Source organism: Suricata suricatta, chromosome 11 (genome assembly GCF_006229205.1).
Source record: "Suricata suricatta isolate VVHF042 chromosome 11, meerkat_22Aug2017_6uvM2_HiC, whole genome shotgun sequence".
In the NCBI taxonomy this organism is placed as follows: domain Eukaryota; kingdom Metazoa; phylum Chordata; class Mammalia; order Carnivora; family Herpestidae; genus Suricata; species Suricata suricatta.
The window spans coordinates 88,083,340-88,369,183 of NC_043710.1; the positions used below are offsets into that span (position 1 = coordinate 88,083,340).

A 285,844-nucleotide genomic window follows, 5' to 3' on the forward strand; every position below is an offset into this window, starting at 1 on the left:
TCTCCTCTCCCATCTCGGGCTTCCCTGGGGAAGACGCCAGCTTGTCTTGTCACTCCTTTCATCTCTCCCTTGTCTGGGGCCAGGCCTCTGCCTGAGCCTCTGGGCTGCTCCAGGCTCCTTGTCCCAAACCCGTGTTCCAAATGTGGCCCCTTGGCCTCCCTTTCATGGTGTCCTGGGCCTGCTCACATGCCTGCTCTGAGGGGGTTAGGGGGAGGCTGGACGTGGGGTGCCTAGGATGGGGGCTAAACCCACGTACTTGGATTGTAGTTGATTCAGGGAGCCTGTGGTAATCACCTCAGGCAGGAAAGTCAGGGAAGAGCATTGTCCTTGAGTGCCAGGAGTCCAGTCCTGGGAGCGGCCTCAGAGGTCACTGGCCCTACCGTAACTCTATTCCTAACAGGTCCTGCCCAGCCTGTCGTGTGCGCCGCACGGCTGGGAGCTCGCCAGCTCCCGAGGGTTCTGCCTCCCTGGTGAGGGAGAGCGAGGTCAGGAACAGGAGGGAGGGACGAGAGGAAGACAGAGGTTGGACAGGGAGGAGAGGCCCACTGCGCCCCTGAGCTCCCCAAAGTTCTCCTAGTCTCACACACACACACACACACACACACACACACACACACACACACACACCAGGGCCTCCTCCAGGCAGGCCTGAAAAGCTGCCAGCTCATCCTGGCTTAGCTCTGGAGTCTGGCCTTTTTCCTATCTAAAGTTACAGAATTTTCCAGAAGTTTCCCTGTGTTGTTGTTGTTGTTATTTTCTGGAGTTATAAACCAGATTTCCCCTACCCCCCAACTTCTCTGGCCTAGGGAAGAAAAGCCAAAGAGGGAAAGAAAGCAAGACAGAGGGCACTCGATCAAACTCAAGGCTTATCCTTCTTTTTCTCCTACAGGGAGTTCCAGAAGCCTAACTGTAACAGTAACTGCAATATTCAATGTTTGTTGCCCACCCAGAACCTCTTGCATTTAAAAAAAAAATTTTTATGTTTATTTATTATTGAGACAGAGAGAAACAGAGCATGAGTGGGGGAGGGGCAGAGAGAGAGGGGACACAGAATCCGAAGCAGGCTCCAGGCTCTGAGCTGTCAGCCCAGAGCCCGACACAGGGCTTGAACCCATGAGCTGTGAGATCATGACCTGAGCTGAAGTCGGACCAACTGAGCCACCCAGGTACCCCCAGAACCTCTTACTTACATGAGGTTATCTAATGTCCCCAATAATAGCCTTGTGAAGAATATCCTGTTCTCCCTAATTTTCATTTGTCTTTTACAGATGAGAACCATGAAGCCCAGAGCAGTCAATGGACTCCCCGAGGTCACCTCTGCTTACAAAGCTGATCTGGGCTTGGGGTCACGTCTAACTTTGGAGCCCTTGCATTCAGTCTGCACCTCCCCCATGATCAGGTGTCCTAGACGCCACCAGAGCAGTCCCTTCCCAGGTCGCCGACGGGATGGACACAGCCCTGAGAAGAGAGCAAGGCGTGTGCTTCCAACCTGAGCTGGCTGTGTCACATCTTCTCTGGGCCTCAGTGTCCTCACCTGTAAAATGGGCAGGATGAGACACAGCCTACAATCTTAGTCTCTAAGACAATCTCTGATGCCCCTTCTGGTCGCAGGACCCTGCATCTGATTATGCCGAGATTATGGGCTTGGGAGAAGCAGTAACGCCCTTGTCCCCTGCCCCACACAGTTCCTGCCTGAGAACCTTCCATGTCTCAGAGGGGGCAAAGTAGTAACTCAATATTTGGACCCAATTTAGGACTCTTGCCCATGTCCAGGAAGAGCCTCCCGGAGCACCGGCGGCCTGTGCCACCATCCCAGCTAGATTACACCAGCCATTCCGGTTAGAGCCACAGCTGCTCCCTTACACTGAGCTCTGACAGTGCGCCGGCCGCCCTGCTGTGTGTTTTACCTGTGTGACCTTAGTAAATCCCAGACCGGTTCCCCAAAGTGGGTGCTTTAGAGACCAGGAAATCAAGTGAAGCAGCTGCCCGAGGCCCAGAGTCAAGGGGCTGGGATTTGAAGCCACCTTCTTACCCATCATTGCTGCCCGACTTCAGATGCAGCCTTACATCTTCAACAATGTTTCTACAAAGGAGGCAGGTCTCACGTTAGACTCTTGGGACCACTAGTATGTTTTCCTAGAGTTCCCCCAGGAGGTGAAAACAGCCCCAACTCTGCTATTCTTACTACATTTTGGGGAGAAGTGGGAAGGGAAAGGGGAGGCGTGTCCTCCCCACCGGGGACAGAGATTGGAGGTCCACGCTGGATGTGTGGCGGCCTTGATTAGGAAGCGAGCTGTCAGAACCACAGGGACCAATGTGAGGAGCGTTTACAACAGCTCAGGAGATCACCCTGAGAACAGGGCAGAGCGCAGGGGGTCCCCGGATGGGGCTGCCCAGCCAGAGGGGTTGGAGCTGGAGACCAGAGCCAGGGGGGAAGAATGCGGCAGTTTCCCTGGGCCAGAAGCGTGCAGGTGCGTGGACCTCTGAGCGCTTTGGGCTCCTGAGAAGTGTAGTGTGGTTGACGTGTTCACGTGAAGCCAGGGCTCTTTGGTTCTGACTCGACGGACAGAAGCCCCACACGCTGGGACTAAGGGAACCCCCACATCCTTTCCCCGTCCCAAAATCAGGGTGAGGGGAGGCTTGAGGTTGCTATGTCTGAGCTTTCTTTCCTCCCCGCTCCTGAGCCCAGCGCTCAGCATCACTCACCCCTGGGCCATTTCGCTGACACTAGTTCCTATTTGGTGCAGGGGAAGGATAAGGGGAGGCAGAGAAGGAGGGAGAGCAGAGGGGCAAGCCCTGGGGCATGAGGGACACCAGAGGCATTGTCCCTGTGCCCACCTTTCAGGGAGGGAGGAGGGTCAGCAGTGGCCCCACACTTACCGGCAAGCGGGCCTGTGTCTGGGTCAGGGAGTTAAGCTGTCCTCGCCCTCTGCAGCATGAATAGGACCTGGGGGTGGGGGCGGGAGCACGGGGGAGCTGTGACAAGAGCTGTCAGTGCTGGTATCCTGTCCCAGCAATTGTTGACAAGGCCAGGCAGCTCAGGACACCTGGGAATGACAGGCTTGGAAGAGCAGGGGCCAGGCCTGCCAGGGGGAGGCGAGCAGGTGGGGACACAGCAGGCTTTGTATGCACCTGACCAGCGCTGGTCACAGGCTGCTTCCTGTCAGGGGGCCCCCGTCCCTGTCCTGTTTCCCCGCACCTGGGCTCAGCGCACTGTGTCCCTCCCCCAGCCCTGCCTGGCGCCTGCTCAGTGCCATTACTGAGCTTCACCAAGGAGCTCGTTCTGCTGGGGATGAGGACGGGACGAACATCAAGGTGAAGCTGCTGACGGCGACCTCCTTGCCGTCCCAGTGCCTCTGCGGCACAGATGGCAACCAGCCTGCCGAGTGCTGGAGGCCGGTGGGGAAGTGTGGGAGCTGATGGGCAGTGTCCTGAGGACGGGCACCTGGGGGACCCGCAAGGCCCCACACAGGCCTGTCCTCGGAGGAGTCCGAGCCTCTGCAGGAGCTGAGCCTGGGCAGAGCCTCGCCGGTCCCCAAGTCCCCCTGGACCCTATGGCCTGACACCCTAAGCAAGCAGAGCCCCTCATGGGCTTGGGTTTCTGTGAGGGACGTTTTGGGGACTAAGGTTCTAGGCCTTGAGCCTCAGCCCAGTTCCTTCCAAAGGCATCAGGCCAAGTGACTATGCCCAAAGGCAGGGCAAGGCAGGCCACCTCCCTGGGCAGCAGCCGCAGATGGTCTATCTCCCGATGTGCTAGCATATTGGGGGAATGTTGGGACGGTCTCAGCGGGAAATGTGCATCTGAATGGCTCTCTGCCTCCTCTAACTGCCTCGGTATTTTCCATGGACGAGTGCCCTCATCACCTGCCTCCAACTCCATGCTCTCCCCTGGCCTGTCCCCAGGTCAACCTGGAGGAGCTCCAGCCAGGGTTCAGAGTACTGGAAAGGGGAGGGAGCATCTTTGACCTTGCCGTTCCTGGAAAGGGGTGAAGCCCCAGGTGAACTTGGAACATCCCTGGTGCCTGTGAGCTCTGAGTGACGCCCTGAATTCAGCCTGGCCCCGGGGCCACAGCAAGCCTTCCACCTTTTTCCGGTCCATGAGTGTCTGAAGCCAGACAGGGCTGTAAGCAGAGTGAGATGCACCCCCCACACCCAAGGGCCTCGCAGTCTAGCTGGAAAGCCAAACGTGAAGTGGGAACCAATCCCGGGGTACTGGGGAGCTGGGACTTATCATCATTCCCCCACATCCATCCGCCTGGCACCTACAGGGCCTGGGCTCTGCTGAGCAGGGGAGGATGCATGCATGGTGCTCAGCCCTGTCCTGAGTCTACATTTCAGACATTGTGGGCGATGCTTATGGGGTGTTAAGAGACCACCAGCAAATGCAGGTGCGGCCTGGCAGCAGGGTCGCCCAATGGAGAGCAGGGAAGGGCATCCGGAGGAAAAAGGGCAGATTTACAACTAGGTCTGCAGGTGGAGAGCAGGGCCCAGGACAGGAAGGGGCAGGGCTGAGGAGAAAGCTCAGGCTTGGTAAGCTGGGTCCAGGAGTTTGGACTCTAATCTGTAGATGGGGGGTGGGGGGCAAGAAGTCAGGGGCCAGGGAAGCCCAGTGCGGTGGGCCAGTGCTGTGGGGGACCGGGGGGCTGAGGCCCTTTGCCACTCTCAGTTGGTGACTGAAGGACATTGCTCCTCTTGGATCCAAGGTCTCCATCTGGCCCCACTGTGTCCCAGGTGGGTGTAGAAGGAGCCTCGAAGAGTCTGTTTGATTGGCCGCAATTAGGATCCTTCTTGGGGCTCTTGAGGTTGGCTGGCTTCCAGCGGACTGCTCCCAGACCCTGTGTCGCAGCTGGCCTGCCCTGGGAGTCTTCTCTCTAGGTGGAATCTCACAGAGACGGCGGCGGGGAGGCTTGAAGCTGCCCCTAGGCCTCCAGGGGGAGAAACGGGAGAGGAAGGCGTCTGTTGGAGGGCACTCTGTCCTGACCCCCAGGACCCCGGTCAAGAACTCTCCGGATAGAGTCAGGCTCTGAGGTACCCCTGGCTGCCCATCACCTGTCTCTCCTCTGTTGTGCCTTCTGCCAGGGTCTCTCTTTATCCCCCTCTCTTCCTCTCTCGTTCTCTCTCTCTCTTTCAACCTCTGTATGTGCTCATTCTCTGCTGTTTCCTCTATTTAGTACCTTCTTCTTTCTTTAGACCTTGTCTTTCCCCCTCAGTTGTGTGCTCTCCACCTCTTCCTGGTCCTCCCTCTCTCTCTCTCTCTCTCTCTCTCTCTCTCTCTCTCGGGTCTGTCTTTCCTTGTGTGAATGCCCTTCCGTCCTCTGGGTGGCAGCTGCTTACTCTGTCCCACCTCCCTTTCCCTGGGAGCCTCACCCCGTCAATCCTAGCCCTGGGACACCCTTCACAGAGACCACAGCATGCATGGCGCTCTTCTCCCTGGCCCCCTCAAAGCTGGGGAGCTGGGGGGGGGGTTAGCCCCTGATAGTCCCCACCCCCGCTCCACCCAAATAAACACCCTAAGGACAAATGGTGCTGCTCCGCAAATGGTTCCAGAGCAGCCCCTACCCTCCCTTCCAGGAGGGCTGCCTCCCCTGAGCCCCTCCTGCACAGGATGGACTGACGCCTCCATCACCCAAAGGCTGTCCTCCTCCCGAGGCCCAATGCCCCAGAGTTTCCTGCGGCAGTGGGGAGACAGCCCCCCTCTGTGGAGGAGTGGGGGAGGGACAGGCAGCAGGGGGCTCTGTCCCCTGGTATCTTGAGGACGATCCTGGGGTCTGACTTCCAAGCTGGGCTCCCTCCATGGCTCACTGACTAGCTTGAAGACAGGAAAGAAGGATGGGGCACCCCTAGCCACGTCATCACCCACTTCCTCAAGAAGCTTCCTCTCTGCCTCAGATAGTCCAGAATTTTCCCTGTGTCCTGAAGGAGACCTACCTGCATCCTGCCCGCCTCTCTGGGCCCTCACTTTGTTTCTTTTCACTCACGGGCACCTCACTCTCTTTCTGCCTGGTCCTCAGATGGGCCAGGCTCCTCCCTGACTCAGATCTGGCCTCCCACCCGCCCACCTCCCCTCAGTTTGGCTCCTCTGTGCCCCCAAGGCCTCTTGGCCTGGCTGAGGTCCCGCCTTCAGACCCTGGCTTGACCATGCCTGTCTCCAGGAACACCGGCCAACCCTATACACGACTGCCAGTCCTTCTCCGTGGTCTGGCCGCCCGTGCCACAGCGTCACGTGGTTGGCATGACTCCAGCTAATTCCGTGGCCACCATGGGTTCAGGGAGGCACTGCTAACTGGAAATCTACGGCATGCCAGGTGCTAAGCTGGGACCTTTCTTATGGTCTGCCTCACTGAATCATCTCAGGAACCCTGCCTGTACAGAGGAAGGAGCTGAGGATCAGAGAGGTGGAAGGTCAGCCCAGGACACGCAGCAGCAAAGCGCTGCCGTTGCCGGGACGTGTGACCCTCTTTTCCTCCACACCCAGCTCCTCCTTGGGGCTCCACCTGAGGCGTCGGCACTGACTGCCAAGTGCAGGTTGAGCCACGGCTGCTAAGATGCAGCCATTTGTAAATTCTCGAGCTTCACAAACTCCTGTCAAAGACCTTGTCTATACCAGGCACGGGCTAGTGTGGGGCTCTGGACCTGCCCAAATGGGTGGGAGTGAGCATCTCCAGGAAGTCACCTGTCTGCTTCTGTCCACTCGTTCTCCAGCCAAGGTCTGTGTTGACACCAGGGCAGGGCTGAATGGAGGAGGAGCAGACGTGGGCATGTGGTGGGGGGCGGTGGGGGGGGGCGGATGGGGGTGGAAGGGGACTGGGTTTAATGAGGTGACCGCCACTTGTAAATGAAACAGAAGGCGGAGCAGCTTGTGTGAACTTTGACCTCTCCTGTCTGTCGTGCCTTTCAACGGGAGCTTTACAGAGCAGTGGCCTCTCTCAGAAGGGACCCACCACATGCAGCCTGGGGAAGGTGGGACTGGGGACGCTCAGCCCCAGGGTGGGGGGAAGGAGGGCTGGAGTCTGGGGTGAAGCCTGGGTACTTCACGCTCCCGAACAGGAGCTTCGGAAAACAGAAGCAGGAGGCTAGATCTGAGGGGCGTCCATTGCAAACCCAGAAACTTCTAAAACTGCAGATTCCCAGTCCCCCGCCCCCAAGGTTCTGGATCAATCAGTTTGGGTTGGGGCTTGGAAACCTGCATTAAAAAAAAAAAAAAACCTCCCTAGATTCTTTTACTCAGTCAAGTTTACCGAACACTGTTTGGGAGCACATGGGAATGTCACTGGGCTGCAGAATCTTCCGCTCACCGGTGCTGGGAAACTCCGGTTCTCAGGGATAATTGTGGGCTGCATTTACTGAGTGTTCCCACCACGTGCCAGACAGTGTGCTAAGTGTTTTACAGCCCTCGGCCAGTGAGCCCCCTCATGGTCCCAGGGGGCTAGATGGCGTTACCTCCATTTCACAGGACAAAGTGTGAAAAACGGGTAGAGGATAAAAGAGCTTACCCAAGGGGAACACAGACCTGACATTTAAAAATGGTTCCGGCTTGAAAAGTTCTGTTTTTAAGCACATGCCACCCCATTGCCTTTATGGACTGGACCTGTGTAAAGGTCGCCATTGACAATGAGGGGTCCAGTATCCAGGAACCCAGAAATCGTTGTCCCATTGCTTTCTAAACATAGTCCTGGGGCCAGCTCTGGGCAGAGACACCTGTCTGTCTGTCTTACTCATGACCGCCTCCTCCGGGCTTAGGTCTGGCTTGTAGAAAATGCTTAATAAATCCTTACCCAATGCTTAATAAATGCTATTTAAAAAAAGAAAAGGATTCTCAATACCAAGTACAAAGCATCCCCTTCTTCACTGGGTGCCTGTTCAGATAACAAAAAAGTTTCTTCCTTTCTCTGTGGAGCAGGGAAGTGGGAGTAGCTAGAAAGGATGAGGACGTAGGGCAGGGTCCTGGGCGTGCAGTTCCAGAGAGGGACAGCTATGAGAGAGCAGTGCCCCCTTCCTTCTGCCCAGCCAACCTCCTGCCTGTATCCCGGGGGGTTAAGTGGGATCTGCCCCTCACCCCCACCCCCGCGCTCTTCTGGAAAGGGTGTTACCAAAGAGCTGCTGGCTCCCAGGTCCGGGCCTGTGTGTTTGCCAGTATTTCATTCTCTTGAAAATGACTTACTGATGGGGCGTCTGGTGGCTCAGTCGGTTAAGCATCTGTCTTCAGCTCAGGTCATGATCTCATGGTTTGTGGGTTCAAGCCCCGTGTCAGGCTCTGTGCTGACAGCTAGCTCAGAGCTAGAGCTTGTCTTCTGATTCTGTGTGTCTCTCTCTCTCTCTGACCCTCCCTTGCTCACACTGTGTCTCTATCTCTCTCTCTCTCTCAAAAAAAAATAAAACACTAAAAAAAAGAAAATGACTTACTTAAAACAACCATTTATGGAGCATCTACCTTAGCCAGGCACTAGCGATATAAAGTGGAAAGGACACGGTTTGGGATCTTAAGGGACAGAGAAGACTGGGCGCTGATGACAGGTAGGAGAATTAGGACGTCCTGGAGTTGGGGGTTTTCGTTCTGGGCCGAGCGGGAAGGTTTGCACCACGGGCGACAGAGGAAGGCGCCTCTGCCCCTGAAGAGATTTGTGTGGAGATGCCCCCTCCCTCCTCTGAGGACAGCTGACATGGGAGTGAGGCCCTGACCTGTCGTCTGCTGCTGAGGTCCTTGGGGAACTCTGCAGGCAGGGGATGGCCTGGGGGCCCCGGAAGTGCCCCTCATTCTGGGGGAAGCCAAGGCCAATCCTCCTTCAGGTAGAGGGACAAGTAATGTCTCTTACAAACCAGGATACTGTTGAGAGTGCAAGGTGGCGCTCAATAATTGCACCATGACAACAGGCTTAAGCCAGGACTGTTGTAGGCAACCGGGACTACAGTCACCTTAGTTTTGGGTCACTCCGCCTTCAGAGTCGGGGGCACTGGGAGCCGGGAGTTCCCACTCCCAGTTGATGGCTGGAGCAAGTGGCCACGGCAGGATGCGGAGCATTGGCCCTGGCAGGAAGGGCGATAGGGTCGGGGGTGGGGGGACAGGGGTCCTAGAGGTGACAGGGCTGGAAGGGCTCAAAGCTGGGCTCCAGGCTGTGGCCATATGGTGGCTCTGGGGAGCTGCAGCTAACCCGACTCTACCCCACCGAGTGGGGCTTAAGTAGTAGACTGAACAAAACAAATGGGCCCCAGAGGGGAGGTGTGGGGCAGCCGGGGAGATGCTTTCCCGCCCTGTGAGTCCCTGCTCCGGGTCAGCCTGAGAACAGGCCTGCCTTTGGGCACTTGAACCCTTTGCGTGTAAGCCAGAGACATTCTTAGAAAATGCACAAATGCTCTCCCACATAATGTTTTGTAAGTCCAGGGGATTCGTGGATTCCACATTATCTTAGGAAATGAGGTTCTCCCTTTCTCTCTCTCTCCCTCCCTCCCCTTCCATTTCCCTCTCCCCATCGTATACACACACTCACAGAACTGTATTGAGAATTCACAATACCATAAAATTCACCTAATTAAAGTGTGCAATTCAATGGGGTATCTTTTGCATATTCCCAGAATTGGACAACCATAACAGTGAGTTCTAGAACATTTTCAACACTCCAAAAAGAACACCCTCAACCCTAAGTCACCACCCCCAAAACCTCCTTTCTACCCAGCCCAACCGCTAATCTAATCTATGTTCTGTCTCTAAAGATTGGTAAATGGAATTATATCCTGTCCTTTTTAACTTGTTTCTTTCACTTAATGTAATTTTTAATTTCTTTTTGAAAGAGAGAAAGACAGAGAGACAGAGAGACGGGGGGGAGGGGGAAACACAATTGCAAGCAGGCTCTGTGCCATCAGCGCAGAGCCCTATGTGGGGCTTGATCCTACAACCTCAAGATCACAACTTGAGCTGAGATCAAGAGTCCAATGCTCAACAGACCCAGGCGCCCCTCAAGGTAACGTTTTCAAGGCTCAACCTGCTGTAGCATGTTAAAAGTACTCGATTTCCTTTTCTTGCTGAATATTCCCTTATAAGCATAGACCAAATTTTGTTTATTCATTCATCAGTTGATGGACACTTGGGTTATTTTCACTTTTTGACTTTTATGCATAATGCTTCTTTGAATATCTGTGTGTAAGTTTTTGTATGGACATTATGCCTTCATTTCTCTCAGGTGTATATCTAGGAGTGCAATTGCTGGTCAAATGGTAACACTATATATTGCCTTTGGGAAACTGCCAGACTATTTCCCAAAGAGGTTGCACCATTTTATAATACTGTCAGAAGTGTTGGGGGGGGGGGTTAGTTTTTCCATGTCTTTGGCAACACTTATAATTTTTGGTCGCTTTTAATTCAAGATAGCCTAGTGGACATCTCTTTGTGGTTTTGATGTGAATTTTTATGATTGCTGATCATGCTGAGAATCTTATTATGTTCTTATTAACCTTTGTATATCTCCTTTGGAAAAATGTCTATTCAAATTGCTTGCTCATTTTTATTTTTATTTATTTTTTATTTTTTTAATATATATATATATACATATATATATATATCTTTTTTTTTTGAGAGAGAGAGAAAGACAGACAGACAGCATGAGCAGTTGAGGGTCAGAGAGAGAGGGAGACACAGAATCTGAAGACAGGCTCCAGGCTCTGAGCTAGCTGTCAGTACAGAGCCTGATGCGGAGCTCGAACCTGAGAATGGTGAGATCATGACCTGAACTGAAGTTGGATGCTTAGCCAACTGAGCCACCCAGGCACCCCTGCTTGCTCATTTTTAAAGTGGAAGTTTATTTTTTTTAATCAGATAAATGATTTGCAAAACTTTTACCTCCTTCTGTGGGTTGTCTTTTCCCTTTCTTGATAGCATCCCTTGAGGTGCAAAAGTTTTTGATTTTGATGACATCCAATTTATCTATTTTCCTTTTTTGTTACTTGTACTTTTGGTGTCATACCTAAGAAACCATTGTCTAACCCGAGATCACAAAGATTTATGCCCATGTTTTCTTCTAAGCGCTTTCCAATTTTAAGGCTTATATTTAGGTCTTTGATCCATTTTGAGTTAATTTTTGTATATGGTGTGAGGTAGAGATCCAACTTCATTCTTCTGCATGCAGACATCCAGCTGTCCAGCACTGTTTTTTGAAAAGCTCCCTTCCTCACTCTGTCTTCCTTTGCCTCTCCTTCTGCCCACATCCCCACTCTTGAGCAAGGAATGTGTGGTCATTGACCCTGGCCAGGTCCCTTATGTCTTAAAATCTTAGTTTTCTCCCTTCTAAAAATGTGTAAGATGGGTGTCTCTGCAACTACTGTGTCAAAGAACATGGTGTGAGGAGTAAACAAGAGGATGGAGGAGGCTGTGGAACAAATTTCATGAGCACCTATTATCAGGTGCCGAACACTGTGTTTGATGAAACAGAAAGAGCTCTGCTTTCTCTGTCACATCTGCTCCTTAGGATTTTATATTATGCACACCCCTGACAACTTGGCCCCTTACATTTTTAACTATTTTGTACCCTCCCTCAGCAATAGGACATCCTTTTATGCTCCGTCTTGAGACAGTCAAGCATGAGGTCAAGGTTAAGCAGTCTTTTGCTTTTTTGTTGAGATTGTTCTAGGCTCAGGGGGACTTCGGTGGGCTGAAACATCTCTTTTATAAATAAGAGGGTTACACTTTATTCAGAGAGGCATGGAGAAGTAAACAGTTCAGGCAGAGGCACCTTCTTTTATGAAGTCTGGGGATTCCTGGGGCTAAGATTCCTCTATTTACCTTTTCTCACTCTTCTTTCCCTTCACCACTCCATCATTCAATTAATTAGTCAGGCCATTTCCATCACTTGCTATGAATTATTCAAATACAGCTTATGGTCTAGTGGGGGATCTGAAATTCTCTGGACCTCTGGACTTGTGGTGGATTGGGAAGGAGAGATACAAGGGTGCGCCTCCCATGTTCCTTGTTTGTTTCTAAGAAGGTGATCTGGAACTTCCCTGTTTCTGACTGAGGAGGTCTGTACAAAGACGCAAGGTTGAAAATGGGCATTGGGTCAAGCACTGGCCTCACCACTTTCTATTAGCCATGGGCTTTGGCCAAACCACTTCATCTCCTCGAGTCTCAGTTTCCTGATCTGTAAAATGAGGATAATGTGATTAATTTCCTCCCAAGTAGTTGTGAGGATTGACAAAACATTGTCTATAAAACACTTGGATCATAATTTGAATAGAGTAAATGTTTCAGTTAATGGTGGGTAATATTATTTTCTGGTTTTCTGTTCTTTATCTGTCTGGATTTCTTGTGACCTTCCATCTATCTCTGATACAATATTACTTCTCTGGAAGATCTGATAGGAGGCTCCACACTGAAGCTAGGATTACAGAGGATAGGGTGGGGGCTGGAATGAGAACTTGGAGGAAGTGAGGAAGGAAGGGAAGAACTCACCTTTGGGAAAGGATCTTCTTTCAAAGTAAAAAGCTGACTGATATCTCCTAACTGGCATTGTCTCTTAGCAGTCCTTCAAAAGCAGGTATGATATCACTTCTAGACCCTTCCAATGATGAAGGGCAAGTGATTGGTTGTAGTCTTAGCTGAACTTGGCCTCTATGTTGGCCTCTAGGTCTTGATGAGACTTGGGGGCAGGGCTGCAAGTAGCCCATATGGTGTCTCCCTGTGAATTTCAAGAGGGTGAATTTCAACCCTCTTCTAGTCCAGTGCAACCTAAGCCACATTCAGCCCTTAATTGGCGCCCTTTTGCAGTGCACACGCTGCACATTAGTAGTTGCCCTACTCAGAGGATAGAGGGAAGCCAGCTTTAACACTTCCAACGGTATTTGTGAGCTCCCAAATCTGCGAGTTTCAACCACAGCATCGTGCTGTAGGAGTCACTTATGAGAGGGGAGAAAGAACATGACAGCTACGTAATCATTGAAGCTGCTTGAAGAGAGTTACTCAAGGGCAAGGAATGAGGGTGTTTCTGACACACTGAATTCTAGGGAAAAAGCCAGTTATGCCTAGAGCCCCCAACCTGTACCCCACAGGATAGTTTCTGATCTCAACACTCTAGTAGCTGTAAGTGGGGCTGATTTCTGGTTGGGGGATGATGGGGGTGGGTTCTTGCCTCAAAAAGTCAATGAATAACCTGGCGGTTACAACTTGATGCAGTTTTGTGAGAAATGTTGAACAAGTGGACCCAACTAAGCTGTGTCTAAATTTCTGACCCACAGAAACCATGATATAATAAACGTCTGTTGCCTTTAGCCACTGCAGTTGTACTACATTATTCCTTCCTCAGTTAAAAAAAATTTTTTACATGTTTATTTTTCAGAGACAGAGAGACAGAGTGTGATCAGAAGAAGGACATAGAGAGAAGTAGACACAAAATCTGAAGCAGGCTCCAGGCTCTGAGCTAGCAGCACAGAGCCTAATGTGGGGCTCAAACCCACGATCCACAAGATCATGATCTGAGCTGAAGTTGGACATTCAACCGACTAAGCCACCCAGGCAACCCCTTCCTCAGTTTTTTATATGGTAGCTTTCTCTATTTTCTTGAAATGGTGACTAAAGCCTGCCCTTTCAGGAAAGAAAGGAAACACACTATTACCCACTGCACACCTCCTTCTCATCATGCCTCTTCTGATACTAGCTCTGTCCACCATCAGTGTGTGCAGTATAATGCCACTTCATCCTGAGATGCCACCACTCTAGCCCTCCCCTCTGGCATATGCACCTTTTGGAGTAAGCTGGTCCCTCTCTGATGCTTGTTCTCACATTGTTTGCCAGGGATGATTCTGCAGAAGGCTCAGTGCATGGTGGTCTCTTTCTGCCTCTTCTCTTGTGATGGGCAGACATGAAGACGACTAACAAAGATCTCTATCTTTTGGTATCCACATTCCTGTATAGTTCCCTCCTCCTGAGTGTGAGCAGAAACTGTGACCTAACCTCTAACAAAAAGAACGCAGTAAAGGTGATGTCACTCCCCTGTTTACATTGCATAAGATGATAACTTTCCTCTTGCTTGCTCCCTCTACTGACTTCTTGGCTTGCATGGATGCAACAGGCCATGGTAAGGAGACTCACTTGACAAGGAACTGTGGGCTGCCTCAGACCAACATCCTGCAGTGAGGAATTGAACCCTTCCAACAATCATTTTTGGAAGTGAATCCTTCCCCACTTGAGCTTCAGATGAGACCCTAATCCAGACCAACAACTTGATGCAGTTTTGTGAGAAATGTTGAACAAGTGGACCCAACTAAGCTGTGTCTAAATTTCTGACCCACAGAAACCATGATATAATAAACGTCTGTTGCCTTTAGCCACTGCAGTTGTACTCATTGGTTATGCAGCAGTAGATAATTAATACATCTCTCAATGTAGTCTTTTCTGATGCTATGTCATTCTGTCGAAAAGGATCTTCTCATATAATGGAGTATATTCTCAGATTCTTTTTTTTTATGTTTTTTTTAAGAGGGGGAGAGAGGGAGAAAGGGTGAGTGAGGGAGTTACAGAGAGAAGGAGAGAGAGAATCCTAAGCAAGGGCTTGATCTCACAACCATGAAATCATGACCTAGGCCAAAATCAAGAGTTGGACACTCAACTCACTGAGTTACCCAGGCACCCTGAGTATATTCTCAGATTCTAATGGCTATAATCACTATCTGTTACAAGCTGCAGAAATCTACATCTTAGCCTAAGAGCACCTGTCTGAGCGAGCTTGTCCTAGCTGAGCTTCTCACCTATCCCAGAAAATGTGGCCATCTGGACACCCCTAACATAAGAGATGACAGGAAGTGACACCTGGCAGTGGGGAGACAGTAAAGGACAAGAGAACACACATCTCCCAATTGTTGATGCCCCTACTCACAGTAGGAACTATTCTTTACTAGCCCCATAGTCTCTAGCCTGTAGATTTACAGTTAGTAGTTACTCAGTAAGTGTTTGCCAATTTGTTTGATCCAATTCCTGATGAAGAAGTGCCAGGCCCCATCAAGGACACTGATTACCCAAATCTTAGGATGGTTCCTCCGGCACATAGGGCAGGGGCAATGTGGGACTTTGAAGAGGATTCATGGTACTGCAGATGTAGACAGAGGAGTCTGGGCAAGAGAATCCAGCGAGAAACTACCCAAGTAAGCATCCAAACCTATGAGGAAAAATCTTTCTTGTCTGTCTAAAGCTTTCATGAATCTTCACCTTGACCCAAAGGCTAGAGGTAAACACCAGAGTGGTTTTGAAGACACATTTCACTGATTTCCTTGGGGTCCTCCCCTCTCCTTGGAAGAAGATAAGTAGAAATTGGACTTGGGGGATTGGAAATCTCAGCGGGTGGGCTGTGAGATTCCGGTCATATTGGTAAACATTTCCAATTCCTTCCTCAAAAATTAGAATTGGATGGAAGAAATCTTAGAAATCCAGGAGTCCAACAATCTTATTACATCCTGAAGGGGTGAACGGACTCACCCAAGGTCATATAGCTTGTTGGCTGGAAGCCTGGTCTAGAACCTGGTGCCCTCTTCATATCACTCCTGTGTTGCTCTGCCTCTTGAATGGGGCAATTTAGAACCCTGGGAGCCAGGACATTATAGCAACCACAGCCAGGGACTTCCCACAGTCGGGTGAAGCCCAGCTGAGAACAAATATGGGAGTGCCTGGGACAGTGGCCCATCTTCCTGCCTTCCCTGGAGCTGCAGGAGTTGGGAGTTCATCAAGCGGCATGAAGCATCTTGTTCATATTTTCTCAGTTGGGCGGTCCTGGCAACAGCTCTTCATTTCCTGCAAGGGAATGAGTTTTTAATCTCTGAGCTCAGCCTCACTTAGGGGTGGATGGGTTGGGGGTTGGGGACAGGAAAACTGAATCCTCAAAAAGTAAGCCCTCTCCCTGTCCTGGGGCACTCGGATGAGCTGGTGGTGCTGGCAGTTGCAAACAAGGGGCCTGGGCTCTGGGCAGAAACCCTGGAGGAGCACAGGCAGTGCAGGGTCAGTCCCCTGAGACCTTCTTCCCAGCCATGGGCTCACAATAAAGAGCCTAGGTCTTTCCTCTTCCATTGAGACTAGCTGGAGGTTCAAAGTCATTTTCTCCACCCTGGGCATGCTCCATGTTGGATCTCATTTCACAGAGTATCCCTTCTGGCAAGCCTCCTTGACCCTCCCCAGTCTGGATTAGGTGCACCTCCTAAATACTTCCATAGCACCCCATGCCGCACCCTATTCCTACCTCTGTCTCTATTACCAAGGCCTGCTCGCTTGTCTGCATTCACCCACTGGCCAGATCCTAATGGCGAGACACCCCTGTAAGACAATAAGAACAATGGGATTGAGCAGGGAGAAGCTGATCCCATTACCACAGGGCCCTTCTTTCCCCACATTTGGCCAGCCCCTGGGAGGAAGCATGACCTTGATTGGGGCGTTTCCTGGAGAGGCCACCAGTGCCCCCCATTCCCAGCAGCTGGGGGTTGTGGGTCTGTCAGCTTTGAACAGAGGACGTGGGCTGAGCGCCAGAGTGTTACCTTGAAGACAGAAACTTTTTCATTGCCATCTATGTTGCCACAGATGTTACCTGACACTTAAGGGCCATTCCACACATACTTGAATATGTAAGTGAAAGATAGCATTTTGACCTTTTCTTCTCTGGGCTACAAATGCCAGAGCCTTCAAACATTCTTCCTGAAACATGATTTCCATTGCTTGCACCATCCTGGTGTCTACTTGGAGTAGATCTCTTAGTGTGACCCCCAGAGCTTACAGCAAGACTCCTGGGTGGCCTGACCCACGGAGTAGAGCTGCATTAGCACTCTCTGTAGGCTAGATGCTGCTCTTCTCTCTGGAACACAACCTGAGATTTTTAGAAGGAGCCTCCTGTGGTTCCCACAACCTACTAAAACCCAGAAGTTCTTCTTCCCAAACATGTTCTGCTGGCTTCCCTCTCTCCTCTTATAAAGTTCTGTGATGTGTGTGTGTGTGTGTGTGTGTGTGTGTGTGTGTGTTATGTATATGTGTGGTGTGTGTATATGTGATGTGTGTGTGTGTGTGTGTGGTATGTGTAAGTGGTGTGTACGTGTGGTATGTGTCTGTGGCATGTGTGTGGTGTATGTGTGGTGTGTGGGGAGGGGTAGTGTGTATGTGGTAGTGGTATGTATGGGGGTGGGGTGTGTGTGTGTGTGTGTGTGTGTGTGTGTGTGTGTGTGTGGTATAGTGGGGGGGATGTATGTGTATGTGTGTAAGAGTAAGAGAGAGATCCGAGTGCATTTATTCTTATTAAATTTTATCTTGCCTTATTTGCCCTCTAGGTCCAACCTACTGAAATCTGGATTTTCTTTCTTTTTCTTATTATAATTTTTTAAAATTTATTTTTGACAGAGAGGGAGAGACAGTGTATGAGCAGAGGAAGGGCAGAGAGAAAGGGAGACACAGAATCTGATGCAGGCTCCAGGCTCTGAGCTGTCAGCACTGAGCCTGATGCAGGGTTTGAACTCGTGAACACTGAGATCATGACCTAACCTGAAGTCGGACACTCAACTGACCGAGTCATGCAGGTGCCCCTGGATTTTCTTGACCAAGGACTTTTCGGTTGTTCTCAGCCTCATCTAAGAATCTCTGACTCTCTCCAAAATAGCCAACATATACTGTGTATTCAGCATGTGCTAGCATAAATCTAATCACTTGATATGGAAATTTCTCTCTTTAGTCCTCACAACAACCTAGGAGGTAGGCGCTCTTATTAATCCCATTTTACAGATAGAGCAACTGAGAATTAAAGAGACTAATTCCTTTTCCCAAGGTTACAAGAGTTAATACATTGTGCAAAAGGATTTAAACTCATCTATCTGATTCCAGCACATGCTTTTAATTACTACAGTAGATACTCCCTATGTCTTCATCCAAATCAATCATTAAAATTGTGGAAGGAAAGACACGGGGATAATACTATTGAAGTAATCAACATGAAGAAGCATATGTAAGTAGGTATCTCCCTGTGTCAGAGTGAAAATTCTATTATGTGAAGTGTGGTGACCTCGTCTGGCCCAGCTGTATCTTGCTACATATACCAGTTTGCACGGTACCCAGGAACCCCATGGAGAATAACTCAGACATTTACACATATGTCTGCATCCATCTGCAAACCTGAAAATGCAGGGAGGGAAAAGGGAGGCAAAGAAGGAAATGTCTCAAAGTCCATGCGTTGCCTGGGGCCTTTGGACGTGTGGTTCCCTTGATCTGGACAGCTCTTAACATTCCCAGCCTCCTCCTCTCAGCCTCATTCTCCCATAGCCCTTTGTCTAGCAGATCCTATTGTTCCTTCAGTCTCAGCTTCACTCTCACCGCCTCTAGAAAGCCTCCCCTGATTACCGAGATATGTTAGGCCCAGTAGGCGTGTGTTCCTGAAGTACCCTGCCCATCTCCTTCATCCTAGTACCCCTTGAAGTGACTCATATTTTTTCCTTTTGTTTAAAGTTCATTTATTTTGAGAGAGACAGAGAGAGAAGACATGTGCACAAGTGGAGGAGAGGCAGAGAGAGAGAGAGAGAGAGAGAATCCCAAGCAGGAGCCCAATGCAGGGCTGGATCTCATGAATTTTTAGGTCATGACCTGAACCAAAATCAAGAGTTGGACACTTAACTGACTGAGCCATCCAAGTGCCCCCAGTAACCCATTTTCTTGTCAGACCTCTGCTAGACTAAACGTTCCAGGAAGACAGGAGCCTCACCTGTTGTGTTCTCTACTCTGACCCTGCTCCTAGCCTTCAGGCTCCTAGCCTGACCCAGAGCAGGTGGTTAGAAAATCCAATGTGAAACAGATTTTGAAAACAGTAGGCGGAGGCAGAAGGAAGGAGGCGGCTTCCAAGTCTTTCTTAAGCCACCTTGCCTGCGGCGACTCATCATTTATGCCATCTCTCTCCAGCCTTCACCCTTATGCCCTTGCTTGGCTTTGCTTGACGTTCATTTGAATTGGTTTTCACCACCGACAGATGTTAATGGGAAGGGGGAACCTGCAGAGCTCAGGCCAGCACCCACCTGGGCATGGTCCTGCTTGTGGAAATGCAGCCGGAACTCTCTTCTGCTGTGGGATGTCTGGAGCTTTGTGCCTGCTGCTCTGCCAGCTCTGTCCAGCTGTGACTCTGAGATATGTTTTTATCTTCCAGAGTCAGTCAGCGTTGGAAGGGTATTAAAGATGACAGGCAGGTCACAGCCATGCACTGATGACTCTGAAAGTGAGCTTGGACCTTGGGAAGGAAGGATGTCACTGCTCTGAGGATAAAAGGGCACTTACCACTGCAACTCTACGTCTCCATGATGGGTCTTCTGTGATCACAGCGTCACAATGAGAGCCAAGCTCTCCCGCCGTCCTCGGGACCTGTCTCAATCCCCCCACTGGTAGGAACAGAAGAAGCCAGCTACTGATGTACATACCCATCAAAGGTCAAGACTTCTGGTGCCCTTACTGCTTTCAGAGTCCATTAGTGTTGACTATTTGCTGGGTGACATTGTGTGTTATATTATTTATCCTTACCTTATCATAGAGCAGGATCATTATCTCCACCTGCCAGTGACAAAACAAAAGCTCAAGGAGGCAATATGACCTTGCCAGTGGCAAATCCAGCCCAGCATCTGGGCCTCTAGATCTTTCTGAGGTCCTGTGCTCTTTCTGCTATGGCAGCTGCCAGCTTCAGGAAGGCATCCTTCACTACCCCAGGCCTTGGGGCCACTGGGCGTGGAATTTCTTTCCGACGGGGACGAAGTGGAGAAGCAAGGGCACTCTAAAGTGCATAACTGATCGGCGGGGGGAGGGGGGGCTGGCAGCTTCCTTCTTTGGCCACGTGAAAATTTTCCAAATATGGGGAGACATCTGTTGATGATGTGGGGATTGGGCCACTTCCACTCTGATCATTAGCTTGGCAGCGATGGAAAGTGAGTCCAGAAAGAGCCCTTGTGTATCATAAAGGAAATTTAAGCCGTATGGTTCTCATTCATTTACTCTTAAGTCATCAAAATGTTGGTTTTAAAGAGGCTTTTGATGTCCAACTTGCTTTCTGCTGGGTTTTTTTTTTTTATGGGGGAGATGTTGCAGAAAGAGAGGAAGTCACGATTCTCTAGCTGTAAATCGCTCAGTTTGGGGAAGGCTGGAGGTGAGCTGGTGCTCCGAATACTGGAAGAGTGGAGGAAGCTCCAGGCAGGAGTCTGCTTAGAAACCCAGACAGAGACATTTGTATTCATCTGAAACAAACCAAAAAAGTGTGCGTTGAACATGGTGATGAAGAAACCATGGTTTTGACACCATGTGACATGCTTGAAGCCACGTATGCCATGGGTACAGTCCCGGGACCAGGATTTGAATCTAGACCTCGTAACCTCTACTGTCTCTTGGAAAAGAAGGGAAGGCGTTCCTCAGGCAGGGAGAAAGGGAAAGAATTCTCCAGGTGGGAGATACAACCTCTAAGAAGACCCCAAAGAGAAAAGGGCATGGCCCATGTAAGAAACAGAAAAGGGCAACATGGTGAGTGTAGGGGCGGGGCTGGAAGGGCTGGTGAGGATGTTGGTGTCAAAGAAAGGGCGTGGTCTCTAAGCCAATGTCGGAAGGTAGTAAAAGCTCTCTAGGTGATCTTCTCATGCATTCAGGGCTCGAACCACTGGGACTAAGGCTGTGGCAGCTGAGGCAAGGAAAAGTGGACAGAGTTGACAACTACCTTGGGCTTCAATTTATAGGACTTGGAGTATTGCATAGCAGGGAGGGAAAGGGGAGATATTCTTGAGAATGAAGAAGCAACAGCAAGTGATGCTGTTGGGGAATTCCCAGGGGAGGGTCCAGGGACTTGGATTTTTAGGCAATAACTCAGTGCTGACACTTTCATTAACACCAGAGCTCCTTTCTGAGTATGTGAGTTCCCTGAGGATGTGCAGGCTTTGAAGCCAAGATCACTCTTGTCCTTGTAATCCAGTCTAAGTAATATACTCCCAGTATGACATAGTAAGTGTCACAACAGAGACATAAGTAAAATGCTGGAGGAGCCAAGAGAGTCGACTTGCTGGCTGTGTGGGGGCAAGTCAGGGAACTCTTCCCTCAGGAGGTGATGTGAGAGTTGTTCTTAAAGTATCAGTAAGTGGTTATCAGGTGAAGAAGAAAGAGGATGTCCCAGGCATGTAAGAGGGTACAGGATGGTGAAGGACCCGTTATGTCTGGAAAACAGCAGGCAGTTCAGAGTGACAGCAACATGGGCATATCTGAGAAAATAATCAGGAACAGACTAGAGGGATGGGTTGGGACGGGCTGAGAAGAGCTATGGAAGCAAAGGACTTGGACTGTATTCCCCTAACATGTAAATTCTTCTCCTCATAGGACTTGTCTCTTGCCTTTTGCTGGGGGCCTCTGAACATAGGAGAATCCTTGGGGCCAATAAGCCCTTAGAAGTTCACCTAAGCTCCTATAGCCTCACTGGGTCATCCATTGGTTGGTCCAGGAGCCTTAATTCTTTTTCCCTGCAGTTTCAACTTATTTTTCTAGATTCTCAAAGGAATGGAAACAGTCACCATTTGCTATAATGCAACTTGCCCACATTCTTAGGCAATCGCCAACAAAAAACATTTATTGGACACTCACTATGTGAAAGGTTCCGTGAAGATGGGAAGATTCTAATTCCCATCTTCTAATTCTTCTAATGTCTTCTAATTCTTGAACTAGAAGACATTCTTTGGCTCCAAGTTGCTCATATCTGGGGAGTAAGGAAAGAAAAAAGGAAACTAGAAACACAAGGCAATGTGTGCTAAGTGCCAAACAAAATTTTCCTCCAACTCCGCCTTAGGCAGACCTGAATTGTTCTCGGCCTGTGCTCCCATTATTCCCAGTCTGGACATGACTTCCATGTAGCGATTATCCCGTGATGGTGATGTTGTTTGTTTCCATTTTGTCTCCTCAGAAGACTGAGCTTAAGGCGGAACTGTGTGTCGTTCCTCTTTGTGTGAAGCCCTTGTCCCTACCTCAGTATCTAGCTTAAAACATGTGCTCAACAAATGCTTGATGGATTAGTAAATAAATGGTAGGCAGTGAGTTTCTTGTAGGGATTCAGAGGATATTAAAAAAAAAGTTTGACAAAGGCAGCAAAGCACCTACCATGTGCCTAACTTTCAGTGGTGACAAATGAGAACCAGAACGATGCAGTAGAAAGTGATAAGTCAGATTGAAGGAAGGTCTCCCATAACCAAACTCCAACTAATTTTTTCCAGGTTGCAACCATGGCCCCTAATGTGGGATGCAATGGATTCTGGGAAAATTGATGAGTGAATTGTTCTAATCTGTGGGTAAGTGCTGAGTCATGGAGATCCCAAATCCATCCGGGCACTCTCTTGGGTGCAGAAGCACCAGATGTTGCTCTGGTTTCTTTGGAGTTTCTTGGGATCCCACTCTCTCCATTAGAGACTATGCCCCCTTCTGTGTTGTCCCTTTCCCTCTTGCTCAAATTAAAACAGCTAATATTAGATGTTCCCTGATTACTCCTAGCTGGGTCTCATTAGCAGAATTAAAACAGTTGGAACCTCAGCTGGAGTAGGAGCAGCTTTCATTGGTCCTGGTCTGTTTTTCATCTCCACATTGTTGTTGATGTTGGCTGCCTCTTAAGAGCGTGGACCACAGGCTGTTGGCAGAGAGCCTGAACCAGTGGGTGAGGGGTGAAGGAACACATGTCCAAGGGAATGTGACCACCTTTGGTAGCAGGCACATGTCTTGCTCATAACACACCTCAATAGTACATAGGTATTCATTTTTTCATTTATATATTCATTCAACATCTATTGATTACTTACCATATACCAGGCTCTAAACTGTCCCCTATCCCAGGTTCTTAGGATATGAGGACATTTGATGAATGGTTCCTGCTGGCCAAGAACTGTCAAGTGGGCACAATAGGCAAGCATATGGCTACCAACCCACCAATCCATGTAGAGGTAGGTGCAAGGCACTGTGGCCGAATAACAACAGTAGAAACGATAATCTTTGAGTGTTGGGTTTCAGGTTCTGTCCAAGGATTTTACATAAGTCAATTCACTTAATTCTCACAATAACCCTGTGAGCAGAGAGAAGGACCAGATGACTTAGTGGAGGAAGGGAAGCAAAAGAAAGGCACATAAAAAGAGGGAGGGCTTTGAAGGTGAGTGGAATGGCATGTGCACAAATGGAGTCTGGAGATCTCTATACTTCCTCCTGCGATTCTTTTTCTCTGTCACAGAGAAGATGATTCCTACAAACATCTTACCGTCGGTCATACCTGTCGATCACGGGCTGGATTTCAAACATCTCCAGGGTGTTTTGATTTTACTGAACACAATCTTGAGCAGTAGCTGTGGTCTCCTGCTGGATTTGCACCTTATCTAATAGGACCATGGCTGGGAGCCTCTTAATCTACGTGCACCACTGTCCTCACTTGCTTCTTTCTGGCTCCTCTCCCTGCTCCCATAAGATCCCAGAAGTGTTCTCACTTTACGTCTAGAGCCTCTTAGGAGGGTTCTTTTCCTCCCACTAACATTTTAGTTAACTTCCTGATGTAACTGGTCACTGGGGCCTCTCTCATCTCCTTTTTTAGAGTCCCAGTTGTTCTGGGACTGTCCCTGAGCAGAATCAAGAACAAAAAGACTTCAACAAATATAAGATACATCCACAGGAGCAGCCATAGTCAGGGTCACCTGCACATGGCTCATGCTGGCCACCGCAGGGCTCAGCGTCTTCCTGCTATCGATCCGATGCCCAAATGGGATTTATGTGGAATCTGAACCAAAGGACTGATGTGAGACCCAAATCCTAGCAATGGAAAGTGAAAAAAGACATCATAGAGAGAGGGGAAATGACAGCACAATTTGGGTCACAGAGGAGAAACTTCTGGAACAACTGAGAAAAGTGATCCTGGAGAGACATCAAGGTTACAAATAGTGGCTTTTCCCATCTCGAGTCAAATGGCCTGAGGATCTCAGCACATCAGACCCTCACTGACACTTTTTAAGAAAAGTCTGCATGTCCTTTGTTCCAAGTCATCGAGAAATTCAAGCCTCAGCCTGGGACAGAGGATCAGGGATCTGAGGCCTGAATCTGGCAGAGAAAGGACAGGACAGTGCCTCTCAAGAACGCCAGCTTTCTTCTCGCCTTGTGTCTTGGCTCTGGATCATGATCCTCTCCAGCATACTTGAGGCCTACCGTCTTTTTTAATGGAAACAAGAGACTTGTAAATCCCCAAGCCAGACTCCCTTGGAAGCTCCTGGCTCAGCCCTGGCCTCCCGGGCTGCCTGCCATGGGGAGCGTCTCCCAGTCCGCTCTCCATCTCCCCCATCAGACTTCACACATTGACTTCTGATTCTGGTGAGGCAGCTTCTACCCATGTGGCTGGAGGCCTTGGGCCTGCTCTGGTCATGATAGTCGAGTGTCTTTGGAATGAGCTGTAGCTCTCAAATCCTTCCGAAGTTTCGGGTTGCTGGATCCAGAGATGCTGACCCAGCATCTTATAGCTTAGGCTTTGGAGAAGTCCCAGACAGCCATCAAACCAAGAAGAGTTCAGGTGAAATCCACCCACAGTTAGCTTACATGGAGGGCCCAGCACCCAGGGCCCTCCATTCCTCCTGTGGTGCCATCCCGCTGATCCCGCACCAGCTCCAGCCAACTGTCCGGGAGTCTGTCTCTCCTCCACTCTGAAGAGGGGGCTCCTGGCCCCTCCCCTCCCCTCTTCCTTTTCCAGTCAACCTTGTCCTTCGTCTAGAGGTCATGAGCAGAGACCTCCAGGTGCAGCAGTGCTGGGATAAGAGAAGTCAATCCCACACTGTCAGGCAGATCTGTCAAGAGGGCTTTAAGGCTTGTAATTAGGAGGGCCAGCTGGGCTCCTTCTTTAGTATCCCCGCTCCCCCCACCCCCAACCTAGCTGGTAACTTGACTTCTTAAGATGGAACCAAAAAGAAAAAAGGAAAAAAATAAAGAAAAATGACTAACCCTCTCCTCTTCCCTGTGTTCTAAAAATCGCCTTGTGCTAGGTCGGGGTCTGTGTTCTTGAATCCTAAGGTCTTGGGTCTTTCAGTGTCCTCAGGACTTGCAGGGAAAGTTTCTGCTGGAGGAAACGGATTCCTGGAAGCTGTCAGAGGAGGGACGTGTGTGTTATAGCAGGTCAGTTGTGGGGCTGGGGCTGGAGCCCAGACATCCATGCTGCAGCCTTTATTGGAGCCAACGGGTGTAAATATCCTGGGGGGCCAGCGAAGCCCTGGGGACTGGTCAGGCTCAGGCCCTAGCTTTCAGGGTGACCTTGGGCCCTCTTTTGGGTCTCAGTTTTGTCACAGGCATAGGAAAGTTACCTCTGCTTTGGAAGGTAGTCCCGAAAAGCAACTGCAAGAAAAGACGAGATTATTACTAGCAGCAATTTGTGTCAGAGGCAGAGAAGCCTTACAAGGATTTGGAGGAGGAGCCGCCTGAGCTGTTGTGATTTTAATAAGGAGAGGATGTTGGCCCTGGGGGACAAGCATGGCTGACAGAATGTTACTATGACACGGACGTGCAGAAAGTCATGGTGTCTGCCGCAGGTCCAGGCAGGTTCGTCCCAGCTCTGTTCCTTCCCAAAGATTCATTTCCTTTCTCAGGCCAGTTCAAAGGAAACTAGAATTTGTGGGCACAGAGTTCTAGAAAAGTGTTTCTTGACCGTTAGGGCAAATTTGAACCCCCTCTGGGAGGGGCGGATAGTCGGGAGCTTTCTCCACCCGCTTTTTCCTCTGCTGTGGCTCTCTGTCTGTACCTCCTGGGCCTTACTGTCTCCAGGTCTCACTCTGTGAGAACCTCCCCCCTTTAGGACCCAATTACTGGAACCTCCAGGGAAATTTAATTGAATATTTGTATTGACAACAGGAGCCAGGGTCCATGGCCCAGATTAGAGGAAGGTGGAGACAAGAGGAGAGCCTCATTGGCCTTTCATTCCGGATTAGAGACCTGTAATTGTTCTGAGAGCAGAGAGTGGAGCGGGGTTAATGGGTCTGAAGTTTGTTTTCTCCCTGAGCTGCCCCTCCCTCTTCCACTCTCCCTACCCAGCACGGCTTAGGGCCATCCACGGGGCATTCCAGGCCCTGGGGCCCCACAGGGTCTTGGGAGCTGGGGATGACCCGAACTCTGCCTAGCAGGTTCGCATGCGTGTGCAGGTCGCGTCGGGCAAGGCATGATGGAAGGCCCTTGGCCAGGTGTGTGTACCTCACACGTGAGAGAGGTGTCTCATCAGTGACTGCACCTGCCAGGCGGCTAAACTGGCCATGTGACTGTGTGATTTTACTGAGGCCTGAGAAATGCCATCTCTCTCTCCCCGGAAGATGAAAGATGCCATTCTGGTGAGCCATTCCTCATCTCCATCGTCCTCACAGCTGGACCTGCCGTGTCCTGATCCAGCTCACCCTTGGAGGAGTTGGAGCAGGGACCTAACGGGGCTCCAACTTTCTTTCAGAGCAAGATCTACGATAAATCCAAATTCTGGCATCCTCTGGTCCCGCCCTTCACCCTGAGGCCTTCATGAACATTACTGCTGGTTATCTGAGCATATCTGAGAGAGGCTGGGCAACTTGCCTCTGGGTCCCAGAGAGCAGCGTGCAGGGTCTTGGCAGGTGAGACAGACACTACCAGCCATGATTTGATAGCCGAGGACACTTAGGTCATATAAGTCACTGTCTTAAGGCCACACAGCACAAGGCAGAACTGGGATTTCAACCCATGTTCCAAAGTTCACGTTCCCCTTATGCCATATCAAGAAGCAGAATCAAGGGGTGACGGGGGGAAGCTTTGGGGCTAGGCCAGAGACCAGAAAATTTGGTCATTCTACTTCCTTTTCTGAAGAAAGATTGTGAAGGGAGGTGTGGAGTTCCTAGAGGTGACTCTCAATCACCAGCAGGGCCAAGATGGACACACCAATGTCCATTTTGAACCTCCCACCCCACTCCTCCATGTCTCACTCTGAGGTCTGGCCTGCACTGAGATATCTACAGCCATCATCACTGAGCACCTACTGTGTGCAGGCCCATGGTCCATACTTTATGTGGGTAACGTGTTTAGTCCTGTCACAGCCATGGGAAGGGGGCTCTTCACCTGATTCTAAGAGGGAAGCAGAAACATGACAATGTCCAGCTCCATTGCTACCTCACTGCCTCTCCAAGGGGGCCTATGCTATGGTCAGAGGGAGCGAGAAGGGTAGGGTCACCATTCTCTGGTCCCCAAGGGGTAGTATCACTCCCTTTAGCTCCTGGCAGCCCGGAGATCAGAAGAGACAAGGTTAGACCTGCTTTGGAGAGAGAGCAGCACCTCCGTCCTCAGGTGGCCCTCTGGGGCTGCCAAGAGCAGGGTTGACTGGCTGGCCAGGATCCTGGGCTGTGAGCTTCCTGGACAGACCCTAATAGGGGCTGAGTCTGTAGCATCTTGTAGCAGTCCCCAGGCATAGGGCTCTGGCAGTGGCCTTGGGGGTGGGGCACTTGGAGGGTGCAGGACGTGTGCAGCTCTTGTGTGTTACCAGACCTAGAATGGAGGTGACAATACACGGAGCCCCCAGTACATCATCTGAGGTTCCTTCACCTGACAGATGGTCGACCTGAATGTGAAATGACTGGTCTCCATTCTTTACCTCGCCCTGTGTGTTTCTGAGTGGGGTGAGGGTGGTTGGAGAAGATTGGAAAACGAGGAGACTGAGTAATGGACCCACACATGGGCCATGCAGCAGAGAGAGCTTAAACCCACTTGTGAGGCCAAGCGAGCGGGGGCGGGGTGGGGGGGGGCGGGGTACAGGGGCTGGCTCCCCTTGCAGGCAACAGTAGTGGGAAAATGCAGCTGTTTGTGTATAAACTAAAGCTTCTGAGGGTCCTGGAAACTTCCGATTCAGGGCCCACAGGCTTGGAGCAGACACCACTGTGGGGAGAAAAACCATGTGTGAGTGGTGACTGTGGGTCCCAACCGTTCTGCTTGCTGCCCCTTGCCCTCCTCCACCCTGCCGACCTGCCCTCCCCTCACCCCTGTCAGAGCCCAAACACAGCCCACCTGTCCTGGTGTCCCCAGTTCCTTCGCAAACACAGCCGGTCTGTAAGGGCCGAGGGGCGAGGCGCCCTGGAGCTGGGATTTGACTGTTCTCACGGTGCTGGGAAACCCTGCCTGAGGAGAGACACCTTCCAGAGCCCGGCCATCCACAGGGATACTCGGAGCAGACCCCTACCCTGAGGGCGGGGTGGGGCAGGAGTAAATGGGAAGTGAATTTAGATACAGGGCCAAGCCCACTGTTCAGAGTAGTTGGAAAACGGGAGCCAAGGGTAGAGGAGTCTGCGGAAGGCTGCAGTGGGGATGGGGGCCTTCAGGCCATTTGGGCAAGAACTGGTTATGTAAATAACATGCAAATTGGCCCCTTATTGTGTTTTAGTCAATAGCCAGGCATTTTTTATCTTTGACTGGAAGCTTTGGTCTCCGTAGGTCCCAGCAGGTCCCCAGGTGGGAGGGGGTTGTGAGCCTCAGTAAGAGAAGGATGGGAGGGGAGGAATCATCCCTTTCGTCTGCCCAGGAGCTGTCACACCGAAGGGGCTGCCAGGGGGGACTGGCGGCAGATAGACCCTGGGAGTCCCCCCTGGTGGGCCCTCTGACGGCAGGGTTGACATTTACAGGCTGGGTGTGTTGGGGGCTGGCGGGGAGGACGGGTCGTGCAAGCCTGATGAATGGGCCCTGGCAGGAGATCCTGCCACCCTGCGGTGGGTCGGGGGCCCAGGCTCTGCACTGCAAGGTCAGGCTGAGGGCGGAGGGAGCGCCTGGTAGCCCAAATGTCCACGGTGGGGGTGGCTAGGAAGGACTGGTGGTGTGATGTGAGTGTCAGGATGTTTCCCAGCTGAGAAAGGGGGAGGCAGGATGGGCAGGGAAGAACAGGTCCCTTGAGGGGAGGTGATTAAGCTACACTTTGGGGGTGGGAGGGACTTGGTCTGAGAAGACCATGTTAAGTTGTGTTTTCAGTCTTCCTAAAGGACCAATGTGCATGTATTTTGTGTAGATATCAGGGTGTCTGCTGGAGAGAGATGGGGTCTAAATGTAGTTTGTAGACAAAGCAGATATTGCTTTTCTTGTCAGGATCTTCTGTTCTACCTGAAACACAAACACACACACATGCTTGCTCACACTCACACACATAGACACACACACACACCTTCCTTTCATTAGAAAAGGAATCTGGTTTCCATGGAAACCTGGCCACATAACTGAAGTGTCTGAATTTTCATTCTTGAATGTCAAATAATGCCTCTCCTCCCACCTGTATTTCCAGTGTTCCAGAATGCAGTGCTTGAATTCTCTCCTGCTTGGTCCCAGAAAGTCCACACTTTCCTTTTAAGCAAGCTCACCTCCCCTTCTTTATGTCTGAGCATTGTGGGGTGGGAATGGGAGGGGCAGTTTGCCCATTCCTGCCTCGTGGTCACAAACCCAGGACCCAGTTGCCTGTCCTCAGGAGTAAGAGACTGCCACCAGTCCTACCAATGGCAATCCCATATCCCAGGGCATCCAGTGCTGGGGCCATCTGCGAGTCTGAGCTGGAAGGAGTTAGGAAGTGTGTGAAAGTTCTGGACGTTTGGGGGAACACAAAAGGGAGTAGTGGTCACTGTCTTCTCCCTTTCCAGTCCATTCCACAACCGGTGTCGTGTGAGCACCATCTCCCAGAAGTCCCTCGGGTGGATCTGCCCCGCTCTCTGGTGAGAACCTTGCTTCGTCAAGGTGAAGGCTCTCTGGGACAGTTCCGGGGTTGAGGCAACAATGTTGGGGCAGCGGCCTGCAGACAGCGGTCAAACCGGCCGCCTCCTCACGTCATAAAACCCCTTGCCACTTCCCCCAGGATACCTTGAGTTTGACCTCCGTGTGAGGAGCAAAGGCCTCTCTTTGTCCCCTAATAAACAGCCTCAGCCACTGCTGGCCCCCAGCTGTTCTGCAGCCCTTTGGGCCCCACCCCCACTCACCCTTGAGGCTCCTTCCCCCTGTGCAGTCTCATTAACTGGAGGCTTGGGGCCAAGGCAGGGTTCTTGCAGACCACCTTCCTCCTTATTAGCGCAATCATTTCTGTCTGGCGTGATGGCCTGAGCTTCTCCTGGAGGCCTGCCTGCATAGAGGCCCCTGTGAGGCCACTGGAAAGCACTGCCTTGTGTCCTCACAGTGACCAGGGCATTTCTCCCTTGCAGGGGCTGGGGAGGATTAGCTAGGTCTTCTCAGGGCCCATGGATGCAGCTACTGTTGGATCAGATCTAAAGTTGGTGGGTTTTTCAATACCTTCTCCCAAAAAGCTGGCACTGGCCTTTGTAAAGGGATTCCTTCCCTCATGGCATTTGCCCATGAGAGACCTGTAAACTCGGTTTGCCCAGGAGGTCTATTTCTCTGTGCGCACGGGTTCTGTTCCTTGCCACAGCTCTTTCCCTCCCTAAAATTCAGTGTAAAACCTGAGATGGGCGAGAAAATCTCACGAAGAGACTTGGAATGTTCTGTGCAGGTGGTGTTAAAAAGGTAACTGCAGGCCCAAAATGGCGTCACTTAGGCCAAGTCATCAAATTGGGGCTTAATACCCAAACTAATTGCAATTTCAATGTTCCCTAGCAGCGTACATCTTAACTGGTCAGTTAGGAATTTTCTGATCTGCACCAATGAAGTGCTGGTCTCACAGGGGCCTCTCCATCCCTCAAAGGAAGATGGGGTAATTTACCTACTAAGACTTTCCTGCCCTTCCCCCTAAGGAAGGGGAGACCCTTGCCTGGAACAATCCTTACTTTTCTCTTGCTGATAACTTTCTTGCCCCAGCCTCCTTTCTGTAAAAGCCTTCTGTTGTGTTTTTTGATTTTTGTTTTTAATTTTTAAAAAATGTTTTATTTATTTTATGAGAGAAAGAGTACAAGCCGGGGAGGGACAGAGAGAGGAGGAGAGAGAAAATCCCAAGCAGGCTCCCTACCCAGTGCAGAGCCCAATGTGGAGCTCGATCTCAAGACTGTGAGATCAGGACCTGATCTGAAATCAGGAGTAGGAGACTTAACCCACTGAGCCATCCAGGCACTCCTCCCAAGCCTTCCTAAATTCCCAGAACTCGAGGTGCTTGGTTAAGTTAGGCAAAGGCCTAATCATGAAGGGTTCTTACTGAAGAGGGAAGTTGTGGGGACCTGGGATACAGAGTCAGGGCCATGGGGAGGTCCTGTGGCCCTGTGTGGAGTAACTTCCTCAGAGAGTTAGTTTTTGCCTAAGTGCCTTGTCCCAGGGGCTCTTTCGGGAGCCAGACACTGGCCCTCAGTTTTGGGGGCTGTTAGTGCTGTGCTGGGCCAGGGCACATGGGAAGATGCAGCCAGTGGCTCTGAAGGCTGCCTCAGTGTGAGCCTCCCTGCTGTCTGTTCCTATTTGCTAACAGTCTGTGTTTTCTCCAGGCTTAGCCAAGATCCCGCCTCCGAGAAGCCCATCTTGTTCCTACCAAGACAGAATCCATGCCACCTCCTCACACATGGTTTTCACTGGCTCCTCTTTCCTAATTCTTCCCCCCCCCTCCTGTTTTATGTTATCCTTAGTCATTGGGCTGCCAGTTTTTGCTGTTATCTTTGAAGCCACTTGAGGGCAGAGAGCAAGGCTCACACGAGTTCTAGATTTCCTAGTCCAGGGCCCAGAACATGAGAAACTTGTAAAGATATGAGGGAGGGAGGGAGGTGGGGAGTAGCTTTTAGGCCTCAGGACCTCCCAGACAGGCCCTGGTATGTCTTGGTTCTTTGAGGCTCAGTTTTCCATCTGTAAAATGGGGATTATAATAATGGAACCCACCTGTGACAGATCAGCTAGGTTGTACTAGGAGTTCTCAGGGGCCCCCCTGGCCTTGATGGATGCCCAATAAATTTGGGCAGTGCGACCCCTCATTTTGACACCACAGGGGTTCTTGGATTTCCTGTCAGCTCACTGCATACAGATTTTGCCTTTCTACCATTTGCCATGTGGCTTCTTGATGCCATTGGTCATAAATGTAGCCAGCAATAGTTTGGGCCTAATTTTAGTCCCATTACCCCAGACAAGAGAAGTTACTCCAAGAAATTAGTCCTTGGTCCCTCTCTCCCACCACTCTCCAGCAGGGCCTAGAGGCAAAGCTGATTCTGTCCTGCCTGCTGAGGGGCGTCAGGGCAAAGTGAACAGGGTAAGGCTAATCTGGAAGGCTGGCCTCATGCCTCCCTTCCAACCTGCCTTTCACTGCCCACTGGACACTCTTCCTCCTTTCTTCTTCTCTCTTGCTTTCCTCTACTCTACTCCAAATCATCCACAGGCTTTGAATCTGTTGATGGACAAGGGACAGGCAGCAGGCGTGTGTTCATGACGGGAGGTGGGTGGGCCCAGAAGGAACATCCATTTCTCTCACTGACCACCCATCTCTGACCTGACTTCTGGTCTTGCTCCGAGTATGAGCTCAGGGGTTGTGCTGAGTGAAGAGAGGCTCCTTTGGACCCTATCGGTCATTCTGCCCTGGTCCTCCTAGCTCCGTCTCTAAGAGGCCCCCTGGAGTAAGGGTCTGGCTGAGATTCTTCTGTGAGTAGACCATTTCTGGGTCATGGCTAAATGTTATGTCTGCAGAACCCATTAATCCTCTGTGAGGGGACATCCTCAGTCCTTTGCTCAGAAAGAGGGCATTTTCTTAGTCCAGTGTCTTGGGTTTGTGGGCGTGCAGTACTGTGTCACCAAAGGTGGGACTAGATACATCATAGGGCTTTTTCTTTCCTTTCCTTAATCTCTGGACAAGCCCTGCAATCTCCCCAGGGTGGTGGAGATTCAGAGTAGCAGCAGCAGCACCTGGCACCCACCACCTGCCTGAGAGGTCCCCTTCTTTCCCTGGCCTCTTCTGTATCTGGTCTGCAACCTTCAACTGTAGTGGAAATGCCTTCAGATTTATATGGTGCTATTTACTGGCCCTCTGCCAATTAGTGACACTTTGAAATTCCCTTATATGATGCACTGCTGCTCTGACAATAAACAAGTCATTAGCTGGGTCGGAGGGCAGCCTCCAGCTGGATTTGATTCATTGTTTCTGAACCAACTCAAGAGGCTCATTAAGATGCAGGGTCCCCAGTCCAAGGCCCAGAAAACCCCAAAACCAGGGAGCAGATGGGGCTTCTGTGCACCTAGGCACTAGATCACTACGTCTTCTGTTTTCCCCTCGGATCCTCCCAGGGCTCATCACCCCACCACTGGGGTGGGACAATCCTCATCATCACTACAGCCTCTACCCTACCTTCCTAAGACACGCTCTGCAGGGAGTACCTGGAGGAGCAGGAGGGGGATGGGTGACAGAGCCTGGGTAGAAAGGAATAAGGGTCCTTTGGGGGTAATTTGGGATGAGGAAAATCTGGCAGACCCCTGAGTGAGAACCTGACCATTTCATCCAGTGTGTGTTCTTACCTTGCAACTACATGGGCTGTTGGACCTGGAGGGGGTCTTGGAGATCACCCAGGCTACCCTCTGCCTCCAGTTTACAGGTGCAGAATCTGATGCTCCAGAAAGCTGAAGTGACCTTCCCAAGCTCACCTGGCTCATGAGTGCCTGAGATCAGAGTCGAACCAGGTTAACTCTTGGTTGAAATCTCTACTTATGACCTACACTACCCCTTAGGAAAGGAATGGTAATTTGGACGAGAGCAGAGAAGTGTCCTATTCCATGGCCAGCACTCACTTCTGCCTTTCTCCTCCTCCAATCTCTCACCCCATCCTGGCTCATGGGATTCTGCATAGAGGAAAGGGTCATGTGAGGGGTGTCCACGGCTTTTGTATGTTTGAGTGGAAAAGCCAGCAACCTTTGGCAGAGCATTGTGCTAAGTGCTACAGGAGAAACAAAGATGAATTAGACAGTCTCGATCTGTTTGCAAAAGCTCATGAACTAGAATGCAGAACACAATGAAAACGTTGACAGTAGGGAAACACAAAGCTTAAAGCCTGAGTGGTAAGTTCCACAAGCTAAAGCCATGATGATGGTGCATGGAGGGTATCAGGTGGGATACAGGTGGGTGCTAGGAACTAAGGTTCTGATGCTGAAATGGGGGCAGGTGACATGATCTCTAGCTCATGATCTTCTAGTTCATTTTAGCAGGCAGCTAAAATGAAGACCTCCGCCAGAGCTGGGACCCTGGAAGAGATACATCTTCAGAGAAATCAGGATTAGAAAAATATCACTCATAAGTTTAAGGTAGGACAATGAAGGATTAGAAAAACATCTTCAGTGAGAAATAGAGGCTCCAGGCCCAAAGCATATGTAACTGGAGTGTCCTAATTTTCACTATTGGAATTCCCAAGCTGAGAAATTAAAATAAAAAAGAGTTCCAGACCAGTAAAACTCACGGGGTATCAACAGAAGAAAGTACAAGACTATTCCGGAAGAACGTGTTCCAGAGCAACAGCGTTCTCACAGCAACATATAGTCACCTTTGAAGTTGTACTAACAGTAAAACAAATTGCAAAAGACCTGAGGAAATGATATGTCACTAGGGAAAGTCAGAAACCATATCAAAATTGTTTAGCATTCTCATAACATAAAATAATATAGCAATCTGGAAGAAACTTTGAAACGTCTATGTTTAAGATAATTAAAAAGATGAGAAAGAAATATAAACCATGCAGGATAGGATATTTTGAAAGAGAACAGGGAAATTTGTAAAACAAGCAAACAAATAAATAATACTTTCTAGAAATGAAAAAGATAGTCATTGAAACAAAAGCTCGTGGGATGTGTCAAATAGCAGATTAGACAAAGCCAGACAGAGAATCAGTGAACTGAAAGATAGATCAGAGAAAATTATCCTAAATGCTGCACATAAAGATAGAAAATATTAAGGAAGCTAAAAAGAAGCTAATAAGCTCCAAACAACCCCTGCAAAGGGTTACAGAAGGAGAATTGAGAGGATGAGGGAATGGCAATATTCAATTTTCCAGAATTGATGGAAGACATTCACCCCTTAGATTTTAGAAATTTTAGGAGTTCTGGGGAAGACATATAAGAATAAATTCACACTCAGCTATGTGCCAGCTCAGTGACACTGGACTCAAAGAAGCACAAGCATTGCATTGAGGGATTAAGAGAAAGGAGGGCTTAATTTTGTGGAGGAATATCAAGGAAAGTTTATGGGTCACTGAGGATCCATGGCTGAGGAAGAGGCAGAGAATATGGTGAGGCTGACAAGGAGAGCTGGAAAACAGTAAAAAAAAAAAAATATGGGGTTCCAGCCTGTCTGACTAGTTTCTGAGCAGGTTTTAACCCATTTTGTTTTGAATAAAATTATCTAGATGCTGGATACCTGTTAACAAAAGGTTGTGGGGGTCCCTCCCTGCTCTGTGCCCTCATTCAAACCTAGTCTTTGTTCATCCTGTCTGGGTCCCCTGCTCTGTCTCTGAAGTCACCATGACTCCACGTGGTGCCACCCCCTCTCATCTTCCAGAGGCCACTCATAACCATAATGCCCTCTGAGACCTCTCCCTCCTTTTGGGACTGAACTGAAATTGGACTCTGAAACCTTCCTTCTGTCTACTTGGGGTCCTTGGGGCAAAAAAAGCCCCTGCTCTGAAGTGGACAGCAGGGGCTCGCCCCTGCATCTGTGACTTGTTAGCAGGGCCAGTGGCTTCAGAGGAACAACAGAAAAACCTGGCCATGGTAATTGGCTCATGAAAGCTGTGCGTTGCTGGAGGGGCAGGGAGGGTCTGTAGAGGAAGGGGAGAGGGCTTAATGGGAAGCAAATGCTGCAGAGGAGCCTGGTGCAGACCCTCCCCCAATTCATGGCCATTAGCATTCCTCCGACACCTGCAGGCACTTGGCCCTGGCTGGGGATGGGATGTGCTGACTCCTCCCTGCCAGAGCACGGAACAGAAAGATGAAATTTGGTTCCAATTAAGGGGCCAGTGAGCAGGGTGGATAGAGGCAGGAGACCCCTTTCTTGTATCTTTTAAGAGCATGCGGTTTTATTTGGTGGTTGTCAAATTCTGCTCCTCCGATGGTTGTTTATGGTGTTGGCGAAGGAGCAGTGGGCTCTGGGACCCCATGAACCTGGCTCTGAATGCCCAGTGATCCCTTTCTGGGCTTCATGACCATCAAAAAAGCACCAAATCACTGTGGTCCTTGCCTCCTGCTCTGTAATAATGAGGGAATAATATCTACCAAATAGGGTTACTGTGAAGAATGCATAACACCATGTGAAGACACCTAGCAGAGTGCTTATTACAGAATGGACACTCAAAAAATATTCATTCCTTTATCTTTGGCCTGTAAATACCTTTAGGGGAAGAATGGGGTCCTATTCATCTTAGTAATCCCTGAGGTGCCTAATGCAGTGTCACGCACACAAAATAGACTATTGAGTAAACGAGGGAGTGAATACCCTACCTACAGAACTCTCCCCTGACCCCACACACTAGTACAGGTCAGCTCAGACACTGGCGATGCCAGGAAGGAAAAGTCTGAGTCCCTGAAGAGTCATTAACACGAACATGGCAGCAAGCTGTTGACCAACCAGTAAAAACCTTGAGGTCACTTGAAGATCTTACTCCAACTAAAAACTGGGCAACTCCAGATGCCTCTCACAGGAAGTGTGTGGGGGGGTGTCTGTGGTTGGGAAGAAGGAGGCCACCCTGGCAGAGACACCCAGCCTGGCCCTGGGGAGGGCACCATCTTTCCTCTACATCTGGCACTCTGCGCATCTGGGTGCTGTGCCGGGACAGGCGAGGGGCAGGCTTGCCTGAGGCGGGGGGAGGGTGAAATGGTCTCTGGGGTTGGCTCCCCTCCAGCCGTGAAGGCCCCTCTGGCTGGGGCTCCTGTCCACCTGCTCTCCAGCTGCTGGTGGAGCTCTGTCTACTGCTGTGTCTTCCATGCATCTTGAATCTGTCGCCCTTCAGTGCCAAACATCTGCAGAGTGGATCTACTGGCCGTTTATTTTCTGTTTGTCTTGGGTGTGACACAATCTCCATTCTTTAATGACTCCTTTCTTTATTATTATTGTCTCAACCACTCTGTTTATTTGCTTTCCCCGGGCCCCAACCACTTTCCCTTCTTTCTCCCAGATTGGCTGGGGCCCATGCCAGCCCTCCCTGACTCCCTTCCTCCCCAGCTCCAGCCGGCCATCTCCTCTGGCATCCCAGGGCCCTGCTCTCCCTGCTGGAAACCTCACTCAAACCAGATGTGGTTTCCTCCTCCTCTTCCTCCTCCTTCCCCTGATTTTTCAAGGTCTGCAGGGGGCAGCAGGGAGGGGGGTGAGGAGGCTCTCCACCCATATCCTGCTCTCCCCCCCACCTCCCTGCCCAGCTCTTTGGCCCATGCCAAGGAAGGGCGGGAGAGCAGTGCATGACAGGACATCTGTTCAGTGCCAACAGTCAGGGGTGGTGGGCGAGGCTGGGCAGGAATCTTACCCCTGGGAGCTTAGCCAATAGGGGGTCTTGGTCTCCTCTGCAATATGGCCACACTGGAGGGTTTGGGGCACAATCCATGATATTAATGTCTCAAACTCTTTGATCGTGGGTTGTATCAAGTCCCTTCTGATTAGCAATATCTTACAACCGGTCAGTACTTCCGGGCTATGAAAGGCCTTTATATTCACTCTCAGCCACCTTCTCCACAGCTGTGGGACAGAGGGGTCTCTAGCCTCAATTAGCTGATAAAGGTCAAATAAAGATTTGAACCCAAGTCTGGTCTGATGTGAAGAGGAGCTGATTAGCCTAAAAACTGGGCCTTCCTTCTCCACCTGCCTCCCTCTGACCCCGTTCCAACACCTGAGCATGAAACTCATTTGAGATTGGAGGCATCGGTCAGCCTGGGACACACCTCTCTGTCTCTGGAGTCCCTTCTACCTCTGGCCACGAAGTGTCGTTGGAATTTGGCCTTTGGGTTAACTGTACTGATTGACAGAGGTGCAATTCTAGCTCTCACTGTGCTGAGCATATTGGGGAAGGCAAGAGAAGCTGGGGATGGGCCTATCATTAGGGGGAAAAGGGTGATCAAGACTTCACCCTATAAAAAGTCACCCATCAACTAGCACAACCAGAGGCCAGGCCACATTTTGGGGGGGTCCGATATTTTATTATGTGGTAGTGGCAGGGTTCTTTTTAAGTGAAAGAATTCACAAGTATGATCACAAAGTTACTAGGCCTCCTCCCAAGGCCTTACAAGGAGCCTGTGTAAAGATCTCTCACTTCCTGGGAAATCCACCCCCAAACAGAGCCTGAGCAAGTTCACACGGAGTGCAGAGGTAGAATCTCCGTGAAAGTTATGGTGTGGAATAGATCAGGAGAGGGTTCTCAACCTTGAGTGGGCCTAAGGCACACCTGGGGCATGGGTTAGACTATAGGCTGTGCCTAGGACCCAGAAATTCTGCGGGAGACCTTGGGCCTGCATTTTAGCAAATCCTTCATAGATTTTGATCATGAGTATCTGGGGATTACATCGTAAGAAACACTGGTCCACTCCAATACTGTCAAGAGATAGTGACGGTGGAGAATGGGGATCCTTGCCACAGCCATACAGCAAATCAGAGGCTGAGGCCGAGCTGGAATCCAAGTCCTGGGTTGCCAGTTTACTGTTCTTTCAGCTTGCCATGCGATTTCTGGGCAGACTCACTTCCTGAAGAGGGTGGGTTATTAACATGGGAGCTGGGGTGTCGCTGGTGTGAGAGGCAAGGAAGGTAAGGGAGGTAGCTTTGTGAGGGACCCTGTACAGTCAGGCTGCTTGAGACTCTTGAAAGGTGAAAGACCCTGAGTCCAAAGGCAGTGCCCAGGTCAGTGGGGAGGGGCCCTTTAATTGCTGGCAGGTGCGTTAGGAGTTGGGCAGAGCCTCTCCCAGAATGGAATGTCAGTGGAATGGTGGCTCAAAGCCTTCCGGAGCTCCCCAGGTCAAAGGTTACCATCAAAAGATTCAAATGTCAACCATGAGTCAACTCAACCTCTCTCATTAAGCCAAAATACTGACTTGTCTTGATAGGAACTTTGTTTGCTGATTTGTTCTGGCCGGAGATTTGGTCTAAATATGTAAATGGCTCTCATCTGCCAATGATTAATGAATCAGGAGTCTCTTCATGGGGACATGTCACTCTAGGGAGGAGACCAAAGGTAGGGGTGGGCAAGAAGTGGGCTCCTCATGGCCCTGAATGACAGAGGGGACAACAGGAATGGGGACAACAGGGAGTGCCCTTGACTCATGGGAAACATGCTCCCCCCCCCCCCCCCCCCCCCCCCCCCGCCCCAGTGTCTGGGCAGGAGCCACCCCAGCAGAAGACCTTGCTCCTTATTTGTCCCCCTCTCTGGCTTGTCTGTGAGGAGCACCTCACATGGTGTCTTACTTGAGATTCTCCATCCACCCCGCCAGGCCTGGGCCTGTGTGGCAGGCTGGCAGTGCCTGAATGTGGAGGAAGCCAGCACTCTCCTCGGGTTCAAGGGAGGAGACATTGCTCAAAGTTTCAAGGGGAGCCTAATAGGCCTAAGAGAGCCAGGACAAGGTGCTCTTGATCAGGTCCTTTTCACTGCACAACTCTGGGAGGTGCCAGTGGCGCCCTGCTCTTGAGGGCATGGCTCCTTGCTCTGCCTGCTCACGGGGAGAAATGGCAAGGAGGGTGAAGAAGGAAGGAAGGAAGGAAGGAAGGAAGGAAGGAAGGAAGGAAGGAAGGAAGGGAGGGAGGGAGGGGCAAATTTTCCCTGAACACCAGCTTCTGCATCAGGCTCTGGGCTGGGACGTTCAGGTGGGCAGGCAGAGGGAGGCCAGAGAGAAGGACCCAGAACAGGGCTGGGGGCGGGACAGGGAAGCCGCCAGAGGAGGGCCAAGCCCCTTGAAAGCTGCTATTGTTTGAGGTCTCTGCTCAGAGAAGCCCCGAGTAAAAAGAGCTTGTTAGAGAGGGCCAGGCTGGAGACAAGCCACTCTCAGAGAGCCAGTGAACCGTGCGAAATGACTTAAACTAACATCCCTGACGGCACTGGGCTGGGACCCAGGAGTCAGTGCCGTGTGCTCATCAGAAATTCATAGAAGGTGCCCCGCGGCTCGGCTTTCTCTGGCTGCCTTGTTCATTGAGCGTTTTTTTCTTTCCAGTCCCGCGGCTCTGAAAGGGAGACAGGGGCTGCCTGATGGGGAAGATCAAGTGGCCTTTGAAAACCTCTCTCGGAGTTTATTAAACCCTGGGGCCAGGGCAAGGCGACCTGGAGGCCCAGCCAGGCCCGGCTCCGCCCCCTGGGCTCCCCACAGGGGAACCTGGCCGTTCTCATGTCCCAAACTTGGCAGGCCTATGGGGGGGACATGGGGACAGGAGGTGGGGTGCGAGAGGGGGGGTCCTGGAGGAATTGCAGTGAATGCATTCCTCTCTTCCCAAAAAACGTGGGAGAATGTGGGGGTGGGGGGACTGGAGGCCCTTCACCCCCACAAATGACACAGGCCTTCTCCCTGAGCCCTCCCAGGACACCCTCTGCCTCCTGCTGGGCCTCTTCTCTCCCGGATCTCTTCAGTATTTGTACTGAAGGTCCACACAGAGGAAAGCGGGAGGAGGCAAGGAACTGGAGGGTCTCTAGGCTGGATCTCGGCTCAGTGACCAAGTAAGGGCAGGAATGAGGCTTTTCAGAGACAGGCTCACGTTTCCGGGATCTGGAGCCCCTCAGCCACGGGGAGCTAAGAGATCACACCTGCTGAGACTCAGTTTGTTCCCCAGCACCCCACCTCCACAAGGACCGGTCTGGGCTGACACAGCTCACAAAAGCCACCTGCTAAAGGTAGACATCCAGCACCAACCTCCCTCCCCCTCCATGAAAGTGCTTTGTAAACTGTGCAGCTCTGAGTCAGTGTAAAGAATAGTTATGGTAGATTCACTCACTCCACAAATACTTACCGAGGGTCTTGCACATGCCGGACGCTATTCTAGACGCTGGACCTAAGTGGGGAGCAAAGCAGTGGTCTGCCTTGTTGGTTACAGGGCAGGGGACTGTAGGAGCATCAGGTCTGCAACCAACACCTGTGATTTCTAAACCTGGCAGAGCCATAACCAGCCTGCTGACCCCAGGCAATAATGGCACTCCTCTCAGTCTAGGGAGGGAAGGAGAGAGCCATGAGGGGGTGGGGGGAGAGTCTGTTCTCCACATTCAAGCAGAGCAGCTCCCTTTACTGGTTTCTATCCTGGGGAATCTGAGTTCAATTTCTTTTGAAAAGAGTTCTGCTTATTTAAAAAGGTGAAAACCATTAAGCGAAACCCCGTTCCCCCATTTTCATCTTTTTTGTCTTGTTGCATCTACTGTGTCCCTTTGCCAGGTCATTCCGAGGCTACTTGCTTCCTACCCTCTTGCTGGATGCCTCCCACAGAAGGATACTGTTCCCAAGCCAGCCTTGGATTTGGACTCTGGTTCTGTCTCTGCCCCCTTTTATACTTTCTCTTAAATTTTTTAAAAATGTTTTTATTTACTTTTGAGAGACATCAAGCAGAGGAGGGGCAGAGAGAGAGGGACAGAGGATTCGAAACCGGTTCTGCACTGACTGACAGCAGAGAACCCGAGGCAGGGCTCGAACCCACAAACTGTGAGATCATGGCCTGAGCTGAAGTTGGACACTCAATGGACTGAGCCATCCAGCGCCCCTATATTTTCTCTTAAAACAAGGTTCAAATTTCTTTAAATTTTTTCCCTCAGACTCTTTTCTCCAGTAACGGGAGGGGCCATATTCCCCACATTTGCGGGCCTCCCTCTCCAAGGCCCAGGCACCTAACAGTTGTGTTTAAAGGACTTTCTTCAAAAGTCAAGGCTGGCCCCAGTCTCCTGTTGGAATGGGCCAGCACCTTGAGCTCCAAATCCGGGAAGCCAGCAAGGAGGTTGAGGTGGGTTGTAATGCTGGTGGTCTTTTCAGCTTTGTGTTTTTGGAGTCAGACAGCCAAGCAAACCAGGACCAGCACCGAGGTTCAGCTCTTATAGCCCCTCATCCCAGTGAGGGGGTAGCTTCCTGGAGCACTCTGTTTAGACAGATCCCGACACTATGTTCTTGTATTATTATTATAAATTATCATCCCAAGGGTGTTGTTATTGACTTGTGATACCGGCCCCAGGCACAGCCAGAGAAACAGTGGAGTCTGTGCTATTTCTTTCTGAAGCAAATGAAAAGAGCCAAGAGTTGCAAATGTTCCTGCTGATCATATATTTTTCCGAACCAAAAAATGGGAACAAATGATCTGACAAGAGGCCAAAATACTCAAATTTGGGATCTGTGCCCAGATGTTGGTCCATGCGTTCACTGCATGTCCCTGTAGAATCATAGTTCTTAGAGCTGGTGGAGGGCTTTACTATGCCTTTGTGGCCTCCAAACTCCTCTTTTGCAGGTTTGTCACAGTAAGTCTTGCCTTCAAGAAGCTCTTACACAGAAGTGAAAACAAATACAGCAGATGACACTGAGTTGCTCTGGTTGAGACGGGGAGTGGGCTAAAAGCCCTGCCCGCTGGGAGCTTCCTTCCACCCGCCTGCCAACCCGGTCCTCCCCCTGCCTTGTACTGGCTTCCCAGGAAAGACTTACGGTCCTTGGAGACCATGTGAAGCTACTATTCTATTCCTCTCTGCCTTTTTTTTAAATGTTTATTTATTTATTAGAGAGATACAGTGCATGAGCAGGGGAGGGACACCGGGGGCTGGGGAGAGAGAGAGAGAGAGAGAGAGAGAGAGAGAGAGAGAGAGAGAGAATCCCAAGCAGGTTCTTTGCTGTCTGCTGAGCCTGACTCAGGGCTCGAACCCATGAACCACTGTGAGATCATGACCTGAGCCAAAAGCACGAGTAGGGAGCTCAACTGACAGCCACCGAGGCACCCCATACTCTTCCTATCTGCGCTTAGAAGGATATTTTAAAATAATTCTGGAGAGGAAAAGGAATCGAGACCCAGGAGTCTGAGTTAATTGCTCGATGACACGTTTACACACCTGCATAGCAACCATGACTCTGCCCTGCATCCTGAGACTCTCCAGTCCCCTGGCCCCCAAGCAGTGAAGGTCCTTCTTTTTCTTCTTTTCCACCTCTCTCCCCCTGGCTGTTCCGGCACCCTGCTCTGCACGCCCTGATAACATGTCCACACTCCCCTTCTTCTCCGTAGGCACGGCTCACTGGGGATCCCAAGTCTTGTTGCTCAGCCTGGACTGCTGCTTGGTATCCTTGGCCCCTCCCTCTTTTCTACCACATGTCCAGCTCCCCTCGCTCTGTAGGTTCAGAGTTACTTCTAATTCTCTGCAAGGGGGCAATAGCAGCCCGAGACATGAGCCCCTCTGCTCTTTTTCTGGGACAAGCTCTGTGACCGAAGTCCACTCTGTCCTTCCTCACCTCCCCCATCTCTGAAGCTGACCCCTGCCTGGATGCTTTCTCATGGTCAGGACTCACCCCGTCTGGTTCTCCTACCCACAACTCTGTACTTCTGTGCTCCCCAAAGTGCTCTTCTTTCCAAACTTTTCTCATCCATTTCATTTTAAGAGCTTTTCAGAAGCCATTCTCTTCCCAGGAGCCTCCCTGGATTGAAGGGAAGTAGAGCTATTTTCCCCTGATATTTCAACTCATTCATCCTTACTGAGCCCAAAGCCCACCGGCACTCTGTGCTGGGCATCATGCCAGGGTTAGTTTATTTTGTTCTTGGGTGCTGAGCTCCGGTATCTTCCTGATTTATTTTGTGGCCTGTGTGTCCTCTGCACCTGTCCACATAGGCAGGGCTGCTGAAGAGGGTGGCCCTGGAGTCGGGCGCTTAATAGACTACAATGAGAAAAGTAAACAGGAGGGCTGCAAGCGCCTGGGCCAGGCTGGGACCCACATGGGAGGAGGTGGGATAGAGAGGGGTTGCTGGGAGTTCCTCTTGATGGGGAACTTCGGGCCTATGGCAGCGGCACTTGCCAGTCCCCATCTGAGTCTCCATGGCCCCGGTCGGGGACCAGGCTGTGCTGACAGCCCTCTCCGCACCTCCCCATCCCTCATCTCCCTGAAGACCAAAGACCTCAGGGGCTGGCTGAGGTTCTGTGCCAGGCAAACATTAAACACTGCAAAGAGTGCTTACTGGAGCCGGGTAAACTCAGCACCCCACAGTTTACTTTGCTGTCAGAAATCCCTTAGCTTACCACAGAGTAGAGCCCCCAGAGGGCCAGGACCCCCACCATCTCCCTCCTCATTCCCCGCCCATCAGAGGAAACCTGCTTCCCTCCCATTCCAGCTCTAGACCCTCCTGCAGCCCCCACCCTAACCTCTATCTCTCCTCTGCTTCCTTCTTATTGTCCTCCCCCCTCTCTTCTTCCTGACACTTTCTATCCAACTCTGGTCCTTCCTGAATCCTCCTCTGAACTTGGTGTCTTCCAGCGGCCCAAGGCCAGAGGAGCTCCCCTCACAGTGCAGAAACGGGAACAAGGGGAGATGAGGTCCGGGCACCTTTGAAGGGGCAGAGAAAGATCAAGAGTCACCCTCTTTTCTTCCCCTCCCACTGTGGATCATGGACTACAGATTCAGCAGAGGTGGTGGATCAGGCAAAGGTGAGGAGCTGGCATCAGGGGGCTGGCAGGCGGCGGCAAAGGCTTGCTGATGAGAGCTACAGGCAGCACCCCAGGCCCCCTTTCTCAGGGAGGTGCCCTGAGGTGTTCTGAGTTAGTAGCGAGGGTCTCACAGATTCAGGACCCAGCTTTGCATTAACTCAAAAGTTCCTCAACAGGACAGCCCCAAGCTCCCTGCCGGCCTCACCCTGCCCCCACCTCTCCTAAGAAATGCACAGCCTGAGCCAAGGTTTTCTCTTTGGCTCTACTTGGAAGCGCAAACCTTCTGGGCTTGAGATGAAACATATGCTGCTCTGGAATGTGGCTATTCGCCAGGGGAATGCGTGGAGGCCCCCACAGAATTTGCAGCCATCTGCCTGGGGCCGGGCTGGGGCTGCGTAACAGATCATTTGGGGCCAGGAAGGAGCAATGGAGGCTGAGGGCACCTTCTTTCTCCCTATCCCACTTAGAACCAGTGCCTCTTTCAACACTCGAGTGGATCCCAATGTACTGTATTTCCTCCCCTGGGGGAGACCCAAAGCCAGGCTTAATCTCGGATGCCCTGGGCCCAAGCCATCAGCTCCAAAGTGAACAGGTGCTGATTAGTGAGGCATTTTGCATATTCTCTGAATGTTATTCATTTCCTGCCAAGAGACACAAACGTTTTCCCCTGCCATCTTCCCTGTGGAACCCACATTTTCTGTTCTTCCTGTCCAACAACACGTGACTTATCGTCCTTGCCCTTCCTGGGGCTGTCGCTGACCCCACTCCTATAGCTTCCCCGGTCCTCAGGGACCCTGATGGAACAGCTGGAAACCCTTGGCTGGACAAGTCCTCAATGCCCAGCCCGCCCTCTCTGGTGTAGCCAGAGAATGAGTGCTCAGGCCCTGTCCTCAGCCTCTAGGAAGCTCAGAAATAAATATGCCCCTTGAGATCAGGATTCCTGACTCCTATGCCCTAGGGAGTCCCAGTCTTGACTTTCTTGGGTGGCTGGAAGGCCAGGGTGGAAGGCCTCTGGCAGGAACTAATCACTAGGGATGGCTGGCTTGTCATGGGAGAGAGGCAGCTGGTGGAGACTCCACCAAAGTCATGGGTCAAAGAATTCCATTCTATGTATTTCTGGAAACCTCGGGGCAAGGGGTAAGGAGATAGGCTTAGGGAATTCTTAGGGGTTGGAAAGGATCTTTAGATTATTTAGTTCAACACCATTTATTTATTTGTTTATTTATTTATAAGCTTATAGGAGAATCTAGGACCGGAGGGTGAAAGGGATTTTCCTAGGCCATTCTGTGGGTTAGTGGCAGAGGCAGGACTCCTGACTCCCAGTCTGGTGCTATTTTCACAGGATGTTATTGCTTTAGGCACTCTTTTGAGACATTTCCCTATGTCCCCAGAATGCCACGAAGGCGGCAGTTGCTTCAGTGGAGCTCCTGCCTCCCCAGCTTTGAACGCCACCTGCAGCCTGTGCTGAGATGGATGGATTCACCAAGGAAGCCTGTTACCTGCCTCTCGGTGGCACCCCAGAACCAGGGGAGGATTAGATATCGCCTGGAAGGGACATGTGTGCTGGTCCGCGAATTGTTCGCCTTCTTTCAGCCTCTGCTACCTTACACACCTCTTGTGCCTCATGTCCCACTGCTCAGCCACAGTTAATTCAACCAAGAAGAGATGCCCAAGGCCAGCCGATGTATTGGCTGGGACAGAGCCATTGGGTTTTACTCTCTTAAGAGTTTGAAATGAGAAAGCATAGACTCTGTAGCCATGTAGTCACAGGGAGCTAAACTGAACCTTCATGTGTGATGAGGACTTGGGATAGGGCCATAAAATAAAACTATAGGCAAACCAGAATTATGCACAGAGAAAAGTTGAGACAGTGGCCCAAGAAGAGAGAGAACTATGGGGTCTGCTCCTTGATTTATCTCTTTGTCCCTAAATAATTGTCTCTCTATATATTATTTTTTCTGTATGAATACGTGTCTGCCCCTTGTGAGCAAAAGTGCTTTGGCCAGAGGAGCATTTTAGCATAAAAGTCCCCAAACAAGCCCAGCTTGAATGAGGGCAGAAAACAGTTGCTAATGGGCAAGGTGCATTCCCCCTCTGTCAAGGCAGAGAGATGGGACTTCCAGGGGTGGTGAATTAGGGGCTGCTTCTACTCAAGGTGATATTATGAGGGAAGGAGCATCCAGTCACCATCCCCCCTTCCCTCCATCTTCCTTTAGGGAAAATGCTCATATGCCGTGGGGTGCCTTAGCTCAGCAATCCTTCTATCTCCTGTTTCACCTTCTTTTTTTTTAATTTTTTTAATGTTTTTATTTATTTTTGAGAGACAGAGACAGCACGAGCAGGGATGGGTCAGAGAGAGAGGGGGACACAGAATCAGAAGCAGGCTCCAGGATCTGAGCTAGCTGTCAGCACAGAACCCGACGTGGGGCTCGAACCCACAAACAGTGAGATCATGACCTGAGCCAAAGCCAAAAGCTGGATGCTTAACCAGCTGAGCCACCCAGGCGCCCCTCCTGTTTCACCTTCTTGAGAGTGTTGTAACTTGTACCTGGCAGAGAAACATGCAGTGTATCCACATCTAGCAGCCAGTGTTTTCCTCTTCTCCTCTAGAAACACCAGCGTGTGTGTGTGTGTGTGTGTGTGTGTGTGTGTGTGTGTGTGTGTTAGAGGAGGCTGGGGGTGATGAAGACAATGGAAAGATGGCCAACCAATTGCCAGAATGTGGGTTTGAGAGGACCAAGGCACAGTCAGCTCCACGGGAGTTGGCTCAAGGACTCCAGGGTTTGGGAAGGAGGTGACAAACCCAAGAGTGTGTCTCATACTGGCTCCAAGCAAAGAGAAACCAGTCCCACTTCAGGATTCCCAAACACTCTCCCATCTGGAAGACAGAGCTATGTCCTGCTGCAAAGCTACATCTGTCAGCCAGATGAGTGGTACCTGTAAAAACTTCCCACATCAAGCCTTGTGGGGTTAATGCCTCTTCCAGAACCTGCTGACAACAGGAAAGTGACCCCAGAGCTACATCTCCCAAGAGACTCGGGGGAAATTCTTGCCCTTGAGAACAGAGCAGGGAGTTTGATGTAGTCCACAGACCTCACTGCAGTGGGAGAGGGCCAGGACCATTAGGATGAGGAAACAAGCAGATTCCCAAAAAAGAGGTCCTTACCTCTTTTAGAACATCAGTCCCTACCATTTACAGAGTGGCTGCAGTGTGCCGGGCCTCTTAAGGACCTCACGCCACTGAATTCTCAAACTCTGGGGAACACATCTTACTCGCTTCATTTTATAGAGGAAGAAACTCCTGCTCTGAGGGTGAGTGGGTTTTCAAAGATCACAGGATGGCCACCATGCCTGATGCTTCACGTCTAAGTGAAACAGAGCCATCTTTCGGATACCGGGAAACCAATGGGGGAAACACTGATCAAACTTGAGCACGAGGGAAAGTCAACTCCAAGCCTTGGTCTTAGTCTTGGAACTGATAGTCTAAAGAGATAAGAAAGGCTAAGAGCACAGTTCCTGAAAGTAACATGAGTTTTTTTGTTTTTTTTAAATAAACACGCTAAAGCTTGATTCTCCAAACACGTGTGCCAGGCCTTTGCCAACAGGCCTCTTGGAAAGCTGTGTTCTAGCAGAGTTGCTGTTGCTCAAAACAGTTTTCCAGTGCCTCTTTAGCAATGGCCTTCAGGGCTTGAAGCACATTCCTTTGAAAATCCCCAGTTGTGGGAAATCTTTCTTTCATCTTCTGGGGCAGGTTTGGTTTTGGGGCAAGAGCCAGAAGTCAGACATTTCAGATTTGGGGAAAAGTAATCAAACTGGGCTGTATTATTATGTGTATTATTTGGGGTCCAAATGAGCTGTGACTCCAATGTAGAAAAGTACTGAAAACAGTGGAGCCTTTGGGGTTCTGTTGAGAGATGAGCCCAGGAGTCCCACAGAGACTGAAATGCCAGTGTCCTTGCAGGGGGTCGGGGGTAAGGGGAGAGGCTTGTACAAGATCTGAAGGTTCTTCATAGGGAGACGCACGATCAAACTCAATCAGGGCATAAGTAAAAACACACACGGTTCCATAAAGTGGCCTGGGAAAGATGCCACGTTAATAAAAAAGAAAAATGCAGAGGAATGTGTGAGGAGGGAGCCGTTAAGAAAATGCAAGGGCCTATAAACTCTGCTTGCAAATGCCCCCCAACCCCCACCCATCATAGATCCAACTTGTTTCTCATCAGAACTCAAGAAAAGCCTTAAAGAAACCAATCTCTTTGTGGAGCGGCGGAGGGTGGAGCTGGACACCTGGCTCCCGTCTCGTCTTTGCTGATCTCCGGTGTGTCTCCTGCACAACCACTTCCCTCTTCTACCTGTCTGACTGCTCTCAAGTACTAAGATTCCTCCTGGGGATGTCTTATTAGTACCACAGCCTTGGCAGACAGGGATGCTTGGTGTACAGAAGAGGGTTAGATGAGTGAATCGGGTGCATTCTGAAGCACTGTTGTTTCCACTTGGGTGCATTCTGAAACACTATTTATGTAATAGGAGTCACTTTCCCCTTCATCTCCCCAAATTGGCCTTGGGGACCAGCCAGTCGGTTGGCAGCTAGCCAAAGCCTTATCACATTTCCATGCCCCAAGCAAACAGGAAATGGGCTCCAACTGTAGTCAGAGGGTTAGCTCTCAGGTAGAACTTCCTGACAGCAATCAGCAATATTCACTAGTTCAGAAGAGACCTGGGCTAAATACTGGAGGAGCCCCTAGTTTATGGAGCAGGTGAGAGAGAGATTGCACGATCATGAAAACAAAACTGAGAGAAAATTCCTGCACAGGTAAGTGTGTGGGCAGAAATGATTGAGTTGGCACTCAGTATTTAGGAAGTCGGAAGGAAAGAAATGGGAATGAATAAACTACCTAATGGGATCACTCACAGCAGTTTTGGGGAGATGATAAATCTTACAGCAGAGATCTAAAGCCAAGAGAAGGCTTAGGGTTGCTGTGGAAAAGGGGGAGGGGGATGGCATTTGAGCTTGGGTGACAAGGTGATAGCAAGATAATAGAGGGGGACAGCTAAGCTTGGGAGACAGACAGCAAGAAGTGTCTTCCTGGGGAGTTCAATCTAGTGCACGTAGTACAAGTAGTTTGTGCAAATGGCTTGGCTGCAGGAAGGACGGTCGTTAGATCTCCGTTGGAGTGGTTGGCACTGAAAGAGGCAACTGAGGAGGCCGTCACATCGCCCACAGTTTTCTGAAAACTGGGTGTGCTCCCACCTCGGTGCCTGAAGCAAAGACCCGGGTGCCCTTGGTCCACAGGGTTCCTTCCAACCTGGGAAGCTTGACTACTTGTTCTGAGATGTACAGATCAAACTCCTCATGCCCTACCCCCAACTGCTGGGGGTTGCGGTCAGATGCAGAGTTGGACTGATTGTCTTTGCTAAGGAATCCCTGCTGGGAGCCAAGAAGCAGGAAGCAGCTGAGATGCCTCCAATTAATACTGCAACTTGAACCCCCCCTTTAAGAAAGCTCAGCCCGGAGACCTGACAGAATCCTGCATTGTTCAGCCGGACAGCCGGCAGCAGCTGCAGGGCCCCGGGGTCTCCCTGAGCACGGGGATTGTGAGTAACCCTCAGCCCAGGCTTGCAGACATCCTGTGGGATCAATGCAGTGCCAGTCTGTCTGGGATGGTTCCTGGGATTGGACAGTAATCAGTGATCAATGAGAGTTAAGGACAGAGGCCTTCAGCAGTTCATAGCCTCACCTAAAAGAGTTGCAGTGACGTTTTGTAGAAGACTGGGAAAAGGAGCCAGGAATGAAGGGGCCTGTTGAGTGGAGTTGGGGGACAGGGTCCCCTTATCATCTTTGCAGCAGCCAACTAGCTAAGTGCTCCCCACTCCCAGCCCAAGCTCCAGGTGGCATTAACAGTGCGACTGGCCAATTTTCAAAATCACTTGGGAAATAGTCCCTCTCCAAGAGGGAGCCCAAGCAGGAACTGAATCCAAGAACCACGTAGTTTTGAGCTAGAAGGGGTCTCCAAGATCATGTAGTGTTTCTGTTTCACATTACAGTGCCTAGAAAAGTGAGGGAACCCACTCAAAGTAACACCCTTATTAGTGTCAGAGCCAGAACTTAAAACTTGGGTCTCTTGACTTGAAGGCCAACAGTCAGCCCATCACTAATCTGTACAGACCTTGGTTTAGATCCTTACTCAACCATTTATTCACCGTTGTAACTGGGGAAACATGACTTCATCTCTCTCAGCCACAGTTTATTCATTCGTTAAGTGGGGGCTAAAAATACTGTGGGATTCTTGGGAAAAATAGCATGTGTAAAAGTACTTTGCTTACAGGAATGGCCAGGCAAAGATTCGCTGTTATTCTGATGGTTGGGATTATCAGGGGCTTAGCTGTTGAGTTTGGAGGCTGAAAGTTAGAGTTGGGATTCTCCTAGTTCTCTGAGCTGCTCAGTAGAAGAAGGAAATCCAATAACTGACAGGAGTTTCTACTTCCTCTTAGACATGTTCAGGTCCAGCAATAGGAGGTGAATTAGGTAGGGCAAAATCCAAGGCCTGGGCAGATGTTCTGCCACACAGTGAAGAACCTTCCAGATGATGGTGGCAGCTCTGGTTTCTGCCCCAAGTGCCCAAGCCTTCCCGGAGATGAGTGTTTTGCAGAAGGAAGGAAAACTGAGGCCTCTCAACCTGAATGGGATGCCTCTCAGCTGTCTGGGGGGAGGGGTGAAGCTGGAAGGAGAGGAGTGGAGAAGGGGGCTGCCAGCCACGAGGCGCACATGCCTCAGCCAAAGTCACTTGGAATCACTTGGACAAAGGTACCCGCAGCATCCCCATAGCAGGCCTGAAGGCATTGCCCTCATGACGTTTGGTGCCAGCCTCGGGTGGCAAGTTATGGCTCAGGCATTAAACTAGGGGTGCAGCATGGGGTCCTACAATGGGAAGGGTTTGGAGAAGGGAGGGTCCTGTTGTGATCCAGCCCAGAGCAGCAGCTTTTCATAGGTAAAAGCCCTGCTGTGAAGGCTGAGGTCATTCCTGGCACCAGCTCCCCACTCACTGCAGACGCCTGCAGGTCTGTTTTACTATCTGAGGCAACCACATTCCTAAGCAGGGTGGGTAACACGCTTTCTGGACAAGACTGCTTTCCATCAAAAATTATTCCAATTCACCAGGGTCAGATATTTCAGAGAGAGCTGAGTTGTTTTATTTTATTTTTTTTTCTTAAGGAAGAAAATAAAAATTTGGAGAAAATGACTAAAGGCAGGAACCAGAGTAGAGCAAGGTGCTGAGGGCCAGAGAAGGGAGGAGGACCCTGGGGTCTTCAGTGAGGGAGAGAAAGAGACAAAAGGTCGAAGCAGCGGGGGCTGGGGGAGAGCCCTGGTTTGGGTCCAGCCCAACCAGGTCTCGTCCTGATGAGTTTACCTGTTACCATCCATCATTCATCCATCCACTCAACCCACACTTGACTTCTGCTCTATGCCAAGTGCTGTGCTAGGAATGCAAAGAAGTTGTATCAGTTATCTGTTTCTGTGTAACAAATTCCCATAAAATTAGTGGTTTAAAACAACACATGTTTATTATCTCACAGTGTTCGTGGGCCAGGAGTCTGGGCACAGCCCAGCTGAGCGCTCTGCTTTGTGGTGTCTCACAAAGCTGTCATCAAGGTTTTGACCAAGGCTGGGGGCTTGTCTGAAGTTTTACTTGGGGAAGGATCACACGGTAGTTGGCCAAATTCAGTCCCTTGAAGGTTGTCATGCTGAGGGCCTTGGCCCCTCTCTTGCCATTAGCCAGAGACCACTTTCCATGCCTGGCCTGGGCCTCTCCTACACGGCAGCCTGCTTCGTCAAAGTGGGCAGGGTAGGAGGCAAAAGAGCCTGTCAGCAGGTCGAAGTCATGATTTTATGTAACCTCATAAGTAACGAACGTGATATCTTATCATCTTGGCCAAATTCTATTTATTAGAAGCAAGTCACAGGTCCCACTCATGCTTAGGGGGAGGGGACATCACAAGGTTATGAACATCAGGACACCGCCTAAGAGTCTGCCTAATGCAAAAGTCAGATTGTTTCCTGTGTGCAGGTAATTCAGAGTAAACAATAACAGTAGTTCTAATAATGGCAAAGGCAATGTACAGAGGGGCTAACCCTGTGTTTGGAACTGTGCCGGCTCCTTTTATATGCACTTGCTTAATCTCCATTAAGTAGACACAATGATTATCTTCTTTTGAGGTAAGAGAAGGGAGTCTCCTGGTAGCAAGAGACAGAGATGGGTTTTGGAACTCAAATTTTTGTCAGACTCCAAAGGCTCTGTTCTTACCCCCTTCATTATAGACTTCTCAGGGGAGTGGCAATATAACACGGAAACTGTTTTAACAGGCCCCGTTCGGAGGCACGGGGCAGGCTTTCAGAGGTGATGACGTAGAAGGAGCAGTGGACATAACAGCACCTGGACCCCTAGGGAAGGGAATCTGCAAATGAGAAATGTCCTTAGACCTCCTCCCAACCTTATCTCCATCTTTCCCTCTTTCATCGGCAATCAGGGCATAAATATTTACTTTGTACCCAGGTTCAGAGAATGGGGGGAGAAATTCCTATCTTGGTTCCTGATTTAAAGGTGCCTACAATGTAATTCAGGGAGTCAGGGAACCTGACCTCACTACTGCAGAAGCCCATAATAGAATTGACCTGGGTTCATGCTCCTCAGGAGGTGTTGAGGCTCAAGTGGGGAACCAGACCCAAGGAGAAGTCTCCAGGCACTTGCTAGGAACGGCAGCAAGTGCAAACTGAACAGCTGTTTGAAAGAGCTCTGAAGAGATATGGAAGCCCATGGCTGTTTAGATTAGTTTTCTAATTGGCTGAGTGTTAGCAAAGCCTCTTGTGTATACAATGGGAATAGTTAATCTTGTCTATTTGTATATCCACTCATGTTCTGTCACTCCCCAATCTTAGTGGTCTGCCTCTTACTGTCGGTTTTAGGCCAAGAGAGGGTTTACATGTAAGGGACTCTTTCTATGCGCCAGTGGGCAGCAGGAGGAAAGCAAAAAAGAGGAAGATGACTCCAACAAGGGTCCCCAATCTCCCTCCTCATCACAGCTGGCCTGCCATGCTCTAAGAGCCACAGGCATCCCAGGCCAACCCCCCTTCCAGCAGTGCCCACCTCCCCCTACCCCTTCCAGCCATCCAACCCAAGAGTGTGCATGAAGTGGCCTCACATATGTCTCCTCATGCTTCATGACAAACCTGGAAGCTAGGCTTTAATCATACCAAATGAGAAACCCAAGAGAGAGGTTAGGTGACTCAACCAGCATCACCCACACAGCTAGCAAGTGGCAGAGCCAAGACTGAAGGCTCGGTGTAGTGGCCCTGTCCGTCTGCCCCACCCCCACACTGTTTGTCACATCACATCCTTGCTCAGGAAGCCACAGAGGCTCCTTTTCGCCCAGTGTGTCAATTGTCCACATGCCTTTACCTACTCCCCTTCAGTACCTGCTCTTCTTCCCCCCAGGAACCCATGGCAACTCTGCCATGCGCTCCCTCAGCAGTAAGGCAGGTTCCCTAACACCCCCACCCCCACCTCCAGTCAGATCATAGGCACTCTGAGATCCGAGACCCAGATACGAACTTCTCCCTCCAAACCCCACACCTGGACCTAGGTACAGGGTAAACATTTATGCTCTGACTAATAATGAAAGAGTGGACGATGGAGATGAGGCTGGGAGGAGGTCTACGGGCATGAAGATCCTCTTTCAGATGCAGAAATGATCCCTGGGCTGAGGGACCTCCTGCCTCTGTCATTATTCACTCAGCTCCCTGCGTATCTCCGTATCTCCGGGCCACTTTCTTCCTTATCTTTAGCTTCAAGTTGTCTGTCAATGATTTCTTCCTTTTCTTCCAGCCCCAAGCATGGTCAGAATTCCTCCGCTAGCCGTGCATGCTTAAACACATGCACTTGGGAGAATGAGGAAGATTGCTTTACATGTGGCGATACTCAAGTCAAAGACCTTGCAAGGTGGGGTGAGGACAAGGTCCAGTTTTCAACGATGCTCAGTAAATGGGACTGACGCATTGCATTCTATTTTAGGGCCACCATTCAGAGAATTCTAAGGCGATGACCATGCCAATGAGAAAACAGGAAGCTCATGAGGGCTTGATTTCCTCTAATCTCTACCAATTTCATAGGTAACTATAACTATTAAGCATTTCCTATGTGCCAGGCACTTTACTAAACATTCTGTGAAAATGATCCTATTTAGTCTTTGAAACGGTTCTATACATTCAGATTTTCCCTGGCTGGAAATGAAGCTCACAAAGATTAAGTTGCTTGTTCAAGATTACACAGAAGGTATAAGAGTCAGGATTTGAATCCGGGCTGCATGACTCAGAACCTTGGCTTTTAATCTCTGATGCCTGGTTGATCTCTGGTTGATCTCACAGGTTTTTTGTTTGTTTTTTGTTGTTTGGTTTTGTTTTGATTTTGGTGGAGAGGGACTCAAGAAAAACTCCCATTCCTCCTCTCAGGCTGGGACTTGCGGTAAGAGACAGACAGAAGCTCGAGATTGAGGTTCTTCCTACTTTTATAGGAAGAAGCTTGGGGTCTGGGCTCCTTCCCCACCCAGCACATCCCTTGGCTTTGGAACTTTGCAGAAGTGGGCAGCTGGCAGGAGAGTTGCAATTTTTTTTTTGTTTTGTTTTTTGTTTTTTGTTTCAAACCCTTGTGTCGAGGGCTGACTTTCAATAGATTGCAGCGAGGGAGCTGCTCTGCTACTTACGAAACCCCAGGAGAGTTGCATTTTTTAGGCCCCAGGCTGCCTTCTTATCTCAGGGAGCCTTGATTTATGGTTCTCTACCTTATCTTAGCACTGGGCCCTGGTGATGAAATTCACCTGCGGCACTTGGAGCGCCTACTCCTTGCCAAGAGCATTGCGCCCACCCCACTCCCCTCCTCCCCACCAAAGAGGATTGACGAGATGGCTCTGGGCTCACTCTTAGATCCACTCTTCACCTCCAGCCTCCCCCAGCTCCAGTGGAGAGAGGAGGACACTTCCAGGGGGGACTCTGCAGCTGAATAAGGGTAAAACTGCCACTCCTCAGATTTGGCCCAGGCCTGTCCTTACTTGAGAGGTATTAGGTTAGAGGGAGGAGGATAAATAGTGGTACATGTAGTACTTTCTTCTTTGTGATGGTCAGTCGTTCCCAGAGCTTTCCAAGTTTAATCTTCGCAACGACTAAATGAAACAGCTTTTGTATTCTCTTTTTACAGGTAAGGAAACCGAGGCTCAGCAAGGCTGAGGTCACACTGACCTTCATTTTTTCTTCTGCAAAGTAGAGTTATAGGTTTAGATCAGGGCAGCCCATACTTTGGATCAGACTCCAAGGGAGGGCGCATGGCCAGCAGGAAGGGGAGCAGGAAGGGGTGTGGTGTTGAGTCAAGGGCCTGAGTTAGGTCCATTTGAGGTGAGAAGCTACCTCTAGAAGGAGAAGGTGGGAATTCAGCCCCTTCTCGTGTCTGGAAGGGAATCAATGGTGAAGCAGGTTCTCAACAACCAAACATTGGGACCCTTCAGTTGGCATCAGTAGGGTGACACACAGTCCTATAAGGCCAAGACTCAAGAGAAAGGAAGGCCAGGGAGACCTGGGTGACTCAGTCAGTTAAGTGTCCCGCTTTGGCTCAGGTCATGATCTTGCAGTTTGCAGGTGTGAGCCCAGCTTTGGGCTCTGTGCTGACAGCTGGGAGCCTGGAGCCTGCTTCGGATTCTGTGTCTCTCACTCTCTCTGCCCCTCCCCTGCTCCGCTCTGTCTGTCTCTCTCTAAAATTAATAAACATTTAAAAAAATGTTTTAAAAAACCAGAAAGAAAGGTCAGTAGCATTTATTGAGGCCTGTGTGCCGGGCATAGAGCTAAGGCATTTACTTATTTGATTAGATCTGCGTAACAGTCTTATGAAATGCGTTCCACAGGCTCAGAAAGAGGAGATAATTTGGTTATGGTCTTATAGCTGAGAAGTGGTAGAACTATGATTCAAATCCAGGATATCTGACCCTCCATCTGTCAGTAAACTAGAAACCTTCTCTTTTACCTGTATCCTAGGAGGCCTTTCCTGCAGACCCAGAGCTGCACCTTACACATGGCAGCCTAATTCAGTGACCTCTACTTCCTAGTCCACTCTGCATACATCCTGAAGATTTCAGGGGGAAGATAGAGGTGGTTAGCAGGACGCATTTCAGGTTATTTGCAGAAAGGACTCCCGGTGCTTCTGAGGACTGTGTGCAGATCTTTAAGGGCCTGGACTGGGCCTTCTTCATCTTTGTGCTGCTGGAGCTGAACACCATACCTGACAAGTAGTAGGAACTCAACAAGCATGGGCTACCGACTTGAACTGAGGAAACTTAAAGTTTTGGGTTTCAAAACCATAGAAGCTATATTTGCAGACTGGCTAAAAGTATACAAACTCATGAAGTAGAACTCAGGGAAAACTAATGAAAGGACAGGCACTTTGAGGAAGGAGGAAATGGGCAGTCAGGTGGGGGGACTTGGAGATGCTGTTATAGAAAGTGAATCTTTGCTGGGATCAAGGAGACCTGGTTTCTAGTCTCAGCTGTCACTTACCAAGGTGAGGGACCTTTGGGTAGGTTGCTTCCTGTCCATGAGGCTCACTGTATTCATTTGTAAAGTGAAGGATTGGATGAGTATTCTAATATCTCTTTAAACCCCTAACATACTCTGAATGTTGAATCATTAGCAGTAGAGCTTTGCCTCCAGCCAGGATGAGCAAGGGGCTGTCCTACCCGAAGGCAAGAATGGACTAGATGGCCATTGACAAGGGCTTTTCAAGCCTGGGGCTGGCTGGCTTCAAAATGGATACAGCCTCCCATTTCTAAACCTCCTCTCAATAGACAATTTGACTCAAGCTTCAGAGTCACTGAGAAGCTACAGTTTGCAAAGTGGCTCTTCCCAGGGGGCTGGGGTGGGGGTGGGGGGCAGATGAAGAGCCGGGAAAACCACCACTTTTGCGGGTAATTCTCAGTTCCCCGGTGTGCTGGCCATCTCCTACCCAGGATTAATTTGCACCGCTAATCTGTTATGTCTTTCTTGGTAATTTAGCACTTTCAGACAGTTATGGTTAGATTCTGTTTATTTTTCTAAACCTCACAAAAGCCCCATAATACAGCAAGGGAGTTGAGTGGAGAAAAAGAGGGGGAGGGGGAAGTTTTTCTAGAAATATAAACTCAAGGTTCAAACGCTCTTCCCCATCTGCAAGACAGCTGTTGTGGCACCCCGTTCATCCCGAAAGCTCCAGCATTCCATTTCAAGGCTCTCTTGCTGGCTTCCCTCCCACCATCATTCCTTTGAGAGAATGTGGTCTCGAGATCAAGGAATGGAGAGCTGCCAGCTACAGCCACCTGACACAAAGCCTCATCACTCTTGCCTATCTCTTTCCTCTCTCCATCTTCACTGTGGGGTCAAGAAGTGGGTCACTCCTTCCTTTTATCTAAGCTGAAAGCAGAGAAATGAGGGCTGGAAAAAGAGACTTCTCTCTTACATGGTGGAGTAGGAGGAAGTTTGGGGTCCAAGTGGGCCAGCCCCTAACCTAACCTAACCTAACCTAACCTAACCCTAACCCTAACCGTAGGCTCCCATGGGACTTCCTGTTCTCTTCCCCAGAAGGTGGTCATGTGTCTAATTGCCCAGCTCTAGCTGGAATGGTGGGGAAAAATTGATGAGAATGCATTTTTGCTAAATGGATGGATGGATGGATGACAGAGGACTGACTAAAGCTGGATCAAGAAATAGGAAGACAAAGGCCAAGATTGTTTAGTTCACCAGACACCCTGATGTCCCTTGGGAAGAAGAAAGGTGAAGATGGAAGAAGCAGACAAGAATGAGTTTGAACTGAGGCTTGGAGATACAGAACTAGATACAGAACTAGATAAGTAAGATCCAAAAGGCCCTAGTCATCATCTAATCCAAAGCTTTGTTCTTTCAGAGGATACCAAAACCCCCAGAGGATAGTGACTTTAGTGACCTCTACAAGATCAACAGAATGAGAGTGAGGACTTGGGTCTCTTGACAATTTTATCCTTGACAAAATGTTAGTCTTCTCTCCCCCATGTCACCTCCTACCCATTTATTCCAGAAAAAATGCCCTTACTTAACCTTAGGACCCTCTTTTTTGGGCTTCTTAACACTAATGTGATCTGAACTTATTTTGAGTTCAAGATCCTTGAGGCATGTTGGTATTTGCCTTAAGGTCTCAAGGCTGCCCCCACTTAAACAGAAAGGAGGTGGGGGTGAAGGTAAGAGAAGCCAGCCATACAAGGCCAGTTTTACTCCAGGTTGGCCCCATTAAGTTTGGATTGGACTGTTCCAAGGTGCCAAGTTTTGCCTCCTAGAAGTTCGTTCCAATGTCTGTGGTCATGGGAATTTATGCCACCTTGAGCAGAGGTGTTCAGACCATGTCTGATGATCAGGAACTTGGGTAGGAACACACATCTCCCCCTTGATGATGACTTGGATGTCCCAAACAGGACCCATCCCTCCCAAACCCCAGCCTAGGATTTCCTAACCAAGTATGTAGTTAGAGGAAAATGTAATCCACATGTATCTGACTCATTGGTCATTGAATTATCCTAGAGTTTGATTCTGGGAATGGTTTGATTTGTACTCTGCTTTTTCTCAACTTTTGGATTGGCAAGTTGGCCTAGACAAAGTAAACAGCTACCCCAGGAGAAGGAAGGAAGCTTCAAACAGAGGCCAAGACCTGTAGACTCCTCTCCTAGGTCCACCTTGGGAAAAGGGGACATGGCAGGGCAGGCAGCATACCAAAAATCCAGAAATATGCTTTAACTCATCTAACCCCCAGTTCCCCTTCTGCTTATACTTCTGATATGCTGGGCCCTACTAAGGACAGTCACCTGGCCTGAAAGATGGTGTCACCGGAGATTTATGGCATCTGATATCTGTTGCACCCCCAAGAATACACTGAGGTCCCAGCAGGTGAGTCCCCAAGGCCATTCCAGACCTTCACTACTCTTCTTGAGGCTCCAGACCCTCTTTCTCAATGATTTTGTTTTCTAGAGAAAAGGGAGTCCATCAAGAAGGAATTTCCTCCCTTGTCTGTCACTCTTGACAAGCCTATGTGCCTCAGCAGTGCTCTCACTCAATGAGGGCCACTTCTGAAGGGCCACCCAGCTTCAGGGCTCTCTGCTATTCCAGCTGCATCTCCATCAACTTTTCTTTCTACCAGTTCTGCCTCCCATGCACCCTCACTCACCAGGTGGTGTTCCCCAGTAATTCTGCTACAGGAAAATCTCAGTCTGTTTCCTGGAGAACCTGACCTGAGACAAGAGTGTTTCAGGTAGAGGGACCTTGTGCTCTGGGATATTGTTCCTTTATCCTCTTCTTTTTCCTGAATCTTCAAACTCCATTTTTTCTTAGCATAGGTACTTATTTAAGTCTTTCCTATAGTAAAAAAACAAAACAAAACCAAAAAAACCCACACCAAAATTAAACCTTCCTTCCACCTGAAGTCTATGTCTAGCTACCACCCCTTTTGGTCAAGTGTCTCAAAAGAGTCTCCATAATGACTCCCTCCATCTTAAATTCACTCCTCAACCCACTGCGGCCGGACATCCAGTCTACACTGGAAGGCCATTCTTCCAAATCACCACCATAGGCACTCTTCAGGCTTTTCCTGACTTCAGTGGCATTTGACACCATTGACCTTTCTCTCAATCTTGTTATGCTTTGCTCCTCTGGTTTGTGTGGTATTGCTCTTTTCTGAATCTCTTTCTGCTACTTTGGAGGATTCTGTTTGATCTGTTTTGTGACCTGCGCCCCCACCGGATCCATGAATGTTGGTTGGGATTGCCCATGGCTCCATGGCTCTCTGTGCCTTCTCCCTCTTCCGGCTAAGCTGCACCCTCATGCTCGTGACCCCACATCTGCACTGCTGGCCAGAGTCTCTCTTCTGAACTCCCCCTTAAATTCTCAGGGATAAAGCAGGACTCATGAGCAGGACTCTCTCTATCCTTGAATCTGGTCACCTTTCTGAGGGCCCCCATCTAGGAGATGGGTGTCAACATTTCCCCAGGGGCTCTGCCTTATTCCTAACATTCACTCAGTCACCAAGTCCTGCCAGTTTAACCCCTGAAGTACCCATGGCCTCTGCTCTAGCCCCATTTCTACTGCCTCACTTCTTGATGTCTGTGATGATGGTCTCCTGATGATTTCCCTTAAGTCACTCACTTTTATTTATTTTTGAGAGAAAGAGCACAAACAGGGGAGGGACAGAGAGAGACACACAGAATCTGAAGCAGGCTCCAGGCTCCAACCTGTCAGCGCAGGCCTGACTCAGGGCTCAAACCCCCGAACTGCAAGATCATGACCTGAGTTGAAGTCCGACGCCCAAGCAACTGAGCCCCCCAGGCGCCCCTTCAGCCACCCTTCACTGTGCTCAGTCATACCACACATAGCAGCGAGAGCAATATTTTTGTGAAACAAATATTATCCATCAGTCCTTTACTTAAAATTCTTCGGTGGCTTCTCATCACCCCCAGGATAAAATCTGAGTTCTAAAGCATGCTGTAAAAGAGCCTGTATGATCTGGTTTGTGTCTGCCGGTCCAGCCAGAACTCATTGCTCCTTCCCACTCCTCTTCATGCTACAACACTGAAATCCATTGTTCTCTCCCAGAGCACAGCAGGCTTTCTCACGGCTCTGCCTCTTTGCACTGGCTCCCTCCTCTGTCCCCATTCCCATCTCTTGTCTTGTGTGCCAGGAAAACGCTTGTTCATCCTTCCAGGTGCAGCTCACGCCCTTCTCCTCCTGGGAGCTCTCCTGGATTTCTCAAGGCGAACTTGAAGCCCTTTCCCTCTCTTCCCTCTATTGTACTTGGCACCTACCCCCAGTGGGATAGCCATCTTACTATACTACAGTTGCTAATTGGAAGTAGGAGCCTCTGCTCTCTTTATGTCAACATTTCTTGAGAGCAGCGTCCATATCTTTCCGTCTTTGTGCCTCAAGTAAAAAGTACAGGGCTTGCCGTGTAATGGGAGCTTGATAAATGTTTAATGAGCAATAATGCCTGGCTTTTAAAATTTTTTTTGAAGTTCAGTTTTTGAGAGAGACAGAGTAGAAGCAAGAGAGGGGGAGAGAGAGAGAGAGAGAGAGAGAGATAGACAGACAGACAGACAGACAGAGAGGGAGACACAGAATCCAAAGCAGAATCCTGTGGGCTTGGACTCATGAGTCATGAAATCACTACCTGAGCTGAAGTTGGATGCTTATTCACCTGAGCCACTGTGGCACCTCAGTAATGCCTATCTTTTTTTTTTTTTAATATTTATTTATTTTGAGAGAGCGCATGTGAGCAGAAGAGGGACAGCGAGAGGAGGGGGAGGGAGAATACCAAGCAGGCTCCACGCTCAGCGAAGAGACTGATGTGGGGCTCCATCTCACAAACTGTGAGATCATGAGCTGAGCTGAAATCAAGAGTCAGACGCTTGACACACTGAGCCACCCAGACATCTCAGTAATGCCTAGCTTTTATTGAGCATTTTCCATAAAGCCGGGCAAAGTGCTCCGCCATTCAACATCCATTATGCCGTTTAGTTCACATGATTACAATCACCTTACAAGGTAGGAGTCGTTATCCCTATTTTAAGGAGGCTCATACTGAGACTTGCAGGGTTAGGTAGCTGTCTCGAGCTAGGAAGTGGTGCAGAACAGTGGCAAGCAATGCCCTTGATGCTTGCTGCTGTTTGCAGTCATTGGCACGGCAAACATTCGGTGGAGGGACTCTGCCCCACACAGCGTCCACTGGTGCTCACAGGGGCCTCTGCCTATTAACTTGGGCTCTGAGGCCTGCCCTTGGCCAATAAGGTTCTGGCATTCCTGAGTCAGTAGTCTCTTCTATGTCAAAATCCTCTCTTACTACTAAGAGTCCCGCAGCCTTGCCCAGACTCTTCCAGATCTGATGCCTGGTCTTTTGGTCTCCTGGCTAAGACTTCTGCTTCCTGACCACTGCAGACTTTGAGGCAGCAATGCTTCAACAATGCTCGGTTTCTCAGACTTGGCTGGTTGGCTAGGCCTGTCTTGGGCAGCCCTGGCATACACCCCTGTCTATACCCCTGTCTCTGATCTGAACGCTTCCCATATACACCCAGCCCTCTGGCATGCCAAGCCCTAACTGGGCACCTTCCTTGCCTTGCACTGAGTCTCCTTGTCTTGAGTTGAGACCTTGTTATCTGCTCACAATAATAGCAGCTCAGGAACCAGAGAATTAGAGGAGGCTTGGAAGTGAGGGAATGCTTGGAAAGGCCCAGGAGTGGGGCACCTGGGTGGCTTAGTTGGTTGAGCATCTGACTCTTGATTTCAGGATCTTGGGATCCAGCCCCAAGTTGGGCTCTGCACTAAGCATGGAGCCTGCTTGGAATTCTCTCTCTGTCTCTGGCTCTCCTTCTGCCCCTCTCCCTTGCTCATGCTTGCTTTCTCTCTCTCTAAAATAAAAAAATAAGGACGGAAGGAAGGACGGAAGGCACTGAGGCCGACAAACAGGTACAGCTACCCTGGGGGTCACATCCAGGCTTGGAGAGCTCACACTTGAGCTCTGGAGCCTTAGGCCCACTTCCGAGCCTTGTTCTCAATCCTGATTTGTTTCTTATTATGGTGAAGCTGCAATGAATGTACAAGTCACATGCCCCTGACTAACAGGATGAATATTTTGAACTCAGTTTTTATTGCTGTATTAATGACCATTTGTACCTGAATTTTTATAATTAAGAGTAGGCAGCCATTGAGGAATAAGACTTGGACTTTAGAAATATACTGAGGCCAGATTGAGCTGAAATGATTTTAAATAATAATTCCTCAATTTTGTATGTCATTTTTAATACAATGCACTTTCACACATAGTATCTTGTTTCCAACTTGGTTAATATATATTTTTTCATACAATGAAGAGAGCAGAGCTGGGATTTAAAATTGTGCACAGGGGGCGCCTTAGTGGCTCAGTCAGTTAAGTGTCCAACTCTTGGTTTCTGCTCAGGTTGTTATCTCATGGTTCGTGGGATCGAGCCCCATGTTGGGCTCTGCACTGACCGTGCAGACCTTGTTTGGGATTTTCTCTCTCCCTCTCTCTCTCTGCCCTTCTCCCGCGAGCACTGTCTCTCTCTCTCAGAATAAATAAACTTTAAAAATTTTATTTAAAATAAAATAGGATAATATAAATAAAATCATGTCCCATTCATCCGCCACTGTTGCAGGCAGCAGCACCAGGCTGGAGACATCATACGCAGCATCTGACCAGTCTTTACGGCAACCACAAAAGACAGGAATTGTAGGGACAGAAGCAGTTAGGTAGACTGCCTACGGTCCCATGGTTAATAGTGAAGAAGCCGGGACCTGAAACAAGATATGTCTGATGCTAACACTTACATGCTTCTGCTGGGCTACGCTACCCAGCGCGAGGCCTGGTGTCTGTCTGTGGCTGTCACCACTCGTCTCCCACTGGGATCTGGGCTTCAGTGCAGCGTTAAACACCACCACCTCCTCACTCCTCGGTGTCCTGGTTTTCTTACATATCAAACACAACTTCCTGCTGTCAGCCTCCAGCCCCCTTGGCCTAAGATGATTTCGCCTTTGTTGTTCCCCTAGTTGGGACACAGACCCTGAGATCCCATCTGACTTAGCAATGAAGAGGTACCTGGGACTTAGTTGTGAGCTGGATGCCAGAGGAAGTCACTCTTCCCAAGGAGAGGACAGGCAGCTCCAAGGTCAGGGCAAAGGCCGTGGTGACAACATGGTGAGAGGGCTCCTCCTCCAGGTTGCCCAGGCCTTGTTGAGAACGTCATTCCAGAACTAGGCAGGGACTTGACTCTCTAAGTGTCATCTTTTCGTCCTGCCATCTGGGTGGTGCTTGCCCCCTTTAAACTGACCACAGAGGATTGGCAGGGGAAGGGGCATTTGGGGGGGAACTGGAATGGGTCCTGGTCAAGAGTTGGTCTGACCCTGCCTCTGCAAGGCCCATTGCTAAGACGTAGGACAAGACTCCTTCCCTCCCAGGGCTTCCTTTTGTCGAACTAGTTACTGAATCATCCCAAAGGTCTTCTTATTTCCCTAACGTCCTAGGGTCCCCCAGGGCCACCCTTGACAGTTTCTAGCCCGGACTCACCCTCCCGCACAGGCTCGTGGACTGTCAGAGCAAGCCTCGAGCCTGGAGCCAGGGTCTCCTCGTAGCTGAGGTCCCAGCTTGTCCCCGGCACCCAGGCGGCAGGTGGCAGTCTGAGTCACACGCCTGTGTGTGTGAGGCTGGAGCCTGCTGGGGGCTCCGTGGCCGGCGGGGAGCACGAGCAAGCGTCTGTGAATGAGTGTGTGTAAGCGGGCAGTGCGGGAGTGTTTATTTATTCTAGGGGCGGTTGCTAAGTCGGGGTGTTTGCCAGCAGAGAGCTGCCTGAGAGCTGTGTTTGTTTACTTAGCAGAGTGCAGGGAAGGACAAGGGCAGAGACAAGTGCAGGCTCTGGAGAACTAGAGCTGGTCTGGGGGCCACTTTGAATGGTCCCAGTCTATGCGCACGGCAGGTTCTAGAACCAGAGCTGCCCGGCCCAGGGACATAGGCTCTGGCTTGCTTTTCTCAGCAGCTGTTCTGCTCCTGACCCTGCTCCCACACAGGGTAGAACTACTTTTTCCCCACCAGAGCAGCTGGCTCGTCTTCCCTCCAGGCCGGGGTCGATGTGTGTGTAGGGGGAGGGTCTCCTGGTTGCAGGCCCCGAGAGAAGGTGGAGGACAAAAGGGAGGGGTGCGACGTAATGAGAGAATAACCGGATTTAAAAAATTTTTTTAATGTTTTATTTATTTTTGAGACAGAGAGAGACAGAGCATGAGCGGGGGAGGGGCAGAGAGAGAGAGGGAGACACAGAATCTGAAGCAGGCTCCAGGCTCCGAGCTGTCAGCACAGAGCCCGATGCGGGGCTCGAACCCACGAACATGAGATCATGACCTGAGCCGAAGTCGGAGGCTTAGCCGACTGAGCCACCCAGGCGCCCCGAGAATAACTGGATTTTAACGTGGGGTCCCCTGACCAATCACTGATGGCTTTTGGCAGGTCACTTAACCTCCCTCACATTCGTCATCTAGAGTGACTTCAGAGTCCCCTTGCAGCTACACAATGGTTTCTTTCGAGAAGGCTTGCAGACACAGACTGGTTTTTTGTCATCCCACTGGACCCAGAGGCCCATGTTCTGCCCCCTCATGTCAGCCTACCCTCATCCCTGCCACAAAGCATCGCCACCCCTTAGCCTATACCTCATTTTCCAACGGGCAATACGTCTGTGCAAGAAAGCAACCCACAGTCTTCTAGACCCTTGCTCTTGCTCTTCCAGGTTAGGTTCTGGTTCCATGTTCCCTGTCTTCAGGAGAGAGCGCAGGAGAGACCAACAAGAGACTCTCCTGACTCCCGGCCCACCCCTCAGTCATGGGCCAGGAAGGCATATTTCCCCAGAAGCTGGAGCCTCCTGCACCTCAGGGTCAGCACTTTCCAGCTGGGTGGCCCTAGGGACTCACTAGGAGCCTCAGCCTCCCTCCTCCTGCCCTTGGGCCCCAGCAGTGGGTCTGCAAGTCTCTGAGAGAGCACTGGCTCCCCAGACGCAGGCTGGCTGGCGGCCAGGTGTGCCCCTCTGGCTCGTGCACCAGCCAGAAAAGGAGGCAGGAAGGCCTTGTTAATCCCCTGGAGAAGGCAGTTCTCTCACAGAGAGGAGGGGCTGCCTGCACTCTGCCCCCGCCCCCGGGCCATGGAGCACCATACCCCAAAGTCTTCGGGGTGGGCGTGTGCCTCGGTGTTCTGTCCACACCCCCAGCGTGCTCGGGCTGGGATCCCAGCTGGGTCTGTGAGGGAGGAAAGGAAGGCTGGGTTCCTCCTTACCAGGGTAAGGCTCTTTTGTAATCTATAGCTTAGCCCTGTTCCTCTTGAAAACCCTGAGGAATTATGAAGAAAGAGGGTAAGTGGGCACTTTGATCCACTCTGGCTCCCGTTAGGCCTAGGACTTGCCCAACAACGTTTGGCGCAGCAACCAGAATTGCCAGGCTCAGGGCCACCAGTGTCTTATGCCGTTGCTCCACCACCCACCTCTGCACAGACACACACACACACACACACACAGAATCAGCCTTCTGTCCCTGAGGCTGCCTGTTTCACTGGAGCCACATAGAAACAGATGAAGAGCTGGAAAAACTGCCCCAGGGCCAAAGAGAATCAATATGGAAAAAGCTGCGAGAGAGTGAAACCAGATACAGAAAAGGCAGCCAGCTGTGGAGGTGGTATTTTGCCCGGCAGACCTCCTCCTGTCCTCCTGGGGGAGCAGGGGCTGGGTGGGGGGCCCACACCAAGGCCCGGCCTCGTCTGTTTCTCTCTCTGCTCCCTCAGCTGGCATGTCACCTGTGAGGAGCCTTCAGTAGTCCCACCCTAGTCCTGGGTCCAGGATATAGGATTCCTGCTCCGTAAGCCAATCCCTCCCTACTTGGCTGTTACTGGGTGATCCAGGCACCCAGGGCCTGGCTAGTCCAGCTTTCCCCTGCCTGTCTCTCCATCCCCATCCCTCACAGCACAGTACCAAAGCAAGGCGTTGAATTTGAGGTGTGAGTCGGTAGATTTCACTCTTCCCAGCAGCAAAGAGGCAGCAATTCTAGTCTCAGTTTGAGAGAGCTCTACGTGCTGAAGGGAGCTGGTAATCGTCCACCTCATTTGACCCTAGGGGGTCATTTAAGGGCTGCTTCCAGGCCTGGCTCCGTGCTGCCAGTGCAGGAAGGGCCGGTGCTATGGTCACTGAAGAGGGTCAGGAGCAAGGGTCGGCAGATAGAATAGCCCCCTGGGTCACAGTGTGGTGCTGTCATTCCCAAAGGGGGGTGCTCCAAACCACGCGAGGCCCACTGTGTCCAGGTGGACTCTTCCCAAACCATTTCTAGCACAGATCATTTCCCAGAAAGTTTCCAAGATGGGAAATCACAACTGAAGTGGGTTGTTTAGATCGGAAAGTCTGGGGGTCATGTCATTGGAGAAACCAGAAGGTCTCCTCGCATGAACCTCACCGCAACCTGTCCCTGCTCCCTTGGCCTTTCCACTCCCCTCTGCCTGAGTCACGGCAGCCACCAGCCACTTGAGCACAGAGCTTTACGAGGTGCCAAGTGCCCCCATGTGCACGGAGACATTTGTTCCTCCTAAGGCTCTCTGAGATAAGATCCTGTCAGCTCCACCCAGCAGAAGCGAGGACTCAGGCGCGGGGAAGTGGCGCAGGCAGCCTGAGATTGTGCAAGCAGTGGGCGGCAGGACCTGCCTGGAAATCATGGGTTCTTACCACGGGGAGCTGCTGGCGGCAGGGGATCTCCGTGGTTGGCTTCCAGCTGGGACTGTCATGGTGGCCTCAGGAGCAGAGGGAGCCGGTGGGGGGCTTTCAAGAGGCACTTCTCTCTTCTGAGACTCTTGGCCTTCTGTGTGTCAGCCAAGCCAAAGCGGATCCCTTTCTTCTTTCCCAGAATTCCCTGCTCTCAAGAGCCCCTGTTCCTCCCCTGCTTCTCTGCTTCTTCCCCCAGATACCCATGCCCTTGCTTTGGAAGTGAGAGAAGGTGCCAGCATGCTCAGGGCCCTTGGCTCCTATGCGGCCTCACATGCCCTCCCTTTAGCCTTGAGCTCCCTGCACAGCCTGAACTCTGCTGGGATGCTTTTCTGGGCTTGCAAAGAAGGTCCCCTCCCCTCCCCCACTCCTCAGCCCTCAGGTTTACTATGTGACCTCAAGCAGAAACTCAGACTCTTCTGGGCCTTTGCGTTCTGGAGTATAAGGCTATGGGAATCCAAATCTGGACTCAGGGAGATGAAAGTGAGGTGAAAGGCATGAAACGTACCCTACTCTCCTGAGCAGAAACCTCCCCCAGCCCCATCCGTCCCCTTGGGCAGTTGCTGCCCTCACCCAATGACCTCAGAACCCCCTACGCCAGGCCTTTCAGAGAAGGTGATTGTGCAAAAGCCAAGTTTATCCCAAGTAATGCAACAAATACATTGGGGGCCAGGGAGAGAGGGAGGAGGTTTTATACAAAACACATGTTATTGTCACTATTCGAGTTATCTTGGATATTTCCTGCATGTTTGTCACCATGGTAACTGACTCAGCACGAAACCTTGTTTGCTGAGCCCTGGGGTCCAGCATAACGGCCATGTGGTGTCAATTTGGACCTCTTGGTGCGTTTCTGTCTCTCTGTCTGTCTCCCCCAGCTCCTGTCTGTCTTTTCATCTTCATCGTTGTCTGTCCTCAGCCTGTCTCTGGGCCTCTCTGTTTTCTCCTTCCCGGAAATAGCTGCTCCTGCATCCTTGCTATGCCCTCCCTAGGCCCTGCCTCAGCCCTTCCCGGCAGTCCTTGGTGCTCCAGAATGGATGGGAAGCCGCATCACACGGGGACAGCAGGAGGTCGGCCTTGGGTGGGAAAAGGACTCTGCCAGCTTGGGCTATTCAGCTATCTGCTGAAGAGCCTGCAGGAAGGGAGGGCTTCAGTCTAGAAACCTTTGTTACTAGGAAGCGGAGCGGGGTGGGGGTGGGGGGGGCTTCTGATCTGACTTTCTCTGTGTGGGGGCCTGTGATGTCCTCACCTTTCAGAGCCTTCGTTCCCTAGACTTTTGGGGAAGAGATAGGTATAGAATGGCAGGAGAGGGGAAAGGGAGCTAAAAGTCACCTAAGAGAAATATGAAAAAGGTGAGGGGCCCTCAAGAAGGGAGAGGCTTAGCAGCTAAAGGGCTGGGAAGTCTCCAGGCATTCTGGTCCCCCCAGGGCCCTCGTCATTCCTGGTCATTTCTCCCAGGGTTGCAGGGTGTGGCAGAGCTGTGGTAGACAGCCACGTCCCTCTGTGGGGGCGTCAGGCAACGGGGAGCGTGTTGACAACAGTGTGTGAGGTGGCTGGGCCAGCAGTCTGGAAAAGGCGTGAGCGGACAGAATGTACACAGGGAGCTCCACGGGAGGTGAAGGCACCTCCTGACCCCCTCTCCACCCCAGGTCCCATTCCCTTCATGCCCAGGAAGCCAGGCCTGGACACCTCTTGCCAGGCCTCTCTCTACCAAGCTTCTGGCATCCACACCCTTTTGGAACAACTTTTCTGGACCACCTTCCCAACCCTCACATTGGTCCTTGGCTGTTTCTTATCATGTCAGATCCCTGCTCGCTGAGCAAGATGGGCCCAGAGGTTGTAATGGAGCCAGATCTGTGGGCAGAGCTGGCACCACCACGGGACTGCTTGGGGTTGGGGTGGGGGGAGGAGAGGGAAAGAGTAGAGTAGGGAGAGGCTGGGCTAGGCAGTGTGGGGCCTGAGAGCACTACCCTATTACCCCAAGGCTGTATCCACAAGGGTGCAGCAAGTCAACTTCTTTGGGGCCAGTGTCATTACAAAGAGGTTCGATCCTATGCATAGGTCAGAGCAGCAGGAAAACAGTCCGAAAAGACGGCAGTAGCATGGCTTGAGAGGTCAGCCAAATGGGTGCAGGGGCCCTGTGAGCTTTGGGGCCCCAAAGAAGTCACAGGAGAAGGAGCTGCCAAGAATTAGGTGGTGTGTTGGGGCTCCAGTCATATGTGAAGGGATTCAGAATAACCTCCAGTCCCAATGGGGAAGGAAAGCCAAATGGGAAACTGAGGCAGGACCAAGTGGACAGAGACTCAGGGGCGACAGTGGGTTGGCAGACGTAAGAACGGCTAGTGTTGGGGAAGAGCATGAGTTATAGAACATGGCTTAATGTCCAGTTCCACTCCTCAGCCTTGGGCATATTAGAGAACAGAGAACTCTCTGAACCTCAGTGTTCTGACCTATAAATGTGGAGAAAATGTTGATTTTGCAGGTTCTTGTAAAGAGTAACTAAGATGTTCTCTGGAAAGTTCCCTGACCAGTGCTTAAGATCTCATGGAAGGTATTTGATAACGTTCTTTTTCCCCTGGAAAGAGAGGATAATTCCATACCCTCCTCCTAAGACTAATAGGCTTCTTGTTTTTGTCGGGACTGGCCCTACCCTGACGGGCTCTACAGTGGAAAAGGCTAGTGCGATTGGCTAAGAGAAGACATCAGGATTGTGAGTTGAGAGCAAGCGTGAGAGGTGGGATGGCCGGTCCCTCCTGGGAGCACAAGATGGCGGCTGTGAGAGCAGTTCAGTGGGGTCCCAGCCGGTGTGCTGGAAATCAAGTCATAAGGTCCAAAGCCCCCCCTTCCCTATGGAGCGTGTGTAAGTCGGCCTGAGGGGGGCTCTGTGGATGACATGAGAAGGGGAGTTCTCAAAGATGTAGAAGATACTAAAACCTCACTAACAGACAACTTGGGGCCCCTGAGTTAGAGAGTCCCAAAGAATCAGGGGACCCAGCTCTGCCTGAAACCCAAAGCAATAAACTTGACTCCTCACGCTGCCCTGCTACCTGGAGTCAGCAGCCCTCGCTGGCCTGTTTTCCCGTTGAACCAATGATTCCGGGTAAGAGAGAAGTGAGATGTGAAGAAGGGTGTTCTGGTGCTTCCAGAGAAGGCGGTGGGCCTGGGAGGCAGAGCACAGCAGACAGAAGAAGGGCAATGAGGGCTGAGGCCCAGCAGGGCTCCAGCTCACCCCACGGAGCTGCTGGAAGGGATGCAGGCCTGAGGGAGGGGCTTTCCACCACTCTCTGTCCTCAGTCCTCCCCACGGAGACCACATCTCAAGGCTCAACTGTCCCCTCCCAGTGACTCAGGCTTTGGCTGCCCTCCTGTCCACACCCAAGCCTGGGTCCAGTGCCCCATAACAGGAAGGGCTGTGGCAAGGGTGCCAGGGTGGGGGGCTGCTCCAGCATGCCCTCGGGCAAGGACCTTGGTGTGCAGAAAAAGGTCTAAGCAGAGAGTACCTTTGCACCTTTCCAGCCGTGTCACCCTGGGCCACCTCAGGAATGTGAGTTCGGGCTGTGGTGGGGATCTGTCCTCCTGGCTCTGCACTGAGCACAGCAGGCCACTTGCTTCTCATTAGCAACGTGCAGGATGTCACCACCACCACCACCAAGGGGATGTGCATTTTTGTCCTATTTGCTAGAGCAATGGGTGGACGGGCTGAGCCAGGCACAGGGTCTGTGGGACCCAGGGCGGGGGCTGAGGCTACAAGAGGCAAAGCTATTTGGAGGTCACAGGAAACCACTGTCCCTGCAGGAGTCCAAGAACAACTAAGCAAAGATACGGGTGGGAGGGGGTGTCAGGGGAAGGGAGGAACCAATGATTGTAGTCATTGTAGCATACTATGTTATATTCTAATCACAGATGTGATTACAGTTATTGGTCACAATCATCATTAATAACAGCAACGAGCATTCGTTTACTGAGGACCAGCTTGTGCTAGGTGGTTCACGTCTATTCTTTCATTTTCTCAGATCCTCTGTTCTAAAGAGGAGGATATGGAAGCTCAGAAAGGTTAAGTAATCATCTCGTTTTCACAGCAATGATGCATGAAAGCTGGCGTTTGAAGCCAGGTTAACTGATATCCTGATACCGTGTCCTTTGTGCCCCATTGCTTCTAGCAGGCTCTAGACTTTTCTTTCATCCAAGGACGCAGTATGAGGACCCTCTCAGAATTATGTTTTTCTTTAAAAACTACATTAGATTTACAAAGGCAACAATATATATCAAAACATAGATGTCAAAACATTAAAAATGTGTGACATGGGGCACCTGGGTGGCTCAGTTGGTAAAGCAACCTACTTTAGCTCAGGTCATGATCTTGCGGTTCGCGGGTTCGAGTCCCACGTCAGGCTCTGTGCTGTCAGTTCAGAGACTTGAGCCTGTTTCAGATTCTGTGTCTCCCTCTCTCTCTGCCTCTCCTCAACTCATGCTCTGTCGCTCAAAAAAGAATAAACATTAAAAAAAGTTTTTAATGTGTGATATGGCAATATATGTACTTCTGTATTAACCCATTAAATACCAATATTGAATAACTATTATCATTTCAAAATAGTGATGAATTCAAATGATATTTTGTGATATTACCAAAAACTGCAATGTGATTTCTATTGGTAACAAAATCAGAATACTCTCAAATACCTATATTCTTAATTGAAGGAAATATTAAGTATGAGAGGGCAGTGAAAATAAAAGTGTGATTTTTCCCCCCATCATTGTTCCCAGACTCTTAGAATTCTATCTGTGGATGCCCCAGGGGTCTAGACTCCAGATTAAGAACCTTTCTTTTAGGGCTGCCTAGGTGATTCAGTCAAGTGTGTGACTCTTGCTTTCAGCTCAGGTCATGATCTCAGGTTCGCAGAATCGAGCCCTGCATTGGGCTCTGGGATTCTCTCTCTCCCCCTCGCTCTGCCCCTCCCCTGCTTGCACTCACATACTCTCACGCTCTCTCTCAAATAAATAAACATTAAAAAAAAAAAAAGAACCTTTGCTTTAGAGGCAAGTTGTTACCCTGTGTGCAGGGTGTTGAGCAGGCCCCCTGCAAACCTTCTCTTTTTGTTTTGGTGGTAGAGAGCGTGCAGACCATTTCCAGTTTGTGGAATTGTGCTCCTGCTGGGGAAGTCTCTCCTGTCTCCAAAGCCCAGCTCTAAACTGGGTCTGTCCTGTGACCTACTGGGATTTAGGGTTGTTGGATTTTGCAAATAAAAATACTAAAGAGCCACTTAAATTTGATTTACAGAAAAATAATGAAGTTTTTTTTTTTTTTTTAGTATAAGTATGTCCCATGCAATATTTGGGACATGCTTATACTATTTTTCTACTGTTATGTAACAAATTACCACAAAGGTAGCAATTGGACACAAACCCATTAGCTCACAGTTCTGTGAGTCAGAAGCTGACACACAGCGTGGCTTATCCGGGTCCTCTGCCCAGAGTCTCCCAGGCCGAAATCAAGGTGCTCTCGAAGGCTGTAGGATGAATCTGCCTCCCAGCTCAGTTGAGTTGTTGCCTGAATTCAGTTCCTTGTGACTATAAGACTGACGTCCCTATGGCCTTGATGCCTGCCAGCCAGAGGGTGCCCTCAGCTCCTAGAGAAACCTCCATGCCTTGTCATGTGTCCACTGCCATTTTCAAGCCAACACACGATTATGAAATCCTACCCCTGCTTCAAATCTCTGACTTCCCTTCTGCCACCACTTGGAGAAAACACTTCACTTTTGAGGGGCTCATTGTGATTAGATTACACTCATCGTGACAGTAGCTCATGTGCCACATGACATCACATAGTCCAGGGAGTGACACTGGGAGACGAGAGTCGTGGAGGCATCTTAAATTCTGCCTACCACACTTACACTAAGAATGTATTTGTTGTCTCTCCGAGATTTACAACTGCGCAGGGGTCCTCTGTGCAGCCTAGTGAGGTTACACCTGCTGTGGACTTGGCCTCAAGACCAGGGCCAGCTCGTCTCTCTTCTCAACCTGTTTCCTCTCCGAGAACGTAATTCTTTCAAATCCACTTGTATGGGTTGGTTGGGCGCCGGCCCCCATGTGGCACGCGTGTACCAGGGCCTCCCTCTGCCCGGCCAGGTCTCCAGTGTGAAGGTGGAGACGGACATCCACGTGAGTCGTGGCTGGTAAGGAAAAGTCTGGCTGAGAAAAGTGCCACGTGGTGTTGGTGGGGGAGACAGGTAACTGGCATGTCTTGGCAAACAGCAGAGGGAGAAGGAATTTGCTCTTAGAATAAAGAGAGATGGGGGAGATTGGCGAAGCTCCAAATGAGGTGCGATTTCGAGAAGACTTTGTGACATGGATAGGCAAAAACAGGGAGGGCCTTTTGGGCCGAGGGGACAGCACAGGCAAAGCCAGGTGAGGAGGATCCTGGTGCACAGTGAGGTGGACGCGCAGCTGGAGGACAGGGCCCTCCGGGGTTGGGGGACCAGTGGGGAGGAACACAGTATAAGAGGAGGGAGGAATCAGACTGCAAGCTCTGAAAGCTCCATTAGCAGGTGTGGGCAAGGGTGTTCAAGCCCTGGAGTGTGCAGCTGGGACCAGAGCCGCAATGGAAAGGATGTTGCTGCCTTGTCTCTGGCAGGGCTGGGACAGAGCCGTTGGGAGGTGGCCTCATACGGTGGACAGAATGCTGACCTGTGAGCATGGCGTCCTGGGGGCTGGCTTTGCCTGTTACTCATGCAGGGACTCTGGGCCACATTTGGAACATTGAGGAGTCAGTGTGATTTGAGCAGAGTAGGTAATTGGTGGAGAGTGTGTGTGTGTGTGTGTGTGTGTGTGTGTGTGTGTGTGTGAGATCACATAGGCCCTGTAGGCTATCAGAGGTGCTGGCTTGTATCCTGAGTGAGAAGGGAAGACAATTGGAGGTTCTGAGCAGAGCACCGGCATGATCTGGCTGAACTTTCAATGACAACCACAGCTGCTCTGAGGGGGGACACTTTGTGCTGCCCCACAGTGTGTGGAATACAGGAATGCTGCGTTATAAGGTCTCTACCCACAAAGAACGTACACTCTTCTGGGGAGACGTAACAGGAAGCAGCAGTAGGAACCAGGGCTTTATGATGGAAGAACCTGGGTTTGAGTCTGCTCACTACCACTTGCCAGCCTAGAAAGTTCCTGAGGTCTCAGTTACCTCAACAGTAACATGATAATGATCAGACCAGCCTGATGGGGTTATTGTGAAGACTGGCTCACCACTAAGTGCCTGACACAGAAAAAGATAGTAGCTGATGTGATTATCCAATGAGTGGTACATGGTAGCATTCGCTGCTCATCTAGGGGTGGAATAATGGCGGCCGATGGTGTTGGAGGCCATGACCTCCACGAGGCAGGGGACACAGGCTAGCCTCCAAGGGTGGCAGGAATCAGAAAGAGGAAGGGGGATGGGACCCAGCAAAGCCCATAGGCACGACCAAGCACAGGGTGGTCTCCACCGAGGCATACTGAGTGAAGCCCAGAGCGGCTAAGGAGAGGGAGGGAATGGACAGGTGCTGGAGCAGGCCAGTGGGAAGACCGGATTCAGAAAAGCCTGAATGTGGATTATCTAATTGGAGGTAACTGGGAGTGGGAGAGAAATGAGCCTCAGGCGGGTGGGAGGGAAGAGCTGGACAGACACACAACCTGGCTCAGCTCTTCCCCATTACAGAGGGGGATGGGGGTGGGTCCTTGGTAGGCGTCCCAATGCCCAGGATTGCCATGTAGGAGGAACTGGGCCAGTTTTTCCTGAAACCTGATCCTTCAGACAGCTGTCCCCTCAGCCTGACAGACAATGGGAGGGGACAGGGGACGGATGGGCTGTTTCTTCCCAAGGTATCATTTCCACCAGCCTCCCACCAGGGCCAACTCTCTGAGAGGATGGGAGCTGAATTAGGGACGGGGGTGGGGGTGGTAGAGGCCCCACTCATATCCCAGAGGAGCCTTCAGGAAAAGTGAGAGTCCACCTATGGTGGGTACGGCCCCCAATTTTCTCTCTTCCAGCCTTAAGGTGTGGCTGAGAGGAGAATGCCTAGATCCTGAATTTGGATCTGTGAGCCTTTAAAAATTTCTTTTTAAGTTTATTTATTTTTGAGAAAGAGACAGAGAGAGTGAGTGGGGGAGGGGCAGAGAGAGAGGGAGAGAGAAAATCCCAAGCAGGGCCTGCACGGTCAGCATGAAGCCCAATGTGAGGCTTGAACTCACAAACCATGAGATCATGCTAACTGACTGAGCCATCCAGGAGCCCCTGGATCTGTGAGTCTTTAAAGAGCTTGGGGCTTGAGTCCCAACCTGGACACACTAAGTACCCAAGTGTCCCTGGAATTAGTAACAGAGGTTGGGAGCTATTCTAGTGTTTATTAAAAACCTCATAGAAATCATGTATTTTCTGCAAGAAGGCTAACTCCTACGCATCCTTCAGATGTCAACCTAGATCTCCCCCCTTAGGAAGCTTTCCTTGACTTTTTGTATGAGTCAGGCACTGGGTGGGAAAAATGGCTCATTCAAACCCAGAAGTGGAGGAGAATTAAGAAGGATATTCAACAAGGCCATTGGTGGGATTAGGGGACATTAACTAGAGGTGGTGAGAGAGCTAGCAATGGCATCCCAAGGGTCATTCTCCCTGGGCAGTTACTGGAGCCCTGTAAGCCATAAGGAAGGGCTACCTGGCGGGCACTGGGGCCTTCAGGAGAGGATGGCAGCCTCAGCCCATCCATGGAGGCCGATCTAGGAGGGAGCTGACCTCACCTTCCTAGGGCCAGGGCCTCCCTTTGGTGAAACCCAGCTGGAAGTTCAAGGGCAGGGCAACCCCACTGATCTAGTCCTCTGAGTTAGGCCTTGGGGACAGAGCAAGGTGATACAGGTAGAGTAGACCTGGCAGGACAGAAGGAGAACATCTACCACATCTCCTGCATTAGTCTGTTCTGGCTTCTGTAATAAAATACCATAGACTGGGTGGCTCAGTCAATAGAAATTTATTTCTCATAGAGGCTGGAAGTTCAAAATCAAGGTACCAGCCAATGCATTTCCTGGTGAGGACTTTCCTCCTGGCTTGTGGACTGCCACCTTTCCACTATGTCCTCTCATGGACTTTCCTCAGTGCATGTGCATGGAGAGAGGGCCAGAGGGTCTAGTGTCTCTTCCTCTAAGGGCACTAATCCAGTGGCACCTGGGAGGCTCAGTCAGTTAAGCATCCGACTTCATCTCAGGTTATGATCTCACGGTCCATGGGTTTAAGCCTGCGTCAGGCTCTGTGCTGACAGCTCAGACCCTAGAGCCTGCTTTAGATTCTGTGTCCTCTCTCTCTGTCCCTCCCCTGCTCACATTCTGCCTCTCTCTCTCTCAAAAATAAATAAGCATTAAAAAAAAAATTGAAGGGCACCAATCCCACCATGACGGGTCCACCCTCATGACGTCATCTAACCGCATTACCTCCCAAAGGCCCACTTCCAATGCCATCACACTGGGGATTAGGGCTTCAGCATACACACCTGGGGAGCACAGACATTTGGCCCATAATCCCTCCAAAGGCTGTATTCCGTGTCTCCTGGACGTCCCATCCCACCTTGGCCTTACCCACAACATGATGTTATCACAGCCTATTGTACTTACGGACTGCTTCCTTGTCTGCATCTGCTACAAGACTTAAATCTTCTCCAGGACAGTGGCTGTAGTTTCTTTGTATGTGTTCAGTGAAGTTCATTGAGAAGACAAATTAAAAAAGGTGGCTCAGACTGATGAAAACATCACATTTCCTCATTTTGGCTGGAATGAAATCATCTCATTGTGACAAAAGCCACTATCTCCTGTGATCAGAAGCTTGGATTCCCAGTTAGGCCTTGATTAGTAAAACACAAGGCAACATGTTAATTAGTAATTTAATGAATTCGATTTCTTTCGTAAACAAAAATCCTTAAAAGCAATTGATGGGCTGAGAGTGAGCATAAAAGGAGTCTTGGTGCTGAAACGCTCTGAAAATGCCCCATTGGTAGTGATGCGTGGGCTGCTCTAAGAGTCTTCGTGTGTGTAGGATAACTCAGGCCAGGCCAACGTGTGGTCCTCCCTGCCAGCCAGACCCCAATGACACATGGCATTTGTGGAGCACTCCCTATGGGCCTGCCTTCCTCTCTCTGTCTCTGCTGCCCCTATGATGCCCAACCTACTAATCTATACCTCTTAAACCACTGCCCACTAAGAGTTGGAGTGATGTCTTACCCACCCCTTTCCTGTCCCTGGCTTCCTTACAGGAGCACAGGCTTGGATATTTCACCTGCCTGCTTTGAACCCTGGCTCTGCTGCTTACCCGCTGGGTGACTTTGGAAGACTTACTTAACTTCTCTGGGCCTCAATTTCCCCATTTGTAAAACTAAGATAACCATGAAGATGAAAATAAATAAATTAATTAAAAAAGGTATTGTACCTCCTCCAGGCTGGACTGCTGTTCCAACAGCCTGGCAGACCCTACAACCGCCATTCCTGGCCACCCCTCTTCCTTCTTTCTTTTCTCCGCCCATTCACACTAGGGTTCACTGCCCTCTGCTCTCAGCCTCACACTGTCTCCTTATTTCACTCGGAAGACGATCGAGGGCCTTATGCCCATCCCTCTTGCAGCTGCACTTCTGCTCTGGGCCCCAACTATTTTCTTCCTCCCGTTTGTTCCCTGTCGTATTTCAGATCTCAGCTTAAAGCTCATTTACTCAGAGGAGCCCTCTCAGGGCCCCACCTCCACCCCCACCCATCACAGTTTCCTGCTGGCCTAGACTTTTTCATCACAATGGCCATTGCGAGTGGAGTAGTCACTGGAACTCCATGCAGGATGGATTAGGGCCTGTCTGTCTGTCCCATGGGGGGCTTCAGGACAGTGGGAACCTTGACTGCTTTCTCCACTGCTAGCTCCCCAGTGGCCTGGGCAGCCCTCCTCAATACACCTTTGTTGAACGAATAACCAAAGTGAAAGGCTTTCGTGGCACTCCAACAACCTCTTTGGCTAGACAAAGACTGACATATAAAACTATCCACAGCAACACAAGTAATTTATATATATCTGTCTCCGGAGAGCTCAGTCCTCACTCTTGGGACTTCAAGAACTTCGAGTAAGGAGGAAAGGGTGTTCACTATCTCATGAAGACTGCACTTAAGGCCATTCATTCCAGGGGGAAGAAAATAGAGCAGGAAAAGCAACATTTGGCAGTATCTCCAACATGCCAGAAACGTGACCCTATCTTTTGAAATCTGCAAACTTACCCTCATGTTACAAATGAGGAAACTGAGGCCCAGAGACGTTAAGTGGACACACAACAAATAAGTGGCACAATCAGGATGCAAGCCAGGAGAGGTCAAAGCTTGTGTTCTTGTAGACGAGGCGTAGGAAAGGAGCAGGGTGGCAAGATGTCACTGCCAGGTGAAGTGGACAGTGGTTGACGGGGCTTATGACACAAAAGCATCTTACCTATGAAAACTGGGCTTGCTCGACTACTGAACCCAGTCTCAAATGCCACCTGGTTTCATGTCGTGTGGGTTCTGAGGGACGCAACCACAAACAGGGCAGTTGGGCCCACCTCAGAGCAGCTGCAAGCCCTTGGAGATGGCCCAAAATCAGACAGGCCCTGGAATGAGAGTCTGAGCACTACTTCACACATCTGGCCTTAGAAGGAGCAACAGAGCTGTGGTTTGGGAATTTTTCCTTCCTCAACTAAGACCCGCTGCAGCAGGTTCCAAAGGTACAGGTAAGGAGCTATGGGAGGCAGGGGCGGTCCGGGCGGGGGTCATGCCTGCCGGGCTGACCTCCACTGGGTAATGTGATCAGCCTGTCATGGTTCTGAGCTCTGATTTGGGAAGAACAAAGGGGCCAGGCCCCTCTGCCTCCTCCAGCCCAGGAATGCAGCTGGGACCAGGCCGTGACCAATCGGGAATGCAGGTTGGGAGCGCAGCAAATGCAGTTTGTACAGCGAGGCTTTCATGCCTTGATGGGAGCCGGACTCACAAAGCCGGGCTGACATGCCCCTGCGTTTCCAGCTTTGATATCCCGGCCCCGCCTCGGGGGAGCCTCGAATCCTCCAGGCTCCCTGGCCCTGACTGACCAGCTGTGGCCCTTGAGGAGCTGGTGGGGTGGGGAGTGGAGGGTCTAAATCCACCCCCCCGCCAACCCCAGCAGGGTCCCCAGGTACCAGTTTCTCCTTGGCCATCTCTGTCCATCTCGGAAGTCTGAGAGATAGGCAGGGGAGAGAAGGCAGCTCCTGCCAAGGCTCCTGCCTGTTCCTTAGGGCTGGGAGATGTGAATGCATAGACAGACAGATGCCCCACGGGAGAGACTGCCAGGCCTCCGGCAGACACCACTCGGAACAGGTCACCCCCTCCAGGGAGATGAATAATGTTGGGGTTGGGGGGTCTGAGTCCTGGGTTGAGGGTTGGATACCTTGTGCATTCCAAAGTTCTCCTCCTCCCCTCCCCAGCCCTTCATCTGTTCCCGCTGGCCAGTTCTGTCAGTGTGGGGTCCTCCGGGCCTGCCCTTCTCTGCGTCCCAATTATCCACAGTGCCCTCCCCTCCTGCCTCCTCTACGCTTCCTGCACTTTCTCTTGTCCTGCGTGTTATGAGCAGCAGTGCTTTAGTGTTTATGAAGCACATTACACTCGATAAATCATTGGATCCTTAGAAGAATCCTGTGAAGTAGGCGCTCTTATCCCAATTTTACACAGAAACAAAAGGAAGGAAGGGAGGAGGTGGAGGCATTTGGAGGCAAGAAGTTTAGGGATGCTGGATGGACCGCTCACGTGCCATTTTACAGTCGCCGTGGACAGTGGCAGGGGTAGAGGTGAAGAGGACGGCAGGGAGCCAGGTCCTCATGATGTGGGGACCAGGGACGCGGGAACTTGCTATCCCTATGTCTGGAGCATGGTAGGTGTTCAATAAATGTTTGTTAACAACTTGACTAGGTCCAGTGCTCTCCTGCTTTATCTCCCCTGCCTCATGGAAAGACCTAGAAAGCCACATGGAGATATAAATCACTGATAACAGCTTACAAATGGTGCTTCTCAGAGAAGGTAGATGCTCTCAGTGAGGAGATACTAGAAAATCTCTATGTGAGAAAAGCCACTAAAAGGACAGAGGAGAGGACTTTCCCAGTGAGATCTCTCCTCTTCTGAGGGTTCAGAAGCCCCCAGTGAGGCTTCACAGGAAAAAGATTTTGATGAAGCAGAAATCAAGCTTGAGGGAGACTTGGCGTCCCCTCCGTAATCACTCTCCCGGAGTCATAGAGTGGTAGGAACTCGAGGACCTTAGAAATGATGTGGATATTTGGTCAGAAAGAAAGAAAGTCTCTCTTACCACTGCTGTTCTGTGGGTGACACAGGCTCTCTGGCAACTTGGTTTCTGCCAGCCCAGTTTCCTAAGCAGTAACAAAATAGGAGGGATTCTGGGAAAGGATTCTGCCTCGGTCCAGCTCGAGGGGAGCTCACCTCCCTAGGACTGATCAGGGTGGCCCTGGAAACAGGATGACCCAGCACATATTCTGACTACCGGTAAAAGGGGACAGAAGGAGGGAACAGTTCCCCAGACAAAGGAACATCACAGACATTGTCACTGTGTGGCAGTCGTCCAAGCTGAGTCTACTGCAAAGCAAGTTCATTAGAGCATTGCTCATAGTAATGAAAGTTCAGAAACAAGCTGTGCATTTATTAATAGGGAAACAGGTGAATAAATTACAGTGCCGCTTATGAAATCCTATGTAGCTGTTAAAAGATTGAAGTAGGGGCACTTGGGTGGCTCAGTCAGTTAAGCGTCCGACTTCAGCTCTGGTCACGATCTCACAGTTCATGAGTTCGAGCCCCACATCAAGCTCTGTGCTGACAGCTCAGAGCCTGGAGCCTGCTTTAGATTCTGTGCCTCCCTCTGTCTCTGCCCCTCCTCCCGCTCGTGCTTTGTGTGTCTCAAAAATAAATAAACATTAAAAAAAATTTTTTTAATTGAAGTAGAACGATAAATAGTTCTCTAAAAGATATCTCTAGATGGAAAATATTCATACTATATTAAGTAAAAAAAAAAGCATGTTTCAGAACAGTCTGTAAAGTAGTATCTCATTTATGTAAAACAAACCAAAACAATATCTTTTGTATTATATATTTAAAATTCACTTCTAGAGGCACCTGGGTGGCTCAGTTGGTTAAGCGTCCAGCTTCGGCTCAGGTCATGATCTCACAGTTCGTGGGTTCGAGCCCTATGTTGGGCTCTGTGCTGACAGCTAGCTCAGAGCCTGGAGACTGCTTCAGACTGTGTATCTCCCTCTTTCTATGACCCTCCCTTGCTTGCGCTCTCTCTGTCTCTCAAAAAATAAATAAATAAATAAATAAATAAATAAATAAATAAAATTCACTTTTAAAAAGTTGCAAAGACTATACACCATATTGTATTAACAATTTGACAGGTTGACCTCTCTATATAGACATATTAAAAAACATTTTTACCAAAGGCATATACTGCTTTTGTGCTAAAAAAAAAATGAATATAGGGTGCCTGGGTGGCTCAGTTGGTTAGGCGTCCAACTTGATCTTGTGGTCTGAGTTCAGCTTCCGTGCTGTGCTGACAGCTCAGAGCCTGGAGCCTGCTTCTGATTCTGTGTCTCCCTCTCTCTCTCTGCCCCTACCTTGCTCACACTGTGTCTCTCTCTCTCTTTCAAAGGTAAATAAACATTTAAAAAAATAAACATTATATAATGAATATAAATGGAAAGGAAGGGGCCCAGGAATACATCATACAAAGAAACTTCATGACTGGTACAAGGTCACATGCAGGAAAGTAAGTGGTATTTAGAATCCTGATCATCAACTTGCCCGGTAGATGGACTTTAAGTATCTGTGAACCTAGCTGCAGGGACAGGAAAGTGGTGGGGATACAAGGGACATCCAGGCCAGATGATGTCCAAGAGGAAGAAGTACAAGCCCGAAGCAGAGGAATGGAGTGGTGGCCACTCTTTCTGCATCTGGTTGACGCTGAGAACTGCTTCCTCCCACCTCCTAGCCCACAAGCATGCAACAGGCATGAGACACATACATGTGAGGGCCAGGAATGGGTTAACGGGAGCCTTGCTGGAGAGAAAGCTCTGGCTCTCCGGGAACATTAAAGGCATTCAGTGGCTCCGGGTGGTAATGAGAAATGAAGAGGCCCAGGTCCAACTCAATTAGAGTCTCCATCTGAAATATAAACCAGGTTCCTGACTGAATGCCCCCTTTCCCTTGTCCTGGTCCTGGAGTCCCAGAGGATAGGAAAGAGAACAACTCAGCCTTTGGAACAACTGCCTTGTGGAACCAAAGCTGTTTGCTCCAGGAGGACCCTGCCCCGTGTGGGGAGCACTGGTAGTCCAACACGTTCCCTTCCTAGCTCCTGGTTCCGCTGACGCGAAACCCTCAGAGCCAGAGCATGCCTGTGCTGACTCCTGATAGCCCCAGAGCCTCTGCCCAGCATCTTGGGGTTGGCCAGAAATTTGGGGGCTCTGATGGGCATCAGATGCTTGGGTAATTGCGGGAGTAGAAACTCCTGGCACTAATCCCAAATGCCTGAGATTCCCGATTTCCCCTCCTCCTCCCCCACTGCCATGTTTTTACAATTCAAGGTGCTCAGATTACGACATCCAGCCAGCCAGCCTTATGTGGTTGTGTTCCCACTACCTCTCCACTATTTCACTTTTTCTAGGTTCTTCTGAGTCGCCTCATCATAAGCTTCCCTCCGAATCACTGCCAAAATGCTATCTCTTTATCCAGTCTCCCTTGCTCTGAAATCAGACGTGAGGGTAATTCTGGTTCCAGCATTTTCATGCTGGGTGACCTTACAGCATTATGGCAAGTTTCTTAGTAAACCTTTGAGGGCTTTGGTTTCCCACAATGTAAAATGGAGGTTGGAGCGAGGAAGAAATGAGGTAATATATGCAAAGTTCAGTGTGTAGTGCAGATGAACATCGTACCCCTACCTGGGTCTCTGCACATCATTCCTACAGTCAACAAAGAGGAATCATGGAATCTGCTAAGGGACAAGGAAGCAGCTGGGGAGGAAAGACCACCAGCAAATTTAAATGAGGAGAAGGCATGTAATGATAGATAAAGCAGGAATCCTGGTTTACCACGATCCTGTAGACCAGTTATTCCAAGAGAGGAGGGGAGTAAACAGCACAAGAGCTCTCCCCATAGAAGTGATCAGTTTCCTTCGTTGCCAGGCAGTGGGATACAAGATCATAAGAACATGCATTGGTTTTTTTTTTTTTTTTAGTTTTTAATTATTTATTTTTGAAAGCGCTCATGAGTGGGGGAGAGGCAGAGAGTGAGGGAGAAAGAGAGAGATTTTCCTAAGCAGGCTTCACACTCAGTGCAGACCCCCATGTGGGGCTTGATTTTGCAAACCATGAGATCACGCACGTCCTGAGGCAAAATCAAGGATTGGACGCTTAACTGACTGAGCCACCCAGGTGCCCCAAGATAAGAGGAGGACAAGCAGACCCTGAACCTGATTATGGCTGACATGGCCAAGTCATCAGCTCTGCAGTTAGTCCACCTTAGGATAAATGGGAGGATTTTGAGATCCCGGGTCATGGTCATGGTGGAAGCAGGATGGGGAAACAGTAGGAGAGCGGGGCTCTGCCATGTACCCACATGGGACCTGGGACAAGTCTTCCTGATTGTCCCCTCTGTGTGACAGCAGTCACCAAACTGTCCCCTGAGGAAGACTTCCTCCAGCCCTGTCAGGCTCCAAATCCACACATTAGTCTTCTCTGAGCCCAACTTGTTTGAAAACGCCATTGGGAGCAAGAAAAATGGCAGAGTGATGAGCCAGGAGGTTTGTGCATGAGAAGGGCTCATGGAGGAGAAAAAATCTAATGTGAATGAAAAAAAAACAGTAGGTTTATTGGTGGAGGAGAGAATGATCCAAAAAACAGACAAGTGAGACACTGGAGGACGAGGCCAAGTGGGTGAAGAGCAGGGACCCTGGGTCAGGTCCACTGCTCTGAGTCCTGGTTGCAGCCCTGTGATTTGGGGCATGGCGCCTCTTTGTGCCTCAGTTTCCTAGTTTGCAAAGGAAACTCGCTTTTTTAAAAAAGTTTATATTTATTTATTTTGAGAGAGATAGAGAGTGTGAGTGGGGAAGGGCAGAGAGAGAGAGGAAGAGAGTGAATTCTGAGTAGGCTCCACTCCATCAGTGAAGAGCCTTATGTGGAGCTCAAACTCACAAATCATGAGATCATGACCTGAGCCAAAACCAAGAATCGGACACTTAACCCACTGAGCCACCCAGGTGCCCCTGAGCTAGGTTTCTTTAGAAGACATCCATGCTAGTTTAATTAGCAAGTACATCTAGAGACAGAAAGATATTAGCACAGGGATCGAAACACAGGAAAGTATAATTAAGAAGAAAGGAAGACAGAGAGACACACAGAGGAATGTCAGAACACAGGGACAGGGGACACATGCACAGACTTGGGCATCTCAGGGTAGTTCCTGGGGTCTCAGAATATCAGCTTCCTCTCCCACCCCAGGTCTGTCTCCAGAGAGGGTTGCCAGTCACACCTCTGACACACTTTCTCATACACGCATATGCACACGTGATTTCTTGTGGGGAGGATTCTTCTGTTCTCACCATCCTAGTGTGTTTTCGTGTTTCTGAACGTTTGCTATTTGCTGGACACTATACTGGGAGCTGTGCATGTATTGTATAATCCGTACAATAACCCTGAAGGGCAGATAAGGACTATTTAGCTGCTACATTTTACAGATGTGGGCACTGAGGCAGAGTTATACAGCTACTGGAGACGAAGCCAGAATTAGAGGGCCACCATGCTTTCATAGTGACCCCAACTAGTGCATGGTTAATGTCCACAGGCTTAAACTGGTATCTGACACATCATAAAAGCTTAACAATTGTTATAATTAATTGATTCGGGGGGGGGGTGTTTCTTCGCAGGTGAACAGTGGAGTTTATATTCAAGCACTGGCTTGAACTTGCAGTTAGAAATAATAGATTCAGCGCACTCTTGAACATCACTCCTCCTGGAGTTCCATTAAAATGAAAACTAAAGGGAAACTAAAAAAGGAAAAAAGCATAAACTCACAAAAACATGGAAAAGGAGACAACACCAACACAGTTCTGGAGGCGAGAAAGCAAGTTTCATACACATGATACCAGCAAGTAGAAACAGTCTAAGCAGGTCTGGGAAAGTTAAATCCCAACTCAAACACAGACACCCCACGTTATGTATCTGAACCCCCAGGAACTCAGGAATTAGCGATCTAACATACTTCTGGAAGGGGAAGGACAAAGCAAGAAGTGACAAGAAAATTGGTTGAGGGGTGCCTGGCTGGCTCGGTCTGTAGAACATATGACTCTTGATCTCAGAGTTATAAGTTCGAGATGCACGCTGGCTGTAGAGATTACTTAAAAAAATTAAAAAAAAAGAAGGCTGGATGAAAGTTTGCTTGAAAGCAGGTAAGCCCCAGACCCTTCCCCCTATTTCTTGCTCCCATCTCTAGCAAAAACCAGACCTCTCTTCGGGAAAGATCTCCTTCTCTAGGGGAGATAAAACATATTGCTTCTAGGCTGGGAGGGGGGTGGGAATCATGCACAGAGGCACATGAAAACAGGGGAATTAAGTGCAAGCTGACACACTGAACGTTGAGACCACCGCCCTCCTTCCCCTGAATGGTGAAAGCCAGGCTTCTACTCTCCATGTGGGCGACCAGATAAAGTTTCTCTGGGAAACTTTATCAAATGACATCAAGAGTTTCCCAAGGGAATGGCCAGCCAGCTTCTGGAACTCCATTAAAATGAAAACTGAAAGAAACTGAAAAAGAAAAAAGCATACAGTGAAATCTGCAGTGATGAGCCATGTCCACACATGGAGAAGCACCATTCTACACCTGTTTGGCACTCTGTCATAAGCAGCAAGCCACGAAGCACTAGATATTTGAAGAAAGCTTCTAACATGAAAAGCAAAAGCCCAAACAAACAAATAAAAGACAAAAAACATCTCAGAGAAAATAGAGAATATGCAGGGGAAAGGGGATTCATATATTTAGGAAAGAGGTGATATTGAATCTAAAGGATAAGAATGGGATATTGTAGGGGCCCCTGGGTGGCTCAGTAGGTTAAGCAATTTCAGCTCAGGTCATGATCTCACGGTTCGTGGTTCGAGCCCTGCCTCAGGCTCTGTGCTGACAGCCAGCTCAGAGCCTGGAGCCTGTCTTCGGATTCTGTGTCTCCCTCTCTCTCTGTCCTTCCCCTGCTTGTGCTCTCTCTCTTTCAAAAATAAATAAACATTAAGAAAGGAATACTATATTTAAAAAAAAAAGAAATTCTCAGGGAACAAAAAAGTGCCCTTAGAAATTAAAGATGAGAGGAAAAAAATTTTTAAATCAATAGATGATTGAAAAATTAGTAGAGGGAAAAGTTAGGAGAGAGGAAAGAAAGAAAATTGGAAGATGCTTTCAAGATAACTAACATCTGAACTATAGGAATTCCAAAAACAAAGAGTACAGAAGATGGAGGCTAAAAATAATCAAAAGTAGAATTCATAAAAATGTCCCTGGTCCTTAAGATATGAGTTTCCAGGATGAAAGAAGAGCCCAGTGAATATCCAGAACGAACAATGAAGAAAACAAACATGCAAAACATAGAGAGGTACACCTTTCAGCTTAGTAGGGACAAAGAGAGCATCTTCCATGAGCCAGAGAGAATAAGGAAGTTTGATGTGAAGGAATCAGGAGGGCAGTAGGCTTGCTGACAGTAACACTGGAAGCTGGAGGACAATGGAGAAGTCAACTACTTACAGCCTAGAATGTTCTTCTGTTCACCTAAACTCTCAATCCTGTGAGCATAGAATGATGACATTGTCAGATAAGTCTCCAAACTTTGCCATGCACTCCGTCTCAGGATGCTACTGTGAAGTATATGATCCACCGAAAACTGAGGAGTTAAACCAAGAAAGAAGACTCAGCACCCAGGAAGAGGAGGACCCTCTACAAGAGGGAAGGCAAGCCCCCAGTTAGCTAGTGAAGGGAGGTCCCAAAGCAACAGCTTCACAATCAGGTCTGGGGAGCACCCAGTCCAGCCTGGCCCAGCCAAGAGCTCCAGGAACAGTCTCTCCAAGAAAATGAGATAGAAAAAATACCTGAAGAGTTTCAGCATTTGAGATGATTGAGAGGTGATGGCTTAGTCTGGGGAGAGTTTGGGACTTGGTGACATACACATAGAAAATGGAACAAATGGACAAAAGAAAATCAAAATGATTTTTAACACCAGGAGGAAAATTCTGCAGGAACAAGGAAATAATCATCACATGCCTAAGACTTGCCTGTGAATAGTACTTATATATTCATGATAAGATAAATATTGAATGCAGATCTAACCGAAATTATGATCTGATTACATCAGGGAAATGACAGGCTGAGTGGGGCAGGAACCATGTGTGTGCGGTGGGTGTGTGGGTGGGAGCATTGAGACTGGGAAAAGAGAGAGAAATCCTTCTCTTCTATAATGGAGACTCAAACTGTTTAAATTAAGGAAATTTAAGAAACACCCAACCTTGAAAAATGTAGGAGTACTAGATGCATGCTATTTAGCATTCTGAAGGTAAAGAGTCAGTCTTTTTTTTTTAAGCTTTTTTAATGTTTATTATTTTTAAGAGAGAGAGAGCACAAGCAGGGGAGAAGCAGAGAGGAGTGAGGGGAGATGCAAAATCCGAAGCATGCTCCAGGCTGTCAACATAGAGCCTGATGTGGGGCTAGAACTCACGGTCTGTGAGATAATGACCTGAGCCAAAGTCAGATGCTTAACTCACTAAGCCACCCAGACACCCCAAGATCCAGTATTTCATAGCTAAAGAGGTTCTTAGTGGGAGTTGGCAGCAGCAGGGTCGTATTTCTTACCAAGCCTTACCAAGCCTTACTCTCGGTATCTTTAAAATAAAAATTTTGATCAGACAAAAGACATGATAAAAGAAGGAGAAGCAGGAGGTGGAGGAAAAGAATAGAGACCTCAGAAGAGTCTGGTAAAGACTAAGCTCTGCAGTGTGTTGGGCAAATTATTTCCATTGTTTTATTTCTCTAATTTCCTCCTCAAAAAATGAGGATAATAGTACTTAACTCACAATGTTCTTTTTGTCTTCGATATCTAGTAACTATCATTATTGGAATGACCAAAGGATTAACCCTAATTTTCTCATCTGGATAATGAAGATCATTACCCACCTTATTAAATGGTTGAGCGATTAAATGAAGTAACAAAGTTCAACCCAAATTCATTTGGAACCAGGCAAAATATGACTTCGGAAACACATCCGACAGTGTCCAGTGGCGTGTATAGGTTCCTGGATGCAGTTCTCTGTGCAGAATGTTTCATGTGAGAATGCCTCTCATCTTAATAGGCAGAATGTTCTTAACGACCAAACAGCCATGTGGAGAAACATACAGGGACCATCATAATGCAAGTGAGTAATCACATCTAGTCAATGTAAAAGACCAGAAAGCCCAGAGGAAAATTCTCCATGCTTCTGTGCAGGGCATTTATTCATACCGGGTCCACTTCCAAAAAGATTAGTGAATCAGTAGCAAGAGTAACCCTGCACTCAAGGACAAAGTCTGGTTTCGGATCCTCACTTCACTTATCAACGAGTCATTTCTTGAGATTCTGTTTCCTCACTAGCAAATTGAAGCTGATAATAAAAGAGTATTGTCCTTGGGGCACCTGAGTGGCTCAGTCAGTTAAGCATTTGACTTTGGTTCTTGTAGTGATCTCACTGCGGTTAGGGTCCGACTTTGGCTCAGAGCATGATCTCACTGTTCGTGGGTTCGAGCCCCACATCGGGCTCTCCGCTGTGAGTACAGAGCCTGCTTAAGATCCTCTGTCCCCCCTCTCTCTCTCTGCCCCTCCACTGCTCGTGCTCTCCCTCTCTAAAAAATAAATAAACATTTAAAGAAATTTAAAAAATAAAAAAAAAAGAGTATTGCTCTTATGTGGTTATCATGAAACTTATGGGAGTATACATATGTGTATATATATAATGTACAATGTATGTATTACAAAGTGTGTGTACTCTACATGGCAAATTACTGTTTTTGTTTTAATTTTTTAAATATTTTTATTTTTGAGAGAGAGAGGGAGAGAGAGCGCAAGCTAGGGAGGGCCAGAGACAGAGGGAGACAGAATCTAAAGCAGGTTCCAGGCTCCAAGCTGTCAACACAGAGCTGGATGTGAGGCTCAAACACGTGAACTGTGAGTCATGACCTGAGCCAAAGTCGGATGCTCAATGGACTGAGCCACCCAGGCACCCCTCAAATTACTATTTTCAACAAAACTCAAAAAAAAATCCAGACTTAGTAAAGAAGGACTCTTACTCAGAAATGACTATTGCAAAGTTGGGGGAGGGAAAGAACTCTTGGAATAGGGAGACACTATAGATCTGGAAGCATCTCAAGAGTTCATCAAAAAAGGGATTTTCTTTTCTAGAGAGGAGTAAACAAGGCCAGAAAGAGTGAGGTGCAGGAGACCAGGATGGGTGACGGATGGCGTAAGGAGCAGTAGATCCGAGAATGCTTTCCCCCCGCTGAAGCCAGCCTATTCTCAGGACAGTTGTAGGCTGCTGGAGGGTGGCCAGCGTTCAGGGGCCTGGAGCAAGGGCAGAAAGGTAGCCAGAGTTTGATTAACAAGCATTTTGTTCTGATTGATTAGCGGGGATAAGCATTTCACATAATTATTTATAAGGCAAAGAAAGAGAATTTTGAGGATCTTTGTCTGCCCTTTGCTGAGTGTACAGGGCAGGGTGGTTTTTTGCAGTAAACTATTTTCTGAAAGATGAAAGTTGGGGAAGATTTCTCAACCTTCGCTCTTTTCCAGGATCACAGGGCTCAGGTTGAATTTGACATTATCACTATTCAAATGCTATGTACTACTACTCCTCCTACTACTAGTACGTTAGAAAAAGTTCCTCCTTCAGAAAGGATGGGGAGTCCTCTAAACGGAGTAGGGATAGTAGTACTAGTAATAAAAGTATGAGTTGTATGAAATAAAGCTTAAAATCAAAGCAAAAAACAAAAAGCCATATAGCGAGGAAGAAGAAAACAAAGGCTTATGTTACGTTTAGTCTAGATAGACTTTCTGGCAACTAAACAGAAATGAAAACACTGATTCTTATTGATAAAAAGCAAAGAAAAGTAGAAAAACTCTTTGGTACCAACCTCAAAGTAATTTGTCCTATCCAAGCAAAGTGACACAAGGAGTTTGAATGGACAACATAATGAACTATACCTTCAACCAGTGTTTTGCAAGAGATGCAGAATTCATATGATACCTTCTTATGAGAATCCTCGAAAAAAATGGACATGAAAACACTGTTTAAGGAAGGCATTTCTCTGGGAACTAGAGAGTCTTGAAAATGAAGTCTATAAATACCTGCTGCTGCTGAAATCCATGATTTCTTTGACCTCATTTTATCAGAAATAGGACCAGCGTTTCAATGCATTATCTCTAGTCCTCTCCATGGCCAGCAAGGTAGGTGTTACTCTTGTCTATTTACAAGTGAGAAAAACAGAAAGGGTAAATGATTTTGCTAAGGTCACACAGCCAGAAGGTTGTGGAATCCACATAAGGCTCATTCCCTTTCTGTTAAAACAGGCCACTTTAAATTGGATTAGGTTTAGAGTATGAGTGACAAGCGTGCCCGGTAGCCCATCTTCTTCAAACGTCCACAGTCTCAGACAAGCAGAGGAAGTAGATGGCAGTTCACACCTCCGCTCCCACATGAGTTTGCAGGACTCGGGTTTTCTCTTCCTTCGTCTTCTGTTTTTTTTTTTTTATTTTATAAATGTTTATTTATTTTTGAGAAAGAGAGAGGCAGAGCAGAAGCAGGGAAAGGGCAGAGAGAGAGGGAGACACAGAATCCGAAGCAGGCTGTCAGCACAGAGCCCTATGTGGGGCTCGAACTCACAAACCACGAGATCGTGACCTGAGCCGAAGTTGGATGCTTAATCGACTGAGCCACCAGGTGCTCCTCGGAGTCTCTCCTGTAATTGAATCCTTTAGGTTTGTCTTTGCTTTCGTCTTACTCAACTCTTTTGTTGTTATTTTGACAGCATTTGGTGATATGGAATATCCTGTCTGTTATAGAAACACAATAAAATAAATTGTTTATGAAAGTTGCACACATTGTCTTCTTAGCAAATTGGAGTTTGTGTTTCCCAGGCCAATATTTTATGTGGGGGAGTAATTGGAGTTCTCAAGCACAGCCACTCCGTGTTGATCAGTAATTTTTCTCTCCATAGTTGTGAAGGAATCTGGCAATGCCATTATCAGATTGTTAGACGTTTTTTAATAGCCTTTCATTGCCTTGATTCAGCAGACAGAAGACAGGCCACATTTAAACAGAATAGATCCCTAGTTGTTGGTGTTCATATAAAACCTGCATTTTGATATCACTGTGAGAATCAAAGTCCACGGGAATCATTTCTTGGCAGAGCAAATAACAATCTAGAACATTCTAAGCTGAATCACCATTCACCTTTGCTTTTTCTTTTATTCTCCTTTGTTCCATGTCACTTTTTAAATTTAAAAAATGTATACCCTAACATGCATGTTGGATTAGGATTATCTGTAGATGGATATTCCTGCTTCAGAAAAAGGAGAATGAGGAGTCTTCTAAATGGAGATATGATATCCCTTCTGTTTGAAGTATGTTTAGTGGTTCCAGGGTTCTGGTGTCTCACCATGCTCCAAAAGAGTGACAGAATTGTTATTTTTGGCAGACAACATCCTCTAAAGTTAAATTGGCTCACATAACATAATCCCATAGATCAAGTTAATCAATCCAGCGGTCTAAAAGTACCTTTACAATTAATTTTCCTTATAGAGTGATCAAACCATTGCTCTAAGCTAAGATACTCTATGGGGGCATTTGCGAGATTTTTCTGTGGCTGGGGACAGTAGCTGACTGGCAACATTTCCCCCTGGGCATTGTCAAGGCCCAGGCAATTTCGCTCATTCTTTATGTCCAGGCTTTTCAAATGGAATTCATTCATCCTGAGGGAAATATGCAACAAGCCACAGGGGTAGATAAAACCACAGGATAAATATGGTTCCTTTTTCTACGAATATCCTTTTTATTGAAGACTTTTAGTGAAAAGTGTAACTTAACAGCCAAGTAATTTTTCAGAAGTATGTTATAGAGTAAAAATATATTTTCATGAAATGTTAAGATAAAATGGGAAACTTTAAAGGAATGTCATGCTAATGACAAGCTGCTTCAGGCACCTGTGTCAGACTCCTCAGGCAGGGTCTCTTTGGGAGGCCATAGGATCCTAGAAAACAGTCATTTAAAGCGAATCCACTTAAAATGGGGACCAAGCATTTTATAGTAAATAGCGGGAGAAAAGGTATAGATTAGAATTTTATATTGAAATTAAACAAAAAATAAGTTCCTTTTTACCCCATGTTTAACACAATTTAACAACTGCAATCATGTAGTATTTCCTTAAAAAACAAAGGGTTATTGGGGCGCCTGGGTGGCTTAGTCGATTGAGCGTCCGACTTTGGCTCAGGTCATAATCTCGCAGTCCACGGGTTCAAGCCCTGCATTGGGCTCTGGCTGGCAGCTCAGAGCCTGGAGCTTGCTTCAGTTCTGTGTCTCCCTCTCTCTGTGCTCTCCCCCGCTCATGCTTTGTTTCTCTCTGTCTCTCAAATACAAATAAATGTTTAAAAATTAAAAAAAAAAAAAACCAAAGGTGATTTATGGGGCCCCTGGGTGGCTCAGTCGGTTAAGCAACTTCGGCTCAGGTCATGATCTTACAGCTCTTGAGTTTGACCCCCACACTGGGCTCTGTGCTGATGCCTCAGAGTCCAGAGGCTGCTTCAGATTCTGTGTTTCCCTCTCTTCTGCCCCTCTCCTGCTCATACTCTGTCTCTTTCTCCTGCAAAAACAAAGAAACTTTAAAAATTTTTAATAAAAAATATAAAAAACAAAGGATGCTTTACGTTTTGGGACCATTTTTGGCAGGACACGATACACAAATCTGCATGATACATCATCATTCTTTCCCTTTTAACTGTCACAGCGGGATCATAAAAAAGGTAATGATTACAAAAATGTTCCAGAGGTCCATCCATGTTCTCAAGGGAGTTAAATTCTCGTTACTCAAAATTTTCTTTCAGAGCACCTATCCAGGCAGCAATTTTGTCAATTTTCTCTGCAATCATCAGTGACCTGTCATTTGCAAAGTGCTTTGTGTGTGTTTCAGTAGTGTACCAAATACTACCTCGTTGACTTCATGAAATCCTGCATTGCGTGCACGTTTTGCCATCGTCTTTGCATCATTTTGTCGGGTATTTGCCACATCTACCCCTCAGACCATCAGTCAGAGCTTGTCAGACGAGGATGTGAGGCAGGGTTGGGGAACAGTATAGAGATGAACGCTAGGCTGAAGCAGGAGGTAATGTTATAAGTGGTCCATTTGCTGGAGAATATTTTCACACCTCAATGATGTATTTCTTCCCTCCATGGCCTAAGAAACTCCAGGGGCTCAGAAACGCTTAAATAAAGGAGACTCCAGTAGGCATGCTTTTGAAATGAAGGATGCCTTGGCGGGAAACGTGGAAAAGCACTCCGTCGTGTAGAATTTGGGGCAATTCACGGACCACTTCTTCATGGACTATCACAAAATATGAGATCAGTTTCTGAGAAAAAGTCTGTCTTTACTTGCAAGTACCCCTCCAGCCTTCCTCTGCAGGAGTTGGAAAGACCCTCAACATGGGTCAGAGTCTTGGGTAGAACATTCAAAACAGTATCAAAATTGTTCCGCACTCAACTGGTTTCGATGCATAAGGACCTAGTCTCATTCATCAACAAAGAATATTAGCATTCCAGGGTCTCTTTATGGAATATGATAGTGAATGATCTGCCATTTAGTTGTCATCAAAGCTCACATTCACTGCGACAGTGTTTCTGAACACAGAATCTATCCATTTCTCCAAAATTTAAAATGTCTTTAAGTTTATTTATTTTGAGAGAGAGCAAGCATGAGTCGGGGAGGGGCAGAGTGAGGGGAAGAAGGAGAATCCCAAGCAGTTTCCACACTGCCAGTGCAGAGCCCCACATGGGACTCGAATTCACCAGCCCCAAGATCAGGATCTGAGCTGAAACCAAGAACCACACACTTAACCTACTGAGCCACCCAGCACCCCTAAAATTTCTATCTTTTTGAAGCAAGGGTCTCACTTGTGATCTAAGCTATATCTATCATTGCAATTTGGGACATGTCTAAGCAGACCTGGCAAATTGGTGGACTACATCCTTGAGAAATGTATTCGCATGAAGGACCAAGAGCCTTCTGGGAAATAATCCCAAGGGAAAAGAGAGGGTGACAAATCTTGGTGTTGAAGAGAAGAGAGAGTATTTTCGAATATGTTATTGGAGGGGAAGGATAATCTTGTGTACAATAGTTTTGGGGTTTGTTCCTTGACTTTTCTGGGCCTAAAGAAGAAAAATGAGTACCTTCATATGACAACCAAGAGTTGTTTTAATTGAAATGTTAGTCAATATCAGGACATAATACTGTATTGCTTTAGTGGACCTCTAATAGAAAATAACCTAAATGGAGAGAAAGGCACTTTCTGTTTTCCAGTTGAGAACACTGTGGTGTTCTGGGGACTTCTGTGATCTTCGTCTCACTCTGAAGGGAAAGGGTGTCAATGTCCAGCATAGGCCATGATGCCAAACAAGCCTATTGCTACCTGTGATGTTGCCAGGACCCAGCAGGAAAGGCAGCTGACCTGGGACTGAGTACAAGCCTTTCCCAGCAGAGGCAGTGGTGCCCAGCAGATGCCCAGCTGACTGGGCTGCCTTATGAGCACCAGAGAGACACTCCCTGAATTCTCCTAGGAATCATTATGGGAAGATTTTATAGAGAACCGGAGGCTCTGCATCAGCAGGTTTGAGCAAGAGCCAGGAGAATGTGGACTAGGGTTAGGGCATCACCACGTGTCCCCCAGGCTGATGTGACCAAATCAGGAGAGTGCAGGAGATGCTGTCAGAACTTTGCCCACACCTCCTTGGCCTGCGGGCACACTGGTCCGAGGTCCCATGCCACACCCACATCTCTTTCCTGAGGGCTTTCTCTGCCTACTGGGGCCCGCTCTGCAGATGAGCATGGCTAGCTGAAGTGTCAGGGAATTAATACTCCCTAGCAGCCTTCAGCCACTGACTGATGGGTGTATAAATGCCCCAGCTCCCACCCTCACGTAGGATAACTCAGCCTGTGTAATACTCCTAGCATCCCCCAATGGGGGAAGCTCTCATATCTCTTAGTAATAACTAGCCTGATAGCATAACACATCTTTTCCTTTTCCTTCTCTGTCTCACTCGCTCACTCCCGTACCAGTTTTACTGGGATGATACCTCAAATGACTTGCATATGAATCCTTTTCTTAAGGTCTATTTCTGGGGGAACCAAAATTAAAACAGATGAGCTCTTCTAGGGGCAAACTAAAGCAGCACCAGGCCACTCTTTGGGCCTGCTTTGTCTTATATCTTCATCAACCTGTTTTTGTTTGCATTTTAATGTTATTGCCTTTGGTTTTCATTGGCCAACCCCAGAATGGGCCCCAGGAGTCTATTTCCATAAGAAGCCAGCTAGAGACCAGCCCTTCCCATAGGAGGTTCATTGGCAGAAATTTCTTCTGAAAATTTTTCTAAAAGAATTTTGCTTAGCCTGAGAAGTGGGTATATTTCTTCTATTTTGGTAAAGAGAATTAGATACCAGATTCTCTCTCTTTCTCTCCCCTTCCCTGCCTTCCAGGAAGCTCAGAAGCCAATTTGGAGTCCAATAACAGTAAATACATAGAACTTTATCACCTACATATGTGTATTTCTTTCTGCTAGTCTTGATTTCACTTCCTGTATGTTTTCACTGGTCTTGGTAATTTATTCCCATTTATATTTGCCTCTATTTTATTATACACATCTCTTTGTAAGCAGCCTCAAATCTTCTGTGGAGCTAGTGTTTTATAAATAAGGTGTTGTGCACGCATTCATTTAATGAATTACATTTGGATGCCAGTGATGCAGAAATATTGTTATAAAAATAGGGATGTATGAATCTCCCCTCTACATCTTCATACTCCTTTGGACAGGGCTTTTCAAATTCTCTGGGCTTTGTGATTGCTTCTTCAGATGAAATCTCATGTGAGAGAAATGTTAAGTAAACGAAAAAGCTGTTGTCTGTCTGGTTGAGATCTGTGGGCAGGAGGATGGGGGGCCATCCTTCACTTAGCTTGGAACGTCCCCTTCTCCATCTCCCTTTGGCCCTTGAGCACCCCTTCCTAAGCCTGAGATCTCTGCAGAGCACAGGTTGACAAAAAGCTTTAGCGAACAGCCAGCAGGGTGTAGCGCCTGGAACCCAGGCCCAGGTTGGGCCCCAGCAGCTGCACGAGGAGCTATTCTGATACCACCCAGGAGAGAGGGACCCCTCCCTCCCCTAGGCCTATCTGCCCTCAGCCACCCTCTCCAAGTTTACCTTATCCCAGGCACTGACCCACAGGTCAAGAACTAGCCTCAGGGCAGGCCTCTGCCACGGCCACCTGTTTGTCACTTCCTATCTGTCTGGGGCCTCTTCTGGCCCACTTGACACCTCTTCAAGCTCCCCTTCAAGATGTGGTAAGATGGCAGGAGTGAGGTTGGGCAGAGACGAAGGTCCCAGGGGCTCGGGGTGCAGGGTAAGGGCTGCGCGAGGATGGAGATTGCCCAACACGCCTTCCGTCCTCCCTGGCTCTTGGCCTGATGATTGTGGTTCGGAGCTGAGACTCAGATGTGCACCCCCCCCCCCCACCACTCAACCCCTGTTTGTCTAATAAGGAAACCTTTTTGACCTAGCGAGTTAAAAGTCCTGGCTCTTCGCCTCATTACTGCCAAGCTCAGAACTAAAAAGGTGAAAGCTGGCAGCCTTGGGCTGCCTTCAACTTGGCAAGGGCTCCTCCGGGGTCTGTGTCTCAAAGTCCCAGCCTCTCAATAGGGCTGTGTTTTCAATCCTAGTTAAACAAAGCCGCGGTCTCCCCCCTGGGCCTGAGCTCTCCATTCCCATCTTTCTGTGGGGGATTAAGAGCTGTTCTCTTGTTTGGGTGTCACTCTCCCTTTGAACTGCTGTGGCTTCATCGAGTTTCAGGCTCAGCTTCCTGCCAGGAAGCGGATTTACCTCTGATTTGTTGTTACTCTTTCCACAGGACTACGCCCCGAGAGAGGGCCAGCGAGTCCCTTGCTCCTCAGACACCCCACCCCTCCCCCATCTCTCTCCAGCCTGAGTCCCCAAAAGGCCACCTCTTTCTCCTTCTGTCTTCTCCTCTCACACAGGCAAAACTGGGGACTCTGCAGGTAGCAGAGCCCCGGCCTGCTCACTCTGGGGGCACAAAGGCAAGTGTGATGGAGCGGGCAGGGATGCTGGTGTGCCAGTGCCAGGCAGTGGAGGCAGAAGAGTCCTGAACTGATGGGAGGCTGGCTCTGGCTTCTCTTTGGGGCTGTAGCCCTGGAAGTGCTCTTATTCTGTTCTAGAGAGTCCCAGAAAATGGGTGGAAGAGAGGTTTCTTTCTTTCTTTTTTATTTTTTTAATGTTTTAAATTCATTTTTTGAGAGACAGAGAGAGACAGAGCGAGCAGGGGAGGGTCAAAGAGAGAGGGAGACATAGAATCTGAAGCAGGCTCCAGGCTCTGAGCTAGCTGTCAGCACAGAGCCCGACGTGGGGCTCAAACCCATGAACCGTGAGATCATGACCTGAGCTGAAGCCAGATACCGAATGAGCCACTCAGGGGCCCCGAAAGAGAGGTTTCTGCTACGCAGCTAAGCTTAGACAGGAAGACAGATCAATTGAATGTAAAACTAGGGCTATATCTACCTCACCATTTTTGAAATGTGTACTTTTACCTTTATTTGCAATTAACAGAATATTATCGATATAGGTGTTGGAGTGGGGAGACAGAGAGAGAGAGAGAGAGAGAGAGAATATGTGTGATGTGCCCACATCATATGTGAGTATGTGTGGGGTTGGCACACTGACATCCAGGCAAAAGAGGGATCTTTTTCTGGAGGGGACGTAATTGTCCTTATTCTGGAAAAGATTTCCTAGAAAAGATCAAGAGAAGTAACAAAGCACACTTAGGCTGACATTACTTGTAGTATATAGGAAGTGGGTTCCCGCAGGGCCTACGAAATCACTTCTGTTTTATTAATAATCAGGAAAGGGTTATGGGCTATGGCAGGAAGAACCCACATTTGTCCATATTTCTGAAATCCTACTCAGGGGCAAGGAGTAGTCCCTGGAGAGCTTTCTCGATCTCAGAGAAGAGAAGAAGCTCAAGAAAGGTAGTGATCTTGCCCAGGGAAAGAGATCATCTCTGGATCAAGACAGGTGTTTCTTTTCTTGCTTGTTTTTCTGCTGGTTTCAGGTGTTCTCCCCGTATCCCTAGTTAAAGAGAAAACTGCACGCGCAAGCTGAGAGTGAAGAATTTGAGATGCACTGAAATTACAACTGGTTCGGGTGTGGGGTGTATGAGCGTGTGTGTGCGTGCGCGCGCATGCGCACACAGACATGTGAGATTGACACAGAGACAGAGATGGGTTGAGGTGATAGAACCTCAAAGCATTCCCTGGGGAAGAAGGATGGGTAAAGCACCTAAATGCGTTGGTTAACCGAGCTGAAAAGAGAAGCATAGCTCAGGCGGAGAAACGGAGGTAAAGAGAAAGCCTGCAGCTCCCACCATCAGGGCCCGGCCCCCCCCTGCGCGCTGGGTCGGGGCCCTGAAGGGTGCTGGCCCAGGCCCTGTCTGCCTGTCTCCTCACAAAGCCTGGGCTGTGCTCTCGGCAGGGCCGGGCCTCCCGGTCTCCGAGGTCCTGGCTGGGGCCGTCTGCCCTGGGAGCCTCCCGGTGCGGCCAGAAGCCCCAGATTTGTCCAAGTGCCAATACCTAATGAGGAGCTCATTTGAATCCCTGAAAGTACCAGGGAGCAAGGAGACATGCTAATTAAAGTGATTGCTGTTCTTTAATTAAGCAATAATTCCCCCAAAGAGGGCATTATCATGCAAATAGAGCCCTCTTGGGTGAGGTAAGGGCTTTGGACAACAGCTGAGGTCTGTTAATAAGGCCCCAGAGCATTGGAGGGCAGGGATCCAGAATGCCCCATTGAGTTGGGTGATAGAGCAAGGGAAATAATCGGTGGCCTCACAGCTCCGCGCTGCCTTTTGTCTCTCCCGGCTTTGGTTGCAGAGCTGTGGGAGGCAGGGACCCTCCTCTCCTCCCTCGGCTTCTCTCCAGGAGGGGCTGTCAGAGCTGTGTGGGGTGGAGAGTTTTTAAGGACAGTGTCTAGTTTGGCCCTTTGTACAGTCAATGTCCCAATTATCGGAGCATCAGCACAGAAGGGTGGAATGAGGTGGGAGTAGGGCTCCTCGGGGCTCATAAACACGGAAGCAGCTGTAAAAGTCCAGCCTCATTCAGCTGCTGGAATACAATGGAAAGCACACTGAAATTACTCGTGCCTCTGGGTAACAATGGCAAAACTACTTCCCTCTCTAAGACCCAGTGTCCTCATCCTCAGAATGGATTGCTGTAATAACTGCCTTACCCAGTGTTCATGGGGATAAGTGGATGTGAACGCACCAGGCACAGAGTCTACCTGGCCTCTTGGTTCTTGACCTATGGCCATCTGCGCCAGAGTAAGGCTGCCGGATTAAAAAGAAAATCTTCATATTTTAATTTGCTAACTCTGATAACCTTATCTCTGGGAACATGGGCACAATCTACAGATATTTCACATGGTCACGACCTGAGCGATGCTGCTATATGTCTTAGGGGACACAGGCGAGCCCCCTCAACAAAGAATGATGTAGTCCAGAATATCACAGCGTGCTCAGGTCGAGAAACTCTGATGTTAACAGCACTCAGTAAATCTGAGCTAAATAAAAACCTAAATGAGGAGATGGTACATTTTCTGGAGCATAACTGGAGCAGTGTGGTGACAAGTCACCTTCAGGGACAAACCCTTTAAGATATTTCTCTTTTCTCAAAAGGCAGAGTTAAAAAAATTTTTTTTTAAATGTATTTATTTTGAGAGAGAGAAGAGAGCATGAGCAGGGGAAAGGGAGACAGAGTGGAGTCTGGTACAGGGCTTGAATTCATGAACTGCGAGATCATGAGCCTAGCAGAAATCAAGAGTCAGGTGCTCAACCAGCTGAGCCTCTCAGGTCCACGAAAAGCAGAGTTTAGACAAAGATTGTAGAATTTGGGTTTGGGTTTTTTTGTGTGTGTGTGATTGTATTTTTGTTTTTGTTTTTTTAAGTATTTTATTTTCTTATTTTTTTTAAGTTTTTAAAAAATTTTTTAACGTTTATTTATTTTTGAAAGAGAGATAGAGGGTGAACAGGGGAAGGGCAGACAGAGAAGGGGACACAGAGTCCAAAGCAGGCTTCAGGCTCTGAGCTGTCAGCACAGAGCCCACCTGACATGGGGCTTGAACTCAGGAACCATGATGTCATGACCTGAGCCAAAGTCAGACGCTTAACAGACTAAGCCACCTAGGTGCCCCAGTATTTATTTTATTTTATTTATTTATTTTGTTTTATTTCATTATTTTCTATTCTATTCTATTCTATTCTATTCTATTCTATTCTATTCTATTCAAGAGAGAGAATGCAAACAAAGGAGAAGGGCAGAGGGAGAGAGAGAATCATCAGCAGGCTCTATGCTCCATGCAGAACCCAACATGGGGCTTGATCCCACAACCCTGGGGTCATGACCTGATTTATTTCAATGCAGAATCAGACGCTAAACCCAGTGAGCCACTCGAGTGCCTTGGACAAAAGATTGTGGGGTTTTTTTTGTGTGTGTGGTTTTTATTGATTTTGAGAGACAGAGACAGTGTGAGCGGGGGAGGGTCAGAAAGAGAGGGAGGCACAGAATCTGAAGCAGGCTCCAGGCTCTGAGCTAGCTGTCAGCAACAGAGCCCGATGCGGGGTTCGAACCCAAGAACCATGAGATCATGACCTGAGCCAAAGCTGGACACTTAACCAACTGAGCCACCCAGGTGCCCCAAGATTATGTTTTTAAAAACCGAACAGACTGAGTGATACAGGCTGGTGCTGGGAGCCCCGTGTAAGAAGCAGGACCAAAGAAATTGGTTCTGAAAGCCAGGAGCTTCAGAGACAACACAAAGCCAGCTGTGCACTATGAGGAAGGTGCTCCTTCATGAGACAAGAGCCCTGGGAGGAGCGCCAGAGCCCAGCCTGTGAGCAGAAAGATGCAGCTAAGAGCAGTGTAGCTGACACTTACAGTGAGCTTACGTTCTAATTGTCACAACAGCCCAGGGGGCAGGTACGACTATGATCCTCATTTTGCAGACACAGAAATTAAATAACTTGCCCGGAGCCACATGCCTAGTAAGATCCAGGATTTTGATCGAGGCAGTGTCGGAGGCTCGTGCAGCCGGGGGACTAAGTCGGCTGTGAATTTGCCTCAGTGGCCACAGATCTCGAGGCATCATCGTCGGGCTGTATGGAAGTGAGGCCCTCAGCGCAGTGTCCTGTGTGACTGCTGAGTTTGCTGTGTGGGCCCTGAGCCACGCCTGCACTGGGGCTTTGGGAAGAAGCCGGAGAAGCCGGAGGTGGTCACCAAGCCTGGTTTTGTCCATCAGAGCTCTTTTCTTTCGCTGCAGGTTCCTCATCCTTTCAGCTGTCTAGACAATTTTCCTAACTTCTGGGGCCCCCGAGTGGGGGGAGGTCGGTGCTTCTAGAACTGCCTAATGTCATAGGTCTCAGGTGGAGCGTACACAAAAGGCAGAAAGTCAACAAACCAGGCCGTCCAGCTAAGAGGAGATCAAGCCTCTGGCTCCCAGAAAACTTGGAGCCCTTTCAATTTTGCGTTCACTCGCTGCAAAATAAATGTTTTGTGTTACAAGGAGACAGAGATAGTATCTCATCGGCCCTACTAGTTTAGCACCGCCTCTACCAACCTCTCACTTGACAGGGGTGGGGGGGCATGGAGAAAAACAGGCCCAGGTTCTGTTTGCAAAATAGTTTCATCAGTCAAAGAACTGCCAGCGCTGTGAATATTAAATACGAAATGACTCATGGAGACGTATACCTTGCTTTGCTTTGCTGATCGGCTGGGTAACAGACAGAATTACGTTACTGTAGAAGTGACAGCTCTAACATTCTGCAGGCTTCTCAGGACTGCTCTGGCTTTTTCTGAACAAAGAACAATCCACAAAAACGCCCATGGTTCGCAACGCATAGGAGTCTGTTCACGGAATCACAGGCCCAGGCCCTCTCCTTGGTCAAAGGGGACGTAGTGAGATCACCCATTTAAACGCCTTCCACCTCCAGGTGGGGCTGGGTGGCCCCGAAGGTCTTCTGCCAGTGGATTTAGTGAGACTACGGCTCAAGCCTCAGGCCCATACAGTGAGTTCCCTAAGGGCCAGCCTCGTTTTTTCCATTGCAGAATTTATAAGTGGGTTTGAAATGAGAGCATAGTGTTGCTTTGCCAAGGAACAAAGGTTTTCAGTGTATTCCAGTCACTAACCTAAGACACCATAATATAAGCCAGGCTCCCTCTCCCCGACTGTAGCCAGGCCCGAAGTAAAAGTTCATCCAAGAACAATAATAGTAACAGGATAGCCAATGCTCACGTGAATGGCATTGTTCTAATCCTCACGAAACCAGGAGGGAGGTACGAACTATTATAACCATCATTTTGCAGAAAAGAACTCTGCTACTTTCCTAACTCAAGTCAGGCAAGGTTCCCACCCTATCTCTTAGTTTCTCTTTGGATCCCGGGTTGTCCACCTCATTCTGCCTGAGAACAATATATTCTATTGGCCAACCCATCTCTTTCTGTGGTTCTTTCCCAAGAACCATTGCTTTCCTGCTTTTCAAGCCTATAGCCTCTGTCTACACCACAGCAAACCAGTGTTCATTTATACACTTCTTTGCATGGCTTTGGCTTCCTCATTGTCATGGAGACCTGTTGGAAAGGCCGCGTAGCCTGAGTTATGCATGTGGATTCTGAAGTTCAACTCCTGGGATTCCAATCCAGCTCTATCCTCTTTAATGGTGTCACCTTGAGCAAGTTACTCAATCTCTCTGAACTTTGCTTTCCTCACCTACACAGTAGGAACAGTGATGCTTATCTTGGGGCATCTGGGTGGCTCAGTCGGTTAAGTGTTTGACTCTTGGTTTTGGTTCAGGTCATAATCTCAAGGTTCATGAGTTTGAGCCCTGCATCAGGCTGTGCACAGACAGCAAGGAGCTGGCTTGGAATTCTCTCTCTCTTCCTCTCTCTCTGCCCCTCCCCCGCACTCTCTTTCTCTTTCTCAAAATAAATAAACTTAAAAAATGCTTATCTCACAGGCATATGAAACGAGTCCTTATAGAAAATGCTTAGCACTCTGTGCCTGGCACTTAGAGACTACATAATTGCATATTTTATAGTATTTTATCTCCAGAGCTGAGATGCTGTTATATTCTCTTCCAGGCAAGTGGTGAACAAACGGGAAAAGCTTGATAAGCATTTGTTGATTTGCCTGGGTCTTTGACAGTTCACAAAAAAGTGGTAGGAATGTAGCAAAATATGAGGCAGACACAACCGAGTATAGAAACATAATGTTGTGCTTGACAATATAGCTTAGTAATAGCTTAGTAAATGTCATTGAATAAATTTATTGTATTTAAAAATCAACAAAGTTTATTAAAAATTTTTTTAAATGTTTATTTATTTTTGAGAGAGAGAGAGAGAGAGACAGAACACGAGTTGGGGAGGGGGAGAGAGAGAGAGATACAGAATCCGAAGCAGACTCCAGCCTCTGAGCTGTCAGCACAGAGCCCGAAGCGGGACTCGAACCCACGAACTGTGAGATCATGACCTGAGCCGAAGTTGGTTGCTTAACCAACTGAGCCACCCAGGTGCCCCCAAAATCAGCAAACTTTAATCTTGAGAGTTATGGCAATGTCAGCATTTTAAAGGGAGAGAGAGAGGAGCACCTGGGTGGCTCAGTTGATTAAGCCTCCGACTTCGGTTCAGGTCGTGATCTCAGTGTTTGTGAGTTCGAGCCCCACATCAGGCTGTGTGCTGACAGCTCAGAGCCTGGAGCCTGCTTCAGATTCTGTGTCTCCCTCTCTCTCTCTGCCCCTCCCCTGCTTATGCTCTGTCTCTATCTCTCAAAAATAAACATTAAAAAAGTTAAAAAAAAAAAAGGTAGAGAAATAGGGGAAGAGAGAAAAAGGGACAGTGATTTATTCCATCTCCTTCATGCCTCTGGTTCACTTTGCCAAGTGCTTGTTAAGTTCGGCACTGTCTGAGCCATCTCTAGCGTCTCCTTAAAGGTGGAAGTATGCACAGATCCAGGCACTAGAGGAAAACAAAGGGCTAAATTTCTAAACCATGACTGCATATGTTGATAGAGGAGAAGCTGGGAATGACCATCTCACTGGTGACTTTCCTCTGCAGACAGATCACGTGTCTCACAGACAGGAATCCAGATGGTCTGAACATCTCACAGAGGTCCTGAAATATTTCCCATGTTAGAGGACTATGCAGCCAGCCTTCTTGGTCTGGAAAGGATGCTGGAGATTACATGCCTCCTGGTCAGGAGTGTAAGACACTGACTTCTGAAGGGGTAATTGAGGCTTTGCTGAGAGGAGGAAGCTGGCTCTGAGCCATCCTTGTGTGTGGAGGCAGGGTCAGGGCCTGCTGAGTTGAAGAGGGTACGTATAATCCCCAAAGTCATGGCTCCGGATGGTAGGTAATAAAGAAAATTATCTCACTCTGGAAAAAAGTTTGTCTTGACATTTTGCGTTGGTTCGATTTATTTTGAGGTTGTTTTTTTTTTTTAACATTATATATATCATGTTCATATATTATTAAAGTTTATTTTGTTTCTAAAAATGCCAAATCTTTGATAAAATCCAGGTACCTTGCTAAGCCATTTATTAGTGGGAACCATGTGAGATTGCTATTTTAGTGGTCAAAAATGGGCACATATTGACTTCATGTAGCCTAACCTAAAACATGCATTTTCTAATCTTATTTTCACAACCCTAGAAGGTAGATATGTTTTGTTTATTACACTCATTGTATGGGTAAGAAAACTGAGGCTTGGAGGTTTTAAGTAACTTCGCCCAAGGTCACAAGAACAAGAAAGTGAAGGAGCAGAGACTCTAATCTGGAACTGGCTGGCCCTGGATACTCTTAACCATGACTATATCCTGATTCCCAGATTGTTTAATTGTGTAACTGACTGACAAGGCGGTGACATGGCGGCCCCTGAGAGATGGGGATGCTTGATTACATAAAGACGAAAGTTCGTGTTCAGCAGGTCCAGGGAGGGCAAATCCTGAGGTTCCTGTGGCAGCCGGAACAGGTTTCTCCACAGCAAGCAAAGGATGGTAGACACTTCTCCAGGAAGGGATCAGTAGGACCAAATGGGGAGCTGAACTTCCACCCCACGCTCTTGCAGGAGAGACATTGGCAGAGCATCAGGAAGCCAGACACGTATACCCAACGAGCCTTCGCAAGCGACATCTCAACAGGGAGACTCCCCACAATCTGGAGTCGCTCGCCTCTTTCTTCAGTCTCTCCATGTCCTCGGTGTACCAGGGTCAGTACAGATTTCACCCAGGAAATTCCTGAGTTAGCGACCCAACAGATGGAAACATATGGCCAGTAGTTCATTTCACTGCTTCATGTTAGTTGCTGTCGTAACCCGGAGGCCGGGCCAAGCGCTCGGCCGGTACCAGTCTCGTCCACCCTGACCAGCAGGGCGGAGAGTCCTCGTGGGTTCTTTTCCTGAGAGAGGGAGAGAAAGGGCAGGAAGGGGGAGCACAGAGAGTAAAGACACAACACACGGTTTCTGATCAAGCCTCTTCTTCTTTTTCTCTTTGATCGGTTTCTTCACTGGATCCCTTCTCACTCAGCCCGACATTGAGGCGCCAATTGTCGTAACCCGGAGGCCGGGTCGGCCCTGGTCCCCTGCGTTTGGCGGTACCTGTCTCGTCCACCCCGACCGGCAGAGCGGAGAGTCCTCGTGGGTTCTTTTCCTGAGGGAGGGAGAGAAAAAGGGGGCAGGAGAGGGAGACGCAGAGAGTAAAGACACAACTCAGGGTTTCCTATCAGGCAAGAAAGAGAGAGACTATTTTGAGTTTTAAGTCTCAACTCCCAGACAATTTCTTCCTTCTACAGAATGGCCTATTCTTCTCCCCCTCGGGCATTTGTGAAGAATGCTGAACATAGGGTCTCCTTAGGCATGGTGCTTTCATCAAGGTGAAGGGACTCAAGAGAAGCTGGCTGCAGGCAGAGGCTAATTGACTCAGTGTTGAGCTTTTTTTTTTTTTAATGTTTTTTAATTTATTTTTGAGAGACAGCGTGAGCAGAGGAGGGTCAGAGGGAGAGAGAGACACAGAATCTGAAGTAGGCTCCAGGCTCTGAGCTAGCTGTCAGCACAGAGCCTGAAGTGGGGCTTGAACCCACAAACCGTGAGATCATGACCTGAGCCGAAGTTGGACACTCAACTGACTGAGCCACCCAGGCGCCCCTCAGTGTTGAGCTTTTGACAAATTCCCAAAAAGAATACTGCAGAGGAGACGGGAAAGATGTGTTCCTGCATGCAGGTGGGGGTCTGAGTTAGAATGGGAGGGGGCACGTGAATGGGCTCTTCTCCAGGTTTTCCCATGCCCCCTCCCAGCCTGGGACCAGGTCGGGATGGTTGCTTATCTCTGCCCCTAAAGCATTGCTTGTCGCCCAGAAGAGCGGCTGTCTGACAGGTGGAGGAGACAGATGGCCCCCCAAATCCAAAATATCTCCCTAGGGATCTGCTACAGTATCCAAAAATCTATTCTTGGAGAGCCATTTCCTTAGCTACCAGGAGGACTACTTAATGAAGCTGCTATCAGTCACAGACATGTTAGATTGAATTAGTTTACTCAAGTCTTGCAGCCCAAAAAACATGCCAAGGAGTCCATAGCCAGTGTGCATCTCCAACTTGAAGAAACCTGGAGAAAACCTGTCTCCTTCACCATTGTTTTGCCCTCATTAACAGTTCCCACACAAGGAGGCCAGGGTGGTGAGTAACGACTTTGTGACAGCATAATGGTTCATCAAAGAGAGAGAAGGAGAAAAGGAAAATGGTCTCTAATATTAATTTTTCTCCATCCCTGCTGCCCACTCATAAGCCTCCTTCCCTCAGGTATCAGCGCCCAGGTGCTCTCTCCCTCTTTGCTCTCCCCTCCACCCCCTGCCCGTCTCCTTTTCTGGCATAAATGTGAATGTAAAGGCTGTACCCAAAACTGCGGGGAGTTGAGTTACCCAAGGCATGAGCTCCTGACTTCTTCAGTCTGTTAGCTCTGCTCCAACGTGCCAGGGTTCCAGCCCCTGTCTCGTGGTGTCCTTTCCCTGCGGGACCCTGGTCCAGGGTCCCTCTACCCCCCAGGGACTCCATAAGGCTGGGATGGCAGTGCAGAGGGCTCCGTTCAGAACCATGGTCTTAAAGGGTATCAGCACCGATGCCCCTTGTAAGTACTTCTAACTAACCAAAAGAAAACACCTGGTTACATAATGCAAAAACAAGAGTAAAAATAATAATTAATGAGATTTCTTTTTGAAATATATGTTTGTGTTTATTTTGTTAACAAGCATAATGTAATGCTTACCAAGTGCCAACTTCTCCGATCCTTACCAGTCTTCCAAATTTATGCCACTTATGGATAAATAACCCATACGGTACACAAAGCAAGCATCACCCGTATTACTAATCTGTGAAAAGTCGTAACACAAACCAATAATGCATGTGTGCTCGATCTTTCATTGTCCACGTAACATGACAGGGGCTCACAGCTAAGGCAATTAGAGACAACTTTGCTCTGTAGGAGGGGAATTTACGATTTTTACCACAGTGATCATGATAAAAATAGTAACAGTCCGGGGCGCCTGGGTGGCTCAGTTGGTTGAGCATTTAACTCTTGATTTCGTCTCCGGTCAGGGTCCTGGGATTGAGTCCCATGGTAACTCCAGGCTCAGCGTGGGTTCTCTTTCTCACTCGTTGGGGGGTCGGAGTGGCTCAGTCAGTTAAGTGTCTGACTTCGGTTCAGGTCGTGATCCCACAGTTCGTGGGTTTGAGCCCCGTGTTGGGCTCTGTGCTGACAGCTCAGAGCCTGGAGTCTGCTTCATTCTGTGTCTCTCTCCCTCTCTCTCTCTCTGTCCCTCCCCCCACTCATGCTCTGTCTCTGATTCTCTCTCTGTGACTCTCTTTCTCTGCCCCCCACACCGCTCCTGCTCATCCCCTCTCCAAAATAAAAAACAAATTTGAAAAACACAAAATAACAACAGTTCATCTTGACTCTTGATTATGTGCTTGTTTCTGGGCCAAGTTCTTTATATCTTTTATTTCACTAAACCCTCACAACAGTCTTAGCGAATGGCACTATTCCTGTTTAGCAATGAGAAACAGGAATGGTACCTGTTTTGATGAGAAACCGGATGATGCACAAAGCATTTTAAGTAATTCGTCCAAGGTGCAAGTTAGTTTTCCTAACATTTCCTGCCGCTGCTACAAGGAATATTCACGACTGATAAGAAACGGTGGCTATCTAAACCAAGCTGATGAAAAGTCAGAGCATCATTATATGGTATTGCCTGCTCTGTGTCAGCCACAATTCAGCGTGTGTCACACATCTGAAGTCCTCAAATCAACCTGGCGACCTGTTACATTTGTACCTGTTCTGCTGATAAGGCTCTCCCAAGCTCATACAGCTCATGGGTAGTAGGACCAAACAGAAGACCTCCAGCACCTCCGGAGACTGGCCCAGCTAGACTGGTGTTCAATGTCCAGAGTAGACTCAGAACCAATTCCTTCCAGCAGCAGCTAAGACACTATATCACAATCTTTTTGTTTCAACTCATGCTAGAGCTTTGAAGTTGCCAGAATTTGCTTTGACAATGCCAGGCTGTTAGAGACCTTGACATACTGTCTCTCCTTTTTTCTCTTTGAGAGAAAGGACGGACATTCTACCGTAGAGACGAAATGATTGGCCCACGTTCACACAGCAGACAGAAAGATAAGGAGGGAACTGGGAATAAATTATACTGAGCCGGTTTTCCAGTCCTTAGTTCGATACTTTTTCTATGAGACCATCCAGCCTCAAATAACTCATTCGTTAGCTGCTACCTTCTGCAAATATCCCCAGCCGGTCTTTCTCTTTCACAACTCAGACAGGCACTCCTTTGCCGCATGTAACTCAATGGCGTGGAAGGTGGCATCCGTATCTGTTGCGCGCCGCCCTGTCTTTCCATTTCCTGTAAAATGATCTCCACATTCTTTGCTAGAGCAAAGAAGATGTGTAAAGTCATTTTCTTCTGTCCTGGTGTGTGGGTAAGTTAATCTAGCATCACAAACCCAGTCACAGAGTTAGGTGATCTGTGTGTAATGGGTTTAGGCAGTGAGTCTCCGGGGCTTAGCCTGCTCAGCATAAAAAAGGCCATAGAACTCTCCCTCTCCGTGAAATCCTCTTGCACACAATTCAGGAAATGTATAAGACAGTGAGAATACAGTCAAGCTGTTGGAATTTCTTTTTGAAGGAAACAATACCTTGCAGGGCCAAACTGTTGATTACCAACCTCTGGTCATGGTAAGAGAGTTGCCTTGCCGTCATCCAATGTAAAGCTCTGAAAGTTTGGGGGAGGGTCGCGCCATTTAATAGCATGTCAATATTAAATTACATCATAAATACTTAGAACTTCCTGCATATTTAACAGGAACTTGTTGTATAAATTTGGAAATTATCCAAATGGAACAAGCGACTTCTGTTATTATTTAACCCTGTGGGTCCAACTTATTGTGGGGGTTTAGTTGCTGTTTTGAACTTTGGAACCCTTAGCAGAGAGTAAAAAGAAAGGCCTGAAACCACTTGACTTTTGGATGGTTATTTTCCTTTCTCTTTGTCAGTTTTAAATGGATTTATGTTTTTCTTATGCAAATAAGATCAACTAAAATCCAAAGCCATGACCCAAAGCAAAACATGTGAAATCACTGTTTACTTGGAAAACCTTCAAAACAGACTGAGCCAGCTTTTGATGATGATCCACTGTGACCAATCTTGCCGTTGCCAAAAGGGATACTTCTTGACATTTGCCACGTCTTTCAGATTTTTTCTAGCTTTATTTATTTTTAAATGTTTATTTCCTTATTCTGACAGACAGGGAGAGTGAGCAGGGGAGGGGTAGAGAGAGAGGGAGATGGAGAATCCCAAGCCGGCTCTACACTGCCCATCTAGGAGCTCGATGTGGTGCTCAAACTCATGAACTGAGAGGTCATGCCCTGAGCCAAAATCAAGAGTCAGACACTTAACTGACTGAACCACCCAGGCGCCCCAGCCCAAGGATATTTAGAGGTTTGTAACACTAATGTGAGTCGGCATTGAACCCAGACAATAAGATTTGAGTTTCTAACATAAGATACAATGTAACAGTTAGTTATTATGACCCAAAGAATAAAGTGTCATCGTCTTACCTGCAATTCAAACCCTCCCCCGTGGCCCCAATTTGTCTCACTAACTTCTTCACTAACTTCACTGCAACCTGCACTGCAGATTGCACTTCACCTGCAATGCTGATTTGACAACTCTGTTCCATTGTCCCCTGCAATTTCTCGTTGGGAATGGACCCCATTTCTCTACCGCTTTCCGAGTCTTCCCCAGCCTCCGAGCTGAGGTTAAGTTTTCTTTTCTTCTTGAAGCCTTTCTTCCTCCATTTCAGGAACATTGGTTTTTTTTTTTTTTTTTGGTTTTGGTAGGGTTTTTTTGGGAGTGTGCATTTGTTGAGATCCTACTGTCCTTCAGTTAATATGGTAGAAATTCAACACATTATCTCCTTTAAGCCTTGAAAGACAGATACTATAAATTTTTGTTTTTTTTAATTAAAAAATTTTTTTATTAATGTTTTTAATTTATTTTTTGAGAGACAGAGAGACAGCACAAGGAGGGGAGGATCAGAGAGAGAGGGAGACACAGAATCTGAAGCAGGCTCCAGGCTCTGAGCTATCAGCACAGAGCCCGACACAGGGCTCAGATCTTGCAAGATCGTGATTGAGCCTACATCGAAAGCTTAACTGACTGAGCCACACAGGCAGCTCACTATATACATTTAAATTTCTGCATTTACATCTTCCTCCCTTTCTTCTTTTTCATGATGTGTCCTAGAGTACTTTCTTCTATCCCCTCAGTTTTACTGTGATAGAATTGTCATATAACATTGTATAAGTTGAAGTATCATGATTTGATAGATGCATATATGTGAAAAGATCCCCACAATAAGTTAACATTTCTCACCTCACATAGTTACAATTTATCTTCTTATGATGAGAACCCTTAAAATCTACTGTCTCGGCAACTTTCAAATACACAACACAGGATTGTTCGCAATAGTGGCCATGCTGTGTGTTATGTCCCCAGGACCTATTTATCTGATAACTAAAAGATTGTGCCTTTTGACCACCTTCACCCAATTCCTCCTCCTCCCGCCCCCTCTCCGGTAACTCCCAACCTGTTCTCTGTTTCTATTACTTAGTTTTCACATACAAGTGAGATCATACAGCATTTGTCTTTCTGGGTCTGGTTTATTTCACTCAGCATGAAGGTCCATTCCTGTTGTTACAAATTGTGAAATCTGGTGTACTTTCCATAGCAGTGTCTTTTTTTTTTTTTCTTTTCTCAGTGGCATACTATTCTGTTGTGTGGCTATAGTTCCTCGTGATGGATCCTCTGGTTCTTTTCAATTTGTCATAAACAATGTTTTGACGAATGGGCCTTTACACGCAGCATTTTACATGAGTACAAAAGTATGTGTAGGATAAATGTTAAGCCTGGAACTACTGGATCCAAGGGTAAAATCACGATAAATTCTGTTAAATGTCATCAAATGTTCTTCCCTGGAGGTTGTACCAATAGTGATAACTATCCCCATTTTACATATGAGAAAACTGAGGCACAGAACATACAAGGTCATGTAGCTCATATTCGGGTGAGGACTCAAGCTTGTGCCCTGCTGCATCCTACTCATTCAGGATTTCTCACATACTTCTTCGTATTGTTACTAATATTTTACGTAGAGATAGGTCCGATCCTTCTAAAGTTTTATGAACATAAGTCCTTATGTTTAGACCCTCTCTAGTAAACAGAAATTGGATCAATGAAGTCAATTCCAGGTGAGAGTGAGGGAAAATGGAAATGTGGCGGAAAAGCTGGGAAACAAATGCAAGTTCACAGCTGGGCACACAGCAGTTGCTCCTGCTTGGCCACCAGGTCACAAACCAGGTGCTCCTGTTCGGCCACCAGTGATGTCTCCAGATAAGATTTATTGAAAACTCATGCCACTGGATGGAGGAAGGGAGAAGGAATCTGTTGTGCTCCTCCATGCCCTTCCCATATTCATGGGGGAAACACATCTGCATTTTTGGGTTGGGTCACCTGATCCTCTCAGCAGATGCTCGAGGGTCGGGGGGATGTGAAGTCTTAAGCTTGCAGGGCCAGGAACAGGGGGAGGAGCCCCCAATGTGTTGCTGGGTATCCAAGTGTCCTAGAGACAAGCGAAGCCAAGGGATCCTGAGGAGGTCCATGTAGATGTATTTAAATCTAGGCATTTTCTTATACTTCTTTTTAAAAAATAATGTTTAGTTTTGAGCGAGAGAGAGAATGCGCATGAGCATATGCAGGGGAGAGGCGGAGAGAGAGGGAGACAGAGGATCTGAAGGGGGGTCCATCCTGACAGCGAAGAGCCCAATGTGGGGCTTGAACTCAGGAACTTAACTCAGGAACTGCGAGATTATGACCCGAGCCAAAGTCGGAGGCTTAACTGACTGAGCCATTCAGGTATCCTTTTTTTATACCTCTTTAATTTAGTGCTTTACACCTGAAAGGTGCTCAATAAAAGTTTTTTTTTTTAATTGCACCATATGCTCTAGGCATGTCATTTTTAAAAAAAAATTTAAATGTTTTTTATTTATTTTTGAGAGACAACGTGAGCAGGGGAGGGTCAGAGAGAGAGGGACACACAGAATCTGAAGCAGGCTCCAGGCTAGCTGTCAGCACAAAGCCCAACGCGGGGCTCAAACCCACAAACCGTGAGATCATGACCTGAGCTGAAGTTGAACGTTTAACTGACTGAGCCACCAGGTGCCCCTCAATAAAAGTTTTTTAGTTGACACAATCATTTGAAGTGATACTAATAAAAATAAATATTCTTATTGTGGGGAGACATTAATGTATAGTAATTAAGAGTCCAGCCTCTAAAGCCAGACTACCTGGGTCTAAACACAAGCTCTGACACTAACTAGGTGTGTGATCCTGGTCAGGACACCTCATGTTGCTAGGCCCCAAGTTTCCTCATTTGTAATATGGGACTAATGCTTAAAATAATACTTGGCTAACAAGTACTCTATAAGCATTAAGTATTATTATGTGTAAGTCTCATTCGGTGTTTGCTTTTGCCAAATAGTATTTCATATGTATTACCTCAATTAATCTTCTTAGTAACCCTGTGAAAAGAAGTCATTATCAACCCTCAATCAAGTGTTAGTATCATTCCTATTTCACAAATGATGGAAAAAAAAAAAAGACTCCCAAGAGTTTAAATAACTTGACCACGTCAAATGAGGTAGAGTCAGAATTTGATGTAGGTCTGCTTGACTCTACTCAGTCTATCATGTTATTCTTGGAGAACCATCTTTAGCACTATTTAGTATTACAAAAGCACCCAATTCAGGCCTAAAATTCATTGAATGCACATCCCTCTCACTGAAGCATCTATCAGCCTTCCCACTCAGTCATTGTGGACTCGGGCACTTGGTTTATGGTATGTCTTTGAACATTTCTCTGCATCTCTTCAATGTCTGCCCATCTTTCCAGCCCTGATCCCATAAATTATAATGACTTGAAGTCTGCACCATTCCCTTCACCAGCATCTATTAGCATGCTAGACCTATAATCATCACCCAGAATTGTTCCACTTCGGAAGTGGTAACCATAACCAAAGACCTCTTGTCTTTTTTACTCCTCAATCCTGTAACCCCTGCTCTTTCACCTCACAGAAATCTCCTTTTCTTTCGTCTGACATTTTATTCTGATCTATCATACTTTTCCAGCTCACACCTTGGATCCTATGATTGATGATTTAAATCACTTTCTTACCACTACCATGATTTTTCTCCTTCTTGCACATCCTGCAGCAAAGCTCCAAATTTGGATCAGTGTTATGCTTTTCCCCTTACACCCGAGGGACTAAATTTTGATAGAGGAAATCAAACAATCATGCAGATTCTTCCACTACAAATTCATGATCCCCACCCTTAGCCAGGTTTTCAGCATCACTTGTTACTCCCAGGATTGATTTTCAACTTTTCAATTTTCTTCCTAATGGTTATTCCAAACCATTACCACCTTACTCAAGTATCTTTTTCATGTCTCACACCTTGAAGTCAGTCAACAACCTTCTCTCCAAAGTCATCAAGATAATCGAGGCCTTCAGTTATTGGAGTTTTAGAAATTGACCCTTGGCTACAACATTAGAGGGTTCCATTGTCTTTCTGAGGGATCACTTCTACTTTTCATGACATAAATATACTCTATACCGATGACTGTCAAATCTGTATCTTTAGCTTGGACTTATCAATCTCGTGGACATCTGTACTTGGAGGTTACACAGGGACCTCAAATTCAAAAGGCTCAAATTGAACCCATCATCGTTTCCTTAAAACCTATATCTCCTGCTAGGTATTACTTTCTTTCCGGGTTCCTTTTTTTTTTTTAAATTTTTTTTAATGTTTTATTTACTTTTGATATAGAGAGAGACAGAGCATGAGAGGGGGAGGGGCAGAGAGAGAGGGAGACACAGAATCTGAAGCAGCTCCAGGCTCTGAGCTAGCTGTCTGCACAGAGCCTGATGCGGGGCTTGAACCCACAAACATGAGATCTGACCTGAGCCGAAGCCGGCCGCTCAACCAACTGAGCCACCCAGGCGCCCCAATCTTTCCGGGTTCCTTGAGGGTAGGAAGCATGACTATCACCCACTCCAGATAGTAGGCTGATGTTATCCTGAGTCCCCTATCTTCTTTACTTTCCACATGCAGTCAGTTTCCAAGTCCTGCCAAACTTTCCTCTTGTTTCTGGACTCTCTACTCTCTTCTCTGCCCTTGCTTTCCTATTTTCCTTGATTCAACTGGATCAGTTCAGTCTCTTGCTCCAACTGGACTGCCTGGATAGCTTCTGAAATTTCCAAGTTTTTTGATCTCAGACTTGGCTCCCTCCCTCAGTGTATCCTCATCTCTGATGTAGGTGATGTTTCTAAACACAAATCTGACCATATCACATGAAAACCCTGTATTGACTCCCCATTGCCTACAGGATAAGGGTCCAGCTTCTTGGCATGATATGAGTGGCCATCTGTGATTTAGCTTTAGGTTCCTCATCAGTCCCCAATTATAAGGGGTTACCCTTATACTTCAATCACAAAAAAGAGCTTGCTGGGTGCCTGGGTGCCTCAGTTGGTTAAGTGTCCAACTTTGGCTCAGGTCATGATCTCCTAGTTCATAAGTTTGAGCCCTGCTCACTGGGCTCACTGCTGTCAGCAGAGTCCACTTCTGATGCTCTGTCCCTCTCTCTCTCTGCCCCTGCTCATACATTCTCTCTCAAAAATTAAAAAAAAAGAAGAGCTTGCAGACCCAGTGGGCTGCCTTGTTTCTCACTTCTATGCCTTTATTCATAACGTTCCTTATGCCAAACTGCCCTTCCACTCCTTGATCTTTACCTGGCCAACTCCTACTATCCTTTAAGACTTACTTCAAGAGTCACCTCTTTTAGGAAACCTTTCTTGACAAGCCACCCTCCCCTTCCCCCCAAATTCCAGGCACTGTTACTGCCAGTGCCCTGTGCTTCCACAGTTCCCTGTTCATAATGTTGAAGACATCGCAGTGTACTTACCCATTTATGCATCTGGACCACAATTAGATTGTGAGCTCTTTGAAACTTGGGACTATGTCATATTTCTGCATGTACCTCTTTGCCTAGCAGTAGCATAGAGTAGGTATGCGGTAAGTATTTTTTTTCTTTCTCTTTCTTTTTTTTTTTTACTGGGGTGGGGGGGGTGCAAGGGAGAAAGAGGGAGAATCTTTAGCCTGATGCAGGGCTCCACCCCTTGATCAGAAATGACTTGAAATGAAATCAAAAGTCAGGCGCTCTGTGTGCCTGAGTGGCTCAGTTGGTTAAGCATCTGGTTCAAGTGTGGGTTAGAACACAGCCTTGGGCTCTGGGCTGACAACTCGGAGCCCGCTTGGGATTCTCTTCACCCCCTCACCCTCCCCACCGCCCTTCCCCTGCTCTCTCTACCCCTCCCTTCAAAAAAAAAATAAAATATTCTTAAAAAGGTTAGATGGTCAACCAACTGAGCTATGCTGGTGCTCCTTGATAACGTTGTTTTGTTTTGTTAGCATTTTTTAAAGCAAATGCTGAACAAATAAATAAGTGATTCATTAATGGAATCCTTCCTTCTTTCTTTCTTTCTTTCTTTCTTTCTTTCTTTCTTTCTTTCTTTCTTTCTTTCTTTTTTTTAGGGGGGAGAGAGAGAGAGAGAGAGAGAGAGTCCCAAGCAGGGTCCATGCTGGGATCATGACCTGAGCTGAAATCAAGAGTCGGAGGGTCAACAAACTGAGTCACCCAGGCACCCCTATGAAATACTATTTTATATCTGAAATGATTTCTCCTCTTTATGAACAAGGCAGAAAGAGTAATCAGTATCAATAAACATCATCATGATTATTTTGCAGTCTGACTACGAGTAATAATAGGCACAGTGATATTGAAATGCCACTTTGAGATTGGGGGTGCCAAGAGTCAATGGGACTCCAAGAGAGGAACCTGTAAGCTGTTGTGGGGGATGGCTAGGATACTTACTGAGTGCCACGAGAAATCCATTCTAGTCACACAGAACTCTTTAAGTGTTTATAAGATTTATTTGCTGAATGAAAAGTCATTTACTTATACCTTAAGTTAACATACAGATTTGTGATTTGAAGTAACATATGGGACAATGGAAAACCAACTAGAGACATAGCTCCTTTTTTGCCTCTTATGCTGACTTTCTCAGGATCTAATGCTTTCACAAAGATCTTGGACTTAGCAAAAGCAGAAAGTTACACTTTCAAAGCATTTCTTTGTGAAATGCAAGTAAGAAAGTAAAGGAGACTGGCATATTTCTCCTGAAGTTTAGTATTGAATACTGTGTGTGTGGGTGTGTGTGTTCAGAGATTTTATTATTTATTTATTTAATTTATTTTAAATGTGTATTTTTGAGAGAGAGTAGGAGTGCAGAGCCTGAGTAGGGGAGGGGCAGAGAGAGAGAGAGAGAGAGAGAGAGAGGGAGAGGGAAACGTAGAATCAGAAGCAGGATCCAGGCTTCGGGCTGTCAGCACACAGCCAGAAAGGGGGCTTGAACCCATTAACTGTGATCATGACATAGAGACCTGAGCCAAAGTTGGACAAATTGAGCCACCGAACTACCCCTAAAGATTTTATTTTTTTAATTAAAAAAAATTTTTTTACACTTATTTATTTTTGAGAGACAGAGACAGAGCACAAGTGGGGAATGGGCATAGAGAAAGGAAGACACAGAATCCAAAGCAGGTTCCAGGATCTGAGCTGTCAGCCCAGAGCTTGAAGCAGGGCTTGAACCAATACCCAGGAGATCATGACCCGAGCCGAAGAGGGGTGCTTAACCAACTGAGCCATCCAGGTGCCCCTGAAGATTTTATTTTTAAGTAATCTCTACACCCACCCATCGTGGGGCTCAAACTCACAACCTGGAGATCAAGAGTCACACACTCCACCAACTGACCCAGCTAGGCATCCCAGCACTGAATACTTTTGAACTTTCACTAGACTCCTTTGTAGTTAAGTTAATAATACGTAATGACAGTGGTTAAAAAAAAAAAAGGAACTGCTAGTAATAATGATGTCATATAGAAGTCACAGTTCTCATATGCCCAGTGAGTGGCAGATGCTTTTCACCAAGTATCATACTTCGGCTTCACAACAACTCTAAATAGAATTTATTTTTCCTTTTTTCTGTTTAACAACTTAAGTTCAGTGAGATCAAATAACTCAAGGCAGGTCCAAAGGACGAGCTGAGAAGACTCTGGGACCAAAGACCAGGTTAGTTTCACCAGGGGACACCGAGCCTCTCCTAGTCTCTGAGTTTTGCTACCTGCTCGCGTGTACGTGAACGCACGGCAGGATGCAACAGCCTAAGAAACCACGCACATAAAGTGCTGAAAAGGTTCAGGAGCCTTAAGCGGCGGGAAGCTGGAATCCAAAGACTGGAGCTCAGGTAGGAGCCAAAAGAAGGGCTGGATTCATTGGCTCCAAGCAGAACTTAGGTAAGGAGCGAGGGGCGGGGCCTGGGCGGGCAAACAGGGGAGCGTGGAGACCATTTGTAGACGGGCCAGAAATGCCGCCTCTCCCGGGGAAGCAAGGTGAGGGGAAGGTGAGCGCAGGCGTCTTGGAGTCTCTGTGAGTTGCTGAGGCAGCTCATCTTCACTGTCCTAAACCAAAAAAGAGACCGTACTCAACTTTCCTGGGGCCGCTTTCCCGCAAAGGAAGCAGGAAGGGGACGAGGAGAAGGATCTGCACAGAGCGTCCCCCTCCCCCCCGCAGATTGGTACGGCCCATCCCCCCGCCGCTGATCTGGCAGGATGCGCGCGCACCCTCCGGCAGGGCGCGGGCCAGCAGGGCGCTGCGGCCTCTGCGGCCCCGTTCCCTCCTCCCGCTCCTCGCGTGCAGCTCTCTGGCCCAGCGCCCGCCGGTTACGCGCCCGCGAGCCTTGGCGGAGAGGAGCGCGGCCGCGGGGCCGCGCCTCGGTGGCTCCGCCCCCCCACCCTGTTCCCCTCCCCTGAGTCCCGGGTGCCCGGCTCGCGCGGCTTGGTGCGAGGAGAGCGGGGACCCCGCGCCAGCCAGCTCGCCCTCCCCTGCGTCCCCGCCCCAGCGTGCGAGGCGCCGCGCCCTCCTCCTGCCCCGCTCTGTGCATGGAGGGGCCCGTTCGGATCGCAGCTGCCGCCGCCGCCGTAGCCGCCGCCAGCGCGCGGGGGATGACCTGGGGGTGGTTTTCGGAGCCGGCTGCCGCGCAGGAGGTCCGGGGACTGAGTCTGCCCCGCTGAGAGGTGCGGGGGTGGGCCCGCCGTAGATCGGTGGGAGGGGTGGCCCGGGGACCCCTGGTTGGGGGCCACGCGGCTTGGTAGCGGGAGGTCCGCGGGAGGGCAGGTTGGCGCGCCGCGCAGGGCGTGGGGATCCCGGGCTGCGTGCCGGGTCTGGGGAGGGCAGCTGACGGATGCCCAGCGGGGAGCTCCGGCTTTCCGCGTCCTCGGGGACTCTGAGCCACCTCGTGGGAGAAGGCGGGGTGAGGTGTCAGTAACACGATTAAAACTCCTGGACAATGAGCCGCTGGGGCAGGTGAGATCCAGCGTAGCCTGGAGCGAGGGGCGCCAGCACGTTTTCCCAAGGGAGCGGAGCAGAGTCCCTCGCCTCTCTCAACCTCCATCCCGCAGAGCGCCGGCGAGAGACAGTGATTTATGTGTAGGGAGAAGCAAGAGAAATTTCCTGCACAATGTATCTTTCTCTTGCCTTCACAGGCTCAGTGACTTCCCAGCCCCAGGGAGTGTATTTTTCCTTCTCCTCTGTAAAGCTTTCTGTGGATTTCATTATCATTTGCTAAATACATTACAGCTCGCTATTTATCTCGGTCTGCAGTTTCCAGACCTTTGTGCTTTCTCTCCACATCTAGGGATTTCAGTAATAAATCACTGAGGGGGATAGATAGACTCTCTTGCCCTTGCCTTCATTGTTCTCCCTAACCCCACCAAATCAGGTGGAAGGCTTTCCAAAAGGAGCTCTTCTCCAGAATGCCTGCTTTCCCTGGTGAGGGCTGCAGAGGATGGCAGGTGCTTGAAGGGCAGGCTGCTTTCCAATTGAGATCTAGAATTTAGAGAACATCATAACAGAAAGTCAGCCTCTGTGTCCTAAGTCAAACATCTTAAGAAACAAAAAGTTGAGCTGAAAGCTAACATGAGATTTATTCTCAGGCCAGTGGTCAGCAAAAATGAAAGAGGCCAATTCTCTTTCCATGCCTCATTGGTACTATTACCCTCAGACTTCCAGCTGACTGTTGGCGTCCCTAAAAGGGCAGTGTCCAGGACAAAGTGGGGAGGGGACCTGGGAAATAAATGGGTTTATTCTCAGTGTAATTCTAAGCATTTTTATTACATTTTATAACTCGTTTTTTGAAAAGGAGTCTATTTTAGCTGAAAATGGGGAGGGGGAGATCGTTCAACTTTTAGGACAGGATGAAAGAAAAAAAAATTCTGGAAATTTTAAGTTAGTGCTTAATTAGAAAGCATTCTTAGGAACCCAGAGAGGCACCAAATACTGTAGTTTCTGTTATACACATGTTGAAATAAACTGCCTCATACTTTAAAGTTATATGAGAAGGATGGAGAAAACCTGTTTCATTTTGTAAAGACGTGCCCTGGGTGTGTGCTTGGCAGTGGGTAGAGTAGAAACATTTATATTTCTATGAAAAACACACAAGTGTATATTGTTTAACTTTCACCAAAAACTCGGATATAGTATTTGGAAATCTGCCTTTGTTTGAACAGTTTAGTCAACCAGGAAAATCAGTTACTAGAGGTGCTGTGCTATTGTTTGTGTAGTAACTCACTTGGGCTGCTTTGATTGATTGCTATGGTTCTCATCAACCTCCTCTTCTGTGGAAAGTCCTTAAACAGCTCTGACTCTCAAGCAGGGAAGTACAAAGAACCCTTAGGACTGGGAGCATACTGATCTAGCTTGAGCAGGTTGGCTTCTAAAATCAGTCTTATCCTTTGCCTTCTTTGCAAGAGAGGAATCAAGTTCACTGTAAGATAGGATCCCCCCGCCCCCATCAGCAAGGTTTGTATGGATGGAGGCTTCCTGTGGGAACTTTTGTCACAGGGCTTTGCTCTAAAGAGGTCAGGTAAGCTTTGCTGGCCAGTTCTGCTTTTCTCTTTTCTTCTTTGCCCTGGTACTCTCATCACTTTCCAGACGATTTCATTGATGGGTTTGTCAAAATCTAAGTTGAAGTAAAAATTTTCTTCTCTAGAAACGTTTCTTTTGCAGAAACTTGGATCAAAAATTGGTGGTTGTGCCTAAGTATATCCTGAGAAAATGATTTCAGGAATTAAACATTATCTTAGGGAAATTAGGCTGGGATCGGAGCTTAAAAATAACTGATTGAAAAATTGGTTATTTATAACATGTAATTACATTAGCTGTGGCCTTGTAATTAGCATTTGTACGTGGGAGAAGAATAGGTAAGGCAGCACATCTGCAGAGCAGGTGAGTTGTCTCCCAGGTAGCCAGCCTTTAAGATATATGGTCTTACTACTTAATAGGAACTAATTAGATTAGAAAGAGAATTTGGAGTCTGGTTGCTAAATAGATTGCTTTGAAGGACTTGATTTTTATGGTGATTTTCGATGAGGGCTTTTTTTTTTTCAAGAAGTTGTGTTAATTTGATTAGATAATGTTTTATTGTTCTTTATTTTATATTGTATGTAAACATTCTATTTATAAACATTCCATTTATACATTTTTGTTGTGTGCATGGTATTAATTCACTATTAAGAGATTGAGGAGGAGGGCTTTGGTTCTCAATTAAACTTCAAAAGATGGTATATGGAATATACTTAATGTCACTTTAAAAATATTGGATTACAATTAAGTGCAAAACTGGTTTGTTGGTTTTTTTTTTTTTTTTTAATCCTTCAAGTTTTCAGTCATTGTTTGTGCTCGTTCCTCCATTGTCAGGCTTAAAACATACAGTATCATTGTCATCAGTCCCCTGAATAATGGTCCTGAGGTGATATTATTAATGTGGCTTTTTAAAATCAAACTAATTATACTTGCCTAAAAGAGCCACATGTGTGTGATTCTAGCTGCCTGGTGCCTTTTGAGAGCCCTGGAGACAAGCTAGTGAATAGAGCTGAAAATTCATTCTGTATTTGATTAAATGGAACAGACTCGCTGCTCCTTACCCCAGCAGGGGCTATGAGATCTCTTGATCCCCGAAGCGGCTCCAAGACCCTGGGAATTCCATTAGCGAGCACCTGAGGAATTTCTGCCCTGCAGTGCCTTTTGTGTGTGTGTGTGTGTGTGTGTGTGTGTGTGTGTGTGTGTGTGTGTGTGTGTGTGTGTAGGGATTGGAGCTGACTGGTGTTGGGGCGGTGGAGGGAGCGGGGCCAAGAGAGGCTACATTAGAAGACTCCATATGTTAGCAGATCTAAAATCAAGGCATGACTTAACAGCTTATCTTGTAAGAGAAAGAAGTCCAACCCGAAGGCAGATTGCTAGTTAGGACTTTCTTACAAGCAGGACTGTGGCGATGGATGTGTTTTTAGCACTGAACTGAGCGCCACTGTAAGTACAAAAAGTCACTTCTCTGCTCTCCCTCCGAAGCACAAGCATCTACACGTTGCAGAGTTGGTAAGTTTTCTCTGAGTGATTTTTTGATACATATATAAAATTGTGTTACGGTTTTGTCTTGCCTGTAAGGGCCAATGTATTGTTCTAAAAACTTTTTTAAACCGAGGACAAAATCAGACTTTTATATGAAGCACATTGCTTTGCAGAGATAAAATGCTTGTTTGAATAGGCATATTTCACTGTGCTCTTTTGTTTTTATATGCTTTCATTGCATTTTTGTTACATTATTGTAGGATTTAAATTCACTTAGGGTATATGTCTGTTTCCTGGTGTCTTTTTGAGAGTTCTGATCTTTAGTATTTTTTAAGGCATTGCTTTGCAGATTTTGCCTGGAGCCACAAGTAAATGAAAATGTATCTACTGAAAGCATTTTATAAATCTTTGGAGCAAAATATTTGAGAAACATGAGTGTGTCGTCCTCTCCGCCCCCGTCCCTGCAGCTGCCCCAAATAATTTTTTAACGTTTTTCAGGATATTCGCCTAGTTTGTTTCTTGTGTACTTTCCCAGGAAGGACGGCTCTGAATCTTAGATAGTATCATTAATTGATTTACATATTCCAAGAAGAGTTAAACATGAATTTGAATTCTGCTGCTAGTTTTCCACTGATGCAGAGTGCAGTAGCATATTTGCTGGGCAATTTGATATATTTTCTTCCTGATTATAATGCTGTTGTGTGTCACAGTTCTCTCCATCCTATTGCCGTGTAGTCCTCTCCCAGATTCTTTTCACAATACTGAGTGTTGAGAAAATAAAGAAGCCTTTTAGAGTCTGTGTTTAATTTTTTCTCACCTTAATCCTAGCACTACCAAATTGAAAGGACCCTTGCATGCATTGGAGTCAACGCCGTAAGTTAGCATTGTGCCTGTTCACAGGTTTTTAGCGGCTTTTGCTGTGTGATATATTTTTGATGGCCAAAGAGCATAAAAAAGCACCCCTAAAGTACATTTTGTTCTGCTGTGTATCAGTTGGAGTGTGAATAGGGACTTCAGTTCTTGACAGCTAGTGATGTGCCTTTCAGTGATAGAATTAAGGAACAGTGACGTTCCTTGTATCTTACTTACTTAAGAGGGTAAAGAAATATACAGGTTTATATGATGGAGCTTAGAAATATTCTTTTTAATTAAAAAAATTTTTTTAATGTTTATTTATTTTTGAGAGACAGAGACAGAGTGTGAGCAGGCAAGAGGCAGAGAGGGAGACAGAATTCAAAGTAGGCTCCAGGATCTGAGCTGTCAGCACAGAGCCCGATGTGGGGCTTGAACCCACGGACCGTGAGATCGGACGCCTAACCGACTGAGCCACCCAGGTGTCCCATAGAAGTATTCTGCTTACTGTTTTATTGCTTGGAACTTCATGGTTGATTTTATTTTTATATCAGCCCACTACAAAGAGAATTCAAAAGTTGATCTACAAAGCTTGCTTTTCAGCCACCTATTCTTGTTAGACACTAGCTCACCTTTTTTACTTATGTGAGCTGGGGAGGCGAGCTTGACTGACGTCTTGGTTTCCTCATCTGTAAAATGAGGATAATAACAATAGTATCTGTTACCACCGTTGTGGGGATTACATGGAGAATGAAAATAAATTTCTTGGGATGTACTAAAACTTTAAGACGTGAGTGTTAGCTCCTGTTACTCTTAGTTAACTCCTCCTGTCCATATCACTCCATTACTTTGATCCAGAGTTGTTTCTTTTAAGGACTAACATAGTAAGGAATTCTCAGAAGTTAGTTGTACTGTGGGTACATGCAAGTGCTATGGTTGTAATGTGCTACAGTTTTCTTAATTTTGCAGTTGAACTGAAAAGGTGCGTGGAAACAATGTTGCATTTTTCCTGGTTGATTGTATAACATAAACATGTACATGAGTGTACCGTTAATGTACACTAAGTGGATAAAGTTTTACATATGCACATATGGGTGGCAACTATTACCCAGATCAAGATCTAGAATATTTCTTTCACCTCCAAGTTCTCCCTGGTGCCCCCTCCCAGACAGCCCCGCCCTCTACTCCCAGCAGGGAGCCAGTGTTGCGCCTCATCTCACCATAGATTAGTTTTGCCTGTTCTCCAACTATATTCATGAAAGTGGATTCCTATGGTATGTACTCTTTTATATGTGGTTTCTTGTACCGCTCATAAGGTCTGTGAGATTCATTCATGTTATTGTGTACGGTAGTAACTTGTGCTTTTTAAATTGTTATAGCATCTTTTGTGTGTTTTGAAATTGGTAGTAGTTCATTTTATTGGCACGTTGGATATGTGGTGACTGGGAAAAAAGAAAGGATGCTTTTTTTTACATTATTTGAAAATCAGATTCTAGTGGCTAGCTTAGAAAATTTACCATGACCTTATTTTTGTACATAAATATTAAAATTGGGTTGAAGGTAATGTAACTGCTCTCGGTCATAAGTATATAGACCAAATCCGTTGTTTACTGTTCTTCTGTGTATGTGTTTTTAGAGGGGAAGGAACAGAGCCTCAAAACAGAGAAGAAGGATCATCTAAGGTCGCTTATCTCTTTCATGCTTAGGATTTAATGCCGTAACCAATCCTTAGAAATATACAGAAGAAACCACTAGCCTGGCATTAGCATGATACTCTTAGAAGAAAATAAAACAACACAATATTCCTTTGAAAAAATATATACCAAAAATGAAGAAAGTGGAGTAGGATGTTGCTATGCTACAGAAAAATTTTGCACAACAGGGCTGCACACTCCAGGAAGACTTTTGGCTGCTAACCTTCTTACTTGCTGTCAGGCTGTGCCTCTGTGTTTAACATTTCAGTTCGTGTTGTTGGAAATTCCCTAATGTGCTAAGTGAAATTTATTTCAGCAAACAGTGAAACAAGAATACAAGCTAATGTTGATGAATTAGAAGGTTGTTCTTTTGTTTGTTTTTTAATTATGGGAGGGGGTTGTGGTCGAGGTAAATCATTTATTATATTTCTGTCCTTGGGAATATTGTTTTTTGGATGTTCTGCTTGAAAACAAGCCACTTTTCTCTTTAGGAGACACTATTTTTCAGCTTTTGTAATTCCATTAAGTCTTACGGTTTCATGCTCCTTGACACAAGATCGTTCTTGGCATACAACCATGTGCAAGGAAGGCTTCCCCTGGATTCCAGAGGGGCAAATTGACCCCTTTTCTTCTTAAATCAGAGCCCAGTGACCAGATTTCAGAGGGGATGGGAGGGTTGAAATAGTGATATAGGATTCATCTTTTGTCCGGTATGGGGCGCTCAAAAGATACAGATTTTGATTCAGAACGAGGAAGAACTGTATGTCAAATAGAGCTGCCTCGTGATAGAAAAATGCTCTTTTCAGGGGGCACGAGCTCCCGGTTACTGGACATTTGCTAAAGGCGCTGTGGGAGGGAGCTCTCCCTTGGGTGAGAGACCGAACCTTGAGAGCCTTGCAGTAGTGAGAGTCCATGAAATGGGCTTTTACGACGTAGTGACTCTACGTAACTAATATATGCATCATTCTGGAGGAGAAACGTGTGTTAAAAATTTCCAAATGCTGAGTCCATGCGTTTCCTCAAACCAACCCAATGAAGTTGAGTTTAAATGTAATTCTTCATTTATCACTAACAAGTAAACGTCAGCTTCTCTTTCTGTCTTTCTTACTTAAAGAGAAAATAGAAACGTTTCCAGTATTCTCAGCGTGCCAGCATCAGTAGTGATAATGCATTACATGTATAGTATTTGCTCCCTCTTGATGTAGGTGCACATCTGAGAGTCTCCTTGGGGCCATCTGCTGGCCCAGGAATCCCTTCACTCTTACAACAGGTGTGCAGTAGAAATGAATAAACATGCATCTTCTCTGTCTGCCTTCCCTCCTCCACTGTACTCTTCTGTACTTGCATTTCAAGAGAGAGAAATCACTTCTACTTGGGGGAGAAAGACCAATACCGGTGACTTACCCAAGCAACGAAACTATTATCTAGGATGTTTTCTGAGGTCCGTAGTTATTTAATCTCACCATGTACACATCTTGCATCTGAAAATATATGTTGTGAATTTGTGTTAATAATTGATATTTATAATGACTGAAGGTAGAGTCCTGAATCACCAAAATAACATCTTCTCTGGTTTATAAGCAGAAAGGTATAGCATACTGCGTTTTTACAGTTTTGTGTCCCCCTTTGTGTCCCCCTTGCCATATAAACTCTCCGTTCCCTCCCTGTAACCTAGAAGCAGGTTTCTGCTCTGTTACCATTATTTTTTACCCGCCCAGCTGCCTTTTCAAAATGGGAGAGGGGTGAGAGGAGATTTAGAAAGTGTGACCCCTGCAAAAAAACCCAAACAACTTTGTGTCTCTCTGTAAATTGCTACTGTGTCATCTCCCCATCTGCAGTGGGGGTTTTGCCCCCACTCCAAATGATCCGTTTTTCTCCATTTTACCAGAGTAATACTCTTCCTGAAACCGAAATCTGATCATGTGACTGCTCCTTAAAATTGATTTCTCCAGAGACCCCGAATTGCCCATTTCCTAAGGCCCCGGTCCTCAATGGGGTGCACAGGCACTTTACCTGCTGGGTGTTTCGGCCAGACCTTCATTGGCTGCTTTGAATCACTTAAATATGCCCTGCTTTCTGTCCTGCAGGCTGGGAACACCGTCCCTCCTTTGCCTGATCCTGCGTCGTCATCGTTTTCATGTCTGCTGTCCTCATCTTCCTCCCGCAGGCCGATAATGTGATTTCCCGTCTGTGTGTGATCATCCCTCTCACCCCCTCACTTGCACTATGCCCAACACATACTAAACTCCCAAACGACTGAATGCATCTGAGTGTTCACCTCAGTGCTTCTGAAGGAAGCATCACTGTGCATTTGGGTTTCTTGGGGGATGTTTCTATAAATTTTTTTTTATTTTTAAAAATGTTTATTATTTTTGAGGGGCAGAGAGTGAGGGAGACACAGAATCCAAAGCAGGTTCCAGGCTCTGAGCTATCAGCACAGAGCCCAACAGGGGGCTCGAACTCATGGACCCGAGATAATGACCTGAGCTAAAGTCAGATGCTTAACTGACTGAGGCACTATTGGGAGCTGTTAAAATGCAAATTCTGATTCAATACGTCTGGGGTGAATCCCAAGATTTTCCCTTTTCTAGCAAGTTTCCAAATGATGTTGATGATGTTGGGTGGACCCCATTGAGTAGCAAGATGCTGAGCCACCCTCTCTAGATCCATGCGCAGTTTCAACATACAGTCTGTTCTTAAAAATCCAGCAAAAGGGCATCTGGGTGGCTCAGTCAGTTCAGCATCTGACTTTGGCTCAGGTCATGATCTTGTGGTTCATGGGTTTGAGCCCTGCATCGGGCTCTGTGCTGACTCTCAGAGGCTGGAGTCTGATTCAGTTTCATGTCTCCCTTTTTCTCTGCCCCTCCCCCACTTGCACTCTTTCTGTCTCTCTGTCTCTCTCTCAAAAATAAATAAACGTTAAAAATTTTTTTTAAAAATCCAGTTAAAGTCAGTGATTCTGCATTGTCAAGTTTGGGTATACCATAGCTTCAAATAATGATGATTAAAGAATGCTTTAGCTAAAGAACAAAAGAGTTAAATGTCAAATCACTGGTATCTTTGCATGGCATTTTAATAGTTTTTAAATTAAAAAAAATTTTTTTAATTTAAAAAAATTTTAAGTGGAGGAGCTTTTTAAATGATTATACATATTATTTTTCTTCTGTGCCGCATTTGGTGTCTAGAGAGCTGATGTCAAATTTTGCCTGTTTTTAAAATACTCACTATTGCAGTGTCCTCTTGGATCTATAGGTACTAAAAAGGGCATTCTGGCTTCTGTCTCTTGGCTTTTTAAGGTATCAGAGTAAAAGTAATTAGTATTCTCTATTTGACTATACTTTGATATCTGTTCAATGAGTAATTGTACACACGGCCTGGTTGGAGGTGACTTTGGCAAGGGGACGGATGTTTAAAGAATAAAATACTACTTTTATCCCATGAAATTATTGTAGTGACGTCAGAACTTGGCAGCCTCTTTTATTCCAATAAAAACAAAAATAGCATCATAAGCTGGGGAGAAGACATTTTTCTTGTCCATTTATTTTGGCTTGTTTTCATGGTTTTGGCCTCAGGGTGTGTGTATAACAAAATAACAACACAGTGAGTAACAGGCGAGAAGAATTGAGGAGCGAACATAGTTTCAGCTGAAACGGACACCATTCACCTCTGTTTCAGTAATTTAGACTGTTCCTCTCAGTTTGGTGAGGAGGAGAGTGGGGGTAGGGGATGAGGAATCCTCCATAAAGTGGAGTTAAGCTTCATTATTTGGTTTGACATTACATAGCTTGCAATGTATTGACAAAAGCTGATGATTGGCTTATAAAATGGCCACATGAGGGTGAATGTCTGGGTGTGATTACAAACGTGACAGTACAGTTTTATAGAACAGGTGCCACTTAATAAACACAGGTAAAATAACATCGTGTTACCAGTCAGTTCAGTCTGGTTGAATATAGTGTTTCCTCCTGCCCATTTCTCCCTGTTCACTTTGTTGTGAAGTTAGATTTTTAAATGTTACCGTGACTTAGCGACCCCTCATGTGCCAGGATTTCAGTTTGGTGTCTAGGCATCCGAAGATCTAGGCATCAGTAGATCCTGGGACTACTCAGTCCTGAGAAGATACTTTTATTGTTCTTGATAGATTGTCAAACTCCTGAATAGAACCGTCCTAAAGTCTATTACATTCTGCCCATGATTTACTTTGTGGGTTCATCTTACTGTGATCACCTTTTTGAACAAGCTCATTTTATTTCGTCCATTAAATCTTGGATGTTCATCTAAAATGGAATCACAAGTTTAGTTTTACAGTAGTAAGGAGTCTCTAGTTCTGATGGGGTAAAGTATATTTCAAACTGCATTCTAAATAGGTATTTCTACTTAAGAACATATTTTCAAGTCCTATTATAATCTGATTAGGATGGTTCTGATCTCCTTATCCATTCCTTTGATTCCTATTTCTTGATGATTAGGCATCAATTTTTTTTCTTTTTTTATATTCAAATCGTTTTTGAGATTAAAACAAAACCATCAGAACTCTCCCCTGAATTTCTTTTTTTTTTTGAAAAAAAATTTTTTTAATGTTTTATTTTTGAGAGAGCGAGAGAGACAGCGTGAGCGGGGGATGGGGGGGTCAGAGAGAGAAGGAGACACAGAATCTGAAGCAGGCTCCAGGCTCCGAGCTGTCAGCACAGACCCTGACATAGGGCTCAAACCCAGGAACTTAGAGATCATGACCTGAGCTGAAGCTGGACGCTCAACTGACTGAGCCACCCAGACGCCCCTCTCCCCTGAATTTCTAATTGGAAGCTCTAGTTACCATGTTTTAGATTATTTTGTGTTTGAATTGGATTTTGACTGTAGATCTATATAGGTCTTTCATATAATTTTCGCCTTACATTTTAGAGCTAAGTTTTTTAAATCCCATGGCTAACAAAACCAATTTGAGTCATTATAAGATGGATTATTAACTGTGGTCTCCTATTAGGCTAGCAAACACAGTTGTCATTATGTGTTATTTCTTTTGTGTTTGAGGATGCACTTTAAAACAGCTATTGTCACAGTGGTTAGGTCTTAAAATAATTTCTCATTTGTTACTATGACAGCAGTCACAGTGGGGTTTTTAACCATGCAAGGCAGCTTGTGCAGAGATTGATATCAGTGTTTTGTGGCATCATATAAATTTTAGCTCAGGGATTTGACTACATACATCTTCCTTTTGTCAGTAGGGGTCTTGTAGGCAGCTCCCAAAGTGGGTTTCTAAATGTGAACCTTCCAAATCCTGGCTGTATCCCCTTCCATAGGAGAATAACAAATTGTTTTAAAGAGAAATTGTCAGTGTTTTACTTATTTTGGGATTTCTCTTTGAGATAGGGGATTATCAGGGAAGAAAAGGAAATGACTAACCCTGTAGGACGAAGATCAGATTCGGGTTTTTCTTGGCTGGTCGTACGGACACGCAGCGTACTTAGTTAGTTGTGATCACAGATGTGAGCGGGCTTGGAAGCAAATCAGCAGGCACCCCACCCCCTTCATCCAACTCCCGAGGCCCTTCAACAACCAAAAAAGAGAAACTGAGTTTCAAGTTTTTCATTTCTGCAGTGCAGGTTCCCCCCTCTTTCATGTGAAATATGAGTTTTCTGGAAAAAAAAATCCTTTCACTTGACATTTGGTACACAAAGCCCCCGTTTGCTTGTAAAAGGTCTTTCTAACTCACTGAGAACTACTAAGCTCTTTTGTGTATGATTTACCTGGAGGGAACGCACACTTGGGCAGTTTAACACTAGGTGACACGGTGACCAAGGAGTGACGGTGACGAAGGAGTGACGGATTGCTTTTGCAGACCAAGACTCTTGTGCGTCTGGGTACGCAGTGGACCGGGAAGGGAAGTGCTTTCCCTTCTGGGATGGCAGTGCAGGACCCACAGTCCCCGCCTTGGCCTCACTCACTTCGAGCCCGGTTCCCGGCGATGCCGACTCCTGCCCTGTGGTGCTTTTTATTCCACACAGAATGATCTCCTGCTTCTGATGGTGGTGTTTGTTTTTCTACTTATTGTTTGAAACAGTGAAATTTTCACGAGAGTGGAAACCATGAGGATAATATATGTTTGAGCATAAGTATCTCTTATATGAGAGTTTTAATGTAGTTCAAAGTAAGATCTTCAACACTTCTCTAATGCTGGGAAAGGAGTTCCTTTGAAACTGCAGTCCTTTTAAAGCTTAAATTAGATGATAATTGCACATTTGTCTGTGCTTAGGAAGAGAATGAAATGCTTCTGGGTTTGGTTTTGTATTTTTCTTTTTTTCTTTGACATTTCTAAACCACAGACTCTGCATTCTAGATTCTGTTGACCTCGCGGAAGATATGGAAGGGAATTTTGCCTAAGATAAAATTGATTCCTTGGTGTCTTGTATTTTTAAGCTCTTTCCTCTATAGAGGTTGCTTTATTTTTATTTCTAGCCACAGGGATCCTTGCTTTCTAGCACATTTCTTTAGGGCAGGTACTTGGAAATGTCTCTCACAGAATGTCCCAATTGAAATGAAGTTTGGAAGCCCCTTCCCATTCTATGTAATATAAGGAAAATAGCAGAAGGAGCTTTTTAGAAGTACATCTCATTTTACATTTGTGTCTTTGATGGTGGAATGAACATAAAATCCACATTGATAGGCTCTTTCCTCTTAATAGTTGTTCCACAGTATCCCTGTATCCAAAACAAGACGGATGATACAAGACATAATTTGGTTTTTCATTTCTTAGGTATGTTAGAAACTGAATTCAAGCTTTGCAGTTTTAAGTGATGCTTTTAATGTTGCTTTGGTCAGTTGTTACTTCTCTTTCGTTTTGTTGCTAATGCTAAAGCATTGAATGACGGCTAATGTGTATTATTTTGTTGAAAATCAAACCGGTCGCTAAAATCAAACCGGTGGCTAACTGTTTAATGAAGTCGTTTAACGAAGGTTTTGATGACAAGATCGAGAAGAAAAAAGAAACACAGATATTCTTAAAGGCAGATTTTGCGCCTCCTCCTTCATTGGAGTGAAGAGCGAGTTGTAATAGCAAAGAGACGGGCTTCCAGTAAGAGGTGTGAGGCTGTTTATTTTCACTCTGGAGATGTATATTCTACAGAAGGAAAACTCTGGCCTTGCTTAACCCAAGCAAGTCATTACTTATCTACGATCTGGCAAGCAATTTGATTAAAGTTGACAGAGCTCATATAATATCAGAACCAGGCCCTCTTAATGATTGATGAGGCTTGTCTGTAAGTCTTTTTTTTTTTTTTTTTGAAAGGAGAAAAACTGAACAAGAATGAATACTTGTTCAGATCTCTAATTGCAAACTATATGCCAAGCCTATAATGTAGTTTTGTGTATGGTGATTAATATGTATTAATTTGTATGTTGTCTTTTGGTAATGATTAAATGGCTTTACAATCATATTTTTATGTTAGCAGGTTAATCTGACTTTTACATAATTAAATTCTTAAAGTTTAGAGTTCCTGCCTGATATTTTTAACACCTTTTAAACCTGGTTTTCTTTTATGTTTCTTTGATATTCATTTGTATAGTGGAAGTTTTAACCTGTAATTTTCCTCTTTGTTCTCTTGTGAAATTGAATTATTTGGAAAGTCTTCGGCTTTCATTTTAATTTTCCAACCCCTTGCTCTCTAAGTGTCTGCAAGTGATTTGGACAGTTGTCAGAACATATTTGGGCTGTGGGCTGTTGTGACTCATTTCTTTGCTGCATTATTTGTTTCTTTCCCAACAGACTGATACTAGGTGTGACCTGAATGTGCAGAATGTTCTGGCAATGCTTTATATCATTATTCTATGTTGGGTGCTTAGCTCAACTAATGAAGATCATTGTGGGTTTTTTTTTTTTTTTTTTTACCATTCTTATGCTGCTTAGTAGACGTGGGCATAGGACTGGCAGTCAGCTCCCCCACTCCCACCCCTTGTTTTACGTAAACTTAACATGTGGAATTTCCAGATTAATGGAACAGTTGGATTGAGAATGAATTCGTTTTCTATAAAATTCTGGAAATTTTCAGGCATTGTACCATAGGGGTTCGGACAGGGGTCAGCTCTAGAAAGTGAGGACCTGGGGTCAAAGGCAGGTTGCACTACAGTCTAGTGACATGATGTCTTTGTGCTTCGGTTTTGTCACCTGTATAACGGGAATGAATGACAGCTCATCAGGCTCTGGGATTACCTCATTTTAGTGTGCAGTGTGGTCACATGGATGCTTCTTGAGGGCGCTGTTGGTGCCATTACAATTGCTATCCATGAGGTGGGGGGCTCGGATCCACAAAGTGTCATATTTGTTGACAGAGCTGAAGTAGAGACTGTTGAATCAGAATCAGATGAGTGGGGATTAAACTCTGGGGGGCCACAAATGGGGGAATAAGCTGGGATTGATTATGTGTTTTGGGATTGGTTAGAACCCGGTGCATAGCACAGAGCGCACACAGTTAGGTGAGTGCTAGGAGGGCTAACGGGGAACTTTTGGGAAAATTCCTGCAACTCTCCAAACAAGTGAACACCATTTGACCCTCTTGTTCCACATGTTCAATTTTGTAACTTTGTGACCTCCCCTTCCTCCTTCTTATCTCCCCAAGCTCAATGTAAATATACTTCAGTTTAAGACCAGGAAAATAAAATTGATCTTGTGAGAGACGTACTATTTCATACCTACCCTCATTGACGTGTTCGTAGAAGCAAGAGTTACTCGTTTTCGGTACCCTTTGCTAATTTTCTGTTGATAATTTTCCCAACAAGTGTTGTCATCTATGGGAAATCCTGGTATTTTCTAGAATTCTTATGTGTATACTTAAACAATGAGCTTGACTCTTACGTCCTTTTAAACTTGTTACTTTCTTTTGGGCTTACATATGGTCGGAACAGATGAACATTTAACTGGGATTGGTCGCATTAAAGACCACCAATAAAGTGCCATTCCCAAGTCATTTCCAGAAGAGAAATAGAATAGATGTGGGATCATCAGATGCAAATATTTGACTTGGAGATAGGCCGGTTGTGCACGCTGTCAGCCCCACCCTGGCCACTCATTTGTTTCTGACTGGCCAACCAAAGTGTGTTGCCCTCCAGTGACTGTTGAAGATTGAAGTTTATGTAGGGAAGAGCACTGGGTGTTGTATGGAAACTAATTTGACGACAAACTACTTAAAAAAAAAAAAAAGAAGAAGAAGATTGAAGTTTAGCCTTGGAGGCGGGTCCAAAAAATTGAAGAGGGGATTGTGGAACCAGAACGTTATAGGTGGTGGTGAGCCACAGTCTTCCCTTTTTGACTGGCCATTCCCTGTTTATCCTGTAGGGTGTTTTTATTGTCCACAGTGACAGTAATAATGCTTCAGGAAGGGGATGCTTATCCTGCATTTTTTGTTGTTGTTGTATTCTTTCAGTGAAACGCTGAGAATTTGTCTGCTTCTAGTCCACATGGTGGTCTCATTATTGTATTTCTGTCACTGGAATCTGGGTTTTCAGGGAAACTCAGGAATTTTTGTAGTGATACTGAACGTGTTTGCAAGAGAAAACATTGCGCCACGACTCTGCAGATGCACAGACTTTAAGATATTCCCAGGGGCACCGGGGTGGCTCAGTCATTTCAGCGTCTGACTTCCAGCTCAGGTCATGATCTGTCTCATGGTTTGTGGGTTCAAGCCCCGTGTCAGGCTCTGCGCTGACAGCTCAGAGCCCGGAGGCTGCTTAGGATTCTGTGTCTTCCTCTCTCTCTGCCCCTCTCCTGTTCGTGCTCTGTCTTTCAAAAATAAATACATGTTAAAAAAAAATTTTTTTAAGGATATTTCTTCTGGGGCCTGTAACAGAGCTTGCTTTTTTGCATTTATAGAGTTTTCCTAGGGTAGTGGTCTTGGTGGCCTTGGAGGTAGGTGGCATTTATTGGATTCTTTTAACTGTTTTGATTTGGGAGACTGTGAATCTTGTATTTGAAACTGTAATTCTTGTTCCTATCCCCCACCCCCCTCTCAACTCAGATTTGCAGGGATGTGAGTGATCAAGTTTCCTAGCTGTGTTTGACTGGTGAACACAGGGTCTTCACTCAGGATAATGTCTTCCATTTTGCTAAAAAGGGGTCAGCACTCAGACTTTTTCAAAGGGAAAAATTCTTATAAACGATGTTGATTTAATGATTTTTATTACTAATCTCTTAATTATATACAAAAGAAACTAGGTGCAAACTTCTTGTGAAACTAAAATTCACAAAATAAGTATATAACCACAAAACTAATACAATTCAAAAATCGAAAATCTTTAAAAGATTTTTTAGATTGTCAGTATCATTTAATTGTAGAAAGATACTTTTGCTTGTTTTATATTTCACTTGCTTATTAGATAATGATTTTTTTATTTGAAGCATGATTAATACTATTTTTCTTTTTTAATAATGACCTTGTTTTTAACTACTGGCCCAATGTTTTGTGGGCAGTCACTTTAAGAGTGCTCTGCTATATATGGTACTGAGCCATTAAACAACCCATTCAATGAAGTGTTTGTATTAATGTTGGCTTATTTCTTTTTTAAAAAATTTTCCCTAATGTTTTATTTATTTTTAAGAGAGAGCACGAGCGCAGGGGAGGGTCAGAGAGAGAGACACACACACAGAATCTGAAGCAGGCTTCAGGCTCTCAGCTAGCTGTCAGCACAGAGCCTGACGTGGGGCTGGAATCCACAAACCCTGAGATCATGACCTGAGCCAAAGCTGGACACTCAACTGACTGAGCCACCCAGGCGCCACAATATTGGTTTATTTGGTGAACTGAAGTAATATGGGATCTTTGTAATACATGTAACCATAGTGTAATATAAGGCTGTGTGCTATGTCACATGCTTTTCAAGTTTGTCACTGATGCTGCCATGAGCTGGAAGAGAATTCACATCTGCTTTTCCTCTTACCTGTTTCAAAACCTCCTTTGTATTCTGTATTCTGTAACATCATTTGATGTTCACATGTCACAGATGTGATCCAAAAACACGAATGCAAATTAGGCACTGAAATCTTGTGTCCTGTCTTCGTTGTCTGGCTCATGACCCACACACAGTAAGCTTACGGTAACTGAGTTCCAGCAGTGCAGAAACACAGTGAAATTTATAAAAAATAATTTTCGTATCTCCAACAAACCATCTGCAGGTTAAAATAGAGAAAAAGAAAATAAAAGTTGCTGGAGCTTGAAAAAAGTAAAAAAAAAAATAGAGAAAGAAAAACTAAAACCTGATAGTTTCGAGAGTCTCTCCAGAATAAGAAGTGAGCATGGATTCACAGACATCAGTGGACATAAAACCAGATTTCCACCCAAGGCCTTTCTTTTCTTTAGGAAGCTGTAGGTAGAACGGGTAAACGGTAAGCGTAGGCCTGGGATTGCCCTGGGTTCACATGTTACCCCCTGCCCTTTATGGGCTCTGGAATCTCGGGGAGGGTCCTAGAGCTTTCTTCTTTACTGCTACCTCACGTGTAACATGGAAACAATACCATCTTTAGGATGGTTGTAAGGATCGCTAATAATACATGTAAAATCTTTCACCAATAAACTTAATAATTGGTAGTTATTATTCTTTGGAATAATTAATTTCATAAGACAGATGTTTGGTAAGATGTTACAAGTAGATATATTTTCCCACACAGTAAGCCAGCTACTCCCTGCCTAATGCAAGCGAGAGGCGAGGGTGGGGTAGACCATCAGAATTACTTGGCCAGGTTCTTCTTGCTGAATGTAGAGCCCCGCCTCCTGAAGTCATTTCCAAGTGACCCACCATCACCACTGGGAATTGCTCGTTTGTGCTAGGGCAGAACGATGACAGACCTACTGACTGAAGTGTTCGAGTCTCTCTCTGGTAACTCAGATTTATTCAGTGCTCGCACAATCTTCTTTAAAATCTTAATTTTGTAAGACAAACATTTGCTTATGCAAATAAACTAGCAAGTTGATTTTGTCTGATATTGACGGAGAATGACTAATCCACTTCATGTGTGTGTATAAATTAGCATTGTGTCATTTTGCTTAAAAAAATGTGCTTGTTTTCCTTAGATATTTATTTACAAATTTAGGACTTTAACTTTGTATTTTAGTTTATTTTTGAGAGAGAGAGAGAGAGAGCGCGCGCGCACGCGAGTGAGCAAAAGAGAGGGAGGGGCAGAGAGAGAGAGGGAGATAGAGTCCAAAGCAGGCTCCAGGCTCTGAGCTGTCAGCACAGAGCCCAACATAGGGGTTGAACGCGTAAACTGTGAGATCATGACCTGAGCTGAAGTTGGATGCTTAACTGACCTAGCCACCCAGGCACCCTACAAATTTAGGGCTTTAAAAAGTGTTGGCAAGAGGTACAGATTAGAGGGACAGATTGACTTGATAGTTTTAAGGAAATTAATAAAACCATCTGTGGTTTCACCCAATGAATTTGTTTAGTACTCTGTAAGTATATTTGACACACCTCCTTGAGAGTTACCTTCCTAAATTTAATAACAACTTCATGTGGTAGGATTTGTTTACATGGTTTGGCCTTACAGAAGCTCATGCCACATTGCATGAAACATGATTATGTACAGTAAAAAATCCTGATGTTTTCATCTGTAATGCCAATCTCTGTCATAAGTATATGAAGAACTTCTTGGTTTAGCTCCAAATCCTTGTAACAGTAGTAAAAGCAGAGAATTCCATTGGCCTGCCCTTGGCCTATGCCTGTATGACGTTCAAGATCATGGTGAATGTTTTGCAGGCTCTACTGGGTTATTTCTGTTTGTGAGCAAAGTGATAATAGTGTTTCTGGAGTTGTCTGTAGTATCCTTCTCTCTTCAGGTTTAAAAGGACTTCTGATAACATCTCTTATTTACTATCTTCTCACTTTTGCCCATGGCTTTTCCGTAATGTTGCGTCCTGTACTTTGTCAGTCATTTGGCTTAAGTACCTATCCCATCATATAGCACATATTAGCTATTGATTTTAAAAAATTGACATAATAAAAAATAGGTAAATATGGGTGTTCACTTCCTTTAGAGACCAAATAAACTCAGCAAACAGGTCCTAAAGCTTTGGTGCTGATTCTCTTAAACTGCTGTTTAGGAGTGGAAGACCATTCTCGTTTCTTCTCTTTTGGCTTACTAGAATGTTTTTAAGCATATTAAACTAGTAGTCTGTTAAATAACTTCATAATTCGCAGGAAGCATGGCTGAGTTTCTCTCAATTTACATTCGTTCACTTACCAACATTTATTAAGCACTCATTTTGTGCAAGAAACTGCCCAGGTATGATATTCAGTGGTGAGCAAAATAGACCTGGCTCTTTCTCCTCATGGAACTGACGGACGAGTGGTTAATCCAGGTTTGCTAGGGATTTTTCACATTTATGTGGCCTGCAAGTATCTAGCCTAGTTCTTGTTTTCACAGTATAAAGAGTCAGATGAAGTCAGACTGTGCACTTTCCCTTCAAGGAATCCTCCTTGGCTCTAATTCTTACCCAGGGGAAATCAGATTAAAATGAAAATCAAAGCCATTAATGAAGAAGGAAAGAAGTTTGAAAGCATGAAGTTCAAGACGGGCATGTGGAGAGAGAGTAATGGATGTTTTTTTAGTTGAATGTAGGGATGTATGCATGTAAGTTTTTTGCCTCTGAAACACTGAAACAAGGTCTAAAAGTTTGGCCTATTTTGGAGGGGAATGTTAGTAATGAAGAGAAGGAATGACACTCTGGGACCAAATGGGTATCTTTGAGTGGTAGAAACTGGTCAATACCAAGAAGATTAAAAGATGCTGTTTTAGGGACATTTGTTGGTTGACATTCAGGATGAAAAGCTATGGGGAGGGGGGTGTCAGTGTTTCAGGCTCCGTTAGGGGGCATATGATTTAGCCTATATTGTAACCAAATGTTGGTATTGAGCTGTTATACTATATGTATAATATATAACATAATTATGTATAATATCTTAATATGTAACACATGGCAATATATATAATAATATTAAATATACTGATTTAAGACAATAAAAACTTAGGTCTATTGATTAGCTGTTTCTCTTTTTTTTAATTGAAAAACATTTTTTTAACACTTACTCATTTTTGAGAGAGAGAGTACGAGTTGGGGAGAGGCAGAGAGAGAGGGAGACACAGAATCTGAAGCAGGCCCCAGGCTCTGAGCTGTCGGCACAGAGCTTGATGCAGGGCTCGAACCCATAAGTGGTGAGACTGTGACCTGAGCCGAAGTCAGACACTTAACCGACAGAGCCCCAATTAGCTGTTTCTCAACATCAGTCTTCAAAGTGGCATAGTTTATAATGAAGATTTTATATTTGGAGAAAATAAGGAACAGTGGACCAAAAGACATGTAGTGATTGCTTTCTAGAGCTAAATTTATTCTGAAACTCTTGTATTGCCTACCTTTTTGTTCCGTTCTAATGAGACAGTGATAGTGAATGACAGTTTTTAATTTTTTTTTTTTTAAAGTAGTCATCCTTGGCAAATGGTTGGCAAGCTCACAGGGGATCATCCAGTTGTATTGCCTTAGTTTTCAGTGTCACTGGTTATTGAAATCCAGCTGTCTGGGAAGCAGTGCTGTGGATTAAATCTGGTCGGTTGTCTGTATGCATTCGTCTGTCCTGGAATGTGGCTTCTTTGCCGTTTCTCGTGCCCGATGTTTGTCCGTCTGTGAGATGTATATGCCAAAGGGTTGATGACACATCAGCATCAAGGAGGGCTCCCTTTCTTGCCGCAGCCTTAAGTTGGTGTTTTATCTTTCTCCAACAGAAATGGAAATGCCTCGCTTAGTTTTCAGTGCACCTTCATTGTTCGATGTACTAAGGTCAGGAGGCAAGCACCTAAAAGTCTCTCCATATAAAGGCTGCTTTTTAGATGTTTTATTAGTACTGCTGTTGGTTATTTTAATTAGTAGTATGTTTTATGTGCGCCCCGGGGCTGTTCAAGCAAAGAATGTAATTCAAATAAAATAATATCTCATGTTTTGGAACACCCACACCTACCATCTGGGCCTTTACTCTTGAGGTAGACTTACTTAGTTTGGCAGGGAAACTAGGAAGAGAAAAAGGAGATGATAACATAGTTATGAAATGTTTTTAATGTAAATTCTTCGAAAGTTTAAATTGGTAATGCCATTTTCTTCATAAGCAGTGGTTAAAGATAAATACTGAGTGTTCACGAGAAGACCTATCTTTTCCATTGTTTTACATGTTCCTGTCATCTTTTACGTGTCTCTCTAATAGTGTTCCGCAAGGACCTTAGAGATAATTTGACGAAAAATGGTGGAAGACACTTTCACAATGCAAGAACATTTGCCAGGGAAATTTCTCCAGGTTTTTTTTTTTTTAACTTGGATATGAAATAAAGGGGCGGCCTCTCTAGGTTTTTACAATGAAATCGTAAACTAGTCTCCAACTAAAGAAAAGTTAAAAAAAATTCTTTTCAACGTGGCTTTTTTTCCCCCTTGAGTTACCACAAATACTCTTTTCTGTTTGCAAACTAAAGTGAGCTTGATGCTTTCGACTTAAATTTTAGGGCTGAAAATGTGTTGATTTTTGGATACCTTCGCTGGATTTCCGCCCCCCGGCCCCCACCTCCCCAGCCCCTTCTTTCTTTCATTAAGTGCAGTCTTTCTGGGGGTTTGCCAAAGATGAGGCAAAACTTGTGTAAGAGTTGCACCTGAGCTTTTAAGTGTTTTTTCCCCCCTCACTTAAACACAGCACTTGTGAAATGTTTGTCATAGAATCCTAAAGCTGGAAAAAATTACGCAGTTCTTTCCCCCCTTACAGAACTGAAGCTGCACTAAATTACTAAATGTTCTACCTGACTGTGACATTCTCTAGGAAAAAGAAATATATCCATTGACAGCACTAACTTAATTTTTTAAAATATATTTAATTATTAAAATATATTTAAATGCTTTATAGTGTTTTTTAAACATATTATTTTTAAAATGAGGGGCTCTTATCGCTTCTTGAAACTTTTTTATACCTCAAAAATAGTTTTAAATGCTATTGTTGATATGTAATCTAAGAGTTAAAGGTGTCAGAGGCTTAGGAAATGAGATCATGGTAGTCCGTATTGTCTTACTGTACTCTTTGCCCCCGCCCATCTTTTCCCCCCTAGCTACCTTGAATATAAGTACGCAATACATTTTTGTTGTGTAAATGAATGGGAAACTGCTTTTTTGGTGTTTTTAGGCTGCAGATCCCTACTGCACTCACAGTCTGGCTTAGAAAATGGGTCAAGTGAAGAGATTTTAGAGTATTAAGCTAAGGATCCAACCCATACCACTCTTATAATTCCAAGACCCACATTAATCATATCATTGTATAAACAAGGAAGCTAAGACTCTTCTGTAAATCTCACCAAAACAAAACAGAACAAGACAAAAATCCCCCCATGTCGTTCATAGATGCCAGTGATGACGAGTCCTTAAAAATAAGGGTCTAGCCACTAGGGTATATAGATGCATCAAATTATAAACTGCATTCTACACATGTAAGGCGTTGCTAATGCTGTGTACTTAGGAAATGTTGAGTACAGTGTAATATAAAAAATTTTAGGAAATATACCAGGACTTATATGTCTAAATCAGAATCTGTAAGCTGTGTATTCAGCCTCACATTGCTGATATCATGCCACGAAATTTGGAGTTCCTTTGGAATGATCTTTACTGGTTATGGCACTGTAAACGATTTTCGGTGCTCCTAATTTATTGGGAAATAGCCACTAATGAATAAATTTGTTGATAATGTTGAAGTTAGGACACAATGGTGTTAACCATCAGGTGTCACCATAACAATGAGAATGGTTTCTATGCCTGGTTGATACATTAACACTGAAAATAATTAACAAAGGATTTTGAGAACGGTTTTACACAAGGGAGTGTCGCTGGAATGTTTATGTGTCTTTCAAGTTGGGTCAGTCTGCTACTATGGTTTCCCTAATAGTATTATATAGACTCTGTGTGTGTGTGTGTGTGTGTGTAATTCCTGAATCACTTGTCCTTGAATTATTTTGTTTGACCATCCTGTTTACTGTTGCCTCACTTAATGTCAAAATGTAGCCACTGTTGTTTTGTGCATACTCAGTCGATGAGCTTTGCTTCATTTCTGGTAGATAGGCTAGACCTAATGCTATATACAGCAACTTCCTTGGCCGCCCCCTTTGGACTAAAAGGACATGCTCTATTGTGCTGTGTTTATAGAGATACTGTGACGTTAATTGATTTTTCTGTTTTCTAGTTCATAGGGGCATTGTATCTGTTCACTTCTTTGACTTTCACTGCCTATCAAAGTGTTCTGGGGTGCAGGTTTCCTTCATACAGGCCAGTGCGTATTTTCGCATTTCGATAGACTTAGCAGTCCATTTGAGGCACTTAGGTAGTGACTACATAGTAGTCTGTGATTGACCCGTATGTCCGCTTATGAATGTGCTCACAGAGTTCGTTATCGCTGCACGGCCACTCTTCCGTAGTACCGTGACAGCTTTGATCAAGCTGTGTCTGATCTAATCCCCGTCACCAGTTGAACAAAGCCGGGGCGCCTAAGACATCCAGACTCCTTCAGTTATTTTATGCAGCCATGGTTCAAGAAGGAACGCTTTTGCTCTTAGATAGCTTTTGTTTCGTGGTTACCATAACCCTGTTACCTTTTCCCCCCGCAAAGCCAATTCCAGTGACAAGCTTAAAAATTTACTGCTTTGTGGCAAGTGTTGACTCTTCGGTGCCTGCAAAGTGATCCTCCTGAAACTTGCTGTGTTTGGTCTTTTTAATAATCTCTGCCAAGTCTTCGTGTAGAATTTTGCTATTTGCAGCTATGCTTTGGAATATTCGTAATGCTCTTGTCCAGTTCACAGTGGATGCCGGAATTATCCTATCTCCATGATTTTTGGTTTCCTGTGTTCTAGAAGCAGGAAGAAATGGTCTCATTGAAAGACAGTGGCACAGGGACACTTGCCTTTTTTAAACACACAAACACTGTGAAGAGAACCGAAATCCACACTTAGACCCCTTCTCTTTTGGTGCGTAATTAGGACCACGCGGACTCCCGTCGCCGCTGGCGGTCACTCACTGTTGCCTTTTTCTGCTGGTGACCTTTGATCTCCATGACCTTTCCTGGGGTTAGTCTTAGGCTCTTTTCATTGTGTTGGAGCTGAAGCGGCTCATGTGGAGTTGATTATTTCTTTGCTCATTTGGCCTTTTTGGTGCCATAACTCCAAGTCACTTCCATTTTATTCCTCTGCTCTTGATGATCCACAGTGAAAGGAAATGCTTTTGCAGACAGCAGGATCAGCGTGTCCGCTTGGCTGATGCGATGGGGGTGTGGGGGACATGGGGGAAAGGGTTGTGAAGCCTGTAGGTGTCAACAGTTTTCAGGAAGTTGATCTGAGTGATTGTGAGATCATCACGTGCTCATACAAGGGGCACCGTGAAGAACCGCATTTCGTAGGCAGGGGTCTGAGTTCTGGTAAGAAGAGATGACTGCAAGTTACTGATGTGGACCTGGGTGTTTGATGACCTGCGGCCCTACCTTTGTAAGATTTATGTGTTCCTCCTACTGCCTCAAGCTGCTTGGCAGGTCAGAGCATGCATCATTGTCAATTGCACATGACTGCTCTAAGCGAAGCTTTCATTTCTTCTTTTTTTTAAATTTTTGGGGGGGGTCTTCCGGTAAAAACCGGAAAACCTGCTAAACAAATTCTAAAAGAGCTGTAACACTTCATTTCTAAGAGAAGGAGAATAACCTCCGTAGATTAACGTGCTAACTATTCGATGGCGTATTTGTTGCAGCTGGACTTAGGAGAGCACTTTGCTGCTTTTCTTCACCCTCCTTCTGCCCCTACCCCCTCCTCCAGCGAAATCACTGAAAGATGCGCGCCAGCTGTTACTCTCATTTTTTGAGGCCCCTTGTGTACTGCGTGAGGACGGTCACAGATCAAAGGCTGGAGCCATCACAACGAGTAAGCAGTTAAGGAATGTATCCGATTACCCTAAACTGTCATACCTTTGAAAGGCATATGCATATGAAATTCGGTGACATTTTGAAACTTATTTTTAAGAAACCTGAGTGTTCACCTCTATTTCATCCCCATTTTCTTTTTCATTTTAAAAGTTAGTATTTGTGATATTGATAATGTGGCTTGCTTTGAATGAGGAATTGCTACTACTCCTAATGTGGTGGGGTTTATTTATTTTTTTTTTTAGGATTCTCCCCGTCTCAAAAAGGAGCGTCAGCTCAGTCTCTCTGTTATTGTCCCCCTCTAATTTCTGAAGAACTTCAGGTCTCTTTCTGCGTCTATTTGATCTCTTTCTTAGAGTTCCACTTATGTCCAACTCAACTCATTGTCTCCGTGCCTTAAGGGACACGCTCTCCATTCCTTGTTGCCAGCAAAACAGCAACAACAAACCATGGAAAACCCTGCCGCCTCTCGTGTATTTCCTGTACTTAAGTGAACACACATCGGGCACTCACTCACTCGTCCAAGTAGAAATATGGGCAGCAGCCTTGTTCTTTTCCTTAAGGTCACAGCACTGGGGAAACAGATGAGTGGACGGTAATGAATTCCAAAGATGTCTAAGAGACCGGTTCCTTCCCAGTCCAAATCATTCACAGTGCCACCTATTAATCACATCTGGTAAATATGTCCATGTTTAAAAATTTTTTTAAAAATCTTTTAAATCTGTCCCCTGGTATTTCTCTAGGATCGGCCCCCACCCTCATTCCACAGGGCCTTCTAACTTCTCTTCTTTCCCTCAGCCATGCTGCACATTGCAGCGTAAATGATTTTGCAAAGGCACAAGTTGGATCTTGTCCCTTGCCTGCTTAGAAGCCATAAATACTCCCCTCTCAGGATAAAAGCCATATACCCTGACCTGACTGATACTGTTCTGTATCCTGGAGCTTCAGCTCACCTGTGCCGCCGTACCCCCCCACCCCGTGTTCTCCTCCTTATACCCTGCTCGGCAGCCATACTTGCTTTTTTTTTTTTTTTTGAGAAAGAGAGAGAGACAGACAGAGCATGGGTGGGGGAGGGGCAGAGAGAGAGGGAGACCCAGAATCCAAAGCAGGCTCCAGGCTCCTAGCTGTCAGCACAGAGCCCAACGTGAAGCTCAAACTCACAGACTGTGAGATCATGACCTGAGCCAAAGTCGGACAGCCAAACGACTGAGCCACCCAGGTGCCCCTCCTTACTCTTTTTTAAAAATGTTTATTAATTTATTCTTAGAGAGAGAGAGAGAGAGAGCGAGAGCGAGCGAGTGTTTGAATGGGGGAGTGCCAGAGAGAAAGAAAAGAGACAGAATCCCAAGCAGGCTCCGCACTGTCCGTGCAGAGCCCGACACAGCTCAATCTCATAAACTGCAAGATCATGACCTGAGCTGAAATCAAGAGTTGGATGCTTAACTGGCTGAGCCACACAGGCTCCCCACTTCCTTGCTCTTTCTAATTCTGCAGGCACACCGGTGGCTCCTTTAGTTTGGAGCACCACCTCCCCTGGCTTTTCCTCCCCTTGCTTTTCCTCTCTTCCGCCCCCAGAGTCTTCCATCAATTTGCCTGATCATTGTTTCTTTCTTCTGAGGAGCCTTCTTAAACCTTCTCTAAGTCCAGGTGAAGTGACCTTTCTGTGTCTCCTGCAGCATCTCTGCTTTATTCTGTGGCTCGCCCACCCTCCCCCCTCACTTAACTACTTTAATTCTTGAAAACCTCTATTTCCTAAAAGCATTGCCTCTTAGCAAAAACCATTTCATTGATCTTGATGGAAAAAAATAATTATGACATATTCCATCCCAATCCAAGATAGCCACGGTTTTCACAGATGGAAAAAGAAGTCACCTGAGCAATAAAAACACATTTGTTTAAAAAAAATTGTATGGGTGATAAACAGTATTTTGAAAGTAAATAAATATAGTATGTTCTGAGTTTACTGGGCTCAACCAAGAAAGAGAAGACTTGAGGCTGTTGGCTGGAGGAGGAGGATCATGAGGAAGTGAGTGCTCCTCTGGAGACGGTGGAGAGACCGGAAATTGACTGTCAGACAAGTCTTTTTAAGGCTCATAGTGGTCTTCACTTACATTCCCCTTAAAAACTTACAGTGTAGAAAAACATGTTATGGCAACATAAAGGCTAAACACGGGGAGTGCTCCCTAACTCGCAGAAATGGTGCTCACAGCCAGAGAGATTAGCAGGAAATGCTCACTGACCTTTCACTCAATGTGGCCTCTGTATGCAGAGCCATTCCAGTTCTCCCGTATGGTACTTTCTGACTCAACACCGTGGGGTCATGTAAACTGGTGGGTGCATCTTTGCCTGAAGCTGTAATATCAAAGTACTACTTTTTTGTTTCTAATCAAAAAAGTTCTGATGGTGAATAAAAAGCCATCCAAGAAGTGGAATAATCACAGGAGCCCTGTGGCAAAAAGGTTAGTTGTTGTGTTAGGTGAGTGTGTTTGGGTGGCTTTTTCTGTTTGTTTGTTTATTGTCAAGTTGGTTTCCATGTAACACCCAGTGCTCATTCCAGCAAGCCCTCCTCCATGCCCATCACCTCTTTTGCCCTCTCCCCCACCCCCATCAACCCTCAGTTTGTTCTCAGTATTCAAGAGTCTCTTGTGGTTTGCCTCCCTCCCACTCATCTATTTTTTTCCCTTTCCCCTTCTCCATGGTCCTCTGTTAAGTTTCTCCTGTTTCACATATGAGTAAAAACATATGGTATCTGTCCTTCTCTGCCTTAGTTCACTTAGCATGACACCCCTGAGGTCCATCCACATTGCCACGAATGGCCAGATTTCATTCTTTTTCATTGCCGTGTAGTATTCCATTGTATATATAAACCACATCTTCTTGATCCATTCATCAGTTGATGGACTAAATTTAGGCTCTTTCCATGATTTGGCTATTGTTGAAAGTGCTGCTGTGAACATTGGGGTGCATGTGCCCCTATGCATCAGCACTCCTGTATCCCTTGGATAAATTCCTGCTATTGCTGGATCATAGGGGAGTTCTACTGTTAATTTTTTGAGGAACCCCCACACTGTTTTCCAGAGCGGCTGCACCAGTTTACATTCCCACCAACAGTGTAGGAGGGTGCCCGTCTCTCTACACCCTCGCTAGCATCTGTAGTCTCCTGATTTGTTCATTTTAGTGGGTGGCTTCTTTAGTTGTCCCGTCCCTCACCTGACCACTAGTCTCAGGGAGACGGACGTCCTTTCCGCCTGTGGCTGAGTTCCTAGCACAGCCTGATGCAATATTTGTTGGAAAAAAAATGAATTTCTCTGCTTCGAACTCTGAATATATTTCACATGCTCGTTGTCATAAGTATCACTTATGACACTTTATTCTAAAGCCAATTAACGATTGTGCCTTAGTTAGGCTGCAGAATCCTTTAGTTCAGGAATGATGCCCAATGCCTGCCTCATCTTCCTTATCTTTGTACCCCCTGTAGGTTCTTGCCCAAGGTAGATGCCCTATGTATGAAGCTCATTGATTGAATGAATATCTTGTAGCAAAGGTAGGGTTCGTTGAGAAGACTGTATAGAAAATGGTGTTAGCTTCTTAGGTAAATTATTCAAATATTCAGAATGAAGAAAACTTTTTGGAAGAATTACAGTTTGTTGTGATTAAGGTCAAGGTAGCTCAGCAGGTTGGCAAAAAGAAGTGTATGTTTGATTTCCCTAATTGAAATTGTGCTGAATTCAACTTGATGGCATTCAGAAATTTTTCCATGAACCTATCTTTTTTTTTTCTTTTGCTTAGTTACTGCAACAGTTGAAAAATAGCATGTTATGGAATAGATTATTTGCAAATAAAAACCAATCTTTTGTTTTTCAAGAAGGAATGACTGTGTCATGCAGAATAAGATGGTTTTTAAAAAGAAATCAACTTAAAGACTTTTCTGTTTGGAAAACCTATCTGGGTCCCAAGTGGAGGTTTTTGTTCACAGATTAATCACCGTTATTCCTTGAACCTGAAAGAAAACTATAAGAAAATTTGATATAGGACTCTGGGGAGGGGGATGATTCAGTCAGACAGCTTTGATCGTCCGTAGGAAAGCAAAGGCATTGCTTCAAAAACAAAAGAATCAAATCGAGAAATTCAGGAAAGACTTTTCCCCAAGGATTATTCTGGCAGCATGTTGAAAAGAGGTTATAAAAGCATTAAGTTCACAACCTGAACAATAAGTTAAGTAAATGTTAGGGAAGTATTTCCTTTCTCAGTCTAAGACTAGGCATACCTTTAGCTTGCTTTTGCCAACAGAAATGCTGGTAATCCTGGGCCTGGCCGAAAGGAGTTCGTCATACAAGACAGATTGCCTTCCGTGTAGATGTGGAGAGGCTTAAAGAAAGCTCTGTAACGTAGGAGGTACCAGCCATTCTTCAGGAACATCAGGCTAGGACTCTGGGAACAGCATCCATCCTGTGCGAAAGTGGAGAGTCCTCTAACGATTTTTATAGCGTGGAAGGAAAGGTCGTTCCCTGATTTGTAGGTTTAATGGGGGTATTTACTTAGCTCTTCTTTTTCTCTTTTTATCTTACAGTTTTTTCCCTGGAGAGCTTGCACTACCAGGTGCTTTCTTGGGAGCATCTTCTCAGACACTTAAATCAGCCGCTCAGAACTGCAGTGAAAATAATAAAATTATGTTGGCTATAACTGACGTTATGCATGGGTAGAAGAACTTCCTCATGGTCATGGTAATGTCTTCTGAGACCAATGAGTTGGATAAGCCTCAAGAGTTCTGGTTTTCACACAGGGAATTGATCATGTCTTTGCTAAAGTCGAGTAGTAAGGCAAGAACAAATACAGTTTAAAATCCAGTGCCTTGCAAGGGCACCTGGGTGCCTCAGTCATTTGATCATCTGACTTTGGCTCAGGTCATGATCCCAGGATCATGGGACTGAGCTCCATGTTGGGCTTCACGCTGAACATGAACTTTGCTTGGGCTTCTCTCTCTCCCCCCTCCTGCCCCTCTTCTCTGCTTACGTTCTGTGTCTGTCTCTTTCTAAAAAAAAAAAAAAAAAAAAATCCAATGCCTTGACTTATTTTACTGCCTCTAGTAATTTAGAGAAGTAGAGGTGTTTAAATGCTTTTTGGACAAGAAAAGCAGTAGGGGAGGGAGAACAAAGCTTTGAAATGAATGGTAATTTACTATTTTTAATGCCAGCAAATATGGCCAAAAAGCGTCTGCCAGCAGTTTTCACATACAAATTTATTTTTAGAGAAATGCATGTTACAAATTAAAATCACCCAGTATAACAACAGTGACCTATATCCTACTTTACAATAAATTTGGGATAAAAAGCAGAGATTTTTGTGTCCATGGTGTTTTTTGTAGTTCAAAGTTCAAAGATGAACACGGTTGATGAATGTGGCCTGCAGCATCCATTCCTTGTGTTTTATTTTTTTCTAGTTTTATGTGAATTTAGAATATCATTTTTAAAAGTCTCATAAGATTAGGCAGTAAATGTTGCTCTGTGCCTTCACAGATATTTTAATGAATTGCTCAAATTCATATGTTACATCCAAGCTTTGCCCACTGCCGGGTAGGGATGTAAACCGTACTATGGTGACTGGGAGTCTACCCCCCACCGCGCTGATGCTGCTTACTGGGGATAGAGTTACACATTATTGCCATTTTTTGGGACATTCCTTGCCAGTGTATAAATTAGGAGTATTAAAAGTATTTGTGCTCCTTGACCCAGTAATTCCACTTAAAAAAAAATCTCTTCTAGGACATAAGTAGAAGAGTGCTTAATGATTTATGGACAAAGATTCATAACAGCATTATCTGTAATAGCAAGGCAAATACACATGTATACACACACATATAAAAACTGTGCCTAATTATCCAGAAGGGCGTGGCTAAAAAGTACGTCTATTCAATAATCTATTGCTGTTATAAATTGTGTTTATGAATTATTTAATGTGTAAAAATGATTATTAGGTTAAAAATGAATAAAGCAGGATTTAAAACTAGTGCACATTTGTTACAATCTCAATTATGCACATAAACACATATACGAAAAGGATTAGAAGGAAATGCATCAAAATACTGATGTGTAATCTTAAGGTGGTAGAATTGTGTTGGCTTGTTTTGGTTCATCATTTATGCATTTCCCAGATATTCTATGCTGTGTGTGTAGGTTGGTTTGTTTGTTTTTTGTCAATGAGTATTTGTAGAAACTTTCTGTTAACAATTTTCTACTTGTAAAAGTAGCATATTCAGTGTAGAATATGTGAAGAAAACTTGAATATTTTGTTTAAAAATATCGTCTGGCATTATGTTAACCACATTGGGCGCTTTAAAAAATTTTTAAATGAGAAAAACACTGAAGCTTAAGACAGGACAGTATGATTTAAATCAGAATTCTGTTTTTAACTTTTTTAAGTTTGTTTATTTTGAGAGGGAGAGAGAGGAGAGTGAGCACGAGCAGGGGAAGGGCAGAGGGAGCCAGAGAGAGAATCCCAGGCAGGCTCTGCGCTGACAGCACAAACGTGGAGCTCAAACTCAATGAACCTCGAGAGAATGACCTGAGCTGAAACCAAGAGTTGGACCGACAGAACCATCAAGGCACCCCTGTTTTTAATGTTTGCATGAGAATATTTGAATGTCACGCATGCTAGAACAGAAGTCAGACAGCCTTTGGCAGGTGATGTGCCAAAAATGATGTGTGGTGGAGTGGACGGTTGTGATCCTACCGTGGACCTTTTCTCTGTTCTCCACCGTTTCCAGTTCAGAAGAGAGCGTAAGAGGGGGATGGGATAACTATGTCTGTGCAGAGGAAATGAAAGCTGTTGTCTCTGCCTAGGTAAATTTCTATAGGTAAGAAAAGTGACATATCTGTTAAAGGCCACTGACTTGTTTGTAAGAAGACAGTAGGAGCCTTGGTCAGTCATGGTCAACTTGGCCAAACAAAATTGTTCATTTGCTAAAGTAATGCAGGGGAAATATATAAATATTTATATTACATGTAAATACAAATACAGTTGTTTTCCAGTAACTTCTTAGTTCAAAAACTATTAACACTATTAATATTGAGTTTTCTTTCTTTCCTTTTCTTTCTTTCTTTCTTTCATTCTTTTTCTTCTTCTTCTCCTCCTCCTCCTCCTCCTTCTTAACAAAAATAGGACTTTTGAAAATGACATAGGGCGGCCTGGGTGGCTCAGTCGGTTGAGCATCTGACTTCAGCTCAGATCGTGATCTTGTGGTCCATGCGTTCGAGCTCCACATGGGACCCTGTGCTAACAACTTGGAGCTGGGAGCCTGCTTCATGTTCTGTGTCTCCCTCTCTGTCTACCCCTCTCTGTGCTCCTCCCCTGCTTACTCTCCCTCTCTCTCAAAAATAGACATTAAAATTTTAAATTAAAAATTTAAAAAAGTGACATAGCATTGAACAGTTTTCCAGTAGTGCTAATGGGTATATTCTGTTTTATACATCATCTCACCCTCTTTGTGGTCAGTGATGTTTATTTGTGAGATTAGACATAGGTTACTATTGGTGGCTGTTAAATGTAATTTTAAAGTACCCGACTCAATAGCAATAGAGTCCAGGTCTGTGTTCTCATTATCATGGTTCTCTAACAGATGGAGCAAGCTTTCTCCTTGGATAAATGTAAACCAAGTCAACAAATATTTATGTTATTGTCATAAGTTCTTTCCAACCTCCAGAATCAACTGGCAGCATGTTGTGAGTAACCTAGTGATAGACAAAAGTAATAAAGGATGGTCCTGTGGGATAACTACTTAGGTAGCAATAATGAGCTGTGAAAATTTAAAGGACAGCTGTAAAGTAACTCAGCAGATCATGTGCTAGGGTTAAAGTTGACTCTGGAATTTGTTTCACCGCTTTTTAATAAATAAATAGCTGAGGAAAGATTTGGCAAAAGGAAGAACGCTCCTCCTTGTCCTCATTCTCTCAGGACAACGTCTCCTGTTAACAAGTTATTTGAATGTTTACTTTGCCTTGACTGCTTACCAGTGGTGTGTCCGTCCTTGCCCTTGAACCAAGTGAGAATTCAAATAAACCAAAAAAAGCTTTCACACAGCTGGCCCCTTCCGCCAATGAGTGGTACCAAAATATTCTCTCTTACTTTTTAAAAGAGGTCAGCAAGAAAAAATGTAGAAGCCAGTCCATGCACTGATAGTCTGCGATCTAGTTTGCAGCTTGTAGATTTGGCATTGCGTGCTGTAGAGAGGGGAGCAGATCCCGGGAGACAGTATCTGATTCCTTGTTTTTTTTTGATTCCTTTTTTTTTTAATCTTTAATTTTTAACTCTATTTGATTTGTTAAGTCATACCAAAAAAAGAAAAAGTCATACCCAAGGTGCCTTTGTATTTCTACCCAGTGTTAGAATTAACCTTTGCATGAGTGACTATGTACATAAAATTCATATTTCTAAAATGTCATTACTATAGCTCTTTGGTTAATTTGTTCTGTTCCATTGTCCCAGAAGCTGTGTCCACCCCTGGCCACATAGGAATGTGGGGGAGAATTTGCAGACAGAGTAACCGCTTTTTGGATCCCTCACTTAACAAAGTGCCTCACCTATAGGGGGCACTTACTATATTTCTGCTGACTTAAAAAATCATAAATATGAGTGAATAACTAAAAGAAAAAAATATGGCTAGAATATGCGGAATTCACATGACATGACAGTTCTCATTAAATACTTTAAGTTGTTTCTGGGAATTGCGTTACATTAAGGTATTACTTTCATTAAAAAAAATGTCTATTCTGTGCCTATTTTCTGCTAGGCTTTAGAATTTACAGAGTTAAATATGAGGCCATTCTTGCCTTCAAGAAGGACAAAGTTACGTAACCAGATAAACTATAGAACACAGTGATGAGAACCGTGGTAGACATGTGTCCAAGGTGTAGAGGCAGCCCAGAGTGGACCGTGTCTGGAGGATGGCATGGGCACTGTTAATTTTAGTCATTTTATTTCTCGTGCTTGTTGTCCATCATTCCCACTAGAAGCTAAGGTGTACATTTTTGTCTGTGTTACTTATTCCTATTCATATATTTTTAAATTGTTCTCTCTCTGGCTTCTAGAATACTGCCTGGCATGTAATTAATAAGCGTTCATCACATATTTGTTGCACAGATGAATGATTTTTGATAGATATTGCTAAATTCCCTCCGGAAAGAATTTACTCATTATATTTTCATGAACAATGCATGATAGTGACTTTTACCCACATCCTTGCCAGGGCTGTTTGTTGTTGTTGTTGTTGTGTCTTTTTTTTTTTTTTTTTTAAGCTTTAGCTAAATGTGCTGTACTGTCTTTATATTACAAAAACACAAAATCAAACCCTCCCTTGACTGCCATGTGTCTACAGCAATTCTCCATAGTTTTCTGCTGCCCCCCCTTTTTAAGTTTATTTATTTTATGAGAGAGAGAGAGCATGCACGCATGAGCGGGGAAGGAGCAGAGAGGGAGAGAGAGAGAATACCAGGCAGATTCTGCACTATCAGCGCAGAGCCCGACTTGGGGCTCAATCTCATGAACAGTGAGATCATAGCAGAAATCAAGTCAGATGCCTAACTAACTGAGCCACCCAGGGCCCCCTCTGCTGCCCTTTTATAGCAAGGTCCTTGAAGGCGTTTTCTGTGCTTTTTTTTTTAACCCCGCTCCCCCATTCTGTCCTGATCTCACCATCAGATATTAGTCTCCCCACCATGGAAACCACTCTTGTCCGTATCACCTTCAAGATGCTGTCTCGCTTTTCTTTTCTGTAGCGTTTGCAACATGCCCTTCTTCTAGAAACATTTTTCATCTTTCTCCATGGACACAACATTCATTCTCTGGAATTTCTTTCCATTTCATTGGCTGCTTTTCTTCGTCTCTCTTGCTGCTTCCTTCTCTGGATTCTAAAGGTGGAAGTATCCCAGGTCTCTCCTCTCCTCTGTCTTGCTTTCCTTGGAGCTCATCTAGCACTAAGGCTTTAATAGTTCTGACATCTCTATTTCCAGCTCTGACTTCTCTACACAGCTCCAGTCTCCTGTCTGCAACTGTGGACTTGACATGGATATCTCGGACTTACCTTCCCAAAGCGGAACGACTGACTAACCTACTTTTGAGTCTGTTTCCCTCTTTCTAGTCTTCCCCTTTCTAGTAAACAGAACTGTTATGGATTCTGTAACACCAAAAACTAAGTTATCTTTGACACATCTTTTGATCTATATCCAAGTCTTCAGCAAATTCTGTTGGTTCTACCTTTAGAATAGGTTCTGAATCCAGTTGCCCTTTCCCACCTCCACAGCTGACTCACTGGTCTGCCCGACTGTGTGCTCAGGTCCCTCCCGAGTGATCACATTACCTCCTACTTGGTCTCCCTCTTCCCTTCCTGGCCCAGTCCTATCTAGTCTCACCACATTCGTCTTTGGATGGTCTGCAGACATGCCAAACTCAGTCCCCACACAGGCCTACACTTAAATCTGTTCGGACAATCATGAGTCTGAGCCCCCTATCTGAAAAAAGGGGAAGAAACCCAGTAGTACCTATCTCCTGGGGTTGTCTGAAGATTTAAGTGGTACACACAAAGCACTAAAATGGTGTCTGGCATATACTAAGCACCATAATAAATGTTTGCTGTTATTTTGTTATTACTGTTTCTGTTTTAGGACCGTCAAGGGCTGGTGCATTTTGGTGGAGGGTTGGGTTTTAGATGCTTGTGAAATGTACAAACAAGTGCACTAAAGACAGTCGAATGTATTCATTTGAAGTGATTGATTCTGTATAAGAGCATCTCAGTGCCTTTGAACGATGAGCAGAACATACATATTAATTTAGTGTTTAGAGATTGGTTTGTGAATTGGAGAGATACGGATCATTAATTAAGTGCCTTATTTGCTGCACTCTATACGGAGCTTTCAGAATCGATGGCAGCCATCATGCTCACAACCCTGACTGTTCAGATACAGGATTTCAGCTGTTTTGGGGTGTTTAGATGATCTTTTCTTTCTTTCCTTTTTTTCTTTCCTGGATGTCTTTTAGTGAGCCAAAGCCTGGAAGTCTGTCCTGCCTGCTTCTGTAGTCTGGCGCTATGTATCCAGATCCTCGACCCTTACAGGCACTGCTGTATGTTGTTACTCTTCCGATTCTGTGTCCTTGTGTGAATTCAGGTAAGAGCTGAAGAATGGTCATGTTTTTGTTTTTGTCAGGTTTTAAACTTTAATCCCGGTATAGTTACCATACAGTGTAATACTAGTTTTAAGAATATAATGTAGTGATTCAGAAGTTCTATATATGACTCAGTGCTTGTCATCAGTCCCCAAGAATAGTCATGCCTTTTTGTTGTTGTTGTTGTTTAAGTTTTTATTTATTTATTTTGAGAGAGAGAGAGGTTGAGGATGAACAAATTGAGAAAGGGCAGAGAGAAGGAGGGACAGAACCCCAGTCAGGCTCAGCACCATCAGTGCGGGGCCCGAACTCACTGAAACACAAAATCATGACCTGAGCTGAAATCAAGAGTCAGACACCCAGGACGCCTGGGTGGCTCAGTCGGTTGAAGCATCTGACTTTGGCTCAGGTCATGATCTTACAGTTTGTGAGTTCAAGCCCTGCATCAAGCTCTGTGCTGACAGCTCAGAGCCTGGAGCCTGCTTTGGATTCTGTGTCTCCCTCTCTCTCTCTCTGCCCTTTCCCTGCTTGCACTCTGTCTTTCTCTATCTCAAAAATAAACATTAAAAAAAAGTTGGATGTCCAACTGACTGAGCCACCCAGGCACCCCAAGAATGATCATGTCTTAACTGACTGAAGCTTTTCCTCATCTGAATCTTATACAAAACAAACTTCAGCTTCAAATCTTTGCTGTTAATAATGGTTTCCAAGGACATTTCTAAGATTTATTTGACATAGCCAGATGACTTAAAAACTGATTAATTCAGCAATTTAAGGATCCCCTAGGAGTGCTTCTGGGCATTGGCAGGCCTTCCTATCATTGTCCTTATAAATGTATTCTTCTCGTTGCCTTAAAAACAAATATTGTGCTAGTCTGCTCTTTTTAATAAGAGGATATGTTACAAATGTCCAGTTTTAGAAATTATAACAGGAATAAAATGCTGACTACATCTGACCAAAGAAGTTTTAGAATCAGCACATATCAGTACTCAGCTTGGAGCAAGAGAACTTGATTCAAATCCCAGGTATCTGCCACTTTCTTGTCTGAGCTTGTCTGAGTTTTTCTCTACCTCTGAGTAACTCAACAGCTTAAAAGTGTTTAATGTTAAATGTGTTTATAAGCCCAAGTCCACATGCATTCTTTTTTAAATTTTAGGTTTGTGTAGAGATTTCTTTATAAGTCTATAGAAATCCAAGTGATGTTTATTCATTAAGTAATATTTGTTGTCTCTGATAAGAGGACTGTATGACGATATTGGATTTGTAAGCAAAAATATTGATTCGCTGGTTTTATTTCTGTTTTTGTTTTGCTAAACAACCACCTCAGATTTTAGTCAAGAGAGGCATCTCCCTTAATCTTTTATCCGATTAAATATCTCGTGACAGTAGAGTTAGCAATTTATTGATCTTTTTCTTTTTTTGAAATACTATATTCCCCTAGATTAATAGTATTTTGTTCCCCTCACCCTTTTGGGTGGAGGAGGGGAATCTGTTTTGATATGTTAGTGTGAGAACTCACCCCCTCCCCCAAATTGCTGAGGAAAAGATATAACAAATGAAACTATGCCAAACACCAAATAAAAATATTAAGACTGATACTCCAGAAAAAGATAGACTGTATTTCCGCATGGCTTCCTCATGTTCTAATTCTGCTTACCCAGAAACTTAATGTTATTTTCTTTTAAAGAGAAGGAGGAAAGAAGACCGTAGCCACTGTTTATACAGTAACTTACTCTTTAAAATGAAGTCCTTAGTAATGTAGGAGAGAATTCTTTTTTATTTTACAAGTTATCTTCACTTTTTCATATTTTTATTTTTTAAAAAATTATTTGAGAGAGAGAGAGACAGAGTGTCAGCTGGGGAGGGCCGAGAGAGAGGGAAACACAGAATCTGAAGCAGGCTTCAGGCACCGAGCTGTCAGCATGGAACCCGACACAGAGCTTGAACTCGTGAACCTCGAGATCATGACCTGAACCAAAGTCAGACACTTAACTGACTGAGCCGCCCAGGCGCCCCTCAGATTCTTGACTTCCATTTCTCAAAAGCTACTTCATAAACAGAGCTGTTTGCATTTTCTCACGTATAGAATTGGTATTTTGTCAGATTTACATCATAGTTTTCTCATCTGTTCTACCCTGATCGTTAAGTCCCAGCTTCACATGTTGCCCTTTTTTACTTCCAAAAATGGGCATATCAAGATATTCCTAGAACTTTTACAGGCATTAAGACCTGTAACAGGTATAGATAAAATATGGAATTGCCTGTAGATGTGTAGATTAAGATGGAATATATTCACTATACTCTTCTTTCTCTCTCCCCTTACCTGCTTTGTCTCCTACTCTCCCCACCCCTTTGCCCATGGGGAACGTTTCCTTGTAGACTTGGCACCTTCTTTTATTTCTGAGCCACTGTCCGCTATCCAGAAACTTGGGGGACCCATAGTACTACATTGTTCTGCAAAGCCTGTGACCGCTCGTATCTCATGGTTGCATAATGGAAAAAGACTGGATGGAAGCCTGGAACAGATCAAGATGCATCATGGGACTTTGACTATTCTGTCCCTTAATCCCTCCCTTTCGGGTGCCTACCAGTGCATTGCCAACAATAGCGTCGGGGCAATTGTGAGCGGCCCTGCAACAGTATCTGCTGCTGGTGAGTTTAATTTTTCCCTTGAGATTTATTCTTCTTCCTAGAAATTAGAATGCTGGTACTTGCATGTGTGAATAGAGGGAAGAGCATGGGCTTTGGAGTAAACACATAGTGTTGTCATCTCTGCCTGGACTCTTGCTGTTTAACTGGGGGAAATGCACTTGAACCTCTGTGAGCTTGGCCTCGTGTCTTCCTCTGTAACAGGGGCATGGAAATAACTCTCACGCAGTTAGGACAGTTTTCTAATGCAAATTCTGAATTTCTTTGTGAGTATTTAAAAGTCCTTAATATCAGCAGCAACAACAAAGTTGTTGTCCACTTTGACGCTCAGTTGTTTCACTCAGTCCTTTATCTCTCTCACATCTAATTGTTTTATTTGTCTTGATTGCGGAGTGATTTTAATTTCTTTAATTGAAACCAGCCTAAAGAAGGAGGAACAAAATCCCTGACTGTAGAGAAAGGAATGTGGAGTACTGAACTTATGGAAAATCTGGAATGTGGTGGTTTTCTTAGTAGGTTTGAGCCATCTGCCTTTCAAATGGTGATGGCTTCCAGTGAAGGAAAATGTCTTTCTAAGGGCACCCCTATTTACAGAACAAATCTGGATCCCCCAGGAGTAGTGAGTTTGTCATAACTGAGAAGAGTAAATGTTTTCGTAGAGCTTTGACCCATGGACAGCTCCAAGACACACTGGAAGGCCAGATTCCTAGAGGCAGGCGGCTGAATGCTTTCAGCACTGGGAATCGTAAAGAGTCCTTCCATGCAGGCTCCAACTGCAGGAACTTAAAGTAGCGAGAGGGATTGAGGATGGTTCAGATCATTCAAACCATACACTGCTTGCTTGGTTTTGTAGCATCCTAGGTTTGTTCCTGTAAGCCCTTTTATTGCAGCGTGAGTAGCGACGAACAATAAAGATGCATAGGGAAAGTGTGTGTTCATGAGGGTCTGGATTGGCGAAGGATTTCTCTTGACAGAATGGGAATAAGTGTGCTTTATGGTTCTCCTCCATGTTGTAAGAGCAGCTTGCTTGTTTTTCTTCTAGTCTCCTGGAAGCCTCGACTTCTGGAAAAGGGTGCCATGACTTAGCTCTAGCCCTCCACCATGCACCTCTACCCCAGCTTCTTCCTGAGATAAAAGCTCACACTCCTCCATGAACTGGGATTCGCTGCCACAAACAGCCATGGTGCAGATGTGCCTTCTAGTTTTTCCATTTCCTTTTGGAGCATTCACATTTGCATTAATTAATTAACTTTCTACTTTATTTACTTATTTATTTTAGTTCTTGGTGATTTTGGTTCATCAACAAAGCAGGTTATTACAGCGGAAGAAAAAAGTACTGGTTTCATTGGCTGCAAAGTACCAGATAGTAACCCCAAGGCTGAGGTGCGCTATAAAATCCGGGGGAAGTGGCTGAAACGTTCCACAGGTGAGATCCTTAGCAAAAAGCCAGTGGTACCCACGGAACAAATGTCACTAAGCAATCTACTGTTAAACTCCATGTCCTAGGGCCTGTGGCTACAAAAATGCATAAGATATATTGCCTCTACCCTCAGAAGTCAGATGAAGACCAGCATAAATGGTTGCATTGTAGAAATGATTATAATCCCAGATTCCTTCTATTGGTTCAGGGCTCCACTCAGATATTTCTTCCTCTGAGACCTCTCATGGTCCTATGGAAAATACTATGCCATGCGCCCTTGCTCCGTGTCCCCTTTTCGCAGCTGCTTTTTAAAATTCTCATGGCATTGTATTAGACATATTTTTATTTGCCTATTTGTTATTTATCCCTTTCTCTGCTGCCCCCATTTCCTGCACTGGAATGTTGGCTGCCTGAGTGCAGGGCTTTTAGTCAGCTTTCTTTATTCCATCACTTGTGCCTGGACCAGTATAGGCACTCGGTGTGTGTTTGTTGACTGGGTGGACATGAATGGACACAGGGGATCAGTGAGTCCTGTTGGTAGAGGCTTGCTTAGGGTGGTAGCTGTGGGCAATGTATCTCTTTCTAAATACGCTTGTGCTTTTTGCACTGTACTCAACAAATGATCTGATGTCAGATGTTTCTGATGGGTTCCATTTTGTACTCTAGTACCATTGACTCTTTTTCCCCCTGCCTTGACTTCCCCTTTTTTCATGTAATAAGCTTTCCCTGATTGCTGCTGCTGTCCTAATGTCTAAATTTACAGCCCAGCTGCTAACCTTTGTTTTCATTGGGGTCTTTTGTATAGAGGCCTAACTGTATACCTTTCTTTCCTCAGAGAAGTACTTAATCCTTCCATCAGGGAATCTTCAGATTTTGAATGTATCTTTAGAGGACAAGGGATCATATAAATGTGCAGCTTTTAATCCTGTCACACATGAATTAAAAATCGAACCCATTGGCCGAAAGCTTCTTGTCAGTCGTAAGTATTTGGGAGAATAATGGTAACTAGGAAGCATCCTCAGAAGCGTTCTTTATAAAGCACTGGAAACTCAGCATGCATTTTTCTTTCAGATCCTGTTTGCTTATCATAAGAAAGTCTTACAAAAAATTAAATACACGAGGGGCACCCGGGCGGCTTAGTCAGTTGGGCGTCAGACTTGGGCTCAGGTCATGATCTTGCACTCCATGACTTCAAGCCTGTGTCAGGCTCTGTGTTGACAACTCAGAGCCTGGAGCCTGCTTCAGATTCTCTGCCTCTCTCTCTCTTTCTCTGCCCCCTGTCCCTGCTTGCATTCTGTCTCTGTCTCTCTCTCTTTTAAAAATAAACATTAAAAAAAACCTTAAAACAATTAATTATGTGAATTCATTATAGAATAGTACTGTGCATGTTTTCAAAAGATAATGAATTTTTAATTCATTGATTAATTTTTCAAAAATATTTATTTATTTATTTATTTATTTATTTAGAGAGGGAGAGAACGTGACCAGGGGAAGGTCGCAGGGTAGAGGGGGCAGAAGATTCAAAGTTAGCTCTGTGTGGGGCTTGAACTTACAAACTGTGAGATCATGACATGAGCCAAAGTCGGATGCTTAACCTACTGAGCCATCCAGGCACCCCCCCCCCCCAATAATGAATTTTTAGAAGAGAATTTTGGTCACAGTGAGAGAGTTGGAAGCCATATGGAGAACTTGACCCTTTGCGCAACTAAAAAGAAATTATAGAGAAAGTATAACTTTATAACAGTGGTAATCAAACTGGATTATGAAAAAAGTTAGAGCTGTTCTTCAGATACAGTGTCATAGCTGAGTTTTAGATATGGTAGCTGAACTGAGATAGAACCAAGAGACAAAGCACAACAGAGTGGTGGCCTCTGGACTGGTCAAAAATTCTCCGTATCCAAGCTGTGAATGCAGAGATAGCCCTCAAGGGTCACAAAGCGTTTTAATTTTAATTCTCAACTAAAAATGGATTTAGCTACCATGTAGGACCTGGTAGATTTGGTAAGGAAGAGATGGGAAGTGAATAATTTAGTAGTGAAATTTTTTCTCTTCTTTTTCCAGGCCCTTCTTCAGACGAATTTCACATTCTTCATCCCACCTTTTCACAGGCATTAGCTGTGCTTTCTCGTAGCCCGGTCACCCTGGAGTGTGTGGTGAGTGGGGTCCCAGTTTCTCAAGTGCACTGGCTGAAGGATGGTCAGGATGTCCTGCCGGGAAGCCACTGGAGAAGGTTGCATTCCCATCTTGCCACAGACAGCATTGACCCAGCGGACTCTGGAAACTATTCTTGTATCGTGGGAAACAAGTCCGGAGACGTAAAACACGTGACTTACACGGTTAATGTGCTTGGTAAGACGTTACTTATTAAATTGTCTTTCAGGTCAGGATATTTTTCTGGTCTAACTAATGTTTGAATGGAAGGTCTGTTTGGGAACTGTAAATGACTTATAAATAACATCTTTCAGATATTGTGTAGGAAGCAGCTTCATTTTTTAAAGGACTGCCGAATTCAGCAGTATTTCTTGGTGGCACAGAGTATTTCACTTGGGATGTTTGTGGGATCCTCACCCCCAACCTCGCTATGTGCAAAGTTTATTCTTCCTTCCTAATGACATGGAAGATTCTGGGCTGTATCAGTGTGTTGTACCCAGTAGAAGTTACTAAGAGTACTGACTAGAAAACACAATCTCAAAAAGAAATCTGTCTCATCTTATTTTCCCTTTAGGAATGCTTTCACTGTATCTGGCTCATAAAATTTGCATTGTTTCCACCGACATTGCTATGTATACACTCTTTATCTCAAAGCTTTTCCTTTCTTTTTTTTCCAGCTACCTATCTCATTGTCCTGTCTAGCCGCAGAAAATGTTTTCCTTTATCAAAACAGGTTGTCATGAAAGCCAGAAAAAAATAGCTTGTGAGTGGTTTCATATAAATATAGTTTCTATAAACCGTCTGCGTGTGTTTACTTGCAACATAGGTAACCCCGGAATTAAGTAAGTGCGTGGCAGGCGGACGTTAACATGCAGAGGTACTCAGGTCTAGGCTAATATGCATAATCATATAATTTGGGAATATGTTCCCAGTGTTGCTAAATTATTTACTTTATCTAGGAAAGAGTGGCTCCATGGATAGTAAAGGAAAGTTTTTGCCCCCAATAAAACATCTAACCTAAAGGCAGAATTGTCCATAAAAAGAATTTAACTTGTGAATAAACATTCTTCTTTTGGCTCTTGATTAGTGTGAAATCATAGGAAACTACTTATTTCAAACAAATCACCTGAAACGAATGCTCAGTGAAGCCCAAGATTAGTGTGTGTGTGTGTGTGTGTGTGTGTGTGTGTGTGTGTGTGTGTATAAGTGGGTAGAAAGATCTAGAAAAAGAGATTATGATATATTAGTAACATATGGTTTATCCTATTAGAAGAGAGTTCAAATACATTTCTGATTTCTTGATGACCACAGCAGATGGGAGAATGTGAGTAAGCAACGCAAATTGATTTCAACTAGTTATTGGTAGAGAGATTTTGTGTGTTGCGTGTGATAATTTAAAAAGTACCTCTGAAGGGCTAGAGTTTCATTTATATGTTTTCTTTTCAGAAAATGCCTCAATTTCTAAAGGACTACAGGATCAGACAGTCTCTCTGGGAGCCACAGTACAATTTACTTGTGAGGTTCATGGGAACCCAACTCCAAACCGTACCTGGTTTCATAACGCACGACCTGTTCATCCTTCCCCACGACATCTGATCGTAGGAAACAAACTGAAAATTAGTGGTGTTACCATGGAAGATTCTGGGCTGTATCAGTGTGTGGCAGATAATGGGATTGGATTCATACAGTCTACTGGGAGACTTGAAATTGAAAAAGGTAGGCTTTTGGGTCCTGAAATCATAAGAAGTTTTACCTCACAGAAAGGCTTTTGTTTTGTTAAAGATTAAATTGTTAAATTAAGTTGTTAAATTAATTGTTAAATTAAATTATGTCACTAGAGGACATAATTCCATTTCCAGAAAGGAGCAATACCTGTTTTCCATGTTCCTCTCTAGTTGCAGTTGGGCATTTCCACAAAGAGGCCATATTATTTGATCAACCTCATTAAAATTTTTTTAAATTATTTTTTTAACAGATACTATAGTTTAAAGGCATATGGGTAAAGTTCTCATTCCTATTCCCTGGCCAGCCATATTGCCTTTAGAACTAACCAGTTTTATCAGTGTCTTTAGTATCCTTGTGTATACATATACAATTACATATAACGTGTCTGTGTGCACTTAATAACATCTCTTTTTTTTCTCCTGACATGGTGGTAGTATTCCTCATTTTGAATTTTTTTTATCTTCCCATATTGTTTATTAAACAGTGTTTTCATTCTTTTTTAAATGACTGCTTATTAGGGAATTCTGTAATGAATGTCCCTCTGCGTAGGTTATTTTGCACAGGTGTAAATACCTGTAAAATGGATTTCTAGAAATGAACTTGCCGAATAAAAGCATCTATGCTTTGGTAATTTTGGTAGATATTTCTGAATTGCTCTGTAAAATTGTTACTGGTTTATGTTCTTCTTGACCAGCGATGTGTATCTGCCTGTCTCCTCATATCCTCCCCAGGGCAGAGTGTTAAGTCTGCCAGTCTGACAGGTTAAAAAAAAAAAGGACCCTTTGGTCTATATTTCTTTTACTGTGAGTGAGTTTGGGCTCCCTGCCATATGTTTATGAGTCATTTGAATTTGCTTTCTTGTGTATTGACTACTCATTGTCTTTGGTCCATTTTAAAAATTAGATTGTTGGTCTTTTTTCTTGTGGATTGGTAGGAATTCTTTATATATTAGGGAAATTAATCTTTTGCCTATGAGTTATAGATATTTCAAGTATCAAAGACTCAATGTGATACAGACCAATACTCTGACCTTGGTGCAATTATTTTAGAAGTTAATAATAAATTTTTAATTGGTGTGTATTTGGAAATGTAAAATTATACTTCTCAATAACAGAGTCAGAAAAAACTACAGTGCAAATTTAAAATACCTTAGTAATGAAAATGCCACAGATCGAATTGTGTGGGATGTAGCATGGAATTTACATGGGAATGTATAGCCTTAAATGCTTATAAAAGAAAACTAGTAAGACAAAATAAAGAAGCAGAGGAAAAGAGAGATACTAAAGGGCAGAAGTCGATTGAATAGCAAATGAAGATAAACTAGAGAGGATCAGTAAAGAAAAAAGTTGGATCTTTGCAAAATCTCATAAAATGGACATCCCTTTGGCAAAATACAAATAAACAGTATTAGGAATAAAAAGTATAAGTCTTGTAGAGATTAAAAATAATAAAGATAAAAGATAAAGAGATATATTGTAATAAACTTTATGTCAGTAATTGACAGTGTCCTAGGAAGTGGACAAATTCTTAGGAAAAATACAACTTAGTAAGGCTAACTGAAAAGAAATTAAAAAGTATATTAGTCCTGTACCCAATAAGGAAACTGACTAGGGGTTCAAAATCTTCCCGCAGAGAAAACACTGGGTCATAGAGGTTTTATGGAGAGTTCTACGAAACTCACAAGTAACAGACCATTCCAAATATAACACAGACTCTTCCAGAGAAAAGTAAAAAATGAGAACTCTTCACAGTCCTTATGATTTTGATTCTAAGATCAGAGAGGAATGTTCTAAGAAAAGAAAACCAAAGGCCAATCTCATTTATGAACATAGATGCAAACATCTTATGAAAATATTAGCAATCAATATTTTAAAAAGGAAATACATCGCAAATAAGGAGTCAGCCCAGGAATCAGTCAGAAAATTTAAAGTGTCATTCATTTTGATTGAATAGAAGCAGAAAAAAAATTTGACACAATTCAGTATCAATGTTAGACACACTTAGAAAAATAGAAATAGAAGGGAATTTTCTTAATTTTATAAAGAGTATCTAACAAAACTTATAGGAAACATCACTTTTATGGTGAAATGTTGGAAGCATTCTCTTTAAAATCTCTCTTATTGGGGTGCCTGGGTGGCTCAGTTGGTTAGGTGTTCGACTTTGGCTCAGTTTATGATCTTACAATTCATGGGTTCAAGCCCTGGATCAGGCTCTGTGCTGCCTGGAGCCCAGAGCCTGGAGCCTGCTTCGGATTCTCTGACTCCCTCTGTCTCTGCCCCTCTTCTGCTCTCATTTGGTCTCTTTCAAGAATAAACAAAAAAAAAAAAAAAAAAAAAAGATTTAAAATTTATTTGCCTTCATACTGGAGACTCTAATCAGCACAGAATGACAAAAAATTATGTAAATAAAATATGTAAAGATAGGAAAGAAAGAAACCAAACCATTATTAATCTATAACTGCTATGATTGCCAACATAGAGAATTCTCAATTTGCTGGCAAATTATAAGAAATAATAAGGGCATTTAGCAAGGTGTCTGGATGAAGACCAACAAAGAAGAATCGATTTCTTTTTATGCATGAGTGCATTAGTCAAGTTTCCCTAGAGAAACAAAACCAGTCGGATATATAAGATATAAATAAGAGGTAGTTTATAATAGGGGGCTGAGAAGTCCCATAACCTGTCATCAGTGAACTGGAGAAGGAGGAAAGTCAATAGTGTAATTCATTTGTGGGGAGACAGAGAGGCTGTTGGTTTAAGTCTTGACTAAAGTCCAAAGGCTGGAGAACCAGAAGCACTGATGTCCAGTGTCTGAGCGCAGGAGAAGATGGATCTGCTTAAGCAGAGAGGAAGAAGGCTCCTTTACTCTGCATTTTTGTGCTACAGAGCACTGAGCATATTGGATGTTGCTCACCCATGCTGGGCAGTGCCACCTGCTATACTCTGTTCACCAATTCAGATGAGAAGTATCCTCGCGGACTCACCCAGTTATGTGGACATCTCTTCACCCAATCAAGTTGATAGTAAAATTAACCACTATAACCAGCAACAAGCAGAAAATATAATTTAAAAGTCACTTTTTTTAAACATTTATTTATTTTTGAGAGACGAGAGAAACTGAACACAAGTGGGGGAGGGACAGAGAGAGAATGAGACACAGACTCCAAGGCAGGCTCCAGGCTGCGAGCTGTCAGTATAGAGCATGACGTGGGGCTTGAAGTCACAAATCATGAGATTATGACCTGAGCTGACGCTGAATGCTTATCCGACTGAGCCACCCAGGTGCCCCAAAAGTCACCTTTTAATATTAGCAACATTAAAAAGACCAAGGTATCCTAGAAAGATATACCAGTTGGTATGTACCCAAGTTCAGTATTACACAGGTGTCAGGTCTTTCCAGAAACTTTCTGTAACTTCATGCAAATTCCAATTAAAATCTTAACCAAATATTTAGAGGACCTTGACAAAATGATCCTGAAATTTATATGCATGACCAAAGGCCCAAGAATAGCTAAGGCATGCTAAAAGAAGAAGAAAAACATGGGGACTTATTTTTACAGTATCAAAACATACATAAAAATCTGGTAATTAAGATACAATGTACTGGTGCAGGAACAGATAGACTCTTGAAACAAGACAGAGACCCATCAGGAAGACATTTGCACCTAAGGACTTGACTTAGGTGGCACTGCGATCACCAAGGGGAAGGCAGCCATTTCAGGTTTGGATGTGGGATAATTGCTCATCAGAATGGAGAAGAAGAAGTGAAATCTCTAACTCGTAATGTTTAAAAGACAAGTTCCCAGTGGATTAAAGGCCTATCTGTGAAAGGCAAGATGGCGGAGTTTTTGAAGAAAATATAGGAGACTGTCTATCTGATTGGGTAAAACTTAACATTTAGGCTAATTTTTTTTAAAAAGATTGATATGCCTAAATTGAGATTAGAACATCCTTGTTATTAAAGGAGACCACTAAAGGTAAAAAGAAAAGCAATAAACTGTGAGAAGATACTAGCGGCATATATAACCAATAACTGAACACTACCTACAATACACAAAGAACTCTAAAGGACAGGAAGTCTACATAGGAGATGTCTAGGAGCTCACAATGAGGAATTCTACTTTTTAGGGACAGTTTTACTTGGTGAAAGTTGAGAAGAAAATCAACCAGGAGGAGATTATCTTTGTTTTAATTAATCACTATCATAACTATATCCCTATTTGCACATGTCTTTGCAAACATTGTTATTTCAGTGAATGAAAGTGTTCTCCATACGGTTCTGCATGTAAAACATTGTTTAGGGGATGGTAACCAGATTTATTGTGGTGATCATTTCTCAGTGTCTGTATGTCAAATCATGATGTCCACCTGAAACTAATGTTATATGTCGATTATAGTTCAATTTAAAAAAAGAACCCACTACTAAGAAACACATGTACAAAATATGCTTCTAGGGCTGCTACTTGGGCACCACATTGAGAACATTTATGCAATAAGATGAATCAATTTTGCATTGTAAGTACTATAATCTTAATTTTGTGTGTGTGTGAATTACTGTTTTAATAGGCAGTGGACTCAAGCCAGTTATAATTACAGCACCAGCAAGTACAAAGGTGGTAGATGGAGACTTTGTCACTTTGTCCTGCAATGCCACTGGTGTGCCAGTCCCAGTCATGCGTTGGTATGACAGGCACGGATTGATAACCAGCCATCCATCTCAAGTGCTCAGATCGAAATCCCGGAAATCACACCTACGACCTGGGGGCTTTGACTTGGAGCCTGTCTACTTCGTCATGTCCCGAGCTGGCTCAAGCTCTCTGTACATTCAGGCCGTCACTCAGGAGCATGCCGGGAAATACATCTGCGAAGCCGCAAATGAACATGGCGCCTCACAGTCGGAGGCAGTCCTCACAGTTGGTGAGTTGCCATTAGTACTTTTTCTTGGGTAATTAGCTTCCTCCGATTGAAGGGGATAAAGTGCTGGGAAGTATGTCCTTTTCATGAGTCCAGCAATGTCTACATATATATCCCCCCGCCCCGGGAATAATGAAACATAGGACTGTAATTTTTGGCATTTGGCCTTGACCATGAATCGGATGAACCATGGTCTCCATTTCTGATGTTTTGGTTAAGATGTTAAGGTTGTAATTGTCCTAGAAAGCTCTCATAGGGGAGCAGGCCCATGTTATGACGTCTTTTCATGATTACTGCTTTTGGTTTTCGAAGCTACTGAAAGTGGTCATTGCTGACATTTTTTAGGTGAGACCTTGATAGGTACAGTATCCAGAGTCTAAAGGGTTGGCTCGGTAGAATCATGGTACTATCAAGCAGTACCTTCAAAGTTATTTTTCTAATGGAATGTATAACATTAATTCTTGACATTCTATTGATGTTTGGTGAAGATGACTTAAAAGTTTATACAGGTTTTGAAGTACTACTGTATAGAGTATCAATGTTGTTAAAATTAATTCAAATTAGACTTCATTTAGATTCAGACCTTACCTCAGTGAGTATTTAGAGCTGCATGCCCCAGCAGGTAGTCAGTTGAGTGGAGACTATCTCCTTATTTGGCATGCAGGAAGCAGAGTATGACAAACAGTACTGCTCTTAGTCTTGGCAGCAGAGGTCCCTGCCTGGGGCCAGTGCATTAGAGGGTCTGAGTGGCCTTCTGCCTGGGTCCTCAGATCCCACAGGTCAAATAGTCCATGTGCTTAAGGGGTTAAGTTATAGTAGCTGGAGCCTGGGTTCCTCCTTCTGTAAAGCAAACTTGGGGCTCTGGAAGTCCTTGCTTTAACTAGTTCACAGTTTAACTAGTTCCCTAGCCCATCCTCCAGTGTAGACCATACTGCTAGAGGGCAGAAACCCTTAAGCCAGAGGATCGGCCAAGGGTGGTCTTTTGTAGAGGAGGGAAGGGGATGTAGACAGAAATTGGACGTGCACACAGGTATTTCCATTCACAGGCACACACCCCTGTAGCTCTTGATGAAGCTGGAGGTAGGAAGAGAAGTGGGGAAGGCCAAGGACTTCCATTTGTTCTCCTGCGCTACTCTGTAAATGCCAGAGGTGGGAGTGATGTGACGGTTAAGCATGTGGGCTGTGTTAGAATCTGGGCTTGCCACCCAGGAGCTTTGAAATCTGGAGCGACCTACTGAACTCGCCTGTGTTTGCTTTCCCATCTGTGTGACAGCGATAGTAAAGGCCCTTGTCATTGGGTAGATGAGAGAATTCAAGGAATTAATCCATGGGAAGTCTTTAGAACAGTGTCTGGCAACAGAAACCCTTCTAAGTATTAGATTATAATTCTTACTATCTAATTATTGGTAAATTCTAAGTATTAGATTATAATTATTACTATCTAATTCTAAGTATTAGATTCTAATTATTACTATCTAATTATTGGTAAATTATAATTATCCCATGTAGTGGTTATGGAAGGAAGAAATAGCTACTGACTTTAGATATCTTAAGAATCCTCAATGAAGAGGGCGGTTGGCTGTTGTATAAACTTATACACGAGTAAATATGTGTATGTATACGCGTGTGTGTGTTCATGTATCTGTTCTGCCAGGCGAAAATAAGTGTGGCTCTGCTCAAAATTGTTTGCTGTAGGACAGGTGTAACACAGGTGCTGCTTGGTAGCTTTTGGCTGAAGTGATTGTTTTACGTAAATATAGGGTAGCAGGAAGCGTAGATGTGATAGTCACAGTTGATAAAACTAGATTTTTTTGTCTCACTGCCTTATTTTAAATATCAAAGATCTGAAGCCCTTAGATGATATATAAGCTAACTTGTTTAGGTTAGAATTTTTTAGATCTTTAAGATCAGCCCCTGCTCCCTCCAGGATTTTATGTCTTGATAGATACCATTTTCATGTGTAGTAACTCCATCACCTACATCCTACTGAAATGTTTCTGTATTTTCTCTTTTGCATGCCCCATCATTATTAAGATCTGGCCAAGTTTACTAAAGCTCACAATACAGAACAACCTACGTCTTTCCACAGGAATCTGAGCCTTATTAAATTCTAGCACACTGAGAGCCATTTATTTTGTGTTTTGGGGAAGTGGGGAGTAAGCAAGGTCAAAGAGAGAGTTGACTGCCCCCTCCCCCTTTTTCTTCGCAGAGACCTTTGGTTTTGAGGTCTTGGATGTACAAATACTTGCAGAGTGGGTTGTACTCTTCAGAACTGTAATGGGAGTTGGTAGTCAGGGTAGGAGTCACTGGTGTGAGTGGTCATGGCGGAAGGGCTTTGACAAGTTTGGTTATATTCCTTGTTTAGTTTCAGCTCCGAGTCATAAAATTCATTGTCATTGTTATAGTACTTAGAAAAGCAGAGTTGTATCAGCCTCTTTTCCAATAGAAAAAGTGTTTCCACCTTTAAAAATACTCGATGTGTAAGCTGATCATTTCACACTTGATCTTAGCCAAAAGGCCAAGAAGCAATCTAGTCTGACCATTTCACGGAGTTGTTTTGAAGATAAGTTGAGATACTGTATGTGAAAAAAACTTCTGAAAGTGGTGTGAAGGCCTTATAAATTGTATCTAGTATCTTGTGAGCACTCCTATTACTGGAAATAGCAGAGGGAAAGGAATTGAATCACCCTCCCCCCACCTTCCTTTTCTTGAATCTCCTTTTTAATAAAAGTTACAGAAAAGTCTCATCGCATCCAGAATAGCAGGAGCAGAATGAGGACACTCATACCATTAGACACAGGCTGCGGCATAAATTTGACTCATGCCTCTGCATAAATTGAGGCCTGTGGTCTTTAAACTTTTGTAGGGCCAAATACCACTTCCCAGTGGTAAGCAGCCCCAACGCTCCGTGAAACTCCCAGTGATAAAAAGGTCCTTCTCCACTACCCTAAGCCACAGCTAATTACCTCCACTTGCTAGAGTCCATCTCTGGGCACCAGCCAGCCGCCGGCCTGACTCACTAGATAAACATGGCTGCTCCAGGAGCAATATTTTGAAGGTGTCTCTGTGAACTTGATTCGTTTTCTCCTATATTATTTTCTCACTAGGCTTTTGTTTTCTTTGATGGAGGACACGTCTGAGACACCTTTTCTCTTTCGAACAGAAAACTGGCCTTACACTGTTTAGCCGTGTTTTTTTGGTCGGGAATCTGACTTCCTTTTGCAAAAGAAACTCTTTAACGTCGTTTCCTCTGCTCCCTTCCTCCACAAAAGTGGTCAAAAATAGGAGCCCTTTTTGGTGCCAGTGTGAACAGCGCTTGAGAGAACCCAAGCCATCGGTACTTAGGTCTCGTGCTGGTGGTGTATTTGTCTTCATACACTGCCTTCTCCTTTTCTCCTGGCAGCACCACCAGAGTTCTTCTGCAAGCTGTTGTCACTTAATCTCCCAGAACCCTAATTTCTTCATCTGTAAAGTGGGAGCATTACTGGCCAACTAAGAATGTTGTTTTAAAGGCTCAAGGAGCCTTTATTAAATGTCTAGCACAATGCTTGGCACATACTATGTGCTCAGTAAATTGGGGGCATGGGATATGCAACTGATTTGTTTTTTCAGCGCAAATAAAGTATTTTCCCCTTCTCTTGTGCGCCGTATGCTCAGCAGGGAGGGGACTGAGTGTCCAAGGGTGTGAATACTGAGGAGTACATTGGACACTGGCTACCCAGCAGGTCATCGCCTAACTCTTGTTTCCTTACTATTGAGTTCACCTTGTTGCTAAGGGAATGCGTTGCTTCATGTGTTTCATTTACCAACTGGAATTAACGTTTGGTGTTTTCCAACTTAAAATCTTCCGAGGTTAAACTAGCAAATTGTTGTTGTAAAAGGGAGGATACTAGCATAGAGCAAGGAAAGATAACATCCTTAAAATCATTTGACTACTGCAGATTTTTCAATGAGAGATTGCTACTGGAGGTTGGAGGTTTCCGTGAATTACAAAATGAATTGTTACCTGCTTTCACTTCTAGGGCTCAGATAGTCTGTATCCTTGTGGGCAGCTAGATCACTGTGAAGAAGGCCCTGAAATATGAATTTCCTCAAGCCGTCTCTTCTCTTTCTTCCATTCCCTGCAGTTCCATTTGAAACAAATACAAAAGCAGAAACAGTCACCCCTTCCAGTCCCACTCAGAATGATAAAAGGGATGATTCCGAAGCCAGATTATTGAGCTCATTTCCAGGGAAGAAACACTCCAGCGCAGTGGAATCCTCACCAGAGAAAAATGCTAGTGGCACCTCTGTCCCTGATGCCCCCATCATTCTGAGCCCTCCGCAGACCTACACGTCTGATACGTACAACCTGGTCTGGAGGGCGGGGAAGGATGGTGGGCTGCCCATCAATGCCTATTTTGTGAAGTATCGAAAGGTAATGTCTTCTCATTGATCAGCTTTCTCCTCTCTCGCCTTACCGTTGTGTGTATATAACACAGGCTTGTTATCGTTGACGTTTATAGAGCAGCAGGAAGCAGAACAGGAGTGTTCTAGGATCATGAGTTTGGGAGAGCTAGCCCAACAATTGTGCTGGTTTTACCAGGAAGCCGTAAGAATGAAATATACACAGTATCCCCCCAAATAGGGGTTCCAAGAACCCAGTGACTTCTTGACATTTTTTTTGACTTTTTTTTATTGAAACATTTTAACCCCTTGCGTGTCAACCTCTGGAAACCACATTTTAAAAGTCATCCCCTCCCTTTGTGAGATAGTAAAACACAGTTTATTTAACAAATAAAGCAGTTCCTTATTAGAAACATCAAAAAAATCCTCTGGTATAATCTCTGACAGTTATTTTTATCTCAAGTGGGCTTCTTAATTGTATTGGAGGCTTATGTTGTTTGGTGACTTATTTGGGTAAACTTTGATCCTCTCAGTTGATTTTCCAATGTTTCCTCCCGGAGGCTTGTATTAAAGCAAAATGAAAAAAAGTCTCTCTTTGTTTATGAGACTAGTAATGAACAAAAGGTACCCTCATATTTAAAATACCTTTCTTTGTCCAAGACATTTTGGTGCCCATCATTTAATAGTAATATTTTTAATATCTGGAACAATTAACATGGCAATATTTTATTCACTGTTTCTAACCTGATGATTCAAGATGAAGGAACTTTCATGGGGATTCTTACCCACACAAAAACTTCTTTGCAAAGTCATTTCCTAATTCACTAAGACACAACGGATTGGATCTTTTTTTCTTTTTAAGTTTGTTTTTTTTGAGAACGTGAGAGAATACAGACGAGCAGGGGAGGGGCAGAGAGAGAGGGAGAGAGAACGCCAAGCATGCTCTGAGCTGAGCACGGAGCCTGACACAGGACTCAAATCCACAAACTGTAAGATCATGACCTGAGCTGAAATCAAGAGTCGGACATTTAAGTAACTGAGCCACCCCGGTGCCCCAAATCTTTTTAACATTTATTTCCTCCAGTATGTGTGAAAATATTGAGAGAATGCTTGAAATAAATAATGCATAAATATGTCACACACATACACATATGTATTCTAATTTATCATATATTTATTATGTATATGATACATTATTATTAGTCCAGATTATTATGTACTTATTTTATGCTCCCATCAGCCCAGTAAGAAAGAAGGATTGTTTCCTTTACAAGTAAAGGAAGCAAACTCTGGCAGATTAAATAACTTGCTTGAGGCCATAAATTAGTGGTAAGTAGGAGAGCCAGGAGTCTTTTTATTCCTGAGAATTCCTAAGTTCAGTTACGGTCTCCTTATATTTCTTAGTGTGAAGAAATACTGTGTCTCTTTGACTTCCAACAGCATATTCCTTAGCAGTGTTCATCTGGAATGGGAGGTTTTTCTGCCCTTTATCTTTTTTTCTTTAATGGCTTCTTTTCTCTTGAGCAGCTCGATGATGGTGTTGGCCTGGTGGGAAGCTGGCACACAGTTCGAGTCCCAGGAAGTGAGAATGAGCTCCATCTGACAGAACTGGAGCCATCTAGTCTCTATGAAGTTTTGATGGTGGCAAGAAACACAGCAGGCGAAGGGCAGCCGGCCATGCTTACCTTCCGAACCAGCAAAGGTGAGTGTAACCTTCCTTAAGAGGAGTGAGCTGACCGTGTTGACGTCGCTCTATTACTGAGTATCCTTTTGGGTCATAGAGATTCTTTTTTTTTTTTTTTTTTAATGTTTGCTTTTGAGATAGAGACAGAGCGCAAGTAAATCCAAAGTGGACTCCACGATTTGAGCTATCAGTACAGTGCCCGACAAGAGGCCTGAACCCATGAACCGCGAGATCATGACCTGAACCGAAGTCGGACACTTAACTGACTCTAGGTTCCCCTAGAGATTCTTGTATATAAATCCATTAAATAATAAAATAAATAATTTTATTTTATTAATAAATTATTTAAAATAAATTAATAAAATAAAATTATTTATTTTATTATTTAATGGCCTTTGTTGGCCATGCTTGGTGGTTGTATTATTCCATCCCATCCAGTGTTCTGCAAGTATTTCTGAGAGTTTATGATATGTAAGGCTTTAGGGGAGGTGATAGAGGGAAAACCAAGGTGATCAAGATAAGATTCATCCTAATGGTGCTTCTACTTTGCTAAGAAGGGTAAGACACATAAATAAATACCAACTACAAGGCGGGATTTCAGTTCAGCTAATATTTACTGAATGCCTTCTGTGTGCCAGTCAATAACCAAAAGAGAAAAACTCCTTGCCCTCAAGGAGCTTACATTCTGGTTGGGAGACACTTACACCTGAGTTATAAGTACACTAGAAAGCGGTGAGTGCTACTAAAAGAGAGCTAAATTAGGGGATAGATATAGGAGGTGCGTTGGGTAGCACTTACCACAATGTAAGCAGGTGGCCGGAGAAGTCCTCGGTGCGCAGTCAGGAGCGGAGCAGAGTGTCGAGGAGGTGAAGTGGAAAGCCACGTGGATATCTGGGGAAAGAACATCCCAGCTGAGAGAATAGCAAGTGCAGAGACCCTAGGGTGAGGTGTGCGGGGTGTACCCTAGGAACACTGAGGGCGCCACTGGGACAGAAGCAAAGGGACTGAGGCTGTAGGGGAGGGCGCTCAGGGAGATGACACAGTGGCCACACCACATCGCGCCTTGTGGATCCTCCAAGGACTTTGACTGACTCTGAGAAGCAGAGACCTTTGGGTGCTTTGAGCTGAGTTGTGTGATACAGTCTGCTGTGTGGTTCAGCGGGGGTGGGGGAAGGATAGACTGCAGGAGGGCAAGGGCGTGAGCATAGAGGCCGAGATCTGACAAGTCCTGGGAAGGACTTAGAGACTACAAAGAAAGGATGTTCTTGCAAGTGGTGTAGCTTGCTGACGGTCGGCTTGATTGAAAAGATGCCGTTATAGCTTGGCCATCAGTGCACAAAAAGATTTCAGTGAGCAGAGAGGGAAACTGGGTGGACCAGTATTTTAGTACGACACAAAAATAAAAAGGAGGTGTGATTGAGAAGAAATTATTTATTGGCTTTGGAAAGGACCCTTTCATACTAATTGCTGAGTCTACCTGGAAAAATAATGAGTATTACTTATTTGAACTGCATTTTGAGTTAATGTTTATAATTAGTGCACAGTTGTTTGTAGAATCTGACCCATAAATATTGAATAATAAGAATGTATTTCAGTTTTAAGAGAATCACCCATTTTCACTTTTTGCCTCTTGGAATTTTAAAACTTAACATGAAAATTTTCCCACGAAGAAACAGAAGCTTGTTAAGAATGTGGTTTATGTTACAGAATGAAGAAGTAGGTATAGTAAGAAGAAAAAGGGATGAACAGTTGGAAAGTCTTGGGTCATTTGACTTTTCCCACTTGTGGTGTTTATTCTGTGTATAAATTAAAATTAGCCTGATGAAGAAAGACACATTTTAGTTTTCCCTTAAAGCTACTAGGAAAAGACAAAGTAATTTTTAAAAACAATATTTATTTATTTTGATAGAGTGAGAGAGAGAGAGAAGCAGAGGGAGGGGCAGAAAGGGAAAGGGAGGAAAGAATCCCCAGAAGGCTCTGTGCCCAACGCAGGGCTCGATCTCACCAATGGAGGTCATGACCTGAGCCAAAATCAGGAGTCTGCTGCTTAGCTACTGAACCACCCACGTGCCCTGACAAAGTAGTTTCTTGAAGTCAATTCCTCAGACGAGCTAAGTGTTGACAATGTAGATCTTAAACTTAGACCCTGTAACAGACAAGTTCATGTATTTATATGTATACACTAGTTGAGTTTACTCTCTTTCCTTAACTTTGCATATACACAGAAGCTTATGTTACACTACTTGAGTATGTGTTTTCTAACTTTTCTAGAGAAAACAACCTCATCAAAAAACACCCAGGCATCCTCCCCACCCATGGGCATCCCGAGGCGCCCTGTTGTTTCAGAGGCTGCGGACAGCTTTGGGGCGGTACTTACAGACTCCTCTAGGCAGAGTGGAGGTAAAGTAGAGAACCTTCATTTTTATTGATTTTGTTTGTTTACACATGTAACTGGCATGTTTCAGATTATTTAGGGGGTGGAGTGGGAGCAAGTGTTTGTTTATAGTTCAGATTATAGCCTACCATAAAGCTCGCTCAGGCCCTGTTTCAGCCATTTTTTTAACGCCCTGTGCATTAATCTTGGTAACTCAGTGTCATGATTGGTATTTAAGGTAATAAACTCAGACTCAGAATGTTCTGGGACTAAGGTTTTATAGCTCATAAAAAGGATTTTTCTGTCTCCTCTCTGGCAAAGAAACCACATTATATTTTGAACTCTGACTTTTTTTTTGGTGACTTATCAAAATGTGTGGTGGTACCTATGGTAAAGCTTAGTGTTTTTAATTGAATGATTACATGTCCTAGTCCATATTCTTGCTATATCTTGCCAAGCATATGGTTTTTAGATGTCATAGCCATACCGTTTTCAAAGGATTCTTTTTAGTATTTAAATTTCACACTTACTAATTCTATAATGACAACATAATGTGCTCTTTGTGGCTCTGTTAATATATGTTAGCAAGATGTCTAGGGAGGGCTTACAGTTTCTTTGCTGAGCTCTAAGAAGGTTCAAGCCTCTCTTCCCTTATTAGTATAGTCTTTCATAAATTGGTCTCAGACAAAAGCAGGTCATAACATTTGAACACCCTTCTGGAACCCCCTTGCTTCTTCAATATCATGAGCCTCTTCTGCATGAGTCCGTTAGCCTCTGAGGAACAGCTCAGCCACCTTAATAGATCAATTACATGAGTATCAACTTTATATATAATTAAAAAACATTTTTTTAACGTTTATTCATTTTTGAGAGATGGAGAGAGACAGAGCATTAGCGAAGGAGGGGCAGAGAGAGAGAGGGAGACCCAGAATCCAAAGCAGGCTCCAGACTCCCAGCTGTCAGCACAGAGCCCTGCATGGGGCTTGAATTCACAAACCATGAGATCATGACCTGAGCCGAAGTTGGATGCTCAACCGTCTGAGCCACCCAGGCGCCCCGAGTATGAACTTTTTATGAATAAAGCTGACATCTGAAAAACACAGACCTTATGACTTATTTAACATCCTGTGGTAGATACTGCACTAAATGCTGTTGCTGCAGAGGCAAAATAAATCTTGCCTTCAAGAAGTTTACAGCATTGTGGATGATCTGGACAGTAAGTTGGTAACAATATCGTGAGTCATATAGACAAATGAACGTGTAACAATGATTTGGATTCATTACGCCTGAGAGTCTACCCCTGGTGTTCTGGGATCGTGAGAGAAACATGTAGAGGAGGCAGGTGGTGGTAAAAGAGACTCCGTCTGCTGAGGTTTAAAGACAACAATGCTATGAAGACAAGAATGGAGAAAGGAACAAGGAAAGTTCTAGGGAAAATCAGCTCCTGTGCAAAGAGATAGATGATGGACATGTTGTATTTCATCTAGAGATTTAGAGGTTAGGGTGTGATGTGGTGTGATTGTTTGCTGTGGGGAGCGACACCAGAATAGGGGGGAGGCAGGTGGGCACCTTGTATGATGTACTTAAAATTTTAACCTTTCTTTAAAAAAATTAATCTTTTCTGGAAAGCCACGAAGAACCATAGAAGACTTTAAAGAGGAAGAAAGGAGAAATTGCTGAGGATGAGGCTAGAGAAATAACAAGAGTGAGTCTGTGGATGGAGAAGGACACAGCTGACAGGCAAAGGCATTGAGTCCACAGTGAATGAGAGGCTAAAGTGTGGAGCCTCGGGCTCGGGCAGCCAGGGGCCATTGACCAAGATAGGCGATAAGGATAGTTTGGTGTAGCCCAGGATAGGTAATACAGATAGTTAGGTGTCGTTTAAGAATTCAGTTCTGGAAGTCATGAGTTTAGAGTTATGCAGGCAGAGATAGCCATAGGAAGTGATCTCTTGAATCTTCACAATGACCCTGTGGGAAAGATTAGCATATATATTTTGCAAATTAGTTAACTGAGACTCAGGAAGGCCTTGCAGCCTTGCCTGAGGTTGCCAGAGCTGCTGTTCAAAATTCAGATTTTTAAAGTCCCAACTACAGTCTGTCTTTTTATCCCTTAACTGCCACATGCTCTTTTAGATACTGAAGATTCTTTTCTGTAATAATCCTTTTCCCTAATAACCTTCTCTTTCTATTTGATCTCTGGTGTTCTTTGATGCGTTTTAACCTCCTGTGAATCAACATGAGGAAGTGGCTGGTTATCTAATACCAAAAGAGAGATTCACTAACACTTCTGTTCATTCTGTTTCCATTGCTTTCTAACTCGAAAGGAATACAGTAAGTATCAGTCAAAATTTGCCTGCTTTGAATATTTTTCTCTTTTTATCCATTAAGTGATTTGTTTTATGAATGCCACCATTTTCTGCATACAAGTACCATCTGCAACATTATTATGTGCTTTCTTGTGTGTTTGTTCGGGCTAAAGAGGTGTTACGTTGAGACAGAGTGGTGTTACTTAAGGAACATCGCACGGCCAGACAGACAGGGTTCGTGTAGTGACTTTGCCCATGTAACGTCACCAGGGCCCGGAGTCGGACCCCCTCCTTCAGCTCTGGACACCTAACTGTTAGCACGCCAAAAAGCAGTCAGTCTCTTAAGACCCCACTGGCTTTTGCAGAATTCATAGGTGGTCAGTATAAACCAGAATGGCGATCTGCTCATTTGTACGGAAACCGTCCTGCAGACCGGATTGTTTCTCTCGGCATTTGTCTTTGGTAGGAACCGCCTGGGAAGTCAATTAAAACCACAAGTGTGTGGTCTTCTTGGTCAGCAAGAAGAGTTAGGTACGTGGTTTAAATGGCTGGTGGACTTAACCCTGATGCTTCACCTGCCACGGGAGTCTACACCAGCCAGGTTGTGGGCTGGGCAGTGCCGCCTGAAACTCCAGACACTGTTCTCTGACCCCCTTTCTCTGAAGTTTGGGTGGATGTCAGGTGGCTTTTCTCTTTGCTGAGGACACTTTACTTATTTAACTACACAGCCTGTCTTCCTGCTTCCACCCTGTGTAGCATTCTCTTTGCCCATTAATATCACTGTTTATTTATTACTCAAATTTTACCTCTTTACTGCCTGCAGTCTGTTTTTTTGGAGTGGCATTCCTCTAGCCTTGAGGTGTAGCCAGGCGGTGCAGGATATGATAGGAATAGCTAATGGTCTGTATGTGTTTTATGTAGCTTAACATTTAAATAAAGTAAAACCTAATTTTGAAAATTTACTATAAATTATAAGCACACTCAGACTTGAGGCACCAAGTCATAATTACTTACACACTGTTGAGCCGTGGACCTACAGTAGCATGATCACTATTATCATACTCATTAACTTTCTGTTTTTTAGGGCTAATTGTCAAGTTTATAGATGGCTTTGTATTTCCTTTCTTTTATTTCTTGTCTTTGGTCATTCCACTGTCCCTTAGCTTTTAAAAGGCGACAGGAAATTAGTCTTCATATTATTAACTCTAGCAGTAGGTTTGGTGACAAATTGTTAATAAAATGACCCTTTTAGTTTGAGTTCTTCTTGTCTCTGACACTGTGGGTTATTGGAATAAATGTTTCTGTGTTTAGTTCCAGAAGCACCTGATCGGCCTACCATCTCCACAGCATCCGAGACGTCTGTCTATGTCACTTGGATTCCTCGGGCCAATGGGGGTTCTCCAATCACTGCCTTCAAGGTTGAGTACAAACGGATGAGGACTAGTGATTGGCTGGTGGCAGCTGAAGATATCCCTCCTTCCAAACTTTCTGTGGAAGTTCGTAGCTTAGAGCCAGGTAGTAATATGCAAACATTTCCTTTTTTGCCATCTATGCTGACTCAAGATGCATATTCATAGTGATCTTGTCCTCTTCTGATTGTTAAAGTAATATAAGCCTGTTCTGTGACAACTAAAGAGAAACTATAAGGAAGAGAATAGGTCACCGGAGACCCACCCATCCAGAGATAAGCATTGTTTACATTTTGATATATTTTTGTAGCCTTTTTTATTTTTAATTCTTTTTAAATATTTATTTATTTTTGAGAAAGAGAAAGAGACAGAATGCAAGCAGGGGAGGGGCAGAGAGAGAGGGAGACTCAGAATCTGAAGCAGGCTCCAGGCTCTAGCTATATGTCAGCATTGAGCCTGACACGGGGCTCAAACCCACAAGCCGTGAGATCATGACCTGAGCCGAAGCCAGACACTTAACGGACTGAGCCACCTAGGTGCCCCGCCCCTCCTCTTTTTTTTAAATACAAACCAGGATCATGCCATAAATACTGTTTTGTGCCCCCATTCTCCCTATATCGTATGCATTTTCCAACATCATTAGGAATTATTTAAAAACTCAGTTTTTCATAACTATATATCTGCTGTGTAAGTATAGTATAATTGACTTAACGCATTTATTTTTTCTTCTGGGTCTTGGGCTATTTCTAATTGCTCATAAGTAGAAGCAGTGCTGTGTGACATCTTTGTGTGTATGTGTGTCTGAGGTGTTTTGCTATAATGATGTATTTTAAGAGGAAAATTGCTGGTTATGTGACTAAAATTGCTTGCTATAATGATGAATCACAGCATGGCTCTGTTCAGTGCTTAGGCCAATAGAAATGGGAGCACACTTGGTGCATCTTTGCACCCCCTTCCCTGCCCTGTTGAGGCTGTATGCAAGAAGTTGAGCCGCACGAGGGAAAAGCAGTAATCACAAATACGCTTTGTTGCTTTTCTTATGTTTCATGACCATTTTTGTTTATGGACTTTTAAAGGTACTTTACCTGTGTTTGTGTAGACAGGTAACATGAGCCTAGCACCCTGCAGGGATAGGTGGGACAAGGTGACACTTTTATTTTATTTTATTTAAAAAAATTTTTTTATTTTAATGTTTATTTATTATTGAGACAAAGAGAAACAGCATGAGTCGGGGAGGGGCAGAGAGAGAGGGAGACACAGAATCCGAAGCAGGCTCCAGGCTCTGAGCTGTCAGCACAGAGCCCGCTGCGGGACTCGAACCCACGAACCATGAGATCATGACCTGAGCTGAAGTCAGATGCTCAGCCGACTAAGCCACCCAGGTGCCCCATAAATTTTTTTAATGTTTATTTAGTTTTGAGAGACAGAGACAGAGGATGAGCATGGGAGGGGCAGAGAGAGAGAGAAACACACACACACACAGAATCTGAAGCAGGCTCCAGGCTCTGAGCTGTTAGCCCAGAGCCGGACGGGGGGCTCACACTTACAGATCGTGAGCTCATGACCTGAGCTGGAGTCTGACACTCAACCGACTGAGCCACCCGGGCGCCCCAAGGTGACACTTTTAAATGTGGGCAAAGCTGAGTAACGTTTTACGGACAGAAAACACCGACTTCAGAAGCCCCACGGTTATTTCTGAGCTATCAGGAATCGTGCTGGAGGAGTCTGATTTATTCTTTAGATCCAGATCTTTAGGCATTCACAATCCTTAGAGGTTTTTTTTTTTTAAGTTCTTAATATGTAATACAAATAAATACCTTCTGTTGTAGCTTAAATCTGTTTGCTCTTATCCCATTACTGGTGAAATCAGAGTGACATCTGTTGGCACCTACACAGCGCCCCTTCATAAGTGTAGTCAGCATGTTAAACTTCGCTTCAGTTATTTCTTTCAAAGGGGAAAAACCTCGTTTTGAGCACAGATACTTCAACCAATACTGTAGTTGATGGTTACGGCTTTAGAAGATGGTGGTGTAAAAAAAGTAAATGTGCTGTTTTCTGCTCTCTACCTGCCGTTTCCATGACAGACATCATTAATCTTCCATGGCATTGCCTCCCAGGGGCTTCCCAATAAGCTCTTGGACCTGGGAACACAACATCTTGAACATTCGCTGCCAGTTGACAGACGCTGGCAAGTGGGTTGAAATCTGTTTGCCGTGGAGACTTCAGAGTATGTTTTTGTGACTCTGGAAAGATACTTTGGCACACTTGTCATATCTGGTATGTCATCCCTTCGGTTGTCTTACTGCAGCGTTTTAAAAACTCTGTTTTTCTTTCCTCCGTCAAAAGGTTCAACATACAAATTTAGGGTTATTGCCATCAACCATTATGGTGAGAGTTTTCGGAGTTCGGCATCTCGTCCTTATCAGGTGGCTGGGTTCCCCAATCGCTTTTCTAACCGTCCAATAACTGGACCTCACATTGCATACACCGAAGCTGTCAGCGATACGCAGATCATGCTGAAGTGGACGGTAAGCGGGACATCTTTTCTAACGAGATGGTTTTCGAACCACGTGGTAGACGGTTGATCTGATATCCTCGTGACACAATATGAATAGCACATGTTTTTAACTTTTAACTGAGAGAAAACCAAAGGGCATTGAATATTTGTCTAAACTACACATGGGACAGTCTCCCCAGCTCTCAACCAAGAGTTATCTTCATTGCCATTTCAAGATGGATGGATTGATTGATTTTCATGTTTATTTATTTACTTTGAGGGGGAGGGGAGGGAGGGGCTGAGAGGATCCCAAGCAGGCTCCATGCTCTCAGCGCAGAGCCTGACATGGGGCTCGGTCTCACACACCGCGAGATTATGACCTAAGCCGAAATCAAGAGTTGGACATTCAACCAATTGAGCCACCCAGGCAGCCCCAAGATTTATTTATTTCGAAACAAATGTATTTTTATGTCTTTGAACCTGCTGAAATATATTATGTTATTTTTGCCCAGCCCTCTAGTAAACTAAATACTCTCAATACCTTTGAGTTAAATGTAAAATGGCCATCAAAGATGTTTACAAAATGAAGCTGGAAAACTATTCCCACACAGATATTTTACATCATAGATGTGAAGTTACACTTATTTTTGCTTTGACAAGTCTTTGCTTCTATCTTTCAGTACATTCCATCAAGTAACAATAATACTCCCATTCAAGGATTTTATATCTACTACCGGCCAACAGATAGTGATAATGACAGTGATTACAAGAGGGACATTGTAGAAGGTAAGCCCCACTGGCAAGCTGGCGTCCCAGTAAAGAGCTCTGGGTAGAGAAAGTTTATAAATATTACGGAAAACATCATCCCAGGTTAAGATAGATAAAACATATTACTTTGATTTTTTTCCCAAAGAGAGACCATCTTTCCAATGTAATATATATAGTATCTTAACATTTTGGTAATAGGAACAGTTACAAAAGTTTGGGGAAGATCTGATTTGTCAGTAGTTCATCTGAAAAACATGTTTTTTTTCTGCTTTATTTAAATGAATAGTAACTGTGAGTGTAAAAGCCACTTGCGACTTCTAGCTGTATTTAAAAACCGTCTCCGTCCCCGTTCCATTGGCGTCTATACTAGAATGATTGCATCTTGAGCATAATAATCTCTGCTTTGAGAGATGCTGAGAAATGAGAACATATGTTGAGAAAAAACCAGCCAAGATAGCGAAGGGTGTTGACCCTACCTTCCTCCAGCATTTAAAACACAATCTAGAACTTTGCATGTGGTCTGAAGGCCTCGCATGGTCTGGCTGGCCCCTGCCTACAGCTTCCACGAGTCTCACGCGCCTCTCCCTCTCACTTGTCTCCGTGACACGCTGGCCCTCTTTGAGTTTTCTTGTGTGCACCAAGATCTCTCTTGCTTGCCAGTGTTTAATTTGGTTTTTTCTGTTGTGTGGCGAAATGTTACTTCCTCAGGTAACCTCTGTCGGTTTATGTGTTACCCTTGGTGTAATTTCCAACTGTGCCCTTTACGGTTATGTCATAGAATTCATCACAGTTGGTATGTAAGGAATATGTGTGCCTGTGTGCGTGTATGTATGAAATTATTTACTTAGTTTGTCTCCCCCACTAAATGTTAGCCTCTCTGTAGGCAAGGAGTCTTTTCTTCAGTGCTGTATCCCCAGCCCCTACAATGGTGAGGTGTTCAGTATTCATTGAATGAATGAATGAATGGAGTCCAGAAAGAACAATGAAATGTCTGAGGATGATCAGGCTGGAAAAAGGACGGCTGACAAACAGTGTGACTGATAACCTGTCTTCAAATACTTAAAGACTATTATGTAGAGGAAGAACAGCCAGTTGGGGGAGGGACCCTCCACCACAGCATTTTCAACAAAATAAGAAACGCTTAGTTTTGGAGGTGTTCAGTAAAAGCTGGGTGCTTCTTTCTCAGTGACCTCTTGCTTTGGGAGGAAACCTTCTTCCAAGGGCTTTTTTCACTCCCAAGATTCTGATTCTTTGAACTATTAACATTGTGATGGATCATGTCAGAAAATGGCCCTGGGCCAAGGTTGTTTTCATACCCCTTCTTGAGGTCAAATACTGCATATAATTTTTGTTACAAGTAGTCTTGTAATAAATTTGTTTAAATATGTTGCTATGTTTCTTTAAACGGTGTAATTTTAATAATGTTTTTCCAGCGGAATTACTTTTGTAATATAGTAAAAAGTTATCATCTGAATTTTAATGCTTGGCATGTGGCAGGTGCTCAGTGAATATCTTTTGAGTGAAAGAATGATTATTTCTCTTAATCTGGAAAAGTAGGAAACAAATTAGTTTCAAAAATTCACTTTAAACATGAAGCATTGTGGGGAATGAGGCGAGGTACTTGTTAGCAGCCGGACTATTCTGTGCAGGTCAGAGGGTAGCTGTTTGGAGGGACATGTGACCAGGAGAACACGGGGGAGGGAGACTTCTGGGGTGCTGGTGATGTCTCACTTCTTGACCTAGGAATTGGTACCATGGTATGTTCAATTAATGAACACTCAGGGAGCTGTCCTGTCGTGGGTACTTTTCCATACGCACATTTCACTTTCTCAAGGAAGAAATGGTAAGAGTTGTTAGTAACTGTTCTATAGTTGAGTCCTAGCTAGGTCTTCATTTTAGTTCAGCTGGGTTAAGAGAGTGGGGCCGGCAGACTTTTATTTCTAAAATCTTTTGACAGAGATTAACATTTGCTATAAAATCGTTCCGAACAAGCTAAATGTAAATAAAGTGAATGTGTCTCTCTGTTCTGTGTCATTCTTTTCCCTGCCTCTCCTGGTTCTACTCTCTATAAATACCCACTGGTGAACAGTTTTTAAAGTGTATTCTCCAGTTAAGTCTTGGAACTTTTTGCAAGCTGTTGTGATGTGAATATGGTGTGTGGAACGGGGAAATTACTTTTGTATCCAATAGTAGTGTCTGTAGATGTGAGTTTTGCCTTATGGTTCACAGAGAACTTGTTTATAAACTTCGTAGACGGAGCAGTCAGATGTTTAAGTGGGCTTCACTGTGCTGTGTAATTTGCTTATTCCTTATTTTCAAGTTTATGCATTTAAAATTCTTTTTGCGGCTATTGGGAACTATTGGCCTTTTCTCCCAAACCAAGGAACAAAAGTGTTTACCCTTTGCACATAAAGTTTTCTTTAAAGCAAAGTTTTAGATTACTTATGTATATTGACTCAGAATTGCTTAAGCTTTTGGAAAAAATCTGAAACTCAGTGACAGTGTTAAAGAATACGCTAAGAGCAATTATATCAAGCTATCCTATCTTCTGAATTAAGTTCCACATTGGAATAAACTGTAAATGTTTCCAGCATACCAGTGCTTTTGTGAATATTTTTGTCTTATAAAGTTGAGTTTTCTATAAATTAAAGTATCAGGCATCCTAATTTTTAAGCCTGTGCTTTGGTTTTTCACCTTTTCTAAAATATTCTTTGAGAAAAAAAAATGACCCCTATAAGAAAAGGGTATGCTGGTTGATTGAGTTTCGATTTAATAATGCACTTTGTGTCTTATTCATCCGTGATCAGTAAAAACTCTCTGCTAGTGCTTCCTGTCATTTTAGCCATTTGAATAATTACCGTAACAGTGGGATATTAATCTAACAAGATAAGTGTTCTTTTACCTGTTTTTCTCTTATTAGTTAACATATTGGAAGCGTAGTTTAATCCGTTTTGACTAGGACTCTGAAAGGAAAACTTTGAATCTAGTGTGGTAATTATTCAGGAGAATGTTTATAGTTAGGTGAGTGTAGGGCTGGGCTAGGAAAGACCCAAGGACAGGGGAAAAATAGAAGTTTTTGAGAAAGTTTTTGGAATTTAGAAGTAGATCTATTCCAGTCTTTGAATCAGGATTGCAAGTCAAGTTTATTTTAGGGTCCTCTTTATACTTATAAAGGGGGCATAGAATTCCTTACTTCTTGAGCCTTTCAGAGCCCCTTGATCATAACACAAGCAGATTCTCTTCTGTGTAAACTATGAGTCCTTATGAATGAGGGGTTTTGTAGTGGTGACCTGGAAAAAGGGGGTGTGTTTCCGGTTTGAAATATTTTTGTCTGTGTTGAATTAGAAAGGAACCCAGTACTATTGGACCTGTCAGCCGAGTAGATTTGACTTGCTTGTGTGGTTTGGTTTTGTTTTTCCTCCCCCTTCAATTAATTCTTAAATCAGTTGGTGGTATAGTTGAGCTTCTAGGGAACTGCGGAAACAGTTTGAAGAGCTATGTTCTAAGAGGGATTAAAGGTGCTTGAAGAGTTAATTAAATCTGGCAGAAGTGTTCCTGTTTATTAAAGTTCATCACATGTCTGTGGAAGTGAAAATGCAGAGTGGTTCTTATGAGAGTGTTCAGTTTGGAGAATGTTTCCAAATGAAACGTTGGCCGTGTGCCATGGATAGCAGAAACACTCTGTTAGAGATACTTGTGTGTTGGAGACCCTGACTCAAAAGAAAAGAAATAGTGGGAGCAGAAACCAGGAGTTTCCGCCAGTAGATTCTGCTTTTTCATTATTCTCAACCATTTGTTCAGACATTCACTTAGATGTCTGTTCATGTCACATCCAGTCCAGCAGAACTGAGTTTCTCCAAGGCCTGTCTTATAAATAAATGGTCACTTATTCCGGGTAAGGTGCCCTTTGCTGATCTCATTTATAGTACTGCTGCTGTCTGGTGGGTGGACAGAGTGGATTGACTTGCTAGGTTAAAACAGAGCATCAGAGGACTTGAAGATTTTTTTCTCCCTTAACCCATGCATGAAATTAACATGTATTTTACGAAGGACCCACTACTAATTATTTGTAACAAAACAAAGTATTAGTACCAGTGGTATAGGTTTAACTCCGTGTGCCTCTTGTCATTTGTTTCATGGCATGTCACAGAAGTGCTGTTTAGCTTGCTGCATTACTGAAGTACTTCGCTTAAGGACACTTTCATTGCGCATACAGACTCTCCGGCAATAGGTGCTGTTCCAACTGTGTTTTGAGATCACCTTTGGGTGGTGCAACATATAAAGCTTATCTTTTCCTTTTCCTTTCTAGGTTCAAAGCAGTGGCACATGATTGGCCATCTGCAGCCAGAAACCTCCTACGATATTAAAATGCAGTGCTTCAACGAAGGGGGAGAAAGCGAGTTTAGTAATGTGATGATCTGTGAGACTAAAGGTAGGAGAGGAATGAGAACTCGCTTTTTTTTCCTGGACGGTTCTGGAATTCCAGACTCTGCATTAATCCTTCTGACTCTTGAGATGTTTACCTAAGGAAGAGTCTGGACAGTTTTCTGGGTGCTGGCATAAAGACTGTCCCAACAGAAAACATGACATATTGGCTAGAGTACTTGTCTAAAGCCTAGTTTATGGAAACATTGATCATATTCATCAATTTCTGTGTGGTTCCAAGCAACTCACCCCTCTTCTTTTTTTCTCCGCAAGGAATAGAAGTATTTGCTGAATAATTGCTGAGATTGCTGTGAAAATTAGAATACTTTTTTTAAAAAGTACAATTTTAAGGAAAAGTGCTTTATACACTTAAAGTGGTTTCTTGAGTGAGTTATGGGTAACGTTATCTGCTTCTTAAGTGTGGTGGTTAAATTCAGAATTAGCAGTGCGCTCTGCTAAATTGAAATTCCCAACTCTGCCTACATATGTAGATTGACTATAAAATGTCTTCTAGGTTCTTAAAAAAAATGTTTATTTATTTATTTTGAGAGAGAGAGTGAGAGAGAGAGCTGGGGAGGGCAGAGAAAGGGAGAGAGAGAGAATCCCAAGCAGGCTCCTCACTGTCAGTGCACCACCTGATGCAGGGCTCAAACTCAGGTACTGTGAGATCGTGACCTGAGCCAAAATCAAGAGTAAAATGCTTAACACACTGAGCCACCCAGGTGCCCCATCATCTGTTTTTAAAGGTGATAAGAGTAGTAGAAACAGTTCCTGTGGCTATTTACGAACTCCTGTCCAGTCTCAGTTAATCTAATAGAAAAAGAGACTGTCTTTCACTTGTGTCTGTTTTTAAGAACAAGAGAAATTTTCCCAGATTCCTCACCCGTCCCTCACCCCTACTTGTCTCAGTGATCAGAACTCAGTCCCATGCTCCCCAAACCATTCCGGGAGAGATGAGTGATCGGACTTACTTGAGTTGTGTGGAGTTTGCGTGGACAGCTCAGCGAACTCAGGGCTCGGCAGGTGTGGGGGGGAAAGCTGCTGACCGGGCCAGGCAGCCTTCAGAGTGTCTGCTGCAGGAGATTTGATGACACCAGCTCAAAGATGGAACTGGAACACCTGGGCGGCTCAGTCATTTGAGCGTCCAACTCTTGATTTCAGCCCAGGTCATGATCTCAGGGTCTTGGGATCAAACCCCATGTTGGGCTCCATGCTGAGTATAGAGCCTGCTTAAGATTCTCTCTCCTGTCCCTCTCCCCTGTGTACTCTCTCAAATAAAATTAAATTGTGTTTTAAATGAAGAAACAGGTTCAGATAAATTGAATTATAAAGACAAGACATCATTCCATCTTCTAATGCTAAGTCATGTGACTTTCTGCTGCAAAACCCACATATTTTATATATATATATATATATATACACATATATGTATATATGTGTGTGTGTACACCGACATTTAAATTTACCTTGGATTTATTTGGGTAGTGTATATTTGAGGGGCTTTTTTGTATTAGTCACTGTGATACATTAATGGACATTTCTTTTTTTTTTTTTTTTTGAGAGACAGTGAGAGACAGTGCAAGCAGGGGAGGGTCAGAGAGAGAGGGAGATACAGAATTTGAAGCAGGCTCCAGACTCTGAGCTAGCTGTCAGCACAGAGCCTGACACAGGGCTCAAACCCACGAACCGTGAGATCATGACCTGAGCCAAAGCCCGACATTCAACCGACTGAGCCACCCAGATGCCCCATTAATGGACATTTCTTACTTGCCTCTAGAGTGTTGTAATACTTGGGGCAAAGTTAGATAAAAATGAAACTTATCATCTCTGTCCCCAAGATATTTAAGAATCTAGTGAGGCAGAACATAAAACATAGACAACAGTTTAATAACCATCATTTAAGTAGTATTATAGCGTAGCTCTGTCTATAATAGTATGCCTCATTAATTGACTTTTCTGGGGAATAAAAGGCTCTCCCTACAGACTTTCAAGTCACTAAAACGTGAAAAAATCTCTTTAAAACATTAACTGTTCATATTGAATAACTTTCTGAATGTATTACACAATTCCCAGCCTATTTAAATAGAATGCATGATACAGTCTCAGTTTTTAAAGAAATTACTCAAGGAGCACCTGGATGGCACAGTCAGTTAAGCATCTGACTTTGATTCAGGTCATGATCATGAGTTCAAGCTCCACATTGGGCTCTCTGCTGTCAGCACAGAGCCCTCTGCTACAGATCCTCTATCCTGCCCTCCTCTCTGTCCCTCCCCCACCTGTACTCCTGTCTCTCCCTCAAAAATTATAAAAACATTAAAAAAAATAACTCAGCCCTCTTATTGTGATCAATGATTGTCTTATCTTTAGTGATTCAATAAGGTTTTCAGGGATGATGTTGAAGCCAGCCATTTCCACGTGCTCTTGAAGATCAGAGGCTCATAAATTTTCTTAGTTCTTTGTTTTCTCTTTATGTTCTTCATGACACTTCTTGTTCTATGCTCTTAGCCTCTTCTTCCTCTTCCTCCTTCTTTCTCTTCATTCTCTTCTTCCTCGTTCTCCTCTTTCTTCCTTGTCTTTTTTTTTTTTTTTTTAAGTTTATTTGTGGGGTGTCTGGGTGGCTCAGTCGGTTGAGCATCCGGCTTCGGCTCAGGTCATGATCTCATGGCTCGTGGGTTTAAGCCCCGTGTCGGGCTCTGTGCTCACAGCTAGCTCAGAGCCTGAAGCTGCTTCAGATTCTGAGTCTCCCTGTCTCTCTGACCCTCCTCTGCTCACACTGTCTCTCTCTGTCTCTCAAATAAATAAATAAATAAATAAATAAATAAATAAATAAATAAAGTTTATTTGTTTATCTTGAGGTAGGAAGCAGGCAGAGAGAGAGGGAGAAAGAGAAACCCAAGCAGGCCCCACACTGCCAACACGGAGTCTGATGCAGGGCTCAAATCCATGAACCATGAGATAATGACCTGAGCCAAAATCAAGAGCTGATGTTTAACCAACTGAGCCACCCAAGCACTCTTCTTCTTCGTCTTCCTTCTTCCTTCTTCCTTCTTCCTTCTTCCTTCTTCCTTCTTCTTTCTTCTTCTTCTTCCTCCTCCCCCTCCTCCTCCTCCTCCTTCTCCTTCTCCTCCTACTCCTATCTCTTTTTACTGATGTTGATGAGTCTATCTCACCCTCCACCACAGAATTTTTTAACTTTAGTGGAGGTTGGCAAAATTATCAAGCTTGGTAGAATTGTGAATAAATAAAAATAAATGAAGAGTGGATAAATCTGACGGACTTCCCCATGGGTAATCATGATCTTTCATTGTATGGTCTGTAATGTCTCTTTTGCCTCAGAAACTCATTTGTTTCCTTTAGAATTGGCAGGGACCTTCCCATTGTCTAACGCAGCATACCACCTGCCTTGACAGCCTCTGCCAAGTTTTCAGTGTTGGAGAGCTCTTCCCTTTGAAGAAAGGTGGCCTCTTCCTTATGGATTCCCAGCTCTGTGCTGTGTAGAGTTGCTAGAAAATGAACCCCAACATTATATTTATTGAAGTAGATTGTTTTTAAAGACCACTGTGCCCCAGTATGGGCCATAACAGGAAATGTGATAACTAGTAATAATAAACGTGATTGAACACGACCATGTGCCAGTCTCTCTTCTAAGTGCTTTACATGATTAACTCATTTACCCTTCATTATAACCTTATGATAGAGCTGTTGTTATCTCCAGTTTCCACATACAGAAACTGGTCCAGGGAGGTTAACGTCTACAGCTAAGGGTAAGCGGTGGCACAGAGAATAAAGCTGGGCAGTGTGGTTCCAGAGGCCGGGCTGTCAGCCACGATGCTCTGCTGCTCCTCTGTGATGTTTTAAACATGAAGAACATGTTTTTTGAGGACAGAGAAAATGGGGTTTGAGTCCCACCTGTTACTAGCTTCTGTTGTCACCCAGAGTATCAATGCATTAGGTAAAAGGACTGCATTTCTGTGGACTCCGAAGATTATTGGTTTTGGAACGCTTGTCTTTGGAACTGTAAATCATTGTTTGAATAGTCCAAAGTCAATATCTTGCAATATTAATAACATAAAAGAGGCATAAAAATCTGTATTTTTGAATCTTATTCAGCTCAGAGTATATCACAAAGAAATATTTGTTTCATCCATAAGTTGAAATATTTTTACTTCAGCTCTTTGTTAGGCTTCTGCAGGTATAATTGAGCAGATAATCAGATAGCAGTTTGGGTTCAACTAAGTATATTTGTTTCTCTAATTTTATGGTTTCTCTAGAATTTGGGGACTAAGACTTGGCACATCCGATTTTTTAAACTTCTGAGCCTTCTCTGTGACTCACTGGTGGTCAGATCATCTCAGTTACGAGCGTAAACACGTTGGCTTGCGTCCCCAACCAGACCTCCTTCGGAGAGTAAACCATCTCATAGAGGCTGTATTCACTCTGACATCATGTTTTCCTTTCTGTTTCAACTAGTGAAACGTGTTCCTGGAGCTTCTGAGTATCCTGTCAAAGACTTGAGTACCCCTCCAAACTCTCCAGGAGGCGGACGAAACGCTGGGCCTGCCACCAGCCCCACCAGAAGCAGCGATATGCTGTATCTGATCGTCGGCTGTGTGCTGGGTGTGATGGTCCTCATTCTCATGGCCTTCATCGCAATGTGCCTGGTGAAGAGCCGCCAGCAAAACACCGTACAGAGTAAGCCATACGGAACGATGTCCTCGTCCTTGTCCAGAGATGGGTGGGAAAATATTGTCAGAATAAATATCGATCCCTGACACTTCATTCAGGGGAGGTGACTTTAAAGCTGTTCTAGCTGTCAGCCAGAATAAGTGGAGCATCACATTCAATTGCCCAGCAGAAATAAACGGCAAAGCCCAAACCAGGCAGGTCTCTAAGTAAATAGCTGACTCAGTGCTGGGAAACCCTGGCTTTGTCGGACCACCAAAGAGCAAGAGTTTTTGAATCGTGAGCTTTGGGATTGCTGCAGGGACACCTTCATACTGGTACAAGGCCTGTCAACAGGAATAGAAAAGGCTGGAAAGTCTGGAAAGGAATACTTTTCTAAGTTGCTTTTACTGAACGACACAAGTTAAGGAGCACGGTGCTGTTTCAGTACCCGGTGTACCAGACTTGCTCCAGACCGGCACCCCCTCCCCCGAGTGTAATGTGAGTGCTTACATGGTCAGTGATGGTGCTGTATGAACACACACAGCCTAGAGCCCCTTCCCTTCCTCTTTCCCCACTTCTCTCCCTTTCCCTCCCCTTCCTCCCTTTCTTGTTCTCCCAGCTGTTATAATCAGGGAAATCAGATCCAGCAGAGACTTGAGTTTTTGGTGGGAGGTCTTAGGGTTTTGCCTTTGACCGTAGAATAAGAGAATAAAGCTAATAGCTCAGAGGTTGGGGGGCGGGGATGAGTGGAAAGATGATTTTTTTTTATTCAGTTGGTGCCTTCCAGGAGACAGGGAGAAAGAGATGGTAATGGCGGTGGTGGTGGTGGTGGTACCAGGCTGAAAGGGTCGGAGATCATTTGGGTCTTCTTCTAAATGATTTCAATATGGACTCTAATTTTGTGAACTGAATCATAAAGGGAAAGTATTGCTTTGGTTGTCTGGGCAAGATTAATCTGGTTAAGGTCATTTCCCTTTGTGACTTGATAATGTGTTCAAAAATGTAAATTTATGATAGTGATGTTCATTCAGTCATTTATTCAGAAGATACTCATTGACTGTCTTTGATGCCCGTGGCACTATGTTAAACAATGCGGAAACGCTGATAAAAATGTAGAGATGGCCCGTGCCCTGTCAACTTACAGTTTAGTGGAAAACATAACCAGGTATACTGACAATAACTCACCTGTGCAAGTTCAGTAGCAGGAAGAAAGGCACCTAATCCAGTGTTGGCATGCTTTCACACCTTTGAAGAATTTATCCAAACTCTGCCAACAAGTCCTGTAGAGTTTAGGTACTGCATTTTCTAAGGACTATTTCACTTTTTCTAAATAGTTCTAGTAAGTGTGCCTCTGGAAATCAGAATTTAGGCAACTATTTAAATGCTTTTAATATAAGGAAATGGAATAATTAGCCTTTGCCTTTAGTAAACCGTGGCTTCCACATGGACTGTATTAACCAAGGGACTGTATAGAGAGTCAGTGAATGTATACATAACTCCATCCTTTCATTTAAAAGTGTTATTACTATTTAAAATATCCTACCTAAAGGTTGCCTTTTGTTGTTGTTTTATATGGTTTCTCTTGGCACTTTGAAGCATGTAGGAGTGTAAACACTTTTTCTTAGTGTTGCCAGGACTTTGATAGTTGCAACTTGCATAATTTATTAATTCTCTTGAGTAATTTCTCTCTGGTTAGTTTCTCTTTCCATTAACAGAGTGTTAATTAACTCAAAGTTCCTTGCTATCTCTGTACAAGGAAATAACAATAACTTTCTCAAACCATATCTCAAGAATTAGGCTTTAAGTGAACATATTGAGGGCATTTTAATTTACTGTATTTATAGTTTCATAGAGGTTTGTTTCATTAGTAAAACTGCCCATGCGAGGAGATTGTCTCTTTAGGTGTCTTACTGTTATGTAGTTTTGGTTTTTTTGTTTGTTTAATTTGTTTTGTTTTGCTTCTTTGTTCTCAACAGAATATGACCCTCCAGGATATCTCTACCAAGGGTCAGATATTAATGGGCAGATGGTGGAATACACTACTCTGCCTGGCACAAATCGGATAAATGGGAATGTTCATGGAAGCTTCATAAGCAATGGAGGTCTCAGCAATGGCTGCTCCCATGTTCATCATCAGATCCCTAATGGAGTCAGTGGAGTCATGAATGGAAGCTTAAACGGAGGGCTTTACTCAGGGCACACAAGCTCACTATCCAGGACACATGTGGATCTTAAACATCCTCATCATCTAGTAAATGTAAGAGACCTAAATATAAATAAAGCCTCCCTGGGTGTCTGGGTGGCTCAGTCAGTTAAGCATCTGACTTTGGCTCAGGTCATGATTGCAGTTGGTGTTTTGAGCCCCATGTCGGGCTCTGTGCTAACAGCTCAGAGCCTGGAGCCTGCTTCAGATTCTGTGTCTCCCTCTCTCTCTCGTCCCCTCCCCTGCTCATACTCTTGCTGTTGTTCTCTCAAAAACAAAAATTTTAAAAATTTTCATTTAAGGGCACCTGGGTGGCTCAGTCTGTTAAGCATCCAACTTCGGCTCAGGTCAGATCTCACATTTGTGGGTTTGAGCCCCGCATCAGGCTCTGTGCTGACAGCTAGCTCAGAGCCTAGAGCCTGCTTCCTGTTCTGTGTCTCCTTCTCTTGCTGCCCCTCCCCCTCTCATGCGCTGTCTCTCTCTGTATCAAAAATAAATAAAACATTAAAAAAATTTTTTAAATAAAAATTTTAAATAAACAAATACATCCTCCCTGTACCCATGGTACCAGGGTGCAAGAACATGGTTGGCTTCCTTGGCCTTTGTAAACATAGAAACCTTACAGGTTCACTGGACTGGAAATAGTATGTATCAGTGGCAACCCCTTAATCTAGAGTAATCTTTGTAAGCTTTCTATTGTCAGGTGATAGTTATGTTTATCCATTTGGTTTATATTTTAAAATTATTTCACAGTGAAAATGAAATACCAGTAATGAACTTGCTGGAAGTTATTCTTGAGAGATGGAAATAGCATAGAGCATAGATTGGACCCAATACCTTAGATTTGCTTCATTTAGAGCAAAGTGTGAAAACTCACAGGCCCATGGGAGTCAGGCCGATCATGAAACTGCGTGAAGCAAGCTGGGAAAGAAAGCAATGGGGGCGAGGGGAGCAATCTGGAGAACACCAGCTGTAGTTCGCTTCTGTTGTTGGCATAGACAAAGGGCCTGGGGTTACCGGGTTTTCTGATTTTTCAAAACCTCTTGTAAATCCAGGTGAAATGGCCAGAGTTTTTACTGTTGGCAACTAACTACAATTTTTGAAAGCAGTCATAGGCCACGCAGAACAAGTCTGCAGGTCACCAGATTGTGACTTCTGACCTATAATGAGTTTCTTTTGTCTGTTGTGTCCGGTGTGTGGTAGGGCTGTTGCCTGTAAGATTTTTTTTGCCTTTTATAATATGACCATCCTTTAGCCATAAGAGTGACAGACCTTTAAAAATACTTTATTTCAGTGATAACTTAGTGATCTAGTTTGGAATGGGTCTAGAACAACTGGCTTATTTTGCATTGATGCTGGTTAAAGAGGTTCTCTGCATTAGGAAGTGTGATTTATGATGTCATCTGGATGTATGTGCATCCACATTATTTTTCAAATACGTAATATATTTAGTTGATCAAAATAAGCAATCATTGATGGTTTTGTCGTTCTGATTACAGATAAATTTGCTATAACTCACACCGCTAAAATTTGATGAAGTTTAGAGGGTTTTTTCAATCCTCAACTCAACATAGACATACTAAAATGTTACATTTGAAGAACAACTCTGTAGTATATATTCGTATCTTAAAGCTGCTGGGTTTTCATGTAATCTAGTTTTAATGTTGTTGTAGAAAAATACCTTATTTGCCTGAGTGCATCTCATTACCAAAAGAGAATAACGATTTCATTATTTTGCGGGAAAACACATGGCTTATAGTCATACTTTCTAAACTTTTTTTCGTCACCATTCCTAGTCCAAGCTACTAACATTGTCCAAGAAACTAGAGGAGAAAGCATTAAAGTTTGAATAGCACATGCTGTTTCCATAAGCAGAAAAGAATAAGTCTGATGTTTGATTTAGGCTTTGGACGCAGGAGTTTGAGTTTTTTGAATGGTGGATTTCTATTTAAATAATAGATGCCCATTAGGGGTGCAGTTTCAGAGGCTGCCATCTGTGGTTTTCACGTATTAGTTTTCTTACCCATCTTTTCTGGGTGGGAGGAAATAGGGAAAGTTTTTTAAATGCTGGTGATCATAAAAGTCATTGAATTAACTTTGATGTGTTTAGTGGCTCAAATAAGCACATTACCTCGTAGGTGAACTTGATCTTGTGAACCTTTGGGACTTATACTCATGGTCTGATGGAGCAGAGGATATTCTTTCTCTCAATGTTTTCCTAAAAATTCCTGTTGGGAGTGGGATCAGGAATGTGGAGAGACATTGTCAGTACTTTTGGTTTGCTTACATTCTGGCTGTTGTTATGAGATGAATGGAAATGGAAAGTATTCTGGGAAAACAATTGCCTGAACTTTCCTTAACCTTGCAGAGCTGCCCTGGGTCGGGTGCCGTGTGACAGCCTCTCCCACCCTTATCAAATTCGGTTCTGCTGTTTTTCATCTGAAAGCAGAATCTGTACTCTGACCATAAGGCTGGTTCAGTTCCCAGCATCAGTTTGGGAGAACTCTTGCCATTGTATATGTCAAGCGAGTGTTTTACAATGAGGTATGTGTTAATCTGGGCATTTTTCTTAATTGCCAGGCAGTTTCCGCCAAAAGCAACATCAAAATATTAATCCTCCCCTCCAAGTCATTGCTGGCTGAGAATCTACTCCATCTGGAAAAATATAACATGTTTTAAAACTTAGTGTAGTCAAGTGAACTGACCTAATCGAAATAATTACAGGAAAATGAAGATGGGTTTATCTTGTGACCTCATTCAGACAGATTTCCACCCTGTTTCTCCAACTGGCATCACGTAAAATTCTTCCATGACTGCCAGAAAAGTAAAAATGAATCAGAGGTTGTAATGTACAGTGTATTTTGGGCCCAGTAGATTTGAAACCCTGAAAGGGAAGTGACTAAATGTCTCCATTTCTCTGGCTCCTTCCAGTACAGAAAGACTTGAGAAAAACATGGCGATGAGTTTGTAGAGTATAGCCTTAATATTGTACAGAATTCATGGGTGAATATTGGTAAGTCATGATAAGCATAACATTCTGCTCAGGGGTTGGTTGAAATACAGACATAACTGCTTCTTATTGGCCTGGCTTTTATATTTGAGCCTGTTTGATTATTGGTCTGTGACGCCTTCACGCTTTTCTCTTTTTCTTTTCCCTGCACTTCTTCCTGACAAGGGTGGAGGGATGTACACAGCAATACCTCAGACGGACCCACTAGAGCGTGTTAGCTGTCGAAATTGTCGGAACAACAATAGGTATGTGGCTCTGAATCTGCACAGGCTGTTGGGAATATGGCCTAGGACTCTTGTTTTTCTCTCCTTCAGCAAAGGAAGTTCTTGAAATTTTACGTAAGATATAAATCTCAGAATATGGAGACTTAAGTTTAAAGCCGTCACTAATTTTTGGGCCCTACTTTACAAGTTTTTACTTTTCTGGGCTTTGGTTTCTTTCGTTATAGGGACAATATTAAAGATGTTATTTCTCACTGAGATGTTATTAAAAGGTTTGATGTTGTTTGAAATCTTTAATTTAGAGGCATTCTCTGAATATAGACTTGCTCCTTTCTCATCTATTTTTTTCCCGTCTGTGTTATGAATGAGAGCATGTTTGAAGGTTAGACGAAAAACCCTCTGTATGTAGTAATGTGTAGTAATATAACTGAAACTTTTCTACCAGATTATTCAATGCTTTTTAAAATTATTATTCTTAAAACCTCGAGATAATTAAGTAGCAAAATCTCACTTTCTTTTAATTTGGGTTTTAAAAAACTCTTAGGAATCATATAAACTCACAGTATTTCAAACAAGATAGAAATATGTAGGGTAGCATGTTCATTTCAATTTTGACAATATTCAGGAAGCTTTCAGGCTACCTCTGTATATAGTAACTCCAAAGGATTATCAGATTTTTTCATTGTATTAAAGTTCTGTCTGTCATAACCCTTACTTCTTTTTTTTCCCGTAACAATGGTGTCGGATCACATGGTCTCAGAAGCCCTCTCTGGGTCTAAAATTCTATAGTGTAAAAATTGTATTATAGTTAGTACATAAAATAAATGGAGTGTGGAATGGATTTTGGATATTTCATCACTGAAATGGGATGGGACCTATATTTTTAAAGTCAATGACAAGGTTAAGACTCATGTCTGAGAGTTACCAAAACCAGAGCTTGGAAGGAGCTGGCCAGCTATAGAACTAACAGTACATTTTTCAGCATGTGTTTTGAGTTGCAGAGCAGAAGCAATTAGAGCTTCCTGGAGATTTTTCTTTATCATTTACTTAGCCTATCTTAGGCAGAGTTATCTGCCTGTTTTGTGTACTACGATTGCTTGTTACATTTTTTTAATGTTTATTTTTGAGAAAGAGTGCAAACAAGGGCAGGTGTGTGCTCCCAGAGCGCATGTGTGAGCAGGGGAGGGGCAGAGAGAGAGGGAGGAAGAGAATCCCAAAACAGCGCAGAGCCCCCTGGAAGGCTCCAACTCCCAAACCTGTCCGATCATGACCTGAGATGAAATCCAGAGTCGGATGCTTAACCGACTGAGCCACCCAGTGCCCCTGCTTGTTACATTTTTTAATTCTATCTGACCTAGCTAAATTTTAAGATGTTTATAACATTGAAGCTCTATTTTTGTCCAGTTGTAGGCTTTATCACAATTTGTTAGGAACATGCTAAAGATGCTTCATACACCTGGTAAGTAATCTAGTAGTAGATTTAATGAAAACGAATGGTATTGCCTAAAAACGTAACGTATTTTCTTTTGTGTTTCTCATCAGCAGATGTCAGTTCAATTATAGGCATCAGAGTGATGTTGTAAGAGACCCTCTGGTCTAAAAACAGGTAGACAGAGGCTTTGCCACTGCCCAAATCATTGATCTTGGGAAAGTTATATAATCTTTCTGTGGCTATTTCCTTATCTGAAAAATGAAAAATTGTCCTAGGAAATGTAAAGTCACCCCAATATACTCTGATTATAATATTGGTAGTTTGCTGCTAATCATGTCTCTATGATAAAATTATCATCCTGGTACCAAAATGCATCCCATTTCCCTGAAATAATTTATATGACCACTATCTACCATCTTGCATTCATAGGCATTGTGTGTGTGTGTGTGTGTGTGTGTGTGTGTGTGTGTATGTGTATAGTATCGTGCTTTTTGTTATATGTGTTCTTTTTTCCTTTAAGACAATGGACAGATATATGTCTTAATTTTTCAAGTTGATGACTTCTTGAATTTCATGTGTGAGGGTTATACTTTTATCTGGGAACATGGGTGAATTCTCTTTGGCCTGAGAAAACCATCTTCTGTTCCACCCCAGCTTAAATTTACTTCTTCCTACGTAAGAGTCTACCAGTTTAGAGCAAATCTTGGCTTGCCTGCATTGCCTCCAAGGTTAGCCAAATGTCCCACCTGGCTCCCAGGAGCCATTATGTGATTTTGATACTTAATGATTGGCCAGATAAATATCAGTAAGTACCTACCTTCAACTCTGGAAAATTAGAATCATTAAATGTAATGAAAAGAGATCTTTTCTCAAGATCCCCTATGATGGCAACATTTGTAATGAGCTTCAGATGCTGAGACGTAGATGATATATGATTTACTTCCCAGATATGCACACTTTTAGTTAATTTGCACTTTTAGAATATTGACATTACTAAGAATAAATTTGCATTTTCCAGTGCCTATTGAACTAGGGTGTATGCAAAATGAGGCGAAATTTCAGTTCAGTTATATGAGCGTTTACCTGATGGTGACTACAGGCATACCTTGTTTTATTGTGCTTTACTTCATTGCACTCTGCAGATACTGTGTTTTGTCACAAATTGAAGGTTTGCGGGAACCCTGCATCAGGTCAGCACCCATTTTCCAACAGCATTTACTCACTTCTCGTCTCTGCCACGTTTTGGTAATTCTCACAGTATTTTACACCTTTTCACTATTACGTTTGGTATATTGATCTGATCAGTGATTATGACTCACTGAAAGCTCAGCTGATGGTTAGAATTGTTTAGCAATAAAGTGTTTTTTAGTTAAGGTGTGTATATGTTTCTTTAGGCACAGTGCTATTGCACACTTTATAGTATAGTGTTAACATAACTTTTATATGCACTGGGAAGCCAACACATTCATTTGACTTGCTCCATTGAGACATTTGCTTTATTGCCATGGTCTGGAACCAAACCTCATTATCTCAAAGGTATGCTGATTGTGCCATTCACGGGTTATCACGCTTTGGCATACGTTAAAATCATTTGGAGCACTTGTGAAAACAAATTATGAGGCTCTACCCTTAGAGTTTCTGATTCAGTGGGCATAGGGGTGGGGCCTGAGAATGTGCATGTCTCACGAATCCCCACTGAGACTGATGCTACTGGTCCTGGGGCCACGCTTTAAGAGCCACTGGATAACTTGGCTGGTGAAGTGCAAGTAGAGGGTAGCGGGATATAAAATGGAAAACTGGTTTGAGTTTGTTTCTTGAATGGCCCTGAATGTCATGGCATAGTAGTTTATTTAATAAACATTTATAGAGAGCCTACCATGTACTGGGTACTGGCCCACGTCCTACCTCTGGAGAGCCCACAGTCTGATCACAGTGATTCACGACAGAGCTCGAAATATAGTGGGCAGAGTTTGAAGAAGCACATTGAATCTCATAGTCCTACATTTAAGGAATGGAAACAGTCCCTCTTGTTTCAGTAATAACGGTGCAGGATTGATAGGAGATTTTTATGTTAAGCAGAAGCGGGGGATATTGGCCACCTGGGCGGCTCAGTCATTTAAGCATTCAACTTTGGCTGAAGTAATGATTTCACAGCTTGTGAGTTCGAGTCCCACATCGGGTGAGCTCAGGCCCCACTTAGGGCGCTACACTCTCTCCCTCTCTCTCTCTCTGCCTCTATGGGGGTCTCTCTCTGCCCCTCACTCACTTGAGCTCTCTCTCAAAAATTAATTAATAATTAAAACACACACAGAAGTGGGGGAGATTGGTTAAATGTTGAAAAACAATGGGCTAGTCACATCATAATTCTCTGGGAGGTGTATTCAAGAGATGTCTTCAGGCTTGATTAGTGAGGGCGGTACACAGGTGGGATCTAGAATGGGAATCTTGAGGACTTGGCCACTGACAGGGATCTAGAAAAAAAGGAAGATTCACAATGAAGAGAAAGCTTCCAGCATGGATGGCATGGTAATTGCCACAGTAATAGTCATAGAAGTAAGGAACTTAAATTTAAGTTTGAGAAAAGGTGTTGGATTTGGTTTTGGGCATTTAGAGCTCCATGTGCCAGTTGGGTATCTAAGCCAAATGAAAATGCTCGTGTTGGGTTCAGGGGATAGATCGGGGACTGTGCTATATATTTAAGAGTCATTTGCATGAAAGTGATAGAACTTAGGGGCGCCTGATTGGCTCAGTTGGTTAAGCTTCCAACTTTGGCTCTCGTGATCTCACGGCTCTGTGCTGACAGCTCAGAGCCTGGAGCCTGCTTCAGATTCTGTCCCCTTCTCTCTGCCCTCCCCCATTCGTGTGTGTGCACACTCTCTCATAAGTAAACATTAAAAAAAATTTAAGTGATAGAACTTAAATATGACTAGGATCACCAAGGGCACAGAAGATTTGGCTAATTGATTATTTTAATATTTTTAATTATTTAAGGTATTGTTTTTTTTGTCTTATTTCCTAAGCACTTAAAGTTATTAGACATCCTTTTTATAAGACTTTCTTCTGTATTTCATTATTTTTGCTTATGGCCTTGGAATATCTTCAAGGGGCTGAAGAAAGGGATGTGATAAAATAAGGAGACGGAAAGAAAAGGGCAGTTATTCATTCATGTAGCAAACATTTGTTGAAGGTCTGTAGTGGGCCAGACACCAAGCTAGGTCCTAGGGGATATGTCGTGAACACGCCAGGCATTGTCCCTGCCTTCACTGAGCTTACAGTTTGATGGGAAGACATAACTTTGCCCAAAATGATATAAATGAAGCATAAAAATGACCATGTACTCAAAACTGCATGCTTTTAAGGAAAAGTAAAGAATGGCTTAGAAAGGACTGAGCTCCCTAAGCAAGAGACATTTTGCTCTAAAGCTCTGAAGAGTTTGTAAAGCTAGGTAAAAGAGAAGAGGATGGGTTTAAAACTTTTCAGGCAAACAAAAGGTACCATTTATGCCGAGCCATAAAGCAGAATGCCGGCATTCCTACAGAGCTTGCAGAAGACTAATGCGGCAGGAACCTCGAAAGCGAAGGGGTCAGAAGTAAAAGGTGAGTAAAAGCAGGTCATACAGAGCCATGGCGAGTCAGTGAAGTAGGACAGCATTGTGCTGGAACATTCTGGATGGAGTTTGGAGAAAAAATTGGATGGGGCAAGAGGCAGTTAGATGGCTATTGCAGTAGCCCAGACGAGAAACAGTGCACTTGGATGGTTGCAGTAGATATGGAGAGAAGTAGAGGAGTTTGAGAGATTTAGGAGGTGCCAATTAAAAAAAATAGACCCCTGGGTGCCTGCGTGGCTCAGCTGGTTGAATGTCCAACTTTGGCTCAGGTCATGATCTCAAGGTTCGTGGGTTGACTCCCGCATTGGGCTCTGTGCTGACAGCTTGGAGCCTGAAGCCTGCTTCTGAATCTGTGTCTCCCTCTCTTCCCCTCCATTGCTGTGCTCTGTCTCTGTCTCTCTCACAAAAATAAATAAATAAACATTAAAAAAAATTAAAGTAGACACCAGTGATCAGTTGAGAGAGGAGGCAGGCAGAGCCATATATATAGTAAGTGGGTCAACCTCCTAGGTAGGAATCACTGCAGGAGACGAGGAGAAACTGTTTACCTCTCAGCACACCCTTGGGGGGCATCCTTTTCGACCTCTCTTCAAACTCATCTTTACCCAGCGTGCCTCTCGTCTTTCACAGATGCCTAATGGAAGAACCCTTGTACAGGACCTGTCCCCTAGGGAATCTTACCTGTGCGGTGTTCTGCTGTGCCTTCTTGGGTGTAAACTTAAACATATTTTGTAGTGGGCTCCTAAGAAGCAAGGCAGTGCCAGGAGTGCACACCCCTTTTACCATCCCTCTGTTTTGGTAATGACTATCTGGAGAGAAAACGTTGCCTTTATTGTCTAAATTGGAGTACTGGTGTGAACATTTGAGGACAGGTAAGAGGGGAATGTGCACTCTAGCCACCTGTAGAGTTTTATTGGATTCTAGCGCTTTTGTGGCATGTTGTAAATGACTGCCTGCCTCATGGTGTTTGGCTAATTTGAACCCTTTTCAGGATTAAGAGTGATCTTTAATAGGTCACAATGGACCGCTAGAAAGAAGCATATTTAATGTGCCATTGTGGGGACATAGTCCCCTGCACTAAAGACTTAACTGAGGAATTCTTATGCATTTCAAGAATGTAACAGATTTTAATCAAGTAAATCAAAAACTTTGTCTTTCTCCTCCCCTTCTCCTCTCCTCAATTTAAAAAGCAGTGGAGCAGTTCTGGATATGTAATCAAACAGGGTTCGTCAATTGCTTGGCTAGTTTAATGGGAAAGGATTGGCGTTAAATCCTACCTGTTTACCATCAGTCTTGATAATGTGTAAAAGAGTAGAGAGGACACTGATGGAATTCACAGATGAATGGACCGAGAGGTCCCATTAGGAAGCAACAAGAAATTAAGGGTCCTAGAGAGATTGGGAGTGGGCAGGAAGTAGCCAAGTAAAAATCAGCTTGGAAAAATGCATAAAATCCACCTGGGAAAAAAAGCGCAAGCTATACATGGCTGATGGTCAAAAGGAGAGGTAACATGACTAGAACTAGTGCCTTAGGAAGCCCAGATCCTGCGAATGATTTCCAAGGCCTTGCTTGAGGACAACCTTAAAAGTCTGTGTGTTGCTGAGCTTGGGGACACTCTTTCACCAACTTGGAGCCTTTCACTGATGTCAGAGAGATGCAGATAAAATAATTTGTCAAGATGAGTATGCAAACATTTCATTAGAGCACTCGTTCTTTCTGGCCCAGGATTTGAGCTGCCCAGCTGGTTTGTTAGGTGTGAAAGTAACTGCTTGTTGAGTGCGTCTCAGTTCTTTCCTCCAGCAAGTGAATTTGTTATGACTCAGTCTGTCTCCCATTGCTGATCATGTAGCTATTTCGGAACAATCATAAAAACCAAAGGCAGAAAACGCATAAAACCTAAAGGTTTCTCTTCCATCTGTTATAGTCTACCCAAGTCCCCCCCCCCCCAAAAAAAAAAGTTCAAAGCATTGTGTCTAATTCTTAAAATTGATCAGTACCATCCTTTTGGGGAAATTCTGTATTTCCTGCTTATAATATAAGACCAGTGGCCTATTATCAGGGAGTCAGGTGGTTAGGATAGTGTCTTTGGTCTTTTATTGGTAAGATAATGTACATGTGAGCTTGCCATGTTCATTGACATACTCAGTCATTTATTGTTACCTATTATGTGACAGTCACCAGTAAACACTAATTCCCAAAGGACAACTCATCATCTGCGCTGCGGTCATTGCATCCAACAAAGAATGTACAATGAGAGGACAGCCACGGCCTTGGAGGAATGTCATCAGGGTTCTATTGCATAGTAACAGATGAGCCTCCAAAAATAAGGGCTGGGTCAGCAAAATGACAGACATGGAGGCAAGCGGAAACAGAAGTAAGCTGAGTATTTATTTTAAGTTTATTTATTTATTTATTTAGAGAGAGAGAGGGCTTGTGTGAGCACATGAGCAGGGGAGGGTCAAAGAGAGGGGGAAAGAGAGAATCCCAAGCAGGCTCCATGCTTTTCCCATGAAGTCTGACTCAAGGCTTAAACTCATGAACCATGAGATCATGACCTGAGCTGAAGTCAAGTGTTGGATGCTTAACCGACTGAGCCCCCCAGGCGCCCAGTAAGCTGAGTATTAAAACAAACCACCACCAAGATGTGACTGTTTCAGTACATATTCATGAAAATAAGTATCACACATCCAAGAGATCCATAGACGGTCTTTGCCCTTTAGGGATCATCAAAATGCACAAAATTTATACAATTACCGGATCAGAGCCATTCTGTACATAATCACGCTTAACAAATATTTAACTATGTAAACAGAAATGGAACACTTCTCTAGAGAGTACTTCAGAGGTCCTGTATGGTTTTACTGGAATGTCCAGAATATATTTAGTCAAACACTAAAGCAACGTACTTCTCCAAGCACAGTCCTATGCTGCTGTTCCAGTCTCGTATTTCCTAGTATGTGGTATTCAGATTGTTGGTCAAAGAATATTTTATTACTTTTACTGCTGGGAATTTACCCAAGGGATACAGAAGTGCTGATGCATAGGGGCACATGTACCCCAGTGTTCATAGCGGCACTTTCAACAATAGCCAAATCATGGAAAGAGTCTAAATGTCCATCAACTGATGAATGGATCAAGAAGATGTGGTTTATCTATATAATGGAATACTACATGGCAACAAAAAAGAATGAAATCTGGCCACTTGTAGCAAAGTGGATGGACCTCGAGGGTGTCATGCTAAGCGAAATAAGTCAGGTGGAAAAGGACAGATACATGTTTTCACTCATAGGTCTAACAAGAGAAACCTAACAGAGGACCATGGGGAGGGGAAGGGGGGGAAAGAGTTAGGAGAGGGAGAGAGGTAAATAATGAGAGACTCTTGAATACTGAAAACAAACTCGAGGATTGAAGGAGGAGGGGCGGGGGAAGGGATGTGGTGGTAACGGAGGAGGGCACTTGTGGGGAAGAGCACTGGGTGTTCTATGGAAACCAACTTGACAATAAACTACAAATAAAAAAAAATATTTTACTACTTTCATGATACCGTACTAGTCATTTTTCTATGGTACAGATTTCTCATGTCTTTCCTGTTAACTGAAAGATACCCTAGTAAACTAACAGGTCCCAGACCACCTGAATTAGTTTTAGCATACATTTTTGTACATGGCAAGATGCCCAGAGTTCTATTTAAACTTAAAATTCAGAAAAGTAGTTTCATTGAGCCAGAGACAGCTCAGTGAAAACTTTCACTCTACCTGAAGCCAATAATAACTGCAAATGAAGGATTATTTGAGAAGCCTACTGTAGTGAAATTGCAGACTCTTTGTGCCTGTATAAACTGTAAACTGTGCATTGTAGGAGCATCTTGAGGAAGGTCCTATATTTGCAGACATACTTATTTGACCTGTTCTCTCTTTCACTTGCCTATAGATTTGGGTCTTTAAAGTTTACATGGATACAGATAACTATTTTTTTTTTATTACCTGATTGCTTTAGAGATTTTAATTCATTAATCAGTAAAAGTATTTTTACATGCTATTTTCTTAATTTGATGCAGAACAGATATTTTATTTGTTTATTATTTATTTATTTATTTTATTTTTATTTTCTGAGAGGGGGGTGCAGAGAGAGAATCCCAGGAGGGGCAGAGGGAGAGAGGGAGGGAGGGAGGGGACAGAGAGTGAGAGAAGTGGGGCTCACCTGAAGCGGGGCTCGTGCTCACCCGATGTGGGGCTCAAACTCTGAAATCATGAGATCATGACGTGAGCCGAAGTGAGATGCTGAATGACTGGGCCACCCAGGTGCCCCTGTTATATTCTTTTTTTATATACTTTGTCATCTGTGCTTGTGTCTTAGCACATAACCCCAAGTTAAAGCCATTTTTATGCTGATCCATGCACATACCTGGAATAGAAAAATGAATTACATGTAGTTATCCAAATGGTAAATTCCTGGGGCGCTTGTGTGGCTCGCTTGGTTGAGCTTCTGACTTCACCTCAGGCCACGATCTCACGATTTGTTGGTTCATGCCCCACATCAGGCTCTCCGCTGTCAGTGGAGCCTGCTTGGGATCCTCTGTCCCCTTCTCTCTCCTCCCCTCCCTAACTCGAGCTCTCTCAAAAATAAACATTAAAAAAAACTAAGTCCTGATGAGTAGGATTTGGTGTACTAGAAAATTTTATCAGTTTGGTTTAGCATGTTAAAAAGTGGGTAATCTACCATGAAGTATGATCAACGTCCACACTGTTCTGTTGAGAATCTCAGTTCAGAACAAAGTAAATGCTATCATCTTCTATTTCACTTATCTGGAAAATAGATACCAAAGAATAGGAATAGCAAAATTGTACTTTTTTTATTGCTAAATATGTGTCATATCTTTTAAAACATCTGACTATTTCATCTATGTGTTTACTCTGGCACAGAAAACCAGGTTATCATCTGGCACAGCTGGCCTTGGCCTGTCTGTCTTGGCCATCCCCTTGGTCATGCCCCACCCACACAGTTCACCTCCACTGCCTCCCAGAAGTGCCTCCCACTCAAATGGCCCTTACATTTCATTTAAAAAGCTCATCCTTTGGGGCACCTGGGTGGCTCAAGTCAGTAGAGCATCTGATTCTTGATCTCAGCTCAGGTCTTGATCTAAGGGTCATGAGTTCAAGCCTCACGTGGGGCTCCATGCCCAGCATGGAGCCGAATAAGTAAGCAAGCAAACAAACAAATAAATATGTCATCCTTTGCTTAAATTGAAGACTTGAGCAGAGAAAAAGAAACTAAAAGGAAAGCAACAGAAGAATTTAAGGTCTCTCACTGTCTGGTGAGTCTACATTATTTTATGTTAACATTATTTTATTTTCACATTAATTCTTCTTAGATCTACTTCAACAAATCATTAATTTATACTATTTTTTTTTTAGGGAACTGCCCTGGTTTTCCTAATTCTGGCAAGTATTTTTTTTCCTACAGTTAACTTTGCTTCTTTTAAATGAAAACTTTCTTTCTGACCTGATGATACTTTGTGGTCTTGTAGGTTTCTAGGACCTCTGTGTCACTCCCAGATTCTTGCAGAGAAATGGAGCATCAAGCCAGAAGCTTATTAGTTTGTTTTACAACATCGCCATCGGGGATTGCTTTTAAAGGTCTGCCTGTGTGTATGCCTCTTTGTTATAAGAGGTTACTCTAACGCTGAGGACAGTTATCACCTGTCCTCAAGGAGATTGAAGTTTAAGTCAGACAACTTTGGAACCAGCAGACAAGAGAAAACCCAGACAACAACCAGTATGGAATAAGGGCAGCAATAACTACTACTGTCCTACAGAAATCTCAAGGGGTAAGTATAGCCATTCATTCTCACTAAAATGGATGTGTCTTATCTTAGTACTGACCATGGTCTGCTATGAGATGTTTTCCAGTTAGTTTAATCATTGCCTCCCACCCCTGACAATGAATTTACTTACTTAAGAAAAAGGATATAAAAAATGTCTGATGTTTTAATGTTTATTATGTACTAGTTCAACATTTTTGAGGTCCTACTATGTGTCGTGAACTATATGCTTGGCACTAGACATTATGACTTTAATCGGAGTCTGGTATACATCAGTACTTTTACCCTTCTTAGACAATACAATACTTTAAACCATTTTTGCTCCATTTTCTTCTTCAAGGTTTTGTGTTATTTTTGTCATGTTTTCATTCTACACATATTTAAAATCCTCTAAGACATTACAGCTACTGTTTTTTGAAGTCAGTATTTATTCAGAATTCCTGACACTACATTTTTTTATTACTGCTCATTCTTTCAGTATTTCCTTTCTTCTCTGTGCTGATAATCATTTCCTTCTACTTGGAAATACTCCCTTTGGGATCTCTTATAATACAGATCTGAGGGTGACAAATTCTCCGAGCGTTTTGAAAATATCTTCAGTTCATCTTCCTTTCTGACGGATCCTTTTTACTGTTTATTGAACTCTAGGCTGGCAGTTACTTTCCTTGTGTACTCGAACGATGTTGCATCGTGGTTTTCTATCGTTTCTGGAGAAGAATCATCTGTGCAGCTGTCATTGTCCCCTTCCAAAGTAACAATGTTTGTTTCTTCTGGCAACTTTTATGATTTTCACATTATACTTTGCCTTCAGCAGTTTAATTATTCTCATCAGACTTTGTGATTCATTATTCACGTTCAGAATGTGATTGTCTTTGTATGTCTTCTGCTTGGGATTCATAGGACTTCTTGAAACTGCGGCTTGACCTTTCATCAGTTTTAGCAAACTCTTAGCCCTCTGTTTCCAGACGTGGCTTCTGTCGTGTTCTTGTTTCATGATGCCTCACATGTCTTTAAAACTCCTCTATTTCCCATCCTTTTGTCTCTGCGCTTCAATCTGAACAGTATGCAGTGCCTACTTCGTGTGCCGTACATCTCTGTCTGTGCCTGATTAGCCCTTAACCTCATGTCTTCAGTTAATTTCAATTATTCTACTCTTTAGTGTAGAGATTCCAAACAATAATTATTACGAGAGTCTTAGGTGTCTATTAAAATGCTTCATCTCATCATCAGTTTTCTTAAATCTATGATTCCAAGTCTTTTAAAGTCTTTGTCTTTCAATTCAGTATCTGCATCACTTATGTTGCTCTTGTTCCTTTCTCTTGCTATGCCTTGTAATTTTTTATTGAATTCTGAGCCCTGCATACGAACACTTACAGAGGCTCTGAAAAGAGTTTTCTTCTTCCAGAAGGGATTGCTTTTGGCAAGCGGTTTGGCAAGGGGCAGATCACTTTAACCCAATGAGGGACTGAGCTGATTTACTGCTGAGTTTCAATGTCTGTAAAAGCGTTGTCTGTTTCTGCATCACCCTTATTTTTACAGTATAAACCTTCAAGTGTCCTAATTAAAAGTCTTTTCTCTTTGGGGGGCTCTGAACTCTGATGTCTCTTTTCTCAGTCCCTGAAGTGCCAGGAGCCCTGCCTGGCTTCTTAGCTTTGTAGCCAGCACTTTCTGCTTGATGCCTCAGCCTTTTCTTTTCCCACTGAATTGGCCAAGTGCCTCAAGAGGAAGAGTGGTGCCAAAACTCAGGTCCACACTTACCTTCTCTCTGGAATGTCAGCTACTCAGGTGCTTGCTTTTGTAATAGCCCCCTGGTGACTTCAACAGATTTAAAAGAAAAATTTCTTGGGGCACCTGGGTGGCTCAATCAGTTAAACATCGGATTTCCACTCAGGTCATGATCTCACGGTTCATGGGTTTGAGCCCCATCTCAGGTTCTGTGCTGACAGCTCAGATCCTAGAGCTGGCTTCAGTTTCAGATTTACCTTATTTATTCCCCCCCTCCCCCTGCACCTCTCCTGTGTGCGTGCTCTCTCGCTCTCACTCTCTTGCTCTCTTTCTCTCAAAAATAAACAAACATTAAAAAAAATTTTTAATAAAAATTTCTCCATCCTTTGTAGTGGTCCTTGGCAGAAGAATTGTTCTGATAGAAACTGATCAGTCACAGCCAGAAACCAGCAATTTAATTTTTAAAAAGTTGTTTCCAACAAATGATGGTAGCCAGGTAGATTCCCCTGAGCAGAGGTATTTCCAGTTGGGGAAAATTAGAATTTTTCTTATTCTGTAACTCTGTAATTGCGACCTAATGTGATCTCCTTGATTTTACAACAATTGGGTCTGAACTGGTAGGGAAGGACAGACAGTGGTCTCGGACTGGTCACCTGGGAAGTGCCCTCTTCCCATCCAGCCATCTCACAGATAGCGTCTTTTATATTTTCTCGTGTAACACTTGCGGCATCACACTGTAGCCATTTGTTTATTTGTCCGTCTCTGCTGGACTGGAAGCTGGAAATCTACTGTATTTGCCTTTATATTTTCAGTCTCTTACCACAGTGTCTGACATTTAGAGGGTGTTCAGCAAATGCTTTAGAATAAAGGGTTCTTCTAGGTATGGTTATTTATATAAATGGAGAATGTCCATTAAATTTTCATTACTATAAGTATGTGAATTCAGAAAGGTTATTTTTGTTTGTGCTTTGGTTTTGCCTCTGACCATAGCCACATTTTGGATGAATACCCTACTTACAGTCTGTATTCGATCCCCATGAATTGAATATGTTTAGGGGAATTCTCTGGTTCCCTAGGTATTGGGACAGAGAAAGAGACCTGACAAAATCCCAGAACGAAAGAGACTAATAACATGGACATTATTAAATGGGAGTCAAGAGATCAGTGCTCGCTTTTGCCAGCATCCCAGAAAAGTTTTGAAAATTCAGAGTTGAATACCATGTAGAGCGGGTCAAATAGAGAATGCCGTACTCTCCTGGACTCATGATCTCCCTCCAGCAAACTCCTTCTTACCAGTGCCGCCTTCGTTTTTTATTGGCTTAAGCCATGCATGGGACCATTTAGGTTTTATTTGAATCAGGCATATATTTCTTGCTATAGTTATTAAAACTTAGAGTGCTATTAGATAATCCTGTACTCAGACTATTATGTACAAATGAATTATCCCACATATGTTGCTTTCATTTCAGGTGACTAGTATCCAAATTCCACTAAATAAATGGTAAGTTTATTTCTCTATTTGAAATTAATGTGGACTTACTTAAAATAAGGGTCTGGTTTACTGACAGATATCTTACTCTCTTGCAGGTTCAGACCTTTCTTCCTGCCTAGCATTTACTATTTCCAACAACTTGAACCAACAAAGATGCTAGGAGCAGTTGCATGGGCTTCCTTTTACTGATTTTCAGATGCCCCAGAAATGTGCATTCCCATGGTAAAGAAGTAGGAATCCAAAGGATTCTTATTTTTATTCCCCAACATTGCCTAGCTCTGTCATACTACTTCCTGGTCAGTTCTGTGTGTTCCCTACCTAATATGCCCAAATCAAAGCCAAGTGAAATGTCTTCCTAAGATTTTTTCTTACAATTAAAGAAATAAAATGCATTTATGTAATTCCAGCTTCTGTTTATGATGGAATAGCTCAATCATCCGTAGGTAATAGTGGTGCTATCTGGGCAATTTCACATTACTGGAGAATAACCAGAAGAAGGCAAAAACTGAATAAATCTAACCTTGAAAGACAGTGGCTGACATTTATTTGTGGATTTTTGCTGGACGGCGTTCTCCAGTCTTGGGTCAGGGACCCAAACAGAAGGTGTCAGAGGTTGGAGTTCAGGACCAACAGAAAATCAGAAAAAAAAAGTTATATGTGAAGAAACAGGAAAATGTGATACCTAAAGAAAAAGGTCAACAGAAACAGACTCTGAGGTGACACAGATGTCACAATGAGCAGACAATGACTTTTGAGGCAGCTGTTATAAATATGTTCAAGCACCTAAAAGAAAATAAACACACAGTGAATTCACCCTTGAGGAATTGCAGCAGAGCAATTGGCACTGTAAAAAAAGACCACAAGGAAATCCCAAAGCTGAAAAGTACAGTTAACAGGAATGGAAAATATACTGAATGGGCTTCACAGCAGACTGGAAACAACAGAAAAAAGAATCTGTGAACCAGAAGATCAATAGAAATTGTCTAATCTGGAGAACAAAAAGAAAACACTTGTCTTAGGTGAGGGCAGGAAATGAAAGGAGGTCAGGATTGAAGTGAATGTTCCATGCCACTAAATCCTTGCAATCAATTCTTCAAAGAAAAAAAAATTTTAAATACCCAAAACCTGGATTCCGAACATCTATAGTGTTTTCCCCCCAAGGGTGAGAGGGGACATGTTACCTGACTTCAGAGCAATGTGTTTTTGTTGGCTTTCATAGGATTAGTCCTCTCCTGTGGCCATAGATTTCTTAGCTTTCTGTTCTCTTCTTCCTCTGTCTCTCCTTCATTCCTTCCGGTGGCTAATGGCCTTTTTCTTCTGTGTGCTGTATTCAGGAACCAGTTAATTATGAAACGGAAGACAACTCCTGACAGAGGACCAAGGCAAAGGAAGCCTGTGAGATAGGTCATCAGCTCTGGCTCTGTTCTTAAGCGGTGCATTCCCCTGCTGTATTCCACTTTAATTGTAACTTCTGAGTGAATCATTTCATTATTTTTAAGCACTAGTCTTTCTTAATAAGAGTCTGTGAATACAAAACACCAAATGATATTTCAGAGTAAGTGTATTTTAAGGATTGATCCCTGAAGGCACAATTTTGTTTCTTTTGGTTGTATTTTGTAGGTGTTTCACCAAAACCAACAGCACGTTCAGCAGCAGCCCCCTTCCTGTGGTCCCAGTGGTAGCACCTTATCCGCAGGATGGCTTGGAAATGAAGCCCCTCAGTCACATGCAGGTGCCCGTATGTCTGGCTTCCACAGTCCCCGACTGTGGCCAGTCGCCTGAGGAGAGTGTCAAAGATGATGTGGCACCAAGACCTGCCCAGCATACTTGCTGTCAGGACAGTAGAGACGAGATCAACGTTGAGTGCACAGAAGGCACAGCAGAGTTCGGCAGAGGTACTGGAAGCCATTAGAAACCTTACGTTTCGGGGTACCTGGTTGGCTCGGTTGGTTGGGCGTCTGGCTTCAGCTCAGGTCATGATCTCGCAGTTCGTGGCTTTGAGCCCCATGTCGGGCTCTGTGACAGCTCGCTCAGAGCCTGGAGCCTGCCTTTGGATTCTGTGTCTCCCTCTCTCTCTGACCCTCCCCTGCTCATGCTGTCTCTCTCCCTCTCAAAAATAAATAAAACATTAAAAAAAAAAGAAAGAAATCTTAAGTTTCAAGATAATCTTCATTCACTTCACAGACAGTTGTATAATTCATCTGAGAGCTGAAAGCAAACCCCTGAAAACCCTACAAATAACTACTCTAAAGAAAGGCTACATACAGGGGTGCCTGGGTGGCTATGTGAAGGAAGTTGCTTTCAGGAACATTCTGTCTGTGATCAACTCACGTATTTCTTAAATAGGAGGTGGGGGATATTGGGTACTTCAAAAAAGTTGACCGTGTGGGGAATTCTGTGAAATTCTGTTATTCACATCCTTCATCTCAGGCTGTTAATCCCATTACATTTTGGAGAATAAATTCAAATAGGTTTTGATTCAGTTCATACTTGAACAGTAGACTTGCTGGAACAGTGCATTTTGTGATCATTAGCCTCTTTCGTTAGCATTAATTCTGGAGCTGTCGCCTTTCTTTTCTTTCTTCTTTTTCTTAATGTTTGTTTATGAGGGTGGGGGAGAAAGAAAAAAAAACACAAGTAGGGAAGGGGCAGAGAGCAGGAAAGAGAATGAGGAGAGAGAGAATCCTAAGCAGGCCCCACATTGTCAGTGTGGAGCCCAACATGGGGCTCAAACCCATGAACCATGACATGATCTGAGCTAAAATCAAGTCAGATGCTTAACTGATCAAGCCACCCAGGCACCCCTGTAGGCTTTCTTTCTTTTTAATTTTTTTTAATGTTTGTTTATTTTCAAGAGAGATGGAGTGCGAGCAAGGGAGGGACAGAGTCAGAGGGAGACACAGAATCTGAAGCAGGCTCCAGGCTCTGAGCTGTCAGCACAGAGCCCGATGTGGGGCTTGAACTCATGAACTATGAGATCATGACCTAAGCCAAAGTCAGACACTAACTGACTGAGCCACCCAGGCACCCCTGTATGTAGCCTTTCTTTAGAGTAGTTATTTGTAGGGTTTTAAGGGGTTTGCTTTCAGCTCTCAGATGAATTATACAACTGTCTGTGAGAGTTCAATTTTATTTTAGATCTTTGAAACCTACTTCCTCTCTCCAAGTCAAACTCAGCATAACTGGGCTCTACTCTTGCTCATGATTCTCCCTTTATTGCTTAAAGTAGTGTTTTTAGACTGTTTTGTGAAAATTAGCTTTATGATTTCATAATGCCCCCAAACCCTTGTGTTTTTCAGGAGACAGCTGTGTCCATTCAGAAACAGAGAACACAATTTTAAGTTGGAATCCTCTTATTTTGCCACATGTGTCAAAGGACTGTACTGAAAAGACAGCATGGTCTCCACCTGGCATTCCTTTAGACAGCCCTTCAGGGGTCCTTCAGCAACCCCAGGAAACCTGAGGGTGTGCACATGACTCATCATGCTCCCACTTCCAGCCAGCACCTGCACAAAACAGGCCTGGGGATGGACTGTGTGAAGGACATTCATTCAAATCAGAGAAAATCATTATTTATTTTTTGTAGTAGTAATGTCATATGAATGTATCTTAAAATGTGTGTCCTTTTATATTATTTATGCCTTAAAAATTTCCTATTCCTTCCCTCCCCCACCCCTCAGTAGGAAACAACCTAGTTTTGCACAGTTTTCAATCATCTGAGAGCAGCGGGATCTTTCCATGTTTTCGAGAACCTCCGTGACCAGAAGAGCCCCTCCTTCAAGGATACAGCCTATTGGCCAGTACTGCTGAGAGGGAACTGAACAGGCCATTTGAAGTTTTCAGATGGAAAGCTGTCTTTTGATACTGCGTTTATTGTTATTGAGAACATTTGAAATCACCCTCAGTTGTAACCTAGTGTTTATAATAGCAAGTCTCTTGTGAATTTGGGGAGGGCTTTCCACAGAAGTGATAGGTGACCTGTTGGCTCTCTGTCTGCACGTGAGCACAAATTATGTACCATTTTCTAGACACTAGTCACAAATGGTATCAGAAACATGGTTGAGGTTAAGGTCTGTGGGGTTATTGCCTTAAGCAGAGAAGGAACTGAGGCCAGAGAGGAAATGAATGTCCTCAGGTCCCACTAGTTTATAATTGGATTGGTTTATGAAATCGCCACGGTGGGGCTCTTTCTGACCGTTTCTGAGAGTAGGAACAAAATAAGAGTTTCAAGTGGCGACTTGAAAAGAAAGACTCACATTGTGCTCCCAGTGTCACGCCACCCGAAAATTATTATTTTCCAGCTTCCAACCTGGGCAATACTTGGAAGACGTGAATGTCAGAAAAGATTTAATTTGGAGGGAAAGGGGTATGGTTTGAAATTTCCCGACTTTTTTCAGAATGTCGTCATTGTAAACAGGCACCTGAAGCTTGGTGAGCAGAGCTCATAAATCACAGTTACTGCTCTCTCTGAGTGCCGAGGACATTTGCAGCTGCCTTCTCCACATCTAAAAAAAAAGAAAAGAAAGAAAAAGAACTCGCAAAGAAACACTACTACTATTTAATAGCTATTTTAATAGCTTTTGAGTCAAGCTTTAATGGATCACGGCTCATTTTTGAATTGTGCATCCCTTGGGGGAAAAAAATACCAGAAAATTATTCTCTTTATATAAAGTCAAACAGTTTCAGAATAAATGAAAAAAACTTCACAGTTTCCTGAAAATTGCAGCAAAATAGACTAGAGTACTATGTTAATCAACTGTTTATGTAAATGCATCAATATTCCCTTACATATGTCTATATATTTTATAAATAGAGCAGTTAGCGAAATAGGCTGTTTGAGCTGGGTCACTATGCAAGAATGTCTTTGAGTAGAATGTGGTGAATATAATTTCAGGGTCAGGTGTTAGGGACGCCGTAGAATCCAGTTCTGCCTTCCAGATGTCCATACCTTCTACTATACTGGACTTATGCTTCATGTGGTGTAGATACAATTGGCTTTGGAGGGATATAGCCGCATCCCTTCTGTGATCAGCAAAGGACAGAGCCCTGGTGCCCAGACAGGAAAATGTGTCCTGTGTTTGCCGACCAACTCACAGCCATGCGGTCACAAAGGGAGTGTGAGAAAATTGGGAGTAAATGTTCGCAGGCAGTCATTTTGATTCAGGAAACAGAGGTATATTAGCATGAGCCTTAGGTCATAAACTGCTTTTAAAGATTGAGTTTGAATATGAATTTGTCCACTCGGTAGAGAAGATGACTTTTACCTTTAGGGCAAACTCATTGTGGACTGCTTTATTTATATTATTAGTAACGCTGTTTTAAGTGTTATCCCTTTTATTGTATTTTATTTATAAAAAATGCCTTTATATATTGAGACATATAAATATAAATATATAAATATATATATAATTGCCTTACTGTTTAGGAGTTCTGCATTCTCCCTGACCTTGAGTTGTTCTTCCCTGACCTTGAGTTCTGAACTGTATGCCCTGCGCAGCCAGCAACCAGCCCACCTTGCTGTCGCGTCCCTGGGAAGCCCGAGCACATAGCCTGGGGCAGGACACGGCACTAGTATTTGTGCAGTAGCTGCCATGGACCAGGCACTGCGCTCCGTGCTGGCCTCCGCTCTCTCATTAGCCCTCAGAGCAAATCTGCAGCATAGTCCCCCGCCACACAGCCTGAACGTCAGCCCAACTTATCTGGAGCCATAATCTGGGCTCCTTCCACTTTTTCCATACTGCTTTCCAAAAGCATGCGGTTCCCTCTTTCGATGGAACCAGTCCAGTTCTTTATGCTCTCCGCCCCTGCCGCCTGGCTCCTTTGACGCTCTGAGCCCACAGCCTGAGAAGCTGTCCTCAGTCCTCTGGGCCTTCCCGAGTCCCCGTTTCTCCCCAGGACACCCCTCCCTGCCACCCCGCCGGAGAGTGTGATCTTCCCTCAGCTTAGTAAGCACATCATTGGTCAGGCCTCTTCATGTTCCTTCTCGTCTTAGGATTCTCTGTGGTTCTCTGTTTTAGCATCACACTTCGCCCACTACTGTGGTGTCGGTTCGCTATCTCCTTTTTTTCCATTACAAACGGATTATCTGGTGATGGACACCGTACAAGATGTAAGCTTAATCGCAATGTTTTAAGCCTTTTGGAGTGGTCTTTTAGAAAAGCATTTCTGGGTTTGGTTTGTGTTGAGTGAGTCTGTGAAGACTAATCTGTCTGTCCTTAGGCTGACTGTGTCACAACTATCTCATTCCAGCTACAGTACCACTAAGAGCTTGATTTCATGATCGGGTTTCACCTGTGTCACTCTTTTCTAGTAATGACCTTGAGATGCATGTCTTTGTATCATATTGAAAATTATGTTTTTATTTTCCTTAAAGTTGTAATATTCTGTTTGGAACTGTACATATTTTAAATAATGTAGCTTTGACAGGTTTTATCTGGTTGATACGACTTTATATTAAAAGAGGATGCTGCTTTCCTGTAGAGTAACACGTGAATGTGGGGGTCCTGAGATACTCCCTGTTTGTGATTGGGGTGGACGTGTGCCTCACTCTGAAATTCCTTGGAACCTCCATCCCCGTTCTCTCCTGAAAATCCCCATGCATGCCCCAGAGCCAAGGGAATTAATCCCTCCTGTTCTGACCTAAGAGATCCAGGCCCTGAAGGAACAGGATCTAGGACAAGAGTTTGATGGGGAGGCTGAGAAAATGCCTGAGCCAAAGAGCTGTGTGGAAGCAGGCAGAGCCCCGGGGTGGGTGGCTGGGAGGGGGAGGAGCCTGGGGAGGAGAGTGGTCTGTTTATCATTAACTTGGAGCCACTTGGGTGTGAACTCCTGGGTAGACAGCCTCCTCAGGAAGCAGCCCTAAAAAGTCAACGTGTCTGGACTGCAGTGACCAGAACGTCAGTAGGGTCTTTGGCATGGGGTGGGGCCTGGTTCTCGTTTACCCACCATGTTGAAATAAGCCCTCTCTAAACCTTAGCTCCAGTCCTGAGAGCCTTGAGAGAACTTGAAACCGCTTTTCTAATAAAGTCTAAGTCCGTGAGAACCTAAGAAGCAACTTAAGTTTCTGTCCGTCTCCTGTCTCCTTCCAGGCGCCACTTTCCATATTCCTGGCACGATCGCCTCTTGGCTGTCTTGCTGTTTCTTCTCATCCCAGTCCCCTGTGGAGGCAGCTCTGAGCCCTGACTTGTAGTTCAGTTGAACAAGCATTCGTTTGTGTTTCCCCCGGATTTCAGACACACACACACACACACACACACACATGCGCGCGCGCACACGCACACTGGCGCCCATGAGTCATCCTGGCAGCTGACCGAGTGCGACTCTGGAAGGTACCCTGTCAGCCAGCTCCCCCGGGCCTGGTGGCAAGAAGCTGCATCTGGAATACCTCTGCTGTGTCGTGTTGGCACCGACTCCTGGAGTCTAGCGACTGCGTGGCCATCTGACCACTGCAGACTCCGTGACACTCCTACACCAAAGATCAAAGACAAAGACCCTGGGATTGGCATGTGGCTCCGCCAGTTCTCAGTAAGCTGGTCCCGTAATTGAAGTTCATGTCCCTGGGGGAGGAATCTGAGATTTGGAAAACAAGGAGCTCCTAGAAGAGCACCTTCCTTGCTATGGTTGCAGAAAGGCAGCACATGCCTGCAGATGTGCTTCCCATCTCCTAGCTTCCCGCCGGTAGGAGAGCCTGGGGCCCAGCTGAAGCTGGGGCCAGCCTCTCCCTGTGGGAGTTGCAACTGAAATAATCCTCCAGTAGTGAGAGCATCACGTATGATTTATTTAGCAGTTGCTCAGTGCACAGGCTTGGTGTGCAGGCAGCTAGCTTGCTCGTCAGAGTGCCAGGCACCATCCCCGGAACCAACCGTCTTCCAGCCCTCGGACACCCGGCTAGTCTTTTCTCCAGGTGTGGGTCTTCCTCATCCTTCCACCTCTGGGTTCCATAAGCTGGGCCACGACTCCTCTTGGAAGCAAGTCGTCCAGAGGCGCTGCAGCCTTATCCGGGTTGTGAAGGCTGGGTATCAAAGGGGGATGGGGTAGCTGGTGTCTGAGCTTTCTGGGCTTTAGGACTGACTATACAGAGGGATCTTTCCATTCCCACCTGTCTCCTCTGTGCATATTTGCACCTTCCTCTTGGGGCCTCATGGGGTTGCAGTCACAGTGATGGTGACATTCACTGGGGCATCTGTGGGTTCTTGTACAGGGTCCACACCTGGAGTGGTGGTTGGTGGTTCGATACCTACAAAGAACAGACCCAAGCAGAGGAGACCAATGCTTTGGGGGTGTCCCCAGCTGTTCTCAGGACAAAAGACTGAGCATCATGCATGAAACGCAGGGTTGCTGTCCTTACACATGAGTAGTCCTTGGGATAAAATCATGCTTACCTGCCCGTTCCTCAAGGTCTTCCCTTGAATCCCTATATTGATGACTTTGCTCCCTGAGAATGAAGTGCAATTATGAAGTTAGTGACAACCTCAGTTCCCCAGCCTTCCTTTCCAGTTAGAGGAAAATCCTGATTTCCCCCCCCACTGACCCCCAGAATTACTAGGGTTCTATACTCACATAGGAACAAGCAACCGACCAAGGCCTGTAGGAAGAAAAGAAGGGATGTTAACTTGAGCAAGCCTCCACAGGTCCCTGGAGAACAGCTCTTCCTTCCTTCCTAGGCCCTGTATTAGAGACTTGGGAACCCAGACCGGGATGGCCTCAGATGCCTGGGGTTGGCAGTTGGAGCCCGGATGGCCGGCCAGCATTGAGAAGTCACAGTTAAGGAAGAGTCTAGATTCCATGCCCAGGGGAGTCTGTATCTCTCCTTGGATAGATCTAGATCTGGCCGCCTATGGAATCAAGCAACCCCACCCTTCAGCTTTGCACTCACAGGGGATAGTCCCCGGGTGCCGGGCAGCATACTGGAACACCAGTAGAGACACCACCGTTGCCACCACCACTCCTGTGCCCGCTGCACCCAGCACTGCTGGATAGGCGCTGAAGGGTGGGTCCGCTAGGAGGGGAAAGCACTGGTTACATGGCTATGGAGCCGCTACTGAAACTTGACAATGGCCTAGGGGTCAGCATGCAGACAATGCCTTGCAGTGGGTGATCAAGGGCAAGACTTGACCCAGAGAGTCTGTAAGTCAGATCTTCCCCATGGAAAGAGGTGCTCTGCATGCCTGGTGCTCTTAAGCTTTCCACCCCCAGCCAAGTCCCCCATTTGTAGCACCGAAAGCTGCAGGCCAGTTATCTTGGCAGCTTGGGGCTGAAGGGAAGGACACCATGAAAAAAGGGACTTCCCAGGACAGAGAGAGAGAGCAGCAGGAAGCTGAGAGCCCAGCTGTGCCCCGGGAGGTGAGACTGAGGCACAGAGTTGGGCCCCCACCCTTCTCAAATCACCAGCACCCTGTGCCTCCCCCTTCCCCATTTATCTGGGTTCAAGTTGAACTGGGGCTCCTACCCTGAGGCCTGAGGCCTCTGGAGCTTCCCCGGGATGGATGGGAAAGACAGCCGTGATTCCCGGAGGGGAGGGTGGAGAAGAGGAAAGAGACCTGGAGGGAGGACTTCAAGTGGGAAGGAGGCTAAGGAACGGAGCAGAGGGTGCCCTGTGAGGAGGAAGATGAAGCGGGGGTTTGGTTTTGTGGAGAAAAGGTGAGTCCCTCCATGGCGTTAGCCCCAGCACCTGGTATCTTCACCTCAGAGGGGTGTCCAGCCGTGTGGTGATTCAGAGCCAGGACACGGAAGGCATAGCGGACACCTGGGTCCAAGCCCCCCAGCCTCCGGCCCCTGCTCTCCGGCTCAATGTCACTGGCTGCGGTCTCCCAAGCCCCAGCTTCTGGGCTCGGGGCACTGGCCCTCCGCTGCACTAGGAAGCCCGTCAGGTTCCCAGGGCCTTGGACAGTCCACTGCAGCTGCACCTCCCTCCGGTGTCTCCCATACGTCAGGCGGCTGATGGTGACGTTGGGAGGAGCTGGGTATCCTGGGGGTGAGGGCGGGGACACATACAGCATCTGCACACCTGCAACCATACGTGTTGGGGTGCTTGTGCCCCCAAGTTGCTTCCAGCGTTGTTGAGAGACAGCCAGGAGTGCGGCACCACATTGGGGTTTGCAGACCTAACCGGTCCTGTGTAGTTTCGGTCGATATTGCCCTAGTGTCCTCCCCTATAAACTGAGGAGCAGATTATTCTCACAGCGTGGAGTACTGTTGGGCTTTATGCACGAGTGCATCAGATTCATCAGGTTCATGTTCACATAAGCCCATGTGGGTTCGCTCTTTTGAGGGCCTGTCTGTGCCTGAGGAGCTAACGTGTCTAATTTAGGAGCAGGGGATCCCTGCATCTTCCCTCCAGGGCTATGGCTGGAGGTTCCCCATGGCCCTCACCACACAAACACCCACTACCCCTCACTCACTCAGCACCTCCAACAGGACGCTCCGACTGCTGTTCCCTAAGGCGTTGTGAGCCACGCATTGGTAGGTGCCCCTGTGGCGTGCTGGGTCAGCGTCCCGGATACTAAGGCGGAGCTGGGCCCCCTCAGGGTGCAGCATGAATCCAGATAGGCCTGCTTCCACTTGCTGTCGCTGGGGTCCCAGCCATAGGAGCTGGACAGGCGGCGTGCCCCCCAGGAGGACACACCCCAGCCAGGCCTCTCCCCCTTCCAGCACAGACACCCAGGGCTTAGCCACTGCCACCTGCGGGGCTTCTGCAGGGACAGAGAGGGTAAGGCTGGAAGGTGTCCCCTGCACCTGGGCTAGTGGGCGGGCTTGGGGGTAAGGTGCTGGCCAGCAGTGGAGGGGGCTGGGAAGGAGAAACAGAGGAGAGATGGGGCCAGTGGTGTTGGCACTGAAGCTTGTCTTGAGCAGTCTGCCACCTCTTCCAGGATCCCGTTCTATGCCAGGGTCCTACCACAATCTGCTTCAAGATTTCTTGGTAAGAGCAGTGTGCCTTCATACCCCTCTGCCACGCATCCAACTCCAGTCTTAGCTCCTATAGGTGGGTTCCCTGCCTTATTCATTCTGTGTTAACCACCTCCCCCCTAGCACCTGGCATGGGGCCTCCTAACACTTCCCTAATGGCCCACCAGCTCCTACCTCCTCTGTCCCCTGGGCGCTGGGCTGGCCCAGAGCAGGTGCTTTTTATGGACTGAGTCCTAAAGACCCAGAGTTTCAGGTGTCAGTGAATCTCCTAGGATAGAATTTCCAGCCCCGAGACTGAATAATAAGGGAGGGAAATATTCCCAGATGAAGGCCTGCTGAGAGCCCCAGGGAGGCAGGTCACCAAGCCCCTGGAGACCAAGATGTAAATCATCTTGTTAGAACTGTTACATGTGGCGGCTCCTCTGTGCACTTTTCTCACATTTTTCTCTTCAATATTTCACTCCTTTTCATGGAGTTGGCAATAAAAAGGGCTGGCAGGGCCAGATGAAGACAGAGAAGGAAACCAGACCAAAACAAATAGAGGCAGTGAGAGAAGTAGAGAGAGACCTCTAACACCTGAAACAGAGATTCAAGTCAGGAATATAATCAGGCACTTCTCATGCAAATTGATGCAAATGAAGGAGGCAGACTCATGCAAATAAGGGAGACAGACACCCTCATGCAAATTGATGCTAATGAGGGAGATAGAATTCCCTCACCAGCTAGACCCGGTGCTGCCCATAAGCCCCTGGCCACACGTGACTTGCACATTTGAAAGGTGGCCAGTTCACACTGAGATGTGCTATAACTAAATACACTGAATTCTGAGGACAGTAAAATAAGATAAATCATACTTCATAATTGTGTTATTATACATTGAAGTAATACTATGTTGGATATATTGAGTTCCATAAAATGTTTCTCTTGTTTCTTTGTTCTTCTTTAAATGTAAAATTTTACATTATATATATGGCTCACATATTTTTATTGGACAACACAGACCCAGACCAAATCCCCTGATTTTATGGATCAAAACAACTTGAGTCCCTGGGAGGTGAGGCGACTCAGTCTCCTGACTCACTTTGCATTCCAGCACAGACACCCCCACAGGCCCTCATCGCAATTCCAAAGGCTTGCTCTCCCACCTTAGCCCCAGAACCAGGCCACCAGCCCCTACTCACCCAGCTGGAGCTGGCAGTGGGGGTCAGGGACCCTGAGTGGGTGAGTGCCCCTGCAGGTGAACTCTTGGCCAGCCAGATCTTCCTGGGCACGCAACAGGTGGATGGCCAGTGAGGGGCTAGTGGTGCCCAGGGGCTGCTGCTGTCCATTGAGCCAGCTCAGCACGGCCCGGGGCTCGCCTCCAGGCCACTCACAACTCAGCATGATGAACCGGTCTCCAGCTGTGGCTGTGGTCCAGCAGGTGGGGCTCCGGAGGGGCTCCCCTGGATAGGGAGTAATGGCTTAGCATGGCCCTACTGGAGGGGGGAAGGGCTTGGTAGGCCTACCCCATCCTTCCTTCCTTCCTTCATTTAGTGCTTCACTCCCTCATTCCCCATTGGCTCAATGACTTGTTCATTCATTCATTCATCAAGTGTTGAGAGCTGACCATGTGCCAGAGAAATTGTGGGAACAGACACCAAGCAAACCTTTGCAATATCATTTGATGAATGCTATAGTACAGGTAGAAAGACAAACTTGTAAGTGTAAGGTCAATGGCAGCCTGCAGACCCTGGAGGCTGGGGGACAGGAAGGTATCACTGGGCTCCAAGCCCGAACTGTGGAGGACAGGGCAGGGTGGCTGGGCTCACAGCTGGAGTAGAGAGAAATGGGAAGGGAGGGTCAGAGCTGGGGGCTGCCCACCTCCTCACTACATGGCAGGTCTTATCTGGAGCCGCATCCCAGATCCCGGGGCCCCTCTAGGGCTCTCCGCTGGCCCCCTCCCTCATCTCTTCCTGAAACATCAGAGCCCTGCTGGGTCCCGCATCCACTCACACAGCGAGATCCTGCAGAGCATGGGCAGTGCCAGGGCTGGGTGCTGGCCGGCACAGGTGAAAACACCGCCGTTAGGGAGCTGGGGGGCTGTGCGACTCCAGGTGACGTTGCTGAGAGCAGCAGGGCCAGTTCCCTGGGGCCCTTCCCACTGCAGCTGGGCAGCTGGAAGCCCCCCTGGCCAGGTGCAGGCCAAGGTCACAGCCCCAAGGGTGGGGAGCACAGAACAGGAAGGCTGCCCCTCGGGGGGATCTGGGCAGAGAAGTGGGTGAGGATGGGATGGGACAGACTCCGATGTAGGGCACTGCAGCCCCCAGTCCAGCCTGGAGGCCTGAAGGCCACAGGATCAAGGGTAGGAGGAGGGAGAAGTGGGTGGGCAGGGAAACATGGATTCCTCTGAGGGGCTGGAGAGCAAAGAGCTGAGCACTAAGGTCAGTGGGTAGGAGCGGACGGGTGAGCAAGCGTTCAGAGCCCCTGAGGAACCACAGAAGCCCATGGAAGTCCCCATATGGGAAGTTTCCCCATCGCCTCTTCGTCGCCACTGGGTGATTTGCCTCATGGTCATTTCTCTACCCTTCTCTGTGCCTCAGTTCAGTCCCCAAGGCCGTGGGAAGAATTGATTGGGGATGAGGTTGACATAGGGTCAGGGGCTTCCTTTCTCCCTGCCCTTTCCCACGGCTTTCTCAGCCTTTCCCCCTGCTCTCCAACTCCTGGCTCCCACACCTCCCTCCCCTACAATGTCTACACCGCATTCCACAGGGCACCTGGAGTCTGCCAGAATATGGCGGCCCGGCTTTGAGAGGCCGAATCCCACACACTCACAGTAGATGGTGAGCCGGATGGTGGTCTGGCTGTGGGTGTCCAGGAGGCTGTTGTGGGCCAGGCAGGTGTAGAAGCCTGTGTGGGCGTGGCTTGCGCTGGTGATGAGGTAGACGGGCCCAGCATGGACCTGAGTGTGGTCGTGGAGCCACACATAGTGACAAGGGGGGTTGGATGCAGCGTGGCAGCTCAGGGTCACCTCTTCCCTCTCACTGGCCCAGAAACCCTCCTCGGTCAAACCCAGTGGTTCCACAGTGATCACAGGGTTGTCTGGACCATCTGGGGGACAAGGAAGATTTGTCACATCTCTCCAGTATTCATTCCCTCACTCACAAATATAATCATTGCTGAACTCACCATCCAAAAAACTTGTATTATGTATCAACTATGTCAACCACTAGGCTAGGCCCCCAAGGAGCTCAGAGTCTGGGGACCACAGGCACCATTCAGTGTAAGTGTTTAGGGTCCATGGAGGCAAGCACCTGGGCTGTGGAAGGCATCCCTGAGGGACTGAGGGAAGGAGACCCAGGGTTCAGTTGATCCTGAGAGGCCTTCAGGTTCAACCCAAAGGCAGGCTCTGTAGGCCACCCCTTTTACCATAATTATGCATAAAATTGGGACTCTGAATGTATGCCCATTTTCCTGGGCAGAGGGGCCCATGAGCTTGAAAAGCTTAAAACCCCTGTTCTAGACCTATACTTGGTACCAGTGGGTACAGGGCCCTGAGGTTCTTGCCTTCTGGAGCCTATTAGAGGGCCATGGCACTCCTGGTGGCCCTGAGGTGTGCCAGGAGGCAGAGTGCAGACCATGTGTCCCCCGCCCCCTCCAATCTGACTCACAGATGACATCAAGGAAGGTTCCATCACTGCTCAGCCGGTTGACAGCGTTGTGGGCACTGCACACATACCAGCCCAGGTGTGTCCTGTTGACTGGGTCTAGCTGAAGCAATTGCTTTGTGACTTCCACCAGGTCCTCCTCAGGGCCTCGAGGTGCCTGATATCTCCAGGCAAAAGTCACAGGCTCCGTGCCCTCCCGTACTGCACATGTGGCCACCACAGAGGTCCCCTCCACTGGGGATGGGTCACTCAGTCTCACCTGAGGCTTTGATACGGGCACTGGCCAGAGGAAGGAGAGGCCCCTTGTTTGTTATCACAGACCCAGGCCGTACCCAGCTATGCATCATGGCTCAGCCCTTGCTGGCTGGGGGCTGGCCTGCCCATGGGGCCCTGACCATTCCTTTTTCGGGATCCCAGGTTTTCTCACCCCCCTAGAGGCAAGGTCCAATGCCATGAGCAGCACATGCAAATAGAGGCAAAACAGCATGCAAAGCAACCCAGGTCACCCATCCCAGCTGGGCTCCTCACCCAGCACAGCCAGAGTGAGGTAGGTGTAGGTGGTGTGGAGCTGGCCACTGGCCGAGTGCAGGACCTGGCACAGGAAGTGGCCACGGGCGCCCTCCCGCAGCTCTTGAAGCACCAGGCTGCTGTTCCAAAGACTCACAACCCCCAGAGCAGAGGCCCCGGCCTCCACTTTGGACTCTGCTCCATTGGTGACAGCCACAGGTCGGGGAATGAGCGAGCCCAGGGGAGTGAAGCTCCAGAGGACCACGAGGGGGGTGGGCCCGGAGTCACAGGCCAGCTCCACAGAGCCACCCCGCACACCTTGAATGGATGTGGCCTCCTCGTCGGGTGCTCTGTAGGTCAGGTGGGGCTGCCCTAGGGAAAGAGTGGCAATTCAGGACATGTGGGCTGTGCTGGGTTCTCCTCCCTCCCCTCTTCCTTCTCCTCCTTGGAGTTGGTGGGGAAGAGACAGGGTCTGAGGGAGCTTTGGAGTTCTGTCTGCCTGTGCTGTAGGAGCAGGTAGCCTGGGGGAGTCCTTGCCTGAGATCAAGGAGCAGACTGGAGCTGAGGTTCCCATTCCCGAGTGCCATCAGACCATTGTGTAAGACTGATAGCAATATATAATCCTGGGCCTCATCGCAGACCACTGAGACAGAGTCCCCAGGCACCAGGGCCCAGGACTCTGTATTTTTAACAAGCATCCAGAAGTCAATCTGATGATCAGCCCGAGACTGGGAGATCTACACGGTCATTGGTAACTGAGGCTCTGGGGGCCTCTGTGTAAAGATTCCAGGGGGATTCCAGACCCACTGCAGCACCGGGAAGATGACCCCAGCCTGCTGTCAGCCCATCCAGCATTTATGTGTCACCTGCTAATTATGGAATACCTGCTCTGTACCAGGCACCAGGGTTACAATGACAGATGAGCCACCCCAGGCCTGCGCTCATGGATCTTTCAGTCTATCGGGGAGTCTGACATGAAACAGCCATTACAGAGTAAGGCTATCAACAGGTGTTCTTTTCTGCTTAGGACCTAGCACAGAACCCCGAGCACCTGCCTGAGGACCACGTTCTCCTGTCCCCTGTGGCCAAACAACTGTAACGTGCTGGGCTTTGGCCACGTGATGACCATGGAAGACAAGCAAGGCACTGAATACCTGCTGACCTTCATGGTAACAATAATAACATCCCCTGAGACTCTATGGCTCGAAATCACTTTGTCTAAAACCACATGGTAGGTGGTGGAGCTGGGAATGGAGCCTGGTTCCCAGTCTCAGACTCTTCCTATGACTCCCAGCTTCTTCAGCCAGAAGAGAAGACAGGCGTGGAGCTGGAGGGCAGGGATCAAGGGCAAAATTCTGCTGTTCACTTGATCAAGAAGCAAAACACTTAACCCAGAAGCTGATTCTTCCCAACCCTGTGGACACTGCTTTGGCCCAAGCTGCCAGCATGTCTCACTTAGCCTATCTCCCAGATGCCCTCAGCTCCCAGAAAACCTTGAAGAGAACATTTAGGGGATTCCTGGGTGACTCAGTTGGTTAAGCATCTGACTTTGGTTCAGGCCATGATCTCATGATTTGTGAGTTTGAGCCCCACATCAGGCTCTCGGCTGACAGCTCAGAGCCTGGAGTCTGCTTCAGATTCTGTGTGTGTGTCTCTCTCTCTGTCCCTCCCCCACTCATGCTCTGTCTCTCTCAAAAATAAATAAACATTTAAACATTTTTTAAAAAACATTGAGGGGGAGGACATTTGGAAGCTCAGATCTGACCATGTCACTCCATGCTTACAACCCGACAGCGGCCCTCAGGATAACCCCAGGCTTCTGAAGGTAACGCAGAGCAGACTTTGTCCTCCCCGCTTCTGGCACATAGTGGTCACTCAGAGAGAGGTGGCTAAGGCCTAGCAGATGAACAAAGTGGATGGACTTGACTGAATGGCCACAGAGTTGTAAAAGATCCCGAGGAAGAAAAGGAAGAAACGACAGGATGTGCGTGGGGAATGAGCCACCGTGGGGTGGTCTGAGTATCACTCACCCCAGGCCCCTTGATGCAGAAGACAGAGGGATGTCAGCAGCAGGAGACTGAGCGGTTTGCGCAGAGCGCTCTGACCCCCCATGGCCTCATGTCCCTCGGTGGCTGCCCATGTGGGGCTCCTGCCTGACTCTTGGGTGCTCTCTCTCCAGGGCAAAGCCCAGCCTTGGAAGAATTGGGGGTCTGGCTCAGGTGGCCAACCTCAGCCTCCGACACCTCCATCCTGCTCTCCTGTTACCCTCACTGTCCCGATGGTGAGTGAATTATTTACCAGATGATTCACTCCATCCATAATGCAGAGATGGGGAGGGCAAGACCTGGCTGGGAACACACCTCGGGGACAACCCTGAGCTCCCTGCATTTTCATTTCAGTGACAGTATAACATTAGAGAGTCACTGAGCATAGCGTTGAAAATGGCCTCAACCTCATCAAGTCCAAGCACCTGCCCGGTGTGGGACCCCCTGTGCAGCCCTCCAGACCTCAGGGACAAGGACATGCAAACATGTCATTGAATGCCTTTTGTTCCCCTTGTGCTTCCCGTATGTTTTGTTGGGAGAAGCTGGTAGAGGGGCCGAAGGAGCTCGGGAGTCCAACACAATGCCAGAGTTCGGGTTTGACTGACAAGCTGGGGCACTTCCGGAAATTTCTGAACCTCTCTGAGCTTTAGTTTCTTCTCAGATAATGTGGGATAATAACACCATTTTTCGTAAGATGGTTGTGAATATTAGGTAAAAACTGTATATTAGCATGTGGAGAGGGAGCTTCTCAGGTGCTAGTAAAGTCCTATTTCTTGACTTGTTTCGAGGTTATAGTTCATCAAGCTGTAAGTGCACACAGGCACTCACACACTTCGGTGAGGCACCCAGCGTGCTGCCCTTCACGATCCAGCCGGACCTGATCTATGGAGTGCGGACCATCCCTCCTGCTGACAGACAGCCTGACGTGAGGTCAGTTTTCCATTTTCTGGTGCAGGGTTAGGGGTAGGGTAAGGTTCCCGGACCCCAGTGAGATGCAGGATCTGATGTCTGGTGTCAGGTTCACCAGGGCTCGGCTGGGACAGAAGCCATCACAGCTGAGTGCCCTGTGGCTCACCAAGGCTTCTCACTCACCCCAGGCTAGTGGAGAGACCCCTGTCCCACTCTCATTCAGCCATGGCCACGGTCCTTCCTTGCCCTCCTTATGGCCATGAGCCTCTATTCCCTTTCAACTGGGCTTCGAACAGAATGACAGATGGTCCCTGGGAGTCAGGTTCCCACATAGTGGGGATGCGTGGTTTCCTGACCTTACTGACCCGTCCATATGGCCCACTCCCTTTGATTCCCCACCACAAACTGGGACTATCTCAACATTCCTTTGGGAGCAGAGAATGGGGACCTGGCACTGTTGTCTCCCTCAAGATGGGCACAGCCTTGTCTTTAGAGAAAACATGAGCATCCAAGCAGAGTGAATCAGGACACTGTAAAGACTATTCGATCTTGCAGCACGAATTTGTGCTGGCCTTGAAGTTAACCTCTTCTGCTTGTGGAATGGGCCCCTGTAGGCAGCCTTTTCTCACCCAGGGTCATCAGGATCACATAAGACATGGGCAGTGCCCCTCAACCCACTCTGCCTCTTTAGTAAGGGAGACTCGGGAAGGGAGAGTCAGGGAAGGGGGTATATTAGGATTCTCCAGAGAAATAGAAGTGATAGGATGTGTGTTTACAGAGAAAGAGATTTCTTATAAGAAATTGGCTCATATGGTTGTGGGGTGAGCAAATCCCCAGATCTGTAGTCAGCAAGCTGGAGACCCAGGAGGGCCTATGGTGTAAGCTCCAGGTTGAAGACTGGGAAACTTGAGTCTCAATAAGAGCTGATGCTTCAGTCCAAGTCCAAAGGCAGAAAAAGATTGATGTCCCATCTCAAAGCAGACAAGCAGGAAGAGTTCTCTCTTATTTGGGGGAGAGGGTCCACCTTTTTGTTCCATCCAAGCTTTCAAGTGATTGGATGAGGCCCACCCACATGGTGGGGTTGGGGGCCAATCTGCTTTACTCAGTCAACTCATTCAAATGTGAATCTTTTCTAGAAACACCCTCCCAGGCGTAGTCAGGATAATGTTTGATCAAGTATCTGGCCATGCCGTAGCTCTGTGAAGTTGACACGTAAAATTAACCATCCCCCTACCCAGGACAGAGCTGCAGTCCTGTCTGGAAGGGAACAGGAGGCATGACTAGAAAGGGCAAGTAGGTCTGGGCTCCTGTCTCAGATGCAATGGAGTTCAGGGGCCAGGAGAGGAAAGGTCTTTCACGTTTGAGAGAACAAAGTGCAGTGGTCAGAATACAGCCTTGCCTCTTCATTATCGTGTGAACATGGCATGTAACTAACCCCTCTGAGCCTCAGTTTCTTCATTTATATAATTCTTTTCTTGAGAAGAATGAATGAGCTTATGCATATATAGCACCCGCCTATTAAAATTATTTATGCCCCTTGAACTGAAGAATGTCAATGATTAATTCAACAAACATTTCATGAACATCTACTAAGTCCTAAGCACTGTGCTACATATACAGGGCACCTCCCTTTCTCCCTTCCCCTCTTTCCCAAACAGCATCAGCCAAGCCAGGGTAACCTGGTACTGTGCTTTGCTCTGGGCATGCTCAGTAGCCAGGCTCTGGGGCAGGTGAGGCTGTTGGCTCCCCAGGGTTTGGTGCCTGCTTCTCATCCTCCCCTCCTGCCCAGGTCCTCTGCAAGGCCCTTCACTGTGAGGTTGTCATCAACAGTCTACCCGGGTCCTAAGGGCTCACATCAGCACCTGCATCATTGCTTTGGGAGGTCCTGGAAGGAGGAAGAGGGGGATCATCTAGAGTCAGGAGGGATGAGGGGACAACTCTGGAGTGTTGTCTCTGCTCAACTCAGAAGAGAAGAGGTTACAAGGATGGACTGGGGGATCCAGACTCTTGAGTTGTTTGAGCTGACATTTTGGAGAACCAGGCTGAGGGCTCTACATGGATTAGTGAAACCCGCTTTTATAGCAGAGGAAGCCCCCACCAGCCTTCTGGAGAGATGGCCCTTCAGTCCCTCCTATTGGCCAGCCCTGCAGTAGCTACCTGACCCCGGGCAAGCAATGAGCCCTGAACTTCCTTTTCCTCATCTTTAAAATGAGCATAACAATAGCTACATCTTCAAGTTATGGGACAGATAAGATGCGGCCACCATACCAACATCTTATAAGCAACTAGCATCTAGTATACACTCCATAAATGTTCGTTCTCGCCCTCTTTCTGTTTGGGGTGGACTAGAATCTGCCTCTCCAATGCTGCTATTGTCAGGGTTGAGCTCTTTCCCTGAAACTTTGCAAACTTACTCATATCCCTCTTCCAGATGAAAGCCATTCAGAATTTAAAAGTTTGTCCCGTCCTTCTATTCTCTACCTGAATAATAACACCATCAATCGCCAGGGTTGTGCTATATGGGCTAGGTGTTTTCAACACTCCATGAGAGAGTACTGCTATCTACATTTTACCAATGGGCACAGATTTTCTCTGTGCTTTTTCCTGAGGAATCAATCTCCCATGCTCCTTGTAACTCTAAGACCTGTGAGCATTTTTCAGTGTGTCCCCACCTGAGGCTGTCCCTTCCAGGCTGGTCAGAAGCCTGTGGAACTGCCAGGTTCCTTTTCTCTCTGACAAGAAAACTCAAAATCTGTCTCTCAGTTATGTACAGTGGTAGCGTTTTGCTGATCCATCCAGTTAACATTTATTTCTGCATTTCTGGGTCCTCACCAAGGCCCAGGAGGAAGGCCGGATGGAACTTAGTATTCTGAGAGGAAATGGTGGCTCCACAGGGCTCCCTGGGTGTTTGGACGAGGTAGCTCTCAGCTACAATGAGCTCTCAGGTTTCCTGGCCCTGCCGCACTTTCTGGGAAACTTCTGCCTCACTGTGGGCGGCGGCACGTCAGACTTCTCCAGCCTGTGGTGGCCATTTTGAACCCTGATTTTGAAAACCTGAGGCTTTGGGGGAAACAGAATTTGGAAGGATAGTGACAGCTGGACCAGAGCAGAGGAAGCAGATGCTCCCGGAAATAAATGGCTTTTCCACATGTGTCCATGTGTGCCTCATCAGAGGCCAGCCTAGGCCCTGGGGGACCCCGGCAGGAGATGAGCTGAGGGCTGGAGAGGAAATGGGCCAGAGGCTCCGCAGTGGACGTGGCTCCCGCTGTGTTCCTGGCTGAGAGGAGGAAGGGGAGGGCACGAGGGACAGGGGGCCCTGCAGGGGTCACTGCTTAGTCACTTTGTTAACTGCCCTTTGGAGACCAGAGAGGAAATGAAGGGGCCCTAGATAGAGGGGTGAGGAAAGGGGACCAACAGATCAGGAGAGGACGGCAGGGAAGCATGAAGCTGAGGTGTGACAATGCTGGCTAGTGTTCCCTTTAGGGGGGCACTGTTTCCTGTGCCAGTTCTGCTTGGTAGCAGCCCTCCTTCCAGCAGCTGCACCATACCCGGATGCTTTCAGAGCCAGCCCTCCCACACCACTGTGGGCCCATCTCTCTGGGTCTCTGTTTCCTCATCGGTTGAAAACAGGGTTGTCACACCGGCCCAGCGGCTTCTCAGGGCTGTTGTAGGAGCTGGAGGAGCAGGTGCCTAGGAGAGGACAACGAGAAGAAGAAACCACCGTGCAGACACAGGGGGCCGTGGAAGGATCAGAGCTTTGAACCGTCCGGGCATTCAGATCCCGGCCCTGCGGCCCTCTGGCCAAGCGGCACCACACATATTACTTCCCCGCTCCAGGTCTTAGTCCTTTTCTGTAAATGAGGTGATTGTCTCTGAGATGCCCCTAGAAAAATATTGCTAATTCTGTTTTGTGAGATGATGGGTTTGGGACTAGGTAAGGCAGTGTTTCTACTTGTCTTAAACGAATGCTAAGATATGCAGGGAGGAGACGTAATGGTGTCTTCAGTTTACTCCACAAGACTTCTGCAAAAATGAAGCAGATGAGGTTTTAGCCAGATCTTTAGTTCTACATCGCCACAAGGATTTTTTATAGGGCAGACGCAAAACCTGCTTCACATCAGTCAACGTTGTTTTGGGAATTGAGAAGCCACTGAAAAGTCGTGTTAGGTGTCCTCCGTGGAAGTGGGAAGGAGGAGAAAGGAGCATGCCTCTGGTGGCAGTCCTTGAGTTTGCAGATGGGTCAGAGGTCACTGGATCCCCAAGAGAGGAATGAACCTCCACAGGCCAGGCCCCTGACCCGCAAAGGGCAGAGAAATGGAAAGTCCCCTGAAGGCCTGGCCAACGGGAAAGTCAGTAGCAACCATGATGGACCCAAGGTTATAAGCATGTCCCTATTTTTGGTACCTCGTAAGGCTCGTAGATGCTGGTGAGTCTCTAGGGGGAGGGGGGAAGGGGCCCAGTAATGGAGCAAACTTTATTTTATTTCACACCCACCTCACCACTATTATTATTATTATTATTATTATTATTATTATTATGTGGCCGCTGCTATTATTATGAAACAGACTGGAACCAGGGAGCGACAGTAGGCGCCAGTGTGTGCTGCTGCCTGCTTCAGTGAACTTAGGAATGGCAGAGCCTCCTCCCCCGGTAAGGTTCTGGGCTCTTCCCTGCTGCAGCTAGCTATGGCTCCCACCGTGCCAGGAGGGACTTGTCAGCCTTGTCTGGACCCAGGGGGCATGTGTCGGGACCAGGCTGGGGGAGCTGGCCAGGCACTTGAGGTCTGTGGATGAAGCCAGGGCCCAAGGAAACCGCTTGTCTCTCTTTCCATTAGCAGGCCTGGTCTGCTCCCCACACCCCTTCCCATGCCCTGCCCCCCACACCCCAACCTGGCTAGATTCTCCAAGTTCCCTGGCTGGGGAGCAGGAAGGAGCAGGGAGTTTCCAGAACGTCTCCATAGAACTCCTGGGGGAGTCTTGGCAACTGGAAACTGTCAGCCGTCTCCTTGACAACCAGCAGCCAAATAATTCTGGGAATGGAGGAGGGAGGAGAGCTCTCAGCAGGGTGGCCAAGAGAAGCAGCCCTCAGCCCCCAGAAAACTGCGATGACCCCCCATTACCTGTGTCAGTTGGGGGCCCATCAGGAGACAAAGAAGATCACACCAGTTAGTTGAAAAAAGGATAAAGAATCAATAACTAGATATAACATTGTTCCTGAGGTAAGGGAAGGGTGACGAGAGAATGGCTCAGGCGTCATGGAGGTCCGGGCAATGACAGGAGAAGCCGCCACCGCCAGGGCTGGGGAAACCGGAGGAAGAGGCTGCAGTCACTAACCCTTAGACATTTGGAGAAGGGTCCCAGAGCCCCGGGGAGGAGGCTCTCAGCTGGAAGGAAGGACCCCTGGGCTTGCACCCAGACCTCTGAGGAAGGGGCACCTGCTGGCAGGGGCCGGGGTCTCTGGAGCTGGTGTGTGGGGCGCTAGCGGGTGGTGAAGCTGGATGTATTGGAGAGAGGCAAGCTGGATTCAGCTTCAGACGGGCCTGCTGCGGGGTGGAGGGGGAGGCTGTTGGGGCGCCTCTTCCAGGGAACACACAGAAAGCAGGCGGTCACCCGTCCTCCTCCAGCCTGCAGCTTCCCTCTAGTGGCTCCGGTCGCAAGGATCCAACAGGGAACAGCTGGTCAAGCAGAAATGGGACTCACAGGGCCCAAGGCCACCTTCACAAAACAATGTCCAGAGGATGGGGCTGGAGCTGAGAAGCCAGACACTTTGAGTATTAGTCACTGCAGCGCGAGAAGTTCTGGTCTTCCCGCCCCAGCTCTGCCGAAAAGAGCAGTGCTGAGCACGGGCGATGCTCCTCTAATATCCCCTGGCCTCTGCCGTCTTTGATTCTCGAACGGGCAAGTGGGCAGGCCTTCCCAGACCGACTCTGGCTTTTCTTGAAAAGTTACCGGCCTTCCCAGGCTCTGACGGCTGCTAGGAATTTGTATAACCGTGATGATGAAAACAACAGTAATGAAGAAATATTTAGGTAAGAGGGGCCTATGAAAACAGACTACAAATCACTTTGACCAAATTGTATGTTAAGGCTAAAGGACAAGATAAACAGATTCATGGGACAGAAATAGAACCGAGTCCAGAAATATACCCCAGTCCGTACGTATGGATAATACACAATAAAAGTGGTCGTTTAAACCAGTGGGGAGAAGGATAGTTTGTTTGATCAGTCGCATAGGCCCCACTGACTCTAAAAAAAACAGAACAAGGTTCATCTCCCTACCTCACAAATTATTAAAACTAAATTTCAAATAGGTGAAAGATTTCAATTTATTTAAATTTAAACATTTAAAACCATTTACATATTGTTTTTCATATTTAAACAATTTCATGAGAAACTAAAACAATTTTAAACACTGTTTAAAACAATTTAATGAGGAAAACATTAGAATATTTATACAATCTATGGTTTTTGGAGATTTTTCTAAACAAAACAGAAAATCCAGAAACTAGAGAGAAAAAGGTAGACATACATTAAAAAAATTTTTTTTAATGTTTTGTTTGTTTTTGAGAGAGAGAGAGAGCCTGAGTGAGGGAGGAGCAGAGAGAGAAGGAGACACAGAATCTGAAGCAGGCTCCAGGCTCTAAGCTGTCAGCACAGAACCCAATGCAGGACTTAAACTCATAGGCCACAAGATCATGACCTGAGCTGGAGTCAGACACTTAACCAACTGTGCCACTCAGGCGCCCCTGACATGCTTTTTTTTTTTAAATTTTCAAAGGATAAAAGATCACAGATAGAGAGTCGAAAGACAAATTACAGACTGGAGACAAAATCTCAACATCTACTACGTATAGAGAGTTGACATCTGTCTGTCTGTCTGGGATCAAAGAGCTCGCATGCACAGTGAGAAAGAGAAACAGGCCAGCAGGAGAATGGACAAAACATATGAACACATTTGTATTTGTATTGGAAATGGCCAATGCAGTTGGGGAAAGATGCGCAACCTCACTAATAGAGAAATGCATATTTTAAAAGCACAACTCCGCTTTTCCTTTATCAGAACAGCAAACCTTAGAGTGAGGAGAGCCAGCGCTGGAGGAGATGTGGGGGAAGCAAATCCTAGTCACAGCTGTGGGGATGGGAGTTACCCGGACTTCTGAGAAAGGGATCTAGTAACATATATGGAAGCTAAAAATAGGCATCTCTTAGGGTGCCTCAGTGGCTCAATCAGTTAGACATCCGACTTCGGCTCAGGTCATGAGCTCATAGTGTGGGTTCAAGCCCTGCGTCAGGCTCTGTGCTGACAGCTCAGAGCCTGCAGCCTGCTTCAGATTCTATGTCTCCCTCTCTCTCTGCCCTTCCCTGTTTGCACTCATAGCTCTCTCAAAAATAGATAAACACTGAAAAAATTTTTTTAAACTATGAATCTCTTTGATCCAGCTATGGGTTATTTTGTACGCCATAACATGGCATTTCTGGTTATTTATCCTACAGAAAATGAAGGAAGGAAGGATAGAAGGAAGGAAAGAAGGAAGGAAGGGAGGAAACAAAGAAAGAGAAAGAAAGAAAGGCAGCAAACTCCAGTATTCAAGGGTATGCATAAAAAATTGCATATCAATTTTTTGCAGCAACAAAAGTGCTAGTAAGTTGAATGATACACATAGGTCCATATACGGTATGTTATTAAGAAGAGTAAATTACAAAAAGGCAAATGCTGTATGATTCCACTTTCGATACCTCTAAAGGAGTCAGACAGCAAGAAGAGTGCTGGCCAGGGGCTGGGGTGAGAGGTGAATGGGGAGTTGGTGTTTCATGGGTACAGAGTTTGTTTGGCAAGGTGAGAAAGTTCTGGAAGTTGGTTGCAAGATAGTGTGAATATCCTTAACATCAGTGAACTGTACCCTGAAAAATGATGACGGTGGTAAGTTTTATTTTTTTACCACAATTTAAGAAAAAGCATATATTTAGAGGTGTGTGTGTGTGTGTGTGTGTGTGTGTGTGTGTGTGTGATGTTAGGTGAAAAAGCAGCTTGCAGAGAAATCCATGTAGAATTTGTAAAATAAATGACATATTTACATAAATGTAAATAAAGGCCTCTTGGGTAATCCAGACCTGCCTGGCTCTGACCTCAGATCTCTGATGCCAGAGGACTCTCGACCCTCCACAAAGCCTGGGATTCCAGCAGCAGCTGGCATTGAACTAGGCTCACTAGCTTTCTCAGGCTTTGGGTGGCAAAGCACCCTTTAGACTCCTGCCCTGGTGTTTCCCGATTTCAACTCCCCTCCCCCCAAACACCAGGCCCCCACGGGCTCTGGCACCGCCAGCCGAGGCCCACAGCTGTTTCCAATATTCTGCACAAACTTTATTGAATGAGAAGCCCTGTTTATCATCCCTCAGGTCCCAGCTCCTCCTGATTAGGTACATATGACCTGACCTGTCAGCAGGGGCTGGGCCAGCAATCAAAGAGGAGCTTGTTTTGAGCCAGGACAAGTAAGGGGGTAAGGAGGCAGGTGCCTGGGGAGCTGAAAAGGGCCCAAAGGAGTCTCTGACCAACCAGGGGTGGATGGGGGATATTCTCAAGCTGAGGGGAGAAGGAGAGGGCCGAGCTGGGTAATTTCTTTAAGGGCCACTGGTCTGCTTGTTTTCTCTGGCCGTATCTTCTCTGTCTAACATCCAAACCTCTTCCAAAAGACATTTCCTATAGCAAGAATATCTCCCCACCTCCAGCTTCAAACTCAGTTCCAATTCCTCTTTCATCTCTGAGCTGTACCAGGAAACCCCTCCAGACATAATGGCATCTCTTCACAATTCCACTCCTCCTAGAGCTGCAGAATCATTAACACTCAAATATTGAAAATGCCTTAGAGATCACCTAAGTGTCAACTCCCTCTCAATGTAGAAAAATCCCTCTTCCTGATCCTGCTTGTTGATGCTTGAGCATTCTAAGCTCTGTGGGCCCATGTGATCGCCCCTGGCCACCTGTGGCTATTTAAAAATAAATCTCACATCTAGATACATATCCAAAGAAAGTGAAATCAGTGTCTCAAAGATATATCTGCACCCTCATGTTTATTGCAGAATTATTCACAATCACTAGGATAGGGGAACAACCTATGTGTCTACCAAGGGATGAATGGATAAAGTACTTGTGGTCTAAATATACAACGGAGGGGTGACTGACTGGGTGGCTCAGTCCGTTAAGCATCTGACTTGATTTTGGCTCAGGTCATGATCTCACAGCCCATGAGATGGAGCCCTGCTTTGGGCTCTGCTCTGACAGCGTGGAGCCTGCTTGGGATTCTCTCTCTCCCTCTCTCTGGGCCCCTCCCTCACACACACTCTCTCTCCCTCAAAAATAAATAAATAAACTTTGACAGAATATATGCCATGGAATATTTCTCGACCCTAAAAAAGGAAATCCAGCCATTTATGACAACATGAATGAATCTGGAGGGCATTAGGCTAAATGAAATAAGCCAGAGGAAGACAGATACTGTATGGCATATAGAGAATCTTAAATGTGGAATCTGAAAAAAAAGGGGAGAAAAAGTCAAACTCACAGAAACAGAGTAGAATGGTGGTTGCCAGGGACTGGAAGGTGAGGGAAATGGGGAGATGTTGATCAAAGTGTTCAAACCTTCAGTTATAAGAGGAGTATGTTCTGAGGGTCTCATGTACAGCATGCTGACTATGGTTAATAATACTGTACTATATACTTGTAATTTGCTGAGAGGAATTCTTAAGAGCTCTAACCAAAAAAGGAAAAAAGGTAACTACATGTGAGATGACGGATATGTAAATAAATTGGATTGTAATCATCTCAAAAAGTATACTTGTATCAGATCATCACATTATACACTTTCTTTTTTTTTTTAATGTTTTATTTATTTTTGATACAGAGAGAGACAGAGCATGAGAGCAGGAGGGGCAGAGAGAGAAGGAGACACAGAACCAGAAGCAGGCTCCAGACTCTGAGCTAGCTGTCAGCACAGAGCCCGACGCAGGGCTCGAACCCACGAACGTGAGATCTGACCTGAGCCGAAGCCGGAGACTTAACCGACTGAGCCACCCAGGCGCCCCTATACACTTTCAATATATACAATTTTATTTGTCAATTATACCTCAATAAAACTAGGGGAAATGAGTTCAAACTAAAAATTCAGTTTCTTAGTCATACTAGCCACATTTCAAGTGCTTAATAGCCACGTGTTTTAGACAACGTGTTGAAGAATGTGAAGAATCTCATATTTTCCTCCAGTTGCAAGCTAACAAATTAATCTGCCAGTTTCACAAATGCTAGCGGAAGACATGAGGCTCCCGGGTCCGAGACAAAAGACTTTATTGTTTATAGCAATATCAGTAGCCAGAGTTTCAGCATTGCTTGCTCCAGTTCCCTGAGCTCCAGTTCTCACAGGGCAGCATGAGGAGGGCCAGATGATCCTTGTACAGGCAGTAGAGTCCAATCCAAGAGAGGAACCCCCAGTTCAGGGAACCTGAATCTTTTGTAATGGGCAGGAAGCAGACTGTTTTTTTGGCTCTGGAGGAAGACATTATCTCTGCCTTCCAAGACTTTTGGCTATACAAATGTCTTTGAAAATTGTCCAGAAAAAGGTAGTCAGCACCTCTCCTTGAAAAATATGCAGGAATGCAGAAGACCCATGGAGGTTTGTCTCCCAGAACAATGCAGATATTGAACATGTCCATCATTGTAGAAAGTTCTGTTGGACAGGGCTGCTCTAAACATGGGGAGCTAGCTGCTTTACTGTGTCCTCCTCATCAGTTCTGAACGCTGACCAAAGGAGTCAGAGAGAAATGAGCCAGCGTTGGCTCTCGGCACCCTCATGTGTTAAGTTTCAAGGTGTTTTCCTCCAAGGTGTCTTTCTTAACTAAGCTGTGAAAGGCTGAGTCTGAGTTAACATTTATGTGGTGCTTCACCCACGGCTTTCGTGTGCTGAGTTCATGAGGACACTGTGAGTCTAGGAGGGGCAAAGGAGACACAACCAGGAAGACACTCTCCAGGGCAGTGGTTGCCAAACTTCACCAAGTGTGGGAATTACCTGGAATGTTTGAGAAAAGAACTTGCTGAGCTCCATTCCCAGAGCTTCTCATTCAGGTCTATGGTAGGGCGTGAGAATTTGCATTTCTGAGAACTTCTCAGGTGATGCTGATGCTGCCAACCTGGGGACCACACTGTGACAGCCACTGCCCTTGTGGGACTGGAGCACTTTGGCCCAACATCCAAAGTGCCACACGATGACAATTTTTTCTTATCTATATTTGTGCGTTACGGAATGTTGAAAAAATATAACCAGTTCACATCAAATGAGTTACATTTAAAAAAAATTTATGTCTATTTATTCTTGAGAGAGAGAAAGAGAGAGAGTGAATGAGTGTGAGTGGGGGAGGGGCAGAGAGCTACAGAATCCAAAGCAGGCTCCAGTCTCTGAGCTGTCAGCACAGAACCTGATGTGGGGCTCGAACTCACGAACCGTAAGATCATGCCCCAAGCCAAAGTCAGATGCTTAACCAACTTAGCCATCAAGGGACCCCCAAACTAATTATTTTAAGCAAAAACAAATTGATATAAGGACATATATACATATATAAATCACAACCTCTCAGCTTCCACATTTATAAAATGGCATTAAGTTCTTATGAGAGTTTCCCAGGCCTTTGAGAGTCTACTTCCTTCCTCCCTCCCTCTGTCTCCCTCCCTTTCTTCCTTTGGAAGAAGGCACAGTCCTCACCCTTAGATTGCTTACAGTCTAGACGACTTTGTCACCTTGAAATGCTAAGAAATTATCAGGGGTTATTACAGTCCCAAGTCCCCCACCCTAAGACAGAAGCCACTCATCCCTCTGGCTGAAGCCCAAGGACTCTGGAAGGAGGAACAAATCCTGGCAGAGGGGAGAGTGGAGGGTCACACAGCTACTTTCCCGATGGGCGATCCTGGGCCCTCCGGCTCACCAGCTACCTTCTGTGTGGGACTAAGCAGCGCCATCCTTCCCTTCCGGGGCAGCTACCTTGAGTTAATAAAGCATCCTGAGCCCCAACCCATGTACAGGGATGAAGCTGAGCCTGACCCAGAGAATCCATCCAGAGCAGAATCCATGTTCCTTTTCTAGAGCAATCAGGTCTTGTCTCAATGGGCCCAGTCTTAATGCTAGTAGGGCCATAGGAATGACAAAATAGGCCTTAACAAGAAAAAGAAACAAATTGTCTCATTGTGACCATCATCACAAAGAAAGCTCTCTGGAGGCGCCCCTTGGAGGGGCTCAGGTCAAACCGTTGGACAGGCTGCTAACTGGTAGAGGGGCAGCCTTTTAAGTGAACCCCTAAATTCAGGTTTTGGGCTGAGCCCTGTAGGCTTCAAGCAGTGTTTCCATCACACCATTCATTCCACAGGGCTTTCTGCTCCCTGCCTCCTCGTTTTAATGATCTCAGACAGACATAAAAATGGCTGAGCTCAGCACAAGTGACTGAGACATGAACGTTGCCTCAGGGTCCCCGTGGACCCCAGCTGGGTACCATGCCGCCCTTGGTTCCATTCTGACAGGATAAAGTGAAGTCATTTATTCGGTTGTTTTAAGTGAGCTCACACTAGGCAGTGCCAGAGAACGGAGACATAAATCTTTCCCAGCACACGGACTCATTGCCAAACACCTTGGATAAAACTTTCTGCTTGTTCAAGATAGTTTTTCCTCCCCTCCAAAAATGAGGAGGGGAAAAGTGCTAAAAATTGAAGGGAACGGAGGGAGGGTGTTAGCAGATTCTGGGAATGACAAACTTGTCAACGCTTTGGCCTAATAAAAATTCTTCCAGTAAGAAAGGCAAACTTTTAACTCAAGAGATTTTCCTTAATGCTTTTGGTGGGTGTGGAGGGCGTCACTGGCCGTTTGGTCGAGCTGCAGGTTAACCCTATATGAGGAGCAAGGGACTTTCTTACGTCTCTGAGGGCTGTAACTGTACCAGACAGAGGTGGGTCTGCTGGTCACACTTCACCCTCTGGGCAGTGGGTACAGCCTCAGGTACTTCTAGACGAGAGCAAACCCAAGCACGCTGTTTGAAAACATCTTCAAACCTGCCCCAGCCGGAAAGAAGACTTACCTCAGGGGTAGAGAGTCACTCGGAGAAGGGACAATGAGTGATGTGGCCCTTTGTGGCTGCGGGATGAACCACTTTTGTTTTTCCCATTCATAAAGAGATCTCTTGACAGTTTTTATTCGTTGCCAACACTTGAGAGCAACAAACAGGTAGAAGAAAGTCTATGACCTTACTGTCATAACCTTGACTGTAACCTTACTGTCCCAACAATGTATCAGATGGCTTTGGGTTTCTTGTCTATACACATACTTTTTAAAAGCATAATGGGGGGGGGGGGCACCTGGGTGGCTCAGTTGAGTGTCCAACTTCGGTTCAGGTCATGATCTCATGGTTCGTGGGTTTGAACCCTGCATCAGACTCTGTGCTGACAGCTAGCTCAGAGCCTGGAACCTGCTTCAGATTCTGTATCTCCCTCTCTCTCTGACCCTCCCCTGCTCACGCTGTCTCTCTCTCTCTCTCAAAAATAAATAAAACATTAAAAAAATTTTAAAATAAACAAAAGCGTAATGGTCATAATGGTCACAGGAGTCTAGAGCTGCCTAGGTCCCTCCCGCCCCCGTTTCTTCTTCTTTTTTGTTTTTCAGCCGGGAATTCCACATAGATTGGTATGCTACAGCTTTGCTACTCAAAGTGTGGTGGGCACACGAACGGCACGGGCATCACCCAGGCGTCCCCTCAGTGAGCTGCAGAATCACACATGCCCTGGCTGGTTTCTGTTTACGTTGCAGCCTGACACTGGGCATGCTAAACACGTGAGCTGGGACAAAGCTCTTGTCTACACTGGAGCTGCACGCTTTCTCCCTCCGCCCCCTCTTCCTGTGGGTGCAGAACACCGGTAGGGTCACCGGGCTGGGGGCTGGGATCTGGAGGGTCCAGCAGAAGGCTCTCTGCCTCCCCACCTCGTGGACCAGCAGAGGTGAGGCAGGGACAGCACTGCCGGGTCTTCCTCCACGTGGAGCAGAGGTGAAGAGGACCTGAGAGCTGGGAGGATCCTCGGGGGACGAGGCCAGGGCAGATGAGGTGGCTTCACCCTGGCACAGAAGGGGCTAACACCACTCCAGGTGGGGCTAGAACCTGGTTCTCCTGACCTCTCCAACATATACCCGTCTCCCTCGCCCGGACTCCCTCTCTGGCAGACACGTGGGCATGATGGCGCAGGCCGGGTACAGCCAGCCGAGTCCCTCCCACACCCCCAGTCACCCAACCTCCCGGTCCACGCCATGCCCGTTCCCTCTGTCTTTGCTCCTAGCATGCCTCCGGACACGGAGACAGAAATGACCTCCCATGAAATTAAATCCTACACAAATTAATGTGCGAACTCAATAGTTGTAATTGCCAAATGGGTGCAGTCAATAAAAATCCAGAGTTTTTTAGGAAGTTGATAAAATGGATCTAAAATTAATCTCAAGGAATAAAACTAGTAATTATGTTTTTTAAAAAACGAGAGGGAATTGGGGAGCCTGGGTGGCTCAGTCGATTGGGGAGTTCAACTTCAGCTCAGGTCATGATCTCATGGCTCATGAGTACGAGACCCGTGTCAGACTCTGTGCTGACAGCTCAGAGCCTGGAGGCTGCTACAGATTCTGTGTCTCCCTCTCTTTCTGCCCCTCCCCTGCTTGTGCACTCTCTCTCTCTCAAATAAATAAACATTTAAAAAAATTTTTAAATGAGAGGGAACTTCAATAGTCAAAAAGAGGACCGAGTCCTTGGCTGAAACAGATTATGTAACAGTACGTAAAACTGTGGTATGGGCACAATAAACTGGAATCAAGTAGACAGTCAGGATCCTATCACATGTGCATGGAAGTGTAGAAATTTAATATGATAAAGGAGAAATGCAACAAAAATGGAAAAAGGAAAGGATCTCTCAATAAATGGTGTGGGAACTATTAATTTCAAAAAATGTTTATTTTTGAGAGAGAGACAGAGTATGAGCAGGGGAGGAAGAGAGAGAGAGAGGGAGACATGGAATCCAAAGCAGGCTCCAGGCTCTGAGACGTCAGCACAGAGCCCAATGCGGGGCTTGAACCCACAAACCGTGAGATTACAACCTGAGCTAAACTAGGACCCTTAACCAACCAAGCCACCCAGGCAGCACTCAAATATCTTTTTAACAGATGAAATTACAGTAATAACGGAGCATAAAACTGGATTTTTCCTAGAGCAGTGCTAATATTCTAGAACCAGAAGTCAACACTCACAAAACTATTGATATATTTTACTATAAAAAATAGATAATTTTTCTGCGTAAGCCATAGTATAAGTAACAAAGGCAAACTGGGAAGACATGTTTTAGGAAAAATGGGTAGTATCTTATTTTATTTGGAAAAATCAGCTCACACATGTGTTCCACACAACTGGACAAGGACAACATTAAGATCTCATGAGATAAATGGGCCAACGACACCACAGCTGTTTTTCAAACAATGAAACATATAAAAAAATTCCAATCTTATTTGTAATAGAAGAAATGTAAACCAGGAAAAAGCTACCAAGCAATTTGAAAATGAAATACCCCTTGCTGGGAAGGCAGGGTGAAATCAGAGGGGCGGTACAAATGGGTTTGGTTATGGCCGGGAAGCAGTTTGGCACCAACGACCAAAAGTCATGAAAATGTTATTTTTTACCTCATGCTCAAACTTAACTGTCCCTCATCCCGTTGGGCAAGAAGATTGGCTCCACTACTTCTAAGTCTATAATTCTGAAAAACTGGACAGCACCTAAGTGTTCAACAAAGATAACTGAACAGCTGAATGCAATATGTCATATTCACCAGATAGGAGGGTCTGGCCAGTAATTATTTTTAATAATTCCAAAGACTACTTAGTATTACAAAAAAAAAGACTATGTCAAGATAATAATAGTTATGATGAAGTAATGAGATAGCTTATAATTTTCCCCCTACCATTTTTATTTGCTCTTGTCTTATTTTTATTTATTTTTTTTATTTTTTTATTTTTAAAGGGCCTTTATTACAAGCTTAAGCTCAGCTCACAGTCTCCAGCCGACCCGCTGGCCACGTGGAGAGAGCTGTCTTATTTTTATAATACAAATATTAAGGGAAGAATAATCCGCATTCTGCATAAATTGATGGAGTTAGGTATAAAGAGGTGGTCACGTGGGGAAGAAACTGGTGAATCTGAAAGTTGAGACAGGGCGCAATTAGAACTTAATCAGGGGTGCCTGGGTGACTCAGTTGGTTAAGCGGCCGACTTCGGCTCAGGTCATGATCTCACAGTTCGTGAGTTCTAGCCCTACGTCAGACTCTGTGCTGACAGCTCAGAACTTGGAGCCTGCTTCTGCTTCTGTGTCTCCCTTTCTCTCTTCCCCTCCCCCACTCACACTCTGTGTCTGTTGCTCTCAAAAGTAAATAAACATAAAAAAAAAAAAGAACTTAATCCGTCCATTGTCTTTTCCTTTGTGGAAGACAGTCTCCCTCTGTGCAAAGCTTCTAGGGCTCATGTAGCTTCCGTGTGCGGAGTCACGGAACCATGGTACTTTAGTATGGATAGAGTCTCTGAGAGCATTGCATTCTAAAGTCGCAGTGAATTCAAGAATCACATGTACAATATCCATTACAAGTGACCACAGTGGATGCTTTTGATTGACTGCAGAGTCCCATCACTGGGGAGCTCACTACCTCACAAAGCAGCCTGTTCAGACTTTGCCTTCTAAATCATGCCTGAGCTGTTTATACTTGATCGTGTCTCTAAACCTCGGGCTTCCTGATCAATCATTTCCTTCCAACTGGGATTCCAAGCCACAAATCACATACTAAGGGACTGGAGTAAAACCACATCATTCTTCGTAACACAAGAAAAATATCAAGCTCAAAATAAGACATTATCCCCACTCATGAAAATGTATTCTAGAAGTGGGAATATAGAAACCCACAACCATTCTACTGAATAGAAGAAAAATCACAGGCAAAGATAAATTCCCAAGGAAGAGTACGAAATGGTTTGCCCACATCTCTATCTAAAGACAAAGGACTTCAGGAGATTCTCATTTAGAAAATTCTTTCATTTGTTCTGGAATGCAAGAGGAGGAAAGCCATCTTTTCAGTGCTCATCTTCCTTAAAATGTTAGAGCTGCTGGCTGGCTGTAATCGGAAGAGAAGTTGAAGCTCATTAACTTGGGAAGGAGGGCTGGCAGCTCAACATGGGCAGTGGGTCTCGTAGCTTTTCAGGACACACTGTTACTTCTCTTAACCCAGAATCACCCCATTTCAGGTGTATTTCCTGTATTTCATTAGAAGTTGCCTGAAAGTTGTCTGTTTAATGGTGGGGTGGAAAACCACATTATAAAAGGACAATGGTGTTTCAACTCCATCCAAATTTTTAAACGATAGTGTGTGGAGTGTTGTGGATAGTTTTAAAGTGATAGATTGCCAAGTGTTATTTGACAGGTGGGACACGTGTTTGTTCCCTGCCCCCACCTCACAATCCTATGTAGAAGCACCAACCCCAGTGTGACGGTATCTGGAAGTGAGGATTTGGGAAGGTAATTCCACCTCAAATTCGCCTCTCCTCACGATGAGATTATGGGATTATGGGATTAGACACAGAGAGCTAGCTCTCTGTCCCCCTGCTATGTGGGGATGGAGTGCTAAGGCAGAAGAGAGTCCTCTCCAGAAACGGAACACTGCTGGACCTTGATCTTGGACTTTCCAGCCTCCAGAATTGTAAGCAAAGAAATTTCTGTTGTTTCAACCACCTAGTCTGTGATACTTCGTCCTGGCGCCCCGGCTGACTGAGACACAAACTATAAGGAAAATTAAGGGAAGAGGGCAGCTTCTCAGGATGACGGCTCTGACAGCCTGCCTCTGAGGGGCACTGGGCAGCACGGCTGGGGTGGGAGGGAGGGGTGTGAGAAGGTTAGAGCCCGGCTGACCCTTCTTAGACAGCAAGGAGCACAGCCAGGAACACGGGAAAATGTAGAACCTAGAACCGAAAACATTAGCTGGGGATGGGGTCAGCAGACAGGAGAGGCTGTGGGTAAAAAAATAATAGTATACAGTATTCTGGGGCAAGTTCTTTACGGATTCTTCCAAGAACAGAAAGTTGGTTTTCCTTGAAGCTTGGCCTGAGATATTTCAGTCTGTAGGTTACAATGTTATAGAGTGTTTTTAATACACACGATGATTCCCTGCAAGTGGTGGGGGGTTGGAGTGAGGGGGTAGGATTTAAGACCCCTATTCCTTCAGTCCTGTGCTAATGCTAACATATGCCCAGCTTCTGGGCCCCTTGCACCCTCTCGATCGGCATGCATGGGTCCTCCGTGCAACAGCAGGAAAGAACAGAGCAAGGTCCTCGAGCTCAGGGGCCAAGAAGTGCAGGCCCACAGAGAGGTCCTTGCTCTCCACTCCCATCTCACCTTCTATCCCAACAGCTGTATTGTCTCTGCTCAGGGCCTCTTTCTGCTGGGGTGCCTACTTGAATAAGGGGAAGGCGATGGAGCCCTTGGGGGACCAAGAGCAGAAGCAAGGCTGGACACAAGCAGCTTCTCTCCCAGTGCCAGAAAGGCCCTGCCATCTCCCCCCAGCCAACAATCCTCTAAGACTTTCCACTGTTGATCACATGTACAGAGACTGCCAGCGGCTTTCACGGAGACCAGGCTTTGCTGGGGAGGATCAACACTTGTTCATGACCAAGAGCAATAATGTCTCTTGAGGAGGGCTGTCAGACACCCTACCAGACTATGACCAACACCTCCGCCTTTCCTATTATTCATAGATGCCTTAAATCCAGCACCCAACATCCCAGGAGCTGTGCCCCAGGGGGGGTGTTCACTCACAACTCCCACTGGGAATCACGGCCCTGCTCTACGTAATCGTGAATTTCAATATGCTAACAGTATTGAGCTGGCCAAGATAAACCGAATGGGTTTGGTTTAGTATTTAGTGCCAAATAATACACAGCTGATTAATCCAGCCTCCAGATGCACTGAAATCATCTGGTTATTCTTTGCTTCTTCACCGACTCCTTCCTCAGGCAGGCATCAACTGAGAGATGACCTTGGCCGGGCTGTGCACGGTGTGATGTGAAAACTGCTTGCAGTTCCCAGCAAGGAGCTGCACCCTGCAAAACAGCCTCTGGATTGTTGACTCACCAAACTGGACAGCGAGTGTTAAGACAGCTGTGATGCACACAGAACACGGGGCGGCTTTGCTGCCTCCTGGGTGGTGAGACAAAAGAATGTGAGGAGAGGGGCAAAGGGGAAGGCCAAAGAATGCCCACTATTTGCAGACCTTGTGGGAACAGTTGCCAAATGGAAATTACATAAGACATTTGTGAGGGTAACTGGTAAAGAGTCTATCAGTGATCTTAACTGGAAGGGGAAACGGTAAAGTTGTATTTGGAACACCGCAGTGCACAGCAAAGTATGTGCAAAGTCCCGCTCAGTTCTCAGATACTAAGAGAGCAGAACTCCTTGATACGTTCCCTGTGCTTTGGGGTTCAAAACTAGGACGGAAAATGTCAGGGAAGAATGTTAGTGAATGAAGAAATGGCAAAGGAAAAGTTACTGGACAAGCATTTACTGAGTGGCTATTATGTGCCGGTCACTGTGCTGGGGGCTGGGTACTGAGTGGACAGCAAGTCCGACCACAAACGGATCACAGTCCAGAGAGGAATGCAGACATAGTGCAAGGAAACCCCGAGTGGACGATCAGAGGTTGGAGTTCCGCTTCCTACAAATTCTGTCCCTGGAGGCTTTTCACTGTGTCAGTCTGTTTCGCCTGTGCTTTCAGCTCCCCTCCCCTGCACTTCTGGGCTCTCCCTTTCTAGGGTTTGGCTTTTTTTCCCCACACGGGGGTGGTCATGGTGATGAGCAGGGCCTGGGAGAACGCCCCAGCGCCCAGTGTTAGGGAAGTGTAGGGCAGTACTAGGCACATGACGAGAGGCACCATTCAGTATGTATTTCTCATAAAAGGAGATACACGGTGTCTTCTCTGGGAAGCCAGCCCACGTGGTGCTGGGGGTCCCTCCTCTGCGCTGCACCAGCAGCCCGCACACCCCTCTGTCCCTCGCCCAGCACAGTCTGTGACACTGCTGGTGTGTTCTGAGGCTGCTGTTATTCTGAATTCTGAGGTGACCCTAACACCTTTTCCATCTCCCTCTCACTGATGTTTGGTGTAGGAGTGCACAGTAAACACCTGCTGCCAGGGAGTGAGGAAGTGGATGGCCCCCGTATATGTCTGAGCCCTGCTTGCGGGGATATAACACAGGCAGGGGCGACGCAGGGGAGCACCAGGAGAGAGAGGCAAGGAACACCCTTCAGGCCAGGAGGACGGGAGAGCTCCTGGTGGCTGCTGGTGGCGCTCCGGCGGGACCCAGGACAGGCCTGGAGCCTGGGCCAGCTGTAGGCTGCAGGTGGGCTCCAGCTTTCTGGAGGAGTATCGAGCCCCTCCCCTCCGGTCCCCGCCGTGTCCGCAAGCCCCCCATTTCACTGGTTAGCAGCAAATGTGAGAAATGAAAAGCATCTAAGGGGACTTACAGGAAAACACCTGGGATTCTCAGATATACCTTTAAGTTTTTAAAAGCAAAACGGTTTGGCTCACTAAAATGTTACTTCTTTAATGAGGAGAGTGGGTCCCCTCCCACCCCGCTCACTGGCTGCTTTGAAGAAACGCCTGTAATAAAGCCACATTCTCAAAACCTATTAGATAGCTGATGACACTCTAATTTGAAGACATTAAGAAGCCAAACAGAGAAGATATTTTCACAATCTGTACGTCACACGAAACGTAAAAACAAAAAGCAACATGTTCTCTTTCCAATTGTTTGAAGGTTTCACCCTGACTTCCAACCTAAGGGGGGGTGTGCACGCCCGAGTGTGTGGACATGTCTGCGTGCACGTGGGTGCACTCCCGAGCATGCCTGCACGGGGCGGGGGAGCGGACCTGTGAGAGAGGGGACACTAGTGGCTGCAAAGGGCCGCCGGGAGCAAGGCCAGAGTGTGGACTTCTACCGCCCTCTCGTGGCTCCGTGACACGTGCACGAGAGGCCCACTCCGCCCTGATCCTACAAACAGGCTCCCCAAGCACCCTGGGAGCCCACACAAAGATGTCTACCTGCAAAAACCTTAGAATAAGAAATAATCTTGCTTTTTTATTCAAAAAGATCACGTGCTTCACACCAATTTGGTCTCAAAAAGACCTCAGATCTTAAGACTAAGGCTACCATGACATTTATTTTTGCCAGATTTAACAGTTTAACTTTGAAAAAGCCCCAGCGGAAAAAAATTACTTTCAAAACCCATTGGGACATTCTCACATAAACTAGGAAGTTTCACAAGCAATAGAGTTCTGTCTTCAATACTCAATCTTTTCAATCTCATCTATGTCTTCAGGGTCGAGCTGCTTGATACAGCTATCTAAAAGGAAAGAAGAGAACCAGTCTTAGTCCAGGGCACACACGGAATTCCATTCCACTCAGCTCTGAATTTCTGAAGACAGTGACACCTTCGCAAATACTGTTCCTGTCACCCCCTGTACCAGAAAGCCCGGAGAGAAGAACATTCTCTAGATTAGATAAGGAAGAGACAGGATCAAAATAGCCAATTAAAACTAGCTAATAGCTAAAATGCATCAAATGTGCCAAACAATAGAACATATGTGTCTAGATACCTTGGGGCAGAAAAAGGGCCAGGGTGCAGGAAAAGGGAGCATGGGGGGAGGCCTGGTCCCGCTGGGAGGAATGCATGGGCATGTGGATGGGCATGTGGCGGAGGGGAGGGGGGTGCGGGATGGCAACAGGGAGCGAGGCTAAGGCACCTCTGCTGAGGTCACTTCCCAAGTCATAGGCACTAACTAGAGCAGGGGTGGATGGGAAGCGTTCTTTCTGCCCGCCATCCCTCCTTGCCTCTCCTAACACAGGGGTGCTTAATCAACTTCCCTGAAGGGTCCATGGATGTGTGACAGTTTGCAGACTTTTCAAAATCGTATTCCAAACTGCATACATGTGCCTCGATGCATTTCCCCAGGGACAGTGTCCAATGCTTCACACAAAAATTAAGTACCATTTTCCCAAAAGGTGAAGATACATTTGGGGTCATTCGAGTGTTCCTCTCCCCTGCTCCCTAGCCATGTCCATGGGCTTTGGGGCCTGGGGTAGCTGTGAGGCGGACACCTGAGGTCACGTCGCCCTTCCAGTTTCCATCAGAGTGCCAGCTGCCCATCTGAGAGCCCGGCAGGTTACCAGAGGGCGCTGTTTTGGATACGGGGCAGGAGGAAGCACCACCCATCTCAGAATTTAGGACTATCCTAGTTGGGAGGGCAGGGCCAGAGGAAGGGAAAAATGGAAACAGGAAGGAAAGCTGGGGACAGAATATAATCTTTTTATTTTTTAAAAATTTATTTGAGAGAGTGCAGAGCATGAGTGGGGAGGAGCAAAGACAGAGGGAGAGAGAGAGTCCCAAGAAGGCTCCACATTGTCAGTCTAGAGGCCTGACTTGTGGCTCAAACTTATGAACCATGAGATCATGACCTGAGCCAGAACCAAGAGTCGGACGCTTAACCAACTGAGCCACCAGGCGCTCCAGGGACAGAATATAATCTTAAAGGACTTTATTACTTTGTTTTGGATGGCGCTTTATACGACATGAAAGGCTGCCCTGGGGCCCATAACGGGCAAACACAAGCCTGAGCTCATGCTAATTCCACCTGATTTTTAAGTTGTCCCTTAGCTACCACATATGGATGACTCGCTCATCGGTCTCACGTTAGGAGCTCTGGCGCTCACTGTGGACTCGGAGCCTCCCACTCCCTGGCTCCTGCCCCCACAGACCCTAGACCTTTGGGTGCCAGGTCCGTGACAGACACCATCATTGTCACCACCAGCAGGGTCCACAGTTCCCACCGTGAAAGGTGCTACTTACTAAAGTGATCCTGGATCTTCATAAGCAGGGGCAACTTAGCCACTTCAATCATGTTGAAGGCCAGGCCTTTCTTCCCAAAGCGCCCCGTCCGCCCTATGCGGTGAAGGTACGTTTCATAGTCTGGCTCCTCAGCTTGGTTCACAGGGAGATCAAAGTTCACAACAATCGTGATTTGCTTCACGTCAATCCCTAGAAGAGGAGAGACACTATGGGGTTCTGCGACGTTTCCTCGGGGACATCTGTCAGGGAAGCTCTCACTTAACAGCCGCCATTTACAAACAGAAGCTGAAGGGATGGTCAAGCATTCTGCTGGCGCAGTGTGTCTAGGATGCTAGATTTAAGAGTGTCAGCAGAAGCCAACTCTACAGAAGTTTCAGCGTGTACCCAGAGCGTGTGTGCTGGGGACAGGGCTCTCGCCACGCCCGCAGAGCCTCCTCTCGGCTCCTGCTGTGCCAGCGCCCCAGCAGCACCCCCCGTCTCGCACGCACCACCCTTCACTGGACCCCAGGCCCTCCGTGCCGCAGTCATGGTTCCAGCCAGGACTGTTTCATCCCTTGCCTCGCTGGTACAACAACCTCCAGGCAGGTTCTCCCTCTTCTCTCCGCCTCCAATCCCACAGACCACGGTCACCATGGCAACGTCCTGACCACCTATGCTCAGGACCCGACTGCCCAAACTGCACAGGATGAAGCACAATTCCAGATTTCCAAGCCGCCTGAAGTCTCCTCTCTTCCTCTCCTGACTCAAATCCAACGCTGTTGTCACAGAGCCTTGTCATTTCCCAAGGAAACTGAATTCTTGTCAAATTCGATTCTACCCTTCCTTCAAAACCTTTCACAATCTATTGTTCCTAGGAAGAGTTCTATGACCCCCAGTGCCTCTGTCCCCCAGCACCAGAAAGCTGTCTGGGTCACAATCCTTGTTCTCCTGGTGCCCCTCTTTCCTCCAAGGTCTAGAGGTGTGTCATCCAATATGGTTATCTAACTTTAAATTAAATTAATTCAAATTAAAAGTTCATTTCTTCAGTCACATTAGGCATATTTCAAGTGCCTAGCAGCCCTATATGGCCACTGGCTACCACCTGGACAGCATAGAACAGAATATTTACATCAATGTAGAAAGTTCTATTGGATGGCACTGGTCTAGACAGTCAAGTGTCTAGACCCTGAGCTCCTGAGGGGCTGGGACCCCATCTTTTCTCAGGCTACTCTTCCACAGTGTTGAGCTCTACAAGCAAAGCAGGCCCTCATTTCTATCTGCTAAACTAAGAATGAATCAGGAAACATGGTTTGAGTATGGGGTGTAGGCAAGGGTATAGGAAGAATGAATAATTTAGAAAGGTCTGTCTCCTGAAAAAACAAAGAATTTTTCCCCAAGTAGTCAATAATTTTAAAATTAAAAACACCTCAGAGATGACCAACATTAGTCATTAGGGAACGTGAGTCAAAAACACAATGAGGTACCACACACATCTACCAGAATGGCTAAAATGAAAAAGAGTGGCAGTATTAATTGCTGGCAAGGATGCAGACCAGCTGGAACTCTCCTACATTGCTGGTGGGAATAAAAAATGGTACAGTCACTTTGGAAGACAGTCTCACAGTTTCCTATAAAACTAAATATACATTTACCAAATGGCCCCAAAATACCACTTTATTTATCCAAGAGAAATGAAAACATGTCTACACACAACCTATATATGAATGTTTATTACAGATTTACTCAAAATAGCTCCAAACTATGAATAATTCAAATGTCCATCAACTGGTGAATGAACTAATTATGGTATATCCATTCAAGGAAATAAACCTCAGCAATAAAAAGGACTGACCTACTATTATATATGTCACAACACTCATGAATTCAAAAGCATTATGCCAAGTGGAGTAAGTCAGACATAATGGCTACCTATGTATGATTTAACTTCTATAGCATTCTGGAAGAGACAAAAAAGTAGAGACAGAAATCTGATCAGAAGTTGCCAGGGGTCAGATGATATGAAGAAAAGACTGGTTGCAAAGGAGCACAAGGAAGTTCTGGAGGGGGAGGGAAGTGTTCTGTACTTTGATTATAGTGACGGTCACATGACCCTATTAGTTTGTCAAAAAACTCACTGTATACCTAAAATCCATGAGTTTTATCAACATAAATTATATACTTCAATACATTTGACTTTAAATGCATACACGCACACAAACACAAACACACACACACACCTCGAGCACAGACATTGGTTGTTATGAGAACTTTCTCTTTCCCATCCCGAAACCTCTGAATGATGGAGGCTCGCTGATCCACCGTCAGCTCTCCGCTTAACAAAGACACTTGGTGGCCGTCCTGCATCATCTCCACAGTCAACCACTTGGCAATTCGACGAGTCTACATGAAAACACAAAACCCAGCACAGCACCCCAAGTCAAAGCAGACCTGCCTAGTTTGCAATGCTCACTTACGCACGGTGGGGAAGTCAGAAATGGCTGCACAGAAATTTGCTCTACCTCTCCCTCAAGTCCTAGAGGAACCTTAGAATAGGCATGGAATCCATCCACCCCCTGTACTTCCTAGTGTCACATCCTCTCAACCTTTAGGAGCTTTGGCTTCTCAGCCATGAAGGAGAAATAAATGCTCGCCTACCTCACACGGTAATGGGATAATGCAGTAATGACACCCTCAGTCCCTTTAAGAGTGCTTCTTAAGCATGTCTGCCAGGCATGTCACTCAAGTCTTTACATGCATTACAGTTGTTTGCTCTCACAACAACTTGGTGACATAGCTACCTAAATTAAAAAAAAAAAACCTCAAAACCCAAAGCTTAAAAACATAAAGTCACTTGCCCAAGGTTTCATGGCTAGTCTGTGGCAGAAGTGAGCTTTCTTTTACTCTACAAGTACGTGTTCAGTGCTGCCACAGAAGACAGGTGAGGTCCTGCGCTCATGGAGCTTATAGTGTTCGTGTGGTAGACAGAAAATAAAATCAATGCATGACCATGAAACATGTCCGATGGGAAAAGCAAATTCGAAAATAAAAATAGGGTAATATTAACAGTGAGTTACTGAGGGGCTATTTTACTCATAGTAAGTTAGGAATTAGACGAGAACATTCTTAATCTGATGAAGGGGGAATCTTAAAAACCCCACAGTAAACATCAACCTAATGGGGAACTGTTAGAAGCAATCCCTGTCAAATAACGATGCCCTCTACCTAACACCGTACTGAAGTCCTATTCCAAGGCTTAATCTTTCTAAGTTTCACCCACAAGATACAGATTAATTTCTAACCCATGTTGTTCTGAAGATTACACTAAATCCCCTCCGGTCCAAACAGTGCTCCCGATGGCAGCTGGCTCTGTGGCACTCATCACTACTACCGTCCCGTCACCTCCACGCGCAGGGGAGTCTGGGACGACGAGGACAGGCCTCGGCAGCTACCTTGCAGAAGATGATGGCCTGCCCGATGGTGATGCCGCCGTAGATGTTGCACAGGGCGCGGTACTTGTCCTTCCTGTTCTCACACAGCACATAGTACTGGCGGATGTTGTTCAGGGTCAGCTCCTCTCTTCGTAACTTGATAACATTAGGGTCGGGAATGATTCGCTCTGCAAACTGCCACACAGAGTCCTCAAAGGTCGCCGAGAAGAGGAGCATCTGGCACTCAGAAGGTAAAGCTCTGTACGAGAGAAGGGAAGACACCCGTCAGCCGCTGCCGTCCCTGTCGTTTTTGGAGGCACCTTCACGCACGTCACACCCACTGCCATGGGCCAGGGGCTGCCTCCAAGCCCCGCCTCTGTGCAAAGGGCCACGTGTCTTGTCCTTTCTTGCCAACAAGAATTTGGAAAACACATGAACTGAATGTAGAGCACAAGAGCCAAGCTTAGACATGTATTTTGGAGGGTTTGGGGTGTCACAAAACAACTCTTTCCTTAAAAGAGGTAAAATCATGGAGCCGAGAGTGTGGTCTAGATGCTCTTCGTGGTCTCGTCTCACACAAAGTTAAATGTGGGGCAGGACAGGCTAGCCATTCAATGGCAGGTGTTCTAGCTCTTGGGAGGAAAAGAGCCGCAGACGCAGCTAACTCTGTTTGGAACGAGAAGAACCTGGATATACACAAAAGGGGAACAAAAGGAGAAAACTGCTACTGCACACAAAGTATGAGCTGAACCCATAACGAACAGAGGGCCGATTTACATACAGTTCAACAACGGGTAAAATGAATCTATGGAACTAGCGGTCAGAAGTGACAGGAAAAGAGCCACAGGGACCCCTGAATGCTGGTAAAGTTCTATTTCTTGGTCTGGGCCATTGTTACACGAACACAGCCTCTTTGCGATAATTCACTCAGTTGTACATTTGTGATTCGTGCATTTTTCTGAACATATTTTATATATCAATACATTTTAATTTAATCTGATTTCATCGGAGAGAAACCACTGCTTTTGAGAGGAAGACAGAGCACCTAGAAAATAAGGCACAAGTGCTAAAGAGAGTGGGAGAGATCATGGAGTCTACTGAGTCCCAAGTATTCCGTCAAGTGTGGGGCCTGAGTCATCTGGGGACCTTTCCAAAGTAATGATCTGATAGACTTCAGGGCAACTATGGTAGACTGTCTACATGCGTACCTCCTTCGCTTCCCACATACCACTAGTAAGATCATGAAGAGATAAAAAGATATGGATCTACAATAACATGGAGACAGAAGAGGAGAAACTGGTGGATGAGATGTTTCAATATGTTTCTGGAGGAAGGGAAACTGTGATAAACAAGAAAACATGAGCGCTACCGATGGAAATGGTGACGCCAAAGGTGGTTGAGATGCAAAGGCAGTGTGGCTCTCTTAGAACCCCTGAGAGAGCTCCCGGAGCTGCGGGCACCAGGGGCCAGAGTAAACAGGGGTGGTGTCCGAAGACATGAGAGATGCTGCGCAGACTCGCTGGGCATGTCGGGGAGGGGGGGGGCGCGGGGCTGGGCCGTCTGCTGTGTCACAGTTCTCCATCTGGAGAAAGACGGCGCTGGGACTGGCATCCCAAGGCCTGTGCCATTTCATTCCAAAAAGGCAATGTACACAGGCTATACAAGGAAAGGAAACATGGGCTGTTCTGCAACCACCCTGGATTTTGAAGACTTTGTAGGAGAAACATAACGTAAACTATTTGATTAATAACTTTCATACTGCTTAAATTGACTATTTGTTGAGATACTATTTTTGATATGCTAGGTTAAATAAGATATAACATGAACTTCACCTGTTTTTCTAATGTGGCTATTAGAAAGTTTAAAATTACACATGTGGTTTGCGTTATCTATTGGACAATGCTGCGATTTAACCTGTTTTAAGCAAAAGGAAGAAAGTCAGCAATGGAGGGGTGAGCAACCAACATAAATGCTCTGATTATTACTTAATATTCTCTTGAGTAGAAAGCCCTTTTCGACTACTGAATCTTTCATTCTCGGTTATATACAAACATACCAACTTAGTGGTAAGGGATGGCAAGAAGGGAGTCTCGATCTTTGGCCAAAATACTTTAAATAGGAAGGCTGTTTGAAAATGTGTGTGAGGCACAGCTGGACCCCACTTTGCTCCTGAACATGTGCAAGTAGAAGACTATAGGTTTATTCTGTGCAGAAACCCCAGACTTGGGGATACCAGCCTCAGTAGAATACAGGGGTAAAGTAGCTGAAAATAAAGGAATGAGCGGAAATATGCACATGAGAATATGCAGCCCACTCCCCAACCTGCTCCCAGAAGGCCAGCAACCAAGTGCACGTCTCCTAGGGAGGAGATGAGAAGCATCTGCAGTTCTAACGACCTGTAGATAATGACCATCCGAGAGGGAAGCTGCCCAAGTCACAAGCCCCAGTCATGCAGCCAGAGCAGTCAATGAGCTTCTTGGTTCCTAATCTTAGCTTATGAAAGGCTGGCCATGTACCACCAGATTCAAGGGGGGAAGGTCCACTGCAAAAGACAAGAGACAGTAGCCAAAAACAAAAAAAGAAACAAGTAACTCAGAGCCAATGTTGAGAATAGAAAAAAATTGAATACAATAATTATCCTCAAAGAGACAATAGCAGCATATTGCATCTGTAACAAGACAAAGAAGTTATGGAAAAGAAACAGAGAACGCCAGGATGATCCAGGCAAGACAGAAAAAGGCAGATCAATGATTGTGTTATTTTAATGACAGATGGAAGGACAGATTCAACTGGGTTAAAGAGGTAAATATCAAAAACTGAGCAACTGCACCACATGAAGGGGAGAACTGGGGGCAAGGCACGGTGGAGAAGGGAATGTGAAAAGCATATATGGACATGGAACATTACAAATTCAGGATGAGATGGGCAACATTTCTAAATTCAAAGCTTGGGGCGCCTGGGTGGCTCAGTCGGTTAAGCGTCCGGCTTCCGGCTTTGGCTCAGGTCATGATCTCACGGTTCATGGGTTCGAGCCCCGCGTCGGGCTCTGTGCTGACAGCCAGCTCAGAGCCTGGAGGCTGCTTCGGATTCTGTGTCTCCCTCTCTCTCTGACCCTCCCCTTCTCATGCTGTCTCTCTCTGTCTTTCAAAAATAAATAAAAAACATAAAAAAATTTTTTTTAAAGTCTAAAAAAAATTCAAAGCTGTTTTGCCTTTTTAAAGTGCATCAGTGCTCAGCTGGAAACAGTAGACATTGAATTACTTTGGCCATACCATACAAATGAATATGCATTATTGTGCCCCTCTCTTGATAGCTCTCTGAAACGGAGGGAAGTTACATCTCCTGCTTTAGAAGTGGCAAGTAAAATGTCCTGTGGGTGAACAAATGGAGACAGTTTGACCACAGATGCCTAACCACTTTCAGTGTACAGCTAATTCTAGATCTTACCAATGATTGTGCTGTCTATACTATACCAGGGGATATGTCAAATCACAGCAACAAGCAGCACATTACCCCATCTCTTAGGTGCTTTGCGTTGAAAAATGGCAGCTCAAAACATCTCCTTGACTTCTATAAAGTTGTAATAAGTCACAGAAAATCTAAAACTGAAGATTGTTGATATCTGATCCAAATAAAACTAGCTTTTGTTCAACTGTTTGTCTATGCTGCAGACAGTGCAAACGTAAATTCTGGCAGACTGTACTGGGTCCATAAACTTATAGAAGAAAACAAAAAGATCTTATTAGCTAAATATCCTGCACACTTTGTGCACACTTATAAAAGGCATATAATTTGTTTAACTGTGATACTGAGCTTTCATTACCAAAGTTGTTGGTTATTGTTCAGTTTCCCTAAAACTTGCATTTAGTACGTTTATCTGTATGTTAATGGAAGAACAGAGTCACCTTGGACATACACCTATAAGATGCCTATCACTGCTATGGCCATGGAAAAAATTAAAATGTTAGTCAGTCATAAAATCATATCTTCAAAGTGTGAGACAAAAAGAATGTCCTTCTCTAACTTGGAAATATGGTGAATACAGGAATGGAGAAAAGGATTATAGTTAAACCAAAATGATATGCTGTGTGATGCTCTGTGAAGAGGCCATAAGGGATACAGAGAAAAGGAGGGCCTGCTTGCACCTGAGCTGTCCAGTGTGATCTACAGGGTACAGCAAAAACTCATAGCAAAAAAAAAAAAAAAAAAAAGAATTACTCATTTTTAAGGAAATAAGGCTGCTGCAGAACTCAAGAATGTCGGCAGAAACGGGGAGCTAAGTTGAACAAGACTTTCTTGCTCCTTTGCTAAACACTGTCACTTACTCAGAATCTATCTTTGATTTCATAGGCTTCAATCCGCTCTGTCCTTCACAACCATCTCCCTGAGAATCACAATGCTATCTAATGGACTTCAGAGTGTTTAAAAACCATGGACGTTTTAGACATGGGTAATCTAAGTGGTGGGTTTTATAGATGTGAAAGGTCTGAATTACAAACAGCTGGTCGACAAAACAAGCCTGCAGACAGAGTGGACGGGGATGTTTCTAGAAAGCTACACATGAATTCTTTTTTTTTTTTTTTACACATGAATTCTTGAATGTTTAAAAACATACTGTTGCTAGGCAGTAAACTCTTAAATAGTTCATGTTTAAACACTTCATTTTTAATGGTTTTATTTATTTTTGAAAGAGACACAGAGCACAAGCAGGGAAAGGGCAGAGAGAGAGGGAGACACAGAATCCGAAGCAGGCTCCAGGCTCAGAGCTGTCAGCACAGAGCCTGATGTGGGGCTTGAACTCACAGACTGTGAGATCATGACCTGAGCTAAAATCGAACGCTTAACCGCCTGAGCCACCCAGGCGCCTCATAAATGCTTTTGTTAGGAGGACATCAGGGGCACCTGGGTGGCTCAGTCAGTTAAGCGTCCAGCTTCAGCTCAGGTCATGATCTCACGGCTTGTGGGTTTGAGCCCTGCATCAGGCTCTGTGCTGACAGCTAGCTCAGAGCCTGGAGCCTGTTTCAGATTCTGTGTCTCCCTCTCTCTCTGACCCTCCCCTGCTCGTGCTGTCTCTGTTTCTCAAAAATAAATAATAAAAAACATTAAAAAAAAAAAAAAAGAGGACATCACACCGGACTGATACCAAGAATTGGTGTGAGCTTGATGAGCAGAGCTGCAAGTCAAAATGAATTTTACATCTGACTGTATTCAGTTTTACCACCACATACAAGGAAAGAAGGCTGCAGGTAATTCAGAGAAGTATTACTGGAAGAGGAAAGAGAAAGAGTAGAAATAACCTACTGCACTATGAGACAAAAAGAAAATAGGTCATTGCTCATTTTTTCCTTAAACACAGGTAACAGCTGTTTGATAAGTCCTATTGTGTTGACATTCTCCTTGTAAAAAGTTTTATATTTAAGTATCTTAAGAACATACAACAGTGCAGCTTAAAAAATTTAGGTATCCAATAAAGAATTTTAAGATTAAAATAAATTGCTATGTCAAAAGTGACATAAAATACTGTTATATCATTCTTATACATACTATTCATTTAATTAGTTCTATTGATAATTATGATTAATAGCCACTTAACTAGTTCTGTTGTTTTGCTTAAATAGTAGCATTTATGTAACTGGAAATATAGAATATACAATTTAAAAAAACATTACTTCCCAGAGTTTTATGTTAATAACACATGTATGACTATGTATTCTATATTATATTCATATATATGTATGTATATATATATTTTTTGGCCTGGCATGACTGCGTCCTGCTCTCTAAAAAGTGAGTCACTGTATGGAACAAAAATAACCTTGTCAGGCACAAGTTTTCAAAACGAACAGGGTGAGGGCGCTGTGTGTCTCGAACAATGACTGAGGGAAAAGGACCGAAACAAACACCTATCATTGTCAAGTTTCGTAACACTATGAAGAAAGAAGATTCCAAAAGCTTCATATTTTTAGAGAAAACACAGATCACACACAAGAGTTTGGGTATCAGAACGACACTAAATGTCAGCAATAATGCTGGACCTGAGGGAATTATAGTATTTAAAAAATGTTTGTTTTCAACATTGACTCTGAATTTATAGGGAGAATTCTTTTCAACTTGGACTCCACATCCAAGCAAATGATCAATCAACAGGTCAGACTTACAGGTACGAGAAAGACATTTTCCGGTACGTGGGGATGGGAAGGAAGCTTCCTGACCTGCTTTTGTTAGGAAGCCATCAGAGAATACACTCCAGAGCACTGAGTAAACTGACTGTAAACTAAGAAAACGGACCCAGGATACAGCAGATCCCAAACTGGAAATCGGCGCCAGGAAGGCCTAGAGAGACAGCTGTACAGCCAAGTCCAGACTGAAACTGGAGGGAAGGTGCTTGGGAGGGTCTCAGGGAAAACAAGACAGTGATGGAGTGTTTAAGTGTATTCGCCTTTCCGGAGATATCACTGACATGTGACACAGAGGATGAAATAGGCAGAGAAAACTTAAAGATCCCCATACAGCGATACTAACTAAACGAAGGAAAATAGGCAATTATTAAATTCTGGGGGAAACATAATTAAAGTAATATAAAAACATAATTCTAGTAATACCCTGTGCAACAGTGAGCAGTATTTGTTTGTCCTAATGATATCACTATTACCGTAACCAACTTTTATGATGTAACTAACCACAGAGAGATGACAAGAGGGGACAGGAGGCTGGGAGAAGGTGGCAGTACACAAGAGCGGAATTCCCACCTCCTCTACTCGGCAGTCAGTGGACAATGACACATTATGAAATAGCCACGTGAGCACAGCATTTAAGGATATGAAGGTTAATGTCAGAGCACAGATGTATTCTCTACAGGCTAAGGCAAGAGGACACTGTTTATCATGACTGGTCTTTTAGTACTGCATGGGTTTAATACTGAGTGAATAAATGCTTTCTTTAAAAACAAGTTCCTAGAGCCCACATCCAGAAATTCTGAACCAGTGGAGTCTCAGGTTAGTCCTGGTAATCTGGATTTTTAAGGCCTTTGGGTGATCCTGAGAGAAATGCCTACGAAAACAACAGGATTTGTGAAGTAAAGACAAATGAGAGGCAAAGTCAGGACTAGACCACGCTGTTTCCAACTCCAGGTGACTGTTCTCTACCTCCCAGAAGTTATCCTCACCATAGCCTTATTAAGTTTTAATAAATTCTCTTAGGACTTTTGCTCTAATAGAGAGCTTACTGGCACAGTTTGGTGTCAACCCACCACATGGGTTCCACATGTAAGCCAGCAGTGAAAACAAGGGCAGTCAGGCAAGATTACAAACTGAAGGAACCTGTAAAATGACATCAGTCTAAAGGCCTGCTGAACTGGTGAAAATACTGAATCCCAAATTTGTTTTAAAGGCAAAGGAAGTGGAGAATCAAGTAGTGAAGGCAATTAGGAGCAACAGACAAATCAAACTTCCCCTCTGGATGGAAGATCCAGGACAAACACGGATGGATGTGAAACTTACCTCTGAATACGAATGCTTTGATCTGAGAATCCTTGTGTGTCAATCATCACGTCTGCTTCATCCAGGACAAACACCCGGATCTTAGTCAGATCGATTATTTTTCTCTTGAAACACCAATCTAGGACAGTCCCGGGAGTGCCGATTATAATCTGTTTGGTGATATCTGTTCCTCTGGGAACTAGGGAGAAAAGGAATCACAGGGCTCCTTCAGATGCGATGCAAATGACTCTAAGAAGCCACAAGTGAGAGTGACCCAATATAGTACTCTTCAGCGAAAGTACATTTCGTGATGATTTTCCAAACGCAAACCCTGAGGGCTTCCGCATATTTCAATCTTGCAGAGCCTTAGTACAGACTCCTCAGTTTCTAGGATTTAGTAGTAACAGGGCTGCCTATGTGACTCTGCCCACGGTCAGTTAAGAAGCCACCCTGCAGCCATCGCACTGACCTACAGACACACCGGCACAGTGTGGAAACCCTCCCAACTGTCCCCAGACCGCGTCCCCATGTTAAGTTCATAGACACTAAGAAAACAGTGCTCCCATTTTCACACTCTACAAAAACAAATACATACATGTACATACATATGAGTGTGAACTGAAAAAGAAAGCAAACAGCAGAAGTCTGTGAACAAAACTCATTATCCTTGGAAACAGGTCTTTGGAGGACAAGGAAGAGCAACTTTTAGCTTCTGACCTGTGCTTTAAAGATTTTTTTCTGCTATGCACATGAAATACTTTAATGAATAAGTTAAACACCAGAAGCTGTTCTGCACAGAATGGCTTGAGCCTCAAAAAAAGAACCATACAAAAGCATCGTCTTGTAGGGTGTGGGAAGGGAGCAGCTAACATGTACTGGGTCCTTCTTCTGTGCCAGGTGCACACTTGGAGCTTCATCTGCACCGGTTCATTTAATTCTAATAACAGCCCTTTGCTACAGATACTGTCGCAGCCCCCACTTGAGAGACAAGAGAGCTCTGAAGGTGTGTAACACGCTTGCCGGTGGCAGAGTGAGGACAGGTCAGCCAGGACTGGCTTCCAGGTACGTACTGCAATTCCCTCGAATGGCGTACATCACTTGGACATCCACACAGAATCTGCCCATCCGTTCGATCACACGACCAGTCTGCAGAGCCAGTTCGTAAGTCGGAGCTAGACAGAGGCACTGTGAAAAGAAGGGGAAGTGGAAAGGCTCGTGCAAGCCATCGTGCAACTCTGAAACACAAGTAAAGTATGGCCAGGGAGATGCACACGTGCAAAAGTGGAGATTTTGGCTCACTAAAATATTTTCAACTGAACACAATTTAGCAGTGGACAGATCCGAGGCGAACGTTGAATATGGGAGGGTAGAAGGGGCTGAAGGATGGAGAAATACCTTTTATATATTCCTTTCTAAAGAGTTATGAAGAACCACAGGTTATGCTTTTTGTGGGGGACAGTGGGGTGTGGGGAGGCTGGGAATCCAGAAGAAAGAAAACGCAAGACAAATCACAGCGTGAGCGTGACCCCTATAACTTCTCGCCAGCTATTAAGTCTGCCTATTTCCAGAACACTCCCCACTTGATCCACTGTATACAACTGGCAGAATTTTCCCTAATGTTCTTTCCTTTGTTACTTCCATCCCCCTATATCTGACTGATGAATGAAGAAGCTGATGGAAGAAACTGTTGATATTTAATACATTTTTTAAGATCAGTTAAGGATCTATGATATGGATGAGAGGAAAACATAGCTAAAGTGCTAAAAATTGTTTCCACACACACTTCTCAACGTGTGTTCAAGCACAGCCTTTCCTGAAGAGTTTTTATTCGTAATATCAAACCCTGAACATATATTTCAGTGAACTTTTCTAAAAAAGCACAAAATTTCAAATGCGGGGCATTAGTCACACATATCCCACAGCTTATCCTGCTGATCAAGCTGTAAGCTTCCCAAGAGACCCCTTGTTTTCCCCACAGCATGGAGTGCACTCAATGTTCAGTTACTCAACTTGTCAAATGAGTTGATGAGCACAGGTTAGAGAAACAGGGAAAGAATACCACTTTCCATGAGTGAAAGCCAGACTAAGCACATGGCAAGGTCCATTCCAGTCCCTGCTCACTCTTGGCACCTGTCCAAGCCCCAGTTTCGTCCTCTGTTCAAGGAGGAGGTAGACAGAGTGACCTCCTAGTCCTACAGTCATCACCAGTGAATGCTCACGTTAGGCCTAGCACAGTACTACAGAGGTACATTATTTAACCTGCTTGACAATCTTCTGAGGCATTCATTCATTCATTCACTCATTCACCCATTCACGCGTGCATTCAATACTTAGTGAGCGGTTTCTACACTGTGCTCAGAGTCAGGAATGGTCCACACCTTTACAGATGTTATCTTGACAGACAGGGAAACAATATGGAAAGATCTACTCACTCCCCGAAGGCATTCTACTAGTAAGCAGAGAGGCTGGACTTGGAACCAAACTATAAAGCCTGCATTCCCAATCACTGTCCCCTACTGCTGCCCAATGCTCTGTGATTTTACAAAAGAATGTTTACCCTAAATGCCATCACATCACTGAAGTAGTATCACCCGCTACTATGATATCATTGGCATTTGCAAACATTCCTGTCTCTCCCTCAGCCTCTCCTTACCTGTGGGAACAATTCCAAGGCATTAACTCTGCTTAGCATGGCCAACACAAAAGCTGCTGTTTTTCCTGTTCCAGACTGGCTCTGGGCTATGAGGTTCTGGGGTCTGGAGAAAAGAGGAGACGCCTGGGTATAAACTGCATACAGAAGACTAAAAATAACCAAGTTGGGACAGCACTGCCCTGGAAACTCACGGGTGTGCCAGCATCATAGGGAGAGCCATCTCTTGGATTTTGGATGGTCTATTAAATCCCATTGCATAGATCCCTTTTAATAATTCTTCCTTCCTGTCAAAAGGAAAAAAAAAAGCAAACAAAGCCTACGATTGGTCAGCAGCCTCAGAAATACGAACTCCAAAGGTGCATTTTTAAATTAAGCCACTTTGCAACTGAGATTCAAAAGTAATACTTAGACATATACAATTTATACCTCAAATCCCAAACATACACAATCATGCTTGTACAGTTTTACCATTAAAATAATAAGCTATGCTATGAGCCCAGGGTGACAATAGTAATCAGAGCCTAACACTGAACTTTTGGTTGAACCCAGAAAAAAAAGGAAAAACTCATCTGATAAGAAGTATATTAATTTGCCAGGAGAGTCTTATTTTCCACATAAGCAGAAAACTGAGATTTACTGTTTAATTTTTTTTTTTCTAAGTAGGCTCTATGCCCAGCATGGAGCCCAACACGGAGCTCTAACTCACCACCCTGAGATCGAGTCCAGCACTTAACCACCCAGGCATTCCACTGCTTAATTCTTTTTAATGAATGACAAACTTTGAGGTTTTAACAGCAATTTTCAGAGAGGACAAAGTTATATTGAGGTGATATTTACATCAATTCCGTCTAGGAGTGGAAGGCACAATATTATAAAATGCTTCTGGGCTAGCAGTTAAAATTTTTTTTAATGTTTATTTCTGAGAGAGAGAGAGAGAGTGAGCAGGAGAGGGACAGAGAGAGAGGGAGACACAGAGTTTGAAACAGGCTCTAGGCTCTGAGCTGTCAGCACAGACCCCCATGTGGGTTTGAACTCACGAGCAGTGAGTGGCCCTTAGCCAAAGATGGACACTTAACCAAGTAAGCCACACAGGCGCCCCTGAGATAGCATTTTTAAATGCATCTTTCCTGGGGTCTCATGATAGATGTTAGAAAGAAAATCAAAAGAAATAGGTTAGAACACTTCCACCTTCAATGGCATGCACATTTTGCATGTGGTTAACTGGCAGATTACTGGCAGCCAGCTGTCAGTCATAGGGAGGCTTCTCTTTCCATTTAGAAAATGCCTGCGCCAAGGCACCTGGGTGGCTCAGTCAGTTAAGCAGCTGACTTCAGCTCAGGTCATGATCTCACAGTTAGTGAGTTTGAGCCCCGCGTCAGGCTCTGTGCTGACGGCCCAGAGCCTGGAGCCTGCTTTGGATTCTGTGTCTACCTCTCTCTGACCCTACCCTGCTCACACTCTGTGTGTCTCTCTCTCAAAAATAAAAAATTAAAAAAAAAAAAAAGAAAATGTCTGAGAGTTAGGATTTTGGATTTTCCCCCTTACACAGGTCCCTATCAGTAACTCCTCCTATTAAAACACATTTCCTTAATGCGAGTTAATAGATCCCGAGCAAATGTAAACCCATTTGGGAAAGTTATTCATTTTAATGCCATCTGAAACAAAATAGAATAAGGAAGGTAATAGCTTATAACTTATCTAAAGGAGGTGAGGGAGGATATTTGGGTCATCAACGTCCCTATATCAGTATCGTGGTATGGAGAATAGTAATATGGCTGTGTTGAACTTCTTCTCCTCAACACAGCAAGGTTAAAATATTTTACCATCAAAATGTTCTCAATGTGCTGCTCAACTCAGGCAACCTAGTGCTCCTTTTTAAGCTATATTTTAATTGCATGCAAAATGTACACGTCTCATTTGAATACTGAATATTAGAACATGAAGGGGATTCGGAGAGTCTTTATTATTTATTAGCAGATTACTTTGTTCTGTACCATTCTTTCAGGCACTTTCCTGCACAAAATGAGTAAAACTACTTACAGCCGCAGCTCTTCAAATGTTTTCACTGAGTAGAGTGGAGAGCTGGGATCCTTTTGTAAGACTTCAACTCGGTGACTGGATTCTACTAATGACTGCCGGATTAATTTGTTCAAGAGTGAACTGGCTGCCAAATCCACTAGAAAAGCAAAAATAAAAAAGAAAATCTTGCACGAGAAAATCCAGCTTCCTAAATGACATCTAATACATTTCTCCTTCCCATTCAGTGGTTGTATATCAAGCAACTGCTCCTACTCTTCCTTCTAAAAGAAGGTTCTAGAAAGAATGACTTAACACTGAGATTCCTTTTTACATGAGGATCCAATTTCTTATGCTCTGCTGTTACACCAACCTCTGGCCTTAAGCAAGCCTACATCCATCACCACCAGACCTAATTTTGCCTGCCAGCTGAAAATCCTTGACTCATTCCCCCATATTCCATTTCAACTCCCCCTAAAGAAATATAGCTTACTCCTAATTTAGTACTTCTTCTGATATTCACTATTTGTAAAGAAAATAGAGGAAAAGATGGGTTTTTTTCACTTAAGATTGTATTATTCACTCACATTGTGAAAGTCATGATTCACTGATACAGAACGTTAGGTTACATGCAAATGAATTTACTCCTACCTACATCTTCTTCATCATCCTCTTCTGTGTTAATAGAATCATCTAAAAGGATGGAAAAGAAACAATAAATACCAAACATAAATGTAAAGTGACCACTGACATGAATGGTCAGCCAGTAGAAGAGTGGGTCAAAAGACAGGGAAGGTAGTGGAGGACCCTGAGTATTAAATTAATGGGAGCCGAAGGCATTTCAGTTGCCAGGGACCTGAGGAAAGCAATGCTTTTTAATTAATTGAGACCAATCTGCTTTATCTTACGCACTCACCTACGTTTGGGCCTGCAGTACTCCTAATGCCCCGAAGGTTCTTCCGGGGGTGGACGAGGTTTGAAAACTATTGAAAGACATAAATTTCAATCAATATTAGAAAGCAAGCCACCAAGCAGCCCAATGCTCCCCACTAGCAGGAAGGGACCATCCGAATACTGTTTCCTTTGCAGTATCAGGTATTAACGGATTCTTTTCTCAGGAACAGGTCACCTGTATGAATTATGTAAAATGAAGGAGACTTTCTGCTGCCCCTGTACCTTAAGTTCCTCTTTATAGTCCTCTAATCTAAATGTGGCAGTCCTTGGGGGTCACAGCACGAGGAAGGGATGATGGTAAATAGCAAAGTGCGGTGGTCAGTAAGATGGAGGCTAGCCGAGGCTCAATGGTCAAACTGGGAGAGCAGAAAACTCCGAGGTCTAGTTGGGACTATCAACTGCTGTTTCTCCCGGGACTCCCATGGGTCTTCGTTCTGCCCTTTCAAACCAAAGGCCTTGTGTCTCTCAAGGTCTCCTTCCTCTGACCCTCCCCAAATCCTTGCCACATCTCCCCTCCACCATTTGACACCCCACTCCATATGCTAGCGGGGCTTCCCCCTCACCCCACCCCACCCCACCCCGCCACACCCCCCAGCAGATTCCCCTCTCAGGGTGAGGTTCTGCCTCCCGCCCACTTCCCCTCCCCCGGCTCAGGGGCGGTTACATGGCTGTTCAGCCGCTCGCTCTCCGCCTGCCCGGCGTCGCCTCCCCAAAGTAACGACGCCATAACCGCGATCGCAGCTCCCGCCCCCGGCACGTGCGCCCTCCTGTGGCACGAGGCAGTGCTCGGCCCCAGCCAGCGGCCAATGGACTTCCTCTGGGGGCGGGCTTACGCGCCCGCGACCATCCGCGGCGCGGCGCGCACGCGCGCGAGCTCGAGGTGGGTGGGGAGTTGGCGGCCGCCGGAGTCGGAGAAGTGTGCTCCTCGGGCAGGCTTCTTTTCCAACAGCACTCCCATCTGCCCCAGGGGTTAGAAACGGGCGACCGGGCACTACTGTAGTGAACATTCGTTTGCTCCTGACTTCTGCTAAGCCAGCAATAGTTTGCGACTCTAAGCCGCAGCAATTTTCGCACTGATTCGAGTTCTACCTCCCTTAAGCACCAGTCTCTACAGACAATTCTCCTCACTCACCCCTCGTGCCTACGTTTCCTCCTAAATATCCGCTTCTGCATTACAAGATGTCAGAAAGGCCAGAGTATTGCATAGGACAGTAAAGAAGCAGACTGAATGAGTTTCATCTGACTAATTCAAATGCGAAAGATGAGAAGGGGGAGTGAAGTTACTCAAGTTCCAACTTTTGCCCCTATTCTAATACTGTGATGTTTCCACATACCGGCTTGTTTTAATTTTAATTCTAATATTTGCCCTTTGCGAAAGCAATCCTGAGAAAATTCTTTTCCTTGCGGTAAAACCTCCACCTCTTATCCGCATCAGCATTATCCAGGATAGGTTCCCTGTGCTACTGACAGCTAACTTTGGACAAAAGAAACAGATTTATTTCAATTTTCTAACTGCAATCTTGAGATTTGGATCAGCATCTCTGGAAAAACCCACAAACCAAAACCTAGTTATGATCTCTCCGTGGTGCTGAAGCACGACTCCCCAGCTCTGTTCGTGCACTCTTCAGGCGCCTCGTTTGTTTGTTTTGAGGTTATCAAATTCCTTTTCAGCCTTTACATGTGGATCCTAATAGCAACTGTTTTTTTTTTATTACAACGGGTACCTTTCTATTAATTAAGTAGGTGTAAAGTCGGCCAGGTCCTTTAATGTTAGTTTTCGTACGCACGTAGCAAATACTTGAAAAACTGCTTTTCCGTTTTTTTATCGCACTAGAATTTATCCTATATTTTATTCTTGTACTAGCTAGGCCCTAGATTCTGCTTTGTCGGAGGTGGAGTGGTGGCCAGACAAGAAAACATTAGAGAGATTTTAGCGTCAAGCTTGCACCTCCGTCTCTTGGAACTACATTTCCCACAAGGGTAGACTACATCTCCCATGAGACCCTGGGCGCACGCGCAGAAGACGCAAAGTGACAGCTTCCTGTCTCGCGAAAAGCTGCGTGGTCGACAACCGGAAGGTAAGTAAGGGGATTTGGGGATGAATTATCTTCTGGGTTCTACAAAGAGGGACGGATAAATGGATAAACAGCTGGATGTTGTTTTTTTCTCCTCCCCCACTTCTCCTTTCACATACCTGGTTCTTGAAGGCACTGGTGGGTGGACATCTCGCTTAGGACCCTGTTTTTGTATCTGGTGATTCTTGATGTTCCTGGCAGAGACTCGCAGTAGTAGGAACATATTGTAATTCAATTTACTTAGAAGGCCTTTGGACTGTGGAGTTAAGTGTCTGCTGCCTCAGAATTTGTTTGGTCACAAAACTAAATACTAGTAGAGGTCGGGATTCCAGTAGTATGTGGAGAGGGAGGCGTGGCGACTTTTTCTCAGATTAGGAGATTGCTTTCCACGCGATTGCTTTTTACTGTTAGTGATCATAGTGCGTTTCTCCTGAACCTTGGCTATTCCTCCTTCCCTCTTCGGTTTAAAATAAAGTTTATCATGGATAACGCTTTCTACTTCCTTATTGGTTACTAATATTTTGAGATTTAAATCTTCAACTTCAAAAAATGTATTGAAACTCCAGCGATAGCTGATTATACGTACACTCGATACTCAGCGCACACACGACTTCCCTCGTTGTGGTAACGTGGCAGCCCCTTTCCAGGCGTTGGGTTTGCTGGAGGAAGCGTTACACGTTGTCAGGAGAGTTGGACCCAAGTCCTCTTTTTGCCACAAATCTTATTACCTGCTTACCGCCTTTGGACTAGTTCTCTGGTTGAAAAAAGAGGTAATCTGGAAAATTTTTGTTGATAGTAGGCTTCGAGATAATATAAAGGGAAGTAAGTCATTGGTGTAATTTTTATATAAAATGCCATGTGGCTTTCAAGTTTTTTTTTTTTTTAAATAAGAGGTAGAAAAACTACCTTTAATCTCATTACCCAGTAAGGTTTTGATTTTTTCCTTGTGCTTTGTGTGTATAGGACTGTGAGCACACTGTGTAGTTTACAGCTGGTTTCACTGAATTTGCACTTTGTCAATAGATTCTGAGTATTTTCAGTGGATATTCCTCATTATTTCACTACTGTTGGGACAGTTTGCAATTTTTACTTAATTGCAGTGAGCATATCCCACATCATCTTTGAGTCACTATTTCTTCCCGATAAATGCCTTCCAGTGGAACTTGATGAATGTGACCCAAATATTAGGGAGAAAATATATTTTAGCAGATAGTAATGGCCAACATTACTCATTTTTATGTCACATAGCTGTTTTCCCTTGAACAAGCAAATTATTTCTGCTGTCACTCTAATGGCTTCAAATGCTACAAATGACATCCTCCAGATTTTAGATATTCCTTTTTGGATTGGAAGCATCAAGAATAGGGCCAATTTAAGGTGAACAGAATTTGCCTTTTGGTCTGCCCCCAGATAGGCCAGATTCACTTGGATATTTGTGTCTGCATCTAGTTACAGATAGCGTTCGTAGTTGTTTCATAGTGAGAATAGCCTTCAGGTGACAGGCATAATTTCCAAGAAAAATCTCAGTGACAAATTATGAAAAGCATGGTATTCTAGAAGTGACACTTGGAGGGCAATATATTATTGAAGTAATTCTGGAATAAAACGGGTTAGAATCCTACATGTCATATAGCACTGTTACTGAGCGTCTATTGTGAATCACTTAAGTTTTTTGGATTTACTATGTTCCTTTAACGATGGAGGATATCTGTGTTGTTGTTTTCCTTCCTTCCTTTAGGACTGTATGCATAAAGGGACAGTTTTTTGTTCCCATCCTCTGGCTTTTATTAAGTGGTGAGAGGAAAATGGGAAGTAATGATTGGAAGGAGAATCATAACCTTGTTTTGAGATCATGTTATTTTGGGAAGTAGTAAGTAAAAATAAGATCAAGTTTACAAAATTCCAAAATTCTTTAATGAATAAGCTTAACGCCCAGCAACTTTAAAGACAGCAACTCACACATTGGCCAAAGGTTAAAAACAGCATAGAACTGAAATAGTGCTATCTGACAAAGCGGAAAGATCAGGTCTGTTTTTCTTTGGCATGATTTCTCTTGCGGTTACCAGATTTGAGAGTGGTCATTTGGAAGAGAAGTAGTATTTGATACCAATGGGATATAGACTTAGTTTGAGAGAGCAGTGATCAGTGAAGTCTTTATAACGTTCCACGGGCTTTCAAGTTAGTTGTTTCTATTTAAATAAAAGGAGAGAAAGAACCAGGTTACCCCCCAAACAATCCCATAAAAGAGGTTTAAAAAAAAAACACTTAAGAAGGAAAAAGAGGGAAGGGAATCTTTTTGGGCATGACACCATTTGCAAGGTCACAACGAATGCCCCAACGAAGGGCAGATCTTTTCTTCTCAGTTGGCACTAGGTAGTTGTTAGGAACATATATGTGCTGAGGCTTGGACTGGGGTTCTGTTCGAGAAAGCATCTGCTCTCGGACACCCCAGCGTAATTCCTTTCTATGATCTTCACCAGGTAACCTCATCGAGTCCCAGTCTCGTTTGTACTCAAAGTATCGGGCTACGCGGTCTACCTTGCCCCGGTTTCGGCTCAACTGGTCCAGCCTTGGGAGAATAAAGGACTTTGGTCGGCTGGCAACAATGAGGTCTTGTTCATACACTGGAGGAGCCATTCCTTCTCTGCGTAGATAGCACATGAGCTCATCTTGAGAAATTCCTTGGGGTAAATTAAATTTTTGTGAAATGTCAACTGGGGATTCCCTGTCTTCCTGGAACTGCAGACTCCTTAGCTTCTGTCTTAGGTCCCAGAGATCCATATCACCTTCTGTACCGGACTCTGATTCACTAATAATTGACTCATCTGTCACTAAGACTTCCCCTCCTGGCTTCTTCCGCAACACCTTTCTCTTCATCACTGGCTTTCGGAGTCTCTGGGAGGCCTCTGAGACAGTTTCTGAAGTGGCATTACTTTCTACATGTGGGTGCTGCAGTTGCACAGGGAGAGGTCGCTTTCCTGGGGCTACTGAGGCTTTACTGTAGGGATCATATTGCATAGTCTGGGCATCTCTCCGGACATCTCCCTCACCCTGCCCTGCACAGATCTGGGTAAAAGCTGTAGCAGCTGCCAGCATTCGTTCTTCTGGATCCATATTGGCCCATTTTTGTCCACTGGGTCCCATGAGTTCTTCCATTGCTTCCTCTCCACTGTAGGACCTTCTGCAAGAAAAAATACTGATCAGTTTTCTGATAATTCTCAGCTCACAAATGGTTCATTCTTGTGTATTATTTTATTGTAGACAAATGGAGAAAGAATGGCTAACACAATCATAAATGTAATAGTTCTATAATAAAATACAGATTTTAGTACAGGGTAGTATGGTAGCAGTTTGGAGAAGCATTAAGTCAGCTCCAGAAAATCCACCACCTGCTTTCATTTCCACTCTCTTATTTGCTCCCACTTTCTAATGCCTGGTAGAGTTTTGCTACGTGTAGTAGCTCCTAGGACAGGGCAGATGAGTTCTGGCATAAAAAAAGCCTGGGACATAATGCTTAATGTACATTATGCAACTTACAATGAGAAGGGCACTTTTTTAAAAATTGTTTTAACATTTATTCATTTTTGAGAGACAGAGCATGAGCGGGTGAGGGGCAGAGAGAGAGAGGGAGACACAGAATCTGAAGCAGGCTCTAGACTCTGAGCCTGAACTCACAGACAGCGAGATCATGACCTGAGCCAAAGTCGGATGCTTAACTTACTGAGCCACCCAGGCGCCCTGCAACTCCCCTGAATCTTAAAGACGATCTTGGTGATCCAGCTAGATCAGCACACATGGACTTCATTTTGTTTAAAATTGTACAGAATTCTGACATATGGATGTACCATAGTTTATTTGTTCAGACTCTGATTTAATTTAGCTATCAGTCTTGTTAAAAATGATTGTTACAAGTATCTTTTAAGTTTTTACATACTTGTGCAAGCCTATGTGCATATAATATTTCTTGAAATGGAGTAGGTGGGTCAAAAGATATGTGTGCTGTTGTCCGCTGCCCTCTGAAGAGGCTGTACTGACAGCACCTTTCAGAGCTCGTTTCTCCATTCCCTCCCCAAATGGTGTGCCACCGAACTTTCTCTGCAGTCAGCCTCATCAAAAATAGTTCTCACGTAAATGGCATTTACATTGAGTAGAACTAGACAATTTGTCATACACTGTTACAAGCTTTTTTCCCTTTTTGTATGAAATGCTTTTCCTTTCCATTTGTCTCTCAGGTCGTTAGACTTTCTCTTAATGATCCTTAAATTAAAACTGATGCATATATTCATAAAATACTCTGTTAAGCAAATCTGAGCTGTGCCATACTTATTTTTCTTCCAGTTTGTTTACCTTTTGACTTTATTTTCTGCTGGTAGAAACTTTTAAGTAATCACATTTTTTGGTTTTCTCTAATTTTTGGGCTTCCTTAGTACCTTTCACATTCCAAGACTATAAAAGAAAGGTTTTATTATAGTTTCATTTTTTTGTATTTAAACTTTTAATCTAGTATAGCTACTGAAACTCTCAAAGGCCAAAAACTAAATGAGCCACCCAGATAACATAGCCTTAGAATAATATATTTGGTGACAATCCATAATAAACTGACCATCAGTCATAGTACTGTCCCAATTTTAAGGATGTAGTATATTCATCCCTAGATTTTTGAAATATGTCAGGAATTTCAACATCTTACATTTTCCAGACTGACTCTTCTAACTGCTAGAAGTATACAGCATAAATTTGACTTAAAAAAAGGATCATGATACTTAATTACCTTCTTTCTGCCATCAAAACCACTTAAGAGTGGGAAAATCTTTACTTCAGGTTCTATTTCCAATATGAAGTACAATCATTGACCGGTTTCTAATCAGGCTAGCTTCTGCTGTGCCACCTTTAAGATAGAACTGAGTGTTAGAAGACAGAACATTCAAGCCACTAATTGTAAATGAAATCTCGGAAAGCAATAGAAACTGAGTAGGCATATATATTCCATATGAACAGATTTTATGATTAGAAAGATTAGACAAGTGTAACAAGCAGTCAAAAGGAAATATTTTACGGAAAAAAATATCAGAAACATGAGTCTTTAAATCTTCACAGCTAATGAAGCAGAGAGAAATGGGATGTACAGATATTTTCTCTAACTCTTGACTAAACTTTAACAGTGCCCTTTCTTGATGCTCCTCTCCTTTTCCCCTGTGAACTGGCCAGACAGGATAAAAAAGAACAGTATCTGTGGATGATCAACCCAGAGCAATTAAGCTAATGTTTGTCTCCCTGGGTAGAAGCAAAATATATCCTTTAGGCATTAAATTAAATCTTAGGGACTATTTGCCTATGATGGAATGATATGCACATCACCAAAGTAAGCCACACTGAAACTGTTGTATTCTTTTACTCTCTTTTCAGGTCGAGTGGATCTGTATGATTTCTTTATCCCTGGGGTTGGTGGTCTTGTATCATGGCTGAAAATGACATAGACAGAATCCAGACTGAGAAACTCCTACAAAGAGTACAGGAACTGGAGCAGGAGGTACAAAGACTTAAAAAAGAACAGGCCAACAACAAAGACTCAAACGTGAGAGAACATTCTTTAGGAGCTGGAAAAGCGAAGCGTTCATTTGATTTCAGCGCTCATGGTCGAAGACATGTAGCTCTAAAGATAGCCTATCTAGGCTGGGGATACCAGGGCTTTGCCAGTCAGGAGAACACGAACAATACAATTGAAGAGAAACTGTTTGAGGCTCTCACCAAGACTCGACTAGTAGAAAGCAGACAGACATCCAACTATCACCGGTGTGGGCGAACAGACAAAGGAGTTAGTGCCTTTGGACAGGTAAGGGCCACTATACTGTTTCTTAAAGCAAGCGATACCCGTATAGTCTAGGTGCACATACTAAGGATTCAGATGCTGTCTTTAAAACAACCATCTTTCTTTAATTCCACAGGTGATTTCTCTTGACCTTCGTTCTCACTTTCCAAAGGACAGGGCTTCAGGGGATCTTAATTTAAAAGATGAAGTCAATGATGCTGCTAACGAGATCCGCTATTCCCACATTCTCAATCGGGTACTCCCTCCAGACATCCGAGTACTGGCCTGGGCCCCCGTGGAACCCAGCTTCAGTGCTAGGTTCAGCTGTCTTGAGCGGACTTACCGCTATTTTTTCCCTCGTGCTGATTTAGACATCGTGACCATGAACGATGCAGCTCAGAAGTACATTGGCACACATGATTTTAGGAACTTATGTAAAATGGATGTAGCCAACGGGGTGATTAATTTCCAGAGGACTATTCTGTCTGCTCAAGTACAGCTCGTGGGCCAGAGCCTGGATAGGGAGAGATGGCAAGAACCTTTCCAGTTATGTCAGTTTGAAGTGACTGGCCAGGCGTTCCTTTATCATCAAGTCCGCTGTATGATGGCTATCCTTTTTCTGATTGGGCAAGGAATGGAGAAGCCAGAGATTATTGATGAGCTGCTGAACATAGAGAAAAATCCCCAGAAACCTCAGTACAGGTAGGTTAAAAACAAAAGATGACTGTTGCTGTTAGAGTATTTTTAAATATATTATTTTAAATAATTAAAGGTTAACATTATCTTCCTCTCCCAACTTACTTTGTCTTCATGAAGCTTTTACTCTAACATGGAGAATGTCATGAATATTCAAGAGAGCTATCTTTTTCTCCTCTTGTTATTCTATCCCATTAGTAAATAGGTATGTGGACCAGGGCCCTTAAATAAAATAACATTCATTCCTAAATGTTTTTCCCCCGCTGAATTTATGTTAATGGTCTTATTGTTAGGTTCTGTTGAAGTTTAAAAGTGAGTATTCAAACTATTCATATTAAATCTTCCTTGCTTCATACTACTGTTTTGCACTTTTCCTTATTTTCAGTGTCTGAAATGGTAGGAAAGGTGGGAAGAATAATCAGACTTTTGAGACCAGACTGAAGTCAGACAGACAAACAATTCATTCCTAAGCAGTGAAACCTAGTTTTTACTTCATACTGTACAAAATTAACAAGTTTGGAAGAATGTTTTCAATTAGCAATAATCGCGCCTCAGATACACCTCGTTGTCTCTACAATACTGCCTCTGTGGAAAGCTAAGAGGTTTGGGAAAATGTAAAAAATAATGTTTAGCATTATGGTTGAGGCCTAACCAGTTGATTCATGGTTTGTTGTTCTTTTTGTCTTTTAATTATAAAGTTCAAGATTAGAGATGGTGTTGTTTACTTTCTTATCTGTTACTCAATACTGACAAAGTTTTTCCCCTCCTTTCAACCCAACTTCCCCCCACCCCCACTGATTTTTAAAAAACTGTTCGATGGCTGCTGTGTAGTTTCATACTGTTTCTTGTCTATTTTTCTCTCTAGTATGGCTGTAGAATTTCCTCTAGTCTTGTATGACTGTAAGTTTGAAAATATCAAGTGGATTTATGACCGAGAGGTTCAGGAGTTCAATGTCACCCACCTCCAACAACTCTGGGCTAATCATGCTGTGAAAACTCACATGTTGTACAGCATGCTACAAGGACTGGACTCTGCCGCAGTGCCCTGTGGGACAGGTATGGTGGGAAATCCTAAGATACGATTATTTACCAGAACCAAAGTTACATAGGGCTGTGAGAGCAGTACATTTATATAAAGTTTGGAGGCGATTTTATTGTGGTAACGTTTGATTGTATATATTATAGGACCGGAGATGGATGAAATGATAGAATGGAGAAATGTTAAGCCCTCTGTCATAAAGCAGACCAGTGCCTTTGTAGAAGGAGTGAAAATGCGTACATATAAACCATTAATGGATCGTCCTAAATGCCAAGGATTAGAATCCCGGATCCAGCATTTTGTACGTAGGGGACGCATTGAGCACCCACATTCATTCCTTGAGGAAGAAACAAAAGCCAAAAGGGACTGTCATGATACAATGGAGGAAGAAAATACTCTTTTGGAGAAACCAACAAAAAGAGTCTGTGTTGATACAGAAATTAAAAGCATCAGTTAACCATAACAGAATCTAGGAGGTAACAACCAGCTAGTGGTAGGTGGAAAGAAAAGAAATACAAGAAAATATGTACTAGGGAAGTCCTAAAAATTCAGATCATCAGCTCTTTGAAAAAACAAAACAGCAACCCCCGAAAAAACCCAAGCCAAAAGACCATTAAGCCCTATAAAGGAAGCTCTTGCTTCAGTAAGAGAATTCAAACATTCTCATTCCTGTCCAAAAGGACTGAGATGGAAGAAGCAAAAACCAATTGTGAAAGGGAGTTTACATACATGTGGAAACCTGTGCCTTGTGTTCAAATTCATTAAAGCCTGATCCTGCAGGTGTCTAACTTGTTATGCTGTTTATTTCATTTTTATAGAGTGTGGGGTAGAGGGGCAGAGAGAGAGAGAAGAAGAGAATCTTAAGAAGCCTCCACACCCATTACTAAGCCCAATGGGGGCTTGAGCCTATGACTCTGGGATCATGCCTGAGCATCAGGAGTAGGATGCTCAACTGACTGAGCCACCCAAGTACCCCTCTTACTCTTTTTAAAAAGCAAATGAATGGGATGCCTGAGTGGCTCAGTCAGGTAAGCATCCGACTTTGGCTCAGGTCACAATCTTGCACTCGGAGTTTGATCCCCACATTGGGCTCTGTGTTGACAGCTGGGAGTCTGGAGCCTACTATGGATTCTGTGTCTCCCTTCCTCTCTGCCCCTCCCCCACTAATGCTCTGTCTCTCTCCCTCTCTCAAAAATAAACATTAAAAAAATTTTTTTAAAGAAAATATTCACTACTCTCAATTCTCATAAAGAGCTTTGCCTGAGTGTCTTATTTTTAAGAGAGAAATTAAAAGTAAGGAATTTAGTCCATTACATATTTGATACATTGGTTTATGCCAGGCACACTACTACCCGAAAATGGCCTAACTCAATAAAGCACAGCATCTCTTACAAAGTTCATCAGCCTAGTGCTGTGTGAGCCACAAATGGTCTTGGCTGCATAGTCATCATCATCTTCACAACTTTTACATATGCTGGAAACATTTTTGGGGCACCTGGGTAACTCAGTTGGTTAAGCCTCCAACTCTTGGTTTTGGCTCCAGTCATCATCTCATGGTTCAGCAGTTCAATCCCCACATCTCCACTGTGCACTGACAGCATGGAACCTGCTTTAGATCCTCCCTCTCCCTCTCTCTGACCCACGCCTGCTCTCTCTCTCTCTCTCAAAATAAATAAACTAAAAAAAAAAAAATACTGCCTTCTCCTTTAATTTTGATGTCAGGACCCTTCTGTTTCTAATGTAATCATTGAGTATAGTAGAATATCCTCACTTAAATATGTAAGGATAAACCATTTTATTTTTTTCAATTTCCTACCTTATTTCAATGAACCTCCACTGCCATTAGTTTTCAAGAAAAACCTGGAAAAGAACAGTTTAAGAAATCACTATTTCAAAAAATCAACTTTAAAGAAATGGTACATGGGACAAAAAACACTAAAATGTTATGCTTAAAGATTCCTTAGAAGCAAAGGAGTTAGAGGATCAGGGTCTTAGATCTTAAAATCCTTTCAAGGTTAATTATATTATCAAATCTAGAATAAGCATTTAGCGACATTATTTTTTGGTAGCTACCATTGATACACTCACGACAATAATCATCGATGAAGCAATGATGCATCCTAAAAATGTAACTTTGCAAAATTACATTATCTGAAGTAATATTTATTATAAATTTCAATTTCTGACTCATGGTATGGAGTCAGAAGTAAAGTAGGCCTTAGATCTTATTTTCATTGGAAGAACAGAAGGAATTAAATGAGATTATACACATCATATATGAATATATAACATGTAATATATGTGTAACATACATATATAGATGTATATAAATAAATGGTGCTTTGTGAGAGGTATTACAGCATTTATTTCAATGTTCCTGCAATACACAACTACCTACTAAAAAGATAAAACAGACTATAGCAGGGACATAAATGGAACAGGACCCTGGCTAGGAGGATCTCCAATACTAAAGCCCAAAGACATTTTTTTTTTTAATTTCATATGTACTATACTATACAGTGATTAACATGTTATTTTCTTTGCATTTAAATTATGGCACACTCCTTTTTTTTTTTTTAAATGTATGAAGAAGGGTGTTTGCAAATAATAAAATACAAACTTTAGTAGTTCACCAGGTAACTTTTAAGTTCTTTCTTTTTAATAAAGACCTGGATAATCCTTTCCCGTTACTTAGGAGGAGACTTTCACATAGAAGCTAGAGTAGCTTATATTTTGTAAATACTGATAATATTGACCAAAATACCCAAAGTACCTTCGCTCCAAAACTCCTAAGCAACTTGGTATCCCAGGTTTAGTAGTTCCAAGTGCAAAGTTTTCAAGGGTGGAAGGGAAGAATTTTAAACCAGGATACTAGTTAGATTCTAACCATTACTGGGAGACTACAGTGGAGTTACCACAAATTTCTCTACCTCTGGGGAGGTAAGAAAGTAAGTAGCTTAAAGAACCACAACTTTGGAACAAAAGGAGAAAACAAAACACCCAGCAAAAGTCAACCATAATCCAAGAGATAATAAACAGGAAAATATGTGTAAGAGGTTCAAAATCACTAATTCATATTCCTCTTAGAAGGTTAATAAAAGTAAACACACCAGAATAGGGGACCAGAATAAGGGAAAGGCAGAGAATTTACCAAAGAAATACTGACTAATACACACAGAAAAAGATGTTCAGTCTCATTAACGACCCAAATAAAGCCATTAAGATATCTTTTCAGATTGGTAAGATTTCCCCATACCCAATGCCAGTCAGACTGTGGAGAGATAAGCACCCTACACCCTGCGTGTGTGTAGATGGGGGGATCGATTTTTCTAGAGGGCAGCTTGGCATTATGAATCACAATTAAAACTGCACCACAATTTCTAAGCTATAATCCACTTCCAAGAATTATTCTAAGGAAATAAATTGAACAAGAATGCAAACATGTATGCGTACAAGTAAATACCATGCTATTTTATGATGAAAAAACTGGAAAAACAAGTGTCCATCGTGAAGGGATTGGTTAAATATATTGTACAGTACAAGAAAGATCATGCATCTATTAAAAATGATAATGCATATCTATATTTGACAGTCACATACTCCTGAAATATTACTAAGGCATAATCTGCTTTTTAAATGACTATGCTTTATTATATTTAAAATATACAATTACATAAAACAAATGTATTTTATGAGTATAATTATATATATGTATTACACATACATATATGTATATTCAAAACGAATATATCTGAAGGGAACCCAAATATGAAGTGGGTTTTTTGGATGGTTATCTGTGGCCAGTGGAATATCTAGTGTTTTCTTCCTTTTTTCCTTTATATGTTCGTTCTTCTTGGATTTATTTCTAAAAACAACGGGATGGTATAACTTTAAAATCAGAAAAAAGGTTTATTTTCACCTGGGGTAGGACTACTGGGTTCGTTTTTCTACGCTATCCTAACTCCTTAGCGAGAGAGCTGCTCGCACGGTTACACCCAGAAATTCACAAAGGGCGCAACCACCGGCTGGAAAGACTGGTCTCCGAACAACAAAGACAACCGTGTGCCCACCTGGCCTTGGGCGTGGTTGTCATCACGGTGCTGGTGGCCTCCGGGGAACCCGGCTCCCGTGGCGACACCGCGCCCTCCCCCCCCAGCCCCCCGTCGCCCTCTGGGCTACGGAGATGCCAGCCAGGGCAGCCACCGGGCTGGCAGTGGACATCGGGCGCGCCACGGGTGCCCACTGTGACTTCGAGGGGCTCAGGCACGCCAAGGACACAGCACGACACAGCTTACCCCAGCCTTGGGTAGCAGTAAACCTGGGTTCGGGAGACATGTCGGGCGTGAGACAGCGCGCAACTGGGGGAACTCCCATTCCGTGCTCTTCAGAACTCGACCTCTCCGCACGGCGGGCGGCCTGCCACCGTGGACCCCTGCCTCTACCCGCTTACCTGCCCCGCCGAGGTCCGCTCGCCGTACCCAGTACCGCAGCCGGGCTAGTGGGGCTCTGCGGGCTTCAGTTAGCGTCCAGCTGCTCGCGCAGGCGCACAGCACACCCGAGTGCTGAAGCTGCAGTTAACCGCCTGGCCGCCTCGGTTTAAACCACAAGAGCGAACCTCAACCTTCGGCCCCGCCCTCCAGCCCCCCTATTGGTTCTGAGTGAGAATGTCTTCCATGTCTACATTATGATTGGTGCCCATTTTCTCTTGCCTTTCCGCGCAAAACTGGCGGGAGGAAGCCCGGGATTTAAGGCGTGGATTCGGAAATATGTTCGAACCGCCCCTTGCGTTGGCGCGTAACCCGGAACTGTATCTGCGTCGCTTTCAGGCCTACGGATAGGGAGGTGACTCTTTAACTTCGGTTAACGGCAAGTTAGCTGAGTTTGGGGCGGGGCGGCCCTAAAGTTCCATCCATCTCAGTGGAACTGGTGCCCGCCCTTCCCACTTTTGGGCAGCCCCGGGAGGAATGGCATTGGAACTGAAGGTTCTTCGAGTTAAGCTGGAGCCGTCTCCAGCTTTCCGCTTCTTCAGACAGTCCCCCTGGGGTTTGACGCACGCAGGTTCTGTGCACGCTCCCTGAGTCCTTTGCGTAGTTCCCAGGGCCTTCGGATTTGACCCGTTGCTGTATCCACCGTCCGTGCCAGTGTTGCTCTGCACCGGTGCTCCAGCCACGCAGACTGATGGCTAGGATCGGCACTCACTTGCGGCTTTCCTTCGGAGTTCGCTGGTCTGCTCCCTTGGCATAGCCTTACTCCTTAAAAAACGTGTGTCTGAATTATGTCCCCACTTTGGGAATTGCTGAGGATGAGACCTAGAAAAGAAAATGAGTAGAGGTCCCCACGACTCCGTAGTCTAATCACTGCCCTGCAGCATAACTAAACAATTTGCCCTGCGAAGTCCCGAACATTCTGGATCCCACATCACACAAATAGATGCTGGATGACAAATTTCGATTATTTCTTAAATCCAGGATTCAATGAGAAGGAGAAGATCATATTTAAGCCACTTCACATTGCCCCTCCCATCCCTAGACTCGGGGCCTTTGCACTACCTCTAAGTAACTTCGAATTTGTTGGGGGAAAGAAAAAGGAATTAACAAGATAGCAGAAAGTAGGTTGTAAAGATTTGAATGACCCTGCCCCCTAAATCTCCGATATCAATGCTACTTTAGTGCCACACATTCATTTCTTCCCTCATGGGCAAATATCCCTTGTTCTAATTTGGTTGTCTTCTACCTGCTTGACCTTTTCTTTGACATCAAATCTCCCCAATCAATCTGTTTTA

The 285,844-nt window shown here is 45.4% G+C and overlaps 5 protein-coding genes, 5 long non-coding RNA genes, 1 other non-coding gene and 1 pseudogene across 17 annotated transcripts; 4 read left to right on the plus strand and 8 right to left on the minus strand.

The window, feature by feature from the left end:
• Positions 1-1,119: 1,119 nt before the first annotated feature.
• Positions 1,120-8,776, minus strand: LOC115305933. The gene is made up of 4 exons (XR_003915088.1): positions 8,680-8,776; positions 2,881-2,947; positions 2,033-2,083; positions 1,120-1,534 (listed from the first exon to the last, which is right to left on the minus strand). It is a non-coding gene; the product is annotated as an uncharacterized LOC115305933 (long non-coding RNA).
• Positions 8,777-15,403: 6,627 nt separating this feature from the next.
• On the minus strand, positions 15,404-19,721 carry LOC115272154. Of its 2 annotated transcripts, none has more exons than XR_003900278.1 (3): positions 19,499-19,721; positions 16,206-16,279; positions 15,404-15,763 (listed from the first exon to the last, which is right to left on the minus strand). It is a non-coding gene; the product is annotated as an uncharacterized LOC115272154 (long non-coding RNA). The 2 variants fall into 2 exon arrangements; XR_003900277.1 differs by having other exon boundaries at positions 19,259-19,721.
• Positions 19,722-19,782: 61 nt separating this feature from the next.
• Positions 19,783-23,724, minus strand: LOC115271765. The gene is made up of 3 exons (XR_003900088.1): positions 23,244-23,724; positions 21,584-21,695; positions 19,783-20,202 (listed from the first exon to the last, which is right to left on the minus strand). It is a non-coding gene; the product is annotated as an uncharacterized LOC115271765 (long non-coding RNA).
• Positions 22,224-25,097, plus strand: LOC115271766. Its single transcript, XR_003900089.1, has 3 exons — positions 22,224-22,281; positions 22,817-22,923; positions 25,032-25,097. It is a non-coding gene; the product is annotated as an uncharacterized LOC115271766 (long non-coding RNA).
• Positions 25,098-120,027: 94,930 nt separating this feature from the next.
• On the plus strand, positions 120,028-219,998 carry CDON (cell adhesion associated, oncogene regulated). 2 transcript variants are annotated; one of them, XM_029914815.1, is made up of 20 exons: positions 120,028-120,077; positions 155,934-156,061; positions 158,439-158,711; positions 159,988-160,134; positions 160,964-161,107; positions 162,190-162,477; positions 163,726-163,995; positions 168,570-168,920; positions 173,045-173,334; positions 174,831-175,005; positions 177,259-177,387; positions 180,981-181,184; positions 183,425-183,606; positions 184,256-184,361; positions 188,653-188,775; positions 193,239-193,460; positions 195,410-195,690; positions 198,812-198,891; positions 214,565-214,839; positions 216,244-219,998. In XM_029914815.1, exons 2-20 carry the CDS (start codon positions 155,983-155,985, stop codon positions 216,405-216,407), a joined length of 3,783 nt encoding a protein of 1,260 aa, XP_029770675.1. In that variant the 5' UTR covers positions 120,028-120,077; positions 155,934-155,982; the 3' UTR covers positions 216,408-219,998. The 2 variants fall into 2 exon arrangements, with proteins under 2 accessions (XP_029770675.1, XP_029770676.1); XM_029914816.1 differs by lacking the exon at positions 120,028-120,077 and adding an exon at positions 121,721-121,766.
• On the minus strand, positions 144,605-144,666 carry LOC115272866. The gene has a single exon (XR_003900515.1). It is a non-coding gene; the product is annotated as a U7 small nuclear RNA (small nuclear RNA).
• On the plus strand, positions 209,455-213,345 carry LOC115271845. The gene is made up of 3 exons (XR_003900115.1): positions 209,455-209,733; positions 212,922-212,953; positions 213,040-213,345. It is a non-coding gene; the product is annotated as an uncharacterized LOC115271845 (long non-coding RNA).
• A 1,084-nt stretch (positions 219,999-221,082) lies between the features above and the next one.
• VSIG10L2 (V-set and immunoglobulin domain containing 10 like 2) lies at positions 221,083-230,112 on the minus strand. The gene is made up of 12 exons (XM_029956673.1): positions 230,031-230,112; positions 228,022-228,372; positions 227,497-227,772; positions 226,661-226,936; positions 225,842-226,090; positions 225,031-225,291; positions 223,345-223,635; positions 222,615-222,911; positions 221,820-221,942; positions 221,504-221,528; positions 221,326-221,378; positions 221,083-221,180 (listed from the first exon to the last, which is right to left on the minus strand). Exons 1-12 carry the CDS (start codon positions 230,110-230,112, stop codon positions 221,083-221,085), a joined length of 2,382 nt encoding a protein of 793 aa, XP_029812533.1.
• Positions 230,113-252,141: 22,029 nt separating this feature from the next.
• Positions 252,142-271,209, minus strand: DDX25 (DEAD-box helicase 25). Its single transcript, XM_029915142.1, has 12 exons — positions 271,108-271,209; positions 270,406-270,472; positions 270,141-270,182; positions 269,514-269,649; positions 267,665-267,757; positions 267,474-267,576; positions 265,891-266,005; positions 264,842-265,019; positions 257,364-257,601; positions 256,152-256,314; positions 253,936-254,124; positions 252,142-252,432 (listed from the first exon to the last, which is right to left on the minus strand). The coding sequence occupies exons 1-12, from the start codon at positions 271,168-271,170 to the stop codon at positions 252,371-252,373; spliced, it is 1,449 nt and encodes a 482-aa protein (XP_029771002.1). The 5' UTR covers positions 271,171-271,209; the 3' UTR covers positions 252,142-252,370.
• Positions 271,210-272,447: 1,238 nt separating this feature from the next.
• Positions 272,448-280,850, plus strand: PUS3 (pseudouridine synthase 3). 3 transcript variants are annotated; one of them, XM_029957447.1, is made up of 6 exons: positions 272,448-272,521; positions 274,999-275,205; positions 277,925-278,351; positions 278,464-279,029; positions 279,889-280,079; positions 280,209-280,850. In XM_029957447.1, exons 3-6 carry the CDS (start codon positions 277,977-277,979, stop codon positions 280,517-280,519), a joined length of 1,443 nt encoding a protein of 480 aa, XP_029813307.1. In that variant the 5' UTR covers positions 272,448-272,521; positions 274,999-275,205; positions 277,925-277,976; the 3' UTR covers positions 280,520-280,850. The 3 variants fall into 3 exon arrangements, with proteins under 3 accessions (XP_029813307.1, XP_029813309.1, XP_029813308.1); XM_029957449.1 differs by lacking the exon at positions 274,999-275,205 and having other exon boundaries at positions 272,480-272,521; XM_029957448.1 differs by lacking the exon at positions 272,448-272,521 and having other exon boundaries at positions 274,967-275,205.
• Positions 274,410-284,673, minus strand: HYLS1 (HYLS1 centriolar and ciliogenesis associated). Of its 3 annotated transcripts, none has more exons than XM_029957450.1 (4): positions 284,513-284,673; positions 281,879-281,922; positions 277,290-277,406; positions 274,410-275,699 (listed from the first exon to the last, which is right to left on the minus strand). In XM_029957450.1, exons 3-4 carry the CDS (start codon positions 277,301-277,303, stop codon positions 274,784-274,786), a joined length of 930 nt encoding a protein of 309 aa, XP_029813310.1. In that variant the 5' UTR covers positions 277,304-277,406; positions 281,879-281,922; positions 284,513-284,673; the 3' UTR covers positions 274,410-274,783. The 3 variants fall into 3 exon arrangements, with proteins under 3 accessions (XP_029813310.1, XP_029813311.1, XP_029813312.1); XM_029957451.1 differs by lacking the exon at positions 284,513-284,673 and adding an exon at positions 284,133-284,158; XM_029957452.1 differs by lacking the exon at positions 277,290-277,406.
• LOC115272808 lies at positions 279,460-279,620 on the minus strand (annotated as a pseudogene).
• Positions 284,674-285,844: the final 1,171 nt, after the last annotated feature.

Coding starts and splice junctions, on each gene's coding strand:
- CDON (XM_029914815.1), top strand. CDS start 155,983: ATGTATCCAGATCCTCGACCCTTACAGGCACTGCTGTATGTTGTTACT. Junction 162,478..163,725: donor TTACACGGTTAATGTGCTTG/GTAAGACGTTAC, acceptor TTTTCTTTTCAG/AAAATGCCTCAATTTCTAAA. Junction 168,921..173,044: donor GGAGGCAGTCCTCACAGTTG/GTGAGTTGCCAT, acceptor CATTCCCTGCAG/TTCCATTTGAAACAAATACA.
- VSIG10L2 (XM_029956673.1), bottom strand. CDS start 230,112: ATGGGGGGTCAGAGCGCTCTGCGCAAACCGCTCAGTCTCCTGCTGCTG. Junction 223,636..225,030: donor CCACTGCCAGCTCCAGCTGG/GTGAGTAGGGGC, acceptor CTGTCCCTGCAG/AAGCCCCGCAGGTGGCAGTG. Junction 221,529..221,819: donor GCACCCGGGGACTATCCCCT/GTGAGTGCAAAG, acceptor TTCTTCCTACAG/GCCTTGGTCGGTTGCTTGTT.
- DDX25 (XM_029915142.1), bottom strand. CDS start 271,170: ATGGCGTCGTTACTTTGGGGAGGCGACGCCGGGCAGGCGGAGAGCGAG. Junction 270,473..271,107: donor GCGAGCGGCTGAACAGCCAT/GTAACCGCCCCT, acceptor GTCTTTCAATAG/TTTTCAAACCTCGTCCACCC. Junction 269,650..270,140: donor GGATGATGAAGAAGATGTAG/GTAGGAGTAAAT, acceptor TTGCTTTTCTAG/TGGATTTGGCAGCCAGTTCA.
- PUS3 (XM_029957447.1), top strand. CDS start 277,977: ATGGCTGAAAATGACATAGACAGAATCCAGACTGAGAAACTCCTACAA. Junction 279,030..279,888: donor CCCCAGAAACCTCAGTACAG/GTAGGTTAAAAA, acceptor TTTTCTCTCTAG/TATGGCTGTAGAATTTCCTC. Junction 280,080..280,208: donor CGCAGTGCCCTGTGGGACAG/GTATGGTGGGAA, acceptor TATATATTATAG/GACCGGAGATGGATGAAATG.